At 40.5% G+C, this 288,358-nt stretch overlaps 3 protein-coding genes, 1 non-coding gene and 5 pseudogenes across 10 annotated transcripts; 6 read left to right on the top strand and 3 right to left on the bottom strand.

Moving 5' to 3' along the window:
* Positions 1-4,317: 4,317 nt before the first annotated feature.
* Positions 4,318-4,432, top strand: LOC148165056 (U2 spliceosomal RNA; annotated as a pseudogene).
* Positions 4,433-47,166: 42,734 nt separating this feature from the next.
* On the top strand, positions 47,167-48,405 carry SLC35G2 (solute carrier family 35 member G2). The gene has a single exon (XM_028099278.2). The coding sequence runs from the start codon at positions 47,167-47,169 to the stop codon at positions 48,403-48,405; it is 1,239 nt and encodes a 412-aa protein (XP_027955079.1).
* Positions 48,406-56,276: 7,871 nt separating this feature from the next.
* LOC114205578 (vacuolar protein sorting-associated protein 8 homolog) lies at positions 56,277-83,134 on the bottom strand (annotated as a pseudogene).
* On the top strand, positions 56,384-134,187 carry NCK1 (NCK adaptor protein 1). 6 transcript variants are annotated; one of them, XM_088026151.1, is made up of 5 exons: positions 56,384-56,474; positions 85,644-85,777; positions 114,948-115,194; positions 130,060-130,772; positions 133,261-134,187. In XM_088026151.1, the coding sequence occupies exons 3-5, from the start codon at positions 114,969-114,971 to the stop codon at positions 133,453-133,455; spliced, it is 1,134 nt and encodes a 377-aa protein (XP_087882277.1). In that variant the 5' UTR covers positions 56,384-56,474; positions 85,644-85,777; positions 114,948-114,968; the 3' UTR covers positions 133,456-134,187. The 6 variants fall into 6 exon arrangements, with proteins under 6 accessions (XP_087882277.1, XP_087882276.1, XP_087882278.1 ...); XM_088026150.1 differs by having other exon boundaries at positions 56,384-56,509; XM_088026152.1 differs by lacking the exon at positions 85,644-85,777 and adding an exon at positions 57,465-57,637 and having other exon boundaries at positions 56,384-56,509.
* LOC114205760 (small nucleolar RNA SNORA62/SNORA6 family) lies at positions 103,537-103,690 on the top strand. Its single transcript, XR_003608466.1, has one exon. It is a non-coding gene; the product is annotated as a small nucleolar RNA SNORA62/SNORA6 family (small nucleolar RNA).
* A 3,467-nt stretch (positions 134,188-137,654) lies between the features above and the next one.
* On the top strand, positions 137,655-184,669 carry IL20RB (interleukin 20 receptor subunit beta). 2 transcript variants are annotated; one of them, XM_028099247.2, is made up of 8 exons: positions 137,655-138,127; positions 145,559-145,775; positions 166,455-166,581; positions 168,290-168,480; positions 173,298-173,422; positions 175,138-175,288; positions 178,743-178,885; positions 184,110-184,669. In XM_028099247.2, the coding sequence occupies exons 2-8, from the start codon at positions 145,661-145,663 to the stop codon at positions 184,215-184,217; spliced, it is 960 nt and encodes a 319-aa protein (XP_027955048.1). In that variant the 5' UTR covers positions 137,655-138,127; positions 145,559-145,660; the 3' UTR covers positions 184,218-184,669. The 2 variants fall into 2 exon arrangements, with proteins under 2 accessions (XP_027955048.1, XP_027955050.1); XM_028099249.2 differs by lacking the exon at positions 145,559-145,775.
* Positions 184,670-191,598: 6,929 nt separating this feature from the next.
* LOC114205577 (chromobox protein homolog 3-like) lies at positions 191,599-200,484 on the top strand (annotated as a pseudogene).
* LOC114205677 (zinc finger MYND domain-containing protein 19 pseudogene) lies at positions 197,756-198,378 on the bottom strand (annotated as a pseudogene).
* Positions 200,485-274,249: 73,765 nt separating the features above from the next.
* Positions 274,250-275,900, bottom strand: LOC114205537 (E3 ubiquitin ligase TRAF3IP2 pseudogene; annotated as a pseudogene).
* Positions 275,901-288,358: the final 12,458 nt, after the last annotated feature.

Raw genomic sequence — 288,358 nt, 5'->3', positions numbered from 1 at the left:
CTCTCCCACATTCTTTGTTCCCAGACTAAGGCATATGGTTGGTGTATGATCCAGAATTTGCTAATGAGACATAATCCCAAGATTTTATTGGAACTACATGGAAGTAAATGCTCTTTTTCTACCGGAATGGTCAGCTATAAGGATGGCATAAATTGAACACTGGAGAAAGGTGGGCAGGTGGGAAGAAATCACTAAATGAGAATAAACTCTTTGACGTCAAAGTGAATAGAGACCATATCCTGATGACATTATTTGTACTTTGGATCCAGCCATACTTGAAGCTATCTATGCAGATTTGGATTTTTCAATTATTAAGCTACAAATATTCCTTTTCTTAAGTCAGTTTGAGTTTGAGTTTTTGACACTTGCAAGAAAAAATCCCTCAATGAACAAAAGAATTCCATTTATTACCTGTAACAAACATCTAAAAATCCTTTCCCTTATTTCTCAGTATCTCTCAGTGTCATTCAGAACAGGAGCTATGCTAACTCCCTAGTCTTACTCAAATCTCTCCGAAATCTTCTCTCCTAAACTTGGCTCACTCTCCATCTTTGTTTTTCTCACTTCCAGACTCAAAACTTTTCTGGCTCTCTTCCCCCCACCCCTTCTTCTGAGAGAAACATAAAATCTGGCTGAGTTTTGTAGCCTTCTGAGGCTCCTCTGCTTCTGTACCTCTTTTCCTTATCTAGATCAGTGCAATTAATGCCCAGGCTGTTTTCTGAACAACAAAGGAGCCTTTCTCTTCAAAAGGGTGAAAGACTGAAAATACACGTTAAATTTTCTGTTCTGGTGTCATTTGTATTCAGTACAAATAGTGTGTTTGCTTGAATGTTAATTCTGTTTGCAAACAGCTACTCCTGGGGTTCCCTTTGGCTAAGTTTTGCTACAATAGTGCCTTGTTTTGCTTTGTCTGTGTGTTTTTTGAAGGCGAGTGGGGAAAGAAACTAGTTAAACCCATTTGATTGTTTTTACAAGCCAGAGAACGGGTCAGGTCCAAGCTGATACAGAGTGCTAGGGGCAAGGTAATGATGTTACTCTATTGCCATTTATACCCCCCGCTTTAGGAATATTCTTTGGGTTTTCTACAGAAACAGCCAGACTCTCATCGACAACTGCTTCACTCAGCAACTCCTTCATAAACACATTTTTCAGACACTGTGCCCAGGGCTCTTTTAAGTGTCCTAAGAATATTGACTCATTCAAAAGCAGCCCAGCTGCAGTTGGGAAAGCACCAGCACTTGCTCCATAAAGATCTAGATTGTCTGTTTACATCAAGAGGCATCCAAAAGTTCTATTATGCTGGACACTCAGATGATCTCTAGCTCCTTTGTGAACACACTGGTTACGAGGGGTCTGAATTCCTTTCTTGAATCTATTCAAACTGTCACTCACACTGGAGAACCCATCAGGGAAACCACCTTGTATGATAGCTGCCTAGAGCCCAGGGAACTGTCAAGATGACTTTGGGAGACAGTTCACCTTTTAAAAGCCCCATTTTTCTTTTACATTTTTTGTTTTGTTTTCTCATGAATTTTCCCAACCACAGTGAAGTAAAATCTATTATAGTGTCCTGGAATGGTAGGAAAAAGATGGTAGGGAAAAGATGTCATGGTACACCCAGGGGGTGGTTGAGGAGAATTTAAGGAAGGTACTTTTTTAAAAGATGTGGGAAGGGTTAAAGGAAACTTCTGTGAGCCATTACCAGCCCCATTCCTGAAGGGGCAAGGGCAGTGTGAGTGGTACAGAACCAGAGAGAACTATAGGAGAGGACCGCAGGATTGGAGTAATGGCTTCCAGATAAAGAATATAGCCATTGCTAACAGAGCTGGCCCTCGTGGGCATGGGGGGGGGGGGGTCCTGAATACTATCCTGCCTTGCGATCTCCTGCAGATGCCTCCCATTGGCCAAAACCAAGTGAAAGTCATAGAACAACTAATACAGTCCATAAGGGTCAGCCCTGAGTCCCAGAGCAAGGTGGAGAGTGGATCTGGAGAGACAGAAGAAAAACCAGCAGTCACATTCTATCTTTTCCCACAGCTAGCACCTTGGTTCAGGCCTCGCTTTCTTGCCTGGCCTAGGGAAGTAACAGCCTCCCTGCCTGTCCTCCTGACCCATTAGGACCATTGCTTTTATGACCAGGTCTGTTTCCAAGAGACTATATTCATTCAGTAGGGGATTGGGGTATATAAACCTGAGTTCAGGAAACAACTCTGCAATGTCAAGAACCCTCCATCAGAGACTTCCTCGGTAAAATGTCAGGTGGACTTGGGGATGCCCAAAGTCCTTCCCCAACCACGATTTACGGACGCTAGACATATTTAGACATATTTTTAAATATCGAGGCATCGACTTGCGACTTTTAAACACAAACAGACCGCTTGAAATGGACTGAAGCTGCCTCCCTGCCCCCTTCCAGAAGACCACGTCACCCTGGCTGACAATCGATTGCCTCAATCCTGTTGTCTCCAAGGGCGTAGGCTAAAGGGGTCCTAGGCAGGCAGTTTCCTGGAGCCTTAGACCCTCCCATCACGCGGGTAGGGGGAAGTCGCTCAGCTCAGGCACAAATCCTGGGCGTCCCTGGCGGTCTTCGACGCTGGCCGGGGCAGCGCTGGGGGGGCGGGCAGCAGAGAGCGCAGGCGCAGTGTCCGCACTCGCGGCTCCACCTCCACGCCCCGCCTGGCCGCCTCAGCAGCCCTGGCCGCGTTTTTCCTGGCGAAGCGCACGGCGGCCACAGTCGGCGTAGAGGCTGGACTAGGCGCGCGGTAGCGGGCGTTCCCGGCCGCGGAGCGCCGCGCGCACCTTCCTCGCCGTGACACACAGGTAACCGGGCCCCGGAGTCAGGCGGCAGCGGCAGACTGGCACCTTGACGCTGCCTGCCGGGCCGCCCCAGCCGAAAGGAGTGAGAGCCGACTCCGAACCCCACACAGCCACTTTTAGCCGTGGCACCTAAGGGGCAGAGCCCCTCTTTTGGGGTTGGGCGGGGCCCGGGACGAAGCACCCCGCCCCCTTCACAAACCTTCGTAGGGGGCTCTGTTGGACGTCAGAAGGGCCGCCGTCCCCGCAGTTCCCTACACTGCTTTCCTGGAGAACCGGGACACTGGGTCAGCGGGGTTAGCATCAACTAGGGCCCCTGCGCTCCCGTTTTCTGCCACCGTAGCACCTATAGGCCTTTCCCCAGCCTCCATAATAAAGGCTAGGGTTGTTGCTTTCCTCTGGCCCAGGAGCCCACCCAAACAAGGGTGAGTCCCTGCAGCGTTATGAGAACGGTTTCAAATCCAAACTTTAAAAATTGCTGGTTTTAGAAACAGCCAAGAATTAGTATTTTTCTTTCTTATGTCTATGACTCTTGTACGCCAGTCTATATGGGTTGAGATTTTCATGGAGAATAAATGCTTTGTAGAAATTTTTCCCCGACGAAAGCCGAGAGCAAGGAGTAGTGGTGGAAGGGCGGGTTGTTGCCGGGTGTGCTGGCTAGAGGCGCAGGACAAGTCCACTCAGCTTCCCCAGGCCTGGGGAGGGAAACAGGAACCCTCCCTGACCGGTCTCTGGGCGCTGAAGAGTTCTACACTGAGCCCCTTTGGCCTCTTATGGGAGGAGGAAGGGGATGGAAGGGTCGCGCGGGCCAGCTGGAGGGAGACTCGTGTTGGGGCTAGTGGGGCCCTGCATCTCCGTCCGTTCTTTCGCCGGGCTTGGCGAAGAGCGAGATGGAAAGATTGCGTCCGAGTAACGACTGAGGGTCCGGAGATAGCACTGGGTGGAGAGGGCTGGGGGCGGCTTGAGAGAGGCAGTTTCCGAGGGCAATTCCTCCTGAAATGATTTTGATTGGGGTTGCCCGTGTCCTTGGTGCTGAAGTAAGTGCCTAAAGCGCCTTCGTAGTTTCACTTCCCCGGCTGGGGCCTGCCTTGCCCTTCTACTCTGCACCTTTGGCCAAAAATGGCCCATCTCCAAAGCAGGTGCCAGAATGGAGCCTGCCAGACGCTGAAAACCGTTGTAGATGGGTTAGGTGCTAGTTTACTGAAGATAAGGTGAAGGAAAATGTAGCTCTCCTTGGGGGTGCAAATAAAGCATGTATATAACAGGTTTGATTACCTACATGCAAGTACTCACGGTGAGAAACATGAACTCTCACGTATGCATCTGTAGGATACATGTATGTGTATATGCACACAAATATAATCTACATGTAAATACACTCATCCGTTTTCAATACCATCATGTGCTACAAGTTACATTTTTTTCCAGAACTTTTTTGTAATTCATCTTTTTATTTTTTTGGACACCTCTGGTTTTTCTGAACTCTTCAGAACCATTCATTTTATCGCTTCTCGGCCTTTTGGCTAAGATCAACTGTAGAACCATTCATTTTCACAGTCATCTGTTCGAAAGCCACAGAACCTGTGGATTAAAGTGTTTGGAATTATGCTGAGCAATTAAGTGCTTATACATATTTTAACTCCAGACAAAGATAGTTTAGAAAGAGGCAAAATTTATCTTGATACAAAAAAATGTTCTTAAAGGAAGTTTAAATAGAAAGAATTAATGAAAAATTTAATAGAGAACAATATGTAGATAACAATCTTATAGAAAGTTATAATCTGAAGAAAATACGACTAAGATATATCATAATGCCAGTAGTTTCAAATGTACTGGTGGTATATGGTTTGTGGACTCCTTAAAGATTACATATGTATTTTTCAAAACATTAATATCTATGGCTTTTCTCTCATAAAGTGTATGCTCATCGTAAGAAATTTAGGTAATAGAGGAATGCATAAAACCAGAGAAAACCATTGTAAACAGATTTTCTTTTAGGGGAACATACATTCATTTTAAATGGATTGATCTTGCATTTGCATTATATAATTTATCATTAATGTCCTTATTAAGGGTTGCATAATATTGCACTACATGGATAGAACATAATTTATTTAAACAATACCATAATAATGAACATTTATGTATTTCCAGTTTTTTGCTATTACAGACAAATCTGCAAATAACATATTTGAACAAATATTTGTGCACTTGTTTCATTGTATTCTTAGAACAAATTCCTAGAAGTGAAACTGTCAGTTCAATGGGTAGGTACATTTTAAACATAAGTATTAATGAAATATTTATTGGAAGAACACCATTTCCAGATTGTGCTACAGAAAATGTGTACCAATATATACCACTATAAATACTGAATTAGAATGTCAGTGTCCTTATACTATCACGAAAATTAGGTTATTAGATTCTATCAGTCTTTTAAAAGTATTTTCCAATTGGATAGGCAAAAAATAACATATTTTCATATATATATTGGTCATACTTATCTCTTCTTTTGTGACTTTCCAGCCTTATTTTCTTTTGGTGTGCTTATATTGTTTCTTATTTGTAGGAGCTCTTTGTATAGTAAGGACTTCGTTACATATGTTGCAATTTTTTCTTGATTTTTTTTATTTTTAAACTTTATGGTATTTTATGCTGTGTAGAAAGAAAATTTCAATTTTTATGTAGTCAAATATATATATGTATTTTTTTCTTCAGTTTCTGGCATTTATTTCAGTATTTCACCCCTCTATATTGAAAGATAATCTACCATATTTTATGGTTTTATAAAAGATTATATTTTAAACTCTAGGTTATACTCCCATCTTCCCTTTTAGTAAATTCATTGCTAGATGTAACATTCCATTGAAGATCGCGTTGTAAGAAGCAGTTATTTATTTTTAACTCAGATTTACAGAGGCTTGTCCTCTATGAGAGGTAACACGTTACTCAGTTTGAACCCTTTAACATGATATATTTAATTTCTAAATAATGAATGTGTTTTTTCTTAAAATGCTGTATAGTCTGTAGTATTCTTAAACTAGTTAGTATGTAATCTTTTTAAAAAGGAGCTATTCTTTTTGTAGAGTATTTTTTTGTATAGAGAAAATATGACAAAAGTCCACTTTTTAGCCAAATTAGGAATTCATGTCATTGAAGTTCATTAAGAATGTGCACACATAAGGTTGGTCAAATACCTTAAAGAGAACAAAAAACCCCATACTATTTTTTTGTATCCATTAGGGATCAAAGTAACTTTTTCCACAAAAATAAAAGAATGGTTATTGGGGTATTAATGAGCTCTTCTATATTATTTTCTTCCTGTGGTTTAAAAACATTTTAGAACAGCCAAATGGGAATCATTTTATTGTTTTTATATAATAAATTCTAAAATATAACAGATTATACAAAAATGGGATCAATACCAGAGTAGAAAATAAAACCCTCTAGTAGGCCATTCTCCACAGCTAACCATGAATATTAGTTTGGAATAAACACTTTCAGATTATTGGGGCACCTGGGTGGCTCAGTTAGTAAAGCGTCTGCCTTTAGCTCAGGTCATGATCTCTAGGTTCTGGGATGAAGCCCTGCCTGGGGTTTTCTGCTCATCAGGGAGTCTGCTTCTCCCTCTTCCTCTGCCCCCTCACCGCTCATGCACACGTGTTCTCTCTCTCTCTCAAATAAATACAATCTTTTAAAAAAAAACCTTCCAGATTATTAAATTCATAAATAAAGACACATTTCATTGAATGTAAGATGTTGTCAATTGTAAGATACATTTTAAGTTTAGAAATGTGAAAAACTGTGCATCTTAAATTTGGTGTATCATAAATAGAATCATATTGTATCTATTTTTCTGTTATTTTTTCCCCAGAAGACATAACTATCTTCCCATCTGACACATGGAAGTATTGAATTAATCAACATCCCATTTAAGTACAGATTCTTTACAACTTTTTAATAATAAAAACAATGCCGTATTGAACATTCTTTTAATATATTTCTGTGTGATGGTATTATTTCCTTAGAATAAAGTCCTAAACGAAATTGGTAGATTAGGGAGAACGCACACTTTGCATTTTGGCGCATGTTGTGTGTTCTCCAAAATTCCTGTAAAAATTTTCCCTGCAGAAAAGAGCGCTTGATTCTTCATTCATGCTAGAGATAATCAACCTTTTCCATTTTCCTCACTTAAGGGGCAAAACAGATATCTCACTCTTTTTAAAATTCTTGTTTCTGTGACTTTTATAGAAATTGTGCATCTTTCCATATGTCTGTTGGTTATTTGTATTTCTTTTTTTGTGAATTACCTATTCATAGCCTTTGCCCATATTTTTTTTTGAGTTTTTAAGAGTTCCTTTTATATGAAAGATGTTGATCCTTTGTTGCTATTGTTTTTAGTCACAAAGTTTTTTACGGTTTCTTTTTTCTGCATAGAAGATTTAAATTTTCATGGAGACAAATCTGTCCATCTTTTCTTTGTGATTTTTCACCGTGATATTACATTTAGAACACTACCCTAGTTCCCCATCCCAAGATTATAAAAATATTCTCTAGTGAGAGGGCACAATTAAATTTACTAAGGAGTAGAGCTTAGAACCATATTGTATTTCGATAGTCACCAATTCTGCTTCTAATAGGATCTAATAGGTTTTGTCTATTTGTGTTGGTAGATCTATCAATCAGTTCCAGCAGGGGGTGGGTAGTTGTAAGTAGAGGGGCCAAAGGAACTGAAGAGGGCCAATGATCACACTGGTTTCATTTAATAAATACGTCTAACATTTTTGTTTTACCTATTAGAAATGGGAGTTAGCAAATTCATTCACAAGAGAAAATAGTATTTGGGAGATTGGAAGGAAGATTCACTGATTAATTGTACCTTTTTTTCATACTTTTACATAAATTAGAGTCTTTTCAAAGATAAAATTAATGAGAATATGTGAAGATGTAAATAATCCAATTATTAAATATAAGTTTAATTGGAGCTTGTAAAGTTAATTTTCACAATATTTTTAATTCAAATGGATAGCTGAATCCCCCAATTACCTTTTAACTTGGATAGCCTTGCTATCATATGCTTCAGACTTCCTAGCTGACCTCAGCAGTTTTTGACTTATCTAGCAATCTGACAGTCAGTGATTATCATGAGGATTAGACACCCCTCCCACCCCCAATTATTAGATTCTTGAAGAGTTTTTGCCTCCTGGTGACCTGAGTAGAAATATAATTTTCCAGTTTGGCATCAGAATTTGTTGGTGAAGAAAAAGATGCTGGCATTAACCAGGCCTTTTTTTTTTTTTCTGAGCACTTTTAAACATTTCATTGGTGAGGAGAGTTTTATTTCATTTTCCTTGCTAAGGCCACCTGCACTATGGATGATATTTCTTAAACACTCTGATAAATCACAGTTCCAGGATGTTATGGGCCACTACTATATCTTCCTTCTTATTTCATATTCCTCCTGAATAATTTTGATTATAAAATCAGGCAAAGTACCCTTGTTATCACCACACATATTTTTTTCTGCTGTTCTGCCCTTAGCAATGACTCTCCAAGTAACTAAAGTGTTACGCCAACAGTCAGTGTCTGCTGGTCACTGTTTTGGGTGTGGGTAGGAGAATGATAATCACTCCAGTATCTCTCCTTTCTCACTTTTCATCCATCTGCCTTCTAGTCTAGACACAGGAAATAGCCTTCTACTTGGTAGGAAATGTGAGAGATCAGCTGAGGTCACAGAGTTTTTTTTTTTTCTTCTGTGGCCTAAAACTTTATTTTGCCCTATAAATTTTAATATACATAGGTAATTTTAAAATTTTGGCTTATATAACATTACCACAGGTTAAATTGTTTATTCATTTTTTCTCTTATAGTCATTGCTGTAATAGAATTATATGTGACCAGTAGGCATATATAGTACTTTATGTGCACTTAACACTATTTGATAGTTATATAGGAACTCAATTCATATGCCTATCTTTACTAAAGTTCATTTAATCATTTTGACTACATCAAAATCATTTGGTTTGTATCTTTTTCCTTTTATTTAAGACCCAAAATAGCAGCAGCTTTACTGAACTCTGACTTTGACTTTAAAAACTTGATGAAGGAAAGTAGAAATATTAGATAATTTCCCATTTATTTTACCCTGGTCTCTCTGTAACTTTGGCTGAGCCATTGCTCTAAATAGGAGTGAGAATCCCAATGGTGAATAAGGCTTCTGAAGCTGGTGGTGAACCAAAGCCAGATGCTCAAATTATTTCTTGGATTCCCTTAAATTTAAGGTTAGGAGATAGAAGAGAGAGTCAAGTTGCAGAAGTGTGATAACCAGAGCTCAGTGCCACAACTAATTAGACCCAGAATTAGTGGTCTCTGGTTAAGAGGGTGACTTTCTCCAAAGCAGGCCAGCTATGCCAGAGGACTTGTAGCATTTGTTGAGTCCGGTATTGCCCCTAGGACCTGGGGACACCGAGAAAAAGATAAGGACATACCTCTCTTCTTGGAATGTAACACTTTTTCAGGGGTTAGTGTTACATATACAACTCAGAGTGATACCATATGTCAAGGACTATAACAGAATCCTGTAGAAAGTGTTCTTAAAGCCAAAGGAGGAACAGATTGTTCAGTGAGAGGCTTCTCCAAGTAAGTCACTAGGAACATTGTGAGGATGTGTTTGGAGATTTGCCAGAGATTTCTTTATGGGGTAGTTGATGGCCTCAAGTTGGGCTGGAAACTGAGGGTTTGGATTCGAAGCCTGACTGCCATGTTTAGCACCTTTGTAAGCTTGGGCAAGTCACTGTACCTGGCTGAGTTTCACTGAATTTTTTTTTTAAGATTTTATTTATTTATTTGTCAGAGAGAGAGAGAGCGAGTGAGCACAAGCAGGAGGAGCGGCAGGCAGAAGGAGAGGGAGAAGCAGGCTTCCCACTGAGCAAAGAGCCCAATGTGGGGCTCGATTCCAGGACCCTGGGATCATGACTTAAACCAAAGGCAGACGCTTAACCGACTGATCCACCCAGGCATCCCATGAATTTTTATTTTAAGAGCAAATAATATTAGTGCCTACCTTGTTAGGGTTGTTGTGGGATTAAGTGAAACATTACATGTAAAGCACTTGGTATAAGCCTAGTGTATAATAGTCTAGTTTGTTTATTTTGCCTTTCTAGAGTTGCATGTAAATCACTCTGGACAAATGAGTATTCATTCTATTGTCAGAGCTGTCAGTGGTAAATGGACTATATAAACTCTCTGTCTTCTGAATCTGTATGATAATTCTCCTAATTTGGAATTTTCTCTTTTAATATAGTTTAAATTGCAACCTTCTGCTTTTTACCAGTTCTCATACTATCCACAAACAAAATAGACCCAGTCTGGCATTGTCATGACTGTAGCTTTGTTCTTTAGGACTCTGATGTTAAAGCAAATACATATTTAATTGTATAATTTCCTTCCTTTTCTGTGTATAGAACTTGTTGTGTCTGTTTTGTGGCACTTGTAACCATATATTGTTTCTCCCAAATGAACATGTACATTATTTATTTTTTTATTTTTTAAAATTTATTTATTTATTTATCTATTTATTATTTGAGAGAGAGAGCATGTGTACATGCATGGGGGGGCAGAGTGGAGGGAGAGAGAGAGAGTCTTAAGCAGACTCTGGGCTGAGTGCAGAGCCCGACATGGGGCTCGATCTCACAACCCTGAGATCATGACCGGAGCCGAAACCAAGAGTCGGACACTTAACCAACTGTGCCACCCAGGTGCCCCGAACATGTACATTTTTTTAAGAGAAAGCTTATGTCTTCCTAATCTTATCTCTCATAATGTCTTAGATAGTGCCTTCCACATCATGGGCACTCAGTTAATATTGACTGAATGAAGGAATAAATGTGGATGTGTGAGGCTGCCAGAATAGATGCTGTGATCTAGGCTGCTCCCATAGAAACAGGATCTCTGGAATAGGAGAGATTATAAAACCTGGTGTATGTTCAGAGAAGAGTGGTTAAGATGGTGAGAAGATGGAAAACCACAATTACACATGGAATAATTGAAAAAAAAGAGAAGGTTTTCAGTTTGGAGAAGAAAAAAACTCATAATGGGGGACCTGCAATGTAGAAGGTAGGAAATAGTTCTGATATTGAAATGTTGTCATGTGGAAGAGGGAATTAATTAGTGACCCCAGAGGAAATACATAGGAATAGCCTCTGGAAATTATATGGAGAAAGATTCTGACACAATGTTAAAAAATAATTTTCTACCAATTAGAATGACTCTCAGGTGGCTGCCTTGAAAGAGAATGAGCTTCCTGTCATTGTAGGTGTTCAAACAGATTTGGTGCTATCCGTTGGGGATGCTGTAGAGGATATACAGATTTGACTTAGTATTTTTTCAACTGTATGATGGTGCAAAGCTATATGCATTCATTAGAAACCATACTTCCAATTCGAATTTTGATCTTTCCCGGGCTAGCAATATGTAGTATGGTTCTCTCTGGTGACGCTGGGCAGCAGCAATGAATGAGTCACAGCTCCCAGTCAGCTACACGATCGTGAAAGTGAACAACTGATACTTACAACTATTCTGTTTTTCACTTTCAATACAGTATTCAATAAATTATATGAGATATTCAATACTTGATTATAAAATAGATTTTGTGTTAGATGATTTTGCTCAACTGTAGGTTAATGCAGGGACATTTAAGGTAGGCTAGGCTAAGCTATGATGTTCTGTAGGTTAGGTGTATTAAGTGCATTTTTGACTTCCAATATTTTCAACTTATGATGGGTTTATCAGGATGTAACACATCATAAGTGGAGAAAGGTGTACCTGCAAATGAATTGGAGTAGATGACTCCCCAGATCTTTTTCAAGTCTTATGGTCTTTACTTCTATGTATATTATTATAGTATTGTATATGGTTACCCTATATTAAATATATATGTTAATGTATAAGTGACCCAGAGTCAACTTGTCCTGATTCAGATGAGTTGTGAGTTCAGGACTACATCACCACTATCACCACCACCATCATTACTAACATTTATTTAGCATTTTCTATGTACCTAGCTGTTTTAAGCATACCACATGTATTAACTCATGTACTTCTCCCAACAACTATTTATCTATGAGATAGATACTGTAATCCCCAATTTATTTTTTTACATTTTACTTCGAAATAATTTCAAACTTATAAGGAAGTTGCACATGTAGCCCAAGGAACTTCTGGGTGAAGGATAACTCCCATATATCCTTCACCCCATTTTCTCCACTTGTAAGTATTTTACAACATTTGTTTTTTCATTCATTCATACTTTCTTTCTCTTTTTTTCTGAACTGACTGAAAGTTGCAGATGTAACTTGTAAGATGTAATATAACCACAGTATTATAACGAAAATGAGGAATTTAAGTCACAATTCTACCATCAAATCCACAGACCTTATTGAGAATTTTCCATTTGTTCTAGTAATTTACCTTTTTAAAAAGATTTAATTAATTAATTAATTTATTTATTTATTTTAGAGAGGAGAGAGAGTGTGTGTGTGTTGCGGGGTGGGGGGGGCGGCAGGAACAGCAGGGCAGAGGGAAAGAGAGAAGTCTCAAGCTGACTCCCTGCTTAGCATTGAGTCTGCTGGAACTTCATCCCAAGACACTGAGATCATGACCTGAGCCGAAATCAAGAGTCTGACGCTTAACTAACTGAGCCACCCAGGCACCCCTCCAGTAATTTACTCTTTGGAAAAATATTTTTTATTTCTGGTCTAGAATCAAATCCAGGATTATGAGTTTCATTAATTGTCATGTATCTTTAATCTTTAATTTGTGACAGTTTCTGATTCCTTCCTTGTTTTTAATAACCTTGACATTTTTGAAAGTTCAGGCCATTTTGTTCAGCTCAGGTCATGATCCCAGGGTCCTGGGATGGAGCCCAGCGTCGGGCTCCCTGCTTGGCGGGCAGATTGCTTCTCACTCCCCACCCCACCCCCGGCTTGTGCTCAGTGTGCTCTCTCTCTCTCTTGCTCTCTCTCTCAAATAAATAAAATCTTTAAAACAAAACAAAACAAAGTTCAGGCCATTTTGTAGAATGCCCCTCACTTTAGGTTTGTCTATGTTTCTTCATGATTGGATGCAAGTTATGCAGTTTTGGCAGGAATATGATTGAGATTTTGTGTTCTCAGTGTATTTAATTAATAAAGATTTGCAGTTGATGTTAATTTTGATGACCTGGTTAAGGTGATAACTTCTTCACTGTAAAGTTATTAATTTTCCCTTGGTAATTAATAAGCATTTTGTGGGGAGATTCTTTGAGGTTATGTAAACATCCTGTTCTTCAACAAACTTTCAGTCACTTATTTTATGATTCTTGCTTGAAAAAATTATTACTATGATTATTGCCAAATGGCAATTTTTCCAGTTCCACATTTATTTTACATTTATTAGTTGGTATTTTATTATAAGGAAGAGTTTTCTCTTCTCTTTTTATTTATTTGTTAATTTATTTATTTACATAAGCATGGACTTATAGATTTCCTTTTTATTCATTGGATTTTAACCCACTGTCATTATTGATTTTGATGCTAAAATTGTCAGAGATTTGGCTGTTCAAATCCCATTCAAGCTTGTTCTTGTGTTCTTCTGACATCTCTATTTTATTCCTGGAGTACTTTCTGGTGTAAGATGTTTCAGGCTTATCTTGTTTCTCTTATTCTTACCCACCCATTTCAGTCATTTCAAAAGCAATTCTCCAGGGAGCCACGGTTCCTTTTAGTAGACAATGCAAGATCTGGGTGATAGGTGTGGTTCTTAATACTGGGGTGTCATTGCTTTTAGACCATTTTAGCAGACAGAGCCAGAAAACTCACAAACACATGTGCACATACATCTGTATCTATTTCTATACCTAGTCATCTATTCATATTAAAACCCATGAGTTTAATATCTTCACCTCCCCTCCAATACCACAAGACTCCTTCCGGTCTTCACTCTTTTTCTATTTGAAATTTCCTTTCTGATGATGAGAAATTTAGCCCCCATTATCCTCAAAATTTAATTATCAGTTCATTCTCCCTTTATATAACTAATACCCTGGCCTCATGGGCCACCTCCTTGGCCCCAACTTCTCCTCAGACCCAGTCCTGCTGGCCCTACCAGCCTCCTCCCAGCCTTAAGTCACACAGCTAGAAAGTGGTAAAGCAGGAAAACAAAACAAAACAAAACAAAAAAAACAACCCTGCCAGTTATTTGACAGAGAGCCTTTTATTGGGTCTTCAAGCTTAAGGGCATCTATTTGTGAAAATGCTGCTATGAAGAGGCACAAGGAAAAGGGGCCCTTGGGCTAATGAGATGAAGATTTAAGCAGGCTGAATAGCAGTCCTCAGGGATGTCCCTTCTGTGAGAAACTTGGAGAACGAAGGGTGGAGGGAGCCAGATGCTGCCACCTGCCAAGACCCATAGTGAAGGAATTCTCCGAAATTGGTGTGGTTCAGGGTTCAGTCACCTGCCTTCTCCAGCACCACTAATATCCCACTGTGTTTTGTTACTATGTCTAGAACACATTCCATTAAGACAGAACATTATCACTGTGCTGTATTTGTAAAGAGGGAAATACTGCTTTTATTAGCACCTTCTTAAATTGAGATTCTAGGAGATGGATGATAGTGTCTGTTGTTTTAGTGCTGACTTCATTTCCTGGTCCAGAAGATCAGAAATCTGTTTGTATTTTAGAAAACAGCATGAGGTCCATCTGTTCAGGTCACATTTTCCCACATTAACACAAAGATTTATGGAGTGGTAAACTTATGTAAGAAAAACCAATCATAGTTATATTATTTGCTGCCATTTGAATTGACATTTTTTTTGTTAGCCATGAAAATATAGTAATAAACACACATGTGCACAATGAATTAATTCAAACACCAAGTGTGGTAAAGGAATCCTCCTTAGTTTATGTAGTATTTCATCTCTCTTTTGGTTTGCATTCTAGACATCATCCATTCAAATTCTCTCCATGATACTGTTTATCCACAGTTTTTCTTCCAACAGAATGTACAGACAGACTTACAAGAGCTATATTTTGGCTTCCTGGGTGACTATTCTGGTTTGACTGAAATACAGTGTAATGGTTTTTTTTTTTCCCTCTGATGAAAATAGCTTGATTTCCCCCCGCCACACACCCCAGTATATGAAATAAACATATACTTAGGTAGAAAATGAAACAAAAAGTAATAAGAAGAAAGAACTGAAAAATGGAAATTCTGCCATCCACAGTATAAATTGTTTTATATTTAAAAAATTATACCATGAGGGCGCCTGGGTGCCTCAGTTGGTTAAGCAACTGCTTTCGGCTCAGGTCATGATCCTGGAGTCCTGGGATCGAGTCCCGCATCGGGCTCCCTGCTCAGCAGGGAGTCTCCTTCTCCCTCTGACCCTCTTCCCTCTTGTGCTCTCTATCTCTCATTCTCTCTCTCTCAAATAAATAAATAAAATCTTTAAAAAAATAAAAAAAATAAAAAATTATACCATGAATACTCTTTTATACCTTTCTTTTTACTTAACAATGTGACATGAAGTTTTTTTATGTCATCATGTATACATATATATTATCTTTTTGGATGACTGCATAATATTGCATTGATGTTTTCATTTTACCAGTCCCCTATTAGAGGGTAATGAAGCTATTTTCAATTTTTTTATTGTGTGAAGAAAGCCATGATGAATATCCTTGCATGCTATCTTTATGTACTTTACTAGTGATCTCCTTGGGATATATTCCTCCTGGAAATGGCATTGCTGGGTCAAAGAGTTCACACATTTAACATTTTGATACACGTTGCTGGTAAAAGTAACTCTTAATAAGATGGATTATATATACAATGCTTGTCCTCCATATACAATGTCCCTGCCAATGATGGGACTTTGCAAAGTCTCTTTTCAACTTTGTAGTAGCATTATATATATGTGTGTATATTCTCTAATTTTAAGGGAGTGATTTTAATAAACCTAGGTATGCACCTTAACCAACCAGGTGTTGTCACGTTTTACTCAAAATATGATTTATGGTTTGGTTTGAAGCAAGATGACATTTGGTCCATTTCTTGTTTTTTCTCATTTGAGTTTAATGAATTATAGTATATGGTATATGTGACTGAGTTGTAATTTCACTGAGTGATGTCTATAGTATGAAGACTCAGTTATGATTAAATGAAACCAAATTTGTAAAATTTTGATCTAATTCATTTGGCATTTCCATAAGTCTTAGCCTCAAGAGGGATTTCAGGCTTGGCTTTCTCATGGATAAACAGCAGCAAGAACAGGGTAAATGTGAGCAGGTGGTACATGTAGTGTTTCAAGGATTTGAGAGTAGACCCTATTGATCCTCGGTGTTCCTTTTTTTGTTCAGGGACTGGTGCAAGTCCTGGGGGTGGGGGTTGGTAGGCTTCTTTGAACTCACCCGGGCTGTTTGATCCTTTCTCATGAGAATTAGGTAAAGTATGATTGGTTGCTTATTCCTTAACAAGCATATCAGAACAGCCCTATTTTTACATTACAGCCCAGTTTTACATTACATTTAATTAGCATCTAACCTAATTGGTGGCTTAACCATTTATGTACCTATAAAAAAGATCATGGAAATAGAAAAGGATCATTTTATTCCTGCCCCTCCCCCTTCTAACAATGGCTCCCAGCCACTCTTAACAAATACACTCAGCACAACTGATTTTAAAGGTGCTGATTCACTGCTGACTGATTATGCCTTTTTTAAAAAGACAGTAAGAAAGTAAGTGGTAGATGATAAATATGTGTTCACTGAGAATGTCATAGTTTATGCAAATTGATAGGTCCACTGCTTCAGAGATTAGAAAAGCTCTTTCCTGGAAAGGGAAGTGTCGATTATAAATGGTGAAAGACTCTTACATTCCAGCAAGTTCTTAGCTGCCAGCCGACATATTCATCACAGTGTGCCAGAATGGATTTTAAAACGGTACAACATAAATTGCTCTGCTCCAAATCAGGCATCATTGCCTTCACACAAACCAAATCAACCTGCTTGTTTGAAAACGGCCAAATAAGGCTTTCTTTCAACCTCAGTTAACTTTTTCCTTTCCTGGTGTGCATGGTTCATTACAGTCCACTAAAGTCATCAACCACAATTGAGTACAGGGGAGCCAGGCTCCTCACCTTGATTTTGCCTACACAGCAACAGGCGCAGTTGCCCACAAGCTGATGGCAGGAGAGAATGTTCAGCCTAGCTCTAACCAGACTGATAACTCCCTTCCCAACTTGCCCTTTCCCACTGCTTTCCCTTTTCCACTTTTTGCTTTCATTTAGTTCTTTTTTTTTTTTCCTCAGTCTTTGTCCCTCCCACAGCTAGCTGTTGATTCCTAGCGGCTCTCAAACAGCTGATAACCATTGACTATCCCTTCACTGACTTTTCGCTGTATAACTGTCAGCTGAGTCTCTAGCTCACACTGGGGCTAAGCCTCCTGTTTGGTGCATCTCGCCCATCTCTCCTTCCTACCTCTCCCCTCACCCCACGTCCATCCCATCAAATCTGTCTCCTTACTTCACCTCATCTCCATGTCTCTTAGCTGCAATTTTCTCCTTCCTATAACCCAGTCTGGCATAGCCCAGCAAAATCCTCAGGTCTCTCTCCTACTGTCTTGTATCCCAGCTTAGCCCAACTCTTCCCAGCTCCCTTGCTCCTCACAGCCTGGCCTACTCAGCATCTGATATTCACTGCCTTTCTTAGATCAACTAAGCAGCCTTCATCCCCAGCCCAGCCTGCTGTGCCACAGGCTGCAGCCTGGCTCAGCCCTATCAAAGCAGCCTTGACCCACACCCTCTTGGGCAGCTTTTGCTTTTCAGCCCAGAATAAGGATTCTTTCTCACCTAAGTATCCCTCTTTTAAGCTTATGTTAGCTAACATGCTGAGGAGCATTCAGCCTATGTGCCCCAGATCTCTTCTAGCCTGGAATGGGTGAGCTGCTGTGCAGTTCTGGTGCTGTTGTGCATTTATTAGCACTGCAGGGAATGACCCTCACAGAGGATGTTACCTCATTGACCTGTCATCAGCAAAGTACAGTGATGATGGTGGATTTGGACTTATTCTTCCACATTCCTCCCTTGATTTTTTTTTAAGATTTTATTTATTTATTTGAGAGAGAGAGAATGAGAGATAGCACAAAAGGGAAGAGGGTCAGAGAGAGAAGCAGACTCCCCGCTGAGCAGGGAGCCCAATGTGGGACTTGATCCCGGGACTCCAGGATCATGACCTGAGCTGAAGGCAGTCGCTGAACCAACTGAGCCACCCAGGCGCCCCTCCCTTGATTTTTCTAAGCAAGAAAATGAATTTGTGAGATGGTTAGCAGGGTCAGGAGGTGCAGTCAATGGCTATAGAAATGAAAGCTAGCTATTGCTACAGTAATACAGAATTGAACCCTCTCCAAGGACTGGACTAGCAAGGGCAGAGCACCAATACCGGATTCTAGACTTGGAGTAAATTATTTTCCCTCAAGAACAAGATGTTTATGAGCAGGGTGGAAGACTTCATATCCTACTAATTTTTGAGCCGAGATGTTTCTTACTGGTCAGTAACGTGAACATAAAAGTCAGAATTCATCCCTAGCAACCCCCCAAATAACATTTTCAGGGTAAATACCCAAGAGTTTCCATCTACAATCATATCTACAAATCATGGGGGTAAAACTCAAGTTTATAGCCAATTTAAAGTCCATTCTAAAATTATAACAGGGTTCCTGGAGGGGATGTGGGCAGGGGATGGGCTAAATGGGTGATGGGTATTAAGGAGGGCACTTATTGTGATGGGCACTGGGTGTTATATGTAAGTGATGAATCACTAAATTCTACTCCCGAAACTAATATTACACTATATGTTAAGTAACTATTTTTAAATAAAAACTTAAAACATTATAAAAAATAAAATTGTATTGACTCCAAAAAATCAAAATCGTGGAAGATAATCTCTTTTGGCTAGTATAAATGAAAAGTACTAAGTAATTAAGCAATCATATTTAATACCATTTAATAAAATGTCATAATTCCCTGGTAAATATTCAGATGATGACTTTGAAGTGTTTTGAAATAAATGAAGATAGAACCCTTATTTCATAAAGCTATGTCTAATATATTAACATTTATTACTCTTAAGAGAATTCAAAGTATAGCTTATTCTAGCCACCAAAACATTTTGAGAATGGAAAAATGGTAACACCAATAATTTTTTGTCGTTTATATTCCAAATACTCAATGCCACCCTTCAGTAAGTACCCTCACTCCATTCATTCAGTCTGATTTTATTGCCATTTTCTTATTTCTTTCTTGCTGGAGAGTTCAGGATCAGCTTCAAATGACAAGGAGATATGAAAAATGAGGTTCAAGGGCTTTCCTATTTTTAGATCGAAAATTCTTTGATGATGTAACACAAGTGAAAGTTCTCTCAACCCAAGAAATTTGCAGAGATGCTGACCCCTGTCGCAGGTGAATCCTTGCTGGTTTATTCTGACAATTCTGGGCCACCATGGGGCCAACAGAGACTCCAGGGGCAGCCCACATCAGGACGGGTTCCTTAGGGATCTGGAACCAGTGTCCCCAGCTCAGAGAGTCAAAATTGCAGCTGAGTGACAAAGATAACAGTCTAAGGACCATCTCAAAGGTGAAATCAGGACAGAAATAGGAGAATGAACAGGATAACCTATGAGAACTGATAGCATGATGGGGAAAAATTTCAAGGAGCAGCTGTAGAATGCAGTTTAGGATTGAGTTTTGTTTTGTTCTATCGACATTTATTAAATGTGTTTTATGTGCCAGGAACATAAATATGAATGAGAACTCTCTTGCCTTCATGGAACTCACAGGCCACAAGGGAGATTCTGACTTTGGCATGCCCCTTTAGATGGTGTCTGGGTCTATTGAAGGAGTGGACATCACAGATTAAAGGAGCTACCTTAGGCTGTGCACAAACCAGAAAACTTGGGATGTGTTGACAAGTCCTGCCCAGCATGAATGTGTGAGGAGGTGGAGTCATACTGTGGCAGCTCCCCAATTTCACGTGGCTCTGAGTCTTCTCAGAAAAAGCACTTTAAAAATTAGAGGTCTCAGTGAATTTTAATACTTGCCCCTTGTCCTGGAATTTGCTGGCTGGGCCTAGATGAAGATTTGAGTAGAAGTGTTTGGGAGAGTAGACAGAGTGTGCAAGGGAGTTATAAGAAAACAAATTGCCTTGATAATTGCATTTCCAGAGAGCTATCTAAGTAATCACATAAAATAATAAAGGTCCCCAGTAGAAAATGGCTTGAAGGAATTATTCAGATTCTATTCTAATTAGCAGCCCTAAGTCCTTGTTTACCACAATTGACATGTATTTCTTCAGTATGAGCTCAAAGTGCTGTCTACCCATCTTTAAGAAATCTTATGTTATTATTACCCTAGACTGCCAACCAATTCTGGTTGATTCTTTCAAAAGTCTACTCTAGTTTTCTTGATAAATTGTAGGCTATTTTCCCCAAACAACAACTACACGAGGAGCAAAATGTAGGCAAATCGTCTGCTATGAATTACTGTTATATACCATCCTATCCCATCAATAAAAGAATTAAGAGCAACTTAAGGAATTATCTTCAGTTTTTGATTCATTAGACCAGCATTGTATGAATACTTCTCCATAAATTTCACAATATTAATGCTTTATTAGAATCTGTATTAAAATAATATTGTGACAAGCAGAGTAGGCAGGAAAGGTTCCTTGATTGATGGGATTCAATTTTAAATATTACATGGTACACTAATGTATCTGTGTATCAGACAAGGTTTAGTTACAGATAACAAAAATCACTCTACCTCTTTGACTCAGAAAGATATAATACAAGAAATCAGAAGTTTACAAAATCATAAGAGCTGGAGGAACAGATTTCAAGTTGCACCTCCAGGCATACTTCCTTGAATGCATGATTTTTTTATCCTTTAAAAATTCCTAATCTAGCAATTCATAAACTGTATATAATAACCTTCTTGCTATAAGCACAGCAGAGAGGAAAAGAAGTCTTTCCTCTATGCTAATGTCAAAATCTCCACAGTATTTGACGAATAGGAAGCAAGCAAGCTAGTATTTATTGACCACCTGCTATGTACTTTTGATCTATATTTTCATTAAATCCATATTAATAACCCTTTCAAGTTGGTAATATCAACCAATATTGCAGATGGAGAAACTAAGGTTTAGAAAGGCTAAGTGATGTATGCACAGGTAAAAAATGATGGAGGCAGAATTAAAATTCAGATCTGCTGCCTCCTGAATTGGTTAGATTTATTGTCCAGTATTGGTTATTAATCCAAAATCCTATTTGATGGCATCCAACCAAAGTTCTGATTCAATATTTAGTAACTATATCCACCAGGCCAGTTAGCTCAGCCATTAAGAGATGCTTTATAATTCACTTTTTTTCTAGATGATCCATGAGGATGTGGTTCTTAAAAGCAAACATTTCAAACAGTATTTCAGGGGCAGGCAAAGCAGCAAGTAGTTTCTATCTTAGGCAAAAATAATCTTGTCCATGTCACTTGAACTTTGTAGTCTTATCCAACATTTTTCTAGACCTTAAGAAGATCAAAAATTATTTTCTAGGAACACTCATGGTTTTACATGCAGGCAGTTCTTTTGTCCATATTTGTACTAAGCATGTGGGTCTTCTAAGAATACAAATCTGATCTTTAGACATTCACAGAATGATGGCATATGAGTTTTCTGTTCGCTGCTATAACAAATTACCAAAAACTTGATGGCTTAAAACAACAGGAATATTATGTTACAGTTCTGTAACTCAGAGGTCCAGTACAGATATCACATGGTGTTGGCAGGGTGTATTCTTTTCTGCAGACTCTAGGGAAGGATCCATTTCCTTGCCTTTCAGAGGTTGTCCACATTCCTGGGTTTATGATCCCTTTCTGTCTTCAATACTAGCAACAGCAGGTTGAGTTCTCCGATTGCATCACTCTGACCTTGCTTCTGTTGTCAAATCTCCTCTGACTTTTCTGTCTCTGTCTTCCACTTTTAATCACTTCTTGATTACATTAGGCCCAATCAGGTAATCCAAGAAAGTCTCCCTATTTTAAGGTCAGTTGATTTGAAGCTTAATTCCATTTGCAACGTTAATTCCCCTTAGTCATATAAGGTAATGTATTGACTGCTTCTGGGAATTAGGATGTGGATATTTTGGTTGGGGTGTGTGGGGGAAGCATTATTCTGCCTACCATGGATGATTACTTTGCATTGTAGTAAAGAAGAAAGGGCTTGGGTAGGCAGACCTGGGCCTGAATTTTGTCCATACCATCAGCTGGTTATGTCACTCACTAACTGGCAAGTCACCCAAACTCTCAGAACCTATTTCCTCATATGTAAAATGGAGATTATAATACCTACTGCACAGAGTTATTTTCTACCTTTAAATGAGGAAACAAAGTTCTTAGTCATGCCTGGCACAGAGATGGGACTAAATAAATATAGCTATCATTATAATTGGAGAATCTAGAGCCATATTCAGGGCCAAACAATCCAAAAGAGTATGTCGCAGGTGCATGGAAGCATCTGTGCTTGGTATTTCCTGTGGTTTCATTTTTCCTTTAACTCTAATTGATGGTTGCCTCAAATCCTTTCAAAACCAAACAGTATATTGATCCTAAATAAACACACAAAATATGAATGAAGAGGCACTTTATTTTACTTTTAGTCTCAGCTAGTTTCTCTCCATAGGTGATGTTCTGAATGGAGAACAAAGAGACAAACATGAATAGTCTTGATTTATCTCCTATTTTTTTACAATTTTCCCCTGGCCACCAAAACCCATTTCTTCATTTATATTCAGTGGGAAAACTTCAAAATTTTTATCTGTTCATTTTCACATATGTGGCTTTTCCCATGATGGTTATGGATCTATCCTTGCACAAAGGATCAGTGGCAGCTGGTCATTCCATTTGCCTTTTAGCTCTCAGAAAGCTAATGAGTGACCTATTGTGTTCAAAGCCCTTATTAACTAGCCATTAAAGATGATGTTATAGAATATTTAGTGACATGGAAAAATATTTACAATGTATTGATAAATAGAATGGGGAAGTTATAAACTGGGATATAGTGTTTGATGCCATTTTTTGGAAAACATATTCACAAATAGAAAAAGGCTTGGAAGGATCAGTAGTTATCTCTGGGTGGTAGAATTATGAATGGTTTTTATTTTATTTGTTTGCTTTCCCACATTTCTGAATTTTCTATAATAAAAATATATTGCTTTTGTACTAGGAATAAACAAAAAATAATTTTTTATGTAGAGATCTTATGGTGGTAAATAGCTCCTGAGTCAGAAGCTTATTCTAAGCAGGCCTAGGGAAGCTTGATAAGGAACTGCTGTGACTTTGTGGTGGTGGGGTTCGCCTGATGTGGCCAATTTGTGAGGCGTGCACTGGGAAGCAGGGACATAGCAGTTAAGTTCAGCCTGGAAATGCTGAGATATGTATCTCCAGCACCCTTCATCTTTGATTGACAATGGTTTAATTAAGAAAAGGAGATACACATTACTTAAGGAACACCTCCAGTTAAGCCTGAGAAATTTAGTATTAAAAGAAATATGGGAGACCTATTGGCAGAAATAGCGCCAGAGGTAGAGATGCTAAATAAACAAATTCTCTTAATAGCCAAACTGTACACTCTAATGTTTTATTATTATTGAAATATTATTAAGGACTTTAAAGTGTTTTAGTGGATAAGTTTCCTTACTTGAGTTATTTGGGCCATTTAAATTCATTTATATTATTACTTAATTTTGTTCTTAACAAAATTTGCTTCATTAAAAAAATAGTCCATTCATTCATTCAAGAAACACTTACTGAACACCTGTCTCATGCCAAACACTGTGCTAGGTGCTGAAGATATAAAAATTGATAATACCTAATTTTAATACCTGTGGGGTGAAAACTCTCACAGGTTTAGAGGGAAAGAAAGACAAAAACACAGTTAGAGTTCAAATCAATAAATTCTATGATCGAAGGTATAATGAAAGAATGAGGGTGGGCATCTAACTTAGATGGAGATAAGAGGTAGGCCTAGGGAAATTTTCCAGAGAAGGTGGTATTTAATCTGAGCCTTGAAGAATGAGCAGGAATTTACGAGGTGAAAAAGCAGGAAAAGAGTATTCCATAAAGAAGGAATAGCATATGTAAAAACCCAGAGGCATGCAATACCATGACATTTTGGAAGAGTTTCCTATAGTTTGAAATAGCCAGAACTTTTGTGCACGTGGAGGACAAGCAGAGGATGAGGCTGTGATAATTCATTTTATGTGTCAACTTGGCTGGTTGAAGACTATTCTACATGTTTCTGTGAAGGGGTCTTTGGATGAGATTTACACTTAAATCCCTGGAATTGAGTAAAGCAGATTGCTTTCCATAATGTGGGTGGGCCTCATCAAATCAGCTGAAGGCCTTAAAAGAAAAGACTAATATCTGCTGAGAAGAAGGGAATTCAGATATTTTGAGCTTGAACTGCAGCTCTTCCCTGGGCTTCCAGCCTGCTGGCCTACCCTGAAGATATTGGTTTTGTCAGGCACCACAGTCACATGAATCAATTCCTTAAAATATATCTCTGTTTATATATATAGGCATACTTCATTTATTGCACATTGCTTTAGTGTGCTTCACAGATAGTGCATTTTTTACTAAATGAGGGTTTGTGGCAAGCTTGTGTCTATTGGTGTCATTTTTTTTCCCACAACATTTGCTTATTTTATGTCTGTGTCACATTTTGGTAATTTTCACAATATTTCCGACTTTTTCATTATTGATATATTTGTTATGATGATCTGTGATCAGTGATTTTTGATGTTACTATTGTAACTGTTTTGGGGTTCCATGAACCATGTCCATAGAAGATGGCAAACTTAATCAATAAATATTGTATGGGTTCTGATTGCTCCATTGACTAGCCGTTCCCCTGTCTTTCTCTCCTCAGGCCTCCTTATTCCGAGATACAATATTAAAATTAGGCTAATTAATAACCCCACAATGGCCTGTAAGTGTTCATGTTAAAGGAAGAGTCATATGTCTCTTACTTTAAATTAAAGGCTATAAGTGATTAAGCTTAATGAGGAAGTCCTGTTGAAAGCCAAGATCGGTTGTAAGCTAGGCCCCTTGTGCCAAAAAGTTAGCCAAATGATGAATGCCGAGGAAAAGTTCTTGAAGGAAATTAAAAGAGATATTCCAGGGAACACACAAATGATAACAAAGCAAGACAGCCTTATTGCTGATATGGAGAATGTTTTAGTAGTCTTGATAGAAGATCAAACCAGTTATAACATTCCCTTAAGCCAAAGCCTATCCAGAGCAAAGCCCTGACTCTCCTCAATTCTGTGAAGGCTGAGAGAGGTGAGGAAGCTACTTTCAAAAGAAAATCTTGAAACTAGCAGAAGTGGGTTAATGAGGTTTAAGGAAAGAAGCCATCTCCATAACATAAAAGTGCAAGGTGAAGCAGCAAGTGCTGATGTAGAAGCTGCAGCAAATTATCCAGAAGATCGTAATGAGGTGGCTGCACTAAACAACAGATTTTCATTGTAGATAAAAACAGCCTTCTATTGGAAGAAGATTCCATCTAGGACTTTCATAGCTAGAGAGGAGAAGTCAATGCCTGGCTTCAGAGCTTCAAAGGACAGAGTGACCCTCTTGTTAGGGGCCAGTGCAGCTGGTGACTTTAAGTTGAAGCCAGTGCTCATTTACCGCTCCAAAAATCCTAGAGCCCTTAAGAATTATGCTAAATTTATTCTGCCTGTGTCCTCTAAGTGGAACAGCAAAGCCTGGACAAGAGTACATCCGTTTACAGCATGGTTCATGGAATATTTTATGTCCACTATTGAGAGCTACTGCTCAGAAAAAAAGATTCTTTTCAAAATATTACTGCTCATTGACAATGTACCTAGTCACCCAAGAGCTCTGATGAAGATGTATAAGATTAATGTTGTTTTCATGCCTGCTAACACAACATCCATTTTGAAGCCCATGGATCAAGGAGTAATTTCAACTTTCAAGTCTTACTATTTAAGAAATACATTTCAAGGAGCACCTGGGTGGCTCAGTTAGACATCTGCCTTCTGCTCAGGTTATGATCCCAGGGTCATGGGATTGAGCCCGCACTGGGCTCCCTGCTCAGCAGGGAGTGTGCTTCTCCCTCTCCCTCTGCTCCTCCCCCCCCCCCACTCGAGCTCTCTCTCTCTCAAATAAATTTAAAAAATCTTTAAAAAAAAGAAATACATTTCATAGGGCTATAGGTGACATACATAGTGATTTCTCTGGGCAAGTAAATTGAAATGCTTCAGAAGATTTGCCATTTTATTATTTATTTTTTTAAAAGATTTTATTATTTGAGAGAGAGAGACAGAGATAGCAAGAGAGAGCACGAGTGGGAAGGAGAGGGAGAAGCAGGCTCCCCACTAAGCAGGGAGCCTGATGCTAGGCTGGATCCCAGGACCCTGGGACCATGCATGACCTGAGCCGAAGGCAGATGCTTAACTGACTGAGCCACCCAGGCGCCCTGAGATTTGCCATTTTAGATGCCATTAAGAACATTTGTGATTCATGGGAAAAGGTTAAAATAACAACATCTACAGGAGTTTGGAAGAAGTTGATTCTAACCTCCATGGATGACTTTGAGGGCTTAAAGACTTCAGTGGAGGAAGTTAACTACAAATGTGTAGAAATAGCAAGAGAACTAGAATTAGAAGTGGAGCCTAAAGATGTGATGGAATTGCTGCAATCTCATGATAAAACTAATGGATGAGGAGTTGCTTCATAAGGATGAGCAAAGTAGTGGTTTCTTGAAATGGCATCTACTACTGGTGAAGATGTTGTGAAGATTGTTGAAATGGCAACAAAGGATTTAGAGTATTGTATAAACTTAGCTGATAAAACAGTGGCAGAGTTTGACGGGATTGACTCCAATTTTGTTTTTTAGGGTTTTAAGTTTTTTTTTTTAAGATTTCATTTATTTATTTGACAGAGAGAGACACAGCGAGAGAGGGAGCACAAGCAGGGGGAGCAGGAGAAGGAGAAGCAGTCTTCCTGCGGAGCAGGGAGCCCGATGCGGGGCTCGATCCCAGGACCCTGGGATCATGACCTGAGCCGAAGGCAGACATTTAATAACTGAGCCACCCAGGCGCCCCTTAAGTTTTTTTTTTTAAAGGTTTTATTTATTTATTTATTTGACAGAGAGAAAGAGTACAAGCAGGCAGAGCAGCAGAGGGAGGGAGAGAAGCATGCTCCCCACTGAGCAGGGAGCCTAATGTGGGGCTCGATCCCAGGACCCTGGGATCATTACCTGAGCCGAAGGTAGACGCTTAAACAACTGAGCCACCCAGGTGTGCCTTGACTCCAATTTTGAAAGAAGTTCTGTGGATAAAATGCTTATCAGACAGCATCACATGCTGCAGAGAAATCATTTGTGAAAGGAAGAGCCAACTGATGTGGCAAACTTCATTGCCTCAGCCAACCCAAACTTCAACAACCACCATCTGATCTATCAGCAGCCCTCAACTTCGAAACAAAACCCTCCACCAGTAAAAAGATTATGACTTGCTGAAAGCTCAGGTGATGATTAGAATCTTTTGACAAAATATTTTAAAATTAACGGTATGTACATTTTTAAAGACATAACACTATTGCATACTTAATAGACTACAGTGCAGCATAAACATAACTTTTATATGCACCAGGAAACCAAAAAATTCATTTGACTTGTTTTATAGCGGTATTTGCTTTATTGTGGTGGTCTGGAACTGAACCCTCAATTTCTCTGAGGTGTGCCTGTATATGCACATCCTATTGATTCTGTTTCTCTGGAGAAGTTTCACTAAAACGGAAGATAAAGGCAGAAAATAGGGAAAATTCTTCTGAACATTTCTGTAGTTTTAATTATCAAGGGAAACAAGGTTTTCAGTTACCTAAGACTACCAATGACTGAGCAGATACTAAGAGAGGTATATGTGGATATCTGGGCCTATAAGATCCTATAGAGATGTCAGTATTCTTTTTTCTTTTTCTTTTTTCTTGAAGTATAATTGACATACAATATCATATTAGTTTCAGGTATACACCATAGTGGTTTGATAGTTTAAACATTACAAATTGATCCTCACATCTGGTTACCATCTGTCACCATACTAAGTTATTACAATATTATTGACTATATTCCCTATGCTGTATTCTTCATCCTCATGACTTATTTTATAGCTGGAAGGGAGCATGACACCCCCAACTTTGTTCTTCTTTCTCAAGTTTGCTTTTGCTATTTGAGATATCAGTAGTTTTTTTTTAATTAATTTATTTGTCAGATAGAGCGAGTGAGTGCACAAGCAGAGAGAGAGGCAGGCAGAGGGAGAAGCAGGCTCTCTGCTGAGCAGGGAGCCCCATGCGGGACTCAATCCCAGGACTCTGGGATCATGACCTGAGCCGAAGGCAGATGCTTAACCGACTGAGCCACCTAGGCAGTCCCGGGATGTCAGTAGTCTTAACATCATTCCCTATTCTTTTCCATGTCTCCCTCTTGGTTTTGAAATATTCTGTCCACAAACATTTATTGAGTGCCAGTATGTTCCAGGTACTGTGTTAGGGGCTGAGGATAAAATGGTGAGAAAGTCTCCTATCAAGAAGTGTGCCATCTGGTGTGAAAGACAGGATATAAACAAATGAATTCAGGGACAGTGGGGGCACAAAGATGGGAGAGGCCAAGGAAGAGTGCAAAGGAGGAAGTAATGCTTGAGCACACCACTAAAGGACAAATGTGAGCTCAACATTTGTGTTGAGAGAGACAAGGACAGAAAGGGGGAGGACCAGGTCATTCCAGACAGATAGAATAATGTGAAAGAAAAACTAAAATATATTGAGTGCTTGCTAGATGCCAGATACTAAATGTTTTGTGTGTATTAACTGATTTATTTATTTATTTTAAAAGATGTTATTTATTTATTTGAGAGAGAGAGAGAGACAGCCAGCAGGGGGAGGGGCAGATGGAGAGGGAAAGGCAGAGAATCTCAAGCAGACCCGGTGCTGAGCACGGAGCCTGACGTGGGGCTCAATCCCACAACCCTGAGATCATGACCCGAGCTGAAACCAAGAGTCGGACACCCAACCAACTGAGCCACCCAGGCACCCCTGTTTTAACTGATTTAGTAGTCTCATTCTACCCTATGAGGTAATATTATCCTTATCGCAATTTTATAGAAGAGGAAATAGGCAAAGAAGTTACACAAATTTAAAAAGTTCTGTAGCTAAGATTCAAATCCAGGCAGTCTGGCTTCAGTATTCATTTTGTTTTGTTTTGTTTTGTTTTAAATTTCCAGCTCTGTGCTACTCTGTCTTCTTCAGTCATGCAGCAGTGCATGGAATTGTTAAATCTTAAAGCCAGACGGGCCCTTAGATAATCTATTAGGTGGTTCTTGCACAAGAAAATTATACATTAGGATTACTAGGGAGGTTTTTAAAAATACCAGTGCCTAGCATTGCCTCCCCCTCTGCCCCAAGCCACACAGGAGAAACCACAACTCTGCCCCGCACCCCTTTTTATTTTTATTTATTTGAGAGAGAGAATGAGATAGAGAGAGAGCATGAGAGGGGGGAGGGTTAGAGGGAGAAGCAGACTCCCTGACGAGCAGGGAGCCCGATGCGGGACTCGATCCTGGGACTCCAGGATCATGACCTGAGCTGAGGCAGTTGCTTAACCAACTGAGCCACCCAGGCGCCCCCCCACCCCTTTTTAAAACTTAAAACTTGTAAAATATGCATAACACAAAAATTACCATATTAGCCTTGTTTAAGTTATAATTCAACGCCATTAATTACATTCACAATGTTGTACAACCGTCGCTACTATTTCCAAACCATTTTCCTTACCCTAAACAGAAACTCTGTAACTATTAAGCATAATTCCCCATTTCCTCTCCTCCCAGTACCTGGTAAGTTCTAATCTATTTCCTCTTTTTATGAATTTGCCTATTCTAAATACCTCATTTAAGTGGAATTATACAATAGCTGTCCTTTTGTGTCTGGCTTATTTAATTAGCAAAATGCCTTCAAGGTTTGTCCATGTTGTAGTAGTATATATTGGAACTTCATTCGTTTTTATGGCTGAATAATATTTGATTGTATGAATATACCACATTTTCTTTATTCATTCATCTGTTGAGGCACATAGGTTGTCCTTCCCTACTCCCAACCCCTGCCCACCAAACACACACTGGAGGAACCACTACTTTTTCTTTAGAGAGGGGTGAGCTCATGTTTATGAGCTCTGTTGAGGCACATAGGTTGTCCTTCCCTACTCCCAACCCCTGCCCACCAAACACACACTGGAGGAACCACTACTTTTTCTTTAGAGAGGGGTAGAGAGAGCGAGAAAGAAAGGAGGAGGGGGCAGAGTGAGAGGGACAGAGAGAATCCCAAGCAGGTTTCATACCCAGCATGGAGCATGATGTAGGGCTCATCTCACAACCCTGAGCCTGGGCTGAAATCAAGATTTGGACGCTTAACCAACTGAGCCACCCAGGCACCCCAGGAACCACTACTTTCTAAAACTTAATGCTGGGGGCAGAGCAAGATGGCGCAGGAGTAGGAGACCTGGATTTCGTCTGGTCTCAGGAATTCAGCTGAATGGGGATCAAACCATTCTGAACACCTACGAACTTAACAGGAAATCGAAGAGGAGAGTAGCAACAACTCTCTGAACAGAGAAGCAACCACTTACTGGAAGGTAGGACGTGCGGAGAAGTGAATCCGAGGCGATATTCGGGAGGATAGACGGCGGGGGAGGGGGCCTCCGTCGGCCGCTTCTGGCAAGTGATGGAGCCGCGGAGCACAAAATCGGAACTTTTAGAAGTCAGTTCCCCTGAGGGATGTCACTCCAGTGGCTAAGCGGGAGGTGGAAACCTCGCGGGACAGTGTGGACTCAGGACCCTCGGCGTCACAGAAAGACTGGGGGTGCCTGAGTGCGGCAGAGCTTCCAGGTATTGTAGCGGGGAAGCCGGAGCTGAGGCGTGGGGTCTCAGCTTGGGGTGGCCATAAACTGTGATCTGCAGCCCAGTTAGGCCACTGTGCCTCCAGCAGGGACCCAACAAGCAGCAGAGCCGGGGAGACTCCCCTTCCTCCCCCAGGAGGAGCGGCGTGGGAGCGCACCGCAGGGATCTGCTGGGTTTGGAGACTCCACATGGGGTCGGGTGCCAGAGATAGAAACGCTCAGTCACAGGCCGGGTGAGCACGGAGTGTGGCTGGAGACCGGAGAGACGGGAGTGATTGACTGCTTTTCTCTGGGGGCGCACTGAGGAGCGGGGCCCCGAGTTCTCAGCTCCTCCAAGCAGAGAGTGGGAGGCCACCATTTTCACCCTGGTCCTCCAAAGCTGTACCGAGAGCTTGCAGGGAACAAAAGCTACTGAGAGCAAACCCGAGCAGCTTGCTTAGCCCGGACCGACAAGGGCGGGGCAATTCCACCTCGGCGAAGACATTTGGGAACCACGGCAACAGACCCCTCCCCCAGAAGATCAGCATGAACAGCCAGCAAGCCAAGACCAAGTTTACCGATCAAGGAGAACGGGAGAACTCCAGTGCTAGGGGAATACTGCACATAGAATTCATGGCTTTTTTACCATGATTCATTAGTTTTTCAAAGTTAATTTTTTTAACTGTTTTTTGCTTTTTTTTTTGAATTCTTCTTTTTCCCTTTTCCAACCAACAACTTATTAATCCCTTTTTAAAAAAATTTTTTTATTTTTCATTTTTAGAGTCATATTTTATCCCTTCATAGCAGTTACCCTTATTTTTGGCATATATATATATAAGTTCTTCTCTCTTTAAAATTTTGATATACAGTTTCTTCTAACAGATAAGAATATACCCTAAATCACTAGTGTATGGCTTTGTTCTAGTCTCCTGCCTGATCACAGTCTCTCCCATTTTTTTCTTTTCTTTTTTTTTAAATCTTCTTTCTTCTTTCAAACAGCTTCTTATCTTATCAATTCCGTTTATAAAACCTTTTATAATTTTCATCTTTACAGTCATCTTCCATCCCTTCATTGTATCAATCCTTATTTTGTACATATATAAGTCTTTCTTCCTTTAAAATTTTAGGAGGCACTTTCTTCTAACAGACCAAAATACACCCAAAATCTAGTGTGTGGCACTGATCTATGCACTAGCCTGATCATATTTGATCATATGCTGTTTTTTTTTGTTTTGTTCTGTTTTTGTTTGTTTTTATCTTTTTCTTTTTCTTTCTCTTTTTTTTCTCTTTCTTTTTTCTTTACCCCTGGTTTCAGGTCTTTTCTGATTTCTATAGAGTATATTTGCTGGGGACGTTGTTAACCTGGTAGCATTTTGTTCTCTCATTCATCTATTCTCCTCTGGACAAAATAACAAGATGAAAAAAATCACCTCAGCAAAAAGAACAAGAGGTAGTACCGTCAGCCAGGGACCTACTCAATACGGACATTAGTACGATGTCGGACCTAGAGTTCAGAATCATGACTTTAAAGATACTAGCTGGGCTTGAGAAAAGCGTGGAAGTTATCAGAGAAACCCTTTCTGGAGAAATAAAAGAACTAAAATCTAACCAAGTTGAAATCAGAAAGGCTATTAATGAGGTGCAATCAAAAATGGGGGCACTAACTGCTAGGATAAATGAGGCAGAAGAGAGAATCAGCGATATAGAAGACCAAATGATGGAAAATAAAGAGGCTGAGAAAAAGAGACAGAAACAACTACAGGATCACGAGGGCAGAATTCGAGAGATAAGCGATACGATAAGATGAAACAACATTAGAATAATTGGGATCCCAGAAGAAGAAGAAAGACAGAGAGGGGCAGAAGGTATATTGGAGCAAATTATAGCAGAGAACTTCCCTAATGTGGGGAAGGAGAAAGGCATCAAAATCCAGGAGGCACAGAGAACCCCTCTCAAAATCAATAAAAATAGGTCAACACCCAGACATCTAATAGTAAAACTTACGAGTCTCAGAGACAAAGAGAAAATCCTGAAAGCAGCTCGGGAGAAGAGATATGTAGCCTACAATGGTAGAAACATTAGATTGGCAACAGACCTATCCACAGAGACCTGGCAGGCCAGAAAGGACTGGCATGATATCTATAGAGCACTAAATGAGAAAAATATGCAGCCAAGAATACTATATCCAGCTAGTCTGTCATTGAAAATAGAAGGAGAGGTAAAAAGCTTCCAGGACAAACAAAAACTAAAGGAATTTGCAAACACGAAACCAGCCCTAAAAGAAATATTGAAAGGGGTCCTCTAAGCAAAGAGAGAGCCTAAAAGCAGCATAGATCAGAAAGGAACACAGACAATATACAGTAACAGTCACCTTACAGGCAATACAATGGCACTAAATTCCTATGTTTCAATAGTTACCCTGAATGTAAATGGGCTCAATGCCCCAATCAAAAGACACAGGCTATCAGATTGGATTAAAAAACAAGACCCATTAATATGCTGTCTGCAAGAGACTCATTTTAGACCCAAAGACACCCCCAGATTGAAAGTGAGGGGGTGGAAAACCATTTACCATGCTAATGGACACCAAAAGAAAGCTGGGGTGGCAATCCTTATATCATACAAATTAGATTTTAAAACAAAGACTGTAATAAGAGATGAAGAAGGACACTATATCTTACTTAAAGGGTCTATCCAACAAGAAGATCTAACAATTGTAAATATCTATGCCTCTAACATGGGAGCAGCCACTTTTATAAGGCAATTAATAACAAAAGCAAAGAAACACATTGACAACAATACAATAATAGTGGGGGACTTTAACACCCCCCTGACTGAAATGGACAGATCATCTAAGCAAAAGATCAACAAGGAAATAAAGACTTTAAATGAAACACTGGACCAAATGGACTTCACAGACATATTCAGAACATTCCATCCCAAAGCAACGGAATACACAGTCTTCTCCAGTGCCCATGGAACATTCTCCAGAATTGATCACATCCTAGGTGACAAATCAGGTCTCAACCGGTGCCAAAAGATTGGGATCATTCCCTGCATATTTTCAGACCACAGTGCTTTGAAACTAGAACTCAATCACAAGAGGAAAGTCGGAAAGAACTCAAATATGGAGACTAAAGAGCATCCTACTAACGAATGAATGGGTCAACCAGGAAATTAAAGAAGAATTTAAAAAATTCATGGAAACCAATGAAAATGAAAACACAACTGTTCAAAATCTTTCGGATACAGCAAAGGCAGTCCTGAGAGGAAAGTATATAGCAATACAAGCCTTTCTCAAGAAACAAGAAAGGTTTCAAATACACAACCTAACCCTACACCTAAAGGAGCTAGAGAAAGAACAGCAAATAAAGCCTAAACCTAGCAGGAGAAGAGAAATAATAAAGATCAGAGCAGAAATCAATGAAATAGAAACCAAAAGAATAGTAGAACAGATCAACGAAACTAGGAGCTGGTTCTTTGAAAGAATTAACAAGATTGATAAACCCCTGGCCAGACTTACCAAAAAGAAAAGAGAAATGACCCAAATCAACAAAATCATGAATGAAAGAGGAGAGATCACAACCAACACCAAAGAAATACAAACAATTATAAGAACACATTAGAGCAACTCTATGCCAGCAAATTAGATAACCTGGAAGAAATGGGTGCATTCCTAGAGATGTATCAACTACCAAAACTGAACCAGGAAGAAATAGAAAACCTGAACAGACCTATAACCACTAAGGAAATTGAAGCAGTCATCAAAAATCTCCCAACAAACAAAAGCCCAGGGGCAGATGGCTTCCCAGGGGAATTCTATCAGACATTTAAAGAAGAATTAATACCTATTCTCCTGAAACTGTTCCAAAAAATAGAAATGGAAGGAAAACTTCCAAACTCATTTTATGAGGCCAGCATTACCTTGATCCCAAAACCAGACAAAGACCCCATCAAAAAGGAGAATTACAGACCAATATCCTTGATGAACATGGATGCAAAAATTCTCACCAAAATACGAGCCAATAGGATCCAACAATACATTAAAAGGATTATTCACCACGATCAAGTGGGATTTATCCCTGGGCTGCAAGGTTGGTTCAACATCCACAAATCAATCAAGGAGATACAATACATTAACAAAAGAAAGAACAAGAATCATATGATCCTTTCAATAGATGCAGAAAAAGCATTTGACAAAGTACAGCATCCTTTCTTGATCAAAAGTCTTCAGAGTATAGGGATAGAGGGTACATACCTCAAGATCATAAAAGTCATCTATGAAAAACCTACAGCAAGTATCATTCTCAATGGGGAAAAGCGGAACGTGGCAGGGATGTCCGCTCTCACCACTGCTATTCAACATAGTATTAGAAGTCCTAGCCACAGCAATCAGAGAACAAAAAGAAATCAAAGGCATCCAAATCGGTAAAGAAGAAGTCAAACTCTCACTCTTTGCAGATGATAGGATACTGTATGTGGAAAACCCAAAAGACTCCACCCCAAAACTGCTAGAACTCATACAGGAATTCAGTAAAGTAGCAGGATATAAAATCAATGCACAGAAATCAGTGGCATTCCTATACACCAACAACAAGACAGAAGAGAGAGAAATCAAGGAGTCGATCCCATTTACAACTGCACCCAAAACCATAAGATACCTAGGAATAAATTTAACCAAAGAGGCAAAGGATCTGTACTCAGAAAACTATAAAATACTCATGAAAGAAATTGAAGAAGACACAAAGAAATGGAAAAACGTTCCATGCTCATGGATTGGAAGAACCAACATTGTGAAGATGTCAGTGCTACGTATAGCAATCTACACATTCAATGCAATCCCCATCAAAATACCATCCACTTTTTTCAAAGAAATGGAACAAATAATCCTAAAATTTGTATGGAACCAGAAGAGACCCGGAATAGCCAGAGGAATATTGAAAAAGAAACGCAAAGCTGGCGGCATCACAGTTCCAGACTTCCAGCTCTATTACAAAGCTGTCATCATCAAGACAGTATGGTACTGGCACAAAAACAGACACATAGATTGATGGAACAGAATAGAGAGCCCAGAAATGGACCCTCAACTCTATGGTCAACTCATCTTTGACCAAGCAGGAAAGAATGTCCAATGGAAAAAAGACAGTCTCTTCAACAAATGGTGTTGGGAAAATTGGACAGCCACATGCAGAAGAATGAAACTGGACCATTTCCTTACACCACACACAAAAATACACTCCAAATGGTTGAAAGACCTAAACGTGAGACAGGAGTCCACCAAAATCCTAAAGGAGAACACAGGTAGCAACCTCTTTGACCTCAGCCGCAGCAACTTCTTCCTAGAAACATCGCCAAAGGCAAGGGAAGCAAGGGCAAAAATGAACTATTGGGATTTCATCAAGATAAAAAGCTTTTGCACAGCACAAGAAACAGTCCACAAAACCAAAAGACAACCGACAGAATGGGAGAAAATATTTGCAAATGACATATCAGATAAAGGGCTAGTATCCAAAATCTATAAAGAACTTCTCAACACCCAAAGAACAAAGAATCCAATCCAGAAATGGGCAGAAGACATGAACAGACATTTTTCCAAAGAAGACATCCAAATGGCAAACAGACACATGAAAAAGTGCTCAACATCGCTTGGCATCAGGGAAATCCAAATCAAAACCTCAATGAGATACCACCTCACACCAGTCAGAATGGCTAGAATTAACAAGTCAGGAAACCACAGATGTTGGCAGGGATGCGGAGAAAGGGGAACCCTCCTACACTGTTGGTGGGAATGCAAGCTGTTGCAAGCCCTCTGGAAAACAGTATGGAGGTTCCTCAAACAGTTGAAAATAGAGCTACCATACGATCCAGCAATTACACTACTGGGTATTTACCCCAAAGATACAAATGTAGGGATCCGAAGGGGTACGTGCACCCCAATGTTTATAGCAGCAATGTCCACAATAGCCAAACTGTGGAAAGAGCCAAGATGTCCATCGACAGATGAATGGATAAAGAAGAGGTGGTATATATACACAATGGAATATTATGCAGCCATAAAAAGGAATGAGATCTTGCCATTTGCAATGACATGGATGGAACTGGAGGGTGTTATGCTGAGTGAAATAAGTGAATCAGAGAAAGACATGTATCATATGACCTCGCTGATATGAGGAATTCTTAATCTCAGGAAACAAACTGAGGGTTGCTGGAGTGGTGGGGGGTGGGAGGGATGGGGTGACTGGGTGATAGACATTGGGGAGGGTATGTGCTATTAGCGCTGTGAATTGTACAAGACTGTTGAATCACAGAGCTGTACTTCTGAAACAAATAATGGAATATATGTTAAGAAAAAAAACAGAAGATAGCAGGAGGGGAAGAATGAAGGGGAGTAAGTCAGAGGGGGAGATTAACCATGAGAGACGATGGACTCTGAAAAACAAACTGAGGTTTCTAGAAGGGAGGGGGGTGGGGGGATGGGTTAGCCTGGTGATGGGTATTAAAGAGGGTACGTTCTGTGTGGAGCACTGGGTGTTATGCATAAACAATGAATCATGGAACACTACATCAAAAACTAATGATGTAATGTATGGTGATTAACATAACAATAAAAAAACCTTAATGCTGTCATACACAAAGAGATGAAATGACAAGAGGAAGCAGAGTCTGAGTAACAAGTGGCACAGGGAAAAGTCCCAGATGAGTGAAAATGTGTACAATTAATTTGGATGGCAGGAAGTCAGGTTTTAGGGTGAGATTCTTAGTGGCAGGAGTGGTCATGTGATTGAGATTTTTCTCCTACTTCCTATACAGGTATTTTGTCAACATCACCCCCATTACCTGTCAGAGAACTTATGATTTCAGGAAAATGAAAGTAGTTTTGTCTATTCTGAAAGCAGAATGTGATTCTGACAGTGATAATGCTTCGTTTAAGGCAATGAAATAAATATTTTTTGTGAGATCATTTGCATGAGGAAGTGGTAGCTATTCCTGGGCTAGAATGTCAGAGCTCCTGTGGGGGATGGGAGTAAAGTTGAGAAGGTAAAGTAGGGAAAGAGGGAGGGGATTGGGAAGAGGTTAGGAAAGAAAAGTAGGGCGGAGAGACGAATTTAGGGTACTGTGTTACAAAGTTCTAGACAACCCCTGGAAGAAATTCTTTTCTTTCTTTTTTTTTTAACTTTTTATTTATTCATGAGAGAGAGAGAGAGAGAGGCAGAGGGAGAAGCAGGCTCCCAAGGAGCAGGGAGCCTGATGCGGGACTCGATCCCAGGACTCTGGGATCATGACCTGAGCCGAAGGCAGACGCTTAACCATCTGAGCCACCCAGGCGCTTGAACCTACTGATCTGCTCTACATTGCCTACCTGATGCCCTTCACATAGAGTGTGTTCAATAATGTCTATCAAATTAGTTTCCTAAAGTGAATACTTTCTTTTATCTCCTTTTAAGTTATTTCAGTTTAAAGTGAGGTAGGCAGGGGCGCCTGGGTGGCTCAGTCATTAAGCGTCTGCCTTTGGCTCAGATCATGATCCCAGGATCCTGGGATCGAACCCTGCATCCGGCCCCCTGCTCCGCAGGAAGCCTGCTTCTCCCTCTCCCACTAGCCCTGCTTGTGTTCCCTCTCTCGCTGTCTTTCTCTCTGTCAAATAAATTAAAAAATCTTAAAAAAAAAAATAAAGTGAGGTAGGCAGTTGGCTTTCTCCAAATTTTTAATGTTCCACCCCTCCCCAGTGCTCCCCTACTCCTAAGCCTCCTAAGGTTTCACTTCTCACAAAGCTGAGTTGGCCCATGTTTAGTGCTTAGCACATTATCTGTAAAATGTAAATATCAGGGGCGCCTGGGTGGCTCAGTCATTGGGCGTCTGCCTTTGGCTCAGGTCATGATCCCAGGGTCCCGGGGTGGAGCCCTGCATCGGGCTCCCTGCTCGGTGGGAAGCCTGCTTCTCCCTCCCCCACTACCCCTGCTTGTGTTCCCTCTCTCGCTGTGTCTCTGTCAAATGAATAAATAAAATCTTAAAAAAAAAAAAAAAAAACCTAAAAAAGGACTCTTGGAGTCCAGTTCTCTCTGAAAGAAAAAAAAAATGTAAATATCAGTATGTCTGGCTATTGATGGTATTGCTATTATTTTCTTCCATCTTCTGTTTTCACTGGAGTTTAGAGCTATTAGTTTTGCCTTTCTTTATTCTACTTGATTTCCTATTCTTGCTTTTTATCCTATTTCTAATTGTTTCTGTTGGAGTGCTGAAAATATTGTCATGATGTCTGGCTAAATCAAGGTCTTCTTGGTCTCCTTAGTCTCTTTCTGATAGCTTATTGCAAGAATGCTTTAATCTAAGTGTTACAAAAGGGGAAATGATTATTTGCCTTATATTTTTTTTCCTAAGAGAGATGTAAATGGACTGTTCTTTGTCAAGCAATAATCTGATGCAGGATGAGTGATGTTTTTATTGGAAGTTCTGCCATTACATGTGGTATATATGTCCTAAGTAATACATCTGACTTAGAATGATTCTGTCCATAATTTGCTCTGAAATTTCATTTTATATTTTTATAGAGGTCATATTCAGTTGGCTTACCATAGGAGACTACTAGACTGTATGTCTTCTCTTTTATTATTTATTTTTCTGTCAAATTTGCCTATGATGGGTTCCTATATATATATAATCTAAGTATTGGATTGAAGTACCCTTAGCTTTTCCTGTAGCCCCACTTTTATATCTTCGTCAACTGTTCAGTTTCATGATTTGATTATATACTTGGTTCATTTTGGTTATTTGCCACTTAGATGCAGCATGAATATTATCACACCTTCTAAGAGAGGCAAGCATTTAATTCCTCATGATAAATTCTTCACTTCCTAAGTGTGCCTGATACAAGATAGGACATGTCCTTTACCTCCTACTCTGTTATTTCTCACTTATTATCAACATTCCTGTCTTTCAAACTCTATTAGTTTACTTAAGAAGTGATTTTCTAGTTAGAGAGGTGAGAGTTTAGAGGTAAGTTCTTTTTCCTCTAAAGCAGGGTGCCTTTACACAAAGATACAGGCTCAAAGAGTATTAATAAAGTACAAGCAAACTTAAATGCTGCCTTTAGTCCTTCCTGATCTTTAGGAGTTGCAGTGGGGAAAAGAGGAAAAATCCCTATTCAAAGAGGAGTGTCAAGGGTTATGCCAGCCAGGGCTTAGCCTAAAGATGGGTAGAATCATGCTGATAGCCTTTGGTGCGTTAGAATGTGGGCCCCTTTTCATCAACTTGTAGGGAAGAATGACTTCTCTCAGCAGGTCTCAGGAGGTATATTTAACAGTACAGAACCTGTGCATGTCCTGATGTCTCATGATATCCTGGAAAGGTGGTTGTTGTGTCCTCCCTTTTAGGTGATCAATTAGGTGAAGTCTTTTCATTTTCACTCAGGGACAAGACTGTCCAAGCAAATTGGGGTAATAAGGTATCTTAGGGCTAGACTGCTCGGGTATAAGGTAGTAACCTATCAGTTCTTTATATTTATTTAAAAGCCAATTTTATTTATACATTTTAAGTATCACATTAGTATGTACATTTAAACCACTATATTATAATCAAATTGTAGTAGCCAGATTTATAGCAAAGACTTCTTTTTAAAAAAAAGATTTTATTTTTTTATTTGAGAGAGAGAGAGAGAGAGAGAGAGAGAGAGAGAGCACCAGTGGGGGGGAGGGGCAGAAGGAGAGGGACAAGCAGACTCCCCAATGAGTTGGGAGCCCGATGCAGGGCTCAATTCCAGGACCCCGAGATCATGACCTGAGCTGAAGTCAGATGCCTAACCAACTGAGCCACCCAGTCACTCCTATAGCTAAGACTTTTCACCACTCTAGGGATCATTCTGGTAACTAAAGGAAGAAATTCACTATCAAGTAGCATTTGCTTTAGGTATCATGAGGGGATTGTCCCACGGATTCCTACCGAGACAGTAGGCTAGTCAGTGTTAAGTTTCTCAGCCTTAGGAGAGAATTGATCGTGGGCCTCGTGTTGTAGAATGTAGCTTAGGAAACAGTGCCTCTTTTGGACAAAAATATCCTTCCTTTTCAGGCTTGCCACACTGAATTGTCTCCATTGTTCAAGGAGACACCAAATTATGTGTCCTTTTAATCCATTTGTGTTGAGCATTTCAGGTTGATACATTTGTAGCCAGGCAGGCTGGTCCTCTGGTCCTATTGTTTCATATTCCCTCTACTCAGCAGAGTTGTTCTACACACCTGAAATATACACTTCTGCCTTGGAGGGCACCTTCTCACTAAATCTTTGTTAGAGGAGCTTGGAGCCGTGAGATTAGTTCAGACCCTTTGTCTCTGTGAGGAAGAAGTAGAATTGGCACATTGGTCCGAACAACTCTGAACAGGGAGGAAGAAGTAGAATTGGCACATTGGTCCGAACAACTCTGAACAGGGGGTAGAAAGTTGTGGTCACAGAACTGCACAGTGGTCTTGCGTGGGATTTATCAAAATACTAAAAGTGTGAAATCATTAAAAAGACAAACTGATTTTGAAGAGAGCTGAATCAAAGGATCCCAATAATTACCATTTAAAACTCTCTTAAAATAGACACGATTATTACTCTCGTTGGTGGCAGAGCCAGAACTCAAAACCAACATTTCTGACTTTTAAATTTATTTTCTCTAGAAAAAAATTTTTTTCTCTTCTATGTTTGATAAATTGTTACATATGCATACAGTTACTTCAGGTATCCTTTTCACCTGGAAACTTGCTAAGACTCCCCCATGTTTGGGTTAGATGCCCTTTGTATGTGCTCCAGCAGCTCCTTGAATTTCATGTAGCTTGCATTATAAACTTATTAAGTTTAAAATTTTGACTTTGTCTCTTCCATAGTTTGTGAGCCCTAAGCGTGCAGGGACCATGCCTGTTTTATCTTCATATTTATAGAGCCTAGCATGGTGCCAATTAATATATATTGAAATGAACATACGTTGACTTACATGTGCAAAAATATAAGAACTAGTTAGGATTTCAGGTTCTGTTTAAGAACTGTATTCATGAAACCTTAAATTAAATGAAAACTAGAGAGACTGAAGAAGATTTTTATGTATCTCTTTAGTATAAGATTATTATTATTTTTAAAGATTTTATTTATTTATTTGACAGAGACACAGTGAGAGAGGGAACACAAGCAGGAGGAGTGGGAGAGGGAGAAGCAGGCTTCCCGCGGAGCAGGGAGCCCGATGCAGGGCCTGATCCCAGGACCCTGGGACCATGACCTGAGCCGAAGGCAGACGCCTAACGACTGAGCCACCCAGGCGCCCCAGTATAAGATTTATTTTTGAATTGGTGGGACACAATATAATATTAATAGTGTTTAGAAATACCTGGAATATATCTGTCATAGACTAATCCATTGACAGAAAAGAACAGAAATTGCACAGTGCAAATAGTAGTTTAAAGTATGCAGTTGGACTAGGATTAAATACACTAATGTATGCCTAACAGGATGTAGAATAAAACTTTTCTCTTACTTTGAAATGAGCATCCATGATCCTAAAATGAAGAGCAAAATGTTCTCCTTTCCTTTCCATTCTCCTTTCCCCTTCCTTTCCCTTCCCTTTCCTTTCCTTCCTGCCCTCCTTCCTTCCCCCCTTCCTCCTTCTTCCCTTCCCTTCCCTCCTTCCTTCCTTTCTTTTTTATCAGGTAGGCTCCATGCCCAGTGTGGAGCCCAACACAGGGCTTGAACTCATGACCCTGAGATGGAGACCCGAGTAGAGATCACTTAACTGACTGAGCTACCCTGGTGCCCCAAAATGTTCCACTTTCTAAAGCCCATCAATTAGGGCCAGAAATAAGAGGACTTTCACTTTAACTATCACTGAGATCACTATTCCTTCCCTTTCCTTAAAATACTGGGGAGCACAGTGGGGTATTCTAGTTATCTACTGTAGGTAACAAATCACTCTAAAGCTGAGTAGCTTAAAACAACAATCATTTTATTATCTATCATAGTTTCTGTAGATTAGGAATTTGGGAAGGACTTGGTGGGGAGATTCTGACTCAGGGTCTCTTATATACTTGAAGTCAGATGGGTGGCTACAGTTGGAGCAGCTGGAGGGGTTTGGCCAAGAATTTCTCTCTCTTTATGTAGTCTCAGGACTACATAAGGGCTACCATGTGGTTTCTCTACATGGGCTAGTATGAGCTGCTTCATACCTTGGTAGCCTCAGAGCAGTCAGACTGCTTATCTGTTGGCTTAGAGCTCCAAGCAAAAGTATTGCAGCTAGGAAGGCATAGCTGTATCACTTTTTATGACCTAGCCTCCCTCTCACATCAGGGATTTATGCACTAGGGGGGCCCTACAAAATTTACCCAAGATAGCCTGCATTCAGATACCTACAACCTAGAGAGTATCAGTGATCTATCAGAGTTAAGAGAAACAAAGACAACAATGAAGGAGTGATTTCCAACATGTTAATCAGAGTGAGGTCCAGAACCACTAAGAGATTTATTACAAGGAATTGGCTAATATAATTGTGGGGGCTAGATAAAAGAGTCTGAAGTCTTTAGGGCAGGCAGCCAGGAAGAGAAGATCAAGAGCATGTTGGAACCCCGTAAGCACAGGCTGAAGCTTGTTGCCCACAAGCAGTAAGGAGAAGATCATGAGCAGGCTGGAACTCCAAGGGCATCAACTGTTTGGAATCTCCAAGCTCAAGAAAGGCCTAAGCCCTCTTTTATTTTTATTTTTTTAAGATTTTTTAAATTAATTAATTAATTTATTTATTTCATTTAAAAAAAATTTATTTATTTGACAGAGAGAGACAGCAGTAGAGGGAACACAAATAGGGGGATTGGGAGAGGGAGAAGCAGGCTTCCCGCCGAGCAGGGAGCCCGATGTGGGGCTCGATCCCAGGACCCTGGGATCATGACCTGAGCTGAAGGCAGACGCTTAACGACTGAGCCACCCAGGTGCCCCAAGATTTTATTTATTTATTTGACAGAGAGAGACACAGCAAGCGAGGGAACACAAGCAGGGGGAGAGGGAGAGGGAGAAGGAGAGGGAGAGGGAGAAGCAGACTTCCCGCTGAGCAGGAAGCCCCATGCAGGGCTCTATCCCAGGACCCTGGGACCATGACCTGAGCTTAAAGACTGAGTCACCCTGGTGCCCCAGGCCTAAGCCCTCTTTCAAAGGGCTTACCCAATCAGATCAGGCCCATATAGAATAGACTTTCTTTTGATTAACTTGAAGCCAACTGATTAGGGACTTTTTTTTTTTTTGAGAGAGAGAGAGAGGGCATGTGTGAGTGGTGGGGGTTAGGGGGTGGGGCAGAGGGAGCAGGAGAGAGAATCTTAAGTAGGCTCCATGCCCAGTGTAGAGCTGGACGCGGGCTCAATCTCATGACTCTGAGGTCATGACTTGAGCTGAAATTAAGAGTTGGAGGCTTAACCAACTGAGCCACACAGATGCCTCTGATTAAGGACTTTTATCACATCTGCAAAATGCCTCCACAGCAACACCTATATTAATGTTTGATTAAATAACTGGGGAATGTAGTTTAGCCCAGCCAAGTTTCTACATCAAAAAGCCATCACGCAACAACAGCAAATATAAAACATGCATCCCTTTCCTTTTCCTTCTTCCCTGTGCCAATATACCAGGGGAGCTGGAGCCTAGAATAGAGAGATGGAGGAGGTGTCCCAGAGGCAGACCATATCACCCTCCCGCAGACTCCAAAGGGAGGGAATGAGAGGAATAAAAAGGCAGACCACATCCTCTCCCTATCCATGTCCCTGGAGCTACAAATCTGGCCTGCAATCGGAAACGGGAAAGCTTTGAATGGATATAAGACAAAATTTTAACAATGGATAGCACATGAGAAGTTATGAGTTCTAACAGAGATGTCCGCAAGACGCTGACTAGCAAGGAAAGGAGATTTAACATAGTAAATTTGGGTAGAATGACTAGAGATGAAACTCCACTGAGTTGAGGGACCTAAATAACAAAATGATTAGAGGCGCCTGGGTAGCTCACTAAGTTAAGTGTCTGCCTTTGGCTCAGGTCATGATGCCAGGGTCCTGGGATCAAGCCCTGTATTGGGCTCCCTGCTCAGCGGGGAGCCTGCTACTCCCTTTCCCTCCCGCTCCACCTGCTTGTGCTCTCTCTCTCTCTCCCTCTGTGAAGTGGATAAATAAAATCTTTAAACAATTTAAAAATGATTAGATTACAAAAATTAGAAGAACTGCAGATGTTAGACAAGGAAGAAAAAATAAATGGGGAAAGCTTAAGGAAAGTTTTTGTTTTGTTTTGAATCTTTTAAAGACAGATTAAAGTGATAGTGGTATAACATAGGTGGACTTTAAGGGAGAAGGATTGGGGCAGTTAGGATGCTATTGCAATATTCTAAATAGGAATTAACAATAACCTGATCCAGAATTACAAAGATAAAATGGAACTGGAGAAGGAAAAATCTGAGAAATATTTCAAAGATGAGAACAATAAGATTGATGACCAAATAGAAGTGTGACAGCAGAAAGAGTATTTCAGAGTATTCCTTGGTTTATAACTTGGGCAACTGGAGAAATGGTGGCATTGCAAACATAAATTCAGTGAGGTATTGAGAAGAAAATCACTCTAAGTTAGGGAAGGAAAATCTATTTGGGAGACCAAGACATTCAATTTGGGATTATTGAAGCTGAAGTCACAATTTGATACAAATTGGAATAAAAGAACATCAGACTAGCTTGATAGTAATATGTAGGAAGGACTGCAAGTGGGAGGTCCAGGTTAGGAAAATGAAGAATTTGGAGGCACAGGTGGTATTTTTTAAAAATGATTTCTTCCACCTGAAGATAGTGTCATTTAGAAGAAAAAACAGTAAAGAGGAATGAAACATTTGGCTACCCAGATGGTGTCAAAGAACAAAATAGGATTTAATTTCTAGACCATGGTTTAAGATCCTGGAACTGGTGAGTTTTTGGCAAGGACAGGGAGTATGTCATAAGGACAAAAAAAAAAAAAAAAGGTTTACTTTTTTTTTTTAAATTTTTTTTCAGAGGGGAGGGGAAGAATCAAAGAAGAAATTGTTCTTAGGAAAAAAGAACGAACAGGAAAGAGAACTGAGTGAACAAATGAAAGTCTTGGAGAAAGAATAACAACGTAGAAGATACCCAGTGTTTCGTGAAAGGTGAAAGAAAGGAAGCTGAATTCTTGTTAACATTTACTGAGAGTTCATAATATGCCAGTACTGTGGCAAATTCTTTATATGCATTATCTCATTTAATCCTTACAACAAGCTTTTTTCCCACTTAACAAAATGTCATGGACATTTGTGTCAATAAAGATCTGCATCATTTTTAATGGATGTATATAGCATAGTATTCCATTGTATGAAGTGTCATTGTGGTAAGCTACAGTGAACCCTCCTACTCAGACATTTTTTCTACACTTTTTTGTATGCTTTTTCTTAACAGATGAACATCTTGTTTTAGTTTTGTAATTTCATTTTTTGAACAATATTGTGATTCAAAAATAAAAATACAAAAATGTATATAGTATAAATGTTTTCTTCCACTCTTGTTCCCTGTTCCACCCTAACAATTATTAGTTTATTTTGTATCTTTCCATAATCCCTTTATGTTATATAAGCATATATAAAAAATATTATTTTTTCCTTTTTTTAAATACATAAGTGATCATATCTTTAGGATATCTTTAGGATAAAATCTTAGAAGTGATATTGCTAAATTAAAGGGTAGTTTCAGTTAAAATCTTTAAAATATATTGACCAATTGCTTATCAGAAAGGCAGTACACACCAACAATGCATGACTGTCACTAAATCCATTTCACTTATTTTCTTATCTTTATCTATATATCTGAATATGTATGAGGAGTCCAGAATAAATGTTAAAAAGACTGTGATTTGTACTATAAAGCTAATTGTGATATTATACAGAAGTGATTATACAAAAAACTTTGGACTTACCTGTTTAAAATTTATAATATAGATAGAGGAACACAATGAAAAGAAAAGGTTTTATCTAAGTTGTTATTTACTTTTCTGTGTTTTTTTTTTATTGGTTGAGTGGGGAAGCAGGTAGAAATGAAAAGATGAATGAAAAATTTCAGTTGTTTGTAGTGCAAAGATAAGTAACAGAGCTGAATGAGACAAAGAATAAGCAGAAGGAGAAGTAGGGGCAGGTGTCAGATGAGAGTGAAAAATGCAGGTATTTTACAACCTCTGCTTTCTATGATTAAATTGGTGTGTATGATTGTAATAGAAATCAAAACTAAATTTCAACTGAATATGTACATTTATCTTTTTTTTCTTAAATAGATTTGATTATCGAAGAAATGGATACTTATCCCTCCAAAAAATATCCAGTTAAAAAACGGGTGAAAATACACCCCAATACAGTGATGGTGAAATATACCTCCCATTATCCCCAGCCTGGGGATGATGGATATGAAGAAATCAATGAAGACTATGGAAATTTTATGGAAGAAAATCCGAAGAAAGGCCTGCTGAGTGAAATGAAAAGAAAAGGAAGAACTTTCTTTGGAACCATGGACACTCGACCTCTGCCAACAGAAGACCCAGTGACCAATGATATTGGACAATTCCAGAGCTTTGCAGAAAAAAATATTTTTCAATCCAGAAAAATGTGGATAGTGCTGTTTGGATCTGCTTTGGCTCATGGATGTGTAGCTCTTATCACTAGGCTTGTTTCTGATCGTTCTAAAGTTCCGTCTCTAGAGCTGATTTTTATCCGTTCTGTCTTGCAGGTCTTATCTGTGTTAGTTGTATGTTACTACCAGGAGGCCCCCTTTGGACCCAGTGGATACAGATTACGACTCTTCTTTTATGGCGTATGCAATGTCATTTCTATCACCTGTGCTTATACGTCATTTTCAATAGTTCCTCCCAGCAATGGGACCACTATGTGGAGAGCCACAACCACAGTCTTCAGTGCCATTCTGGCTTTTTTACTTGTAGATGAGAAAATGGCTTATATTGACATGGCTACAGTTGTTTGCAGCATCTTAGGTGTTTGTCTTGTCATGATCCCCAACATTGTTGATGAAGACAATTCTTTGTTAAATGCCTGGAAAGAAGCCTTTGGGTACACTATGACCGTGATGGCTGGACTGACCACTGCTCTTTCCATGATAGTATACAGATCTATTAAGGAGAAGATCAGCATGTGGACTGCACTGTTTACCTTTGGTTGGACTGGGACAATCTGGGGAATATCTACTATGTTTGTTCTTCAAGAACCCATCATCCCATTAGATGGAGAAACCTGGAGTTATCTCATTGCCATATGCGTCTGTTCCACTGCAGCATTCTTAGGAGTTTATTATGCTTTGGACAAATTCCATCCAGCTTTGGTCAGCACAGTACAACACCTGGAGATTGTAGTGGCTATGGTCTTGCAGCTTCTAGTGTTACACATATTTCCTAGTGTCTATGATGTTTTTGGAGGGGTAATCATTATGATTAGTGTTTTTGTCCTTGCTGGTTATAAACTTTATTGGAGGAATTTAAGAAGGCAGGATTATCAGGAAATTTTAGACTCTCCCATTAAATGAATACTTGATTATTATCTTAACATTTAGTTATTAATAGGTACACTGCCATTTTAATGTTTACCTATAAATGTCTTGCGTTGTATAACTGGCAGAGTGGTATATAAAATTAATATATGCAGATGTAGAAAATTTATTCTAGTCTAATATGTTAAAAAACAAATATTAAATATGTGAAACACCATGAACCCAGTGTCTCTACTGTTATCAACAAAAGGTAATTGTGGTAGGATAATGTTAACTTTCATCACTAAAAAACATAATACTTGAGGAAATGACCCCTTTCCAATGGAACTTCTGTGGCCTTAAAAAAATGTTCATGCACAATGTTCTACAAATGTTTAATAAAAATCTTTCAATATTCAAAAATCTTCATTGGTGAAAAGGTCACAATAGGGTGAAATGCTTAATACCAAGCCCTGATTTGTCATCTATTTACATTAGAAACTAGAGGTTACTAGGTTGGGTAAGGGAGCTTGAGTTGAGGCAAGAAAGAGGGAACAAAGGAAAACAGCTGGTTTTTCAATGACCATAGTGGTTGTCCTACTTTCAAACAGGAAATTGCTCTTCCCTTTGCTATGGCTACCTTAGGTAATGCATAGGAAATGGAAGTAGGGAGAAGACTGGATTCTTGACAGTCTATGCCATTTTGTGCCTGATGGTGGGAGACTTAATGTTGGGGCAGGGTCTACTTACCCTCAGTTTTACAGATCTTTTCCAAAACTGCCCTTGTTTATAATTTTGTAGCAAATATATGTGTGAGCTGCAGTAAAGATACTCCTTACCCCTGAAAAAAGACACTAACAGGAATCACGGTATAGCAGAAAATTGATACAACATGGTAACTTGAAATTCTTTTCAAAAGGGCATAAAAGTCGGTAAAAACATATAAGGTAGCATTAATTTGGGTCTAATTTGGGCAATTTTACTAATTTAGCACAACAAATGTTGATATGGTTATTAAACTATTGTTATTGTTACTGAGTTATTTTACCTCCAAATTCACTCTTCTGTACTTACCTCTGTGATGCTATGGCTCAGACCTTGCAAATTATATTTTTCCTATACTGACTGGTGTCTCACTAGGTTCCATCAATAAAGGGCATTAGAGGGAGACTAGAAGACAGGAGAAGGGGAGAAAGGATTTCCTCCTTTCCATTTGTTTGCAGTTTCTGTCTTTGTTACCCCAGCAATAAGCAATACCCCTTTGCTCCAGCAGCAGCAACTGATCTCAGCCTTGAGCTTCTTTTGGCACTCCTCCATCCCCCAGCAGCCTCATCATATCCCTCTTAGTAGGAGGAGGACCAGATAAACAGCATCCTTTCTGGGATCTGAGCCATAGCTCAGCTGGGTCATTCCTCTGAGCTTCGGACACCTTATAGTCCAACCTTGACCCCTCTTTTTCACTTGCACTAAGGGTGGTAGCTGCTTTGTACAGTTATCACCTCTGGGCTACTGCAGTGTTCCCTCTTTGCTTTTTCAGCCCCTCAATACCCAATACTAGATTCTTTCTGTTAAAATATCTTGTGATTTCTGTCTTCTTGACTAATATGTCTCTAAACCTTTCCCCAAATAGCCCACAATCATTAGTAGGGTATCTGTGCTTTTGGGAAGATGTTAATGTTCAGATTTTCCAGGAATTACCAGACACTGGCTCTCAACTATCCAAACTGAAGAAATTATCCAAATTGAAGTATAGAAAGAAAAAGTTTTGAAAAAAAATGAACAGAGCCTGGAATGACCTGTACTAAGGACTAAGAAGTCTAGCATAAGTGTAAATGTAGTCTCAGAAAAGGAGAGAGAGGGAAAGGGGCAGAAAAAAATATTTGAAGAAATACTGGCCAAAAGATTTCTAAATTTGATAAAAGGAAACAATATGAGCCAGTAATCCACAGATCCAGGGAAATAAGTGAACCCCAAGCAGCATAAATACGAAGAAAACCACACCTAGAAACATAGTGCAACTGCTGATAAATAAAGATAAAGAAACAAAACTTTAAAAGCAGAAGAAAAAGGACATATGACATACAGGAAAACAGTAAGACAGCTTCTCATCAGAAACACTGGAGGCCTCACTCTTGCCACTATTGTTCAACATAGTACTAGAAGTCCTAGCAACAGCAATCAGACAACAAAAAGAAATAAAAGGTATTCAAGTTGGTAAAGAAGAAGTCAAACTCTCTTTTTGCAGACGACATGATACTTTATGTGGAAAATCCAAAAGACTCCACCCCCAAATTACTAGAACTCATACAGCAATTCAGTAATGTGGCAGGATACAAAATGCACAGAAATCAGTTGCTTTCTTATACACTAACAATGCAACTGTAGAAAGAGAAATTAGAGAAACGATTCCATTTACAATAGCACCAAAACCCATAAGACACCTCAGAATAAACCTAACCAAAGAGCTAAAGGATCTATATTCTAGGAACTACAGAACACTCATGAAAGAAATTGAAGAAGACACAAAAAGATGGAAAAACATTCCATGCTCATGCATCAGAAGAATAAACATTGTTAAAATGTCTATGCTACCCAGAGCAATCTATACCTTCAATGCCATCCCAATCAAAATTCCAATGACATTTTTCAAAGTGCTGGAACAAACAATCCTAAAATTTGTATGCAATCAGAAAAGACCCTGAATCGCCAAGGAAATGTTGAAAAAGAAAAACAAAGCTGGGGGCATCATGTTGCCCAATTTCAAGCTATATTACACAGCAGTAATCACAAGACAGGATGGTACTGGCACAAAAACAGACATATAGACCAATGGAACAGAATAGAGAGCCCAGATATGGGCCCTCAACTCTATGACCAAATAATCTTCGACAAAACAGGAAAAAATATGCAATGGAAAAAAGACAGTCTCTTCAATAAACGGTGCTGGGAAAATTGGACAGCCACATGCAGAAGAATAGAACTCGACCATTCTCTAACACCATACACAAAGATAAACTCAAAATGGATGAAAGACCTCAATGTGAGACAGGAATCCATCAAAATCCTAGAGGAGAACATAGGCAGTAAACTCTTTGACATCGGCCACAGCAACTTCTTTCAAGATAACATCTCCAAAGGCTAGTGAAACAAAAGCAAAAATGAACTTTTGGGACTTCATCAAGATAAAAAGCTTCTGGGGCGCCTGGGTGGCTCAGTCGGTTAAGCGACTGCCTTCGGCTCAGGTCATGATCCTGGAGTCCTGGGATTGAGTCCCATGTCTGGCTCCCTGCTCAGCGGGGAGTCTCCTTCTCCCTCTGCCTCTTCCCCCCCACCTTGTGCTCTCTCTCTCTCATTCTCTCAAATAAATAAAATCTTTAAAAAAAAAAAAGATAAAAAGCTGCTGCCCAGCAAAGGAAACAGTCAACAAAACAAAGAGGCAACCCTCTTTGTTATTTGCAAATGACACTACAGATAAAGGGCTGGTATCCATGATCTATAAAGAACTTCTCAAAATCAACACCCAAAAAACAAATAATCAAGTCAAAAAATGGGCAGAAGACATGAACAGACATTTGTCCAAAGAAGACATACAAATGGCTAACAGACACATGAAAAAATGTTCGTCATCATTAGCCAACAGGGAAATTCAAATCAAAACCACACTGAGATACCACCTTATACCAGTTAGAATGGCAAAAATTGACAAGGCAAGAAACAACAAATGTTGGAGAGGTTGTGGAGAAAGGGGAACCCTCTTACACTCTTGATGGGAATGCAAGTTGTTACGGCCACTTTGGAAAACAGTGTGGAGGTGCCTCAGAAAATTAAAAATAGAGCTACCTTATGACCCAGCAATTGCACTACTGGGTATTTACCCCAAAGACACATAGTGTCTTTGTCTTTACCCCAAAGACATGTAGTGAAAAGAAGGGCCATGTGCACCCCAGTGTTCCTAGCAGTAATGTCTGCAATAGCCAAACTGTGGAAAGAGCCGAGATGCCCTTCAACAGATGAATGGATAAAGAAGATGTGGTCCGTATATACAATGGAATATTACTCAGCCATCAGGAAGGATGAATACCCAACTTGTACATCAATATGGATGGGACTGGAGGAGATTATGCTAAGTGAAATAAGTCAAGCAGAGAAAGTCAATTATCATAAGGTTTCACTTATTTGTGGAACGTAAGGAATAACATGGAGGACATTAGGAGGAGGGGAAAAATGAAAGGGGGGAAATCAGAGGGAGAGATGAACCATGAGAGACTATGGGCTCTGAGAAACAAACAGGGTTTTAGAAGGGAGGGGGTAGGGGGATGGGTTGGCCTGGTGATGGGTATTAAGGAGGGCACGTACTGCATGGAGCACTGGGTGTTATACGCAAACAATGAATCGTGGATCCGTACATCAAAAACTAATGATGTATGGCGACTAACATAACATAATAAAATAAAATTAAAAAAAAAAAGAAGAAGAAACACTGGAGGCCAGAAAAGAACAGAATGACATTTTAAAGTGCTGAAGAATACCGCTCTGCTGGCTTATCCCCTATAGGATAAAGGCTAAGGTCCTTATCTCCTATAACCTGCTATTGCTTACTTCTCTAGTCATCTTCTGCTCCAGCAATATTGTGTAATACCTTTTCAATTGTGTAATACCTTTTTAAATGCAGTCCCCTCTTTGTGGAAGACCCATCTCCTTTGCCTACTTATTTGCCTGATTAGCCTGACCATACAACTCCCCCTGTGGTTTAATGTCCCCCTGTACGTTTCTATAGCTGTATTAACTATATTAATAATAAATATATTTAAATCTCATTCTCTGACACTGGATTGAACTTCTTTCAGTTAAGACTGATCTTTAGATTTCCAGCACCTATTATAGTGCCTACCACAGAGTGGACTCAATAAATTTTTGTTGAATTAATTCCCATAAAAGCATAACAATACTCAGTTCAGAAATTAAATTTAGTTACCAGGGTCCACTAATTTCTATACTTCACAGTCAAGCTTGTGATTAGTTACTTCTTGTTGATTAGTAAGTAGGGCTTTTTTGTTGTTGTTGCCCTAAACAGTCCTACCTGGCAGTGATGTTAAACCAGATCATCCTCTAATCATGTCTAACTATAAGCTATCAAGTTTCCTGGGAAAGATCTTGAGACATGGAGGCTCATTTTCCCCTTCCTGTCTTCCCAGATCCTTTCCTTCAGGATTAATAAAGTGAGCTGCCTGCATGTTTTTATCCTAGACAGATTAGCTATCCCTATCCAAGCCCCGTTTCCAATCCATAGGTCATAAGTTTGGGTCTAAATATTATTGTCACATGATTCTGGCTAGTCCCTGGTCCACTCAGCACTAATTAGCAGGGGTGATTCCCATTTTTGGTTTGAGTTCTGCTAAAAGAGAGGAAGAAGAAGCCATGTGAATGTTTATATTTGGAAGCTGGGGAGCCAGGGTGTATGGAAGGAAGTCTCTGGGACAACTTCCACCCCATAAGAACATGTAACTCCATTCCTTCTAAGTCACTATACTGCAATTTCATATATGGCTTTTGCCTATCTACTTTCTACCCAATGCTTTGTTTCATTGCTATTTCTTTTTTTCTTCAATTCCTTCTCCTTTTCATATGTTTTTTTAGCTTTTCTTTCTCTCTTTCTTTCTGAAAGATTTTATTTATTTATTTGACAGAGAGAGACACAGCGAGAGAGGGAACACAAGCAGGGGGAGTGGGAGAGGGAGAAGCAGGCTCCCCACTGAGCAGGGAGCCTGACACAGGGCTCGATCCCAGGACCCTGGGATCATGACCTGAGCCAAAGGTAGATGCTTAAGGACCGAGCCACCCAGGCACCCCCCCTTTTTTTTTTTAATTTCTGGTAAGAATGGATGATGAGGAAACTTAAAGAAGGAAAACTAAAAGGAAAAAACATGTTTACAGGGAACTAAAAACCCTTTTAAAAGAAAGCTCTTTTCCTTATTTCTTCTATTGCTTAAATAGGTGGCACACAGTAGTCAAGAGCTCTAGATCAAAATCTTGTGAAGGGTCTGTTCAGACCACTGGTTCATTCAAAATACGTATTCCCTTACAAAATAAAATCTAAACTTACAACTTCAGCATATTTTTCTGGTTTTATTTTCCCCACTTACGGCAGTGGTATAAGCTACCTGATGGCAGGAACCACTTTACCTGTTGTATTTGTATAAACACCCCCAACCCATCACATGTTAAATATGTAAATAAAATTGAACTGAGCCAGGTTTTGCTAAGTTTGTTGTATGATTTTGGAGAAACAGTTTTCACCTCTGGACAATCATTTCTCCAGCTTAAAAAATGAATATAATAGCATCTCAATCCATAAACTTTATATGTATCAACAAATAAAACTATTGTATTAGCTTGAGCTGCCAATAACAAAATACCAACAACAGAAATTTAATTTCTCCTGGTTCTAGAAGCTGAAGTCCCACATCAATGTGCCATCATGGTCAAATACAGGTGAGAGCTCTCTTCCAGGCTTGCACATGGCCCCTTCTCACTCCTCTCATGGTGGAGATAGAGAGCAAGCTCTCTGCTGTCTCTTTTTACAGGAACACTAATCCTATAGTAGTAGGGCCCCACTCTTATATCAGTCAATCTTAAGTACCTCCTAAAGTCCCTGTCTTCAAATACAGTCACATTAGGGGTTAGGGCTTCAACATATGAATTTTGTGAGGGGACAAACTCAGTCCATAGTAGCCATTATAAATATGCAAAGGAATTTAGACCATTAGAATAAATTTGAAGTTCATCTACATTATTTACTTTGGATGCTAATAATGGGATATAGACATACAGTAGCTGTTGCCCAGAGTTTCATGGTTTACTTGCCAGAGCCAACTTAAAGTCAGGAAGGGGTGGACGGTGATTTGTGCTTGACCTTGTGGTCCTAAATAATGGCAACCAAAACACATACATCAGAACTCAAATGAATAATTTTGAAGTTAAATGCACAAAAGTGTGAACCCTTGGGACTTAGAGTTAGGCCAGGATGAAAGAAGGGAAAGGAAGATGTATTAACACCTTAAACAATATTTACTTACCATCTATAATGTAGTTGGCAGTAGGGAAAAATACTGACATGGTTCCTGACTTAATGAGTTTATCATCTACGTGGGGATACGGACAAACTCAACAGCTTGTTTGGGGAAAATACCTGTGCTCCATGAAGAGTATCTAACCCAGCCGGTTTCCCTGAGGAGGCGACGCCTAAGTGGAGCCAAGCCACATGATGGTTCAGAAGGCAGGAGGCAGGCTGAGGTGGGGGGGCTGCAGTACTGGAGTGGGGAGAACCAACTTACTGATGACCGGGCAGGTGGCTGGGACTGGGCCGTAAGAAAGGGCACACTTGGCACGGAAGGTCATTGTCCTCCTCACAGCATGGCTACCACAGCAGAGACTGGAAGCTATCCACGCACCAGGGCACCTGGAAAGCCCTTAGACTCAGCTTATTTCGGTTTGTGGCTCAAATTAACCATACATCTTAAATTTTTCTCTCAGGTTCCCATTCCAGGCCTTTTGGTTTGTTTTTCATTTTCTCTCCCTGCCCCTAAAAACCTTCTGTTGGGCAAGACCCTCTTTAAGTGCAGAAACCAGGAAGAAGCTCCCAGAACAGCTGGGGCTGAACTTGGGAAGCAGTAATTTCTGCTGCGGGGTCTCTAATGTGGCGCTGAGGAGAAAGGCCCAAAGTAATCGGCTACAGCAACCGGAGAGGCAAAAACGACAAAAGCCAGGGACAGGCCAGGCACTTTTCACCCTCTCGCTCACTCTCCGCTGGACAGCCTCAGCTTGATCCACGCCCAGCACAGCATTTGATTGACAGGCGGGCCGGCCCAATCCGAGCGCGGCGCAGACAGCTCCCGCTTCAGGGATAGGAGAGAAAGGAGCGACTGAACCTATCGGATTGTGCCGGGAGGGGGTTTCCTGCCCGCGCGGATCCGCCCACGGCCTCCCGGCCAGTCGGCGCCGCAGCCCCGCCCGCCCGCCGCGCGCGTCCCGCCCCTCTCCCGAGAGCTACGCGGCGGCTGAGCTTGAGGCCTCGTGCCGTAACGGCCATCGCGGCGGCCGCGGCGGTCTCCCGGTGCCCTCCTCAGGTGAGCTGGGGCCGCACGGACCCGGCAGAGGGAAGGTGAGACGGTCCTGCCGGTAGGCAGACGCACAGACAGCCTCTCCTTTCCCCGTGCGTCCACATAGCCTGTTACTCGCTGCGTTGCTTCCTCTTCGGCCAAGTTAGCCCCCCGGGCGCCGTCTGCCGGCCCTGAGCTGAGCCGGAGGGGGCGGGGAGGCCGCTTGGCCGGGCCTGGGCGTTTGCATCGCGGCTCCGCGCGACCCTCTGGCCAGTGTCCGGGACCGCGCAGCCCCAGGCCTCGCTCCGACCGGCCGCTCCTGCGGGGCTGGGAGGTCGAGTGTGCGGCGCTCGCGCTTCCCTGGTTCTTTTTCTCCCTAAAAAGCCCTGTTGTCTGTTGTGGCGTAATCCGAGGTGGGGGAAGGTAGGGACGTGTTAGAGGAGGGGACCGGCGCACTCACCTCCAGCCCTACAGGAGGGGAGGGGGCCGTAACCTGTGCCGAGGGTGGACATCCTTGGGATGCGCCCTGTGCCCCTCCCCCCAGCCCCAGCAGTTTTCCCCGTTCTCGGGAAATCGAGGTTATTTTAATCATATGGACCTGCTGTAGTTTCGTACGCTTGCTTGTTGCTTCGGCTGTGAGCTTTTGACTTAAGTATAATATATCCGGTAAAAAAAAAAAATCTCAGTAATTGGTTTTGTGACGTTCTGTGGTGTTTCCATAAAAGTTAAATTTGCCGTTAGAAGCTCGGGAAGCTGGTTTTTGTTTAGGGCTGAGAACTGTAACATAGGCGCTTAGTTATTGTCGAACGGATGAGTTGGTCACCTAAAAATAATTTCACCCGTTAGATTTGGTAAGAAAACATAGGAGTTACAAAAGAAAAGTTGAGAATTTCGAATCCCATCTTGGGTGGTGAGGAAAGAAGCTCAGTATCTGGTCAAAACGGGTAAATGTTGCAAGAGGTATTCATTTTTTTTTTTTTTTTGATGGTTTTCTTTAAGATTTTATTTATTTGACAGAGAGAGAGAGAGCGCGCGACAGCAGGAACACAAGCAGGGGGAGTGGGAGAGGGAGAAGCAGGCTTCTCGCTGAGCAGGGAGCCCGATGCGGGGCTCGATCCCAGGACCCTGGGATCATGACCCGAGCCGAAGGCAGACGCTTAACCAACTGAGCCACCCAGGCGCCCGAAGAGGTATTCATTTTTAAAAGTCTTTGGTAGATTGATGAAAAACCAACTATACAATTTACTAAGCATCTGGAAAGCACTGTTCCTAAAATCTTAATCTTCAGCGAGGTGGAATGGGGAAAATAATCCAAGAAGGTTTTGTTTGTTTGATAATTGTCAGTTATATTCAGTTCTTAAGTAGGCTCCCATTCACAGTTTGATAGTAACAAGGAATATGCATTGGTTGATTAATAGTAGTTTTCATTCCATCTTGATCATAGACTCTGGAATTTTCTTTTTTGGGAAAATTGTGATTTGGAGGAATTAGCTATAATATCTGTTAAACCCTGTTCGCAGAGTGCTGGAGACTCAGCTGTGCTTGTTCACATATTAAATTTTAAATTCTTCACTTTATTTTTCTCTGCGTTATCTTTTAGTCCATATTTTACCAGTGTTTTCAGGTCCATATAAATAAAATTTGAAGCATACACAGAATGTTTTGTTAGATACTGAATGGTACTTTATGCCTCTGGGTTTATTTTTCTTTCGGACCTTTGAGGACTTTCTTGCCAAAAGCTCAAGGTAGATTTAATGTGATTATTGTTATAAATCACTTGTTAGGAGGACTTCATTTAATAAATACAGAATGCAGTCCATTTTTATCATAGTATCATACTTTAAGTTTTTTTTTATTTTTATTTATTTGAGAGAGAGAGAATGAGAGAGAGCATGAGAGGGAAGAGGGTCAGAGGGAGAAGCAGACTCCCTGCTGAACAGGGAGCCTGATGTGGGACTCGATCCTGGGACTCCAGGATCATGACCTGAGCCGAAGGCAGTTGCTTAACCAACTGAGCCACCCAGGTGCCCTCATAGTATCATACTTTAATAACTTTTACAGTTTACTTACCTTTATAATATGGAAAAAGAGCAAATGTTCTCCACCTACATCAGAAGACTAAATGATTTGTTATTTAGTTAATAAGTAAAATTGGAGGAAACTCGTGAAATCACTAAGCATTTAAGAAATTCTTCATAAATACTTGGGTGTGCTGTTTTAGGAAGACAACTGATATTTATTTTAAAAATTTATTTAGAGAGTGCTGGCCTGCTCACTTGGGTGAGGGGGAGGGAGTGGCAGAGGGAGAGTGAAAGGGAGAGAATCTCAAGCAGAGTTCCTGCTGAGCACAGAGTGTGATTGGGTATTAGGGCTGGGTCTCATGACCCTGAGATCTTGACCTGAGCCAAAACCAAGAGTTGGTCACTCAATTGACTGAGCCACCCAGGCGCCTCAGGAAGACAACTAATATTTAAAGATTATTTAATTAAGGCATTAATTCTATCTGGATGATCCTCATTTTACTGATTCCATAGGCTGACTTTGTTTTGGTAACATTACACATGCAGCTACCAAGACACAAACCTTGGTTTCGTCTTTGACATCCTCTATCCACATAGCATTGGCTAATTTTTGTCAGCCATTTTTTGGAAATTTCTTTGAGATATATTCCTTTCCACTAGCTTGTAATTGGGTTTTCTGCCTACCTTTTGTCTCTACTCAATATGTCCTGCCTTCCACCTTAATCTTAAAATTATGTTTCCCCATGTCCCTCACTGTGAAACCAGCGATAACACTCTGTAATCTATAGAGTATAACTGAGAATTCCTGGCCTTCTAATAGTCTGCTCAAAACCTTTTTTTTTCTTATGACAGCACTGTTTCTCTATGAGAGCTGACCATCCTAAACCAGTCTATCATTCTCATTTAGAGTTTGTGTTTTTCTGCCTTTGTCTGTTGAGAATTTGATTGCCTGTGCATAGCCTGCCTGTTCTTTAAAAGAAATCCCTTCACCACCACCCCCCCCCCGCAAATTTCCAAAGTAGCAAATGAAGTCATAATTTGTTGAAGTTTCATTTTTGGTCCTGAATTCAGTGCAACCTTCTAGATCTTTCTGTTCTCTGTGTTGTTACTTTCCTTTGAACCTGTTGCCCTTACTGTTTTATCATTCCTTTGGTTTTTTTTTTTTTTTAAGCTTATGTGGACTTGTGTCATAATATCATGGAACAATACTGTGGGAACATTGGAATTACAACCTTTCATTTTATAGGTAAGGAAAATGAAAGCCATACAGAATAACTACACAAAAATTCACACATCTAATGATGGTGGCAGAGCTGAAACTCAGAGCTTGATTTCCTAACTCAGGTCTGTGTATTTTTTTTTTTAAAGATTTTATTTATTTGAGAGAGAGCGAGTACACAAGCAGGGTGAGGGGCAGAGGGAGAAGCACACTCCCCGCTGAGCAGGGAGCCCAATGCGGGCTCCATCCTGGGACTCCAGGATCATGACCTGAGCTGAAGGCAGACGCTTAACTGACTGAATCACCCAGGTGCCCCTTGGTCTGTGTATTCCTTAAAAAACTTTTTTTTCTATGTGTTTCCTAAGAAGCTATACTGTTTTTCATCTCTTGCAATGCAGTTTTTTTATTGTTTGCTTTACATTATTTTGCATTCTGTATCTTTATACCTTCCATAGATTCAAAACTTGTATGTGAGGGTGGTGGGATCTTCATAACTTGGATTGTTTAAATCATTAAAACTGATTTAAAGTCTTTTTCTTTGCTTGTTAGATGTATTAACAGCATTAACAAAAATAATATTCTCATCTCTATAGTTGAGTCCGTGATTCATTAAAAAGTGAATGGATCTCTTAGAATTTTTACTCCTGGAGTTTAGTTTGTTTGAATCTCTTAGTTCAAAGAGACTGAATATTTGGGTACTTTCATAGTAGATGTGAACATTGCCATGGTTTGGAGGAAACCTGCAGAGTTTATCACATAACTAAATTTAATGATCCAGCCAAATGTTCTTTTTCTCTTTTAGATTCTTAGAACCACAACACTTTTACATTTTGCTACTTTGTCCTCTTGTTCATCTGTCGGAAACCTTATTGAGCAATCTGTTTATTGAGCAAAATATTCTGAAAACATTTGTTCTTTTGGGAAGTGAGAGAGCTTTTATATATTTGCTCTTGACCTTTTTTCCCTCTTAACTCTAAAGTTTCTGTTATAGTGGCAGCATAGGGTTGCCTTGGTTTTTGTTGTTGTTGTTTTTTTACACTTATGTAGCAAGAGTTGAGTAGTGTAAGATAGTACAGAAAACTATCAGGTGAAATATTTCTGGAAGGAATGTTTTACCCTTTTGGTTTTAAACAGGTTAGAAGCTGTTTTTCTATTTTTTGGTTGTTTATAATAGCTTGTTTTTTGTTTAAGTAAATAGTCTGCTAAAATAAACTGTTGAAACACTGATTCTCTCATTCTTTATTCCTGAAATTGTACTTAAGGATTGCTGAATTGGACGTAAGTATGGTACGGATAATTCTGCTTTTCTTGAAACAGACCAATCGAATAAAGCAGCGAGATTATGCCTTTTAAAAAACGGATGCATCTGAAGAGCTTTTTTGTTGCTTTTTAACAGTCAGCCTTCCAAAAATTTCGGTACATAGTTCCAAATCATGTTGTATTTAGATCAACTCAAATAATTGATATAACAAAGAATTTAATATGCCCTGTATTTTTTGAGCATTCCAGCAAAACAAAAATTTATATTTACCACAAAAACATCCTATTAATTAAATGAGACTTTGGAAAATTTTCCTTAGAAATTCTTGATCGCTTCCAGGTACTAAATGTTCTTGCATGATAACATTTTTTATTTTTAGAAACATTTAGAATACTTTGTGTGCAGCCCCTTCCCCACAGAATTCTGCCCTGGGAAGTCAGTTACTTAATTTTTCTATGTTTCCCCCCCCCTTTTTTTTTTAAAGATTTTATTTATTTTTGAGAGAGAGAGAGAGAGAACAAGCACAAGTACAAGCTGGGGGGAGGGGAAGAGGGAGAAGCAGACTCCCAGCTAAGCAAGGAGCCCGATGTGGGATCATGACCTGAGCCGAAGGCAGACGCTTAATGACCGAGCCACCCAGGTGTCCTTTTTTTTCCATTTCTTTTCCGTATTTTTTTCTTCTAAAGATTTTATTTTTAAGTAATAGCTGTACCTAATTTGGGGCTCAGACTCATAACCCTGAGAACAGGAGTTGCGTGCTCCACCGACTGAGCCAGCCAGGCACCCCTCTGTATTCTTAAAAAGGCCTCTCAGACCTTCCATGATTTAGCATTTGCCTACTTCTAGCTGCATCTCTTGCCATTCTCCCTTTCCCCCCCTTTTCCCTTCAATAGTGAAGATTTTTTTGCCTTAGAACCTGTGAACATGCTCTTCCCGCTGGGCAGATGGCTCCCTTTTGGCTGCTGGTAATAAAAAAAGGCCAGATAATTTCTCACACCAGAAAAACCCAGGGTTTGCATGGCACTCATTTAAATAATATTTCCAGGTGTTTTTTTCTTTAGTAAGAATAATTCTGAAATAAAGATCTTTGTATATAAAGCCTTAGATTTTTTTTTCCCTTTGATTAATTCCTGTTGTGGGATGATGCAATTGAAAATGTCATTGAGGGGTGCCTGGGTGGCTCAGTTGGTTAAACGTCTGCCTTCGGCTCAGGTCATGATCTCAGGGCCCTGGGATCGAGCCCTGCATCGGGCTCCCTCCTCGGCAGGAAGCCTGCTTCTCCCTCTCCCACTCCCCCTGCTTTTGTTCCCTCTCTTGCTGTCGCTCTCTCTGTCAAATAAATAAATAAAATCTTTAAAAAAGAAAACGAAAATGTCATTAATTTCTTTAAAAACCTGTTAAAGTCTCATTTAAATTTTTTAAAATAGCAAAGTACACAAATTTCATTGTATTTGTAGACACCTACTCATCACCCAGATCAAGGTATAGAACATTTCCACTGCTCCAGAAAGCTCTCTCATGTGTCCTCTCATTCACTATTTCCTATCCCCAAAAGTTAATCATTGTTCTGACCTGTATCATTTTTATCTGTTCTTGAAATTAATGGAATCATAAGAGTATACACTCTTGTGGGTGACTACTTTTTTGTAGTGTTTGTGTGTTTGTGAGATTGACCTGTGATGTTGGGTATAGCAGTAGTTGGTCTTTTTTACTGATAGTAATTTTCTGCTGAATGAAATATACAATTAAAAAAATTCACCGTTAATAGATACTTGGTTCGTTTCTAGTTTTTAAGCTATTGTGAATAAAGCTGCTTGTATACATTTACTTACAAGTCTTCCAGTGGACATACACAGTCATTCTTTTGGGTATGTATGTATACCTGAGAGTATAGTTACTCTTTTCTTGTCTATCAGTTTTTGAACCTGCTGGGAGCAGCTTTCTGTCTCCATAGTAGTTTTCTGGAATTTCTCCCTTAACCATAACACTAGTAACTCCCCTTGCCTTTCTTCTGTGTTAAATCTCTTATTTCTTGTGAATCATGTAGTTCTTTTTTTGGTTTGACTCCTCCTTTGGTGGAATATATCCCGTAGTAGATTCCTGTGAAAGGCTGAGATCTTGTATTAATAAAATGCCCCTTGTTTTTGGTCTTCCCATGGGATTTTGCTGGGTAATGAATTCTAGGTTAGAAATAATTCACTTTCAGAAATAATTTACTTTCAGAATTCTCAAGGCATCTCCATTGTTTTCTGGCTTGTGATCCTTTTGAGAATTTTGAAAACATTCTGATTTCCGATCCTAATGTTTTTTTACTTTTTTGGAATTTTGTATCTCTTGTATTCTGAAATTTCATGATGGTGTGACTTGGCATACATCTATTTTTGTGCATTTTCTTGGACATTCATTGTGCCCCTCAAACCTGCAAAATTATGTTCGTCAGTTCTGGGAAATTTTCTTGAATTATTTCATTGATGATTATATTAGTCAGCTAGGGCTGCCATAACAAAATAATACAGACTGGGTGGTTGAAGCAACAGAAACTTATTTTCTGACAGTTCTAAATGCTAAGAAGTCCAAGATCAAGGTGCTATCTGGCTTCTAGACAGCTGCTTTTTCACTGTGTCCTTACAAAGCCTTTCTGTGTAGAGAGTTACCTCTCTCTTCCTCCTCCTCCCCTTTTGAGGGTACCAGTTCAGTTTGATTAGGGCCCCACCCTTATGACACCTCATTTAACCTTAGTTACCTCCTAAAGTCCCTGTCTCCAAATTCAGTCACTTTGGGGGTTGAGGCTTAAACATGAATGGGGGGGCAGGGAGACGACACAATTCAGTCTATAATAATAGTTTCCTCTCCTTCCTTTTGTTTCTCTCTCTGAAAATTTTGTTATTTCTGCTAGTTCTGTTTGTATCTCAGACTAATCCTTTGGTATTTGTTTTTCTTACTTATTTTTCATCTCCTGGTGTTTTTACTCTATATTATATGAGAGGTTTCATTAACTTTATTTCCTAAGCCTTCTGCTGAATTTTTCCTTTTTCCCAGCAAGATTTTGATTTCCCAAGAACTCTTTATTCTTTAAAAATTCTTTTTTTATAGAAAGTATCCTTTGCTAGTTTCATGGATACATTTTCTTCTCTAATTTCCGAGGGTATAAAAATGTCTTTTTTTTTGCCCTTGTTTCTTCTTGGGGGACTCTCTTCTAAATTGGTTTCTAACTTTTATGTTGCTTGAGGTGTCAGTAATCCTTGGATGTTATCTTGAGATTGAAAGCTTGAATTGATGGGGTCTTAAACTTCATTGCATGGTGGTCCAAGTGAGCCTTTTTTTGATGTCTGGGAGGTATTTCCTCTTGAGGGAAAACAATCTTCTTAAGGGCTGAAGGTTTGCCGTGTGTGTGTGTGACTGGATTTCTCATTCCCCACTTTTGGTAGGGTACACAGATTTTTAGTTCTATCTGGTGACCCCAGTTCCGTGTGTGTGTGTGAGAGAGAGAGAGAGAGAGAGAGACTGGATTTCTCATTCCCCTCTTTTGGTAGAGTACACAGATTTTTAGTTCTGTCTGGTGACCCCAGTTCCGTGTGTGTGTGTGTGTGTGTGTGAGAGAGAGAGAGAGAGAGAGACTGGATTTCTCATTCCCCACTTTTGGTAGAGTACACAGATTTTTAGTTCTATCTGGTGACCCCAGTTCCGTGTGTGTGTGTGAGAGAGAGAGAGAGAGAGAGACTGGATTTCTCATTCCCCTCTTTTGGTAGAGTACACAGATTTTTAGTTCTGTCTGGTGACCCCAGTTCCGTGTGTGTGTGTGTGTGTGTGTGTGTGTGTGTGTGTGAGAGAGAGAGAGAGAGAGAGAGAGAGAGAGAGACTGGATTTCTCATTCCCCACTTTTGGTAGGGTACACAGATTTTTAGTTCTATCTGGTGACCCCAGTTCCGTGTGTGTGTGTGTGTGTGAGAGAGAGAGAGAGAGAGAGAGAGAGACTGGATTTCTCATTCCCCACTTTTGGTAGGGTACACAGATTTTTAGTTCTATTTGGTGACCCCAGTTCAGAGTTGTGTAGCCAACCATCAGGTATATTTGGGGAGGAAACTTCTAAGGATTTAACCACTTCTTAGCTTTCACCCGGTCTTCCTTATTTAACCCCCCTCTTTTCTCAGTTTAAGCAGTAGCAGGTGTTGCCAATTCCAGACTCTTTTGAGGATTCCAGGGTATAGATTGGGTTTTTCAACTCCTGGGTTGGGCTTCACCTTTCTGGAATTCACTGAGGTAGTAACAAGTTGTCCATCTGTCTTTTTAGGTTACAAAAATTTGTTGCTATTGCTTGCTTTCCTGTATATTTTGCCTACTGTGTTAATTTCCTTAAAAAAAAAAAAAGAAAGAAAACCTTTGTGTTAAATCCACTATTTTGGAACTTCTCAAAAACCTTATTTGTACTGCCCAAAGCCAGGAATGATTTTACATTTTTTAAGGGTTGTAAGAAAAGAAGAATATGTGACAGACTGTGTGTGGCCCACAAAGCCTAAAATATTTACTGTCTGGCCCTTTAGAGAAAAAGTTGCTTACCCTGTCCTTGTTACAAAGTTTCTGATTTCCTTTAATAAGACTGTTTCTAGACTACTACTTTACTCCCACTCAGGCTTCAGTTTGTAATCTTGGAACTTCCTGAAGCTCTTTGGGTTTTTTTGTTTGTTTTTTTAAAGATTTTATTTATTTATTTGAGAGAGAGAGCACAAGCACGGTGAGGGCAGAGGGAGAAGCAGACTCCCTGCTGAGCGGGGAGCCCGATGCAGGGCTCAATCCCGGGACTCTAGGATCATGACCTGAGCCAAAGGCAGATGCTTAACTGACTGAGCCACCCAGGCGCCCCTGAAGCTCTTTGTTTTAATTTAGCCTAGTGCATATTGTGGAAGTTATGACTAAGAATTGGTAGGTTATACTCAATTATCAGAGATAGGAGATTTTTAAAGTAAAATATCAAAGAGTAGAGGGGCGTCTGCCTTTGGCTCAGGTCATGATCCCTGGGTCCTGGGATCGAGCCCCGCATTGGGATCCCTGCTATGTGGGAAGTCTGCTTCTCCCTCTCCCACTCCCCCTGCTTGTGTTCCCTTGCTGTGTGTCTCTCTCTGTCAAATAAATAAATAAAATCTTAAAAAATCTCAAAGAGTAGGATAAGCAAAATGTTGAAGAAATGAGTCATGGAACATAGAATATATATATATTTATGGATGCATTGTTCTTTGTCTTGTCATGTTAAGTGCAGAACTTAGGCATGTATATTGTGAAGAATGGGGAAAGGGGCAGTTGTTACATTGACAGCAGGCTCAAGTCATACTTTTAAATGAGTCATTTTCATCAGCCGTCCCTGTAGTTGGTAAATCATAATTGGCAGAATAATTTTGGTTCTAGGCAGGAAGCTGTTCTAGGCAGTAATACACATACACATATATGTATAAGTGTGTGTTTTTATACATATATACAGATGTATGTAAAATTGTATTTTTCTACCTGATGTCAGAAATGAGAGGGAGAATTAATGTAAGCCACATGTCACAGTGGGAGAAACAGGATTACATTGTTATAGGAAAAAAAATAAAATTTTTTAAGTTCTGGCTGCCAAAAAACTGTTATGTTTAGTCTTAATTGTATGAGCAGTCTCTTCACAGATTTCTTGTCTAATTGTCTTTCATTCCTCTAAATGGTATCTTGTCTTTAGTATTTATCACTGTTATTTTTTAATATGTGTATTCCAGAATTTTCAGGAAATATACAGACTCATGCTCACTTTAAAAAAATAGGATCATATGCTACATCTTGTTTTCTACTTTAGAGATTCTGGAGTCAGCTTAAATTCCAGTATAGGCTTCATCACTATTTTTTGGGCATAGGCCTTTATAAGCCTCATTTTTCTTCTCTGTAATATGGGGATGATACCTAATCAAAGGATTATTATAAGACTTAAATGAAGATTCATAAATCCATTTGGCTGCTAAGTAGTGTTTGGTGCACATTAAGGACTTCAGAATCAATTTTTAGATGTAAAATAACTGGTTTCAGAATATGTTTTTGATGTTGCCGTTGCCAGACTGCTGCTCTTCAGAAAAACATCAATTTACACATTTAACAACAAATAGTGTTTCTTAACGGCATTATTATTCTAATTTTTGCCAACCAGGTAGGCAAAAAACTGACAGAACTAAAAGAATTCAATAAATCCATAAGCAACATATGAGATATTTTAGCATACCCTGTCTGTGTAATTAGTAGAACACTAAGACAAAAAAAAAATCAGATTTGAACAACATCAGTAACAAATGAGTCTGATTGATATGTATATAACATTTCACCTAGCACTTGGAGAATACAGATTTTTTTTCCAGTGCCTGTGGAAATTTTCCCCAAACTGACATATGCTGGACCATAAAAAAACATGGAAATAATTAATTCTAGAGTATGTGCTCAGACATGCTGGAATTAAGCCAGAAATTAATTACAAAAAATAACTAGAAAATTGTCAGCTATTTGGAAACTAAACAATATACTTCTAAGTAAGTAACCGAGGAATTAAAGAAATAACATGCAACTGTTTTGAACTGAGTGATGAAAATATGATTTAACTTAAGGGATATATAGGTAAGTCATAGTTAAAGCAAAGTGCAGAGCCTTAAAATGTATGTGTAAGAATAAAGGATAAAAATAATTGAAAGGACTTTTGGGTAAAGATGGATGAGTGAAAGATGCATTTACTCCCCTCCAAAGCCCACCAAGGTGATAATAAAGGTTATTTTTTTTTTAAAGATTTTATTTATTTATTTGACAGAGAGAGACATCGAGAGAAGGAATACAAGCGGGGAGAGGGAGAGGGAGAAGCAGACTTCCTGCCGAGCAGGGAGCCTGATGTGGGGCTTGATCCCAGGACCCTGGGACCATGACCTGAGCCGAAGGCAGACGCTTAACGACTGAGCCACCCAGGCACCCCATAAAGCTTATTTTAAAAGATTTGAATTACACAGGTAAAGAGAATGGAAGAAACAATAAAATTTGGAAGCTGGAAAGCAAACAGACTGATAGAAACTTCCGAGTAGGCTTAAAAATGTTGTCGTAAACTGGAAATAGAAAAGATGTAAAAGAATACTCAGGCTCATGAATTGGCAGCATCAGGTACTTTTGTTGAAGAGGGGGTGAGAGTGTTGCTAAAAATAGAAAGATTGCTTGAAAGTCCATTTAAGTAGCAGCTCAGTCGTAATAACCGAAAGGTAGAAAGAAACCAAATGTCCATCAACTGATAAATGTGTAAATAAAATGCAAATCCACATAATGGAATACTATTTGGAATAAATAGAATGAAGTTTTGATACATATTTTAACATGAATGAACCTTGAAAACATGCTAAGTGAAAGAAGCCAGTCACAGAAGACCACAGATTTATGATTCCATTTGTATGAAATGTCCAGAAAAAGCAAATATCTAGAGACAGAGAGTAAATTAATGGTTGCCTGGGGCTTGGAGTAGGGGAGATTAGAAGGAAATGGGAAATGACTGCTCAAGGATATGGGCTTCTTTTTGGTGGGATAAAGATGTTCTAAAATCTATTGTGATTGTGGCACAACTCTGTGAATATACTAAAACCATTGAATTGTACACTTTAAATGAGTCAGTTGTATAGTGTGTGAGTTATATCTCAGCAAAAAAAAAAAAGGGAAAAAAAGGCGCTCAAATCTAGATCTCTTCATCAATTTGTATAGCTAAGTGCCTGCCTTCTTTACTGCCCCAGCAGAAGACTGAAAATTTATCCTCTGAGAGGACAAAACAGAGTGTTTCTGAGAGAGGGGTGGGCACTAGACATAATCGAAGACCAGGTGTCCTATAGAAAACATCTGAATTAAGTAAATGTACTCAGTGTTGGGCCTTTTACCAAGGCCTCATCTCCTATATTGCTCCCAGGATTCTGGCAATCAGGTAACAACTTAGAAGATGCTTCTCTTAACCAGCCCAAGGGGATAAGTTGTAAGTTATTCACAATCAGCTTTTAGGGCCCTACTTTTGTTTTACTTTATTTTTTTTAACCAGTAAGCATTTATTGAGCAACTACCAAATGTAAACCTTATACTAAGTGCTGTGGGGGATATCAAAGAAATAGAAGACTCTTGTTTTGCAGGAGTTCATAATCTAGCATTCATTAAAGAACAGTCCTAAGAAATATATTGACAAAAACAGATTTAAGAGACGTCTTACCAAAAGTGCTCAGTAAATAATTGGGGTTGTTGGAAGGCAAGTGAGGCCCAATAAGTCAGGTAAGTATAATCAATAAAGAAATGGTATTCTGTATATTAGTAAATTTTTTATAAATTCACTTGCTGAATAGGCTGATGATATCCATATGTACTATGAGGGCTTCCACATTTTCCATTAACTTTGTATCTTGGAAATTAACAGTCAAGTCTTTTGTTACCTGGGGGGTCATCCCCACCAATTTGTCACTTAAAATACATGGCTCAGGGCACTCCAGAAACACTCCTTTGGCCACTGAATTCTCAATTTGTCTTACGTCTAGCTAAATAAAAGATTCTTTTGCTGTAGTAGCAGGCAGTAATCAACTATGACAGGCACCCTGTCCTAAAAATGCTGCTTCATTGCTTAGATTTTTCCCTGGTCTGGACACTTTTTTTAGAGCTTGATTTGCATACTAGAATAGGATTTCTACTATCTGATCTGTAACCACAACTTTTGGTTACGGGCGTCCCCTGATAATCCCACTACTGCTTTTACTTTTCCTTCATGGAAAGACTATGCAAGAGCCAGGGCTTCTGAAGACAATCTTGTTTCAGGAGATGATCCACTCTCTCCACCTTCTCGGCATCATCACATAAACAGATTTTGTCCTTAAAGAAAAGATTTGACAATCGTAGCTACTAGTGGATTGATAAGCCTTCTTTCCAAGCAAAGTCAATGCCTAGCTAACATTTCTTCTGGTGGCTAGTGATTTGAAATGGCTGCTGTTATAGACCAACTGAACTTCTGAGATCTCCACTGTTTCCAGTTCCTTTTGAGTCTGCTGATCAATCACATGCAACTTCTCCACACTGTCCAAGAGCACAACTGTGAGTTTATTCAAGTAAAGTTGATGAGGTCATAGTATAGGTGAAGATATTTTTGTTTATAAGTAAGATATATTGCTCCAGATTCATCTTTTAACCAGTAGCAAATGAATAACATCTCTGCAAAAGTCAAGCATGGGATTCATGTAATTATGCACTGCCACGAAGTGGCAGGCCAGCAGTGGAACACTGGGAGAATCTGTCCATAGGGAAAAGTCACCTACACTTTCAAGGATTGTTTCAATCCAATGACCAGTATCTTTATTAAGGATGCCATGACCAAGGAAAACTGTGATGGGATGATCTTTCAACTTAGGCTTAGAGGGGAGAGGCTCAATACAGCAAACTTCACTCTTGGAACCACTGAACAGACCCTAGATTCACATGTTCTCACTCCCATCACTTTCTTAAATGTCAATTCAAAGGGTGCCTGGGTGGCTCAGTCTGTTAAGCGTATGCCTTTGGCTCAGGTCATGATCTCGGAGTCTCGGGATCAAGCCCTGAGTTGGGTTCCCTGCTCAGCGGGGAGTCTGCTTCTCCCTCTCCTTCTGCCCCTCCCTCCTCTCCTGCTCTCTCTCACTTGCTCATTCTCTCTCTCTCTCAAATAATAATAATATGTCTTTAAATGTCAATTCAAAAACAGAGCCTCTGCTGTCATTGCAAATTGTAAGAGTTGTATCATCTGTAAACTTCATATGCAATATTGCTGTTCCTGGAGGATGAACATCTCTTACTGATCTTAGAAGAAGTTTTCCATTGACCAAATCCCACATCATGATATGTCCTTTAGCAAAGCTACAGAGAAGTCTTGAGTAGTCATTGCTGATACTGAAGGCGGAGATGTGACCATACTGACCTCCAACACTAGTGTTACCCAGACAGTTGCAAAGCTTGATTCTGATCACATATTAAAGCCAATCCAGGAGATGTACCCACTGCTATCAGACTGGACACTGCAATTTCAGTAGGCAAGCCAGCATCCACTTTGTCAGCTGCAGACACTACCTGGTCAGAATTTCCCTTCAAAAATGAATGTCACGTAACTGACCGATGGGATGAAAAAGAATCTGGTAATTTTTTCTTCCTTTTTAAGTTGGTACTATCTCCACTATCTGAAGTTGCCACAGACGAAGTATCATAGGAGTGAGAATCAATAGTATCAATGTTTAACAGTGTAGGATCCTCAAGAACAAAAGACTCCTCTTCATCATCAGTCTGAGTACGCTTTCCAGTGTTGGAGGAGTACAACTTGAAGAATATCAAAGTCCATGTCATCAATCGGATCATTTTTGAACTCTAGTTCCTTGTCTAGATCTATGTAAGAATTTTGAAAGCAAAACTTCAAGATTGAAAGACTTATTCAGCTCTTCTTCAACAGTCTTGGCACAGAGACTCTGTTCCACATTTTTGTGATCTGGTTCATTTTCCTTAATTACTTTTAATAATTGTAATTCAATCCAAGCAAGTTTTTGTTTGTTTTGTTTTGATTTTTGGCCTTAGATCATGATCTGAATGATGATCTCTGTGCTTGTAGCCATTCTAGCCCAGGACCTTTTATTTTATTTGTTCTAAGTAATCTCTATGCCAAACGTGGGGCTTGAGCTCACCATCCTGAGATCAAAAGTCACATGCTCTACCAACAGCCAGCTAGGCTGCTCCTAGGGCCTTACTTTTAAATATTAGCAGACAATCAAGGATCATTAGGGTTCATGAAGAAAGCTTTTAATATAAGAGACCAAAAAAAATTTTTTTTCCAGAATAAAAAATTCTTGAAAATTAGAGCACAATAGTAAGAAAAAACACTCCGTAGAAGAAAGGAAGTTGAAGTAGAGGAAAATATGGAAAATAGGTTATAAAAAGATAAAAGGTCAGTCCAGGAGGTCAACTTCATCTAACAGAAGTGCCAGTGAGAACAGAGAAAAGAGAAGAAATATTAGCGAAACAAGAAAAATCCTCAGAGTTGAAGAACGTCATTTTGCTGATTGAGAGGCCTTTGGGTACTCAGGAAAATGGATGAAAATAAATGTATACTATCAATCTGGGACTAGTCAGGAAAATGGAGATCACACCACCTATTATAACAGAATTTAATAGAAAGAATTGTTTAGCCATCTTATGGGTTGAATTGTGTCACCCCAAAAAGATGTGTTGAAGTCCTAGCCCTCCAGCACCTCAGAATGTGACCTTATTTGGAAATAGAGTCGTTACAGAGGTAATCAAGTTAAAGTGAGGTCAGTAGAGTGTGCCCTAATCCACTGTGACTGGTATTCTTAAATAACAGTAGAGGAATTTAGACACAATTTTGGACACAAGCATAGAGAGAAGATGGCCATCTACAAGCCAAGGAATATCTGAGGCTATGAGAAGCTAGGAGAGAGGCCTGGAACAGATCCTCCCCTAGTGCCTTAGGGAGGGCATTGCCAGTGCTTTGATTTTGGACTTCTGGCTTCCATAACTGTGAGATGGATTTTTGTGCTAAGCCGACACAGTCTGTGTTTCTTTGTTATAGCAGCCCTCAGAAACCAATACACTGGATAATTGGAGAACTGAAAATGCAATAAGGGAGCACTCAGGTCTCATAGAGATAGTAACTATAGGAATTAATTACTAGCCCCTAGGGCTGGGAGAGCAAAGAAAAGATACTGGGATTAATTTAGAAACATGAAGAGTGGCCCCAAGGAGCTGAAACTCTGACTTCTGCCTGCTCAGAAAGTAAAGGTATTTTAAGAGACTCGATGAGGCTGCTTTGTGAATGGCGGGAAAAACACAAAAGCAAAAAATTGCTAACTGGGGCCAACTGCTGCTGCTGGAATCTTTGTTGTTGCCAGAGTGAAGGTTGGTGTTGATGGTTGATGCTGACCTGAAGGAGTATCTCTCCTGTTCCCTCTTTTAGTCTTCTACTGTCTGTCTTGTGACCCTTATGTGATTCTCCAAGTCTAATGGAGTCAGCTAGCAAAGGAGAAATGTGACTTAGAGGGTTCCAGCCCCCCAGCGTTACAAAGCAGAGTAGAGAAGTAGGTTTGAAGCCAGGGGCAATAACTAACAAGTACGTATAGACACTGAAGTATGTCTTCCTGAAAGTCTGAAATACATAAGACAGAGAAGATCCTGTAAACTTCCAGAGGTAGGGGAAATGGGTCATATTACAGAGATTGAGTATTTTCAGCTGCAGCCTCACAAGCCAGAAGATAGTGAGCAGTGCTCTCAAAATCTGAGGTAAAATGATTTCCAAGCTAGAATTCTGTTCCCAACCAAATATTTTAATTTTAATTTTAATTTTTTAAAGATTTTATTTATTTGAGAGTGAGAGAGAGGAACAGAGGGAGAGGGAGAAGCAGACTCCCTGCTGAGCAGGAATCCTGACATGGGGCTTGATCCCAGGTCTCCGGGATCATGACCTGAGTGGAAAGCAGATGCTTAACTGACTGAGCCACCCAGGTACCCCCCCCAGCCAAATTTTTAAGCATAAGTTTAGAGTGTCGACATTTTCAGAAATGCAAGGTCTCCAAAACTTTCTCTTCCTTACTTCTTCAGAAAACTATTGTGTGATTTGCTCCACCCACAAAAGGAAGGAGAAAACCTCCATAAAAGAGAAGGTGAAAGATACAGAAAACCGGAAATCACATTCTAGAGAGATAAAGAGCATCCCTAAGGTCATAGAAAAAGGACTCCCCAAATGCTGATTATCTGATAAAAGAGCAATGAGTCCAGATTTGAGCAGGTGAGGTGTTGCCAGTTTTAGGACAGTGAAATCAATAGAATACCTGGTGGCTGTATATCTAATTTAGGCAATTGGCAGAAAAATTGGAGTTGAATTAGTGGTATTCTTTGATTTGCTTAGTTTTTTATATTGGCATTTTAGAACTTTGTCCTGGAATTATTCTCTTGTACTCTCTTATAGGTGATCCCATTCAGTCCTGTGATTTTAAATAGTATTGATAGGTGGATGCTTCACAAATTCATGTCTCTAGGAAAGATCTCTCTACCATTTTACGTTCCTACCAGTAGTGCACAAAGTTTCCAATTTCTCCAAATCCTTACCAACCCTTATTTTTTTTCTCTCTCTTTCTGATAGTAGTCATCCTAATGGATGGATATAGGGTACTAACTCATTGTGGTTTTTATTTGCTTTTTTTTAAGGATTAGTGATGTTGAGCATCCTCTACTATGTTGGCCATTTGTATATCTTTGGAGAAATGTCTTATTTAAGTTCTTTGTTTTTTCATTGAGTGATTGTTGAGTCTTAACTGATTTTTAAATTTCTGTTGTTTTTCTCTTTCCTTTTGACTCCTTCTTGATAGAGCAGGCAGAGAAATTAAGATTTCTGTATTAGTGATGGTATGCTAACAGCCCTAATTAACAAATCTTAGTGGTTTACAGGATGGAAGTTTATAATACTTTCTCACATTACAGCCCAGTGTATGTGTGTGATGGAGTAGGAGTTGGGATACCTCTGTTCCATGCAGTCATTCAGGGACACAGGCTTTTTATCCTTTTTTTTCTTTTTTTTTTGGTAGGCTCCTTGTCAAGTGTGGAGGCCAATGTGGGGCTTGAACTTAAAACCCTAAGATCAAGACCTGAGCCGAGATCAAGAATTGGACACTTAACCAATTGAGCCACCCAGGCGCCCCTCCTCTGTCTTTTTTAAGTCATCACTGTTATCACCATGTGGCTTTTGGGGTTGTTTTGAAAACGTTATGGAAGAAGCTTTTAGCCCCAGGCTGGAAGTGGCATATATCACCTTCACCCATATTCCATTGATTAGAAGTGAGTCACATGATCCCACCTAACTACACAGGTGGCTGGAAGATGTAGTATAGCCGTGTGCTAATGAAGGAGAGGAGAACACAGACCTTAAGGAGTACTAGCAGTCTCTCACAGTGTTTACTGGATTAGAACTCCCCTGCTTAAAACTCTTTAATAACTTTTTTTTTTTAATACATGGAATAAAATTGGCCTCTGTCTGTTTCACCTTTTGTATTACTTTCTCCATTATTATTCTCAAGCTACATTAGACTAGGTCATTTCCCAAAACATGCCAAACTTTTTCCTTCCTAGAACCTATGTGTTTTGTGGTTTCCTTTGCTTGGACCACTCTAAATATTTACATGATTGCCTCGTTTTCATCTTAAAATGTCAGCTTAAAATCCATCTCTAACTCAGGTATCTAAAATAGCCCTCCTATTCTCTTTTTTGAAAGCACTATGTTTATCACAATCTATAATTTTTTTATTTGAACATTTTGTTTGCCTTTGCTGTGTCCTAGAAGATGTCTCTTTTTGTCACTTTTCTATCCTTGCTGCACCCAGTCAGTACTTAGCATATGCTAGTCATTTTGTAAATGTGTTGTATGACTGAAAGGCTATTTATTATACACAAACTGAAGTAAAGAGACTGGAGTGGATAATAACCAAGAGCTCTTATGGTAATGGTAATTTGGATTAATTGTTGAGGGTTTGGGTTTTAGTGGATGCAGTATCAGTGGAATAGAAAAGAATGAACGAGGGACATTTCAGAGGAAAATCCAACACAAATTGCTGTGTGACTTAAGCAGGGAGTCTGGGAGAATGGGATGATAGTGATTTGTAATTAACCGGGATTAGTGAGGTTAGAAGAGTTGGCTTTTTGGAGATAATGATGGGTTAGGGTTGATGCATGTTGAATTTGAGGTATTCAACGTAGAAATGTTGAGGAATAGTACTTTGAATTAGAGAACACACTTGGAATTATAGATTTGGAAGTCAGCTGGCCAACAGTGATAAGATGAAGCCATAAAGATGGATGATCTGTTGAGAGAAAGGGTGTACATTGAGAAGAACAGATGACTTAAGGGGAGAAAAAGGAGGAGCCACAAATGGAGACCAGGAGGAGTGGATGGAGAGGAAGGAAGAGAACCTGTTGATTATAGGTTAAGGAAACCAGAAAGAGTTTTAGGAAAGAGGGATGGTTAGCTTGGCTGCTTCTAGTATGGCTATTCCTTTTGATATGTATTTGAAGGTTCTGAACTGTTACCTTTCATGGAGGTTATAAAATGGTGATATTAATATCTGCTTTGTAAGATTGTTGTGAGGATTATTAACATATTAAAAGCACTTAACATACGTATTGTACTGTGTCCAATAAACACTTCTGAAGTGAAATGCAGTGAGACAATACAGTTAGGGATTAAGGAGATATTAAGTTAGGTATTAAGTTTATAGTGGGAGAAAAGGCTTCTGGGCTTCTGTAGCAACTTTCTTTAGAGGTATGTTCTTTTTAAATGTTACAGTAAGTTAGAATTGTACTAAAAGCTTATATAGCGATAACATTTATGAATTTTTATTGAAGTGTTTTTAGTAGGAATTTTCTGATCTGAAAGTATGCAGAATCATAGCAAAACAATGGCAGTTCATCTGTTTATGCTTCTTAACCATATCCTACTGAATCTTATCCCGGAAGCATTTATAATGCACGTGCCCTTTTGAAAGTCATTGTCCTTTAAAATAGTCTGAGTAAATTATTATTTAACATTGAAATGAGAATATATTTAAGTTGGAAACATAGTTTAATATGTCAAATTACATTAACACCAACTTAAAGCATCTTTTTTTGGTAGTGGAACTTGGTTTTGGGTAGTATGGAGAAATTCCAGTTGCCACAGGCTTCTATTTTCAGGTAAACAAGTATGAGAGTCATTAACACAAGGGAAAGTGGGAGGTTTCTTGTTGCATTCCTTTTTATTCTCATCTTTTAAAGTTTGCTCATCTTTTTGTTTAGGGAACTTTGGTGGGTTAGCTGAGTAGAGTTTAGTAGCGGTTCGTATCTTGTATGATAATTTTTTTTCTAAACATCTATTATAATGGAAAAAATAAGTTATTGTTGCCTTTCTCATGATCATTAGCAGTCTAAGTAAGAATATAACTTTGGAATAAAGGATAAGGTAAAAAGGCAGGTAGGTAGGAAAGAAGAAGCAAGGGGAGAGAAAAAGAAGTTGAGAGATATTGGTGAAAAGAGCTACTTAAGTTCTTTCCCTTGTATCAGGTTTCAGCTGGCAGTGAATTAACAGTTGAAAATTGCTTTGTCACCCAAATGTCCATTGATAGATAAATGGATAAAGAAGATGTGGTATATATATACAATGGAATATTATCCAGCCATAAAAAAGAAGGAAATCTTGCCATTTGCAGTAACATCGATGGAGCTAGAGTATAATGCTAAGTGAAAAAATGAGAAAGACAAATACCATATGATTTCACTTATGTGTGGAATTTAAGAAACAAACCAGCGAGGGAAAAAAAACAGAGAGACAAGCCAAGAAATAGACTCCTCACTCTTGAGAACAAATTGATGTTTACCAGGGAGACAGGTGAAATAGTTGACGGGGATTAAGGAGTACACTTGTAGTGATGAGCACTGGGTGATGTATGGAATTGTTGAATCACTATATTGTATAGCTGAAACTAATATTACACTGTATGTTAACTATACTGGAATTAAAATAAATTGCTTTGTTAATAGCATATAATTGGTGACTTTTAGGTTATTTGCTACCTGGGAGAAACATAAATTTCTGATTGTAAAATTCAGATATAATTATCACTGAATTTATATCCATACAACTGGTGGTAGAATTTTTAGCATTAGGTAGGAGGGTAAGGGTGGGAAGTGTTTTATGTATTATTTTGTTTAATTTTCTTAGACACCCTGTAGGTAGGTGTTACTAAAGCACAGAAAGGTTAAGTACCTTGCTCAGTGTTGCACAGATAATAAATGGCAGAGCAAGAATTTATATATTTATTTTTTTCAGAGCAAGAATTTAAAACTGGTGTTTCTGTCCTCTTGTAGTTATCTTTTATTCATCCCTTTGCTTTATTTTACAATTCCATTCAGTCACTTGTTGGCTTGTTGGCTTAAAGAAAAAAAAAAGTTCTATTGAGATACATTTCACATACTATACAATTCACCCATTTAAAGTATATGATTCAGTGCCTTTTAGTATTTTCAGAGTTTTGTAACCGTCATCACTATTTAGAACATTTACATCACCTCTTAAAGAAATCCCCTTCCTGTTAGTCATCACCCTCTAGCCTCTCCTATTCCCAACCCTAGGCAACCATTAATCTATTTTCTGTCTCTATGGGTTTGCTCATTCTGGACATTTTACATAAATGGAATCCCACAATATGTGGTCCTTTGTGACTGGCTTCTATCCCTTACCATATGTTTTTAAGGTTCATCTATGTTAAAGCATGCATCAATACTTCATTCCTTGTTATTGCTGAATAATATTCCATTGTATGGATATACCACATTTTATTTATTCATTCATCATTTGATGAACATTTGGGTTGGGTTCTCCCTTTTGACTCTTAAGACTAATACTGCTATGAACACTTATGTTTTTTTCCATTATTGTGGTAGAATATACATAACATAAAACTGACCATTTTAACCTTTTTAAAGTGTATAGTTCTGTGGCTTTAAGTACATTCACACTGTTGTGCAACCATCACCACCATACATTTCCAGAACTTTTTCATCTTCCTCAGTGAAACTCTATCCATTAAACACTAAATTCCTATTTCATTCCTCCAGTCCCCCCGGCAACCACCATTCTGTTTTCAGTCTCTATGTATTTGACTAGTCTAGGAACCTTACATAAATAGAGTCATACAATATTTGTCCTTTATTAATTGGCTTATTTAACTTAATGTGATGTCTTCACAGACATACTCATATTGTAACGTGTCAAAATTTCCTTCTTTTTAAAGGCTGGTAACATCCCACTGATTGTATATATCACATTTTATTTACCGAGACATCTGTTGGTGGACACTTGGTTGCTTCTGCTTTTTCGCTATTGTGAATAATGGTGTTCTGAATATGGGTGTGTAAATACCTATTCAAGACCCTGCTTTCATTTTTTTCTTTTTTTTGGCTGGATCATATAATTCTGCTTTTTATTTTGGGGGGAAAGGCTAAACTGTTTTCCACAGTGGCTGCACCATTTTCGTTCCTACCAGCAATACACGAGGGTTCTGATTTCCCCCTGTCTTCTAATACTTATTTTCTGTGTTTTGATAATTGTTGACAATAGTTGATAATAGCTGTCCTATTGTGTGTGAGGTGTTAATCTCATTGTAGTTTTGATTTGCATTTTAATGATTAGTGATGTTGAACATCTTTTTTGGTGCTTATTGGTCATTTGTGTATCTTCCTTGGATAAATGTCTATTCCGGTCCTTTGTCCATTTTTTAATTGGATTGTTTGGTTTTTTTGTTGTTGAGTTGTAAGAGTTCTTTATATATTCTGGATATCAATCCCCCGTCGGTTATATGACTTGCAAATATTATTTCCCATTCCATGGTAGTGTCTTTTGATGCACAAAAGAGTTTAATTTTGACGATGTCCAGTTTATTTGTTTTTTCTTCTGTTGCCTGTGCTTTTGTGGTCGGATCCAAGAAATTATTGCCAAATCCAATGTTGTGATGCTTTTGCCTTGTTTTCTTCTGTTTTATGATTGTAGCTTATTTGGGTCTTTGATGCATTTTAAGTTATTTTTGTATATAGTGTAAGGTAAGGGTCAACTTCATTTTATAAGTTTTATGTGAGTATATGCTTTCATTTATTTTGGTCGTATAACTAGGAGTGGAATTCCTGGGCTATAGGGTAACTTATGTTTCTCCTTTCAAGAACTGCTGAACTGTTTTCCAAAGTGGCTTTACCATTTTACATTCCACCAGGAGTGTATGAGGGTTCTGGTTTCTCTATTGCTTTTTGAATCTAGACCATATTACCTTCTGACTGACGTATTTCAAAAATTTCCTTGGCCGGCCTCTTTGGTGATAATCTCACACCTCTGTCTTTCTCCAGTCCTCTTTCACCAATTCTTAATACTGTTCATTGTGTCATAAGAGATTTGAGATGAAAGGAACTATAATCATGGAAGTTAAGCCATTCATTTTTCAGTTGATAAATAAAATTTGAGGAAGAGATTTGACCCAGTTATAGAGTGACATTGTCAACACTAGATACCCTACTATGAATGTAGCTTTCACTTTATTAAATCATTGTGTTCCTCATTTATGTGACTAAAACTCTTATCTGTGTTAACTACATCTCCCCATCATCTACCCTAAATTAGTCTAAAAGCAAGGAGTTGTGTGTAGGTAATTTATTTGGCAGATGATCCTAGGGAACAAGAATAAGGGAATGGGAAAAATGGGAAACAGGAAAAGAAGAAAAGCCAGTACAAGAATGTAATATTGAGTTACTCACTGCTATGCAACTAGGGCTCCATCCTAGTGGGAACTTCTGAGGATCTAGATGCTCCTCCAATTGTCTGCTTATGGATGGACAGGAGAAACTGTTGTCTGCTCTTGTTCTCCATCAGTTCACAGTTGCCCTACTGGCATGTAAATTCTTTCACCTTCACTTTAACACTTTAGGCCTCCACATAAGAGCCAGACAAGTGCGTTGGTTCCCTGTGGTGTCTTACTTCATGGCCTCAAAAAAGCACAGGGCAGAAAGCAAATGAATCACAGTGAATTCTGCCTGGGAAATAAGTCAAAACTTACCCGGAAGCATTAGCTTTAGTTTATGACAAGTGTGGTGGTCAGAATAATGGTCTCTCAAAGATCCTAATCCTCTAAACCTGTTAATATGTTACCTTGCATCACAAAAGGGATTTTGTAGATAGTGAGATTTTCCTGGGTTATCTGGGTGGGCCCAGTGTAATCACAAAGAGCTTTTTTTAAATAAGAGGTAGGCAGGAATGTCAGTCCAAGAAGGAGATGTGATAATGAAAGCAGAGGTCATGATGTGGCACGGGGCCAAAGAATACAGGCAGCCTCTAGAGGTTGGAATAGATAAGGAATGGATTTTCCCCTAGAGCTCCTGAAGGAATGCAGGCTTTGATTTTAGTTCTGTAAAGCCTGTTTTGAAATTCTTATCTCTAGAACTTTAAGATAACAGATTTGTGTTGTTCTAAGCCACTAAATATGTGGCAATTTGTTACCCAGCAGTAGGAAACTGCTGTTCCGGCTAGCATCAAAGGACACGTGGACAGCCTGAAGATGAAATGTAAGAGATTTCTGATAGAATCTACCTCTTGCTGTTGGCCTCTCCTTTGATTCTATCTGTATTAGCTTCCTACTGCTATTTAGCAAATTACCACAAATCTACTTCTTGCTCTGCTCAGATCTGCTTGGACCCTACATTAATTCTAATCCATCATTGAGTCACTGCAGGCTCTTAACAGGAATTTAAGAAGGGTTAGTGGTGCAAACTAGTGCTGCCTGCTGCTGCAACTGGTATTGAAGCAGGAATAAATATTCATCATTTCCTTCTTTCACCACCCATTCTAGATTTCCCTTATGCTAGGCCAGTAGTGCAGCTGCTTTAGGTTGCTTGTGACTTCTAGACTTTCATCCTTGAGGGATTTGAGCCCTTAGTTCCCTTGCCCTTTTTGGGCCATGGTTGTTGCAACTTCCTGTTTATTATAGTGCCAAGCATGGAAGCACCCTGAGTTCCAGACAGACTGCTCCCTACCCCAATTGTGTACCACTCCTAATGATAATCAGAGTCCGTTACCACTGGTAGTATAGTTTTTCCTTTCTTTGCTTGCTTGTCTATCAGCACGAGGATCCCAAAGTGACCAAGTAGTGGTCATACCTTTTAGGCTCAGTGGAACCATCAGTGTGTGTTCTGGTGGAAGCATTACCTTCAGGACCTCTAATACAGGAGAGATTTTAAATCGTTGGAATGAGTAACCCAAATTCCACAAGTGAGTTACTGGGATTGATGGTGAAGAGTCAGTCCAACTTCTATGCCTTGGTTTCTGGACTCATGCATTCTAGATTAGGGATATAACACCATAGCCATTGTTTCAGTGCATATACTGCATCCTAGGGGACCAACAAGGTAACTGTTTAGCTGAACTTTTAGTATAACATTCCATCATTCTTTAGTCAGTTTCCTGGTGATGTGATATGTATAGGACCAGTGGATGCCATGATCAAATACTTCAACCACTGAATAGATCTTTTGGTTTGGGGTGATGTCGTGATGGATTTTGGTAAGCATTTTGAAGCTATTGGATGATGGTGCTGGGCAGAGGTACTATGAATGTTGAGGGACACTTTGGACAGAGAATGCAGTCCCATTTAAGTGAGTGTAAATTCTGCTGCCTTTCAGAATGCAAGAGTCCCAATCCCATCATGCCACCTGTTCAGCTCTATGTCTGATAAGTTGCTATTGGTATTCTGTAATGATCCTAATCCTGCTAGAAATCAGTCAATTTTAGAAGACTTTTTAATTACATTTTTCAAAAGTAAGGTGATGTTTTTGATAATGGGGAATCTGATGAAAAGGGGTTTTAAATTTTAATATGGTCAACTAATATTTCATTTATAAGGAATTCAAGAAAAGGCAAACTATAGTGACAGAAAGCTCATCAGTAATTGCCAGTGGGGAGGGAATTGGCTGTAAAGGGGCATAAGGGAACTTTTTGGGGTGATAAAAAGTGTTTTAGAGCTTGATTGTAGTATAGGTTATACAATTTTATACATTTGCCAAGACTCATTAAACTCTACACTTAAAATCAGTAAGTATAGATTACATCTCATAACTTATTTCAAGGGAAGAAGAAGATTTAATGTACTCATTTGTTAACCTTTTCCATATTAGTTTTTTTCCTTTATAGTTAATTTTGATTTCTAGGTTTGAGAAACTCTTCTTCCCTTTTCTGGGTTTTTTTTTTTTTCTGATTTTCCCATTTTATTAATTTCTGTTCTTTATTTCCCTTCTTGTCTTGAAATACACCAGGGATTTGTTTTAATCAGAGAGAGTAAGACACACAGAATGGGAATGACTGTCAGAAGGAAAAAGGTTTTACTCACAGTTGCCTTGGGGAAGCACCAGGGTTGGTGAGGAAGCAGAAGGAGCAAGGGAAAAGCATGTCCAGAGCTTTGATTATGGTTAAGTGGGAAGGAATTGAGGAAGGATAGGCAAGCCTGAGCAAGTTGAGGTTTGGATAGTTTGAATAATTTATAGTTCTGGGTGATACGGGTGGTCTTTAGTTTTCTAGTACCTGGCCGCAGGATGAGTTAGTGGGCATACCGGTTTGGTATGTGAGAATTTTTTGAAAGGAGATGTTGGTTAGGGGGTATAGGCTTTGGATACGTTGATTGTGCATCAGAGATGTGTTCTCAGGCAAGTTGTTTTTCTCTCTCTAGGAATTAGGTAACCCTGGGAAAGACAGTTCCTCCTTGGGTTCAAAGGGCCCTGCCATGTCAGACCATCATAAATATGGAAAAATTTTAAAAACATGACTAATACACTTACGCTTTCTTTTGGTTAACTTGGTTGCTTTTTTCTAGTTTCTTGATTAAAAGTGTTAATTAAGGTGTGCTTGGGTGGCTCAGTCAGTTAAGGGTCCAACTCTTGATTTCAGCTCAGGTCATGATCTCGGGGCCGTGAGGTCAAGCCTTATGTTGGGCTTCGTGGGGAGTCTGCTTGAGATTCTCTGTCTCCTTCTTCCTCTGCTGCCCCCCTTGCTTGCATATGTGCGTGCTGTCTCCATCTTAAATAAATAAATCTTTAAAAAATGTGTTAAGCGTATTCATTCTTAATGTTTAGTTACAAATGCAACGAGGCTATAATTTGAGCTGAACTCCACATTTAGATAGTGTACTTTTATTGTCACTCCTTTCTTTATAATTTCTATTGTGATTTTCTTTTTGTTTGTGTAGGAGTCTGTTTTTAAGTTTCTAAACATTTAAAAATGTTTTATTGGGGATTTCAACATTGTATTATGGGCAGAGAGTGCAGTCTTAGGTATAAGTTGTTTGAAATTATTTTGTGTCTTTCTTTGTCATTATCAATTTTTGAAAATGTTCCAAGTGTACTTGAGAATAATTATCCTTATTTTTTTGTTTGTTGGGAGGTTCTCTGTGTAACTGTCAGATTAAACTTACTAATTTTGCTGGTCAAGTATTCTCTATTCTTACTGATGTTTTGACTTCTATTACTGAATAGAGAATAGTATTCTCTATTCTTACTGATGTTTTGACTTACTAATATAACTAAATTAGAGACTCATGTGGTTGAAGATTAATTTTTTTCTTGTAAATTTAGGGATTGTATTGAATCTGTAGATTGCTTTGGATAGTATTGACGTCTTAACATCCTAACAATTTTAAGTTTTCCAGTCTATGAACATGGGATATTTTTCCATTTAGTTATGTCTTTTCTTTCCTTTTTTCTTTTAAATTGAGGTTTGTTTGTTTTTAGATCAGTTTTAGTTTCACAGCAACATTGAGGGGAAGATAGAGATTTCCCAGATACTCCCTACCTCATACATGCATAGCTTCTTCCACTATCAACATTCCCCACCAGAGTGGTGGGTTTGTTACAATTGATGAACCTATGTTAACACATCATAATACCCAAAGTCCATAGTTTACATTATGGTTCACTCTTGGTATTGTATACTTATGTCTTCTTTAATTTGTTTCAGCAGTGCTTTGTAGTTTTCATTGTACAGATCTTTCCTTTCCTTAATTAAGGTTATTTCTAAGTATTTTATCCTTTCTGATGCTCTTGTAAATGGTCAAGTAGTCTAATTAATTTCCTTTTCAGATTATTCATTGACAGTGTTTACCAACATTGTTAGTGTTAGAAATGCAACTAATTTTTGTGTGATTTTATATCTTGCTACTTTTGCTGAATTTACACTAGCTTAATTTAGATAACAGAAAAACTTTGTTCCTATACAGCTCCATTTTCACCCTCTTTCAGTATGTCACAGAAATACATCTTTAAACATTTATGTGTCCAAACACATAGACTAATAATTGTGTGGTTTTTTAAAAGATTTTATTTATTTAATTATTTATTTGAGAGAGAGAGTGTGCATGTGCAAGCAGGGGTGGGGGGTGAGCAGAGGGAGAGGGACAAGTAGACTCTGTGCCGAGTGCGAAGCCTGATGCGGGGCTTGATCTCAGCCCTGAGGTAATGACCTGAGCCAAAATCGAGTCAGATGCTCAACTGACTGAGCCACCCAGGCCACCCAATAATTGTTTTTTTTAATGCATTGTGTAGAAAGCAAAATGTAGAGTTATAAACCAAAGTTACAATAATAGTAACTTTAGACTAATAAGTGTTTTTAAAAGTTGTTTATTAGTGTCTTAAGTCATATAGAAAACAAAAAATAGAGTTACAAACTGAATTTTCAGTAATTTCATCTTCTATAATTGCTCATATATTTACCTTTATTGAGATCTGTATTTCTTAATATGACTTCGAATTATTGTCTAGTATCGTTTCATTTCAACTCAGAAGTACTTCCTTTACATTTTTTGTAGGGTGGATCTAGTAGTAACAGACTTCCTTTGCTTTTGTTTATCTGGGAATATCCTAATTTCTTCCCTCACTTTTGAAGGACAGTTTTGTTGAACATTGGATTTTAGTTGACAGTTTTTCTTTCAGTATTTTGAATATGTCAACCTACAGTTGACTCTCGAACAGCATGGTTTTGAACCATGTGGGTCAACTTATATGCAGATATTTTATAGTACAGTACTGTAAGTATATTTTCTCTTAACGAATTTTTTTTTTTTTTAAAGAAAGAAAGTGGGGGAAGAGCAGAGGGAGAGAGAGAATCATAAGCTGGCCATGGAGCCTGACACAGAGTTCAACCTCACAACCCTGAGATCATGACCTAAGACAAAATCAAGAGTCGGACGTTTAACAGACTGAGGTACCCAGGCGCTCCCCCCTTATGATTTTTTTAATAACATTTTCTTTCATCGCTTTAGTTCGCTTTATTTTAAGAATACATATAATATACAAAATATGTGTTAACTGTTTATGTTATCAGTAAGGCAACTGGTCAGCAATAGATTATTAGTTGTTAAATTTTGGGGGAATCAGAAGTTTTTGACTGTGCAGGGGTCAGGGCCCCAATCCCTGAGTTGTTCAAGGGTCACCCGGACTGTCTTCTATCCTCCAAAGTTTCTGATGAGAAATTTCTTGGTGATCTTATTGAGGATCCCTTTTGTGTAATGATTTACTTCACTCTTGTTGCTTTCAAGATTCTCTTTTGTCGGGCGCCTGGGTGGCTCATTTAGTTAAGTGACTGCCTTCGGCTCAGGTCATGATCCTAGAGTCCCGGGATCGAGTCCTGCATCGGGCTCCCTGCTGAGCAGGGAGTCTGCTTCTCCCTCTGACCCTCCCCCCCTCATCCTCTATCTCATTCTCTCTCTCAAATAAATAAAATCTTTAAAAAAAAAGATTCTCTGTCTTTCAGTATTTTCATTCATAGTGTATCTCAGTATAGATCTCTGAGTTTATCCTACTTTGAGTTTGTTGAGCTTCTGGGATGTTTTATTTGTTTTTTTAAAAATTTTATTTTTTTCAGTAATCTCCACACTGAAGGTGGGGCTCAAGCTCACAGCCCAGAGATCTAGAGTCTCATGCTCCACTAACCTTGCCAGCCAGGCGCCCCTAGCTTCTTGGATGTTTAAATGCATGTACTTCATCAAATTTGGGGCATTTTCAGCCATTGTTTCTTCAGATAATCTTTTTGGCCCTTTAGTCGCCCTCTTTTTTGTCTCATACTCCCACAACAATCTGTTGGTTCTTTTCCTGGTATCCCACAGATCCTTTATTCTCTGTTTACTTTTCTTAAGTCATTTTCTCCCTGTCTCCATGCTCTGATTCCTTCTTTCACCTATTCAAATCTGCCTTTAAATCCCTCTGGTGAATTCTTCATTTTTGTTTTTTATTTTTTTAATTTTTTTTTATTTTAAAGATTTTTATTTATTTATTGAGAGAGAGAGAGAATGGTAGAGAGAGAGCATGAGAGGGAAGAAGGTCAGAGGGAGAAGCAGACTCCCCGCTGAGCAGGGAGCCCGATGCGGGACTCGATCCTGGGACTCCAGGATCGTGACCTGAGCCAAAGGCAGTCGCTTAACCAACTGAGCCACCCAGGCGCCCGAATTCTTCATTTTTGTAATTGTACCTTTCAGGTGGAGAATTTCTTAAGTTTTCTATTTCTGTAGATCATTTTCTTTATTTTCTCCACATCTTTCTTTAACCAAAGAGTATCTTTAAGATGTTTGTTTAAAGTCTTTGTTTAGTGGGTTTGTTAGCTGGTCTTTCTCCAGGATAGTTACTGTTGGTTTTTCCCTTTGAATGGGGCATATGTTCCTGTTTCTTTGAATCCCGTGTGTGTGTGTGTGTGTGTGTGTGTGTGTGTGTGTGTGTGTTGAAAACTCGATGCTTGAATCTAATATTATGTGGTAAATCTGAAAATCAGATTGTCTCTCTTTCCCAGGTTTTGCTGGGGTTTTGTTTTTATTGTCGTAGGCGTCCTCTGTGCCAGGAATCGATCTTCACTGAACTTGCGCCTTTTTCTGGATATGTGTGGTGATTTTCTTAATTCCCCTATTACTAGTTCTTTATTGTCTAGCTCCTGAGAGGAGAAAGTTAAAAAAGGCACCAGCCCTTTAGATTTCCCTCAGCCTGAGGGAGAGGGGCTTACATAATTGGGGTGTGTGTATGTGTGTATGTGTGTGCTCACAGACACATCAGTGACTGCCTCTTTGTCAGCACCTCAGTGATCAGATGCATCATGCAGCTGTCAGAACATAGATCCCTGATATTTGGATGACAGAATCCTTACTGCTCACCTTAGCTCCTACAAACCTGCTCTTCGAACTAATGCACAGCTACCTGATATGTACCTGGGGAGTGGAAGATGTGTAGCCATTGCTGAGCTAAGAGCTGAAATTAACCAAAATTTACAGCCCAAAACTTCCTCTGGAAGTTTCAAGCCTTGGAGTAGGCTCCAGAGTTCTAAAATCATTAAATCAGACAGATTCTGCTAGTACATTGTTGTCTAGGTGGAGACAGATTCTTGGTGCTTCCTACTCCACCATCTTCCCAGAATCTTCTTGTAACTTTAGAAAAGAAAGTTTCATTATAGTTTCAAAGAGTTCTTAATCTTTTTCCCCTTGTTTTCCAGATTATACCTCAAAGCAAATACATTTGAGACCTTCACGTTTAGATACAGACACTTAAAGGAGGAATTCTTGTTTCTGATCTTTTTTTTTCCCCTAAGAAGAAAACTAAATGCTTCCAACTGGAAGAGTGTGAGAATGGAAATGGAGAGACCCCTTAAGGAGGCAATTGCTTTCATTACTACTAAGGTAGTGGTAGTGAGTGTGGAGATACATGGATTCATTTGAGTCCTATGAAGGAGGTAAAAAGACATGACTTGAAATGTGGGGATTGACTGAGTTGGGGTTCATTAGTCCAGATAGCTGGATTATAATGGTGGTACTATTTACCAAATTATAAAACACAGAAGCAGAAGCTCCAAAGGGAAATGTAGTTAAGTGTGAACTGCCTATAGGGTAGATAAGTACAGTACTTTAGAAAGCATTTTAACACCCAGGATTTATAAGTAATAGTGTACTGGTTCCCTATAACTCATAGGTCCTATTGCATGCATAAGCCAAAAGGCAACAGGAAGTACAATAACATGGAGGGCATGAGGAGGAAATAGACTTAAGCACAGCAGTTAATGTGAAAAATACTCAAATATTATGATTAATTGCATATTGAATATGTCTGAGAGTTCAGGTTACCACAAGTTTAGTGTATGTATGTTAGGAGAATATGGTTGCTAAATATGATGATATAATCTGAACCCTATTTATACTGTACGGCACGGGGAAATGATAGTTCCACTGTCCCCTGTGCTGTGTATTTTCTTTTGGAGATATGTACAACTTGGAGCAACACTTTTAAGAAATACAGTAAATATAGTCTATTAAAGAGTAAGGACTGGAATACCAAAGGATTAAGATGATGAAAAAATTAGAAAACACAGTACAAAGTCCAGATAATTTAAGGAGATAGTTTTGATATTGATTGTAGTTTTGATATAACTCAAGAGACTTTTTTGATATAATCTGATTCAGTTCTCTTATTTTACAAATAAGAAAATGGAGTTTCAATTAATAATGACATTCCCTGACTCATAGTTAATGGCAAGGCAGTTTAATGGCAACCCCAGTTTGTTAAGCATATTTTATTTATAGGAGCAGTGAAGCAGGGCTGGGACTAGAGTGAGGCAAGCAAGTTGCCTAGGGTACAAAATTGAAGGAGGCAGTCACTCTTAGATGCAGATCCTGCACTTGCAAGATCCTTATTTATCAGAGTAATATTTGAACATGGTTTAAAATGTCAAATAGTCCTAGGAGACACCTCCCAGCCCTGCAGATTAAGGATAGCCTGAGGAAGCTAGATGGAGTGATGTAGAAGAGAATTATTCCTTAAGACCTAGCCCTCGGTATGTGGTAATCTAACAGTTTGCAAGTACCTGTGGAGCATTACCTCACGTTTTGTGAGAACAGTGTGGGGTGTTTTGTCTTCAGGCCTGGATTGGTTCCTGTACTCCTTTTTTTCCTTCAATCAGATCTCAGAGGCTGTAGGTTCCTCTGTGCTTTTAAAGCTGTTTTCATCCACAACCCCTTGGGGGTTCTTTCAACTTGGCTGGCTAGTTAGAGAATCTAGACATACCTCTCATTCCTTCTCTTTTACAGCTCACACAGCCAAATATGGAAACAGTTTAGAGGTAATAGTAACAAAGACCTAAGAGATTAACCCAAATCTTCTGCTTTTACTGTCATGGCCTTTTTCTCTAGTTTCTGACTTCCATTTTGTTTTTGAGGGTGCAGTCACTTAGTTGAGCTCCATTCCCCTTAAGTAAAGGACATGTTTGTTTATGAGGGTTAGGGGTAAGATTTAGCTTTGTAAGTTGGATAACTCATACTGTGCCTCGCACACAGTAGGGCCCAAAGATAAATAATAAACAAGTTGAATGCTTGGTAAAATCAGTTACTTGGTTGTTTATAAGCTCCACATAGTGTTCAGTGTCAGCTTGCATTAAACTTGTTCCAGAGTGTTTACACACACACACACACACACACACACACACACACACACACACAGTTGTTAAATTTGGGAATATCTGTACTTGCTAGTATTTGGGTTTCCTTAATCTCCATCATTTTTTTATCCTTGTTTTTGCATTTTTCTTAGGTCTGAAGTCTTTTTTTTTCTTTTGAGATTTTATTTATTTGAGAGAGAGAGAACGTGCACAAGCAGGGGGAACAGCAGAGGGAGAGGGAGAAGCAGGCTTCCCGCTGAGCAGGGAGCCCGATGCAGGGCTTGATCCCAGGACCCTGGGATCATGACCTGAGCCGATGGCAGATGCTTAACCGACTGAGCCACCCAGGTGCCCCTGTCTGAAATCTTCCTTATAGAGTTTTCTTTTTTCTTTTAAATTTGATACTCTAGGGGCACCTGGCTGATTCAGTTGGATGAGCATGCAACTCTTGATCTCAGGATTGTGAGTTGGAGCCCCATGTTGGGTGTAGAGATTACTTAAACTTCAAAAAAATAAATTTGATAGTCTTTTCAGGTACCTGTTATGTATTGGCCCTATTTGTTTTAACAGAAAAGTAATTTTGGCTTATGAAATGAAATATCTAGAGATAGGTTCTAGGTTGAGGAATAATTAGATTCAGAGGCTTAAAAAATGGAATCTGATCTCTGTGCCCCTCTCACCTTCATTGTCAGGTTCTATATGGTGACATTTACTCTGCTTTCAGGTTTGTGGTTTTTTTTTTTTTTAGATTTTATTTATTTATTTATTTGACAGAGAGAGACACAGTGAGAGAGGGAACACAAGCAGGGGGAGTGGGAGAGGGAAAAGCAGGCTTCCCACTGAGCAGGGAGCCAGATGCGGGGCTTGATCCCAAGACCCCAGGATCATGAGCTGAGCCGAAGGCAGATGCTTAACGGCTGAGCCACCCAGGCACCCCCTGCTTTCAGGTTTAAGTCTGTTGGGAAAAGAGAAAGTACCTTCCCAGTAATCCCTGTATACATCCCAGGAGTCTTTCTGAATGAACAACTTGAGTTTTAAGCCCACTTGTGACTAGTCTCAGGAATTAAGGGAATTGAATATTCTGATTGGCCATGTATGAATTGCATGTAGTACCCCTGAGGTCTTGGAACTCCACTTAAAGAATGTCAAAATAGAATTGGGGGTGGGGATGGAGAGGATAGTTTCTGAGAAGGAAGTTGAGACACTATTATGAAAAGAAGAGAAAATGGATGCTGGTACAGCTTAAAAAGTCAGCTAGCTATTTAACATTTTGATTTAATTTTAATTTTTAAGGGATCAGTGAGGTTTTCTAAACTAACTTTTTAAATTATCAAATTAATATATGAATGTAGATTAAAGTTTCAAATAGTGCTAAAAGGCCTAATAACAAAAACAGCAGTCCTTTGCTCTCCTTTTTCTACCCCCTTGCCTCAAGAAGTAATCACTTTAAACTTTTTTGAGCTGTTCCAGAAGCAACAGCTTTAAAAGTTGAAAGTGATGACTTCTTGAGACAAGCAGGAAGAAAAAGCGGGAGGAGAACAAAGGACTGTTACTTTTGTTATAGGCCTTATAGCACTATTTGACATTTTAAATAAACTACATTCATGTATTACTTTGATAAATAAAAAGCATATAATTGTTAGTATAATCTCCTGATTCATTAATTTTAGACATCTACTGATTTTCTGTTAAGATAAATGAGGGTTTGTATGCATGTATGTATTTATTAAATAATCTCTACACCCAATGTGGGCTTGAACTCACAACCCTGAGATTGAGAGTCACATGCTTTACCTACTGAGCCAGCCAGGTGCCCCCATTTATTTTCTTAATCTTTCTTAGCCCCATTGTCTTAATAAAATTATATATTCATATTCAGCATTTTTATCATTATGACTATATAAACATATTATTTATAGCTGACCCACCTCCTATTATTTAATTGTCTTTCTTGTGTAATTTAGTTTTTCTGAAATTTATAAGAAATTTATATGGTTCACATTTAAAATTTTCTTCATTATTTTTGAATTTATATCTAAGTCTTCCCACCCTCTCCAGCAGTTCTATAAAATTTGTATTTGTATGTAATTTTTCACATAGTCCTGTCAGATAATCTTATCAGTTTTTTCTTTTTTTTTCCGGAATCTTACTCCAAGTTGGACTATTTATTCTAATCTGCTTCAGATCTTAATTTACTTTTGCTAGCATTCTGAAAATTCCTTTTGCTTTTCTTCATTGGTTTTCCAGCTTCTTAGATCCTTTGTCTTCTTTTTTCTTGTTTTACTCCTTTGGTTTGCTGGAACATATCCTCTGGTTGTTTCTTAAGTCAAAGTGAATTGGAATTAAATATTTTGAGGATGCCTGCCCAAAAACGATTATTCTTCTCTTACACTTAATTTTAATTGGTAGTTTGGCTGTATTGGGAAGTTATCATTTAAAGTGTATTGAGTTTCAGTTTTGCAAGATGAAAGTTGTTCATGAGATGGATAGTGGTGGTGGTTGTACAACATTGTGAATGTACTTAATGCCCCTGAACTGGACACTTAAAAATGGTTCAGATGGTAAATTTTATTTGTAGTGTATTAGTAGTTAGCTAGGGCTGCCATAACAAAGTATCATGGACTGGGTGGCTTAAACAACAGAAATTTATTGTCTCAAAATTGTGGTTGCTAGAGTCTAAGATCAAGTTGTCATCCGGGTTGGTTTCTTCTGAGGGCCTTTCTTTCTAACTTGTAGATGGTTGTCTTCTCCCAGTGTCTTCATATGGTCTTCCCACAGAGTGTGTCTGTATTCTAATCAGCTTTTCTTAAAATGACACCAGTCATACTGGATTAGGGCCTACCCTAATGACCTCATTTTACTTAATTAGCTCTTTAAAGACCCTGTCTCCAAATAGAGTTCTGAGGTACTAGAGTATAGGATGTCAGCATCTGAATTTTGGATGGGAAAAAATTCAGCCCATCACATGTACCACAGTTGTAAAAATGTACATTAAAAACCTGAGTACAGGGGCGCATGGGTGGCCCAGTCGGTTAAGTGTCTGCCTTTGGCTCAGGTCATGATCCCAGGGCCCTGGGATTGAGTCCCGCATCAGGCTCCCTGCTCAGCAGGGTGTCTGCTTCTCCCTTTCCGTCTGCTGCTCTCCCTGCTCATTCTCTCACTTTCACTCTCAAATAAATAAATAAAATCTTTAAGAAAAAAAAAGTGAGTACAGTCAGTCATCCACCCATTTATGTTTAAATGCCATGTAGTACAGTAAGGGTTAAATCAGTTAATGGTTTACATTTGTTTTATTAATTATGACATTAAATTCTTCATTATGTTATTTTTTTCATAGTTGGTGGATTATACAATAATTGCTCATCATTTAGCAATTTTAGCAAGATTATTACATTCCTTTCACTTCAGTGGTAACATAATGGCTTCTTTAGATTATATAAAATGTAATATTCTTCAGATTATAGAATGGTGATATGTTCTTAAGGTGATCTTGGTACAGCTTATTGTAATTCAGAGTAATAAGTAAAATTTTATGATACCTGACAAAATAATCATATTGTGAGTAATGCTTTATGTATGTAAGGCATTAACAAGTTGTTGAAAAATAGAATTACAGTTGATATTTTTTAAAGACTTAACTTATTTTAGGGGGGAGGGTCAGAGGGAGAGAGAATCCTGAAGCAGACTCCCCACTCAGCGGGGAGTCCTACAAAGGGCTCGATCCCAGGATCCTGAGATTATGACCTGAGCTGAAATCAAGAGCCAGCCGCTTAACCGACTGAGCCACCCAGGCACCCCTACGGTTGATATTTTTTGAGAGCATGTTTTGCTTGATATGCCTTTTTTTACTTTCAGGCCTTAGCTCTGTGTCCTCCTAGTCTATAACTACTCAGTAAACATTTTGTCAGATGAATAAATGAATAAATTTTGATATGCATGGGACTTTTGCCTGTGTTGTATTTTGTGTTTGCTTATATTGGATTTTCAAAGTGATATTTCCAAAAATAAATAGAATAAGATGGCATTTTATTTGACCTATTCTTAAAAAAAAAAAAAGCTTGATTTTTTAAAGGAGCCTTTATTTCAGACTAGCCTATAATTTTTTATTTTCCCCATGATGGATTCTTACCCATGTTGTTTCATTCTAAGAATGTTTAACAATTAAAATTACTTGATAAGATAGTAGTGTTTAAAACATTGAATAGAATAAAATCATCTTATGAATTGCCTTGTCTTTTTTGCATTACTTACAGCACATTGAAGTTAGTTATTTGGGGATTTTTTTTCCCCCTTCATTGTTTACCGAAAGATCTGTAACCCAACCAAACTTCCGGAGTTAGTCACTTGGGTATTGTCACTCTGCTGATTTTTATCAGAAACAGGAAATTGTCAAGTTATGTGTTAAACTATAAAAGAATCTAAAATTGCCTTTGTGTTAGCATGAGAGATTTCTCTTTAGAATTTTTTTCTGTCACTGGCTGGTTCCTTACTTTTACAATGTAACAACTGGCTTGCCAAAAATGGTCATATTTATCATGGCCTATATACATAGCAAACTATACCTTTCCTTATAGTTTACGTGTCATACACAATATAATTTGGTAAAATGATTTGACAAACTTAGTGTCATTTAATATATAGATATACCCAATGAATTTGTAAAAGTAGGTTGGGGAAGAATATGTTTTTAGGTGTTTAGCCTGATGTTATGATTTCTGTATTTAGATTAGCAATTCTCTAGAGGTTCTTAAAGTCCCTTTTAAGGAGTCTACAAGGCCAGACTGTTTTCATTATACTGAGATATTAATTTCCATTTTCACTCTGGAGTTTCCAGAGGCTATATGAATGCAATGATATAATAAGATGTCAACATTTGAAGATCTGCAAAACTTAGTGAATGTATATTGCATGATGATACAAAATCATAAGTGAGTATGAACAGGTCCATTTAAAGTACAAGACTGAGCAGTGAATATTTTTGCTATATATTTTAGTTTGCATTCAGTAAGATTGACACTTTTTGGAGTGTGATTGAGATTTGACACAGTTATGTAATCCCTACCACAATTAAATTCAGAACAGTTCTTCACCCCTGATGCTTTGTAGTCCAGAATGTCATACATAGCCTTTTGAGTCTGGTTCGATGAGATCATATATGGTAATGTATGTTTAACTTTATAAGAAGCTGCTAAACTGTTACCCTTAGTAACTATATAAAACAGTAGCTGTACTGTTTTGCATCCCCACAAGCAATGTATGAGTTCCCCCATTGTTTTGCATCCTCACTGGCACCTGGTACTGTTTGTGTTACCTGTCTCTCTCTCCTTTACCTCTTTCCCCTCCGACCCTTCCCCTCTTTCTTAACTATCTCTCTTATCTTTTGAAGCTATTTAATTCGCTGTGTTGTGATATCACTTTGTGGTTTTAATTTGCATTTCTGTAATGACTAATGATGTTGGAAGATCTTCACATGTGCTTGTATGTCATCCTTGTACAGTATCCCCTCTTTAAAAGTTCACATTATGCCACTTAAGACCTACGTTAGTATGGTAATGGCTTTTTTTTTTTTTTTTTGTAAAAGTGAAAATCCTCTTCAGATTTCTTTGTTTGGTGAAAACAGGTACTAATGTAGGTCTTAATAGTAAAAGCAAAGTGGTGTGACTTGAACTTTAAGAAAGCAGGGGGTATGCTTCACTTCATGTCATTTTGGCTTCTGAAAGGTTTCATAGGAATGCTCTACTTTCAGATAGTGGGAGAAACCTCTGTCTTCTTTGGTGAAGTATCTCTTCAAGTATTTGACAGTTTAAAAAGGTTAAATACTTAAATATTTTTGTTCCATGGCTTTTCGGAGCACAGCCTGAGGCAGTGCTCCCTAGGGTAGAATAATATACCAGTGGCTCTACTGGCCTGGCCTCCACAGCTTTGGGTGGGGAGTCATCCAGCCTGTTGAAACCCAGGTGATAGCCTCCTCTTTTGAAATGGGGGAAGCAACCTTAATGATCTCTGAGCCACCTTTTGTGTCCTTCTTCCCTTGTCTTGAAGAATAGCTCATGTTTGCAGTGGAATAGCTCTATGGTTATATCCTATACAATCAAGAAGACTTGACAGTCTTTCTTAATTCCTTCTTGTCTCTTTCCAGTTCAGATTGGCTGCTTCCTGCTGGGGCGGCTGATTGAATCTGATGTTCATACCCATACTAATCTCTATCAAAGGATCTTGCCTCTTAGAACACTCTTAGTGTTTGGTTCTGAATGTGTTTCTCATTTTTTTTGCATTATAGCAGGCTGAGAATTTTCTACCTTTTAAATTAATTTCCTTTTTGATTAACAATTCCATCTTTAAGGTATTTTTTTTCCATGTTTACTATAAGCATTCAAGAGAAGCGAAGCCACAGTTTCAACACTGTGCTTAGAAATGGCCTCAGTCATTTCATCCTTACAAGTTCTACCCTTCCACAAAACACTAGGACATGACTGAAGTTCAGCCAAGTGCCTTGCCATCTTATAACAAGGATCACTTTTCCTTCCATTTCCAATAACATGTACCTCATTTCTGTCTGAGACATCATCAGATTGGCCTTTACTGTTGTTAAAAAACAAAATTCAACTGAGTAAATTTAAAGATCTTATTGGCTTTATTTGATGATTCATGAATTGGACAAGCATCTCATCTAGCAGATAGAAAGGAGTTCCAAAGAGCTATACAAAATTAAAGGTTTTTATAGGCAGAGAGAAGCAGGAAAAGGAAGTTTCTAGCAAAGAGTGGATTGTTTCAGATAAGGTCACCTTCCTTTTGGAGGATGGAAGGGTCTTTTGGGTGGATTACCTCACTGGTGCTGACCAGGTAATTCCAGATTGACTGGTTAAAGGTTACATATCTGGGAGAGACTGAAACTGCAATTATGTTAAGTACTGAGTCTTAGTTTGTTGTTGTGGGGCTTAGCATGAGCAACTCCAATTTGGGCCTATTGTCTCTTTTTTAACACTGTCTGTATTTCAGCCAACATTCTGTTCATGAGCACTTAAGGTATTCTCTTAAGAGGACTGAGGCTTGGGGCACCTGGGTGTGGCTCAGTTAAGCATCTGACTGCAGCTCTGGTCATGATCTTAGGGTCCCAGGATTGAACCCTACATCAGGCTCCACGCTCAGTGGGGAGTCTGCTTCTCCCTTTCCCTTTGCCCCTCCCCTGACTTGTGTGTGTGTGTGCACTCCCTCTCTCTCTCTCAAATAAATACAGTCTTAAAAAAAAAGAGGATTGAGGCTTTCCCTATAGCCCTCCACTTCTGAGCCTTCAGGCAAATTTGCCCCTAACAGTCTGTTCATGGCAATATAGAATTTTTCTAGCCTGTACTTCCAGGTTCTGCCCATTATCTAGTTGAAAGCCACTCCCACATTTTTACGTATCTCTTAACAATCACACCCTCAATTCTTGGTACAAATTTTCTGTCTTACTATGTTTGGGCTAGTAAAACAAAATACCGTAGGCTGGGTGGCTTATAAATAGCAGAAACTTATTTCTGGAACAGAAAACAGGTCTGGAAGCTGGAAGTCTGAGATCAGGGTGCCAGCATGGTCAGCTGAGTCCCTCCCTCCTCCATGTTGCAGGCTTCTTATATCCTCACGTGGTAGAAGGGGCTAGGGATCTCTCTGGGATTTCTTTTACAAAAGTACCAATCCCATTCATCAGAGCTCCAGCCTTAGGGACTAATGCATTCCCAAAGGCCGTACTTCCTAATAACTATCGCCTTATGGGGATTAAGATTTCAACATTAATTTTGGGGAGACACATTCATACCATACCAATAGTATTCTCTTATTATGTTTTTGTGTTTTATGTTTCTTTCACTTCAGACATTGATAAATTTGTCTTTAGTTATTCTTGCTAGAGAGTTACCAATTTTCTTGGTCTTTTCAGAGAACATCTTTGGTTTCAGTGGTTTTCTCTAATTTTTGTTTCAGTCTCACTGATTTCTGATCTTTATTATGTCCTTCCTTCTGTTTCCTCTGGGTTTAATGTGCTCTTCTTCTAGTTTCTTATGACAGAAGCTTACATTATTATTATTATTGTTATTGTTATTATTTACTTATTTTGGAGCCCGGTGTGGGGCTTGAACTCATGACCCTGAGATCAAGACCTGAGCTGAAATCAAGAGTTGGATGCTTGACCTACAGAGCCACCCAGGTGCCCCAGAAGCTTACATTATTGATTTGGGACTTGATTTCTAACATTTTATTAATGGCAATTAATACCATAAATTTCCTTACAAGTACTACTTTAGTTGCGTCTAACAAATTTTTATATGTTGTGTTTTCATTTTTGCTTAGTTCAAAATATTTTCTAATTTCCCTTGAGTTTTCCTTTTTGATACATGAGTTGTTTAGAAGTGTGTCTGATTTCCAAATAAAGATTTTCTAGTTATCTTTCTGATACTGATTTCCTAGTTTAATTCTGTCACAGTCAAGAGAACGTATGCTGTGCAATATGAATTCTTTCACATTTATTAGTTTATTTTATGGTCCAGAATATGATCTGTCTTGGTGAATATTCCATGTGCACTTGAAAAGATGTTTATGCTGCTGTAGAGTTTAGTGTTGTATAAAGGTCAGTTAGATTTCAGTTGGTTGATGATGTTTATATCTATTTTTTTTTTTGCTGCTTTTCTGCTTGTTCTATGGGTTACTGAAAGTAGTTGCAGTTTTCAAGAATAGTGGATTTATTTACTTCTTTCCATATTGATAATTTTTGCTTTATATATTTTGCAACTCTGTTCAGTATATATACATTCGGAATTGTTATGTCATCTTGATGAATTGACTTTTTTCTCATCTCATGTCTCTCTACCTGGTAATTTTCCTTGTTCAGAACCTACTTTGTCATATATTTATATGGCAACTCCAGCTTTCTTTTGATTTCTGTTTGTATGATCCTTTTACTTTTATGCTGTGTATCATTATATTCAAAATAGGTTTCTGATGACAGTTGAGTCTTTGTTAATTTGATCACTTCTCTGTCTTTTAATTAATGTAAGACCATTTATTTAATGTAATTATTGATATATTTGAGCTTAATTATGTGTATCTATTTCTTGTGGGGTTTTTTTGTTCCTCTGTTTTTTTCTTATCTTCTTTTGGATTATTTGAGCGCTTTTTTTTAGTATCCATTTTATTGTATCTACTGGTTTTTGGTTATATCTCTTTGTCCTACCCTTTTTTTTTTTTTTTAGTGATTGCCCTAAAGATCATAATATACTTTTCATGGTATATCTAGAATTTATATTTTACCACTTAAGATAGAACATAAAACCTTACAACCATATAGGTCCCATTGCCCTCCCCATTTTATATGATAATTGTCATATGAATTCTACATTTGTGAAACCCCCATGTTAGTATTATAATATTCCCTTTTAAGAGCTATGTGTGTTTTAAAGAATTTAAGAGATGAAAAAGAATCTTATTATACTTACCCAGATATTTACCATTTTTTTGCTTTTCCTTCATTGCTGAAGTTTCATGTTTCCCTCTGATAATCACTTTTCTTTTAGCCTTAAGACCTTCCTTTACATTTCTATTAGAGGCAGTCCACTGGGCAACAGAATGGCTTAGTTTTTTTCATCTGAGAATGTCTTTATGTCATTTCATTCCTGAAGGATATTTTCACTGCATATAGAATTCTGGGTTGTTGGTTTCTTGCTTTCAGCATTTTTAAGATACAGGTCATGGTTTCTGATGAGAAATCCTTAGTCATTCAAATTGCTCCTATTTTAGGTTTTCTTAACCTTAGCACATTGGACTGGGTAATTCCTTATTGTGGAGGGCTGTCCTTTTTATTATAGGATGTTTAGCAATATTCCTGGCCTCCCCTAGTAGCACCATCCTGTCCCCTTCTCTATAGTTGTGACAATGAAAATTGACTCCAGACGTTGTTAAATATCTCCTTGGATGTGACATAATCCCCAGTTAAGAACCACTGCCAGGTATATACTATGTTGTTCTTCTGTGGCTGCTTTCAAGATTTTTCCTTTTACCTTTGGTTTTTAGCAGTTAGATTATGATGTGTCTGGACATGGTCTGAGTTTATCCTGTTTGGAGTTTGCTTAGTTTCTTAAAATTTGTAAATTTAAGTCCTTTGCAGACTTTCAGAAAATTTCCACCACTGTTTCTTCAAGTATTTTTTTCTGTACCATTATCTTTTCTTTAGGGACTTCAAAGTAGCTCTTTTGATATCGTCCCATTGGTCCTTGAAGCCCTGTTCCTTTTCCAAATATTTTCCCTACTCTGTTCTTCAGCTTGGGTAATTGGTTTTGATCTGTCTTCAGGTTCATATCGTCTTTCTTCTGTTGTAGTATGCTGAATGGCAACCTCCAAAAAGATATATTCATTTCTTAATCCCTGGAATTTATGAATATTACTTCACATGGCAAAAGGTGTGATTAATGACGTTAAGGATTTTGAAAGGTAGAGAATATCCTGGATTATCTGATGAGCACCAAATCTAGTGACATGTGGCCTAATGAGGCAGGGGGAGATTTAATAGAAGAGGAGGAAGAGGCAGTGTGGCCACAGAGGCAGAGTTAGAGTGATGTAGCTACAAGGAATGCTCACAGCCACTAGAAGCTGGAAGAGGTAAAGTGCACATTCTTCCCTAGAGCTTTCAGAGGTAGTACAGCCCTGTTAACACCTTGATTTCAGATTCCTTGATTGAGTCCTTGATTGATATCTTTAGATCTATGACAATTAATTTGTTATTTTAAACCACGCGGTTTGTGGTAATTTGTTTGTTACAGCAGCTGTAGGAAATTAATACATCTGTCGTCTTGACCCTGCTATTCAACCTCTCCGGTGAAGTTTTTATTTCAAATGTTGTGATTTTTAGTTCTAGATTTCCATTTGATTTTGTTTAATAGCTTTTCCTTCTCAGATGAGATTTATCTTTCTGTTTCAAGAGTGTTCATTTTACCTTATGGAATATAGTTATAACAGCAGCAAAACAAACAGTTTTGTTTGTTTTATAACAGCTGCTTTTAAGTCTTTTGATAATTCCAGCATCTAGGTCATTTCTTGGTTGGCATCTCTTGGTGGTCTTTCTCTTCCAACTCTTGTTGGCCAGATTTTCCTGCTTCTTTGTATTTTGGATAATTTTAGATTGTATACTGGACATTTTAAGTATTATTTTGTGAGACTTTGGATCCTGTTAAAATCCTTTGGAGAATCTTTATTTTGCTGTTGTTTTAGCAGGCATCAATCTGTTTAGATTCAAACCAATCTTTTTGCTTTTTGTGGGCAGTAGTGCCAGCATCAGTTTCATTTTTAAACCTTTGCTGTAATGTTTGAGTCTGTGTGTTATCTATAATAGTCAGGGATGGTCTGGAACTTGTGTGGTAGTTATTTTGTACTTAAGTTTTCAGTGCTTTTTTAATTAGTCTACCTGACTAGGCCATCTGGATTTGTAATTGACACTTACCCAGAGCAGAAACAAATTTATCTTTATGACAAGAGATGTGGTACAAATTAGAGCAAGGTGTCCACCAAAGTTGGGCCCCTACCCTCTACAGGGACTGGGAGCAAGAATGAGTTATATCTCATTGAATGTTTACATTTTATTTATTTATCTAATTATTTATTACATTTTATTTATTTACTTGTTTATTTATTTATTTATTTGAGGGAGTATGTGTGGAGAGGGAGAGAGAGAATCCCAGGAGGGCTGCACACCCAGTGTGGAGCCCAATGTGGGGCTTGATCGCACAACCCTGAGATCATGACCTGAGCCAAAACCAAGAGTCAGATACCTAACCCGCTGAGCCACCCAGGTGCCCCATTGAATGTTTACATTTTAAAGAGATGGCTCTCAGTTCTAAGAAGACACCTTTGGGTGGTAGAAGATTTATATTTCAAAGGGGCAGTGGAAATATTTATAATTCCAAGCTTTCTAAAGTAACTGCTCTAAGGGGGTTATAGGTACCTCTCTTCCTATCACCAAGTTTGGGCTGGAGCAAACAGTAAATTCTTGCAATATCGAGCTTCCTCATGCAGGGACTTATGGGGCTGGAGTTGTCATCCAAGGCATGTGGCCTTAACCCATTAGCAACGATGCTAGTGCTTGTTCAAGTCTCTTAGTGTGGGAGTGTGGACAAAGTCTTTATGTTAAGAGCCTGCAGTTTTTACAGGCCAAGATTGAGGCCTAGCCAAGAAGAGGGCTTAGAGGAGCCTGACTATTCGAGAAGAGAGTCTTTGTCATAGATTACCGTCACCAGCTCTTTTCTCATGGCAGTTTTCCCCATATTTACCTATCCTCAGCAATCCTCTTCCTGGTTCCTTTTACCAGAAAGGTTGGGTTTTCTTATTATGAGTTTTAGTCTTTCATGTTGTTACTCAGTTCTGGGTATGGCTGTGCTCAACTTCAGGGTGAATTGGTGAGATAGTGGGTATTTCCCCCTACCAGCTGGTTACTTTTAATCTTCCTTTATCCAGAGAGATAGATTTTCTCTTGGGGTCTTATTGTATGTGCTCTCTCCACCAGTTGTGGCAGTGGTGCAGATCCATAACTGAGGCGAGCCTGAGGACAGCACTGGGAGAGGGGGAAAAAGAAGAAATAAAACCTCAGGGATTTAACCCACAGTCTTCTGACTTTCAAGAGCCTTTTCCCCCTGTCTTTTGGCCTAATGAGCTTCTCTTGAGCTTTTTCGTGACTGTACCTGCTATTAAATTTCCTGTTATGCCTACCTTTGGGTCAAAGCCAGAAAATAAAGCAGAAGGGGGGAACCAAAAGGAAATTTATTGTTGATGTATTGGTCTTTTTTCAGATTGATTTCCCTTCCCAATTTTCCTGTTATTATTTACTTTTCAGAGTCCTCAGGAGCTGATTCTTTGTATTTTTTCTGGAGATTTTAGTTGTAATCAGTTGGGGAGAGAGGCTGCAGTGGGCTTATACCCATTTCCTCTGGAATTAAAAATACTTGGGCCAGTGAATTTTAATATAACTGTGTGGGAAAGTTCACTTGGTAAAGTTTTAGATTCCACATTACAAACTAGTATTTAAGAAACTACCACTTGTCAAGTTTTAGTGTAGAATATCCACAATTATCTGAAAAGACTCTTAAAACTATTCTTCTTTTTCCAACTACACATTTGGGTGACACCCAAGTTTTCTTTTCAACCAGAATAGTATGTTGTAGTACATTAAATGCAGAAAAAAACAGATAAGAGACTATTAAATCAGACATTAAAAAGATTTGCAAAAATGTAAAATAGGAGCACTCTTTTCACTAATGTTTGGGAAAATATAATTTTCATAAAAATGTTCTGTATTGATTTAAATATGATTATATTTAATTGAATTAAAAAAATCCAAACAGTTTTTCACTTTTAATTCCCAGTGTGGTAAATATTGATCGATATAACCAACATAAACAAAACCTTTTTGGGTCTTCAATTTGTAAGTATGTAAAGGGGTTTTGAGACTAAATAGTTTGAGAATTTCTGATTTAGTAGGCAGTTGGTTTCCATGCATTTATAACCTGTACCCTTATTTTCTGGTCTTTGAGAGGCAGCATGGTACTACACATTGTTAGAGCTTGGAGTTGAGGCCACTGGCTGGCCAGTGAACTCACAAGTGTAGGTATTGTGCTATATGAGAGGCACATCTTTCACTAACACCACAAGGGTCTCTGGCCCAATGAGTGGAGTTTGATAGTAATTCTTGCTACAAGTATTTAAAAAAAAAAAAGGCAGCATGGTAATCAAAAGTACATCGACTTGTACAGTTATCATGATGAGCACTGAGTAATTAATAGAACTGTTGAATCACTGTATTGTACACCTGAAACTAATGTAGCACTGTGTTATCTGTGCTGGAATTAAAATAAAAAAAAAAAGCATATGAATTTTGGGGGGGTGAAAAGAACATGCATTTGTCTCCCAGTTTCCACCACTTATTTTCTAAGGGTTAAAAGTCATTTAACTGCTTTATATCATATTTTGTAAAGTGAGGATAATACTTCAAAGGATTATTGTGAGGGAAATGCTAGGTTAATACCTGAATTGTGTACATTCAGTAAACATTCGTTGGTGTAGAGTTACATATTTTTAACAACTCTCAGCCTTTGTGAAAGGGTATAAAGACCTCTGATTGTAAGCCAGTAGGTATTCTGCAATTTAATCTGCTGATCCCTTTCCAATAATAGTGATAATTTATGCAGATCTCTAGAATAGTAAAATCTGTATTATCCTTAGTGACACTGAAATAATTGAGTTCTTTACTTTCAGTTTGGTCCTATTCTTGTAATATCCAGATCAGGAAAGGCCAGGAATATGATCAGCAAGTGTGTATAGGTCTAGTTTGGGAATGAGATTGGAGGTGAATTTGAAAAACAAACTGAGATCAGGAAATAAGCCCAGGCAGAAAAGGCAAGCAGGATGTGAGTACTGTAAAGGGACTGATGTCGATTCCAAGGTCCATGATATTTGTATTATCAGAGCAGGGCAGGCAATCAGTGGAGATCAAAATAGGCAGTTCACATTCTATCAAAGAAAGCTGATACTTGATATCAGGCAGGAATTGGGCACTGGTTGGTAAGGCTCCTGGGTTCAGGTGCCAGGTACAAGGACACAGACAAAAGGCCAGGAATCCAGTTCCTGAAAGCAAGAGTAGGGGCCAGGAGCATCCAAGTATAAATTTCATGAGTGTAGTTGAAAACATGGAGCTGAAACTTCTGTAGGAGAATATAGAATGTTAAGTGACCACCTTTACAACCAGGCCTCTTGGCTGGATCAAAGAATAGTGGAGTTATACCATATTCAATTTATATAATTCGAACTAAGCTTGACTAAAAGAGATCAGTAGGGAAATGGCTGTTAAAATAATTTGGCCTCAGTTGCTGTCTCTCTTGTAGTGTAAGCACGTCATATCCCTATTTCTTCATTTAAAGATAGTTTTCCCTATTATCTGGACTCTGAATTCAAGTTAGCTCTTTTATCTGCTACTTAACTGAAGAAATAGTCATCAAAGGAAAGTTAATTTATTAGTGTTTTTTGTTTTGTTTTTGTATGTTTTTGTTTCTTGTGGGTTTTTTTTTTTTGCTTTGTGTTCTAATTGATAGGTTTTAGTTGTGATTCTATGATAAAACAGATTTACTTTATTTATTTTTAAAATTTTTTTTTTTTTAATTTATTTATTAGAGAGAGAGAGAATGAGAGATAGCACGAGAGGGAAGAGGGTCAGAGGGAGAAGCAGACTCCCTGCTGAGCAGGGAGCCCGATGTGGGACTCGATCCCGGGACTCCAAGATCATGACCTGAGCCGAAGGCAGTTGCTCAACCAACTGAGCCACCCAGGCGCCCCCAGATTTACTTTATACCCTTATTTCTCTCTCATTTCTTTTTCCCTCCGTTCCCTCTCATTTCTTTTTCCTCATACTTTCTCCATGTTTCCTCACACCTACTTTGTGTTTTGGCTTCCAGTTCCTATTATAGTTTTCAGTTGGTTTTCTCTTTTTATAGTACTTTTTTTTTTAAAGTAGAGTAATATTTTTGTAAAATATTCAAACCACACAAATCTGTGGAGTATGGACTAAGTTTTACCAGTCTTACCACTCACTGAGGCTACCACTTTTACAATTTGATGTATATCCTCGCAGAACTTTTTAATGCATACACAAATATATGTAATGGGAGTTTTTTTTTTTAAATATAATTATAATCCTGTTGCTTTAGAATTTGCATTTTTGCTTAGTATTTATTGATCATTTTACCATGCCAGTACTTAACAATTTAGACACTCTTGGTGTACATTTTATTCCTTATTTTTCACAGTTAATTAGCATTGCCCCAGTGAACATTCTTACACACATGACTTTAGATACTTGCATTATTTTTTCCTGTAGTATGTAGATTGCTGATTCAAAGAAATGTGCATGTAAGATTTTGACAATTATTGTCAAGTTCTTCAAAAATTTTGTACGTAAAATATAATAACCAAGGTAAAAAGACATATGACTGAAAAAATTTATATCAAAGACAAAGGGCAAGTATTCCTACTATATAAAGAGCTTCTAAAAATTGGAAAAGAAAAGCCGTACTTTGGGAAAATGGGCAAAAGATGTAAACAGGTAGTCCACACAGAAAAACTAAGTGTCCCTTAAATTTGGGAAAAGGTGCTTAATTTCACTGTAATGGAGAAATACAATTAAAAACTGCTTAGAAATATCATTTCTTCCTTATCTGGCAGAAATCCAAAATCTATAGTTTGTTGGTAATGCTGTGAGAAAATAATCACTCCTATATATTGTGGAAAATATAAAAGGATAAAGAACCTATGGATAGGGTATTTGGCACTATCTCACAAAATTATGTAAACCTTAAGCTTTAATTCAGCATTCTTAACTTCTGTGACTCTAACCCAAAGGTACACTAACGGAAAAACAAAATGACATGTATATTAGACTATTCATTGCAGCACTGTTTTTTATCAGAAGGTTGGAAACAATTCATTGTCCATCAGTAAGGTCTAGTTGAGGGAACTGAGATACTTCCATAATGATAAAAGTACTGTGCAGTAGTAGAAAAGAAATCATACTGCTGTGGAATGATGTTCAGGATATATTGTTAAGCCTAAAGCAAGGTTCAGACAGTACATAGTGTGCCCCTCCCTTTGTGTGTGTACATGTTTTGTTGTGAGGGGGTGTGAAAATTAGAATTTCCAATTTACATGTGTTTTCTTTTACATATTTGAAAAGCAACAATAGAAAGATAAACCGAAACCAATAAAAAATGGTTATCCTGTAGGGAGAGGGAGAGAAAAGAGAGAGAAGGTGAGTATGGAAGCAGAACTCTCTGAATGTACCTTATTTGATTGATATACTTTAAGAACCATCTAAATGCTTTATATAATAATGAAATAAAATTAAATTTTAGGGACACCTGACTGGCTCATTCAGAAAAGCATGCAACTCTTGATCTTGGGTTTGTGAAATCAACATTAGGTATAGAGATTACTTAAATAAATTAATAAACTTTAAAAACAATTAAATTTTTAAAAGGAAAAACAAAGTGAGCTCCAAAAAGTGGAAACAAATGAATCTAGCTGTTTATCTAGTTAGCTGGTGTTCTAAACACAGAGACATATATTCTGCCTTTCTTGTAGGGTCTGTGTTATTAGTGTAATCAAAAATGTTCTTAGTAAAACATTCGCAATTTCTAAAAGCAGGTATAGCTAGCAAATCATTTTGGAAATGGTAGATCTGGGCAGTGATCATCAGTGGCTGATAAAACCATTAGGTGAAGGTTTGATGGGGAACTTGGTGGGTGAATCAGTTTGATACTGCTGTATCCACCATTCATTTTAAATATCAGCCAGACACAGGGTGCTTCCTGTATTACGGTAGTAAGTAGTTCTCAAGAATATCTATGAAGTATTCTTTTTTTTTTTTTTTAAGATTTTATTTATTTATTTGACAGAGAGTGAGTTTGAGAGGGAGAAATAGGCTCCCTATAGAGCAGGGAGCAGGGTACTGGGCTCTATCCCGGGACCCTGGGATCATGACTTGAACTAAAGCCAGATGCTCAACTGACTGAGCCACCCAGGCACCCCATCTATGAAGTTTCTTGCACCAACAGCAACAGAAGAATCTGGGGTGGGGGTGGGGCAGTAAAGCCTCTAGATAAAATTACCAATTTACAGGAAATAGGGGAGATAAAGGAATACCATGAGGATGCACCTAAATCAAATGCACAGTGTGGGAAGTGCTACAGGACAAATGAAGCCGGATTCTTCAACATGGCATAAAAATAGTGAGGAAAGAGAACTGTGTTATATAGATTAAGGAGATATAAAACATTAATATACAGACTTAGTTTAGATCTTAGTTCAGACCAACTATAAAAAGACTTTTTATTTAAATATACTCAGATGAAATGAAAGAATTGTTGCAGGTGCTCTTAACAAAGAGGTACTTATATTTTTAACAGTACAAGTTTTTTAAAAATATGTTAACTGAATTTCAGTATAGTTTATTTTATTTGCAATGTCATGTATTTAAGTGCATTTTAAACCTCATTCTGAGTAGGATTTATAGGTTTTACCAGACTTAACCTTTTTGCTATGGGGAGGGGGCCCATGGCAAAAAAGGTAAAAGACCCCTTGATTTGTCAATTTTTGTGGTGTATGTGTTGTTATCTGTATTTATAGGTGAAATCATAGGATTCCAGTGAATTGCAAAGTCAGATTATTGATAATTGAAGTTGGGTGATAGATATGGGGTTCATTATACTATTCCTTACTTTATATGTGTTGAAAATTTACATAATTAAAAAAGTTAAACTTTATATCAATTTTTAGTTTAATAACGCCAATAACGTATGTAGTGGAAAGCTTATTGTGTACATTTTTACAATATAAGCTTTGGGTTTTTTTCTTTTACTCTGACAAAGAATAAAACCTTGATTTTTATTTTCATTTCTTTAATTATATAAGAACATTCAGGATCTTTGTCCTTTCTCTTACATAATTGCTCTTTGTTCTTTGCCAATTTTTAAACTTAGTCTCATTGTTTGTTGATCTTGGTGATAGGTATGATAAAGGCTCCCCCAAAGATGTACACATCCTATTGTCCAGAACCTGTGAATATGTTACCTTACATAGTTAAAGAGACTTTGCATATGTTAAGGATTTTGAAATGGGGAGATTATTTTTTGTTATCGTTGTGGACCCACTGTAAATTATAAAAGTCCTTATGAGGGGGAGGCAGAAGAGTTAAAGTGAGCAAAATAGATGTGAGGATCACACTAAAGATCAGGGTGATGTAATCATGAGACAGGGAATGTAGGCAGCTTCTAGAACCTGGAAATGGCAAGGATTAGATTTTCCCCTATAGTCAACAGAAGGAACACAACACTGCTGACACTTTGATTTTAGCCCATAAAACCCATTTCATACCTCTATAACCTCCAGAGCTGTAAGATAATTTGTGTTGTTTTAAGTCACTAAGTTTGTGATCATTTGTTACAGCAGCAGTAGGTACTAATGTCCTTTGCTGTATAAAAGTTAAACATTTTTCATTTTATAGTTTCTAACATTGAAATGATATTAAAAGACTTCCTTACTTCAGGAATGTGAACATATTATTTCTATATTTTATTTTTTGTTTTGCTTTTTTATCTTTAATCAGTGTATTTTATTTTAAACTTTTAATTGTGAGATAATTATAGATCTACATGCAGTCATAAGAAATCTTACAACTTAACTAAAAGATCCAGTGTCTCCCTTACTTAGTTTCTCCCAGTGGTAACATCTGGCAAAAGTATAGTACACTATAACAACTAGGATATTAATATTTATACAGTCAAGAGACAGAACATTTTCATCACCACAAGAATCCCTGATGTTGCCCTTTTATAACCACCCCCACTTCCCTCCAACTCCAACTCCCTCCATAACCCCAGGCAATCAAAATAATTTTGTCATTTCAAGAATGTCATATAAATGGAGTTACACAGTGTATAAACTTTGGGATTGGTGTTTTGTTTTTGTTTTTTTATTATTTCGGGTTTTTTTTTTTTTGTCAGCATAATTCCTTGGAGATACATTCAGGTTATTGCATGTATCTATTATTTTTTCCCTTTTTATTGCTGAGTGATATTCCTTGGTATGAAATATACCACAGTATGTTTAACCATTCTCTTGTTGAAGGACTTCTGAGTGGTTTACCATTTTTGGTTATTACAAATAAAGTTGCTATAAACATTTATGTAAAAGTTTTTGTGTGAGTAAAAGTCTTCATTTCTCTGGGATAAATGCCAGGAGTACAGTTGGTTGGTATGGGTAGTTGCATGTTTAATTTTATAAGAAGCTGCCAAACTTTTTTTAGAGCATCTGTGTCATTTAACATACTCTCATCAGCAGTGTGAGTGATCCAGTTTCAGCATATCTTTGTCAGCATTTGGTATTATTACTCTTTTATTTTAGCCATTCTGATAGGTGTGTAGTGACATTTCAACATGGTTTAATTTGCATTTTCTTAATAGCTGCTGCTGCTGAACATCTTTTTATGTGTTTGTTTGCCATCTCTATTTTATCTTCTTCAGTGAATGTCTGCATGTCTTGCTCGTTTTCTAATGGAATTTGTTTTTCTACCATTGAGTTTTTCCTTTATGGATCTTGCTCTTGCTCTCAAGTCTAAGAACTCTTTTACTAGCTCTGTATCCTGAAGATTTTCTCCTATATATTTTTCTTAAATTTTCATATTTTACAATTAAGGTTGTCATTCATGTTGAGTTTGTGTTTGTATAAGGTGTGAGATTAGGTCTTGTACTTTTTTTGCAGGGGCGGGGGTTATTGATGTCGTTTTACTTTAGCAACATTTGTTGAGAAAGCTTCAGCCCACCCCACTGAATTACTTTTTGTACCTTAATCGGAGAGAGAGCAAGAGAGAGGGTGCACAAGCAGGGAGAGTGGCAGGGAGAGGGAGAAGCAAGCGCCCTGCTGAGCAAGGAGCCTGATGCAGAACTTGATCCCAGGACGCTGGGATCATGACCTAAGCTGAAGGTAGACGCTTAACTGACTGAGCCACCCAGGCGCCCCTTGGGTTCTCTTTTCCATTGGTATACATGTCTGTTTCTTTGCTGATACCATGCAATCTTGACTACTCTAGCTATATAATAAGTTTCCCCCCATTTTATTTTGACTTTAAAACGTTTTAGCTATTCTAGTTATTTTGCCTTTCCATCTAAATTATAGAATAGTAGTGTCTATATATACAAAAAACTTTTGCTGGGACTTTGATAAGAATTATGTAAACCTATGTATCAATTTGGGAAAAAATAGCATCCTTATGAGTCTTCCATTTCAAAAACACTTTTATTTAGATCTTCTTTAATTTCTTTCATCTGCATTGTGTAGTTTTCAACAATCTCCTTCATGTTTTGTTAGGTTTGCAACTCTTTCATTTTTTTTTCCTAAAGATTTTATTCATTTATCTGACAGCACAAACAGAGGGAGAAGCAGGCTCCCCACAGAGCAGGGAGCAAATAAATTCAGCTTTTAGTTTTGGATATTGAATAGCATTATCCTTTCTTTCTTTCCTTTTTTTTTAAAGGCTTTATTTGTCAGAGAGAGAGAGAGAGAGCACACACGCACAAGCAGGGGGTGCGGCAGGCAGAGGGAGAAGAAGGTGAACAGAGAGCCTGATGCGGGACTTGATCCCAGTATCCTGGGATCATGACCTGAGCCGAAGGCAGATGCTTAACTGACTGAGCCACCCAGGCGCCCCTGCACCTCTTTCATTTTTTTTCCTTTTTTATTTTAGTAATTATAAATGGTATTGCATTTTTAATTTTGGTGTCCATGTGTTCATTGATAGTATATAGAAATACAATTTATTTTTGCATGTTCATCCGTGTCTTGTGACCTTGCTGAATTCACTAGTTAGTACTAGGAGGGTTTTGGGGGGGTTGTTTTTTGAGGGTTTTTTTGTAGCTTTTAGAATCTTCTCTGTAATCAGTCATGTCATCTGCAAATAAGGAGAGTTTTATTTCTTCTTTTCTGATCAGTATGCCATTTATATCCTTTTCTTGCCTTGCTGAATTGGCTAAAACTTGCAGCACTTTGTTGAGTGAGAATAGTGTGAGTGGTTATCTGCCTTGTTCTTGATTGTAGGAGGAAGGCATCTGTCTTTTACCGTTAAGTATGTTGTTAGCTGTAGGTTTTTTGTAGATCCTATTTATCAGGTTGAGGAAGTTCCCTTCTATTTCTGTTTTTCTGAGAACTTTTATCATGGGGGTTAAATTTTGTCAGATGCTTTTTCTGCACTGAGTAATATGCTCATATGATTTTTCTTAGCTTGTTAATGTGGTAAATTATACCGATTAATTTTATATATTTTTGTTTGTTTTTTAAAGATTTTGTTTATTTGACAGAGAGAGAGATAGCGAGAGCAGGAACACAAGCAGGGGGAGTGGGAAAGGGAGAAGCAGGCCTCCCGCCGAGCAGGGAGCCTGATGCGGGGCTCGATCCCAGGACCCTGGGATCATGACCTGAGCCGAAGGCAGACGCTTAACGACTGAGCCACCCAGGCACCCCTAATTTTATATATTGAACCAGCTTTGCATCCCTGGAAAAAACCCTACTTGGTCATGGAGTATTAATTCTTTTTATATACTGCTGAATTCTGTTTGCTAGTATTTTGTTAAGGATTTTTGCATCTGTTTTAATGAGGGATATTGATTGGTAGTTTCCTCTTTTTATACTGTTGTTTAGTTTTGACATAAGTTAATATCAATTTCAAAGATAAATTGGGCAGTATTTCCCCTCTGCTATTTTCTAGAAGGGATTGTGTAGAATTGGTGTAAATTCTTTAAATAATTTGTAGAATTCTTGAGAAGCCATCTAGACCTGGAGATTTCTTTTTGGGGGTGGAGCTTTCAAGTTATGAATTTAATTTCCTTAATAGTGACAGGGCTATTCAAATTACCTATTTCATATCGAGTGTGTTTTGTTACTTTGTGTTTTTTGAAGAATTGGTCCATTTCCTCAAAGTTGTTGAATTCGTGTGTGTGGATTGTTTGTAGCATTCCCTTATTATCCTTTTGATTGGAGGAGGCAGCTTTGACTAACCCAAATACAGCTTAGAAACTAGGGTCAGTCCCCACAAGTTGCATGGCTAATACAATAATAGTAAGGTGACAACTGGAAGGATAATTGGGTTATTGATAGGAAACTAGAAAATTCTGGGTATACAACCTTCAGTGTCAGATCAACTCTAATTTTCTATAGAATGTCATTTGCCGGTTTTATGTGATTACTCTTTTAGATAAATTTTAAAGTCAGTTTGTCAAGTTTCAAAATAAATTCCTTTGGGGCCTAGGATTAAATTTATAGATTAATTATAAGGATGTGTGTGTGCACGTTCCCACAGGGAAGGAATCAGAGTCAGTGTTAAAGTATGCCTGAAAAAAAACCCTCTCTGCTTTCTATTGCCTCAGAAAGTCATCATTCATTTTTTGTGTCATGTGCTAGTAATTATTTAGACTTGGTTATAACTTTTTATTTGCAAGTAATTTCAAACAGAAAAAAGTGCAAGAATACAAATTGATTTTTCTGGTTTCTCTGTTCATTGTTTTTTGAATACCACATCATCCTCTTATTTTAGCATTAGTTAATTTCACTGCTATACATACTTGAGCCATTCTTTCAGAAGAATGTGTGGTAGGTTTTGAGGCCTTGCAATGCCACCCAAAAAGCATCTACCTTATAAACACAAAGTATCTACACTTTAATGCCAGTGGATGTTGAATTCTAGATTAAAATGCATTTCTTTGAGAATATTGAACAACTTGCTTCGTTGTTAAGAAAAGAGAATGCTGGGACGCCTGGGTGGCTCAGTCGGTTAAGCGTCTGCCTTCAGCTCAGGTCATGATCCCAGGATCCTGGGATCCGGCTCAGGCTCTCTGTTCAGCTGGGAGCCTTCTTCTCCCTCTGCCTGCCGCTCTCCCTGCTTGTGAGTGTGTGCTCTCTTTCTCTCTGACAAATAAATAAAATCTTGAAAGAAAGAAAGAAAAGAGAATGCAATTCAAGATCCAAAACTATTTGATTTGCTTGCTAAGCCAGGTGTAGCTGTTTATGTAAAATAATCTCTCTGAAGAAAGCAGGAAGCTCATCTCATAAATTCAAGAGTGAGTTAGGCTTGTAATTTTCCTTTCTTTGTTCTGAAAGAGTTTGTATAAATTGGAATTACTTGTTCTTTGAATTTTAATAGAACTTGCGAGTAAACCAAGTGGTCCTGATGTTCATTATGGGAAGATTTCTTAATGACTGATTAAATGTTACTATTTTAATTTTTATTTTTCTATGAATTTGTATATTTTAGTTTCAGATTTAGTGATAAAGTTGTTTTTAATATTGCCAGGTGATTTGAATATCTGCAGCATCTCTAATTATGACCCCCTTTTTATTCCTAGTGTTTGGGTCTGTTTTTTCCTTTTCTCATTTATAAGTCTTGCCAGAACTATGTCCATTTTGTTAGTCATGACAAAGAATTACCTTTTTGTTCTGTTGAGGCTTTCTTCTATATCATTGTTTTCTGTTCATGAAATTCTACTTTTATTTGTATTATTTCATTTTTTCTACTTTATATTGTTCTGTTTCTAACTGCTTAAGACATCCAGTTCATTAATTTATTTCAAGGTTTTCTTACTTTTCTGATGTAACTATTTACAACTAGAATCTCTTTCTATATATTCCTTTTGCTGCAGCTGACAGGTTTGATTATATAAAGTCTTTTTATTACTTTAGTCCTCTAAGTATTTTCACAATGCTATTATAATTTCTTCTTTGACACATGAAGTTTTAGAAGTTCCCAAACAGGAGGTTTTTAACAAGCTCTTTTTGTAATGATTGTCAGAGAATATGGTTGTAGGATACCAAATACATGAAAGTTACTGAGACTTTATCACCTCACATTGGTAATTTTTATATATGTTCCATTTGTATTCTTCTGCTTAGAAGTAATACTGGTGTATGCTTATTAGATCAGACTCACTGGTTTTGATGTCAGTTCTTATCTAGCCTTATTAATTTTTTTGTATCCTTGACTTATTACTGAGATAAGGTTAAAAATTGTCCTCTGTGACAATGGATTTGTCACTTTTTTTTGTGGTTCTGTCAGTCTATTTTGGAACTATGTTAATAGGTACATATAAGTTTGGCTGTTATGTATATTTAATAAAACCTTCAATTGTATAGTGAACTTCTTTATTACTGGTAATGGTTTGCCTTAATGGTTTGCTCTTTTTGTGTATTATTAATAAAGCTACACCAGTTTTGTCTTGGTTAGTATTAGTATTCCTGTTTTTGTTTATGTTTTTTTCATATTTTTCCTTTCAACCTTTTAGTTCTCTTAGGTTTTCACGTGTATCTTTTTTGAAAAGCACATAGACTACTCCTAGACCTTATAAAAATGTTTTGTATGTGGTTACAGTGTAGCTGAAGCTGCTGAAAGATGGCAGAAGAAGTGGTGGTAGTAGCCAAATTTGATTACGTGGCCCAACAAGAACAAGAGCTGGACATCAAGAAGAATGAGAGATTATGGCTTCTGGATGACTCTAAGTCCTGGTGGCGAGTTCGAAACTCCATGAATAAAACGGGTTTTGTGCCTTCTAACTATGTGGAGAGGAAAAACAGTGCTCGGAAAGCATCTATTGTAAAAAATCTAAAGGATACCTTAGGTAAGTTATTTTTGTATTAAAACACCAAATAATACTTTCTTTTAAATGGATGCTAGAGCTTGGTTCTTTGTATAGAATTTTGGCAGCATTGGGCAGAATTGACTAGAAAAGGCCAAGACTAGAATTTCAGCTAGGCCGGGGAGGTTTGCTCATAGCCGGGATTCAGCCAAGTCAGAAGAGCAGTAAAGTCCATAAGTGTTAGTGGGCAGTTTCTATAAATCTAGCTGGTGTTCAAGGGCCAGACCAGTGTGGTGCCCATGAGCGGACTGAATCTGATCCTGTAGCTAGGACCCCTTGAACTGTGAGTGCCTGTTGGGGTTTATGTAACTTCTGCGTCTAATTGAGACAGGGATAAATGAGGGAGATTCAGAATTGCCTCCTTGGCATTAAGGCTTTTTTTTTTTTTAACATGGCACATTGCTGTATTTTAACCTTTAATAGCTTACATTTTGAATTTTGCTTTTAAAAACAAACCATCATTTTGTTTTTGCATTTGATAAGAGAGTTTTAAATTGTGGATTATTACTGTAGATTACCATCTACAAAGCTGATTTCTTATTTTGTTTTTCTTTTTCCCCCCTTTTTCTTCCTCTAACTGTAAAGTTTGTTTTTACTAGCTCTCCATTAGGGCCAGAGATAATGGAACCCGCTTCACAGTGGGCTTGGCTGAGCTGATAGGAAGGAAATATGCACAGATGAGGACTGGCCTCTTTCTTTTTTCTTTTAATTAAACTGTACTTGGCCGACAGGAAGGAATGGGAGGGACAGAATTTCATTTTTGGTATTCAGGCAAACATGCTGTACTTAATGGTTCTTTGTATATATGTGGATGAGAAAGTAAAATTTCTCTTTGCAGAAATAGTTGGGGAGTAATGTGGCATGTTTGACAAATGTGAAATATTATTGACCAACTGCTTTATATTAGCTTTATTTTTTATTCAGCATTATTGTTATTCTAGAGTATTCTTTCAGATACCAGCAATAGATGACAAATCTTTTATTTTTAACACTGTAAAATAGCCAAAACCAAAATATAGTATGACTCAAAGTAAATATAAAATATTTTAATAATGGTTTGTGAGTGAATGACATTTCTAGTATTCTAAAGGTAGTTTAATAAAGGGAGTTATTAATCTGGATTTTCACCATGACTTTTAACTGCTGTTTTTGAGGTTACCTTTTATTAAGATTTTAATAATTAGCAAATAAGACCATTATTATTAGTTTTTAAGTGAAGAATAAATCAGAAAGAGATTATCCTTGACAAGCTGAAGAGACCATAGTGAGAGCCAGGAACTTCTGATTTTGTAAATATTGGACACTTATTTAAAGCATGTAGATCAGATACGGGGAAAATTAAGGTAACTTCTATGAAGGGAGTATGAAGTGATGAAGGCACAAAAGGATTAGGGCTACACCGAGGTAGACTTTTTTGTTCCTTTTTAAAAGGATACTAGTTTCCTGGGACTAGAGCAAATGTTTAAACAGAAGATCGTGAAAAACGTATATCATAGAGCAAAATGGAAATATATCCCAGTTTTAGATAGCCTGCATGTAAACTTAAAAAGCCCAACTGGTTAGAATTTTTATTATTTGTTAATACGCCTGGGAAACCTTCCATACTATTTTCTGATATTATTGAGATGATTTTGGAAAGACTTTATATCCATTTAAGTCCTAGAATATCTCTGTTAACTTTATTACTATATTATAGTTATTGCTGCCTATATTGCAGGATACTTGAAAACAATTGTTTTAAGTTAATGATCTTTAGTTTTCCTGTATAATGATGTAATTCCAACTTTTGTATCAGGTAGCCTTCTCTTTCTCAGAATTTCTGAACCCCTTTTTGGTAACTTAAATGTCCTATGTGGTTAATGGATTTGTTTCACAATGATTGTGCTGGTGGAGACATTGTTTGAAAAATAAGAGAAAAAGGAGAAGACAAAGGAGAGAGTGAATGCATGAATATATTTTCAACTATTGAAAATATATGCTTTAAAGCGTCTTCCAAAATAAGTTTGAATAATAAGGTAACATTTGTGGCCATGATGATATACTTGTTTTACAGGTTCTGTTATAGTTCAGTGGGGGGAAAGTTTTAGAGAGAAGCCTCAGAAAAACTTTCTATTGCCTGGGTGTAGGCCAAGTCACATGGATTGGGTGTGGGGAGTTCAGTGTTGCAGAACAGACCAGGAAGCTCACTGAGAATTATCCTGAGCTGTGTTAACAAACTGACAAAAGAGAACTCGGGATTTTTATTCAAAATGGATTGGTTAAACGTCTTTAAAGATTTTTTCAGTAAGTTCGTGTCTTTATTAAGTCCATAGTTTTCTTGTAGTTTTTGAATTAGATTTTTCACTTTAAAGAATTTAAAGAAAAACTGTATGGAACCTGGTACGTTTATATAATAGACTGGTGCTTTATACTGTTTATGAAACATAAGCTAAATGATTGGTGATACTTCAAATAATATTAGTTTTGACTTGATAAGTAATATGGTTTTAAAATGTTTTAGTATCACTGTTTAAAAATAAAGAGAAAAAGGATATAAATGAGTTTGCAGTTTTAATTTGGTAACTTTGAACTTAGCATAGACATTTGAAGTGAATTAAATTATAACATTAAAAATATGAGGAAAGAAAGGATTAGGTGAGCAAGTTCCTTCATCCTGAGTATTTGAATTAACGTTGTTTTAGTACTTTTTACTTAGATTTTAGAGGAACAATATAGAAGGTAACATTTAATAAAGTAGTAAAGAGAGTGTTTTGATTTAATCAATGTAGGATTGCTGGAAATGGTTCTTTTGGTAATTGTGAGATTTGATATTTTGAAATGAGTCTTGAGAGCAGCTGCATACAAAGAAAATGAAAGCACTGAAAGAAACTAGTGAATTATTGGGATTGTTTTGAGTCTGGGTCATAATGTAATACTGATACTAACTTACCAGAGTCTAATGTGTATATTTGCTAATGGCCTTTTTATAATCTTATGATAGTGAACTTGATTTGATCTCTTTGAACATTTGTTTGGTGTTTCTAGAAAAATGAACAGAGGAGTTGTTGTAGAAGTCTCATGCATAAGGAATCTAAGGAAACAAAGAGTAACCTGTTGAGAGGTTTCATTTTCAGTCAGAATGGAAAAGGAGCAAGTACTTAGTTGAGAAAGAATATTGTAATTGTAATATTAAGATTCATTTGTTTCTTTAGTTAACTTTGGTGGCCAAGTGAATCCTTCTGGAATATCTCTTTTGTTTACTTTTTGGAAAGTTAATACATTTTTAGATCCACTTTTTGGGTTAGTTTTCCTTTTGGAAAGTTACTAATTTATTCACTTGTTTATCAACATATTTTTCTTGAAAGCCTACTGCATGCCAAACAAAAACCATAGAATGAAAAACTAAGACTAACTTGGATAGAATTTACATGGTGAGGAGGTAGATGGGGGTTGTTATTTAATATACAGTGGATTTCATATCTTGGTTTGGTCATAAGTGATGGTCACTTGGTGGTCATAAGTGACCATAAATCAACCAGAAATGGTGTAAAAAGAACCATTGATAACAGTGATTCATTATATACCATCAATACAATGATAAAATTATCATTCTCTCTGTTGTCTCAGAAGGTCGATAATCTTAAATACATTTGTAGACCTGAGGGTCTGGGTTTGAGATTTGCAACCAAGATACTCCTTTTTTCATTACCTGCAGCAAGCCAAAATTTGTATTTATTTTGCTTTGCAGTAGAAGATTAAGTAAATGTGCTCCTTGTGTGGTGGCTAGAGTAAACAAAGAGGGTACAGTATTTTAGATAAAACAGAGAATAATCAAAAATAATAATTTATCTTATTTCATGTAGATGAAATGAACAGATAAAAATACAGAAATTTAAATAAAAATTTGTAATGGAAAGAACACCATATATTTGTATTTAGAATTCCCTAGTTTTGCTCCCAGATATACCACTTATTTAACCATGTGGCAGAGGGTATATAACTAGACTTTCCTGATTTCTTATTATTTGTGAAGGAGAGTTGGGCAAGACTAGATGATCCTGGAATGTCCCTTCTAACTCTAAAAGTGTTATAGTCCTGGTAAAACAACTGATCAGTCTTACATGTGATAGAAATCAAGGGAAAATCCATGAGGGAGAAGCTGGTTTTGAAGAAGTAGGAATGTAAAAACCAGAACTACAGTTGCTTAAAGAATTAGAATCAGTAATACTTTCTTTGGCCTCATTCTGTTGAACATTTATTTAGTCAGTGATTTAGATGGAGGGAAGATGACATGCTTAAAGAAAAGAAGACTAAGGCCAAAAGAATAACTAATAAATTTAGTTCAGATATATATTTGAAAGATAAAAACTGAGATAGAAATAAATAAAGTGAATAGGGACAGACATTATAATGTAAAATTATACATTAAGGTTTTTTTCTTTTTTAAAGATTTTATTTATTTATTTGACAGAGAGAGACACAGCGAGAGAGGGAACACAAGCAGGGGGAGTGGGAGAGGGAGAAGCAGTTTTCCCACGGAGCAGGGAGCCTGTTGTGGGGCTCGATCCCAGGACCTTGGGATCATGACCTGAACTGAAGGCAGATGCTTAATGACTGAGCCACCCAGGTGCCCCTCTACGTTAAGTTTTTAAAGGGAATTGAAAAGATTACTGAGAACCTGGCCTGGCAGGATTTTATATGAGTAAGAGCTGCTGTGAGGTCCTGATCTTGGGGTTGTGGGATTGAGCCCTGCATTGGGTGCCACACTGGGTGTGGAGCCTGCTTAAGATTCTCTCTCCCTCTGCCCTTCCCCCCCTCCTAAAAATTTTAAAAAAAGAAAGACTACTATGATACTGTGGGTGCTAAAGAATTTCAGTGCAGTGCATGACAAATCTATGTCGTTCAAGTGAAAGGATGCAAATAGCTACTTTATGTGTGTGCTGGCCAAATGAAACATGGCATAGTTTATCCACTTTGGATAGGTATACTTTAACAGTGGTATTGAGAAACTTGGATGCTTCCAAATACTGGCATCCAGCATATCAAGGATTTGGAAACCAGGTTATGTAAAAGTAGTTATGTGTAAAAAGATTTGCCTTAGGAAAAAGACAACTGTCATGTGAGTGGAATATTCACAATGCTTAACCAGATTCTTAAAAACTTGGAGGAGTTAATAATACATTGTTTTGGTCAAGAAACAGTGCTATAGGAGGAGAGAAGTAAGATCAGTGGGTAGGAGTGAGGGGCAGATTGGAAGCTATACTAACACTTGGTTTTTCTTTGAACAAAGCTAATGATAAAAATGACTACCTCATTGTTGAGTGAGCACATCTTCAGTGCTCAGACCTGAGCATTCCCTCCCAACCCTGGCCAAGTCTAGCTGTAAAATACAATAATAAAGATTCTAAGTATTTTTGAAAAACTAAATGCCAGAAGCACTAAGAGTAATAACTACCATTGATTAACGGAGTGCCTGCTATGTGCTATGTACTGTGCTGGGGGCTTTACGTATAAACTTCTTTAAACAAATGTTAGAAGGTAGGTACTTCCTACACACCACCATTTCACAAACCTGGAAACTGGAGTTTAATGAAGACTAAATAACTCAACGAAGAACAGATTAACCAGTAATTAGCAGGACTAAAATTTTGTTAGAGTTTTCCTTGTGTACCCATTATGACTAAAGAGTAGAGAAAGAATTAGAATCAGATAAGCAATGGATTAGAAAGATTTGATGCAAAAGGGACTAAGATTAGGAGGATTGTGAACTATGAAGTTGAGAAGAATTTAGAAAAGTTAATACCTTGATTTGGGGTGGGGGGGCGCCTGCTTGTTGTAGATGATCTCATTGTTGCTGATTGAGAAATTAAGAGATACTGATATTTTACATTTGTATAATTTTGTAAAGTACTTTTCCATGTATTCTCTCATTGGTAACAGGAAATTGGAAAGACCATTTTTTAGCAGTAGAGACAAAAGGGCAATAAACAGGTTCTTCTCAAAGAATTGTAAGTAGGGGAGAGAAGAGCAGGCTATTGATTATGCATGTATTTGTCAGTCATTCACGTGATAAACACTAATGGAACGCTTAATATGGGCTAGGCATTGGGGATAGAGCAGTGATTAAAAACGTGTTTGTTCTCAAAGAAGTAAATACTGATATACAGAGGGTCAAACATTACATTAAAAATATTTACAAAGAATAGTAATGGCACAAAAGAGAAATACATCTGTTCTGTTTGGGGAGAGAGGGAAATCTCAAGATACCTTGTTTGACTCTTGAAGAATGAGGGTGGCATGTGTTTGAGGTGAAAAAAAAAATGTCATAGGCAAAGACTCAGAGTCTTGAAAAGGTCTGGGGCTTTGGGGTACTGAGGAGTTTATATGCCTTAGCATTAGTATGAGGTTAAAGAAATGCTCATGAGATCACAGAGGGCTTTGTGCTGCATAGAAAACAAATATTCTAAGCTTATGTTTTTTTCCCTGAAATATTTCTGGCCTCTGCAATTAAAATAGGTTGTTTTTGGTGTTTTTCCACTTGGAAGTTTAATGGATGGGTCTGTCCAAAAATTCTTCATTCTTTTTTTTGACAATATATAATTAGTCTTAGGCATCTTTTTCAGAATTAAAAAAAAAAAAACATTTTGGAACTAGCCGTTAGCTTCAAGTTTAAATTTGTATTTGCTTATATCACTCTTCACTTTTAATCAACCTAACATTTATTGAGCATCTGGTATATGCACAGTTCTAAATAGTAGAGGAAATGCAAAAGATCAGTGAGACATGGAATGCTCTTCCTTTCTGGAAGCTGCTGGCTATAGTAGATAAGCTTAAAAGACAAACACAAGAAATGTTATGATACAAGTACCTCAGAAGTACAAAGTACTAGAGTGCTTTAAAAAGGAGAGCTTACATTATTGGGGGATGATGGTGGGAAATGGGGGATGATGGTGGGAAATGAAGGATGTTGGAAAACACAAAATGGGAAGTGAATAAAATAAAATTGTTATTTGAAATGGCGCTTCTTGAATGGGTAGATTTTTGATAGGCAGAAGTTTTTTTGTTTTTTTTTTTTTTAGATTTTATGTATGTATGTATGTATGTGACAGAGAGAACACAAGCAGGGGGAGCAACAGAGGGGAGGGAGAGGGAGAGGCAGGCTCCCTTTTGAGCAGGGAGCCTGATGCGGGGGGTCAATCCCAGGACCTGGGGATCATGACCTGAGCCTAAGGCAGATGCTTACCCGACCAAGCCACCCAGGTACCCCAATAGGCAAAAGTTTTAATAAGGTTTTGGAAAGAAACTAGCAAACAAGGCAAACAAAATCCTGAAGGTTAAAATACTAATTTATTCCTGGGTTTTTTTAAGTGGCCCATTTTTATTGAGATTTAGGATAGTTTCATTGCAGGTTATTACGGAAAGAATATTTTATTTAATAATTACTGTATGTACTATGCTATTATTTTACATTATTTTGCTCTTTAAAAATTTATTCACTTCTTACAACACTGTGATGACAGTAAGTGGTGTTTGTTCCATTTCTAAGCTCAGAAAAGTGAAATAGTTTGCTCAGGTTTCCACAGTAAGTGGTATAGCTGGGATTTGAACCCAAAGGGTCAAAGTCTATGCTCTTTTTTGGGATGCCTGGGCAGCTCATTTGGTTAAGCGTCTGCCTTTGGCTTGGGTTTTGATCCTGGGGTCCTGGGATCAAGTCCTGCATCATGCTCCCTGCTCAGCAGGGAGCCCACTTTTCCCTCTGCCTGCCGCTCCCCCTGCTTGTGCACGCGCGCCCTCTCTCTCTGTCAAATAAATAAAATCTTTTAAAAAAAATTACAAAGTCTTTGCTCTTTTCAGTACCATAAGCCTAGAAAGGAAGAGTGAGGACATTCTGGAGAGGGCTATAGATTCTAGGAAGAGTATTTCTCTTAATTTGATAGTAAAGAGCTACTGTTGACTTCTGAGCAGTAATGTCATGTGATTGCAACTGTATTTATGGATGATGGGTTGGAGTGGGATGGATTGGATTAGTAAGGAAACTAGTTTAGAGGGTTGTTGAAGACTCAGACACAACAAAATGGGCCTGAAATAGCATGGGAATAGTGGGAATGGAAAGTGCTAGCAGAAAAGAAATACGGATTTGATGTGGGAATCTTGTAAGAAGAAATTTTTATAAGGTAAAATTCATATAACAAAATCATTTTAAAGTGTACATTTCAGTGGTATTTAGTATACTAACAGTGTTGTACAACCATCACATCTGTCTAATTCCAAACCATTTTCATCACCCAAGAAAACCCCATTCCAATTAAGCAGTCACTCCCCATTATACCCTTCCTTCATCCCCTGGCAATTGCTAATCTGCCCTCTGTCTATATGAATTTACTTATTCTGGCTATTTCATGTAAATGGAATTATACAATATATGATCTCTTGTGTCAGGTTTCTTTTAGTCGGCATCCTGTTTTTGAGGTTCATCTGTGTTGTAGCATGTGTCAGTACTTCATCCCTTTTATGGCTGAATAATATTCCATTATATGGATATATACCACAATTTATCCATTAATCTGTTGATGGACATTTGGGTTGTTTCTACGTTTTTGTTATTGTGTATAGTGAAGCTATGAACATTTGTGTACAAGTGTTTGAATATGTATTTTTGGTTCTTTTGAGTATATACCTAGGAGTGGAATTAATGGATCATATGGTAATTACGTTTTTAACATTTTGAAGGGATCATTAAATTGTTTTCCACAGCAGTTGTACCATTTTACATTTTGATCAACAGTGTAGGAAGGGTTCCAGTTTTTTTCCATATCCCCATCAACACTTGTTATTTTCTTTTCTTTTTTTTTTTTTAGTTTGGTTTGGTTTTGTTATAGCTATCCTAATAGGTGTAAAGTGGTATTTCATTGTGTTTTGATTTGCATTTCAACAAAGATGGTGAACATCTTTTCATGTGTTTTGGGGGCATTGGTGTAACTTTGTTGGGGAAATGTTTGTTCAAGTCCTTTGCCCGTTGTTGAAGTAGGTTCTTTTTGCTTCTGGGTTCTAAGAGTTCTTTATATGTTCTGGATATAGACCTTAGACTGTAATCTTTTTTAAATTATTATTGCTTGTGATTTTGGGGTCACAAGAATTCATTGCTAACTCCCAGGTCATAAAGATTTTCCCCTGTGTTTTCTTCCGATAGTTTTAAAATTTTAACTCTTATATTTGAGTAATTGATCCATTTTGAGTTAATTTTTTTTTGTCATACGAGGTAGGAGTATAGCTTCATTCTTTTGTACATGGATATCCATTTCTTCTAGCACCATTTGTTGAAGAGCCTGTTCTTTCCTCCATTAAATGGTCTTGGCACCCTTGTTGAAATCAATTGACCATGGATGTATGAGTTTATCTCAGGACTCTCAGCTCTGTTCTTTTGGTCTATATGTCTGTCCTTTTGTGCTAGTACCATACTGTTTTGATTACTTTGTGGCTTAGAAGTGAGTTTTGAAATTGGGAAGTGTGAATCCTCCAGTTTTGTTTTCATTTTTTCATTTTCGGGGGTTGGGGGCAAAGGGAGAGGGAGAGAAAGAGAATCTTAAGCAGGCTCCATGCCCAGTATGGAGCCCAACACGAGACTCGATCTCACAACCCTAAGATCGTGACCTGAGCTGAAATCGAGAGTCGTTGCTTAACCAACTAGGGCACCCAGGTGCCCCATTGTTTTCATTTCTTAGGATTGTTTTGGTTATTTGGTGTGCCTTGCAATTCCATATGAATTTTAGAATCAGCATTTCCATTTCTGCAAAAAAAGAGTATTGGAACTTTGATAAGGATTACATGGAATCTATGGATCACTTTGGGTAGTATTGCCATCTAAAAATATTGAACCCTCAAATCCATAAACACAGAGTGTCTTTTCATTTATTTAGGTATACTTTAATTTCAGCAATATTTTGTAGTGTTCAGTATACTGGTCTTGTACCTCCTTGATTAAAAAACTTAACCTATGTTTTTTATTATTAATGCTATTATAAATGGAATTGTTTTCTCAGTTCCTCTTCAAATTGTTCACTGCTAAGTGTATAGAAATGCAACTGTTTTTTGTGTGTTGATTTTGTATCTTGCAACCTTGATAAATTTGTTTCCTCTAACATTCTTTTGGTGTGGGTTTTTTAGGATTTTCTGTATATATGATCATGTCATCTGCAAATAAAAATTATTTTACTCCTTTCTTTCTTGTTTGGATCTCTTTTATTTCTTTTTCTTGCTTACTTGCCCTGGCTAGCACTTCCAGTGCACTGTTGAATAGAAGTGGCTGAAAGGGTATCCATGACTTATTTCTGATCTTAGCTTTCAGTCTTTTACTGTTGAGTGTGATGGTAACTTCAGGGTTTGTTTTGTTTTTTAAATAAATGCCCTTTATGATGTTGAGGAAATTCCCTTGTATTCCTAGTTGGCTGATACTTTTTATCATGAAAGGATGTTAGATTTTATCCGGTGCTTTTGTACATCAGTTGAAATGGTCACATGTGGTTTTTTTCCTTCCTTATATTAATGTGGTATATAATACTGATTTTCATATTGTTGAACAGATGAACTACTTTTCCATTCCCAGGACAAATATCCCTTTGTCATGATATACATTCCTATGAATATGCTGCTATATTGTTTGTTAGTATAGATGATCCCTATTTTGGGGGCACCTGGGTGACTCAGTCATTAAGTGTCTGCCTTCAGCTCAGGTCATGATCCCAGGGTCCTGGGATCAAGCCCCACATCGGGCTCCCTGCTCAGCGGGAAGCCTGCTTCTCCTTCTCCCACTCCCCCTGCTTGTGTTCCTGCTCTTGCTTTCTCTCTCTCTCTCTCTCTCTCTCTCTCTCTGTCAAATAAATAAATAAAATCTTTAAAAAAAAATGTTTAGATGATCCCTGTTTTTTGCAGGTTCCATATTTGTGAATTTGCCTATTTGCTAAAATTTATTTGTAAGCCCAAATTGATAATTGTGGTGCTTTTGTTGACATGTACAGAGTGGCAAAAATTTTGAGTTGCCTGATGCACATGTTGCCAGCTGATGTTGAGCAAGGGTGATGCTCTGCCTTTTTGTTTCAGCTCTCTCATTGTAAATAAATGTCCTTTATGCAGTCTGTTTAGTGCCATGCTTTTCTCATTGATGTGCTTTTTTTGGTTTATGATTTTGCTGTTTAAAATGCCCCCCTAAGCATAGTCCTGAAGTATTGTCTTGTATTCCTAAGTGCAATAAAGGTGTGATTTGCCTCATGGAAAAAATATGTTAGGTTAGCTTCATTTAGGCATGAGCTACAGTGTTGTTGCCCGTGAGTTCATTGTTAATAAATATTTTATACTAAAGTATCTTTAAAGCGAGACACACATGAAACAAGATTATGTATTGCTTCCTTGACAAAAATGTTGTGCATGGAGGCTTGCATGACCTAACCTGGTATTTCAGGTTAGTTACATTTATTGAATGTAACTACCATAAATAGCAAGAATTGACTCTTTTGTTGAGGAATTTTTTAATCTGTATTCATAAGGGATATTGGTCAGTACTTTTCCTGTGATATTTTTATCTGGCTTTGATATCAGGATAATGCTACCTCATAGAATGAGTTACAAAATGTTTCCTCCCTACTCTTTTTGTAGAAATTTGAGAAGAAAATATGTTAGAATTCATGAGATAAGTTACCCGGTTCTGGACTTTTCCTTATTGCGAAGTTTTTGGTTACTGATTCATTCTTTTACTTGTTATAGGTCTGTCCAAATTTTCTATTTATTCTTGGGTTTGTGTCTTTTTAGCAATTTGTTCTTTTCATCCAGGTTATTTAATTTATTACTGTACAAGTGTTCATAGTGTTCTCTTTTTTTCTTATTGTATTTCTGTTAGGTCCCAATAACATCCCACTTTATTTCTGATTTTAGTAATTTGTGTCTTTTGTCAATTATGCTGATATTTTCAAAAACCAACTTTTAGTTTCATTGATTCTTTGTTGTTTTTGTGTTCTCCTTGTGTTTATCTCTGCTCTGATCTTCATTATTTCCTTTCTTCTGCTAGCTTTGGGTTTAACTTGATCTTTCTCTAGTTCCCTAAAGAGTAAAGTTAGGTTATTGATTTGAGTGAGATCAAGTTCCTTTTTTAAAAAAATTCCTTTTTGTTATAGGCTTTTAGAGCTATAAACTTCCTTCTGAGTACTGCTTTTGCTGCAGCCTGTAGGTTTTGGTATGTTGTGTTTTCATTGTCATGTGTCTCAAGAGTATTTTTTAATCTTACCTGTAATTTTTTCTTTGCCCTACCAGTTGTTTGAACGTGTTAATTAATTTACATATATTTGTGAATTCTCCCGTTTTCCTTTCTGTTAATTTTTAGTTTCATTCCACTATGGTCAGGGAAAATACTTCATATGATTTCAGTCTCTTTAAATGTATTTAGACTTGTCTTGTGGTCTAACATGTGGTTTATCTTGGAGAGTGTTCCATGTGCACTGGAGAAAACTATATGTTCTACTGTTGTTTACCAGTGTTCTATATGTCTATTAGGTCTAATTGGCTTATAGTATTTTTCTAGTCTTCTATTTCCTTAATAAATTTTTGTCTAGTTCTCATTTTTGGAAAGTATTAAAGTCTAACTATATTGTAGAACTTTCAGTTTCTCCCTTTAATTCTGTCAGGTTTTGCTTTATATGTTTTGGGGCTCTCTTGTTAGGTTTGTATAATATTTCTAATTGTGCTATCTTCTTGATGGATTGACCCTTTTATCAATATATAACGTCCTTCCCCATCTCCTGTAACAACTTGTATCTTAAAGACTATGTTGGGGGCGCCTGGATGGCTCAGTCGTTAAATGTCTGCCTTCGGCTCAGGTCATGATGCCAGGGTCCTGGGATCAAACCCCGTGCATCGGGCTCCCTGCTCCGCGGGAAGTCAGCTTCTCCCTCTCCCACTCCCCCTGCTTGTGTTCCCTATCTCACTATATCTCTCTCTGTCAAATAAATAAATAAAATCTTAAAAAAAAAAAAAAGACTATGTTGTCTGATACTAATACAACCACCCCAGCTCTCTTTTGGTTACCATTTTCATGGAATATCTTTTTCCATCCTTTCACTTTCAAACCTGTTTGTATCTCTGGATCTAAAGTGAGTGCTTATAGATAGCATAGAGTTGGATCTTGTTTTTAAATCCATTCTGCCAGTCTCTGCCCCTTTAATCCAGTATTTTAATTCACTTAACCTTTTTTTAAAGGTTTTATTTCTTTATTTGCCAGAGAGAGAGAACAAACATGCACAAGCAGGGGGAGTGGCAGGCAGAGGGGAAAGCAGGCTCCCAGCTGAGCAAGGAGTCCAGCACGGGATTCGATCCCAGGATCCCAGGATCATGACCTGAGCCGAAAGCAGCCGCTTAACCGACTGAGCCACCCAGGCGCCCCATTAAGTACAATACAATTTTATGACAAGGTTTAGAGGAGCCCAGACAGAGATACACAAGAATATCTAAACAGGTAAGACAGGAGACTCTCAGGGGAGTTAAAGGAGAAAACAATAGAATAATCTGTGATCTTGGTTGCTGCATAGAGAGTTTAAAAAGAATGAGGGCTCTAAAGGTACTGATCTGGCAGTAAAGAGATGACACAGTTTTTATAAGAATGGTTTAATTGAGTAGTTTGGTAGAATGGTAGAGATTAAAGGACCAGATCATAAGGAGTTAGGAGTGAATGAATGGTGAAGAAGTTGAAGGAAGAAAAAGAGGCAACTTTTTAAAGAATGGTATAGTTCAAAAGGAGTAGCAGATTTGAAGTAACTTTATTTTGGAATAGAAGTGATCTGTGAGTATGTTTTTAGACAGTAGAAGGGACTGAGTAGGAGGGAAACAAGGGTGGCCAAGCGTCCCAAAAGAGGCAGGAAAGGTGATATTTAAAAACCCAGGAGGATCAGAGATTGGAAACTTGCATGAAGAAGAAGAGTGAGGGTAATAAGAAAGAGTTTTGAGATTGTGGGAAGGTACGAGAAGTTTTATCTAGGAATGCCTCTGTTTTCTCAGTAAAAGCAGAACACAAAATCATGTGCTAAGAAATGATCAGTAGTGAAAACACATGACAAAAATTGACGTAGCATACATTTATGATGGTAGTACCATGTGGTGCTTTTCTCATTTCTTTCAACAAATATATATTAAGCATCTACTGTATACTAAGCACTGTCTGAGATCTTTGGTGTTATATCTGTGAACAAAGTAAACAAAAATCCCTGCTCTTCTGTAGCTTGCATGTGAACAGGGTGAGGGTAGACAAACAAGGAAATAATGTATTATTTTAAAATAAACATAATGAGGAAAATAGAGCAACATGGATCTGGGAACTAAGAAAGCAAATGGAAGGATTACCCAGACATAACTACAATCTTATATTGCATATCAAGTTGTAATTTATTGTTTTATTTCCATACAGCTAATTGCAAAATTAGGTTGATAAAAGTAAGACAAGAATATGTACTTAAGATTGTAGATATGAGAGAAATAATCTATATTTACATTTGGAAGAAATTTTGTTAAATTTAGGAAAACTGTCATTATGTTATACAATTATTTCAACACCTTTGAGAGAAAAGTGAGAAGGTAAACTGTCATATAATTACTGCATTTACATGTTTGGTTATGAAAAGAATTTGTGAAGGAAGTCAAAAGGTACAACTTCCAGTTATAAAATAAGTCATGAAGATGTAAAATAAAGGAAAAAAAGAAATTTGTTATCTACAAGTTTAAAGGCTGAAAGAGCTACAGAGGTGAAGATCCTTTTTAAAGAATGAATAAATTGGGTTTTTGGTTTTCATTATCTTATATTCTCTTCTTATTACTCTTTTTTTATGTGAACAGGTATTGGAAAAGTGAAAAGAAAACATAGTGTGCCAGATTCTGCATCTCCTGCTGATGATAGCTTTGTTGACCCAGGGGAACGTCTCTATGACCTCAACATGCCTGCTTATGTGAAATTTAACTACATGGCAGAGAGAGAGGATGAATTATCATTGATAAAAGGGACAAAGGTGATCGTCATGGAGAAATGCAGTGATGGGTGGTGGCGGGGTAGCTACAATGGACAAGTTGGATGGTTCCCTTCAAACTATGTAACTGAGGAAGGTGACAGTCCTTTGGGTGACCATGTGGGTTCTCTGTCAGAGAAATTAGCAGCAGTTGTCAATAACCTAAATACTGGGCAAGTGTTGCATGTGGTACAGGCTCTTTACCCATTCAGTTCGTCCAATGATGAAGAACTTAATTTTGAGAAAGGAGATGTAATGGATGTTATTGAAAAGCCTGAAAATGACCCTGAATGGTGGAAATGCAGGAAGATCAATGGAATGGTTGGTCTGGTGCCAAAAAACTATGTTACCATTATGCAGAATAATCCATTAACCTCAGGTTTGGAACCATCACCTCCTCAGTGTGATTACATTAGGCCTTCACTCACTGGAAAGTTTGCTGGCAATCCATGGTATTATGGGAAAGTCACCAGGCATCAAGCAGAAATGGCATTAAATGAAAGAGGGCATGAAGGTGATTTCCTCATTCGTGATAGTGAATCTTCGGTAAGTTGGTTTTCAAATAAATGGAAATAGAGCTCTGAGTATTAAAAAAATAAATAGAAGATTGGAAGGTTAAGTTTCTTCCCTAAAATTAACCAGGTGATAAGTTGGGACATAAATTTAGATGTTCTGAACTTAAAATCAGTGTTCTTTACAGTTGTATTTATTTTGAATAAAATATAGCCCTAGCAGTGACAACTACACTGGATTATTTGGCCTTGTTTAATTCTGTTTGTCTTGCCTTTCTGAAATATCTTCTCTTGCGTTAAACTGAAAAATGGAGAAAACTGAACCATGGCTGCTTCAGAGTAAACACAATGAACTAAACTGGGAAAATGCTTTTTTTTTTTTTTTGAGAGAGAGAGAGCATGAGTTGGGGGGAAGGGCAGAGGGAGAGAGAGAGAGAATCTCAAGCAGGCTTCACGCTCAGTGCAGAGCATAATGTGGGGCTCAGTCTCACAACCCTGAGATCATGACCTGAGACGAGATCATGACCTGAGATGAAATCATGAGTCAGATGCTTAACTGACTGAGCCACCCAGGCACACCTGGGAAAACATTTCTTAAATTGCATATTGGATGTGCTGTCATCCTTAGTAAAGGAAATCCCTAAATTAAAAAAATTAAGTTTTAACTTTCTTCATAGATTTGTTGTTTGGAAGTTGGAAACCCTTAAATTATTTACCTCAAAAACCTATTTTAATACTCACTATATTTGAAATGCATTTGCAATAAAAGATACATTTTTTCCAATACTAGTAAAACAGTAAAAGTATAAAACATAAAAATTGAGTAAAAGTTATATGGGCTCTTTTGGTTAATGTTTAGGATATTAGAATTTGATGATATTTATTTCCCTTTAAAATGGTCTTTATTTTTCCTTTTAAAAGGATACCACTACTTTTCCACTTTTCAAAACAGTATTGGTTTTGTTTCTCTGTATGGAGTTGTACAAAAGTGAATGTGTGATTGTGTAAAAGGTTGAAAGTTGGAAGAAAACCTTTCTGGTTGTGTGTGTGTGTGTGTGTGTGTGTGTACGCACGCACATGCATATGGTGTATATATGTTTATAAGAGGGAGGGAAGAAAGTAGAGAAGGAGAAACCGAGGCTAATTGAACTGCTTGATATGAAGTTCAAGAAATGGGGCCTATACATAACCCCTAAGGAAGAGCAGGATTGATGATAGGAAAGAGTGGTGGGATTTGTTTTCTGTTAGATGCCTGACTTGGCCCTGCTTTCCAGGACAAGCAATGGGCAAGAGGGGTTAGGTAGTGAGTGACCTCAGAGCAGGTGGTAAGAGTAACCATAGGTATAGGATGTTTCCAAGAAGCCCAATGTTTGAAACTTTGTCAATAATTATATAAAAGCAGACTTTTAGACTGTTCAGAAAAGTATTAGGTTAAAATAAAACAAAATACCGAAGAAAGTAGCTTGATTACAGAACACTGTATTTTCTTGTGGTGGGTAATTGAGCCTAGATATTATCCAAAATACACCATTATTTTTAGCAGTAGAAGTAAAGGTCTCAAACAGGCATATTGTGTTTGACCTGAGCAATGTTTTTTTAAACATTCGAATTTGTTAACAGTATTTAAATACTGAGAGATTTACTATAAAAATTCAGATGACAGACTTCCTTTTAAAATTGGAAGGCCTGCCAGCATTGCCCTTATTCCTACAAGGCAACAGTCACAGCTAAGTGGCCACCTCCTTTAGATTGGCCATGCACTGTTCCTTCTCTGTATCCACCCTGTCACTTGTTTACGTGTCTTTTTACCCTTGTAGGCATTTGAGTTTATGACCTCTCATTAGTGTCTATCATCTTTGAGAATTCAGAACATTATCTCAGCTAGTCTGTAAGATAGCTACTATTAGCTCACATTAGCTCATGTTTTCTCATGTGTTTCTCCAGTTGTCTGGCAGGAGAGAAGATAGCTGTTATGCTTCAGATGTTAAACTTTAAACTAAAGGATTTGCTGTAGGTGTTAGAGCATATTATTTAAGAGACTTTGGAGTTGGGGTGCCTGGGTGGCTCAGCCGTTAAGCATCTGCCTTCGGCCCAGGCATGATTCCAGGGTCCTGGGATCAAGCCCCACTGGGCTCCCTGCTCAGCAGGAAGCCTGCTTCTCCCTCTCCCACTCACCCTGCTTGTGTTCCCTCTCTCGCTGTGTTTCTCTGTCAAATAAATAAATAAAATCTTTTTAAAAAAAGAGAGAGACTTTGGAGTCTGACTGCTTGAGTTTGAATCCTGGCTCTCTTGTTAACTAGATGGTTAACTAGATGGTTGATTTTGAGCAACTTAGCTTCTCTTGGCCTGGATTTTCTCATCTCTGAAAGGGGTTGGTTGGAGGTATAAAGGAGATAATCTATGTAAATAATTTAGTATAGTGCCTAGTACTTAGCTAAAATTTGAGCACTTACTGTTATTAGTCTAATATAAAATGGATGTCTTTCAAAATGTTTACCCTATGTGTCTTTTTTCTCTTTTAGCCAAATGATTTCTCTGTATCACTAAAAGCACAAGGGAAAAACAAGCATTTTAAAGTCCAACTAAAAGAGACTGTCTACTGCATTGGGCAGCGTAAATTCAGCACCATGGAAGAACTTGTAGAGCATTACAAAAAGGCACCAATTTTTACAAGTGAACAAGGAGAAAAACTGTATCTTATCAAGCATTTGTCATGATAATGCTGACCAGAACTGACTGCCTCACAGCTATAATTCGTCAATTAAAGACTGAGAAAATGTCAGTCCAGTCATGTTTGACTGGAAATCGCTTTCTGACCCTACATGAGAATTGACTATAATACATAAGTATTTTTATTATAACTCAGCGCATACATATATACTACATATGCAAAGCATCTGCACAAAGCAGTTCCTTATCCTTGGTCTTCTGTTTTATTGTTTTCTTTGCTGTTTTTCTCTTTGCTTCTAATACTAAGGTTTTATATTTTGAAAAAATAATGCAGATCAAGTCTTACCTGGAAGAATTTATTGGTTATTTTCTTTATGTATGGGCACCATATTAGTCACTTCTGCAGTGGTTTCTCTTCATATAAAATTATTATATCAGTATATGGCATATGCTAAAATAAATTTCTCGGACAATGTTTTTTTCTGTGACTAAATAGCAATAATAAATGGAAAATTAGAAATTATTTTCAGGTATTTGTTGCAAGCCATTGTAAATATCAAGTATGTTGTGTCTGCCATTTTTAAAAATTTATTCATTGTCTTCATTGTAAAGCAAAACAAATGGGACATACGTTTGAAAACGTATCTTGTACACTTTTAATTTACAGCTGTTGGAAACAAAAATCTCTAAATTTCTAGGATTTTGGGGGGGTTGCTTCTTATCTGGTTATTCAAAAGAATAAAGCAGTCTCTGAGATATTTAGCTTTTCAAACTATAAATGGATGCTCTAGTGTTATATATTACTTTTTCTCCTAGTGTTATTTTACCAAAGCATCTTGTATTGGGGTATATCTGTGTCAGTGTGAAAAAAGCTGTGGCCAGATACTGGGGAAATAGGAGGCAGTGAGATACTTGGTTTTCCTTCCACCTCTAAACATCAGTAATTATCAGGCATAGTAGTTCTACTATTTTCATTTCCTCCTTTCAGCTTTGAGTTTTGTTGACTAAGACACTAAAATTGATTATACCTGAGGAAAAGATGGGATATGCCAAATGGTTAGAGAAAGTTATTTTTTTAAAATCTTTCTTTTGGAGGGTTTCTTTTAGGTTTTTGTTTACTAAGCAGAAGTTTGGGTGTATGAATGAGAGGCTTTTATGGAGTATTGAATCTACTTCTGCAAGTCATAGAAGAAAATAACTGTATTTTGTGAAGCCCCCCCATTATTAATTCTGGAATTTAAATTTAAGCAAAGTAACCTTCAATATTTTAATTAAAATACTTACTAAAACCATATAACTTAGCAGGAAATCAGATGGTATTTTCAAGAATTTCCCCAGTGCTGCCTAAGCAAATGAATGTTTTCTGTTCTTTAATATGTTATAGATTAGTATTTAATATACCAAAATTACTGATGTTAAAATTGAAGTTGTCTAATTCCTGAGGTTTTTGGTTTGGGTTTTTTTTTTATTATTATTATTTTAAATATTTAGTTCTTTAAATCTTAAAATCATTTAAGACTGACATTGCCACTGGGTGGCAGCCCTGGCTTCTCCCACTAAGCAACAGGAGTTAGCAAATATAATTAAGACTTTGATGTACAATTTTTCATTTTCATTACATCTGCTTTTAAAGCCTTTTAGTTCATATTTCATTATCTTTGTCAATCTCCCTTTGTTTATTGAGATGATTATTAGTAGACAGTGTAATAGAAATAAAAGTCGTGTGCTTACCTTTTTTGCTGTAAAATCACTTGAATATAAGTTAAAGAAAATAGTTTCAAAGTGTTAAAATATGACTAGGTAGTAAACATCTTTTTATTTAAACAAATATTTGATGATGCTTTCTTTTTCTCCTTTTTTTCCCCCAGTCTTCCTTTTTTTTTTTTAAAGAGGTTTGTTTAAAAAAAAAAAGCAATTAATCTTTTGTATCACAGACAACTGTATTTATAGCAAACCCCACTAAGCTTATGTTAAGGATTTTGAGAAAGCAGTTAGGAATGGAGTAGCACTGGAAGTAGATTGTACTATAATTATGTGCCATAATTAGATTTATAATAACTAGAGAGTTCCCAGATAGCCCACATGACCATTTTAACAAACACTGCATTTACTCATCTTCCACAAGGCAAAAGAGTTGGGCATCTGGTTGTTCAACAAAACAAAGCTTGAACAGCATCCAGGACCTGAGGCAGGCAAACCAGGCTGTAGAACTTTTCCATTTGTTAAATCAGGCAAGAGAAAATGTATTCCACACAGATATAAAAGGTGTCATCACTCATCTTTTCTTTTTCTGTGGCCACATTTTTCTTCTTTCAGGTATCCTGTAGTTTCTCAAGTCCTTCTTTAGTCCCTCTCCTGTGCATGCACAGGTGGGCTGCAAAATGCCAGGGAGTTGATGAGCCAATAATACCTATTGTGTGCTCTTACTATACTGGGATGAAAACCTCACTAGGATGGGGCACCTGGGTGGCTCAGTTGGTTAAGCGACTGCCTTCGGCTCAGGTCATGATCCTGGAGTTCTGGGATCGAGTCCCGCATCGGGCTCCCTGCTCAGCGGGGAGTCTGCTGCTCCCTCTGACCCTCCCCCCTCTCATGTGCACTCTCTCTCTCTCTCATTCTCGCTCTCTCAAATGAATGAATAAATAAAAAATAAAAATCTTTAAAAAAAAATAAAAAAGAAAAAAAAAGAAAACCTCACTGGGAACCTACGGAATTTTGTACTTAAATGTTTTATCAATTTTTAAAAAGTCTTAAACCAACCCTTATATCAATGACTTTTTAAAAACCCAAATTTTACTTGAAGCAATTTTCTTAAGAACTAGAACAGCCTTAGAAAACATCTGTATAGCTAGCGAGTAGCAGGGCTTGTATTAGAAACCAGGTTTCCTTATTGCCAGCCTGATACATTCTGTTTGGTGACACTGCCATCTGTCTGCTTCCTTTAGCCTCAGAGTTCTGGGGGTAGCCTGGGTGGCTCAGTTGAGTGTCCAACTCTTGGTTTTGGCTCAGGTCATGAGCTCAGGGTCATGGGCTCAAGCCTTGCATTGGGCTCTGCTCAGCGGGGGATTCTGCTTGAGATTCTCTCCCCCTTGTGCTCTCATTCTTTCTCTCTCTCTCTAAAATAAATTAAGTCTTACATTAAAAAAAAAACAACAGGTAAAGAGTTCTGGGAAGACCAGATTTACAGAAATTTTCTTCTACATACAAGGAGACACTTAGCTATCAATTTAAACACAGATAACACACTTAACCCTGCCTAACCCACTTCTATAAATACCTTCTCCAAAATCTTGGAAGAAGTTATTTGAGAACTTTATATAAGTTCAGTAATGAAAGGCTATTGTTGCAGTATCTTGTTAATTGGTCATAGGTACTTAGGATTCAGCTGAATGTGTATGAACACATACAATGTATCTTTTACTGTACACAGTAACAGGTGCCTAGCACAATTAAAGACTGTTACAGATACATCACTAAAAACAGGAAGGCTAATTAATCCATTGCTATTGCTGGCAGATGAGCAACTTGGGTTGGTAGAAAAAGGCCATCCTTACAGATACAGGTACATAAATTATCTCCAGTTTTAATGCTCCCATTCTGTCTTCTACTCCAGAGATTGCAAAGAAGCAGGGGCACTACTGTCAGTGTGACTTGTGAGAATTAGGAAAAGGCACCTCTTACCCTTCACCCCCTGCCCAAATGCACGACCAACCTTTTTCCTTGTAGAAAAGTCCAGATTTCACCACTGCCACTTCCCACATCTTGGCCAGGTGCCCTGTTCAGGGTACAACCAAATAGGAATACAGTTCAGCCCACACAGTACAAAAAAAGGAATTGTTCACACTTAAAAATTGGGGAATTTAATATAAAATTTAGTTTTGGTTTCCCCTGAGTAATAAGCTGACAGTGCTGGAGTTGAATTCCCACAAGGTGACTATTGGATGGAACCTAATGTGAATGGTCCTTTTATGTTTATTAATGTACATGGTTAAAAAAAAAAGGTAAAAGTCTCCTTTCCAACCCTTATCTCCCTAGTTCACATCCCTAAATGCAGTCGTCGTTAGTCCCTATCTTTCCTGTAACATGGAGTTTTTGGTTTAGAATCTGGAAACTTATTTTTCAGAATCACCTCAGATGCAATGTCCAAATCAACAAATTAGGAATGTAGCATTACAACATGATTTAATCTTTCCACTTTAATATTCTGCTCCACGATAAGGGGACCCTTTGTATTGTATATATAGATTAGACAGATCTTTTAACTGTTTCCAAATGGCTTCACAACTGTAGTCACTTCTTTAAAGGACATTTGATAGAGATGACATCTTCATTTTATGTTCTGAACAGCATCCAGTGGACTTTTTAAAAGCAGCATTGCTGGGGAAAACCATTAATTGATTCTACTGTGAAGCAAGGTAGGAAGCTCTTCTGATAAGCTGGTTCTTTTGGTTTAGCAAGTTTATATGACTCAACTCTCATCTTCTAAACACATGCAGACCAGCATGCATACTCCACACCCTAATTTCTTGCTGTTACATGACCTAAACCGAGTCATCAAGGAACTGAAATACATTTTTCTAGTTTACCACTGAGGTGTTTTTTGATCTGAAAGTATACAGTTTGCCGAGACTTTTGTTTAATGAGTAGAACCTAAATTGAGTGTGTGAGGTTTTGAAGAACGGGAGGAGTTTCAGTTATAATCGGCCATGGTTCATAGAGGTAAGTTTTTAAACCAAAGTGTCTTTTTAAGATTATGTTTGTTTGGCCAGAGTACTTTCATTATCGAATATTTCAGAATTGGTCTGTTGCTCACAGTGGCCTAGCACAAACAGTTAATTTATCTGCCTGTCTGGCTGATTTTTAAATGTTTAACTCAAATTAGCTTTTAAGGCTAGGTAAAGCTGGGCTCAGTATTTTGGAATAATGTAAACTTCATTTGTAGTTATAACTACAGAAGACAGTAGTCAATTTCCTTTTGTCCATGTTTTTTGGTACCTTTTGGAATAATAATGACTTTCAAGTAGGAAAATAAACATAAATGGACAATTAAAAATAGACATCTAAGGTAAAGATACCTAGTTGCTTTAAATAAATCTCTGGGCTGACTCTAAGAAGATTTGTATCTGAGACTATGTAGAGAAGTTGCAGATAGCCTTTGGATAATTATGGAGATAGATGGGTTCCATAGTGAGACTGAAGTGTTACCTGTTTTAGAAGAACGATTATTGAATTGATTTTCTTGGGCTCTTATGGAAGAAATTTGTAATCCCTGAATAAGCATGTTGTATCTAGGAGTATGTAATGCCAAATTTTACTTGTTTTGATACATTTTCTAGACTATAGATAAGGGGAATGTTACAGAAAACAAATATTGATTTCCTCAGGGTATATGCTAATCACTTGGTGTCAAGATGAAAAGAATATTATTTGAACTATTATATTTATATGTATGATTATGTGTCAGTGTTTAGCTTTTGGAGATATTTGTCCATCATCCAGCCATCCAACCAACTCACCTCAAATATTTGAATGCTTAGGTGTCAGAGTTTTGAGTTAGCAATATGATATTGAAGAAAATAGACAAAACTGTCTAAAAGCTTCATAAAATTTACATTGCTAGTGATGAGATGCCTAACAGTGAAGTGCTCTAAAGAAAGAATAGAGCAGCCATTTGAGGAGGCTGAGAGTGAGAAGTAGGGTGTTAATTTATATAGGGTGATCAAAGGACACCTCTAATAAAAAAAAATTGACCTTTGAGCATATTGTGTGCTCCACTTAATAGAATCACTGATGACTGACCAGGATTAAACCAGTGGTTGAGTGAAAATACAGCAACCATAGCCATTTGAAAATTATAGTACAATCTTCACTATTGCAGAGCATTGTTTCTGGTTTTCAATTTTTTTTAATTGAATAAAATGACATTTAAGTATAGAATTTTTAACTCAAAGGGCTGTTCTGAATAGAGCTTGATTCTCCATCTTAAGAGGAATTGTTGGGGGATGTCACATTGAAAAGAAATCAGTTCTAACTACAGGAAGAAACTTGACAAAGTTTTTAATTGATCACACCCAAAGGAAAGAATTGAGGTTAAGGAAGGTTAAATTCCTAGTTCTCTGCACTGGTGGCCAGACAATAAACTTAGGAAATTGAAAAGTATATTCAGAGGAGGTGAAAAAGGGCTACAAGAACCCTGAAAACTAGAGCTTGAAAGTGGAAATTACATCTGGAGCAGACTCAGTGGAAGCAGGAGTTAGAAGAGTATAAGACAAGGGGAATACCCTGTGTTACTTCCAAAAACAAATGGAGGGGAGGGAGGGAGGAAGGAAGGAAAGAATGAAGGAAGGAAGAAAGGAAAGGAATATTTAGACTGGATTACAACTGTCAGATGTGCTAAAAACACAGGACACAATTTAGGAATCTTGGTAAAGGGAAGGGAATTCTGTGCTAAGTAGGGCAAGGAATGGTTATTGGAATGGAGTAATTGACCATGTAGTCCATGCCAGGGCACCAGGACCTATCCTGCACTAAGCACAAGAGTGGTGGCCCTACTGGTCCCCCCACCGCCCCTCGCCTTGCTTCAATTCTAGTCCCAGCCCTGCAGAGCTCAGAGGGCTTAGGAATCTCTTCTTTGATCATCAACCTCCTTATCCCTCCCCACTGCCTCTTTACCTTTCCATAAAAACCTTTTCTCTCCTTGCTTTTTCTTCCATAATTAAATATCAAATACTTAAGTGTCAAGTAGTGTAAAGGAAAAAAAATTCCCATTTCTAGACTGCACTTGCTTATAGTAGGAAATAGGTCCATTCTTCCAGCAGTTCATCTTCAGGCATAGATGATCCTTCAACTCTGGAAAGCAGTAGAAATTTACCTGAGAAGTGCAGGAAACAGGTTAGCGGATAGTTTGGTTTGAGCATGTTGCATGCAAGAGACCACAACCAGCTGATGAGGAGGTGTCGAAAGAAGTACCTCAGAGCCAGAAGAGGAAGGCAAGATCAGAGTGGGGGTGTCTAGGTAAGGGAAGGTGAGGCACAACCCTCCAGAAGTTCTCACCCAATGGCAGGCCCAAGCAGAGGTGATGATCTGAGTTCCTTGAGTCATGAAACAGTCCTGACAGGGACTGTCATTCAAAAGCTGTGGCAGGCAGGTAGCATTACCCCTCAGTGTCCCTTGAGATGTGCTGAGCCCAAGACGGAGGCTCTTTTTGCAGTGGCTTGTGAACTCAGTAGTACTGCCTTGTCAGCATGGCAGATGGGCATCTTGACAGGAACCTATGCCCAAATAGAGCTAATTATCCTAAGACCTGTTTCTGAAGAACAGAACCTAAGTTCTGTTGAACAACTCTCCTGCTTCCCCCACAGCATATGTAAATGAGTATTGTTCTGTCTGTCATTTTCTGTTTATGGACCTTTTCCTTTCCATCCTCAGTTTGTATTCCCTTTAACTTTTCGGTCCTTGAGCCTGGCTCATGCCACTGGCACAGTGGCTAAACTGAATGCATCTCTCCTACCGAAATCTATATTGGTAGATCCTTAGGATTCCATATTGAGATTTGTCTATTCCCCAAAACCTTTGCTAATCTCCGGGATCACTTACCCCACTGTGCTCCACAGACACATTGTGGGGCAGTAAGGTGAGTGTAAAGGACTTGGAGTTAGGCAAACCTCGGTTGGAATTCCTGTCTCCATCCCTGACTAGCTCTGTGATCTACAATAAATTTCTCTGAGCCCTGTGTCCTCATCTGAAAAGTTGGAAATCAAATCTTACCTTGTAAGTCTCTTGTATTGTATATTGTATCTTGTATATTATAATTATGGAAAACCTTTAGGGACAATTCCTGGCAGGCAATAGATACCCAGTACTCATTGACTTTTATTGTTAGCTTCTAACATGTGGAAATTGTGGGCAGAAATGGACTTAGGATAGAGGAATCAGGAAGCCAGGAGTGGGAGAAGAAAAGTAAAAGTGGGGACAGGTGTTAATGCCAGTATGTATGAAACACTCCCAAATTGGGGTGTGTCCAGACCCAAAGGCAAAGGGGGCCGGGATCGGAAGTTGGAGAGCAGTGAGAGACTGTGTACAAGCAGCTGGTGACCAGAGGTCAGGGCACAGATGTGGCCACTGACTCAGTGCTGGGATCAAGGAGAACATGCACCAAGTGTTCTTGACCATGATGTAGTAAAAAATATACAGGTAATATTTACTGTACACTTACTTTGCTAGATCCCATTCTAGGTGTACCATCCTATTTACTCCTCACAACAGCCCTATGAATTAGGTACTATGGTCTCCAATTTACAGATGAAGACACTAAAACAGTGTTTAAATGACTTTCCTAAAAAATACAACTAGTAATTGGCAGAGTCTAGATGCCAACCCAGACAGTTGTCTCCAGAGCCTTCTTTTAACTACCCTCTAATAGGTATCTTCAACTGGAAGACTTTCTTTGCTGATCCAAGGGTCAAACCAGAAGATGGGGAGCCTGCAAAGGACCAGCCAAAGTGAATAATCCCCAATGTATATATTGTTTGTTTTTTTTAAGATTTTATTTTTAAGTGATCTCTACACCCAGTGTGGAACTCGAACCCACAACCCTGAGATGAAGGGTTGCATGCTCCACTGACTGAGCCAGCCAGGGGCCCGTGTATTTATTGTTAACATATTTTTAAATGATTTTATTAATTTATTTGACAGATAGAGCAGGAACACAAGCAGGGAGAGCGGGGGAGGGAGAAGCAGGCTTCCCGCCCGAGCAGGGAGCCCAATGTGGGGCTCGATCCCAGAACCCTGGGATCATGACCTGAGCCATGATCTGAAGGCAGACGCTTAATGAACGACTGAGCCACCCAGGTGCCCCTATTGTTAACACTGTTAATATAACACATGGTTAATACAGCATTTGTGAAGACTACTGTGTTCCTGGCACTGGGCTAATTGTGTTTCCTGTATTCTTTAATCCCACAACTATTATGTAAGACATTATCTATTTTGTAAATGAAAAAATGAGGCTCATGGAGTTGCTTTCTTCCCATTCACATCAAAGGAGTACTACTTTTCCTATTCACTCCTCAACCTACAACTATCCCATGAGCCAAGCTCTCCACTGGAACTCTTCTGAGATTACAAATGGCCTTCCAGGGGCTAAATCCAGGGGACATTTTTCAGTGATCAACTCAATAACTCTTCTGCACTCCTCCTTGATGATTTCCCCATCCTTCCTCATTTCCAGGACCGCAGTTTGCTCCAGGGCTACCTCTTTGACCTTTTTTTTTCTCCCTATATCTCCATATCTTTTTTCCTGTGCTGGTCCTTATATGTAGGTGTTCTCCAAGAGCACGTCCACGTGTCTCCTTAATCTGCATACTCTCCTTGCATGTTTTCACCCACTTCCTGGTCTCTGCTACCACTGGAATGCTGAAGGTAGGGGAAATGGTTCCATACCCTTGACACCCATAAGAGTTGAGACAAAGATCATTAACATACTAGAGACTGCTGCTGCCCATAGAAGCATGTCAAATTGAAGTGTATCAAGGTGAACACATGCAACCTTCTTCTGTACCACCCCCAACCCTACCTAGCCTGACCTCACCTTTCCCTCCTCCTTTCCATTATTTTTTTTTAAGATTTTATTTATTTATTTGACAGAGACACACAGGAAGAGAGGGAACACAAGCAAGGGGAGTGGGAGAGGGAGAAGCAGGCTTCCCGCGGAGCAGAGAGCCTGATGTGGGGCTCGATCCCAGGACCCTAGGATCATGACCTGAGCCGAAGGCAGACACTTAACGACTGAGCCACCCAGGCGCCCATCCTTTCCATTATTTTGATTGAGGTGCTGCCATCCACCCAGTTACTCAAACCTAGAACCTGAAAGTCATGTTTTCCTCCTCCACCCTCCTAATCCACTCTATATCTAAGAACTATCAATTCTACATCCTTCATCTTTTGAATTTAGTCACTTCTCTCTACAGACCTGGGAAAGCCTAGTGGAAGCCAACACTATCTCTCACCTCACTGACCAACAGTTTATTCCTTGCCCTCCTCCCTCCAGTTTTGTCCTTTCCACTGTTTTCTCCACTCTAGTCATAAATTTTTTAAACCTCCAGTGCAGGGAATAACATGATGAGATTTGAGGTTTTAACCCCTCCTTTGACCTTCATTGCTCTCAGGATAAACTCTAACATCCTCAACAAAGCATTCAAAGCTGTCTGGAATCCTGGATCTGTCTGCCTTTGAGCCTCATTTCTTACCACCCAATCTTGCTCTTCAGTTGAACGAAACTTCTTGTGGTTTCCTAAGTACACCATGCCTGGCTAATTTTTTTCAGCATTTAACACTCAGGTTAAAAGTCACCTCTTTCAGGAAGCCTTCTCTAATCCTCCAGGCTAGGTTAGGTATTTCTCCTTAATGCTCCTATATTTCTTTGTGGATATTTCTGTCATTTTATCTTCAGTATTGATTTATGATTATTCCCATACCTATATTCACCACCAGTTGAAAAGTTATTGGTTTAGGGCAGGGTCTATTGAATTCCCAGATTCTAGTACACAGTAGGCCCTTAGTGAATATTTGTTGAATGAATAAATAACTTTCCCAAAGGTTATAATGCAAATAAATTCTGAAACTGGAACCAAAATCTGTGGCACTCTAAAACCCATGTTCTCCCACTAATGCACCCCACTAATGCTTACATCAAACAGTACAAAAAGATATGCAGCACCCAAAAGAATTGAAAGTAGGGTCTTGAAGAGTTGTTTGTACACCCATGTTCATAGCAGCATTATTCACAATAGCTAAAAAGTGGAAGCAACTCAAATGTCCATTGATGGATGAATGAATAGATAAGCAAAATGTACATACAATGGAATATTATTTAGCTTTAGAAAGGAAGGAAATTCTGTAATATGCTATAACGTGGTTGAATCTTGAGGATATTATGCTAAACGAAATAAATCAGTCATAGAAAAAGACAAGTAATTGCATGATTCCATTTATATGAGATACTTAGTGTAGTCAAAATCATAAAGGCAGAGAGTATAATGGTGGTTGCCAGGGGCTAAGGGGAGGGGAGAACGGGGAGTTACTGTTTAATTGGTATAGAGTTTCAGTTTTACCAGATGAAAAGATTTATAGGACAGATGGTGGTGATGGTTGCACAACAATTTGAATATATTAATACCACTTAAAAATGGTTAAGAAGGAAGTCAGAAAGACAAATACCATATGATTTCACTCATACGTGGAATTTAAGAAACAAAACAGTTGAACATAGGGGAAGGGAAGGAAAAATAAAATAAGATGAAAACAGAAAGGGAAGCAAACCATAAGAGACTCTTAACTCTAGGAAATAAACTGAGGGTCGCTGGAGGGGGGATGGGTGGGGGATGGGGTAACTGGGTGATGGATATTAAGGAGGGCACTTGAAGTAATGAGCACTGGGTGTTATATGCAACTGATGAATCACTAAATTCTACCTCTGAAACTAATAATACAGTGTATGTTAATTAAATTGAATTTAAATAAATTTTTTTAAATAGTTAAGATGGTAAATTTTATGTTATGTGTATTTTACCAAAATAAAAAACAAATTTCAAAAAAAGCCCCCAAACAAAGATATACTGCAAGGAGTCTTGGTCCCATTTTTCTCCTCCATCTTGCTGATTCCCACTCTCTCTGCTCCAAGGTAACCAATCTTGTTAGTTTCTGTATCTCCTTCCAGGTTTTCTTTTTGCAAATATAAACAAATATAAAGCTATAATATTCACCTTCTGACTTTTCAAAAGATATTCAAAAAAATTTTTTTAACTTCTTTACTTTTTCTGGAGTATGTAGCAAAGGGAGCTAGTAAGTACCCAGTTTGAATGAACTGACAAGATGGAGACTTGGAAGATGATGGATAGCTATTTGAGGAGAGGGGAAAATAATGCTTGCTCACCGCCAGTGAAGATTCTAGGGACATCCAGGGTCCCCCAGGACAGAGCCTTGGTCAGTTATCTCTCCTAGGCAGATTCTCAAGCTCCTCAGAGTTACCCTTTCCCTGGAACTCTCCTAGGCCACTCCCTCTGATGCAATATCTGGGTTTGGACAGAAAGGAGGGAGCTGTCTGGGCTGGTTCCTCTTTTCTGAGCTGTCTGGGCTGGCTCCTCTTTCTAGAACAATTCAGTCTTCAGGGCAACTCAGACCTCAGCTCCAACATCTGCATTCTGAAGCAAGGATGGCTGAGATGGACAGAATGCTTCATTCTGGAAGGAAACAATGTTCCAGGTCGAGCTGAATCTGCCAAACACAGACCCTCTCTGTGGTTTAGAAGAAATCTTGACAAGTCTTATCATGTGGTTTTTCTACGCCTTGATACCTTGTTTGCTCATAGGTAAGTATGAATTAGAATATAGCCAATAGCTTGGGATTCAAATATAGGTTAAGAAGGTGAAAAATACTTTTAGCAGAGTTTGGAGTTTCAATATATGTGTAGAACATCTTATGTCTGTTTTTAAGAAGGTTTCTCACATCTTAAACCTTCATCCCCACTCACAAAGCAAAAGCCTGCCTTCTGTTTGGAAATCTCTTTCCTAATGATCACAGAACAATTTGGAAAGATAAAGTATCAAAACAGATAGTCTAAAGATTAGCAGAGCTCCATGCATTTTATTATTTATCTCATCTGGTTTTAAAATACAACATGGTTATCTTGGTTTTTCTGTGTGTGCCTTGGAGATGTTAACTGTAAGGACAGGTTAAAGTAAAATAAAGATTCTAACAAAATATACATGAATAAAAAGGCTTAATTTGCAACCTTAATATTGGGTATAATACTTATAAAAATTGGATTTCTCCTGGTCACTGCAGAAAAAGTAGCGGTTAGGTACTCCATAGCATTTTTTTAAAGATTTTATTTATTTATTCATGAGAGACAGAGAAAGGCAGAGGCAGAGGGAGAAGCAGGCTCCGCACTGAGCAGGGAGCCCGTTGCGGAACTCGATCCCAGGATCCCGGGATCATGACCCAAGCCCAAAGCAGACGCTCAACCATCTGAGCCACCCAGGCGCCCCGGTATTCCATAGCATTTTAAAAAATTTGGTTTGGGACATTTTCCCTACCAGTAAGATTACATAATTTTCTCTGCTCCATTCCTGGCTGCGTGTACCTACATGCTTTGTTGTTCCAAAATTGAAGCTCCTTAGTCTTTGATGTTTCTTCATGTCAAAACACTTTCAAGAGAAATTTCTAATTTTAATGTTCCAAGTTATTGGGCACTTTGCAGTTCTGGTGGGAGCCTTGAGTACTTTCTGTCTTCTCTTTTTTCTTTCTTTCTTTCTTTCTTTCTTTCTTTCTTTCTTTCTTTCTTTCTTTCTTTCTTTCTTTCTTTCTTTCTTTCAACACTGAGGACTAATTGTTTTAGTTTAAATCAGGCAACAATTAGTCTAAAGCGATTTGCAAATGTTTAGAATTGGCTTTAACATCAAATTTATAGTGTCCCTTCCTAGCTCAAAAACTTTGCAGCTCCCAATTGCTCAGCACATGGCGTTCAAGTCCGCTGTTTGTTTCATGACCCAGCCTATTCAGGCCTCAACTCTGTTCCCCACTGTTCTTTGACAACAAATAGGAACCACAGGTAGCTGCTGTCTTCACAATTGACCTGTAACACCCTCATTTCCTCCTCCCAGCTTTTATGATTGTTATTTCCTACCAAAGCACCATCTCCAGTTCCTTTCTCCATCTCAAGCCCATACTCCCATCATCATTCCCTCTTCCTTTAGACTCTTCCCAGACTTCTCTCTCCTTTGACCCTTGACCCCACATACTCTGCTTAGGTGGGTTACTTCTGTTTCCTGCACTGGCCTGAGGGAAGGCCTGGACATCTTTTCTGGTGTCCTCACAGTTCCTAGCATAGGCTAATCATGTTGGTTATTTGGTTAGTTAGCTGACTGACTATTGGTGAAACAAGTTGCCGGATAAACACACCCCCCACTAAGCCAGAGGGAGAATATGGGGAGGCTAAATGAGAAAGGGAAGGCTCAACATTTTTTTCCCAGATTCTTTTTCTTATATTGAGGTGTAATTGACATATAACATTATATTACTTTCAGGTATACACCATAATGATTTGGTATTTGTATATATTGCAAAATGATGACCATAATAAATCTAGTTAACATCCATCACCATACATAGTTATGTAACCGAACCAGTGTGAGTTGGCTCCTTGATGAGTCAGAAACTGCACCAAATTAATTTGTTGCACAAAGAAAACTTTTATTTGCAGCAAATAAGGAGATCATAGAGAACGGCTTCCAAAGTGGTAACTCCCCCAGGGTGAATGGGTTCTTTTTGTTTAGAGTTAGAATGGATATTTTATTTTTTTTTATTTTTATTTTTTATTTTAAAACTTTTTATTTATTTATTCATGAGAGACAGAGAGAGAGAGAGAGAGGCAGAGGGAGAAGCAGGCTCCCAAGGAGCAGGGAGCCTGATGTGGGACTCGATCCCAGGACCCCGGGGATCATGACCTGAGCCGAAGGCAGACGCTTACCCATCTGAGCCACCCAGGCGCCCTAGAATGGATATTTTAGATAGGAAAGCCCTGTCGTGGTATATAGAGGTGGGCATAAGGTTGCACATGCGCCTTAAGGAAACATGCCTAGGCACACACTGTATGTTATATAAATGAGGCAAGTGCTCCTTCTTGGGCAGAGATTTAGTATTACAATGAAGTAAAGGTAATTGCCGGTCATTCCAGAGGTCACTCCATGGTCCATCTGCGTAGGCACTAGCCTGGGGTTTAGCTCAAACAGTCTGGGTGGTGTGGGGCAGTGGAAGGTGTTGCCAGGGCAGTCGCCATCCCCCGGGTGTGGTTTTGGGTTTCATCTGCCTGAGTTAAGAGGTAAGCCAGAAAGAGAGCTTAAGGAAAAATATAAGACGAAGGTTAGTGGGTATAAGCAGGTGGGTAGTAAATGGCAGGTCTTGGAGTCTAGCTGGTGACAGTTACACATTTTTTTTCTTGTGATGCAATACAGTACTATTTAAATACTTCAAAATATGCAATACAGTATTATTTAGTCACCATGCTGTACATTACATCCCCAGGACTTAACCGATTTCACTTAAAACTGGAAATTTTTACATTTTGACTCCCTTCACCCAATTTTAGATTTGACATTTTCTTCAGTGAGGCAGTCCAGTCTTTTAAGCCTTTCCTGAAACTCCTGTTTCAAACAGACCTGGAAATGAGTGTGCTCTTCTGCCACCTATAAACCTATCCAAAAAAACCAAAAACAAAACCAGGAGTGGAAACCACAAGGATGTCAGAGCCAGAGAGACCTGTGTGAGTTTTGACTCCATCGCTTGCTAAGTCAGTGACTGTATCATACAACTTCATTTTCCTCATCAGTGAAATGGTTAAAAAAAAAAGCCACCTTGAAATTGGGAGGTGTTTTAATTAAATGAGATGATGCAAACAAAAACACTCCGAAGATGTCATTGTGTGCCACGCCCCCCATGTTAATTATTATTATCTGTGGGTTACGTAAACAGATGGTGTTCTCAGCAAATAATTGCTTTGGCTGAGGTTGCCTTTGTGCAATTTTGACCATTTCCTCTGGATGGTGTAGGTGATTGCAATGAATTCTGCAAATTCTAAATGAACTTCTGTTAGTTACTCTAGATCCCTGGACAGATGGGTAGAAGTTCTTGCTCACCTTTATAGAATTTGCCTTGCCCTGTCCCTTCCAAATGATAGTGTGTGATTCAGGGAACTGATCCCTGCTACCACCACCACCACTCCCACTACGACTATTTCTACTACTGCTACTACAGACAACATCAGTAACAATAGCAGCAACAACAATCACAGTGGCCATTTCTGAGCTCACACTGTGCTCTAGTTTAGCAAAAATGTTCTCTTGACTTCTCACAATCCTGCAAAGTACGTGGTATTATCCCCATTTTACGTACTATGAAACAGAGATTCAGAGAGGTTCAGTAATTTGCCCAAATATATACATCTAGTAAGTGGGAGAATTGAGATTTGACTCTGGTTTGGCTGGTTCCAGAGCCTGTGCCCTCTGTATCTCTCTGCAGAAGAAGCTGAGACACTGAAGCAGGCTAGGAAAGGGGAGGACAGGTGAAGTACAGGGAATAAAGATGCTGCTACCTTTTTTGAGCATTTGCTATAAGGGCTATTGGAAGTAGAAGTGGCAGAAGGGGACCCAAATGAAGGAGTTGATAGTAGACCCAGTGGGAGGAAGCCAGCATTGGCATCATTCTAGGGAGGAGATACAAGGATTTCTGTCTGGAAAATTTGCCCAAGGGCTTTGAGGTGGGTAGCCTTTACTTAGCAGCAAAACTGTCTAATGTAAGGTAGGGGATTAGGAAAAAGGAAGTCAGGCTGGGGCTAAATTCACTAAGGGGGTCAAGACCTGATTCACTTAGTTTTTCATTCATTCGGCATTTCTGGTACCTTCTATGTGCTGGGTTCTGGGCTAGGGACTGATTATAGAAGAACAAATTGGAGTCCCTTATCTTCAGGGAACATAGAGCCTACTGGGAAATACATTTAAGTCTTTGACATTTGGGAACTTAACATTATAGTTTCAGCTATTCTTTGACAATGAGAGGGAAGGTGTGCATTAGTGGTACTCAGTCTCAAATGCACATTGTAATAACCTGGGGAGCTTTTAAAACTATGAATGCCTGGATTTCACAACCAGAGATTCTGACTTAATGAATCTGGGGTGCTTCCTGGGCATTGGAATTTTTCAAAACTCCTGGCTGGGGCTCCTTAGAGAAGTGGTTTATTCCAGGACTGGGCAGAGAAAATACAGGACAAGTCTGGGCATTTGTGGTAAGTAAGAAAGTACTCAAAAAAGGATGGACTCCTAAATGAAATGAGTATCCTGGATTGGATCCTGGATTGGAAAAAAGAACATTAGTGGAAAAACAGACAAAATTCAAATAAGCGTAGAGTTTGGTTAATGGTAATGTACCAATGTTGGTTTCTTAGTTTTGACAAATACATCATGGTTATGTAAGATGTTAGTATTAGGGGAAGCTGGGTGAAGGATATGTAGAAACTCTGTGTGTACTATTGAAGTTTTTTCTGTAAATCTAAAATTATTCCAAAAATAAAAATTCTATTAATAAAAATAACATGAAAAAAGAGATTGAGAAGTGGGAGTAAATAAAAAGGACACAAGAACCAATCTGAAGGGGCACCTGGGTGGCTCAGTCCATTAGGCATCTGCCTTTGGCTCAGGTCATGATCCCAGGGTCCTGGGATAGAGTTCCATATCTGGTTTCCTGCTCAGCCGGTAGCCTGCCTCTCCCTCTCCCTCTGCCACTCCCCCTGCTTGTGCTCTCTCTCTGTCCAATAAATAAATAAAACCTTAAAACAAAACAAAACAAACAAAACAACAATCTGAAAGAGCTCCCAATGGCCAAAGATGGAATAATTTGAGTAACAAAGTAACAATAGAATAAAATAAATATTCATGACCCCATACTAATATAAGTAGTTGAATGAATGAATGAATCAATGAATGAGTGAATAAATAGTGGAGAAGGAACAGCTCTTCCTTACAGAACTCCAATTAATAAATAATAAATCATGGTTAATTAGAACATCACAGCAATAATTGTTGCAAATAATAGCCACTAGTAAGTGCTAAAATTAATGGATAAAAGTTTGAGAAGCAGAATATTCACACAGTGTCAAAGTATGTCCCCTAAGTTATTTATTAATTATAAAGGGGGAAAATGGTACCTTTTATAGTAGAGACACCACCTTAACCAAGTGACCAAGGTTAACATCACCTGCAATAAGACACTAACATCTTGTACTCCCTGTGAATACATGCCAAAAATGTATTACCTCAGTCAAATTATGGGAAAATATCAGACAAACTCAAACTGAGGAATATTCTACAAAACAACTGACTACTACTCTTTTTAAAATTAACATATAATGTATTATTTGTTTCAGGGGTTCAGGCCTGTGATTCATCAGTCTTATATAATACCCAGTGCTCATTATATCATGTGCCTTCCCCAATGTCCATCACCCAGTTACCCCATCCCCCTACCCTCCTTCACTCCAGCAACCTTCAGTTTGTTTCCTGAGATTAAGAGTCTCTTATGGTTTGTCTCCCTCTCTGATTTTGTCTTGTTTTATTTTTTCCTCTCTTCCCCTATGATCCTCCCATGAGTGAGATCATATGATAATTGTCTTTCTCTGACTGATTTATTTCACTTAGCATAATACCCTCTAGTTCCATCCATGTTGTTGCAAATGGTGAGATTTCATTTTTGATGGCAGCATAATATTCCATTTTGTGTGTGTGTGTGTGTGTGTGTGTGTGTGTGTGTGTGTGTGTGTGTGTGTCTGTGTGTGTGTATCTTCTTTATCCACTCATCTGTTAATGGACATCTGGGCTCTTTCCACAGTTTGGCTATTGTGGACATTGCTGCTATAAACATTGGGGTACACATGCCCCTTTGGATCACAACATTTGTATCTTTGGGGTAAATACCCAGTAGTGCAATTGCTGGGTTGTAGGGTAGCTCTACTTTCAACTTTTTGAGGAACCTCCATACTGTTTTCCAGAGTGGCTGCACCAGCTTGCATTCCCACCAACAGTGTAGGAGGGTTCCCCTTTCTCTGCCTCCTCACGAACATCTGTCAGTTCCTGACTTGCTAATTTTACCCATTCTGACTGGTGTGAGGTGGTATCTCATTGTGGTTTTGATTTGGATTTCCCTGATGCCGAGCAATGTTGAGCACTTTTTCATGTGTCTGTTGGCTATTTGGAAGTCTTCTTTGCAGAAATGTCTTTTCATGTCATCTTGATTGGATTATTTGTTCTTTGGGTGTTGAGTTTGATAAGTTCTTTATAGATTTTGGACACTAGCCCTTTATCTGATATGTCATTTGCAAATATCTTTTCCCATTCTGTCAGTTGTCTTTTGGTTTTGTTGACTGTTTCCTTTGCTGTGCAAAAGCTTTTATCTTGATGAAGTCCCAATAGTTCATTTTTGCTTTTGTTTCCCTTGCTTTTGGAGACGTGTCTAGCAAGAAGTTGCTGCCGCCAAGTTCACAGAGGTTGCTGCCTGTGTTCTCCTCAAGGATTTTGATGGATTCCTGTCCCAAAATTTGGTCTTTCATCCATTTTGAGTCTATTTTTGTGTATGGTGTAGGAAAATGGTCCAGTTTCATTCTTCTGCATGTGGCTGTCCAGTTTTCCCAACATCATTTATTGAAGAGACTGTCTTTTTTCCATTGGATATTCTTTCTTGCTTTGTCAAAGATTAGTTGACCCTAGAGTTTGAGGGTCCATTTCTGGGTTCTCTATTTTGTTCCATTGATCTATGTGTCTGCTTTTGTGCCAGTACCATACTGTTTTGATGATTACAGCTTTGTAATATAGCTTGAAGTCCGGAATTGTGATGCCACCATCTTTTTCAACATTCCTCTGGTTATTTGGGGTCCTTTCTGGTTCCATACAAATTTTAGGATTATTTGTTCCATTTCTTTGAAAAAAGTTGATGGTATTTTGAATGTGTAGATTGCTCTAGGTAGCATTAGACATTTAACAATATTTGTCTTCTGATCCATGAGCACTGAACGTTTTTCCATTTCTTTGTGTCTTCCTCAATTTCTTTCATGCGTGTTCTGTAGTTTTCTGAGTACAGATCCTTTCCCTCTTTGGTTAGGTTTATTCCTAGGTATCTTATGGTTTTGGTTGCAATTGTAAATGGGATTGACTCTTTAGTTTCTCTTTCTTCTGTCTCATTGTTGGTATATAGAAATGCAGCTGATTTCTGTGCATTGATTTTTATAACCTGCCACTTTACTGAATTCCTGTATGAGTTTTAGCAATTTTGGGGTGGAGTCTTTTGAGTTTCCACTTAGAGTATCATGTCATCTGCAAAGAGTAAGAGTTTGACTTCTTCTTTGCCAATTCGGATGCCTTTTATTTCTTTTTGTTGTCTGATTGCTGAAGTTAGGACTTCTCGTACTATGTTGAACAGCAGTGGTGATACTGGACATCCCTGCCATGTTCCTGACCTTAGGGGAAAATCTCTCAGCTTTTCCCCATTGTGAATGATTTTCATAGATGGCTTTTATGATATTGAGGTATGTACACTGTGAAGAGTTTTAATCAAGAAAGGATGCTGTACTTTGTCAAATGCTTTTACTACATCTATTGAGAAGATCATACGATTCTTGTCGTTTTATTTATGTAGTGTATCACATTGATTGATTTGCGGATGTTGAACCAACCTTGCAGCCCAGGAATAAATCCCACTTGGTAGGGTGAATAATCCTTGTAATGTACTGTTGGATCCTATCGGCTAGTATCTTGGTGAGAATTTTTGCATCCATGCTCATCAGGGATATTGGTCTGTAATTCTCTTTTTTGATGGGGTCTTTAGCTGGTTTGGGGATCAAGGTAATGCTGGCCTCATAAAAAGAGTTTGGAAGTTTTCCTTCCATTTCTATTTTTGGAAACAGCTTTAGAAGAATAGGTATTAATTCTTCTTTAAATGTTTGGTAGATTCCCCTGGGATGCCATCTGGCCTTGGACTCTTGTTTGTTGGGAGATGTTTGATGATTGCTCCGATTTCCTTGATGGTTATGGTTCTGTTCAGGTTTTCTATTTCTTCCTGGTTCAGTTTTGGTAGTTGATACATCTCTAGGAATGCATCCATTTCTTCCAGATTGCCTAATTTGTCGGCATATAGTTGCTCATAATATGTTCTTATAATTGTTTGTATTTCTTTAGTGTTTGTTGTGATCACTCCTCTTTCATTCGTGGTTTTATTTATTTGGGTCCTTTCTCTTCTTTTTGATGAGTTTGGCCAGGGGTTTATCAATCTTATTAATTCCTTCAAAGAACCAGTTCCTAGTTTTGTTGATCTGTTCTACTGTTCTTTTGGTTTCTATTCCATTGATTTCTGCTCTAATCTTTATTATTTCTCTTCTGCTGGGTTTAGGCTTTATTTGCTGTTCTTTCTCCAGCTCCTTTAGGTGTAGGGTTAGGTTGTTTCTTGAGAAAACCCTGTAGTGCTATATACTTTCCTCTTAGGACTGCCTTTGCTGCATCCCAAAGATTTTGAAGAGTTGTGTTTTCATTTTCATTTGTTTCCATGAATTTTTTTTAACTTTTCTTTAATTTCCTGGTTGGCCCATTCATTCTTTAGTAAGATGCTCTTTAGTCTCCATGTATCTGAGTTCTTTCCAACTTTCCTTTTGTGATTGAGTTCCAGTTTCAAAGCATTGTGATTCAAAAATATGCAGGGAATGATCCCAATCTTTTGATACTGGTTGGGACTTGATTTATGACCCAGGATGTGATCTATTCTGGAGAATGTTCTATTTACCCTTGAGAAGAATGTGTATTCTGTTGCTTTAGGATGGAATGCTCTGTATATATCTTTGAAGTCCATCTGGTCCAGTGTGTCATTCAAAGCCCTTATTTCCTTGATCTTCTGCTTAAATGATCTGTCCATTGCAGGGAGTGGGGTGTTAAAGTCCCCTACTATTATTGTATTATTATCAATGTTTCTTTGATTTTGTTATTAATTGGCTTAAGTAATTGGCTGCACTCATGTTAGGGGCATAAATATTTACAATTGTTAGATCTTATTGGATAGAAACTTTAATTATGATATACTGTCCTTCCTCATCTCTTATTACAGTCTTTGGCTTAAAATCTAATTTGTCTAATATAAGGATTGCCAACCCCAGCTTTCTTTTGATAAAGTCTGTTAGCATGGTAAATGATTTTCCACCCCCTCACTTTCAATGTGGGGGTGTCTTTGGGTCTAAAACGAGTCTCTTGCAGACAGCATATCGATGGGTCTTGTTTTTTAATCCAGTCTGATACCCTTCGTCTTTTGATTGGGACATTTAGGCCATTTACATTCAGAGTAACTATTAAGAGATATGAATTTAGTGCCATTGTATTGCCTGTAAGGTGACTGTTACTGTATATTGTCTCTGTTCCTTTCTGGTCTATGTTAGTTTTGGTCACTGTCTTTGCTTAGAGGACCCTTTTCAATATTTATTGTATTTGTGGTCTGATGATCAGACCACAAATACTTTTAGTTTCTGTTTGTCCTGAAAGCTTTTTATCACTCCTATTTTGAATGGCATCCTAGCTGGATAAAGTATTCTTGGCTGCATATTTTTCTCATTTAGCACCCTGAATATATCATGCCAGTCCTTTTGGCCTGCCAGGTCTCCGAGGATAGGTCTGTTGCCGGTCTAATGAACCTACCATTGGAGGTTACAGATCTCTTCTCCCAAGCTGCTTTCAGGATTTTCTCTTTGTCTGTGAGACTCGTAAGTTTTACTATTAGATGTCGGGGTGTTGACCTATTTTTATTGATTTTGAGGGGGGTTCTCTGTGCCTCCTGGATTTTGATACCTGTTTCCTTCCCCAAATTAGGGAAGTTCTCTGCTATAATTTGCTCCAATATACCTTCTGCCCTTCTCTCTCTTTCTTCTTCTGGGATCCCAATTATTCTGATATTGTTTCATCTTATGGTATCACTTATCTCTCGAATTCTGCCCTCATGATCCAGTAGTTGTTTATCTCTCTTTTTCTCAGCTTCTTTATTTTCCATCATTTGGTCTTCTATATCACTGATTCTCTCTTCTGTCTCATTTATCCTAGCAGTTAGAGCCTCCATTTTTTATTGCACCTCATTAATAGTCTTTTTGATTTTGACTTGGTTAGATTTTAGTTCTTTTATTTCTCCAGAAAGGGATTCTCTAGTGTCTTCTGTGCTTTTTTTCAAGCCCACCTAGTATCTTTATAATCATTAATTCTGAACCCTGGTTCTGACATCTTACTAATGTCCATATTGATTAAGTCCCTGGCAGTCAGTACTGCCTCTTGTTCTCTTTTTTGAGTTGAGTTTGTCCATCTTGTCATTCTGTCCAGAGAAGAATAGATGAACAAGAGAACAAAATAGTAAAATGGCAACAGCGACCCCAGAGAAATATACACTAAACAAATCAGAAGAGACCCAAAACTGGGAGGGAAAAAAAAGAATATAATCAGACAGGTGAGCAGAATAGAGCAATACACTGGATTCTGTATATTTTGGTCTGTTTTTTAGAAAACTAGATCCCAAAGTTATAAAGAAAGAAAAACTTATATATGTACAAAAATAAAATTAAATACATTGAAAGGATAGAATGTAACTGTAAAAATGGAAATTAAAAGACAAGAAAATCAAAAGAGAAAAACAACAACAATAATAAAAAAAGAAAGGATATAAACAGACAGGTGAACAGAACAGAGCAATACACTATCTCCTGAGTGTATTTCAGTCAGTTTGTTAGAGGAAACTACATCTCAAAATTGTAAAGAAAGAAACATTTCTATATACAAAAATAAAATTAAATACATTGAAAGGATAGAATGTAACTGTAAAGATGAAAATTAAAAATAATTGAACAAAAAAACAAAAAAAAAAGGAAGAAGAAAAAAAAAAGAATATGATCAGGCAGGTGAACAGAACAGAGCCATACACTAGATTATGGGTGTATTTTGGTCTGTTAGAAGAAACTGCATCCCAAAATTTTAAAGAAAGAAAAATAAGATTAAATACAATGAAGGGATAGAATGTAAATGCAAAAATGAAAATTAAAAGAGATTTTAAAAAGGAGTTGATAAAATAAGTTGGTTGAAAAGGGAAGAAGAAAAATTAAAAAAATAAAGAAAATTAAAATTAAAGTTGAAAGACTAAAGAATCATGGGAAAAAAGCTATGGGTTCTAGGTGCTGTATTCCCCAGCTCTGGAGTTTTACAGTTCTCATTGTTTGGTAAAGTTGGTCTTAGATGGATGTTCTTGCTGATCTTCTGGGGGAGGGGCCTGTTGCAGTGATTCTTAAATGTCTTTGCCCTGGGTGGAATTGAACCACCCTTGCCAGGGGCCAGGCTAAATAAGCTGCTCTGGTTTGCTCTATGTGGCTTTTGTTCCCTGAAGGCTTTCTCTGTGCAGCTTTAGAGGACAAGAATGAAAATGGCAGCTTCCCAGTACCTGGCCCTGGAGGAGCCAAGAGCCTGAGGCTCCACTCCTCAGTGAGCCCTCAGTTTCTCTCTCTCCCTGGTCTCCCGCCGTACTCTGTGCTCCTCTGGCCTGTGACCAAGGGTTTCAATCTCAGGCACGTGACCCCTTGGAGTTTCCAAACCCAGCAGATTCCTGCAGTGCACTCTCAGGCTGCTCCTCCCTGGGGAGGAAGTAGGGTCTCCTCAGTTCTGCTGTGGATCTCGGTTTATGGCAACGGTGAACTGAGAGCCCACTCCTGGGCTCACTCTTTGCAGCCAGCTTCCCTGCTCCGATACCTGGGAGCTCTGCCGCACTCAGGCACCCCTGATCTTTCTGTGACCCCGGGATCCTGAGACCACACTGTCCCAGCGAGGCCCCCCCCCGCCCCCACTTAGCTGCCTAAGTGATATCCCAAACTGGAGCGGACTTCTAAAAGTTCCGATTTTGTGCTCTGCTGCTCTGTCACTTGCCGGTACCCGGCTCCCTCCCCCCGCGGTCTATCTTCCCAAATATCACCTCAGATTCACTTCTCTGAATGTCTTACCTTCCAGAAAGTGGTCACTTTTCTGTTCATAGAATTTCTACTATTCTTTTCTTTGATCTCCGATTGAGTTAGCAGGTGTTCAGAATGATGTGATAGCTATCTAGCTGAATTCCCTGGGACCAGACGAAATTAAGGTCTCCTCCTCCTCCAAGATTTTGGACTCTTCTCCCTGACTAGTACTCTTAAAGGTAAGGTCACACAAAGACTGAGAACAGATTGGAGGAGACTAACGAGATAGGATAACCAAATGTGGGATCCTGGATTGGTTCCTGGGACAAAAGAAAGGACATTAGGGGGAAAACTGGTCACATTTAAATAAAGACTGAAGCTTCATTAATGATAGTGTACCAATGTTAATATCTTAATTTTCATATTATATTATGGTTATGTACACATGGAGGGCTGAAGTAGAGGGTATATGGGAGCTCTCTGTACTATTTTTGCAACTCTAAGTCTAAAATTATTTTTTTAAGATTTACTTATTTGAGAGAGAGTGAGAGCACATGAACAAGTGGGGGGAGGGGCAGAGGAAGAGAATCTTTCAAGCCAACTACCCACTGAACAGGGAGCCCATTGGGAGGCTCAATGCCATGACCCTGAGATCATGATCCTAGCTGAAACCAAGAGCCAGATGCCCAACCGACTGAGCCACCCAGGTGCCCCTAAGTCTGAAATTATTTTAAAATAAAACTTAACAGGGGTGCCTGCGTGGCTCAGTCAGTTAGCATTGGACTCTTGATTTTGGCTCAGGTCATTATCTTGGGGTCCTGGGATCGAGCCCTGCATCAAGCTCTGCGCTCAGTGTGGAGTCAGCTTGAGATTCTCCCTCTCCCTCTGCCTCTGCCACTCCCCCCGTGCTTTCTCTCTCTCTAAATAAATACATAAAATCTTTAAAAAAATAAAATAAGACTTAATGAACAAAACAAAACCATTTCCCTAGTGATTCTAATGGGCAGCCAAGTTTGAGAATGGCTTCTGGACCCATGTTTCTCAAACTTTAATGTGCATATGAATTACCTGGGGATCTTGTTAAAATGCAGATTCTGGTTCTGTAAGGCATAGGTTGTGCCTCAGAGTCTATATTTCTTCCTTTTTTTTAAGATTTATTTATTTATTTGAGGATGGTGGGAGGGGCAGAGGGAAAGGGAGAGAAGAAGACTCCCGTTGAGCATGGAGCCCGACTCGGGGGACTGGACGCAGGGCTTGACCTCCCAACCCTGAGATCATGACCTTAGCTGAAATTAAGAGTCCGATGATTAACTGACTGAGACACCCAAGCACCCTGAGAGTCTGTATTTCTAATAAACTTCTGGGTAATGTGATGCTGCTGATCCAAACACTGTACTTTAAGACCATGAAGTATTCTATCACTTTCCTGAGGCATGAATTTACATACCTTTTGAAGCTGGGATGTAGGCACTAGTTACTCAAGCAGCAAGTGATGCCAGCAGCCTGCTTAGCAGCCATGTCCTAGTTCAGCATTGGTCTTTTCTTCTTCTGGTCACATACAAAGTAATTCTCTTGCAATAATTGACTATGTTTGAGGAAGAAATTTGAGCGCATAGTGTCAGTTTATAGTGCCAATATCCTCTATAGTGCAAGCCCCATGTTGTAGGCAGAAAAGTGGTTCTCCAAAGATGTACATGCTCTAATTACTGGAACCTGTGCTATGTCACCTTCCATGGACAAAGGAATTTTTTTTAAAGATTTTATTTATTTATTTGAGAGAGAGAGAATGAGAGAGAGCACAAGAGGGCAGAGGGTCAGAGGGAGAAGCAGACTCCCTGCTGAGCAGGGAGCCCGATGTGGGACTTGATCCCGGGACTCCAGGATCATGACCTGAGCCGAAGGCATTCACTTAACCAACTGAGCCACCCAGGCGCCCCAGGAGTTTTTTTTAAAGATTTTATTTATTTATTTGACAGAGAGAGACACAGCGAGAGAGGGAACACAGGCAGGAGGAGTGGGGGAGGGAGAAGCAGGCTTCCTGGGGAGTGGGGAGCCCAATGTGGGGCTTGATCTCAGGACCCTGGGGTCATGACCTGAGCTGAAGGCAGACACTTAATGACTGAGCCACCCAGGCACCCCAGAAAAAGGAATTTTATTGAGAGAGAGAAATAGAGAGCATGAGCTGTGGAGGGTGGGGCAGGGTGGGGCAGGGGGAAAGGGAAAAGCAGGCCCCACTGAGCAGGGAGCCTGATGCGGGACTCGATCCCAGGACCCTGGGATCATGACCTGAGCCAAAGGCAAACACTTAACCGACTGAGACACCCAGGCGCCCCTGGAAAGAGGAATTTTAAAGATGTGACTAATATTAAGTATGGGATCTTGAGATGGGGAGATTATCCTGCATTATCAGGGTGGGCCCAATCTAAAACATGGGTCCTTAAAAACTGAGAACCTTTTCTGGATGCAGTGAGAGAGATGGGAAGACAGAAGAGAAGGCAGGAGAAATTTGAAGCATGAAAGGGACTCAATCAGCCATTGTTGACTTTGAAGATGGAGGATGGGGGCCTTGAGCAGGAATGTAGGTGGCCTCTAGAAGCTGGAATGTCAAAGAAACAGATTCTCCCCTGGAGCTTCTAGAATAAATGCAGTCCTGCCAACTCACAGGCCCCTGGAGACCTGTATCAGACTTCTGACCTACAGAACTGTAATATAATAAATTTGTGTTGTTTTACAAGATGCTAAATTTGTGGTAATTTGTTACAACAGCAATAGAGCACTTAATAAGTGGCAAGAGAGAGAGATCAGCATTGTGAATGAAACTCTGTGCAAAATGTTGCTTAGTCTTGCCCACACTGAATCTTAATAGTCAGGTCACTGTCACCAGGCTCAAGTCCCTGTTGGAAACACCACCAAAGGAGCTCCACCCAGTGATCTTTCTTAAGATACTTGAGTCAGACTGCTAGAATGAGAAAAGTACAATGTTCTATAGAAACCAAAGCAAAAATATTTACAAGGAACCAAAAGATTATACAGAGGGTTCCGGCATCTCTCTCCGACTCTGGTGAGAACCCTCCTCCAACGTGGCTGAAGATACAGTTCTTTCGGGTTTGTCACCTCCTTACTGTGGCTGATCTCTCTTTCCTGTTCACACTTAAGTTTACTCTCCTCTTTCCCCTTGACTATACAGTTGAGCCTTGAACAACACACCAATCCTGGTGCAATAAAAAAATCCATTATAACTTTTTTTTTTAGATTTTTAAAAAAGATTTTATTTATTTTAGAGAGAGAGCGCATGAGCGAAGGTAGGAGCAGAGAGAGAGAGATTGAGAGAGAGAGAGAGAAGCAGACTCCCTGCTGAGCATGGAGCCCGACCTGGGGCTTGATCTCACCACCCTGAGATCATGACCTAAGCCGGAATCAAGAGTTGGATGCTTAACCAATGAGCCACCCAGGTGCCCTCCCATATAGCTTTTGAATTCTCCAAAACTTAATTACTAATAGGCTCTATTGACCAGAAGTCTTACCAAGTCTTATCATAAACGGTTGATTAACCCATATTTTGTATGCTATATATATTATATCCTCTATTCTATAATGAAGTAAACTAGAAAAAAGAAAATGTCATTAAGAAAATCGTAAGAGATAATACATTATAGTATTGTACTGTATTTATCAAAAGAGATCTATGTATAAGTGGACCTGTGATCCCAGGACCCTGAAATCATGACCTGAGCTGAAGGCAGATGCTTAACCAACTGAGCCACCCGGGTGCCTCAAGAAGCAGCAGTTTTCATTTTGATACAGGAATGACACTGAGTATCTTGACCATAATCAAGTTAGATTTGGAAATTCACAAGTAGAAGAGAGTAACGCAAGTGCAAATTATTGCATTAACATAATGGGGCCACCTAAAAGTTGGAACATCTCTTGCTGTTTTCCTGCCTGGACGCCCCCACATGAAGAAAGACATACCCAGTAATTCAACCTCAGGGTGTGTTGCTTAAATCCTTGAGTGCCCTAATCATCAGGTCACTCTCCCTAAACAGGTCACCCTCACTGATTTAATTGACTGGATCTAATTGTAGAACTTTATGTTTTTCCTAGGTACATTTCATATTGAGTTTATCCCATCATGATCTTTTAAAATATATCCTGTCATTCAGATAATCATAATTAATACTATTTTTTAGGTGTGATGACTTCATAGTTGTATTTTTTAATTGAAAATTTGTTGAGGAAAATCTAGATTCATATGAAATTATAAGAAATAATACAGGGAGCCCAGGTTCCCCAAGTGGTATTTTGCAAAATGATAGCACAATATCACAACCAGGATTTTGACATCATTGATATAATCCCATCTTGTTCTGATGTCTCCAGTTTGACTTGTACTCATTTGTGTATGTGTGTGCATGTGTGTATAGCTTTGTCTATTTACCACCACAGTTAACATACTGAACTTTTCCAACATCACAACGATACCTTCTGTTGCCATTTATAACTATACCCACCTCCCTCTTACCACTTTCCCTTCCCCACTGTTTCTAACCCCTGGTAACCACTAATCTATTCTTAATTTCTAAAATTTTATCATTTCAAAAATGTTATATAAATAGAATCATATAGTATGTAACTTTTGGGATTGGCTTTTTTCATTCAGCAAAGTTCCTTGGAGATTCCCTAAGTTGTTTTGTGTATCATTAGTTTGCTCCTTTTTATTGCTGAATAGTATTCCTTGGATGGATATACTATAGTTTGTTTAACCATTTAGCTCTTGAAGGACGTATGGGCTAATTCCAGTTTGTCTATGGACATTTATGTGCAGATCTTTTGTGATATAAGTTACCCAAGAGTGAAATTGCTGGGTTATATAGTAATCACAAGTTTAGTTTTATAAGAAACTGCTAACATATTTTCCAGAGTGGTTAACACTATTTTACATTCCTACCAGCAATATGTAAGTGATCCAGTTTCTCTGCATCCTCAACAGGAGTTGTTTTTGTTTTTGTTTTTTAAATTTTAGCCATTCTGATAGCTGTATAGTGCTATTTTATTGTGGTTTTTTAATTTGCATTTTCCTAATAGCTAATGATGTTGAACATCTGTTCATGTACTTTTTTGCCATCTGTATGTACTCTTCAGTGGACCGTCTCTTCATGTCTTTTGCCCATTTTCTAATTATTATTTCCTTTTATACTATTGAATTTTGAGAGTTCTTTATACGTTCTAGACATGAGTCCTTTGTGAGCTACGTAGCTTGCAAAGATTTTCTCCCACTCTGTAGCCTCTCTTCTCATTCTTTTAATAGGTTCTTTTGCAGAGCAAAGGGTTTTAATTTTGATAATGTTAAATTATAAATTTTTCGTTTTATGAATCTTGCTTTCAGTATCAACTCTTTGCTTGGCCCTGAAAATTTTCTTAATGTTTTTTCTTAAAAGTTTTGGAGTTTACATTTTACATTAAGTCTATGATCCATTTTGAGTTCATTTTTAAGTAAGATGTGGAATTTAGGCTGGGATTTATTAGAATTATTATTTGTCTTACAGATGTCGTATTGCTCTAGTATTGTTTGTTGAAAAGGCTATCCTTCCTCTACTGAATTACTTTTGTACTTATGCCAAAAATCAGTTGAGCATATTTGTGTAGGTCTATTTCTGGGACCTCTATTGTGTTTCATTGATCTAAGTGTCTATTTTTTTTTTTTTTTTTTTGCCAAACCATATAGTCTCAATTACTATAAGTCTTCAAATTGGGTAGATTTATTCTTCTCATTTTATTATTTTTCAAAATTGTCTTAATTATTCTAGTTCCTTTATCTTTTATGTATTTTAGAAAAAAACCTGTCTATATCTACAAAAACCCTTGATGGGTTTTGATAGGAATTACATTAAACCTGTATATCAATTTGGGGGAAATTACCATTTTAATTATGTTGAATTGTTCCATCTATCAACACAGTATGTCTCTCCATTTATTTAGATTTTCTTTGAAATCTTTCACCAGCATTGTGGAGTTTTTTCCATACAAATCCTAGATATGTTTTGCTAGGTTTATACCTAAGTATTCCATTTTTTTTTGAGTGATTGTCAATAGTATTTCTAACTTTGGTGTATAAGTGTTCATTGTTAATATGTAGAAGTACGATTAATTTTTTGTTTATCTTGTATCCTATGAATTTGCTGAACACCCTTATTAGTTTTAGGAAGTTTTTGTTTTGTCTTGTTTTTTGTAGATTACATGGGGTTTTCTTTCTTTTTTCTTTCTTTCTCTCTTTCTTTCTTTCTGCTTTTATTTTTTTTTTTTAAGTATTCTCAACACCCAATGTGGGGCTCAAACTCACAATCCTGAGATCCAGAGTTGCATAATCTACGGACTGAGCCAGCCAGGTACCCCAATTCCCTGGGATTTTCTATATAGCCTATCATGTTACTGCAGACAGGAGGAATTTCATTGCTTCATTTCCAATCTGTAATGCCTTTTACATCTTTTGTTTGCCTTATGGCAGCTGCTACAACTTTCAGTACTATGTTGAATAAAAGTGGTGAGAGTAAACATCCTTACCTTGTTCCCGATTTTAGGGGGAAAGCGTTTAGTCTTTTGCCATTAAGTAAGATACTAGCTGTAGGTTTTTTATAGATGGTCTTTATCAAATTGAGATAACTCCCTGCTGTTCTTAACTTGAAGAGAGATGTTTTCTTTTTTACATCATGAATGAGTGTTAGATTTTATTGACTGTATGATTTTTCTTCTTTAGTTTATTGATATGGTGGATTACATTAATTGATTTTCCAAATGTTGAACTAACCTTGCATGCCTGGAATAAATCCCACTTGGTCATGGTGTATGACCTTTTTTATACATTATTGAATTTGTATCGCTGGTATTTTGTTGAAGACTTTTGCATCTAAGTACATGAGATACATTGTTCTGTTGGGTTTTGTTTTTAAAAATACACACTATCTTTGTCTGATTATGGTTTCAGGGTAATGCTAGCTTCATAAAATAAGTTGGAAAGTTTTTCTCTTCTATTTTTTTAAGAGGTTGTATAAAATTGGTGTTTATTTATTTGTTTATTTTTTAATAATTGGTGGCATTCTCCAGTGAAAGCATCTGGGCCTGGAGATTTAAGTTTTGAGAGTTTAAAAATTACTAATTATAGTTGTATGTTTACATAGCTATATAATACCCATATATGTTACTAGAGAAATGTGTTGTGTACTTTACCAGAGGAAGGATGTTGGAGAGGACCATGCTCCCCTCCTGTGCCATCCCACTGCAGCTGGCTCTTGTCCTTTTCATCTCTCGGGTGATTGCAAAGTTGAGTGGGGAGGGGAGAAAGCCTCCCTGTGGGTACACCAGGTGTTTCCTTGCAGGGCAAGCTGTGGATGCTGTGAGTGAGATGGAGGTGTATCACCACGGTCCTACATCAGAGAAGCAAGGGCATCAGGCGGGATGTCCCCAGCGGCTCCCCATCCCCTCGTGGTCACAGGGCTTGATAACGAACAACAGGTGCCAATCTGGAGACAGGCACAGAGATGAAAAGGCCCCGGGTGAGGGCCCCCATTCCTCCCGCACTGTTATCGATGTTATCACTGCAGTTGTAACAGCAAAGGGAGGCAGGTGTTAGGCATTAAAAGAGAAGTGTGTAAAAGAGGGAGGAGAAGGGCCATAACAGAAGATCCAGACTGCACCCTGGGCTGCATGCAAGGATGGACCCCAGGACTGCCCACCTCCTTAGGAGTGCAGGTTCATTTCCACAGGTCTCTTTGATTCTGCATGAAAACCGCAGACCCACTCTGGGCACACTCTGGGCACACCACACACACCTGTGTGAGGAGATGTGTGGGTCCCCCCTGGCTTAGGGTCCTGTGGTCTGCCTGGTGGAGTCTCTGATATGGCTTGGTGCCCTTCTGGATTGGACTGCTTCCACAGGAGACCTGAACCGGCACTTCCCAGATGGCAGCTGATGCCCCATTTGGCTTATTGGGGGATGTGAAGGGATGTGTTTTCGTCCCCGAGCATGGCAGTAGCAGGAGAAGGAGGTAATGAGAAAGTGGCAGGAGCCTGCATTGGTTTGGTCACATGGTTAGTAAGTGGCAGAGCCAAGGCCTGCATCTAGGTGGATCTGACATAAGTTGTAAATAATGTGCTTCAGTTTTCTCATTTGTACAATGGAGAAACCAATGGTCCTTACCTCCCCATATGATCATGAAGATTAAATGAGAGAATCACGTAACAATCGAACATGTGGCCTAGATAGAACATCGTAAGTACTCATAATATTAGCCATTATTATTATTAATGTTAATATGCCATTTATCACCAAAGGCAGAATTACAATGACAATAGCAAAAATTTAGCATCAATACAAGTATGATGAAATTAGAATTGTTTCTGGTTCATTAACATGTGAGGCCTTTCATTAGAAACTAATTTGAAGCTGTGACATTCCTCTGATACAAACCCACATGTCAGCCTGTCTAAATGCCTCAAACCCAGATGGAGTGGCCGTCCTGCCTGCCCCTCAGAACCTCTCTGTACAATCAACTAACATGAAGCATCTCTTGATGTGGAGCCCAGTGATTGTGCCTGGAGAAATAATATACTATTTTGTCGAGTACCAGGGGTGAGTTTTTTTTGCTTCTAAGTTTTCTCCCTTTAAAGAGTAGTCGATTCCTGGAGGTAAAGTCCTCCTCATTCCAGAGCTCAAGGAGACTTTGTAAGCCCAGGGATAGGTCATTTCCCATGATCTGTCTCCTCTTCTGCATGGGCATTAGCACAGTTGAAGAAGCAAGGAAAATTGTCCTGTGGATTTGACCATGAACTCTCTGGGAATATAAGTGTGTATAAACACATTTTGGTAGAGCTTCTTTTCAACAGTGAGCCAAATGTCCAATGCTAAAGAAAATCTTGAGAAATGAGTTTGACTCTGACTTGAGGTGGATAAATCATTGGAGATGCAAATCCTTTGGAAGTGGGAGGAGACCTCAGTTTTCCTGACTTAGAGCATGCCCGTAGGAACCAAAATAAATCATGACCTTAAAGTTCAGCTGGACCTGGGGCCAAGCAGGACTCTGCTCTTCTCCAGGTGTCCAGGCTCTGAGAGCTGTTGAGGAGGGACAGGGACACAGAAGGCGCTCAATCTGTTTCATGAACAGTAAATACAAACTGAGCACTTATGTGTGTAGATATTCCTCTAGACTCAGGGGTACAGTTGACAAGGTTTCTAGATATGGGGAGCTTCCATTTAGAAGAGGAGACAGACAGTAAAAGGGTAAAGAAATATATACACTAGATCTGCACTGTCCAGTGTGGTAGCACTAGACACAGAGAGCTATTTAAATTTAAATTTATTAAAATTACATTAAATTAAAGTATCTGTTTTTCAATGATACCAGTCACATTTCAAGTTCTTGATAGCGACACGTGGCTAGTGACTACCATAGTGAACAACACTGATATAGAACATGTTCTATTGGGCAGCACTGCTCGAGGTGGCCTCAGATAGTATTCCATGCTAGAGGAAGCTAAAAGGCTGATGCAATAGAAAGTCGACTCTGAGGCTCCTTTTAATTAGGTTCAGGTGTGATGAGCACTGGATGTTATACTGAACTAATGAATCATTGAACATGATATCAAAAACTAACGATGTACTATACCTTGGCTAGTTGAATTTAAATTAAAAAAATTAGGTGGTCAGGGAAGGTAGGAGGTGATGTTTTCTGAGGAGGTGTTGTTTAAGCTGGTATCTGAAGGACAGGAGGAGCCAACCAATGAACAGCAGGGATGGAACATTTGAGACAGTGAACAGGCAGTCAAAGGTCCTATGGTAACAAGAGCTCAGCATGTGGGAGGAATGGCAAGGAGGCCAGTGTAGAGGGAACATCATGTTTAGGGGCAGAGTGAGAGAGAAGGCCAGAGAGTCTTCCAGGCTACAGGAAAGACTTTGGATTCCATTTTGAGTGCTTTGGAAGCCATTAAGGAGAGAAATGTCATGGTCTGTTGAGTGATGAATGGTTTGAAGAATGGCAGGAGTCGAAGCTGGAAGATCAGTCAGGAGACCATAGCAAGGCCAGGGATGACAGCAGCTGAGAATGAGGGGCTGCTGTAGAGATGGAGAAGCCAGGACAGACTGGGGTTTACGCCTATGTTTCCCTTGTTTGGTGATAAAAGGACTAAGAAAGAATGGATGGTTGGTGAGGAACTGGAGTGTGGAGCAAATGCTTGTTTTGCTGACCCATAAAAAGTAGGTGAATGAAGCAGTTACTTGCACCCGTCATTGAGCCTGGGTAAAAGGGGCTGGTGTGACGCTGTGCCCTCCTCTTCTTGGCCAGAGAGTATGAGAGCCTGTACATGAGCCACATCTGGATCCCCAGCAGCTGGTGCTCACCCACGGAATGTCCTGAGTGTGACATCACTGATGACATCACTGCCACTGTGCCATACAAGCTCCGTGTCAGGGCCACCCTGGGCTCACAGACCTCAGCCTGGAGCACCTTGCAGCATCCCTTTAACCGAAACTCAAGTAAGGCGCTTCTCTTCTTACTCTCCCACTCCCATTGGCCTCATCTTCAGGAACCAAATTCACTGAGACTGTCCGCATCCTTGTTAGCCTCAAAGTGGCCTTGCAAAGCCAGAGTACCATGAACACACACAGTCCTAATGGGTCCATTTAAGAAATTACCAACTGCTTCCCACACACCCTCTCATTTTGAAAGAGACTTTGGAAGTCATTCCTGACTGTCTCTGTCGGGGTCTGCAGGCGGTGGGGAACACGGAAAGAAAGCTGTTCTGAAGTGAGGAGGTAGAACTAGCACTGCTTCTTCCTACCTTGATCGTGCCTCAGTACGTCTTACATTGCCTCCCATCTGGTGCCTCCTTAACCTCGTCTTTGTTGCCTGTGTGAACAGCTTCTTCATGCAATAGGATCTATACATTTATCAGACTCACCAGAAACCGTCACTGGGAAGTGAATAACTTTTCTACAGTAATAGTACCTGGAAAATGAGTGAGAAAAAAGTATGGGAAGAATCCAGATGCGTGGCCTAATATGGCAAGAGTGCAAGTAATGGGCAGTGTATAAAAGGGTGTGTTTGTTTGGGGAACAGCAGGAACAAGGGCTGGTCCTGTGGTGAAGGGCTTTGACATGAAACTTACCAAAATCAGTAGAGGGGAGTCATGGGAGGAGACGGGGTTTAGGCCAGGCCTGTTTTCTACACCAATCTCTCTGAATGCTGTGTGGAAAGTGAACTGAAGTAGGACAAGTCTGCAGGGCGGGGGAAGAGTGAGGAGGGCACTGTCATTCCAGCTGAGCCAAGACTGGTCCTGACCCTAGAAGTGAGGGACAGGAGAGGACACATTTGAGAGACATGGCCGAGTTAGAAAGGACAGAACTTGGGAACCAGTTATTGGGAGATGGAGTGGGGCGAGACGATGATGCTGTCCGGCTTCCAGCTGTGGTCGGTGAGAACGTCATCCAAGACAGAGAACCCGGGAGGAATAGGAGACACTCCTGGCTTTGGGCTCTTTGAGATCAAGGCTCCTACAAGATAGCATGCCACAGATGTCTGATTGGCAGCTGGAAATCAGGCCCTGGGGCTCAGACAGGCCAAGATCAGATACAACACGAAATTAATAGCTAAAGGCTTGGGAGCAGATGACACTGTCCAGGGAGAAGATATGAGGACAAAGAGAACCCAGGACAGGGTCCTGGGAAACCTCGGGGCTTAAAAAGTGAATGGAAGGAAGGGCAGGTAGCATCATGGAGGGAAGAAGGGCTGCTGACAGGTCTGAAGGAGGGCCCTAAATGGGTCTTTGGGAAAATGGCTTCATGGAATATTAGGGATGGCGGTGGGGCTGCTAGGTGGAGGACTGAGTGGAGGGGGCAAGGAGAAGGTAGCTCCTCCTCTGAGAGGCGCAGGCAATAACGTGACCAGGTTGGAGCTGTGGGAAAGGAAAGGGAAAAGGCCTTCGGTGATCTCTGTTTTCTTTTTCTTTTTTTTTAAAGATTTTATTTATCTCACAGCGAGAGAGGGAACACAAGCAGGGGGAGCGGGAGAGGGAGAAGCAGGCTTTCCGCCGAGCAGGGAGCCCGATGCGGGACTCGATCCCAGGACCCTGGGATCATGACCTGAGCCGAAGGCAGACGCTTAACGACTGAGCCACCCAGGCGCCCCTGATCTCTGTTTTCTTGATGTAGCTGAAGATCCTCTGCTGTGAGTGAGGACAAGGAAAGGTTTGGGGCAGCATCTATAGTAATAGGATGGGTCAAATGTTACTGAGGAGTGTGTAAGATTGGGTAGAAATCAGGAGGATCCAGCAGGTCAGGGAGCCCAAGCTGGAAGGGGCTGGGGAAGGTGAAGACAGATTTGAAGGGGCAGTTGGCCCTCTAGAGTCAGACAGGTATAATTCAAATCCCAGCTCAGCTGCTTGATAGCTGACTCCCTGCCTCCTCACCTGTAAGAAGGGCCTCGCTGGGTGGTTTGGGGGACTATGTAAGGTGAGACGTGTAAATGTTCAGGGCAGTGCTGTCCTATCATAGCACTCAGCTATTGGTGAGTGTTCTCGTATTATTGCCCAACGGATGCTTGGCGCTGCGAGCCAGAGAGCAGAGGAGGGAAGAGGTGGGGGCAGGAGTGGAACCACAAGAATGGGGTACCGATAGGAATTTTGGTGCAAAATGTGGGTTTCTCTGCCTGGGCCTCTCTCCCCAGGCACTGAGAGGATACAGCAGAGGCAGTGGGATCCCAGTGCGAGGCGCTGGGGGAGGCTGAGGGGCACTGGAGGGTGCAGTGCCCAGGCAGCACCCAGCACTACCTCTCTCCAGCTCCTAGGAGCCTGGGGCTCTAGTCAAGACCATTGCTGGGAACTGGCAGCTATTTTTGGAAAGGAAGGTATAGGTCAGGTGGAGCTAAAGTGCTTATAAAACTACATGGGCAGGGGTGTGCAGTAACAACTCGTGCCTGAGAAGGCCAGTATAAACAGGGTCTTACTGCAGGAGAAGCTGAGGAACAGGAAGAGCCTCTGGACCTGCCCCAGAAGGTAGAAGATGTCATCCTATGTGATCCCTGTGCGGGCAGAGTTAGCTACGGAGTGGGGATGGAGTCCTGACTCCTATAGGGGCATTACATCTGTTCTTTTGCTTTTGAAAAAGGCCACCCCAACTTCTCTGCAGGCATGTGAAAAATCTTGTTTTAAGGCTCTTCTGAAAAGGCTCTCCTCCTCTTCAGGGGAAGCCTTGTTGAGAGCAGAGATTCTTCACCTTGATTATACATTCCAGTTACAGCAGACCTTTAGAACCACCTGTCTGGGGCCCATCCCCAGGGAGTCTAATTTAAATGATCTGTGTGCATTCTGTTCCTGGGAGTTTACAATTTCCTCAGGTTGTTCTCATACATAGCTGGATTTGAGATCCACTTCTATGGAGGCTAAATACCCCCACACAGCAGAGTCTAGAAGTGTGGAAAGACATGGGCTCAAATTCTGGCTGTTCACTGTGTGACTCTGGGCAAGTCACATAACTTCTCTGAGGCTCAGTTACATCATCTGAACAACAGGAATAGTGTGTGCCTTCCTAAGCCTGCTGGATGGATGAAATAAGTATGTAGAGTCACAGGACAGAGGTTCCTGCCACAACACCATCAAAAATTTTCCTCTGAACTGAAATGATGTTAGGCCCTTTTCTCTAATTCTACTCTTAATAAATTTGGAGAAGAGAGGATCCAGTTTTAATCATGTTTACTTAAAACTGAAGCTCCTGAACTGAACTGGTTATGTTTTGCACAGTTGGTCCCTGACTTCCCCAGTTCTCCTGTCTCCTATCCAGGCAGCTCTTCAAATGCCAGGAAATGCTCTTCTCTCCAAAAACTCCCTCCAGGAACTGCTTTTCCTCTAAATGCCCCCCTGACCCCAGTGCAGGGGGGTTTAGCCCAGAACACACCCCACTGCACTTCCCAAGCCAAGGCCAACCATTGGGGTAGCCCTTCTGGTCCTGCAGTGCTTAGATCTGACAGGCAAGTATGGATCCATCATCAGTAGCCAGGGACTGGAGGCTGCCTGTGTGTGCCCTTCTGTTCTTGGTCAGCTGATGGGAAAGAATCCACAGGGGCTGCTGGCCTCCCTGTTTAGGATCTGACAATGTGAAATATGGGTGTTTGTGCTTAAGCTGTAATCTCTAGAGTTGATTATTAGAATTTGTAAAGCCCTCTGACTTTCTAACATCCCCCTTAGAAATATGAAGTGAAGAATTCTTGGACCGAGAATAGAATGGCCAACCCATCCACAGGCTGCTGACTTCCTAATGCTTGAGAGTCATCAGCAGCCAGTATATATTACTGAACTCTTTGAGCTACAGAGATACACATATCCCTGCAGGTAATGTTCATTCCTAAGGGGCAAAGAAAGCACCCAACTGTTCAATATAGACCTCAGCTCATGCAGATGTTTGGCAAGCATTAAGAAATAGTATCTGCTCACTTAGATGGGTCAAGGTGAGGAACAGTTTCTGCCAAAAAAGTAAAAAGAGGAGTGCGGGTTATAAAATTTTAAAACAGAAGATGTTTACACCTGAGTATTCAGTCACTTTTCTTGAGTATGTGTGCCTCCTGAAGAAGAAGCAGAGACTTTATTATGGTCAAGGAGAGGAGTGAAAAAAGAGAATTGCAGTAAGTCTTTGTCACTTAAAAAAAATTTGCTCATCATTCAAAAAGCATTTACTGAGTACCTGCTAAATACAAGAGAGTATTGGTTTACAGTTTCCCCCTTATTTGCAGGGGATACATTCCAAGACCCCCAGTGGATGCCTGAAATTGAGAATAGTATCAAATCCTATATATACTATGTTTTTTCCTATACATACGTACTTATGATAAAGTTGAATTTATAAATTAGTCACAGTAAGAGATTAACAACAATAACTAATAATAGAAGAACAATTATAACAATACACTGTAATAAAAGTTACGTGAATGTGGTCTTCTCTCTCAAAGTTACTTATTGTGCTGGACTGGCCCTCCTCCTTCTTGTGATAATGTGAGATGCTAAAATGGCTAGGGGAAGAGTGAGGGGAATGACGCAGGCTCTGTGTATTGACCTTCTGATCATATATCAGAAGGAGGACCACCTGCTTCCCCCCGGATCACAGGTAACTGAAATCCCAGCAAGCAAGATCTCAGATAAGAGGGATGATGGTATAGCTTCTGCATGCTGGGGAGTTCCATCCACACCCCCCCCCCTTCCTTACAACCCCGGCATGTTTCTATTGATGACTTGGTTCTGGTCTCTCAGGACAGAAACCAGCCCTGTCTGGAACTGGCTTTGATTCTCCCCCCGTCTTGCCAACAGCCACCCTCACACCGCCTGTGATGGAGGTCACCAAGGATGGCTTCCACCTGGTTATTAAGCTGGAAGACCTGGGGCCCCAGTTTGAGTTCCTTGTGGCTTACTGGAGGAGGGAGCCTGGTGCCAAGGTGAGACTTCCAGCCTTGGCCTTGGAGTCAGTCCTCAGGGAAGGAGACACAGACCTCTGAGAGGTGGGTGAGGAAAGCTGTCCCCTGAAGTGCTCACTGTCTAGGGGTAGCCTGAGCACGAGCAGGCCTGGGTGCGGGGTGGGAAAGGAGAGATGTGAGTACACTGACAATCCTAGAGCCTCCTCTTCACAGAATTGCCTGGGTCCACCGCAGGCTCAGGCCAGATTTGTTGAAGTATGGGGGTTGCCTCTTTGCCCTAAACTCGAACACAGTACGATCCAGAGTACCTTTCAGTGCCTTTCTTCTCCCTCCTCAGCCTGGCTTCTCAGCCATTCTCCCTGGCAGGTTTAGGTGCAGCAGACCAGGGTGTTCCAGATCATCTAGATGATTTCAAAAGCGTACGAAAACTGGCACAAGCCTCTCGAGGGTGTGTATCTGGGTAGGGTGCAGAAGTCAGGGCAGAGAGCCAGGAGCTGGCTTGTGAATAAACCTGTCTGATTATCAGCTAATTGGCCACTCAGAATGCCTAGGTGGGGCACTGCCCATCCTCCTGTGGGATAGTTGGCTGCAGACTGGGATGGGTGGGATGTCCACACTCCCAGAGTGATTGGCCAAACAAACAGAAGGGCTAGAGCTTGAGCAGGAACCGAGGGATAGTCAGACCTGTTGGAGACCCTGTCCGAGATCATTGGCAAAGGCTATTCCTGCCAGCACAAGGAAAACGGGTTTTATTCTAAGTCTGGATAGGATTGCAGTAAGGGGCTTTCATGGAATCTATGAAACAGAGCTGGCCTAGGCTACCCCTGACCTCATAGCAGTATCTGGGGTGCAAAGCCCATGTCCTACCACCTACTTGACAGGGACAATCCCCTGAAAGGTGATATGTGTAGGTGGGGCAAGCAATAACAATGGTTTCCGGTATTTACTCCTGCTGGGTCAGGGCTCAGCGGTAGGACAGGAAATTGCCAGCCAGGCAGATGGAGTAGTACGGGGGACAGGTCAGGACCTGGGCAGGAGGAAGCATGCGGCTCCCTCAGATTCTTTGGGATGGAGCCCACTCCACACCCTCGGTAACAGGCAGGGCCAGCGCCGGGAGAGGAGCATGTACCCTGAGTCATAGGGCTTGGCCCAGACAAGCCTCCACAGGTTCAAACGTGGAGCCCAGGCTCCCGTGGGCGGGTGGAGATGGAGGGGAATACAGATGGATGAACGCAGGAGGAGACATAGCCCGCCAGCTCCACTGCTCCTATGCACCGATCCCCGAGGCAGCACTGGCCATGCCAAATCCCCGGCTCATCAGGTTTCTGCCCTTCAGGTGTTTGTGCAGATGTGACCCTATCAGAGAGGACTTCCCTAACCACTCCGCTTAGTGCCTCCTTCTCATCCTACCTCCTTGCCCTGCTTCCTTTTGTTTCACAGCCCCATCACCCCCTGACATGTGTCACACATTTTCTGTCTCCCCCCACATCAGCTCCACAAGAACAGGGACTTTGTTTTGTTCAGTGCTATATACCTCAGGGCCTACAATAGAAACTGGCATGTAGGAGGTGCTTAATAAATAAATAAATAAACAAGAATGAATGAATAAATGAATGAGAGGGAACATTCTCGATGCATCCCAGAAAGGAAATATCTAGAACTTTCCTTCCTTGGCCCTTCTTGCCCTTTCCTGTCCTGCTTCCCCCAGGCTGTAACTGTTTTCTGGTCTCCTAAAGGAACATGTCCAAGTGGTGAGGAGCAGGGGCATTCCGGTGCACCTGGAAACCATGGAACCAGGGGCTGCATACTGTGTGAAGGTCCGGACGTTCGTGAAGGCCATCGGGAGGCACAGCCCTTCCAGCCAGGCAGAGTGTGTCAAGGTGCAAGGTACGGATGGCCTGCCTGTTCCCTGGAGTCCTGCACAGGCCATAGCCCCTCCTGGTGGATGCTTGGCTGCCCGCTGGGGTCCTTTGGTTCTGAGTTTCCCCTAGGGTTCATTGACCTGCCCCCCAGCCGGGTAGGTGTCTGTGGTGAAAGTGTGGTGAAAGTCTGGTTTACCCGATGGCAACGGCCTGGGAACCAGAGTGGGCCGGGGGGGGGCGGGGCAGAGAAGCAGCCAGGGGTATGAGAGTCAGACCTTGCAAGGAGGCCCCCTGCTCTATATCACCACTGCTTTCCACTGGAAGGGACCTGGTGGAAAGTCTACAGAGTTCTGTTTGACTTAATTTTTCTTCCTTCAATTTTTAATATTTATATATTTGATTTATTTATTTTAGAGAGAGAGAGCATGAACAGGAGGGGCAGAGGGAGAGGGAGCGAGAATCCTAAGCAGACTCCACACTCAGGGCTAAGCCTGACACGGGACCGATCCCAGGACCCCAAGATCATGATCTGAGCTGAAACCAAGAGTCAGACGCTCAACCGACTGAGCCACCCAGGCACCACATCCCTTGAATTTTTTTATAGTCTAAAACCCTACAGTGTTAAAAATTCCTTTGAAAAGAAACAAAACAAAACCCCCACATCCCATGATTTTGCTGCTCAAATACCACACATTTTTGTGTATAGCTTTTTCATCTTTAAATTTTTTAAATTGTTATTTAAAAAATTTGGTACTTTCATATGATTCAAAAAATACAAGATACATGTGGAAACTCCTTTCTATTCTTCCCCAATCCTTGCAATTCCAGCCCCTCCCCCATAGGTATTAGCTGCTTGTATATCCTTCTAAAGATTTTTATTTTTATTTTTTTAAAGATTTTATTTATTTATTTGAGAGAGAACAAGAGAGCACAAGCAGGGGTTGCTGCAGAGGGAGTGGGAGAAGCAGACTCCCTGGGAGCCCGATGTGGGATTTGATGCGGGGCTCAATCCCAGGACCCTGGGATCATGACCTGAGCTGAAGGCAGATGCTTAACTGACTGAGACACCCAGGTGCCCATCCTTCGAAAGATTTTTAAATGCATAACAAGTAAATGAGAATATATATATATTTTCCCTTCTTTTTAGCACAAATGGTACCATATTCTATGCATTGTTCTGGATCTTGTCCTTTTTGCTTTATATATCATAGATTTTTCCATATTGATAAAGAACTTTCTCATCCTTCCTTACAACCTCACAGTATATAGTTGTATGGATGGATAACAAATTTAACTAGTCTTTCATTGATGGGCATTTTGTTTTTTGCCAATATTTTGCTCTTACAGCCAATGCTTTAATTAATTACCTTGTACATGGATCATTTGGCTGGTGTGTATATATTTGAAGGATAAATTCCTGGAAGTAGAGCTGCTTGGTCAGAGGCGTGCACATTTGAATTGGGACCGCTGTTCCCAGACTGCTCTGCAAGGTTGTTCCATCACCATCCCTGTATAGACACACACTCTGTGCTTGCTTTTTCACAAATATCACATCCATCATATTTCCACATGGATTTTCTGATTACTATTTTATGCTACTTTTAAAAATCATTTAGGTCAAGTTTGTTAGTGAATTCAAACAACACAGGGGTGCAGTGGGGAGCCTGTTTCTCCCTCTACCTCTGCCTGCCGCTCCCCCTGCTTGTGCTCTCTCTCTATCAAATAAATAAATAAATAAATAAATAAATAAATAAATAAATAAAATCTTAAAAAAATAATTCAAACAACACAGAAGTATGTAAAGTGAGAGGTACATGTTCTCCATTCTCCCCCACACCACGCAGGAGGTTTCCTCTGGCAGGTTTGACATTTAATCTTCCCATCATTGTGTGATACCAATGCTCACAGGCACAAATGGGACTGTACTGTGCTTACCATTCTGCACCTTACTTGTTTTCACTTAGAAGTATATTGGGATCATCTTTTCATATCAGTACCTGTGGATCTACCTCATTTTTTAAAGAAGATGCATAATAAGTGAATTTATCGATGTGCCAAAATAAATGTAACCATCCTCCCACTAATAGATATATTCTGTGCTTTCCAGTCTTGCCACTATATCATGCCGTGGTGAACAAATTGGTTTATATCCCAATTCCCAATTTAATAGCCGACTTCCTGAGCTACCATGCTGATGTCTTATAATATATTAAATCATCTCCTATTTGGGGGTATTTAGATCATTTCTATGTTTTAGGTCATGATGATGATGTTCATTGATTGATTGATTCACTCATTCAGTGACCACTTATTGAGCATTGACTGTGTGCCAAATGCTGGCCTAGTCACTGGGATGTAGCACCGAAGTCCTTGCCCTCGTAGGAGCTTATCCTCTAGCTGGGGAGACAGGCCACAAACAAGTAAACAAATGAGATAGTTTCACTTGGTGGTACGTGCTATGAACAAAACACACCAGAGCATACCTGGAGGTGGAGGTATGCCACTGTGGGTGGACAGAGACTGGTTGTGAGGCTGTTGCCCTAATCCAGATGTTGCTAGGAACTGCTTTAGGCATATAATTGTTTCCTTCCTTGAAATTATTTTTTGGAATCCACTCAGAGGAGTAAATGAAAGGGTATGAACGTTTGTTTATCTCTTGACGTGTACTGCCGAAGTATTTTCCAAAAGCATTGAGAGAAAGTACAGTGCCCCCCGGCCACCTATGTGATACCACCATCTTCTCTGCGGCCTCCTTGGCCATGCACCCTTCACGTGGTGGGTGAGTAGTCTGACCTAGAGGGCCTGCAGGAGTTGCTCCACGTTACATAGAACAGAAAGATGGGGACGTAATCGATCACCCCTTCTGCATCTCCAGATGCTCACACTTGGCACTTTCCGATACATTTACTTAGTAGAATGACCCTGGGCTTTGGAGCCAGAGCTACTCGTGTGACCCGGGGTAAGTCACATAACAATTAGCAGGGGCTCGATAGATCGCAGTTATCCCGTGACTGTTCTCTGAAGTCAGGATTTTCCTCCACAATGTGAGTCAATGCCAAGAGCAAATTGTGAAACACATTTTGTTTTCACTTACCATCCAGCTCCCTTCGGTGCTGTTCTCTTCCGGCCCCTCCCCCTCATCCTGCCGGGGGTCCTGGCACTCTGCCTTCCTCCTGGCAGCTGCGCCGAGGTACGTGCTAACACAGCTAGTGGCTTAACTCCCTTTCCCTTCCCAAGAACAAGAGTTCAGTCTCCCCTGGGGCTTTCTGGAAACAACGCCTTCCTCTGAATTCTAAAAAAAAAAAAATGGCTTTAATGGTGGTAATTTTAGTCACTAAGGCATATATCAAATCTCAGGATGTCGGCATCTGCCATCTTGGCCGACATGCAGAGCCAACTCCAGGAAAGTGAGAGGCCAGGATTGGTGAGTTCATCTTCACTATTGTCTCCTAAGATTGCCCTTATCTTTTCATCTCTAGGAGAGACCCTCCCCCTGGCGCTGGCCCTGTTTGCGTTTGTTGGCTTCATGCTGATCCTTGTGGTTGTGCCCCTTTCCATCTGGAAAATGGGGCAGCTGCTCCGGAACTCCTGTTGCCCCGTGGTGGTGCTCCCTGACACCTTGGTAATGGTATTCTTTTTTCCTTTTGGCATGACGCTGACCAGATGCAGTTTGAGCCTTAGTCTATGGCTGTACGAGCATTTGCACAAAGAAAAGAGAAGAGGATTTATAGAAATTCACTTCTAATCAGTGGGGCTGGGAGAGAACCCCCTTCTCCAGGGAGGTGGTGACCTTCCTCAGGCTCCCGTCAGGCCACTGATGCTTGCCCTTAGGACCTGGCCCAGCCAAGAGAGCAGGTGTGTTACACCAACCAGGACGCTCGGCATTTCAAGAGTCACGCGCAGCCTTACTCTTCTAGACTGGCCTGCAAGGATTCTTGGTCCCTTGCCATAATTAAAACAGCAGCTACATCCAGTAGTATGTTCCAACCCAACATATTCAATTCAAACGCCAAGAGCCTCATTGGTTCCCAGGGCAAAGCGCATTGTGTGAAGCATGCACTGTGAACACTGGGCCACAGGTTTCAGTCTCCAGTGCAGGTAGGTCCTGTGCCCACCCCAGGGTGGAGAAAAGCAAAAGCAGGCCTCCAGCAGCTCCCTTTGTTCCATTTTCCTACCTCCTGTGCCCTCCACCCACCCCCAGACCTCAGTACATAAAGCAGCACAAAACAAAACTGAGCAAAAACAAACAAAAACAAACCCATCCCTGTCACCTCAGGGATTTCTCACCATTCTCTCCTGGGAAGAGGGAGTTAGCAGTCGGCTTCTTAGAGGCAACTAGACTCAGAACTGCCTGTAGTTCCTTATCAGCCTGGAGTCACTCTGGAGTCACTCTTGTGATATCTTCATGGCCCTGAGAGTGAGTGCCATGTTCTCCCAGCACGGGGGAGTAATCCTCCCTGTGACCCATTCTCCAGGACACCCCTTCACCTTGTTATCCTAACATCATCTCTCTCTGTTTCTTTCCAGCGCTTCTACATAGTCCTAACTTTAGCCGACACTAGGACAGAGTTAAGCACCAGGCATTGTTCTAAGGCTTTACATACATTGACTCATTTCATTTTTTTCTCTTCCATAATTGCTTACCAATGTGCGTTTCATCAGCGCCCTGCCAGCCACTCTGAATGATTAAATGGTTCACTGCTAACCATGAAGGCACCATGGTCTGGTGAACACAGGGGGGCAGGGCGGGCCTTTTCCCCTTCAGCAAGAACCCCAGGGCTCAAAGTTGCCAGGACCATTAAAGGATGTGTATTCTGCACTTGTTGGAGTAGTGTTTTATAAATATCAGTTGGGTCAAAGTGTTTGATAATCCCATTCAGATATTTTGGTATAGTTCTATTGGTCATTGAGAGGGAGACAACAAAATCTCCAACTAGGAGTGTGGATGTGTCTGTTTCTGTTTGTCAACTTTTCCTTCATGTATTTTGACACTCTGTTTTGGTTGCATACACTGTTGACATGTCTTCTTCAGTAATTGAGTCTTTTGTCATCATGAAGTGTTCCTCTTTATCTCTGGCAAGATTCCTTATCCTGTTATCAATATTGCTCTCCACTGTTTACTGTTTGTGTGGCATATCTTCTTTCCACATTTTTACTCTACACGTATCTGTGTCCTCATATTTAAAGTATGTCTCTTGTAGCAGCATATGTTGGTCTTAAAAATTTTTTAAAAAGGGGCGCCTGGGTGGCTCAGTCTTTAAGTGTCTGCCTTCAGCTCGGGTCATGATCCCAGGGTCTTGGGATCGAGTCCCACGTCGGGCTCCCTGCTCGGCGGGAAGCCTGCTTCTCCCTCTCCCACTCCCCCTGCTTGTGTGCCCTCTCTCGCTGTGTCTCTCTCTGTCAAATAAATAAATAAAATCTTAAAAAAATATTTTCCTTATTTATTTGAGAGAGATGGAGAGAGCGAGAGAGAGCACAAGCTGGAGGATGGGGAGAAGCAGGCTCCCCACTGAGCAAGGAGCCCAGTGCGGGGCTCGATTCCAGGACCCGGGGATTATGGTTGAGCCGAAGGCAGACGCTTAACCAACTGAGCCACCCAGGCACCCCTTGATCAGTTTTTAAAGTTATTATCTGTAGGAGGATTGGTCTGACTGGGGCTCCTCCACTGTAAGTAGAAGCAGTACCCTGGAGTCAAAGAAGAGGTCCTGGACCAACCAAATGATAATGGTAGGGGAGCATCCTGGCTGAGGTGGTCACAGCTCTTCTTTTCCACATGTGGCAAAAAAAATTCAGCCTTCCTCAGCTGAACTCCATCAATTAGTCACATTTTTATAGTTTTCCTCATGCTTACCCTCTATTCACAGGGTATTCCATTCCTAACACCCTCTCTCATTTTTCTTCTTCTGGGTCTACATTCAGCAGCTCAGTAGAGATTCCTCCCTACCTCAGGATCAGGGGCACTAGAATCCTTCCAGGACCCATAGTGAGTGACAGAGCAAAGGGCCAGGGAGAGAACCATGTAAAGGGTCAGTTGCTTATAGAATTTCAGGTGCACAAGAAGAGCCCTTAAATGGCTAGAGCTCCTAGGGATCCGAATACATTATGAGCCACACCCTAAACATAGCTTTTGGAGAAAACCTAAGAATTTTAGAGGAGACCAGAAACAGGGATATTCTATAATAGTGTGTGGCCACTTTCATCCATTGGAGATAGATACCACTACCCTTGACTACCTTTTGCTTCTCTGTTCTCCTTACCATCCTCCCTACGTTGTTCTAGTGTCTGGTCTATGTGCATTTCTTTCCATAAGGTTTTTAATTTTTATTGTTTCTCCCTCAATTTTTTAAGTGGACAATTTCTCTGAGTATATGTATTTCCCACAATGCTGTATGAGAAATTGATCACTAGCATCCATTAAATCCCAAACAGATTGTGGAGTTGTATGTCACCACTACCCCCTGCTCTGCCTCAGCCTTGACTTTAGCATAGCCTAGCTGCACTGCAACATTTACCTTAGTTATAGATAATCCTCCAAAATATTAAAAAGTAACTTCCAGCCATCCTTGCAAAACCCATGCATCTTTCCAATTAAACCACGGGAAATTACCAAGTGGAAATCCTTGACAATTCTTCAAAAATCCCTCTTGAGTTTGTAAGTGTTTAATTTATCTGTTTGGATTAAACATTTGATGTCTACATCTATAATTTCACGGTTGGTGATGGTTACACTCTGAAATACACCATTAAGATTTTCTTTCCATTCAAATTTATATTACCAAGTAATAGTCTAAAGCAAAAATATATATGCAAAGAAAATTACATCAAGAATGCTCAGTGTATAGTCCCTATTTTAAAGTATTATTTCTTTTCATTGTCTTTCATCCATAATTTCTTTATGGGGATGCAGGCTTTGGTACTAAAGGGTCTCCTTTTCCTTGCTGTGGCTCACTTTATTCTTTCTCTTTTTGATGTCACATTCCACTATAATGTAGGTAGCAAGCATAAAGATAGCTCCAAGTTAGTCATTCTTCAGTGGGTCATCCCAAATTTGGCTTTGTGTACTTCATAGAAAGTAGAGTTTGTGAGCTCTGATGCCTCTGGGGCCCAGAGAGGTACACACACACACACACAAAGTGTGCACCGCAGTGAACATAATTGGATAGGGGGAGATGGTAGGGACCATGGCAAACGTGTTTCAGCTGAAGAAGGCAGCTGTTTTTCAGCTCTAGCATGTTGTTGCTAATAAGAAATGTGAACCAATGCTACCAGATCTCCAAAGTTGTTTTTTTTTTTAAGATTTATTTATTTATTTTATAGAGAAAAAGAGAGAGAGAGAGAGTGTGTGTGTGTGTTGGGGAGGGGCAGAGGGAGAGAGAATCCCAAACACACTCCCCACGGAGTGCAGAGCCTGACGCAGGGTTTGATCTCACAACCCCGAGATCATGACCTGAGCCGAAATCAAGAGTCAGATGCCCAAGTGACTGAGCCACCCAGGCGCCCTACCAGATCTCCAAGTTTTAAATGAGAAGCCAGAAATCCAAATATTTATGAGAGATCTCCTGATTTTTTTAAATGTTGAAAAGTAATTCAAATAAAAAAATCAACTGAACCTTGCTTGAAAGTTTATTCTAACCTATGGGACAACAGTTTTACATCTTCTGAACTTCCGAGATTATGTGTCTCACTTTCATGTTCTAGAACTATGCTGTCCAATATGGTAGCCACTATCCATATGTGACTCTTAAGCACTTGAAATGTAACTGGTCCAAATCGAGATGTACTGTAAAGTACACATGGATTTCAAAAAAAGCATTAATGTTTTTATATAGATCATAAGTTAAAATAATATTTTAATAATAAAATGCATTATTAAAATTAATTTCACCTGTTTCTTTTTACTTTTTAAAACATGCTACTGGAGAATTTTAAATTGTTTATATCGCTCAAATTATGTTTCCATTGGACAGTACTTCTCTAAAGTTAAAAAAAAATAATCAAATATAATGACTGCAGATTTAGGTGGCTGGTATCCTAAGGATCTGACTGGACCAGCAGCAGTGAGTTATGGGCTCCACACTGACACTCCCCCTCAGTGAACCCTGTGTGTACGTGGTCCTTCCCTGTTATTTGCTCATGAACGCTAGGCCTGAGCTCCACAGCCACCTCTTTACAAACAAAGATCAAGGGCCCCTGGCTCCATGAAGCTAGTGTTTCCCAGGACAGAGGTTGAGGAACCCTTTGTGGCTATTTACTGTGTCCATGAGCCCCTCTTTGGAGTGATGACGGGAAGGGCCATGGGAAAGAACTGTAGAAGAACCTAATGAATTTGGTGGGGGTGAGCAGGCTAGCAACAGTGGGGAGAGTCTCTCTGAAATGTTGACACCTGCCTTTTATTGGGGTTGCTGAGAGAAGATGGTAGGAACATGAATATGAGTGGGAAGGGACTCCTGTTTATGGAGTCCCATCGCTGGACTGGGCACACTGCCATGTGCTGTACATTGAGCATCTCACCCCAGGTCATTATTTTCAGAGTTCTCTGCTGGAAGAAGGTTAGATTTTTTTTGACCAGAATTACCTTCTGGGTTTTTGTGGGGCAGCGTCCCAGAGAGAGGAGCACTGACATAGCAGGGCCCCAAGAGATCTGCTGGTCACTGAACTGGGGGATGATCAAAGTCAATGTTGGAAGCCCCTGAACCAGGGATTAGAACTGTCTTTGGGGTTTTTTGCTGCTTGAAAGTTAACCAAGTAGCTGGGATTTCTGTGTCATTCTCTGTAATTGTGACTACTACTCTACCACTGCTACCATTCCTCTAATGAATAGTGATGAAAATTATTTTTTTTCCCAGAAAATAACCAATTCACCCCAGAAGTTAATCAGCTGCAGAAGGGAAGAGGTGGAAGCCTGTGCCACAGCTGTGCTGTCTTCTGAGGAACCCTTCAGGGCCTGGCTCTAGCAGGCTGGGGAAGGTCTCTGTTGAAATTGAGAATCTGATCGGCACGGCACAGGAGCCATGAAGGGAAAGGCCCTGTAGCTGTTTTCCGCCACCGACAAAGGACAAGAAAAGCAAGAAGAGCCTGCTGTGTCCACGTCTAGAGGCAACTGTCAGAGGCAGACTGGTTTGGCAGACAGAGCACTGAGTGGGGGTCAGGAGATGTGACCTCTAGAACTAGGTCTGTCTGCCCTTCACTGACTGAGTGACCCTGGAGAAAGTAGCTTGGTTTCTCTAGTCCTCAGTTTTCTCATCTCTACAATGGGGGAATTAACCATACAACTGTGAAACCACTATACATATCTGGCGCTTGCAGAGCTTTGGGAAACTGGCAGCACTGTACATTGTGATTGGTTCAACTTTTCTGCAGAGCAGGATATAAATTGTAACAAGAATAATAAAAACTCTTTACACCAGTTGGCTTGGAGAGCCCACTTTCCTAGAGGAAACCTTGATGAGGAAAGGAAGGATGGGTACAACGGTGTTGACTTCACTTCAAGCCAAATGCCTGTGCGGGGGCTAATGGCTCAGCCAGCTCTACAATACATGACCTAGAAGGAGGCCACAGGCCCATGGAAAATGGGACGTGCTGTGCATACATGAGATATTGTAAAAGGTAAATAACATATGCACACCGAAGGCAGCAGGTAGAATGTGTGTGTTTGAGGAGAGGAGAATGCAGAAGGATGTTGATAATAAATGTGGTGTTTGCTGTGTTCCTTTCACCTGTAGAGTTGTTAAAGTATAGCATTAAAAAGAAAAAGAGGTCACCTTGGGTAATCTTTTTGGTTTCTTCCAAAAAAGTCGTCTTTGGTGTTCTAGTTACATCATCAAACTGAGAGGCTCCTGAAGGCCACCATTGGTCAGGAGTTGTGGGGGTGACCCCAGGAAGGGGATGTAGGAGATGGGGCAGGGAAAGAGTGGCAGGCAGCTTCTGGCCTCATGAGAACCCTGACCGGTACAGCTGGCCAAAGCCTCACCTGGTCAGGGTGCTCCACTGGAAATCCCTTTGGGTACCTCTCCTCCTTAAGACAGCTCACTCAGGGTGTCCTCAGCCCCTTCCAGCATGATCTTCCAGGACCCACCTTTGGAAGCCTCTTCCTTCCCCTCTCCCCACCAGGTGAGGAAAGGAGTCAGGGTTAGAGAAGGAATGAAGAGGGAAGTTTCTTGAGAAGTGAAGGGATTGATGGGCAAGGCCTGTGCCTCCCTTCTTAGCCCCCAGCTTTGGAGCCTCTGAGTTGGTTTGTCTCCACACCAACTTCCTGGGCCCCTTCCAGCCAGCCCAGAGGTGGGGACAATCTAACTACTTCAACCAGGTGTTTCTCCTATAAGATAGAGGCCTACAACCCCCTCTCTTCCTGGTGGGGTCTCAAGTAGCCAGAGGGTGGGCTCTCCAGAAGGATGGTAGTACTGAAGATCTTTTCCTTTGTACCATTTGTATGCTTCTGTGTAGTTGGACTTTTTCATGAAGAGAATGTGTTAATTTTATATTTAGCCTAAACTGGGAACATATTTTCAGTGTGCAAAAATAAAAGCTATACTATACTGGTCATCACTCTCCCCCGTCCCACTTCCTTGCCCCTCCACCCTGGGACTGCTATCCCTCTGTCACCTGTCCAGGCCTAGAACCCAGAAATCACCCTTGATTTCCCTCTGCTTGAGTGCCTCTCGCAATTTGCCCCAGTGCTTATCCATTCCTGCTGGCATATATATGTATATAAAAATTTCTATTATTCTGTTGTCTTCCCAGTTCCTAAACATGCATTTACTGAGGTCCAACCATGCATCAGAGATTGAGCTAGTTCCCCATAGTAGAGGGGCTCCCTCCTCTGTGGCTGGTTATTCCCTCCTGGAGTGTTTATATCCTGACTCCCCGGGCCTCCTCTCCTTTTACCCCCATCACCTGGCTCTTTATGACACTTTAAGGAGTGAAAAGGGGCACAGTTAATAACTACAACAGAACAGGAAGACTGCGCATCTCTGCACTCAACCCCGTAGAAAACCCCTGCCCCCAGAATCAAGCCCAGCTCTCTCAGCCCTGTCCTCAGGGAACAGCTTTCAGAGTCCAGTTGAACAAAACCCCCCTGCTTCATGAAGCTTACATTTCCACTGGGGGAAGGGGAAAGAATAACAGCAAAATAATACAAAACCAAATAATGATAGCAATTACTTTTTTAAAGTGAATTATCTGGTATATTGGGAGTGTACAAGTCCTATGAAAAATGAAAAGGTAGAGCAGAAAATGGGGGGTGGGGGCAGGTTGCAGCCTCCTCTAAGTGAAAGTGAATGGAAATGAGTGGACCACAACTATCTCTCAGTTCCCTCCTTATATAGCCACACAGGGTGGGGAGATTACAAATGGCTCTAGAACAGAGTACTTTGGCAACAAATCTTTAGGAGTCTGCAGTCTAAAACAAAAACTTTATTTAGTATTTGTACTATTTTTATTGATAGTGTATTTTTGTTTGCTTTTGGAGCTATTCTCATAAGTTGTCAGAACAAGTAAATAATTATGTTTATTTTGATAGGAACCTAGATTTCAAGATTGGTGAAAGGGAAGGCTAACTGTAGACTCACAGATTTGAGTGGGAGCAGTGTGTTCTTAGAACTGAATCGAACATATCAGTATGAAGTCATGTCTTTGTAAAACATGTAATTAAAAATATATTTCTTTTCTGGCTTTTTCCCCCCATCAAAATGGCCCAGTAGCAATGTTACCCCATAACAATGCACCCTGATGCCTACATTATGGTTTTAATTTCTCTCCCAAAAGGAACCAGGGTTTCTTTGAACAATGTCTGATCCCATGTCTGGTCTGGGGCAGAAGACTATTAAGGCAATCTCAGAACACCTAACATGTTGCTGGGCCAGAAGCAAAGCTTGAAATAACCGGGGCATTTGAAAGCTAAAAGGGTCCCCAGCGGCCAAAGTTGGGGCAGCGTGACCATCAAAATGAGAATATTGGCTGACATCAGCACATCTGAAATGTCATGAGCCCACAATAACACATAAAAAGAGCAGAGCTGGTACAGTGAATTCTCAGAAAAGACAGACAGAATGCCTTTCAATTGAGTCTTGTGACGCAGTCCTGTTGGGTTTATTGACTCACCACGTCAGTGAATACTGGTGAGTGTAAATACCTCAGTCAGAAGGCGTTGTTCTCCACTGCCACCAGTCCCTGGCCCAAGCTGCGACCCTCTCCCCACGGGACATCTGCAACAGCCCCTTTACTGGCTGCTCCTCACTTCCAGGCCTTCTTCTGCACTTGCCCGTCTCCTGTCCTGCCAGGGATTCCCTGGGGGCGTGCCTTTATTTTCCTTTTACAGAGGTTTCGTAGGTCCAGTTTGTCTGTCTAGCCTCTGTGCTACTTCTCTCCATCTTCTATATATATATATGTGTGTGTGTATAGTATCTATATCATATGTATATAATATACGTATATATATATCTTATTTTCTGTGTGCCCTATTTTATCCGTAGGCTAATTCTCTGTGGATGCAGAGCTCTCTGTTTCCTTTGAATCTGGCCTGACTTGATTGATCCCTTCAGGGAACTTTCGCAAAGCTTCTGGAGCCCACCTGGAAGGGGGAGCTCATTAAGTCCGCGGGTGTCTGGCGCCACCTTGTGTTGAGTTTTGGAAAAAGTCCTTCTTCTGTTCCCACGGAGCCAAGTTTCAGGGATGGAGAAAGAAAAACTCAGACACATCTCCTAGAATGAGAACTCAATTACCGAACTTCCATGGGCTTGGCCCCTAACAAACCTCCACTGTCATTAGTGGATTCAGAATTTAGTGGCCGCCATATCCTCACTCGGGCTCTGTCTCCAGCACATCATTAGTGGCTTCACTCTACCCGTGTGGCTTTCCCTCCCTACTCCGCCCTTGCCTTGGCCTCACTCTGTGTCCGTCTTTCCTCTGTGCTATCCTTCCTTATCTCTTAAAAAAAAAAAGTTTTCTGAATTTTTATTTTTTCTGTGTGTCATATTTCTAGCCTATTCTTGGACTAGACTGACTTTCTGGGGTTTTCCTCAGGCCATGGTTCACGAGAGGGTAGTCATATCAAACCACTGTGACACCTACCCTGTAAAATTTGAAAATGGCATACAAGATCTGACCCCAAATTACAGTTTTGTCTTGTGGGTTCCAGGGACCCCAAGGTCCTCAAGCATCTAACAAAAAAGCCTGGAAAAACCCAATCCCGCCTGAAGTGGGAGCAGGCACATGTGGGAGCAGGAGGCTCCCAAAAGGAAGACAGAGCCCTTCCTGCCTCCCTCAGTGAGAAGCTGCAAGCCCAGGAGAGGTTGTAAAACCCCATTAAGGATCCTGGAGGGAAAACTGAGCAGGAGCGTTCTTGGGTACCTGCAAAAAGCCTCAAGAGCAAAAGCACAAACCCTCTTACTGTGAAGGAGGCACTTGACCCTGGTCCCTCACTGGACCCCCTTGGGGAAATTTTTAAAAACTACTGAAAAAATCCTGACTGTTAGAAAAATGAGTGTCTGTACAAACTTCAATAACTGCTACATTTTGCTCCTGTATTTTAAACCACTCATCTATGAAGGGACCCCATGGCTCCTCATTTCCTGGACATGCCAGAGTCACGTCTCTGCCAAACTGCCTCGGTGCAAGATGAAGCCTACAGACACCATCTTAGGTTTTTAGCCTTAGGAAATCCTACCCCAGAACTAGGGCCCTCGGATATCATCCCACCTACATTAGTGAGGCCGAAGGGCCTTCGCAGGTGAGGCTCGTGTCAGGAAGTTAACGCCCCACTCTCTCACCTTCACGTTTGAGTCTTGCAATTGGAACTAGATCAAAATGGAATAGCACCTTCTCCTCAGATTAAGCTTAGATTATGGAGGATTGCCAATGGGGTGAAGAATTACTCTATTTTAAATGAAGAGTTTTAAGTTAGCAGATGGCAGCGAGTAGATGCTGCAATTTAAATATGTGTAACTGTAAGCAGTTCCGTTTCAGTTCCTGAGATAAACTATCAGAAAAAAGGATTCATCTCCTTCCTTCCTTTCCCTTCATTTTTTTTCTTTCCTTCTTCCTTCCTTCCCTCCCTCCCTTGCCGCAAGTTGAAGAACTGCTAGTCAGCAGCTTGGGTCTGAGGTGTGGTTCTAACCATGCGGGTGCTAGGGATGTGTACGGTATCAGCAGGGTGTGTGCCCGAGGTGGGGCCCACTCTTTCCTTTGGCTAATGACTCATTTAAAAAAATCACATTCCCCCCCAAAAAATCACATCCCCCCAAAAACATTTATTCCCAGAGTTTTTGAATTAGACACCATTTAAAACTTTAAAAAGGTATTAACGATATTGATAATTGAAACCAGATAATGTATCTTTTTACCTTAAATTCAAAGAATGTAGTTTTGTGATTCACTTGAAGTCATAAATGAGGCTTCTACAGAATGCAAAGTCAGGAATTTAGGGCATGGCTTATTTGATTCTGGGGCAGAATTTGGATGTCTCCTCTAACATTAACTAGTTGTGTCCCATGAGGCAGTGTGCTTTGATTTCTAAACACTGATAGCTTTTATGAAAGTTCTATGAGAACCCACATAATCTGGAAATTGTATGAATTTGTAAAATTTTCTTCTTGAACTTTCTGAGAATGGTTTAAAGGTGAAATAATCTGATAACATTTTTTCAGTCATTAAAAGGTTGTGATATAATTTGATATATCTGGTAATGTATTTTTTTTTTTTTAAAGATTTATTTATTTATTTGAGAGAGAGAGAGAGAGTGTGTGTGTGGGGGGGGGCGGGGTAGGGACAGAGGGAGAGAGAGAGTCCTAAGCGCTGAGTCGCATGCTGAGCTCAGAGCCAGGCACAGGGCTGGATCTCCCAACACTGACATGGTGACCTGAGCCTAAACCAAGAGTCAGACACTTAACTGACTGTGACACCCAGGCCTCCCTGGCTATGCATTTTTAATTGAAACTTTATTGAAGTATATCTGGTTGTATTTTATGACATTCTTATTTGGCTTTGGCAAGTTTGAATTTTGTATAAAATGAAGGTAATTGGTAATTGTACTTTCCAGAGACTTCAGAGAATTTGGAGTTTTACTCTCTGTTGATCAATAATTAAAATAAGGGCAATAATAATGTATATGAAGCAAAGTCTGAATTTTGACCCATGAGTCAAAAGGAATTTCAGGTAAAATCTTAATATACAGCATTTATAGGTACTGTTCTTGGATAATCATAAATAATTTGATCCGTTTGTGAGAAAATTAAAAGCTTTGACTGGACTTAAGACACTACTAATTGATTTTTATTCTTCACTGCCAACCTTGAGGTAACAATACATAACACGGTATATTCGACTGGGAAGGGAATGTTGAACATTATAAAAGAAGGGCGGATTTATAGTTCATAAAAGGAGCAAGATAAATTAAAAAGCTTAGAAGATTAGAACAGGATTTTACAAAAAAAGAAAAAAAACAACTGAATACATGAAAGTAATATAGATTGGATAGGCTAGTTAATAGGAGGCAGAACTCATGTGTACCAATCTTGATATTATACCTCTGGGTTAAGCCATGGTAGATGGGCAGATAATGGTGAAATGCAACCATCATGCAGAATTTTGGCCACCATACTGTTGGAGGTCTCACCATCATCTTGTGTCAGAGAGGGCCTTCTTTCTCCTAGTGGCTGCCAGTCTCCAACTCCTAAGAGCTTTGGTCGGTCGGCTCTTGTAATGCTAGGGCTCTCGGATTGAAAATGAAAGAAAATGGTTGAACCAAAACTCTATGCCAGATAAGGACTCACAGAGACAAATGTGAGTGAGAGATTATAAGTGACTCTAGAGCAACGACTTTTTTTTTTTTTTTGGCAAATTTGGCACCTAGAAACAAACAAAAAATAAGTATTAGAAAAATTGAACTTTGTTAGGTAATTAGATAGTTTGCATTAATGTTGTAAAGCTATTTTAGAATTACTTTCTTTTCAGACAAATAAAATAGGCAATTGTATTTATTTTGTTAGGATTCTAGATTTTTTTGGCATAGAAGAAAAGGAAGTACCATTGTAGAATCAAGGATTTGAGTAGGAATACTGTATTGTTAGAACTGAACTGGAAACATCGATATGAACTCATACTTTTAAAAGAACAAGAATAGCAAACTGAAAACCTCTGTTTTGTCTCTTCGTCTGTTGAAGTGGCCAGGGAGACGTGTCACCCGACAGCGCATCTCAGCACGCTCATTCTGGCCTGTAGTTCTCTTTTCCCACTGAAAGCACTTGGGAGAAATGGCAGATTCCGAAAGTTCAAGATGAAACTGAACAGCTAAACAACAAGAACAGGAAGCAGGAGGAGCCGCTGCCCGGCGCGCAGCTCCCCAGCCTCCTCCTCCTCGGATGTGGCTGGAGCTTGAGGCGCGCAGGGCCGGAGACGCCGCAGACCCCGGACCCAGAGCAGCTCGGAGGCGGTGAATAATAGCTCTTCAAGTCTGCAATAAAAAATGGTCTCCAATAAAACTACATTGCAAAAAATGGGAAAGAAACAAAATGCAAAGAGTAAAGTGGTAGAAGAGGCAGAGCCTGAAGAATTTGTGGTGGAAAAAGTACTGGACCAACGTGTAGTGAATGGGAAGTTGGAGTATTTCCTGAAGTGGAAGGGATTTACAGATGCTGACAATACTTGGGAACCTGAAGAAAATTTAGATTGTCCAGAGTTAATTGAAGCATTTCTTTTTTTTTAATTGTTTATTGTTATGTTAATCACCATATATTACATCATTAGTTTTTGATGTAGTGTTCCATGATTCATTGTTTGTGCATAACACCCAGTGCTCCACGCAGAATGTGCCCTCTTTAATCCCCATCACCAGGCTAACCCATCCCCCCACCCTCTTCCCCTCTAGAACCCTCAGTTTGTTTTTCAGAGTCCATCGTCTCTCATGGTTCGTCTCCCTGTCCGACTTACTCCCCTTCATTCTTCCCCTCCTGCTATCTTCTTTTTTTTTTCTTAACATATGTTGCATTATTTGTTTCAGAGGTACAGATCTGTGATTCAACAGTCTTGTACAATTCACAGCGCTCACCATAGCACATACCCTCCCCACTGTCTATCACCCAGCCACCCCATCCCTCCCACCCCCCACCACTCCAGCAACACTCAGTTTGTTTCCTGAGATTAAGAATTCTCGTATCAGTGAGGTCATATGATACATGTCTTTCTCTGATTGACTTATTTCACTCAGCGTAACACCCTCCAGTTCTATCCATGTCGTTGCAAATGGCAAGATCTCATTCCTTTTGATGGCTGCATAATATTCCATTGTGTATATATACATCTTCTTTATCCATTCATCTGTCGATGGACATCTTGGCTCTTTCCACAGTTTGGCTATTGTGGACATTGCTGCTATAAACACTGGGGTGCACGTACCCCTTCGGATCCCTACATTTGTATCTTTGGGGTAAATACCCAGTAGTGCAATTGCTGGATCATATGGTAGCTCTATTTTAAACTGTTTGAGGAACCTCCATACTATTTTCCAGAGTGGTTGCACCAGCTTGCATTCCCACCAACAGTGTAGGAGGGTTCCCCTTTCTCCACATCCCCACCAACATCTGTGGTTTCCTGACTTGTTAATTTTAGCCATTCTGACTGGTGTGAGGTGGTATCTCATTGAGGTTTTGATTTGCATTTCCCTGATGCTGAGCGATGTTGAGCACTTTTTCATATGTCTGTTGGCCATTTGGAAGTCTTCTTTGGGAAAATGTCTGTTCATGTCTTCTGCCCATTTATTGATTGGATTATTTGTTCTTTGGGTGTTGAGTTTGATGAGTTCTTTATAGATTTTGGATACTAGCCCTTTATCTGATATGTCATTTGCAAATATTTTCTCCCATTCTGTCGGTTGTCTTTTGGTTTTGTGGACTGTTTCTTTTGCTGTGCAAAGGCTTTTTATCTTGATGAAATCCCAATAGTTCATTTTTGCCCTGGCTTCCCTTGCCTTTGGCGATGTTTCTAGGAAGAAGTTGCTGCGGCTGAGGTCAAAGAGGTTGCTACCTGTGTTCTCCTTTAGGATTTTGATGGACTCCTGTCTCACGTTTAGGTCTTTCAACCATTTGGAGTGTATTTTTGTGTGTGGTGTAAGGAAATGGTCCAGTTTCATTCTTCTGCATGTGGCTGTCCAATTTTCCCAACACCATTTGTTGAAGAGACTGTCTTTTTTCCATTGGACATTCTTTCCTGCTTTGTCAAAGATGAGTTGACCATAGAGTTGAGGGTCCATTTCTGGGCTCTCGATTCTGTTCCATCGATCTATGTGTCTGTTTTTGTGCCAGTACCATACTGTCTTGATGATGACAGCTTTGTAATAGAGCTGGAAGTCTGGAATTGTGATGCTGCCAGCTTTGCTTTTCTTTTTCAATATTCCTCTGGCTATTCGGGGTCTCTTCTGGTTCCATACAAATTTTAGGATTATTTGTTCTATTTCTATGAAAAAAGTGGATGGTGTTTTGATGGGGATTGCATTGAATGTGTAGTTTGCTCTAGGTAGCATTGACATCTTCACAATGTTTGTTCTTCCAATCCATGAGCATGGAACGTTTTTCCATTTCTTTGTGTCTTCCTCAATTTCTTTCATGAGTATTTTATAGTTTTCTGAGTACAGATCCTTTGCCTCTTTGGTTAAATTTACTCCTAGCTATGTTATGGTTTTGGGTGCAGTTGTAAATAGGATCGACTCCTTGATTTGTCTCTTTTCTGTCTTGTTGTTGGTGTATAGGAATGCCACTGATTTCTGTGCATTGATTTTATATCCTGCTACTTTACTGAATTCCTGTATGAGTTCTAGCAGTTTTGGGGTGGAGTCTTTTGGGTTTTCCACATACAGTATCCTATCATCTGCAAAGAGTGAGAGTTTGACTTCCTCTTTGCCGATTTGGATGCCTTTGATTTCTTTTTGTTGTCTGATTGCTGTGGCTAGGACTTCTAATACTATGTTGAATAGCAGTGGTGAGAGTGGACATCCCTGCCACGTTCCTGACCTATCCTGAGAATGATATTCGCTGTAGGTTTTTCATAGATGGCTTTTAAGATCTTGAGGTATGTACCCTCTATCCCTATACTCTGAAGAGTTTTGATCAAGAAAGGATGCTGTACTTTGTCAAATGCTTTTTCTGCATCTATTGAGAGGATCATATGATTCTTGTTCTTTCTTTTGTTAATGTATTGTATCACGTTGATTGATTTGCGGATGTTGAACCAACCTTGCAGCCCAGGGATAAATCCCACTTGGTCGTGGTGAATAATCCTTTTAATGGACTGTTGGATCCTATTGGCTCGTATTTTGGTGAGAATTTTTGCATCCATGTTCATCAAGGATATTGGTCTGTAATTCTCCTTTTTGATGGGGTCTTTGTCTGGTTTGGGGATCAAGGTAATGCTGGCCTCATAAAATGAGTTTGGAAGTTTTCCTTCCATTTCTATTTTTTGGAACAGTTTCAGGAGAATAGGTATTAATTCTTCTTTAAATGTCTGATAGAATTCCCCTGGGAAGCCGTCTGGCCCTGGGCTTTTGTTTGTTGGGAGATTTTTGATGACTGCTTCAATTTCCTTAGTGGTTATAGGTCTGTTCAGGTTTTCTATTTCTTCCTGGTTCAGTTTTGGTAGTTGATGCATCTCTAGGAATGCACCCATTTCTTCCAGGTTATCTAATTTGCTGGCATAGAGTTGCTCATAATATGTTCTTATAATTGTTTGTATTTCTTTGGTGTTGGTTGTGATCTCTCCTCTTTCATTCATGATTTTGTTGATTTGGGTCATTTCTCTTTTCTTTTTGATAAGTCTGGCCAGGGTTTATCAATCTTGTTAATTCTTTCAAAGAACCAGCTCCTAGTTTCGTTGATCTGTTCTACTGTTCTTTTGGTTTCTAGTTCATTGATTTCTGCTCTGATCTTTATTATTTCTCTTCTCCTCCTAGGTTTAGGCTTTATTTGCTGTTCTTTCTCCAGCTCCGATAGGTGTAGGGTTAGGTTGTGTATTTGAGACCTTTCTTGTTTCTTGAGAAAGGCTTGTATTGCTATATACTTTCCTCTCAGGACTGCCTTTGCTGCATCCCAAAGATTTTGAACAGTTGTGTTTTCATTTTCATTGGTTTCCATGAATTTTTTTAATTCTTCTTTAATTTCCTGGTTGACCCATTCATTCTTTAGTAGGATGCTCTTTAGCCTCCATATATTTGAGTTCTTTCTGACTTTCCTCTTGTGATTGAGTTCTAGTTTCAAAGCATTGTGGTCTGAAAATATGCAGGGAATGATCCCAGTCTTTTGGCACCGGTTGAGACCTGATTTGTCACCTAGGATGTGATCAATTCTGGAGAATGTTCCATGGGCACTAGAGAAGAATGTGTATGCCATTGCTTTGGGATGGAATGTTCTGAATACGTCTGTGAAGTCCATTTGCTCCAGTCTTTATTTCCTTGTTGATCTTTTGCTTAGATGATCTGTCCATTTCAGTCAGGGGGGTGTTAAAGTCCCCCACTATTATTGTATCATTGTCAATGTGTTTCTTCGCTTTTGTTATTAATTGCCTTATATAATTGGCTGCTCTCATATTAGGGGCATAGATATTACAATTGTTAGATCTTTTTGTTGGATAGACCCTTTAAGTAGGATATAGTGTCCTTCTTCATCTCTTATTACAGTCTTTGTTTTAAAATCTAATTTGTCTGATATAAGGATTGCCACCCCAGCTTTCTTTTGGTGTCCATTAGCATGGTAAATGGTTTTCCACCCCCTCACTTTCAATCTGGGGGTGTCTTTGGGTCTAAAATGAGTCTCTTGCAGACAGCATATTGATGGGTCTTGTTTTTTAATCCAATCTGATAGCCTGTGTCTTTTGATTGGGGCATTGAGCCTATTTACATTCAGGGTAACTGTTGAAAGGTATGAATTTAGTGCCATTGTATTTTTATTGCCTGTAAGCTGACTGTGACTGTATATTGTCTGTGTTCCTTTCTGATCTATGCTGCTTTTAGGCTCTCTCTTTGCTTAGAGGACCCCTTTCAATATTTCTTGGAGGGCTGGTTTCGTGTTTGCAAATTCCTTTAGTTTTTGTTTGTCCTGGAAGCTTTTTGCCTCTCCTTCTATTTTCAATGACAGCCTAGCTGGATATAGTATTGTTGGCTGCATATTTTTCTCGTTTAGTGCTCTGAAGATATCATGCCAGTCCTTTCTGGCCTGCCAGGTCTCTGAGGATAGGTTTGTTGTCAATCTAATATTCCTACCATTGTAGGTTACATATCTCGTCTCCTGAGCTGCTTTCAGGATTTTCTCTTTGTCTCTGAGACTCGTAAGTTTTACTGTTAGATGTTGGGGTGTTGACCTATTATTATTGATTTTGAGAGGGGTTCTCTGTGCCTCCTGGATTTTGATGCCTGTTTCCTTCCTCACATTAGGGAAGTTCTCTGCTATTATTTGCTCCAATATACCTTCTGCCCCTCTTTCTTCTTCTTCTGGGATCCCAATTATTCTAATGTTGTTTCATCTTATCGTATCACTTATCTCTCAAATTCTGCCCTCGTGATCCTGTAGTTGTTTCTGTCTCTTTTTCTCAGCCTCTTTATTTTCCTTCATTTGGTCTTCTATATCGCTGATTCTCTCTTCTGCCTCATTTATCCTAGCAGTTAGTGCCCCCATTTTTGATTGCACCTCATTAATAGCCTTTTTGATTTCAACTTGGTTAGATTTTAGTTCTTTTATTTCTCCAGAAAGGGTTTCTCTAATAACTTCCACGCTTTTTTCAAGCCCAGCTAGTATCTTTAAAGTCATGATTCTGAACTCTAGGTCCGACATTGTACTAATGTCCGTATTAAGTAGGTCCCTGGCTGACGGTACTACCTGTTGTTCTTTTTGCTGAGGTGATTTTTTTCGTCTTGTCATTTTGTCCAGAGGAGAATAGATGAATTAGAGAACAAAATGCTACCAGGTTAACAACGTCCCCAGGAAATATACTCTATAGAAATCAGAAAAGACCTGAAACCAGGGGAAAAGAAAGGGAAAGAAAGAAAAAAGAAAGAGGGGAAAAAAAAGAAAAAGATAAAAAACAAAAACAGAACAATACAAAAAAAGCAGAATATGATCAACTATGATCAGGCTAGTGCATAGATCAGTGCCACACGCTAGATTTTGGGCGTATTTTGGTCTGTTAGAAAAAAGTGCTTCCTAAATTTTTTTTTTTGAGAATTACAGCAAATGATTCTATTTGTAATTTCTAACCCTCCCACTGCCTCCCCACCAAAAAACTGTACATGAGTTTACAAACATATTAACATATAAATAATGAGAAGTGTCCTGGTGGGAGCCTCCCCAGCTGTCTCTGCTTGGAGCGGAACACCACGGGGAGCACTGTGCCCACACAAAGTACCCACGATGAGGGGCCTCCGTGGCGGTGGCCATGGGTGCGTGTCACTGGCTTCTTCACACCTTCAGGTCAACCACCAGTCGTGTCTGCTGCGCCCAAGGAAGCTCGGGAAGCCTGGTCATTGCTCTGGCTCGAGCTCGTGCTGGAAGGGGTGCTTATTCTCCCGACAGTGTTTCTTGTGAGCCGGCCAGTCCTTCTGCTGGCACTGCGAGCCTCAGTACCGGGCCACCTGGCAGCACCCACAGATGTTGAACTCGCGAGCTGCTTCTCGATCATCATGCAGGGAGGGTAATGGCACTCATAGTAGGTGCAGGAGTTCTCCTCCTCTTCTACCACGTCCCCGTTGGTGTTATAGTACTGGGTCACGTTCAGGACAGGGAACTGCTCCTCTATGGGGTCCGTGGGAAGCTGCTGGATCGCCAGCCAGTATAAGCTTTGCTCCCTTTGTTTGCTGGATGTCTCTTCAGCTTTGGGCCGCCAGCCCCACGGCACCAGCTGTAGGTTGTCCAGGCGGTTGTCCACAGTCACAGCATTGAGGTGCACCACCTGAAACCCGGGAGCAATGCCTCCCCTGTGCCGCTCCCACAGCAGCTCATGAAGGAGCCTTCCTGACCCTCTTCCTCGGTTTTTGTCAAAGGCATATGCAAATATCTTAGCACCATTTCCATCTGCATCTACTTCCATCTGGGCCTTCCCGGCCATGTGGCCGAGCCGCACGATGCCCAATTTGAAGTCGGTCATGGCCCGGCCTGCGCTCGGCTGGTGGCACCGCTCCCTCGGGAGGCGCCAGGCTGGGGCTGTGGCTGGGCCAGGGTGGCGCCGCGGTGTGCCGGGTGGGCTGGCTGGCAGGCTGGGGGTCAAGGTCCGGCGGGACGAGGCTGGGCCAGGCTTGGGCCGCCACCGCCTCACACCTGCTGGACCTGCCACGTGCTGCTGCCGCGGTGCGCGCGCACCACCGCAAGCCTAAAATTTTAAAGGAAGAAAGACATATATGTACAAAATAAGGGTTGATACAATGAAGGGATGGAAGATGACTGTAAAGATGAAAATTATAAAAGATTTTATAAAAGGAATTGATAAGATAAGAAGTTGTTTGCAAAAAGAAATAAGAAGATTTAAAAAAAAAAGAAAAAAAGAGGGAGAGAATGTGATCAGGCAGGAGACTAGAACAAAGCCATACACTAGTGATTTAGGGTATATTTTGATCTGTTAGAAGAAACTGTATCTCAAAATTTTAAAGAGAGAACAACTTATATATATATGCCAAAAATAAGGGTAGCTACTATGAAGGGATAAAATATGACTCTAAAAATGAAAAATGAAAAATAAAAAATATTTTTTAAAAAAGGGATTGATAAGATATTGGTTGAAAACGGGAAAAAGAAAAATTAATAAAAAAACAGTTAAAAAAATTAACTTTGATAAACTAATGAATCATGGTAAAAAAAAATGCCATGAATTCTATGTGCAGTATTCCCCTAGTGCTGGAGTTCTCCCGTTCTCCTTGATTGGTAAACTTGGTCTTGGCTTGCTGGCTGTTCATGCTGATCTTCTGGGGGAGGGGCCTATTGCCGTGGTTTCCAGATGTCTTTGCCGGAGGCTGAATTGCCCCGCCCTTGTCGGTCCAGGCTAAGCAAGCTGCTGGGGTTTGCCCTCAGGAGCTTTTGTTCCCTGCAAGCTCTCGGTACAGCTTTGGAGGACCGGGGTGAAAATGGTGGCCTCACAATCTCCACCAGGCGGAGCTGAGAACTCGGGGCCCCGCTCCTCAGTGCGCCCCCAGAGAAAAGCAGTCACTCCCGTGTCCCCGGTCTCCGGCCGCACTCCGTGCTCACCCGGCCTGTGACCGAGCGTTTCTATCTCTGGCACCCGACCCCGTGTGGAGTCTCCAAACCCAGCAGATCCCTGCGGTGAGCTTCCACGCCACTCCTCCCCGGGGGAGGAAGGGGAGTCTCCCCGGCTCTGCCGCTTGTTGGGTCCCTGCTGGAGGAGCAGTGGCCCGACTGGGCTGCGGATCACAGTTTATGGCCACCCCGAGCTGAGAGCCCGCTCCTCGGCTCCGTCTCTGCAGCCGGCTTCCCCGCTCCGATACCTGGGAGCTCTGGCGCACTCAGGCTGCCCCGGTCTTTCTGTGACCCCAAGGGTCCTGAGACCACACTGTCCCGTGAGGGTTCCACCCCCCTCTTAGCCACTAGAGCGACGTCCCTCAGCGGAGCCGACTTCTAAAAGTTCCGATTTTGTGCCCCGCGGCTCTATCACTTGCCAGAAGCGGCTGACGGAGGCCCCTCCCCCGCCGTCTATCCTCCCGAATATCGCCTCAGATTCACTTCTCCGCACGTCCTACCTTCCAGTAAGTGGTCGCTTCTCTGTTCAGAGAGTTGTTGCTACTCTCCTCTTCGATCTCCTGTTGAGTTCGTAGGTGTTCAGAATGGTTTGATCCCTATCCAGCTGAATTCCTGAGACCAGAGGAAATCCAGGTCTCCTACTCCTCCGCCATCTTGCTCCGCCCCCCTAATTGAAGCATTTCTTAATTCTCAAAAAGCTGGTAAAGAAAAAGATGGTACAAAAAGAAAATCTTTATCTGACAGTGAATCTGATGATAGCAAATCAAAGAAGAAAAGAGATGCTGCTGATAAACCAAGAGGCTTTGCCAGAGGTCTTGATCCTGAACGAATAATTGGTGCCACGGACAGCAGTAGAGAATTAATGTTTCTCCTGAAGTGGAAAGATTCAGATGAGGCAGACTTGGTGCTGGCAAAAGAGGCAAATATGAAGTGTCCTTAGACTGTAATTGCTTTTTATGAAGAGAGACTAACTTGGCATTCTTGTCCAGAAGATGAAGCTCAATAACTGTTTGTATTGCTTTATATATATATATATATATATATATATATATAAAATCCAGGTCTTTGTTTTTTGATTTATTAGTGTGAAGAAATAACATTCTAATGGAAATCAAGTTCGATATGTTTGTTTTGAAGTAGTATTGGGGGAGTTGTTGGGGTTTTTTTGCATCTATAGCACTGGTTACTTTGAACAAATAAAAGCTTTCTGTAGTTGCTTCCTTTAACAGAAAAAAAAACATTTGAGACCATGGTATATTATCCCCCCGCATTAGAGAACACCTTTTCTAAATGTTGGGGGAAATCTTCATGGTCGTTACTCAGTCAGAATTTGTGTTTAACTCCTATATGCCTAAGGACCATTCTGGATTTTTTGTTTATTTAGGGGGTTTTTGTGTGTATACTTAAAATACATACATAAATGGTTTTTGTTTTTTAACATTCACCAAAACAAAAACAGCACTTATAACCATGGATAAGCCCGTGTTTCCAGGATGCTATCATTTTCAGCAACTTAAGAAATAAATCACTTAAAGTTAAAAAAAAAAAGAAAGAAAAGCACAGGAAGCAGGAGAGTTTAAATGGATTAATGGAATCAAAGGGACACAAGAACCAACCTAGAAGGGGCTCCCACCGGCAAAGCTGGGACAACTTGAACATCAGAAATAAGAGTATTGGCTGAGGTCTGTTGACATATAGTAAACCTGAAGGCAGGGGCATTAAATGGAATGCAGAGCGCATCTAAATCATGTAGACTAAGAGAAGGTTAAAAAAAAAAAGTGTTTTGTTGGATTACTGTCTTCTCGATTGCATAGACATAGAAAACAGAAACTAGTAAACACGAATGTCTCAGGAGGAATTTTTCTGTTTCAAGGGAACAGAAGTGGATTGACCCTGTAAGTTATAACCCTGAGGCAGACAGGGCCACATAAAAATATCAAAATCCAGTGGAATTATCTTTGATGATACTCATGTATTAAGAAGACCTATGAAGTTGATGTTTAGTACTTAAGTTTTAATGGATTCCGGCCTTCCAAACTTCCTGAGTCTGGCTTGTGTTTGTCTCTTCTGGCCAGCTTGTGGCACCCTCTGGGGACAAGGCAGGAAATAGGAATTATGTAATTTTGGTGACTCCATGCAACAGCTAAATGCTCTGATATTTGCAATGTAAAAATGAGAAGTAAAATTTGCACTAATTAAAATTTAAAAAAAATTTTTTTTTTACTTAGAACACATTAAACAGCAAATAAAAACCACCATGACAGGCATAGAAAAAGATCACATAAGGGAAAAGCTTTTTATACGCCTTTAATGACGTTTTTTCTGCTTCATGCACAGGGGGCCCCACAAATTACGCGGTTGACCCCGTTTGTAGTCAATGTGCATCGCCAATGAAGGAGACAGAGGAGGTAGGAATTACTCCTGAGTCCAGGGCCTGAGAAACTGGGAGAATGACAGACTGGGAAGGCGGAGTGGCCTGTGATTGGGGCAAGGATAATGAGTGTGTTTTGGAATATAGGGGGTTTGGGGTGCCACGTGTCCAGAAAGCAGTGGGAGCAGCAGTCCCAGAGCATGAGCGGCTGGCTGTGTGGAGGGAGGTCGGGAGGTGTGAGCAGAGGATTGAGGGTCCATCAGTTTGTTCTGTCTCTTCATCTTTGCGGTTTCCTGGAACTCGAGGGAGCTGAACTGCAAGCGGTGGGGTTGATTGTCAGCCTCCTGTGCCGTACGGGGAAGAGGCCATTGGGTTTGGCAGGATGGCTGTGTTAAATGTGGGGGCTGAGGGTTCCACTGCCCAGAGCTTCGAAAGGAATGAGAAGAAGTGGAAGGGGCAGCCTACTCCTTCCAAAAGCATGGGTCCAGGAGGAAAGAATTAAGGAGAGGAAGTCAGGAGTGGCTGGGGTAGCAGATGCCAGCATGCCAGACTGACTCAGGGAATGTTAACAAGGACGCATGCGGGGTCCTCAGATGACTTGAAGAAGGATCTCCTGGGGCAGGTTGGGGGGCGGTAGTAATCTGCTGTTCAGAAAACAAACGAACAAACAACAAAAGAATGAAGGGGGCGGAAATCGGAGGGGGAGATGAACCATGAGAGACGATGGCCTCTGAAAAACAAACAGGGTTCTAGAGGGGAGGTGGGGGATGGGTTAGCCTGCTGATGGGTATTAAAGAGGGCACACTCTGCATGGAGCACTGGGTGTTATATACAAACAATGAATCATGGAACACTACATCAAAAACTAATGATGTAATGTATGGTGATTAACATAACAATAAAAAATTAAAAAAAAAAAGGAGAACAAAACCCTGCAATTATTCAGAAGGTGGCTAGGATTCAGAGCACTGAGCTGGAGCCTGATCCTGTTTAGAGATACATTTTTGTCCTAATGTAGCTGGTTCCTTGCTATGACCATAGGCACAGGGGGTTGAGGATCGGCCCAAGTGCCACAGGCCTCAAGTGTCCAGGCTCCCCGAGGCTGATGGGGTCGGAATGAGTGTGCGAGGCCTTGCAGGTCAGGGAGCCAAGCTTCTGGAACAGGGCAGCTGTAGGGAGAAGCTGGATCACAGGAGCAGGTACTTGGGGTCACACGACATCTGCCTCATTCCAAGCCTTAACCTACATAAATGTGCATGCACCCCTGAACACAGAGCTGGAGGCACCTGGGCTGCCTTGCTGGGGGGAGCTGTGCTGGACGGTTGAGGTGCCCTCCAACAAGAGATACCTGGAAGCCTTGAATGTGGGCAAACCCCTGGGCCCCATCAGGCAGCCCAAATGGGGTCTGACTGTTGCAAGTTAAAGGCTACTACCTCTGAAAGATGTTCGGGGGGTGGGATCCCTCCACACAGGAGGGTGTGCGGGTGGTTTGGGACCTGGCTGCGCTCCACAGGCCTGGAGGGCCCCAGCTGCACTGGGTGGGCCGATGGGGTGTGTACTGCGCAGGCGGGAGCCGTGCAGGTCCGGGGAGCCAGCACTGGAAACACGGCAGCTGTAGGAAGAGGCTGAGTTCCCTGAGGGAGCTACTGGGGTTATCTGGCAATGCCTAATTCCAAACCCTAGCTACAGAAACACACATAATCCCCCTGAAAGAGAAGCTGGATGAGTCTGGACTGCCTAGTCAGGACGAGGCCCGGTGGGCTGCCCAGGTACCATTCTCTAGAGACATCTGGGAGCCTTGATGACTGGTAAGCCGGGGACCCTAGCAGGCAGCCCGTCCAAATGGGGACTGACTGTTGCCCCTTTAGAGCAGCCGCCTCAGATAAATTTTGGGGAGTTGGGCTCCCTTCACTCAGGAGGCTGTGCAGGTGGTTTGGGACCGACCTGAGCCCACAGGCCTGGAGGGCCTGGGCTGACCTGGGCAGGCCGACAGCGTGTGTGCTGGGCATGCATGAACCAGGTATGTCAGGGGAGCCAGGGACCTGGTACAGGGCAAGTGTCTGGAGATGCCCTACAAAGTGGCTGCAAGCTGTGGGGGCTCAAGGCTCCAAGCTCTCACCTACACAAATGTGCATATTCCCCTGGGGGCAGAGCTGGAGGAATATGGGCTCCCTTGCCAGGGTGGGGCTGCGTGGGAAGGTCAGAGCATCCTCCAATAAGAGACACCTGGGAGCCTTGCTTTCTGCAGGAGCCCTAACCATATCCAGGTAGCCATTCTGAGTGGGGACTGATTGGTGCTGGTATAAAGCTACTACTAGAAAAGATTTTCAGGGAGTGGGCACTCTCTATACCCAGGGATATGCAGGCAACATGGATGACTCAGGAACTACATAGAAGTAGCCCATCAGCCCCGCCCCTCAGGCCTCAGCAGCCATACATCATCTTCCTTTTTGGGACTGGTCTGAACCCAAAAGGCCCGGAGGTCCCAGCAGCCAAATGTTGCCTGGCCCAGGGCAGGCTGTGCAGGTGCCACAGTGCAGGTCAGAGGAGCGAGGGACCTGCACCAGGCAACTGTAAGGAGAGCCTGGGTCATAGAAGCAGGCTACTGGGGTTACTTGGTGTCTGCCTAATGCCAAGGCCTAAACGACACAAATGCCCATAATCTCCCTCAAGGCAGAGCTGGAGGCATCTGGACTGCCTTTCCAGGGTGGGGCTGTACTGGACTGTGGGGCTACCCTCCAGTAAGAGACACCTGGGAGCTTTGATTGCAGGTGAACCCTGGGACCCTATTAGACAGCAAGTCCAAATGGGGTCCTTTTTTTTTTTCCCCAAAGATTTTATTTATTTATTTGACAGAGAGAGACACAGCGAGAGAGGGAACACAAGCAGGGGGAGTGGAGAGGGAGAAGCAGGCTTCCCGCTGAGCAGGGAGCCCGATGCGGGGCTCGATCCCAGGACCCCGGGACCATGACCTGAGCCGAAGGCAGACGCCTAACGCTTGAGCCACCCAGGCGCCCCTCAAATGGGGTCCTTGAGGGTCCTCTTGTTCTGCCTCTGTGGGGTTGGGGGATGCTCTCTCCTTCCATGATACAGCCTTCCTTCACTCCCCGCTGCCTAGACTGAGGTCCATGTTCTTTTTGTCCCTCCCAGGAAGGTGGACACCACTCTGTGGGAGCTGACGTGGGGTGGACTAGCTTAACATCCTGGAGAACCCCACTACCAGAGGCAGTGGGAGCAGAGGGACCAATAATGCAGCTTCAGTCTTCAGACCCCCTAGGTTTGAATTATGGCTCTATCACTTAATAGCTGTGTGATCTTCAGCGAATTACTTAGCTTCTCTGAGCTTCAGTTACTCATCTGAAAAATGGGACTGACATTACTTTCCATCAGGATGGGTAGATGAGTAAATGAGAAAATGTATGTAAAGTTTTTTAGTGCAGTGTCTGGTGTGCAGTTGGTACGCAGTGGTTCTAGTCAACTGAACTTCTTGCTGATTGGCCAGTTGCTCAGCTCTCGTATGGCTGCTGAGGTGTGAGGGCTGTGGCTGTGTGGGCTGCTTCTATCCTAAGCAAATGTAGTTCCTGCGCCATCCATGTTGCCTCTCGGGGTCTGGACTCTCCACCTGCCCCAATGGGAGTGCTCAGGCCCCTCTTCTTGTTTTTCTTACGTTAATTGGTTGTTGGAGATTCAAAGTTTGGGCTGATCAGCCAGGCTGGGCTGATGATGCAACCTCAGGAAAGAATAGGAGCCTGGTGAGAGCCGCACATTGGAGGCACAGAGCCTTCTGAGCCTGTTGGAGTAGCAGGCTGACATATGTGGTATCAGCATCTGCACCTGAGATTTTATCTGAAAGTCCTGAACCACCTCTGAAGTGTCCCACTGTGAAAGGGAGGGCTTGAGGAAGCTTCTGGCACTGGGGCTCTCCACAATGTGGAATAGTCTGTCCTCCATCAGCTCTCATGGAGAGGGGTCCCCTCTTCTGGGCAGGCAGGACAAGAGAGGGAGGGATTTCTGCCAAAGCCAATAATAAGCAAGTAAGCAAGTTCTTCCCATCACTAGGGGAAAATGTAGTTATTTGTAGAGATGGGCTTGTTCACTCTGTTGCAAAACTGAGGTGACTTGGGGCTGGGGCATATATCCTGCTTGTCTAGCTCAGTAGTGTCTGAGGCATGACTGGAAGACATCTGATCAAGATGATGGAGTGAGCACACATCAAACCCTCTCTGTAACCTCCTCCAAACAGAAGAATGACAGATGATACACACATACACACACACTCACAATCTTTGTGGACCAATAGTGAAGAATAAACCTATAGAGTAAGCTGATGAAGGATAGCCCAAGGGTAGAAGGAACTGGGTGTATATATAGGTTGGGCTTCAAAGCTCATGTGGGAATGGAAATAACTATACCCCAAGCTTGGCAGGAGAATGGATCCATGCTCACTGCCTGAAGCTGAGGTTGGGGCTGGTTGTCTCGTCTGTTTAGTGAACGGGGACTGAAAACACTCCAGAAGTGTGCTGCTTGCCCATGGTGCCGGAAGAAAAAGGGGCATCTTTGTCTGGCCTGGTCCTGCACAGGGGAAAAGCATCAGGAATTTTATTGGCTTAGAGAAAATACTTGAAACTCCATAAGACCTAGTCCTGAGTGTGTAAACTAGGAGGAATAGGCTAAGATAGCTGCAGAAGTATCTACCATAGAAGGCCTTGTTCATGGAAAACACTGCCATGCAGAATGAGCTATAAAATAAAAATGACAAAGGACATGATGAAATTCATTATGAGGCATATTTCAGACTCAGCAACCAGAAAAATTCATAACACAAGAGATGGAAATAATGGATACTTTGAAAATCTACTGACTCATGGGGTATCTCCATCCTCCCTTAAAATTTACCTGGGTATGGGGCGCCTGGGTGGCTCAGTTGGTTAAGCGACTGCCTTCGGCTCGGGTCATGATCCTGGAGTCCCGGGATCGAGTCCCATGTCGGGCTCCCTGCTCGAAGCAGGGAGAAGCAGGGGGTCTGCTTCTCCCTCCGACTCTCTTCCCTCTCGTGCTCTCTATCTCTCATTCTCTCTCTCAAATAAATAAATAAAATCTTTTTTTTAAAGATTTATTTATTTATTTATTTGAGAGAGAGAATGAGAGAGAGAGAGAGCACATGAGAGGAGGGAGGGTTAGAGGGAGAAGCAGACCCCCTGCTGAGCAGGGAGCCTGATGCGGGACTTGATCCTGGAACTCCAGGATCATGACCTGAGCCGAAGGCAGTTGCTTAACCAACTGAGCCACCCAGGTGCCCAATAAATAAAATCTTTAAAAAAAATGTTAAAAAAAATGTACCTGGGTGGGCAGTTCTTTTTCCTTGTCAGTTGATGACTTTTGGGGTCACTTTTAGGTGATAGAAAGCTCTATAGTCACTTTAACACAGTCACTTTAATTCAAGTCATAATTAAAACTGCCTATTCCCAGTAATAAAAACATTGAACTCTTATGAGAGAGAAAGCTTCTTTTGTCTTTAGCAGGTTGGGTTCCTTACTTCAGGGAAGTGTGTGGTCTGTTTCCATTTCCTTTTTACCTCCTCTTCCTGCACCTGCTGCCATTATGGGCCCATCTGAGACTGGATTTCAAGAAGGATAGAGTGGAAAGGGGATTCAGGAAGGGACTTACTTGTTTGGAACAGTTGAAAGCTCAGTTTGGGTTCCCTGGGACTGGTTGAGGTTTAAAGCTGATTTCCTTCTCCTATGGACACTTTCATGAGCTCTTTGTAAGCTTTTCTGTTGAAATTCTCAGACTGTAAGTCCATGATGTAGGCAATGAATTTAATTTTTCCAGCTTTTGATGGTTACTTTTATGTGTCAACTTGACTGGGACATGGGAATGCCCAGATATTTGGATAAACATTATTCTGGTTGTGTCAGTGAGGGTTTTTCTGAATGAGGTTAACATTTGAATTGGTAGACTGAGTAAAGCAGATTGCCCTCTCCAATGTGGGTGAGGTTCATCCAATCCAGTGAAGTCCTGAATGGAATAAGAAGGCTGAGTGAGAAAGAATTCTTTCTCTACTTTACTGTTTTCAAGCTGGGATATCAGTCTTCTCCTGCCTTCAGACTCAGACTGGAACTTATACCATTGCTCTCCTGGGTCTCTAGTTTGCCAAGTAAAGATCCTGGGACTTCTTAGTCTCCCTAATCCCACGAGCCAATTCCTTGTTATCTATCTATTGATCCATCTCTAACTCCCAGACTAATACAGATTTTGGTACTGAGAGTGGTTCTAGAGGAACAGAATTTTAAGGATGAATTTTCTGAACTGGTTTGGGGGTTTCTGGAATTGGTTCTCTAATCTAATTAGGTTTAAACATGCTAATGACTCTATTTCCTATAGTAAAGAGGACACTGATAATCCATGGCATAATTTGCCAATAAAGATGTGCAAAATATCATTATTGGACATTCCTAATCAACCACTAATAAACAAGGAGTTGGTTAACTGTGTATTTAGTATTTTCTAACATTTTTTGAAAAATAACAAATCTAATGAGGTTGGCTGGTTGCTTCTAATGTTGCTGGACAAAGTGTCAAAAGAAAAGGATGAGCTCAGGGATTTGAATTCCCAGCTCAAATGCCACATAAATCACCTGAAAGCTTCTATGTGTACCCTGAAGGAGACTCTTATCTACTATAGCTGAAGAGTTGAAATTGCTGAAAATCAAATGCAGAATCTTACCCTGCAATAGGCTGAATTATAATGTAAATTGAACACCCAGCCTTGCAGGGTATTAAAGTAAGGGCATAGATTGGGAAAGAATGGGATCCTGTAGATTGAATTGGAGGTGTGTAGGAAGTTCCTGATGAAGCTGGGGACCTTGAGCCCCCAAATGTTGATGAATCTTTTTTGCCTGTGGAAGAGGACTCCCTACCCACAGTAGAAGCAGGCTTCCCACCCCTAGTGATAGTGATACCCTACTGAGAGAATTAACTCTGCATTGGCTGAGGAAGCTATAATGGCCACCCCTGAGGCAGTCGCCATGCAAGACAATGGTGAGTTTCTCAGGCCCCACAGCCACCTCCCATTTTGGCTTCTAGACCTATAACTAGACTCAAATCCCAGCAGTCCCTAAAGGTGAGGTACCAAGTGTGACCCATGAGGTGATGCACTACACTCCAAAAGACTACTTGAGTTTTCTAATTTGTGTAGACAGAAATCTGGGGAACATGTGGGAATGGATATTGAGGGTGTGTGGTAATAGTGGGAGGAACATTAATTTGGATCATGTCGAATTTATTGATATAGGTTCACTAAGCAGAGATTCTGCATTTATGCTGCAAGCTCAAGGAGTTAGGAAGGGCTCTAACAATTCGTTTGGTTAACATAAACATGGACCAAAAGGTGGCTCACAGTGAGCAAAAGTGGTGGCACTCAGCTGCCAAAGGCAAGGTGAGTGTAGTTACTGCAGTGGACAGCAGAGTCAAAGCAGCAATCAAGGATAGTCCAACTCAGACTGACCTATGGTGTTGGCTAGTTGCTCATGGTGTTCCTAGAGGTGAAAGTAGACAGGAAGCCTACGAAATTTTTACTTGGTCTGCATAAGAAAAGTTCTAAGTCAAGTGAACAAGTTTAACCTGAATCATAAAAACAGAGTCCTAGCTCCTCAATCAATTCCCGAACTTGAGCCAGTTTATGAACCCAGACCCCCCTGAATGAAGGGGAGGCTAGTTCTCCTTTAGGAGGACCCTGGTACACACCCAAAAATGTACACTGTGAATCTTCCTCCCAGTCTTCCCCAAAGGGATTTATGGCCTTTAGAAGGGCAACTGTGCACTGGGGAAAAGGAAATAATCAGAGCTGTTGGGGACCACTGGACATGACTCTGAATTGACATTAACTCCAGGAGACCCAAAACATCACTGTGGTCCACCAGTCAAAGATAGGGAGTTATGGAGGTCAGGTGATTTTTTTTTTTTAAAGATTTTATTTATTTATTTGTCAGAGAGAGAGAGAGAGAGAGAGAGTGCAAGCACAAGCAGGGGGAGTGGCAGGCAGAGGGAGAAGCAGGCTTCCTGCTGAGCAGGGAGCCCGATATGGGACTTGACCCCAGGACCCTGGGATCATGACCTGAGCCAAAGGCAGCTGCTTAACCGACTGAGCCACCCAGGCATCCCTGGAGGTCAGGTGATTTGATGGAGTTTTAATTTAGGTTTGATTCATAGTGGACCCACTGGGACCTTGACCACATCTTGTGTTTATGTCCCTTGTTTTAGAATGAATAGTAGGAAAATAGTAAATCAAAAACAATACCAAGCTCCTGGAGGGATTGCAGAGGTTAGTGCTACCATAAAGGACTTGAAAGAAGCACAGGTGGTGATTCCCACTATATCCCCATTTTACTCACCTATTTGACCTATTTGGAAGACAGACGGATCTTGGAGAATGACAGTGGATTATGGATTATCGTAAACTTAACTAGGTTGTGACTCCAGGTGCACCTGCTGTACCAGACAGGGTTTCATTGCTTGAGCAAACCAGCCCATCCCTGGGTACCTAGTGTGCAGCTATTGATTTTCCCATTGCTTTTTTCTCAAAACCTGCCAGTAAAGATCACCAAAGCAGTTTGCTTTTGCCTGGGAAGGCCAGCAGTACACCTTCACTGTCCTACCTCAAGGGTATATCAACTCTCTAGCCCTGTGTCATAATTTAATTCACAGGAATCTTGATCACCTTTCTCTTCTCTAAGGTATCATACTGATCCATTACACTGATGACATTATGCTAATTGGATCTAGTGAACAAGAAGTAACAACTACTCTAGACTTATTGGTCAAATATATGTGTGTCAGAGGGTGGGAAATAAATCTGATTAAAATTCAGGGGCCTTCTTTTTTATTGTTATGTTAATCACCATATATTACATCATAATTTTTTGATGTAGTGTTCCATGATTCATTGTTTGTGCATAACACCCAGTGCTCCACGCAGAACGTGCCCTCTTTAATACCCATCACCAGGCTAGCCCATCCCCCCACACCCCTCCCCTCTGGAACCCTCAGTTTGTTTTTCAGAGTCCATCGTCTCTCATGGTTTGTCTCCCCCTCCGAAAATTCAGGGGCCTTTTATCTCAGTGAAATTTCTAGGGGTCCAGTAGTGTAGGACATGTTGAGATATCTTTTCCAAGGCATCTGGCCTTTCCTACAACCAAAAATGTGGCATAATACCTAGTGGGCCTCTTTGGATTTTAGAGGCAACATATTCCTCATTTGGGTGTGTTACTCTAGCCCATTTACAGGGGCCCAAAAAGCTGCTAGTTATGAGTGGGGCCCAGAAAAGAGAAAGCTCTACAACAGGGCCAGGCTGCTGTGCAAACTGCTCTGCTGCTTGGGCCATATGCTTCTGCAGATCCAGTGGGGCTTAAAACCATCAGCGGCAGATAGAGATGCTATTTGGAACTTTTTACATGCCCCTGCAGGTGAATCATAGCACAGGCCCTTAGGATTTTGGAGTAAAGTTCTGGCATCTTCAGCAGATAACTACATTCCTTTTGAGAAGCAGCTCTTGGCCTGCTCCTGGGCCTTAGTAGAGATAAAATGCTTAACTATGGGCAACAAACTTACCACGTGGCTGAGCTGCCAATCATGAACTGGGTGTTATCTGACACACCAAGCTATAAAGTTGGACACAACATACTCCATCATCAAATGGAAGTGGCATATATATATTTGTGATTGGGCCTCAGCCGGCCCAGAAGATACAAGTAAGTTGTATGAGGAAGTAGCCCAAACGTCCATGATCCCTACTCTTGTTACATTGACTTTTCCCTTTCAGCCTGCACCTTTGGCCTCATGGGGAGTTCCCTATGATCAGAAGAAGAGAAGATTTGGGCCTGGCTTATAATTATACAGGCACTATCCAAAAGTGGACTGCTGTAGCACTGTAGCTCCTCTCTGGGATATCCCTGATGGACAGTGGTGAAGGGAAATCCTCCCAGTGGGCAGAATTTGAGCAGTGTGCCTGGTGGTTCACTTTGCTTGGAAAGGAGAAATGGCCAGATGTGTGAATATATGCTGATTCATGGCTGTGGCCACTGGTTTGGCTGGATGGTTAGGGACTTGGAAGGAACATGATTGAAAAATTGGTAACAAAAACTTTGGGGAAGAGATATGTGGATATGTGTTTCTTGCCTCTGAAAGGGCAAGAAACATGAAGATATTTGTGTCCCATTGAATGCTCACTAAATGGTGACTTTAGAAGAGGAGGATTGTAATAATCAGGTTGATAGGATGATCCATTAGGTGGATTCCATTCAGCCTCTTTCCCCAGTCATTCCTGTCATCATTCAATGGACTCACGTATGAGGTGGCCATGGTGGCAGGGATAGAGGTTATGCATAGACTCAGTAACATGGATTTCTCTCATCAAGGCCAACCTTGCTGTGGCCACTGATAGTGCTCAGTCTTCTAGCAGAGACCAACATTGAATGCCATATAGCACTGTTCCCTGGGGTGATTAGCTTGTGACCTGGTGGCAGGTTGATTACATTGGATCACTTCCATCATGGAAGGGGCAGAACTTTTTTCTTACTGGAATAGACACTTATTCTGCTTATGGATTTGCCTTCCCTGCATACTGCCAAAACCACCACCCATGGACTTACAGAATGCCTTATCCACTGTCATGGTATCCCACACAGTATTACTTCTTCTTCTTCTTTTTCTTTTTTAAAGATTTTATTTACTCATTTATTTGAGCGAGACAGAGAGGGAGAGAGAGGGGGAGAGAACATAAGCAAGGGGGAGGGGTAGAGGCAGAGGGAGAGAGAGAATCTCAAGCAGACTCTGTGCTGAGTATGGTGCCTGACTCAGGGATCCATCTCACTTTCCTGAGATCATGACCTGAGCTGAAATCAAGAGTCAGACACTTAACTGAGTCACCCAGGTGCCCTCAGAATTGCTTCTGATCAAGGAACTTCACAGCAAAAGAAGTGCTGCAATGAACCCATGCATATGTGGAATTCATTGATCTTACCATGTTCTACACCATCCCGAAGCACGTGGCTTGATGGAACTATGGAATGGCCTTTTGAAGACTCACTTACCAACTAGATGGCAATACCTTTGCAGGACTAGGGCAAGGCTCTTCACAAGACTATTTATTCTCTGAATCAGTGTCCTATATAAAGTAGTACCCTTTTTCCCAAGCCAACATTCATGCGCCCAAGAATCAAGAGGTGGAAATGGGAGTGGCACCACTCGTTATTACCTCTAGTGACCCAAAAGCAAAATTTTTGGGTTTCCTGTTCTCATGACCTTATGCTCTGTTGGCCTAGAGGTCTTAGTTACAGAGGGAGGAAAGCCTCCACCATTGAACTAGAAGTTAAGACCACTGTGTGGCTACTTTACAGTCCTCATGTCTCTGAATCAGGAGGCAAAGGAAGGAGTTACAGTGCGGCCTAATCTTGACCACGAAGGGAAACTGGACTCCTACTCTACGGTGGAGGTAACAAAGTGTATGGAATACAGGAGTTCCCTTAGGGTATCTCCTACTATTACCATGTGTTGTGATTAAGCTCAATGGAAAACCATAACAGTCCAACCCAGGCAGGACCACTAATGGCCCAGATCTTTCAGGAATGAGGGTTTGAGTCACCTCAGCAGGTAAAGAGCCAGCTGAGGTGCTTGTTGAAGACAAAGGAAACAGGTAGCAGAAGAAGATGGTTATAAATACCACATGACCAGATACAGAAATGAGGAGTCTGTCACAAGTATTCCTCCTCACTGTATTATGGATATGTTTATAGGTGTGTGTGAGTGTATAAAGCAAATATCTTTGTTTTCTTCCCTCTCTTATTCCTTTATCAGGCAACATAAGATATACTGACTTTATATCATAGTATTTAAGTTATGGGATATCAGAGAGAAGTAAACAGTACACAAGGACTTTATCTCCTTGAGAGTTAGTGTGGTTTAATTGTATGTGGGATAGTTATATCATGTTGGGTGGCATTATGACCTTGTTATTATCCTTATTTAGAGATAAAGCATGTTTTAAGGCGAGGCATATGAATGCCAATTTGACAAGGAGTGCGCTTGTGATGGTTAATTTTGTTTCAACTTGACTGGGCCATGGGGTACCCGGATATTTGGATAAACATTCTGGGTGTGTTTGTGAAGGTGTTTCTGGATGAGATTAACATTTGAATTGGTAGACTGAGTAAAGCAGATTGCCCTCTCCAGAGTATGTGAGCCTCATCTAATCCACTGAAGGCCTGAAGAGAGTAAGAAGGCTGAGTAAGAAAGAATTCTCTCTTTGCTGGTCCTCAAGCGGGGATGTCAGTCTCCTCCTGCCTTCAGACTGGGACTCCGACTGCAACTTACACCATTGCTCTCCTTGCCAACACAGATCTTGGGACTTTTCATCCTCCATAATCATGTGAACTGATTTCCTTATTATCTCTCTATGTATCTAGTTCTGTTTCTGTGGAGAACCCAAACTAGTACAAAGCTGCACTTTCCTCCTTGGCATCTGGTTTTCCCAGATGTTGCCATCTACTCTGCATTCACAGGCCCTTTGGCCTCCTCAGAGTGAGCCAGGCACCCACCCTCTTCATTCCCCAATGGCAGTGAGCACACTTTAGGCTCTCTGCATGGAATCCTAAAGTTGGGCTTTAGAGATAAATTGCCCCCACTTCACCTTTCCCCAGCAGTGAAACTCAGAGCACTCCAGCAGCTCTCCAGAGACATCCTCCTCACAAATCCTTTGAAATTTCCAACAACTCAACCCTTTTTATAGCCTCTCAATGGGTGACAGTTATAATATTTGGATATTACTTTTAAGTTTAATATCATGTTACATATTGAAGAGGTAAAGAGGGAGTAGCATTTTTGCAATGAGACCAAGAGATTATTAAATATGAACAGGGGGTTAGATATCACATACAATGTGTTCTAGAACTCTCGAGATAAAGTTTGGGGACTCGGGAACGGAGGGGTCAGTGATAAACCTTCATTTGGAGATTTGGGGAGCAGACACCTTCCCCTTAAAATGTGATATGAGATAGGCCCCTAAATCTAAGGGCCGAGGTAAGGAAAGAAAACTTATGCATTGACTAAGTTTAAATATAAAATGCCTGATTTCACCCTGGACAGACCACGATTCTACTTTCTGCCATTGGGAGGAAAGGAAACTCCAAATAAAGGTAAAACTGAGTTATGTAACAATAACAAAAAAGTCGTATCATGTATACTGTATGTATATACACACACATATACACACATATGTGTATTTATGTATGACTTGTCATCTAGATTGTTACACACATATTGTTACATATGTGTATATGGCCTTATTAGGTTCTGTTCTTTATTTTTTAAAGATTTTATTTATTTATTTGACACAGAGAGAGAAAGAGAACAAGCTGGGGGAGCAGCAGGGGGAGCTGCAGAGAGAGAGAGAGGGAGAAGCAGACTCCCCGAAGAGCCGAGAGTCCCGACGGTTGGGGGGGGTGGGGCTCCATCCCAGGACCTTGGACTTAGGACCTAAGCCAAAGGCAGACGCTTAACCAACTGAGCCACCCAGGCGCCCCTCTTTTCTTTTTTAAATTCCAAACACTGCTGCAATGACTATCTTTGCACATTTGTGTGAGTATAGGTAGGACAGATTCCCACGTCAGAGGGATATGCAATGTAAAGTTGGATTCCACTTACGTGTTCGATTCAATTCCTCCATTTCTCTTTCTCAATGACCTGCCTTTATCCTGAGATGGGATGAGAGAGTCATGGCTTCAATTTCTCCCTCTCCTTGCCAAGGTAAGATATTTGAACATGACGTGTGGGTTTATCTGTCACCACAGCGGTGTTGAAAGTGAATATTTGTTTCCCATTCAGTCCTCTTTCTGGATATTAGTATCTAGACCAGTGGCATTGTTCAGGTTTCCGAGCCCCTTCCCAAGCAACCCGCCAGAGCGCCTGTAGTTCCCAGAGAGGCCACTAGGTGTCAATGTAGGTCTTGGTTGCCGCCAATTCGTGGCTGCCGTTAATTTGGTTCGGTCTCGGTGGAGCCTCAGCGTCCTCACCCGCAAAATAACAAATGTCCGTAGAGCAGGGCACTTTCCTCGGGAAGGACTCCAGGGAGCTCAGGAGTTTGCATACGAAGCCGAGGGAGCGAGGGGCTCTGATAATGATATGCAGTGTCTAACGGAGTCGCTCACAGGCAGAGCCGGGGTCTCTCCCAGCTTTGATATATGAGATTATTATGGAGAGGTAATGCAGACCGAGTGATGCTGTGCGCTGGATTGCGAGGTGGATTCCTGTGTGAATTGTGAGGCCTGGCGCAGCAGACATGGTCGCTTCACATGCAGACGAGGGGGCGGGGTGGGGAGAGAGGGGTGCCATGGGGGCCACCAGGGACCCAGGACTGCCATGGAGGCCCACGCATTCTCTCAGTTCGTTCTCAGCAGCCGGGGACTGGGCCTCTCCCCAAGCTGCAGGGCGAGGCCGGACCTGGAGGGACATTTCTCCTCAGTCCGGAGGCAAGTCAGTGGGGCGGAGGGACTGCCAAGTGGTTGCTACTCTGGACTCCAGAATCTTGACTGTATCAGTATTAAACTTACGTAGGGTAGCTCTTCAATCCAGGACTTTATGCCGTGATAAGAGTAAATGGAGGCGTAAGCTGGCCCTCTGGAATGTGGTCTCAGTAGAGGTTCTCTGCAGTTGACCTCTAAGGACAGTGGGTGCAGGGCTGGTAGGAAGCTCTTGAGGGAACTGGTAGATCCCCTCCCCCCCACCTCGCCAAGGGTTGCCAATAAAATAGCCTTACTTCTCCCTTCCAGTGTGTGCCAAGCCTCTTTCATGGTCCACTCTATTTAGCCTGAAATGTTGACTTCTTGTTTTAAGATTCTTACGTTGGAGTCCAATTACCCTCTTGAAATAAAAATTCTATCCTCTTGCTTAATGTTTCTACCCGCCCTGTGAGTCCATCTTCCTTCGGAGCTCTGCAGATCTAGGGGTCTCTAGCAGAGGCGTGCCTTCACAGGGCATCAGAACCCTGTTAACCCCCTCCAGGGCATCAGGTACTATACACCTTGTATCCCTATGGGGCCTCAGCATCCTCTTTCCAAATATAAAATATTATATAAGGTCTTAATTTGCATAACTCAGTAGGGTCCCCTCAAGGGCCCCAAGCTGGCTTGCTATCCTTATCCAAGAGATTAAGAGACCACTGGTATAATGTGTTCCATTTTGAACTCACTTTGGACCTAGTTACTTTTATTGTTGACAGAAAGCTCCTCTCTATCTGTAGATACTCAAAGTAAATCTGTAAATATTAACTCTTTATTTGTTGATTTCTATTGATAGGCACATAGGCAATTACTCTATTTTCAAATAAGTGAATGCAGGGTTCTTGCTTCGGGACAGTGTGGAATGAATGGTTGTCAGCCCGACAGGAAGGGTGAGTGGAGGGGCTGTGTGGGCCTTGCTCACTCCCATTCTCTCATTCTTTTGCTCTCTCTCATTCCTTGGCCTCTCTCTCTGAATGAGCACTCAGCCTGTTTCTGGCGTCTGGAAGTTGGGTACCTTGCCCTGCTTAGTGTTCTCTCTGCTACAATCTACAATGGGAGGAGCATTTTAAATCATATTGGGTAGAGTCTTTCTCTTGGGTCTGGGACAAAACACAGGTACCGTGGCACTTTCTATGTGGCAGACACCATTAAATACGCCTCAGGCGCTAGCAGTTGAGGGTAAGGAAGAGGGGGTATATGTGTGTGGGGGTTGGGGTGGGGATATTGGGGTTTCTGATTTAGCCATTTTATGCTCAGTGTTATGTAGAAGGCAACATAAATATGGTTCACTGATTGGCAGGCAGGCCGTTGGGTCATGGTATCGCTAAAGAGGTGAGGGGGTTAGAGAGTGCTGGCAATACAGGGGTTGGAGGCTAGAGAGAATTCTGGTGGTCTGGCGCAAGCTCTGGAAAATATCTAAGACTCTCTCCTAGCATTCAGTCCTGTCTAGGACTTGTAAACTGATGTCCGTTTGGAGGGTCTGAGTTCCAGAAGGGCAATGCGGGCCATTAGGGCAAAAGCGTAGTGCAGCCGGGAGCGAGGTGCACAGGAATGGTGAAAGAGATCCTAGAGGATCTGTGTGGAGCATTGAGAGTGTCCCCTCCACAGGTCCTCCCTCAGCCCTTGTGCGTGTTGTTTGAAACTGGAGCCATCTGTGCCCACCCTCTTGGGCAAGTGATGAACAAAACTCTCAGCCAGGCTACACTGAGGATTCATCTTCTTTTCAGAGGCCCGACTCTCCAGTCTCTACCCATGTCCTCAGACCCAACTCTCCGGAGCTTCTGTGCCTCATGGAAGATCCCTTCCTCTTAGAATCAACTCCAGTCTGGGATCTGGGCTTTGCCTGGGGATGAGGGCTCAGCCAGAGCTTCAGTGGGATCCCCAGCTAGTACCTCAGCTGCTCCCTGCTGAGGAAGGAAGCCCAGAAATGTATAGAGAGGACACACTATAGTGATTGTGAAACCTGGCCCTTAGGCATTGGGCACGTATAGTCGGCATGGAGGATGTCACCGCACATTAAGTCCACTCTGGGCCTCTCATAGATAGGGATACGGAGGCCCAGAGACATGGTTACTCTTAACTCACTGGGGCTTCTTCAGCCCCAGGGGCTCCTGGCCCTGGCTGCCTTGGGTGGTTTCATCACTAGTTATCCTTCAAGTGTCTGCCTTCCTGGGTCCAGGAAAATGGGGAAATGTGTTATTGCCTGAACACCCTCAAACAGTTTCCCACAATTCTGAACAGCCCCCCATTCCAGGCAGGTCAGGATCTTCAGAGGAGGGTGGTCAAAAGTTCCCTAACAATGCAGCTGGGGCCCACTCTGCTGCACGATCGGCTTCTATTGGAACAAACATCAGGTTGAACTGCTTCAGTTTCCCTAGACTGATCAGTTCTTGGATATTAAAGAAGAAATGGTCCAGATTCACACTGGGCCTCCACGTCTCCTCCATTCTCTCAACTAAGAGTGCATTACCAGGAGTGCCTGGGTGGCTCAGTTGGTTAAGCAGCCAACTCTTGATTTTGGCTCAGGTCATGAACCTGGGGTCCTGGGATTGAGCCCCACATCGGGCTCTGTGCTCAATGGGGAGCCTGCTTGAGGATTCCCTCCCGCTGCTCCTCCCCCCACTCGCTCACACGCACGTGTACACTCTCTTTCTCTCTCTCTCTCAAATAAATAAATAAATCTTAAAAAAAAAGAAAAAAGAGTGCATTACCAAATCCTCCTTTTTTTTTCCTTTGGCAGTGGGGGAGGAAATTACTCTGTACATTTTAAAACAGTAATGAAGGGGTAGAATCGTAACACATAGCATTTAATAAGTTCATTCAACTTGGCCATAATGCCCTGCAAATACCTCCTGAATCATGCTAAACTGTGGAAAAGTCCATTTTGAAAAACCCACAAATTTGATTAATTCATGTTTGATGTTCTAGTTTTATTCATCAGGGATAATATGTGGTATGGGTTGAATCTGTAGCAAAATTTTTTTTCTTTTTTTAAAAATAACAAATGACATCCTGTGGTCTCTTTTCCTTTTTTATCTATTTATTTATTTATTTTTTTTTACCACACGTACAATGCACACTGATAAAAAAATGTACGTCGCATGTATCCGTGATAATAGCCATGGCAAAGGCAGTCTGAGGCATATTAACAACAGACTTATCTATGGAGCAGCACCTTATGTAAGATGCATTTTCCTCTAGAGCCAAGCAGCAAAGAATCCACCTACATGAGCAGATAAGTGGCCCCTGGGCCCATGTGCAGTCCAGCTCCAGGCCCACGGCGGGGGTAGTTTTCTCACCTACATAATTGACACAACAAGGGTACGATTTCTTTCATTTAGCACAACAGAAGCTAACATGTAAACTGGCACTTGATGCTCTGCAGTCTGGCTATACCAATGTCACCTATGGAGTCCAAGATAATTTTAGTGACATCTTTCTTTTTTCTGGGGAAGAAGTGTGCTTTCTGCCAACATCCATCTGACAAGCATGGATAAACAGTTGCATGGCAAGTGGAGACAGTGTATTTCAGGTTTTCTTGAACTGAGTCACTCTTTTTTATAATCACCCCCCACCCCACCAAAGAAAGATATAGGGCTACATAATGATTGAAGTTGATGGGATAACCTTGAGTCCTTTCTTTCCTGGTGGCAGGAGGCTAATTAAACCGTGGTAAGCAAATGGATCATCCAGGAAAGCCAGTTAACTTTCATCCAGGCAACTCTGTGCGCCTTAGGGGTGTGGCATGGTTAGTGATGTGACACTGTTCATCTCCAGCCTCCCCCATCTAATCACAGCCACCTGTTCAGCCCCACGTCCTATACCACACTCAGCAGACCAGCAGCACCATGCCTATGGTGCTCTTCATTCTTTCATGCATTCCATCCCTCACTGAGTGTTGATGGAACCCTTACATAGGCTGCTGTCTCCCCCTCCCACTTCAGTTCTCCACTCCCCGGCCTTCCTTGGCTTCTCTGTCTTTTTCTACCCTTGCTGTCTCTAGCAGCCCTGCATTGATCACTTTCCAGATCCCCCATGAAACCATCCTGCTGAGCTGCCAAATCACCATCTCCACTGTTTGCTTTCTTGTTCCTTATCCAGACCTCCAGCCCTTTACATGAGAGTCAAGGAGGTTGAGTCAACATCTCACCTCAGCTGGATATGCTGAGTCATGTTGAACTTTTCCTCTTGGGGCCCCTCTATAGCATTTCCGTGGAGGTGCTTTGAGCCTGGACACCCCAAGGCTTGGTCTGTTTCTATCTCCCCATGACTCAGAGGGGTCTTTGCCTTCACCTTTCATACTTCAGTGACTCTGTTATTCCTTATCTCCCTTTGGCCTGATTCTCCCTCAGACTACAGTCCTCTCTTCATCTTCCCTTGCTGGACTTTTCTGAGTGAGCAGCATTTCTGCCTCCTTTTCTCTACCACCTGCATACCTCTAATCTCTTCACATTTAATTTCCTCTCCTTCCATTTTGTGAAAACCAGTATTTTGAAGGATACAGATGAGGCTATGTCTAGACTCGGGGGCTTTTCCTCAGACTAGTGACAGGGTTGGTCCTCTGTGACCATCATATCCTTCATCTGGTAGACAGAATAATGTCCTTCCTAATCCCTGGAACCTGTAAATATGTTACCTTACATGACAAAAAGGACTGTGCGGATGTAATTAAATTAAGGATCTTGAGATGGGGAGATAATCCTGGGTTATCTGGGTGGTCCCAATGTAATCACAAGGCTTCTTATAAGGAAAAGAGGGAGACAGAAGAGTCCAATTCAGGGAAGGAGCCAAAATGATGGAAAAAGAAGCCAGAGTAATGCCAGGTCATGAGCCAAGGAATGCTGGCAGCCTCCAGAAGCTAGAAAAGGCAAGGGATGGAGTTGTTTGTAGAGCCTTCAAAAGAAACACAGCTCTACCAATATCTTAATTTTAGCCCCATAAGACCCATTTCAGACTTCTGACCTCTAGGACTGTGAGAGAATAAATTTGCATTGTTTCCATTGTGAGTTTGTGGTAATTTGTTACAGCAGTAATAATAAACCAATACACTTCTCAAAACTCTCTTCTCCCTATATTGAAACTTCTGCTTCTTCGGCTGGTCCTTTTGAGTCTATCCCCTCCAAAATGGTAGAGCCATAAGCCTCAGCTGTCTTCTCTTGCTGTGCATTTAGCATTTTCACAATGAATATTTGTAGAATTAATCTCTCTGTTTAATGATATCACTGTATTTGGCACATTTGGGTATAACTGTCTCACTAACACTCTCTTCTTAGAGAATCTTCCTCCCCCCATAGTCCCTGCTACATAGGCAGCAGGCCATCTGGCCCTGCCCCAGTCATAGCTGATTGGCACAGGGATGTGCACCCTGTCTAAGGGGAGTTCATTGCTAAGCTTGCCTGGAACACAAAATGTGAGTTGGGCTGGTCAGATGCCACTCAGGGGTATCTAAGTGATACCAAGGAAGTTTTCAGTTCATGTTAGGCACTGGAGCAGAAAGACTGCGGGAGAGCTGTGTCTGAGGTGGCAATGAAGGGCTAGATGAAGTTTGGGAAAAGGGGTAACTTAGAGGTAGCTAATTAGAGGACAGGAAAGGAAGGGAAGTAGTCAGAGAAGTTGAGGAGCCACTAATGGGAGAGGAGGTGAGAGTGTGTCTTGGAGTGGCCTTGGTTTCACCTTCCCTTTTCTACATTTCTCTGAGATGTTTGTGTCCTCATAAAAATCCTTTTCTTAAGCTAGTTTAAATGGATTTCTGTTCCTTGCAACCAAGGCTGCCTAACTAGAATGATTTGTATTTGTTCAGTTGCTTAAGCCAGAAACCTGGGGGTCGCTTTGACTCTCCTTGCCTTTTCTTTCTTTCTTTCTTTCTTTCTTTCTTTCTTTCTTTCTTTCTTTCTTTCTTTCTTTCTTTCTTTCTTTCTTTCTTTCTTTCTTTCTTTCTTTCTCTCTTTCTTTCTTTCTCTCTTTCTTTCTTTCTTTCTCTTTCTTTCTTTCTTTTTCTTTCTTTCTTTCTCTTTCTTTCTTTCTTTCTTTCTTTCTTTCTTTCCTTCTTTCTTCTTTCTCTCTCTCTCTCTCTCTTTCTTTCTTTCTTTCTTTCTTTCTTTCTTTCTTTCTTTTCTTTCTTTCTTTCTTTCTTTCTTCCTTCTTCTCTTTCTTTCATTTATTTATTGGAGAGAAAGAGAGAAAGAGAGAGTGTGAGTGTGGGGAGGGGCAGATGGAGAGAGAATCCTGAAGCAGGCTCCCTGCTGAGCAGAGAGCCCCAACACCAATACCAAAACCATGGGGCTCAATCCCAGGAAGCTGAGATCATGACCTGAGTGGAAATCAAGAGTTGGCCACTTAACCGACTGAGCCACCCAGGGTCCCCTCTCCTTGCCTCTTCTGTTGTCCTAGAGACTGAAGGAGGAGAACCTGGGACAGACCCAGAGGCATACCAATATTTAAGGAATGGAAGGAGAATCTTCAAAGAAGGATGAGAAGGAGTAGTCAGAGAAGTAGGAGGAAAACTAGAAATGCATCCTGAAGCATCCCTGAAGTGATGTGGTTAGAAGCCTTAAATGTCCTAAACCAAATTGCTCCAAAGGAGCACTCTGGGTGATGAGAAGGTAAATAGCTTTCTGTAAATCCAGTAACTCAAGACTGGGAGCTTAAAGAAGAGCATTTGGGTGCAGGAATACATAAGCCATCCTCTGGTGGAAGCCAAGGAAACTCATTTGTTAACACCAACTACAAAAATACATATAGGGACAGGAAATGAGTGATGAAGGATTTTGACTAGGTCTGATCGTGAGCTCCTCAAGGTCAAAGTATGTATCTTCACCAACCTATTTGTAGTGCCACTTGAGCTCCTGGCATTCATTCCTTCATTGTTTCCGCAAATTGTACATTTAGGTGTGAGGAACGTAGTAGGAATTCAGTTGGACAAATTAAGCTGTTTTTACATCATGTTCTGAAAATTTTATTTTATTTCATGTGCATTTTAAAAAACTCCAGATTTTCCTGGCTGACAACTTTAGCTCTAAGAATGCATGGGAGGAAGAGACAATGTGTTTAGAAGTAAAGACAGTTTCAAATTGCCAATGAAGGAATCCAGATTTTGAGCAAGTATTGAATTGTGTGATAATGAAAATATTTCATGAAACATATTATTGTTGTTGGATGGATCCATACAACTAAACTTTTAATACAAAGATACTCCTCATTAAAATTTTAAGGATAAAGTCCTCTCTGACATTAGGTTGGATGTATCCCTGAATGAAGGGGGTGCCCTGAATTTTCCAGGGTACCACTCTGAGGTCACAGTGATCCAGATGGATTCCATTGTCCCACCAAATGAGATTCAATATGGACCCCTGACCTTCGACGGCAGAAAATAAACTCCCTCCCTCCGTGACTCACTTTGGAAAAAAGAGAAGAGGAACGATAATAAAATGTGCTCTTTTGGAGATTCTGGGAGCATAAAGACAGAAACCTTGTGGGCAACAGGCTTAGGTTGGGTTGAAAACACACGGGAGTGATTCTGTGTCCATAGGAAGCCCTCCAGGTTGGCCGCAGCCTGGCTTTGTGAGAGCTTATTAGGATGCAAGGCAGTCATGCAGGCTTGTTGTTGGGGCTTGTCTCACCTCTGTCCTCTCAACTCTGCCTAGGCCCATTCCTAAGTGTGAAAGTTCCAATTGTTATCTTGGTTACAGAATCCCATTCCTTGTCTGTTTTCTTTTGCCCTTATCCTCACATTTCTTTGAATGTCCTTTCATGGGACGCCTTGATCTGCTCCCAAAGAAATGCAATTATCAGAAATCAACCTCTCTCACCCATTTCTGCCCTAAGCAGCTTTTGCCCACTGGTGAATTTCACATTGTACTGAGAAAGTCAGCAACTAATACTAATAACAATAAAATATGTTTGTATTTTTTAGATGACTTTTTCCACTGAGGACTCCCTGGTGAGAGCCAGGCGCTGAGCAGAGTGAGTGTGTATATGAGCTGGAAATAGAGAGCAAGAAAGAGACCTGGCCGGCTGAAGCCTTTCCTTGACAGCTAATTTCCATTTTTTGGTATCAAGGGGTCTGTGCCAGTAATTGGCATGCAGATTGTGTCTGATGGGCCTGTTATACAGAATAAAGGAATCTGCTAGTTAGAATAAGCCAACCCCAGGCTGATGGATGGGGCATAAGGAGGTCATTGCAAAAGAGAAATGTACGTGTGTGTGTGTGTGTGTGTGTGTGTGTATGTGTGTGTGTCCCTGTGCATGCGTGTGTTTCACAAGAATTCTTACCCCCTCCCTTCTCCCTCTTTATCCAGCAAACTCTAATCTTTCATATTGCATTGAGACAAATGTTGCTCCATTTCTCTGCCTCTCTGTTTTTCCCTTGAAGGGATATTTGATGGAACCAACTCCAGGTTTTAATAAATTGTGGGGGCAAAGGAGAAATTAAAGCAGTGTCATGGTTTGTTAGCAGCCCAGGATCTTCCAGGATGGGACCAGGCTACAAATTATACTCTGGAATTAATTGGCAGAAGGTAGTTCTCCTGTCCATCATTCTTAATCCAAAGGCGTGGTAGAAGCAGCTATTGGCTATCAACAGGAAAACGGGCTGCTCTCCATTTCCCCTTTGCTTTGTCCAAGTCTTTAGTCCGATTAGGCAGCCGTTTTCTTGACCCCTGCCCCCCATGCCTCCGTTAGGTAGGAGTCGTGCTATTTGCTGTTAACTTTTAGGTTAGCCAGACAATTCTAGGCATCCTCCTAAGCTGGGTGCTTCCAGTTCAGGTGCCCACTGAGAATTGCAGGGGTCCACACCTGGGCTTGCCATAGCCTTGGGAAGCGGAGAGAGAATTTAGCTTCCTTTTCCAAAGTTTTCGTGTTTTCCAAACACTACAGAGTCAAGTCTTATAAATATGATATATGTATGTTAGATACACTACCATGTTTAGGGTAAGATTTAAAGAAACACAAAAAATATAGGAAGAACCAATTTGCTTCTGTTTATGCATCCCTGGTTCTTCGCCCCCAGATAGGAATAGATGGTATTGATTCTTGCTTGCTTTGTCTGGGATGTGCCAGAACCTTGGTCTATCACATTTAGACAGCTTGGGAAGTTTCGTGCTGTCCTCCAGGGCTTAGCTTTCCCTGAGAGCCCAGATCCCTGCCTCTTCATATAAGGGAGAAAATAACTCTATGCTCCACAAGCCTGAGTCCATCTTCCCGGGCACAAAAGAGAAGCACTCCTCTATGTTGACCTCAGAAATCCTGGGGATGGACCTTTCCCAATTAGAAAGGAGTGACTTTCTAATGTCTAGCTCCCTTCTGTCTGACTATAAAACTTAAATTGATCACATTTGTTGAATGAATTTTTAAACTCCTATTTATAGTGTTTGTGGTCTTCCTTATAGTCTTTGGGCCTTGTCTCTGATAGTGCTTTTGACAATAAGGTGCGTGAGGCTCTTAAAAATATTTTTCTTTAAAAAAGTAAATAAAAAGACTTTTCTTTAAAAACATATTCAAGCAGGACCCTGTAATATTTTAACCAACTGAGCCACCCAGGCACCCCAGGACCCTGTAATATTTTAAAAAAGAAACAGATGAGTCCCTTATAGAAAATTCTTTGCTCTCTTATTTTTTATTAGATAAATTCAGTTGTATCACTGAGCAGACAACCTCAAGTGTTCTAAAATTCTTCCTTTGTCTGCGGAACTGATCCAGAAGGGTCCTGTGGGGCTATCTCTTTGGGCCATATCTTCCCGCAAGGCTGTCCTAACAGGTGGATGCCGAAGAAACAGTTCAGAGGGTCAAAGGCATATCTGACCCAGTCCTACCCTTCTGCTTGGCTCTGCAAGCAGATTTTTTTCCCCCTTTGGTAATCTCATAACCCCTAGGGTGGGGCCAGTGTTACTTAATTCTTTTTCACTTCCGACAGCATATAGAAAAGTGCTCTGTCCAACAGAGGGGCTGGAGAGAAAGTAGAATGAGGAGGGAAGTAGAGGAAGAGCAATGGTTAGAAGCTAAGGAGCGGGAAGGAGAAGCAGGTAAAAATGAAGGCAAAGGAAAGGAGAAGAGAGAAAGAGACTTGGAGAGACAGGAGCAGAGAGGGGAAGGTGCCGGATAGCCACCTCCCAGACCCCATTCTCCCCGTGGAGGCTGTCTGCCTCTCTGCCCCGTGCCAGAGTACCCGCTGCTCCAGGACATTGCTGCGCCACCAACAGGTCTGCAGGTCAAACAGGAGGCAGTAAATGCCAGGATTTCTTTGAACTCTGCATAGCCCCTGCTTAATGCCCTCCCCTGCTGGAGAGACCTCCCTGGCCCACTTCTGCCAAGTGTACCAGAGTGTCTTCTGTCGACTGCTGATGTAGATAGCATTCTCTGTCTCTCTCTCAGACACATCAGTATCTGGGAATTCTTGCTTTGTAACTGGAAGAGCATAGAGGTGTTTTGGGGGGCAGAAGATATAAAAAGGAATAGGAGGAGACTGGGTGGGTGGCCTGGTGTCTGCTTAAAGTTCAGCTCAGTGGATTGGGCATGAGGCCCGTGGGCTGAGAGTGGGGACCCCTGGAAGACACAGAGGTCCCTGCTGGTGCCCGGTTCCTCCAGGTTGCCCAGGCCTGGGGGTGGGGGTGGAGGTGTTTTAGGAGTTGATGGGGCTTATCTGGTGAGACCCTGGATGCTGAAAAAGCTGCTTTGGGACCCAGGTGATAAGGAGAGGCACAGAGCTGGGAAGAGACCATTTCCCCACTTCTGCATGGGGCTCAGCACATGAGGGCACCTCTGGAGGGTGGCTTTGGAATCACCTGTCAGACCACCTGTGGCCTGGATGGAGGCATCCCTCCATGGGCTAGCAGAGGTGAGGCTCCTTGTGGGCAGGGCAATAGGGACAAATTAGATGTGGGGTCCAGACGAAGGGAGGGCTGATGCTTGGTGGCAACTGCATAGACCAACTTACAAATACCTGGCAGGCTCCCCTTGAGGATGCCCACAAATAACTGGGTGTACTTTAGATCTGTCTCAGTCTCTGGAGTCCTGCTCTTTTATAGGGGGAATTATTAGGGCCATCAGAGGTCAAAGCTGATTTTCTAATTTCTGAGGCCACCCTCTTGAATGACAGAGATAAGAAAAGAAGGCTGCAGCTACGGGGAATAGGCCACTTGTCAAAAGTGTGGGTCTCCTTCTAACAAGGTGCCTTCCAGCAGGGGCCGGCTGCAGTCACTGCCTGTCTCTGCCCCTCCAGAGGATGGACTTTACATATTTTACTACCCCAGCCTTGCCTCTGGACAAGGAGCCTCCTTCTTAAAAGTCCTTTCCCCTTGTGTTCTTGGAGTATTAAAAACTTTAAACAGGGGTGCCTGGGTGGCTCAGATGGTTAAGCGTCTGCCTTCGGCTCAGGTCATGATCCCAGGGTGCTGGGATCGAGCCCCGCATTGGGCTCCCTGTTCAGCAGGGGGCCTGCTTCTTCCCCTTCCTCTGCTTCTCCCCCTGCTCTCTCTCTCTGTATCTCTGTGTCTCAAATGAATAAATAAAAAAAGTCTTAAAAAAAAAACTTTAAACAAAGCTCTTTAGAGGCGCCTGGATAGCTCAGTCAGTTAAGTGTCTGCCTTTGGCTCAGGTCATGATCCCAGGGTCCTGGGATCAAGGCCTGCATCAGGGGACTCCCTGCTCAGTGGGGAGCCTGCTTCTCCCTCTCCCTCTGCTCCTCCTCCTGCTCACGCTCTCTCACTCTCTCTCAAATAAATAAATAAAAATTTCACCCAAAGAACAAATAATCCAATCAAGAAATGGGCAGAAGACATGAGCAGACATTTCTCCAAAGAGAATGGCCAACAGACAGATGAAAAAATGCTCAACATTAATTGGCATCAGGGAAATACAGAGCAAAACCACAATAAGATACCACTTCACACCAGTCAGAATGGCCAAAATTAACAAGTCAGGAAACGACAGATGTTGGTGGGGATGCGGAGAAAGGGGAACCCTCCTACACTGTTGGTGGGAATGCAAGCTGGTGCAGCCACTCTGGAAAACAGTATGGAGGTTCCTCAAACAGTTGAAATAGAACTACCCTACGACCCAGCAATTGCACTACTGGGTATTTACCCCAAAGATACAAATGTAGTGATCCGAAGAAACACCTGCACCCCAATGTTTATAATAGCAATGTTCCCAAGAGCCCAAATGTCCATCAACAGATGAATGGATAAAGAAGATGTGGTATATATACATATATACACACGCAATGGAATACTATGCAGGCATCAAAAAATTGAAATTTTACCATTTGTAATGACATGGATGGAACTAGAGGGTATTATGGTAAGTGAAATAAGTCAGTCAGAGAAAGACAATTATCATATGATCTCACTAATATATAGAATTTAAGAAACAAAACAGAGGATCATAGGGGAAGAGAGGAAAAAATAAAACAAGATGAAACCAGGGAGGGAGACAGACCATAAGAGAGTCTTAATTGTAGGAAACAAACTGAGGCTTGCCTGAAGGGAGGGGGAGGGAGGGATGGGGTAACTGGGTGAGGGACATTAAAGAGGGCACGCAATATAATGAGCACTGGGTATTATGTAAGACTGACGAATCACAAACCTGTACCCGTGAAACCAAAAATACATTATATGTTAATTAATTGAATTAAAAAAATGAAAAATAAAACTCTGTAGGGTTCAGGTGGGCCTTGTTTTATGCTCTGTTGATTTTTGTGTGTGTGTGTTCTTCTTCATTGTCCTGCCTGCCATAACTTTTGGCAACTCTAGAGAGCACCAAGGCTAGCCAATGAAAATTAGGGAAACCCTTGTGCAAGTTATAAAAAAGTGCCCTTTCCTTGGCAGAAGAGCCCCATGTGGGGTACCTAATGCAGTGAGTGAAGTACAGGCTGAATTTGAGCTGCAGTCTTTCCTTGTCCCAGTGCCCTGTATGGAATGAGCTAGAAGGGGTGCTGGCCTCTTCCACCTTCTCACTTGTTGAGGGTACTATCATCGTCATATGATCACATGCCTCATTTTCAATATTATTTTCTTATTGCCTACTTTGAGTTTTGTTAACTTTTACTAAAAATTATCTTCCTTTTTCTCCATAAGTATGTGCTTTTAAAGTGTTGCTCTTTAGGGATATGAGTTTGTTACTGTGTTAACTACATGGCCAGTCAGGTTTTAATTGAGAAAACAAAATCACTTTGGTTGTTGCAACAGAAAGAATTTAATTCAGGAAATTGTTTCAGCAGGAGGTAGAGTTGTTGAGAAGACAAGCAGTGGATGGATGAGCAATAGCAGGAAGCTGCTCCCACTCCTTGGTTGGAGAAACAGAGGGAGGACGTGGTGTTATTAGGGACAGCCTTCTTGCAACTGTCAGGCTGCAAGGAATAAAGCCAACAGCCAACAAGCCAAAGATGGGAACATGGAAAGACAGACATTCTTGGTTTCTTGATGGCATCACTAGGTTGCCAAACCAACTCTATGATCACCTTTTCCCCATTTTCTTGTTAGCAAAAAAAATAAATGCCTGTATTTGTTTGAATCAGTTAGCTAGATTTTCTTTTACTTATAACTGAATACATCTGATGCAATATTTATCCAAGTCTTAAATAACCTGTTTACATTAATAACTGCATTAGATTATTCTTTTTTTTTAGATTTTATTTACTTATTTTTGAGAGAGAGACAGCAACATGAATGGGTGGGGCAGAGGGAGAGGAAGAGAATCTCAAGCAGACTCCATGCTGGGCATGGGGCCTGACGTGGGGCTCAAACCCAGGACCTTGAGATCATGACCTGAGCCAAAACCAAGAGTCAGATGCTCAACCCATTGTGCCACCTAGATGCCCCTCACCCAGCCCTTTGAAGCATTAGCTGGCTGGCTGAGGCAGCAATGATGGCCACACCTGGCCTGTGGGTGCAGATGCCACCCCAGGCCACAGGGGCAAATTGCAGGTGCTGGTCAGTGATTGGAAGTGGAGCTGGGGATGATGCACACTGGAATTCAGCTCAGGGGTCTTCCACGGAACACTACCACTGTGTGGTTCATTCAGCAAGCCCAGCCACTGTGTTCCTACCAGGGGTCCTGGAGGAAGTAATTTCCATTTCCTTCTGGCCAGCAGTGGATGCAGGGCTTTCAGTGGCCTGCACAATATAAACACACCATTATAGTATTTATCCCAGAAGCTCCCCTGAGCCTGAAACTCGACAATGCACTCAAAGATCTCTTCTCTTTTTGCTTGGGTTCTGTAATCTCAGGGCTGAAAAAAAAAGAAAAATTTTTAATGAAAAAAAGAGATGTCTTGAGGCAAGGACCCATTTTCTGTCTCTTTACTGATGATTTTCAGTCTGGGTTGGTTTTGCTTGTTTATCTTGAGCAGCAGTGGGAAAATGTACCTTGTAGAGGTGATTGGACAAACATTTAAGAGTTCTTGAACAGGGGGAGCCTACTTCTCCCTCTGCCCCTCCCCTTGCTTGTGCCCACTTTCTCTCTCTTTCTCTCTCAAGTAAATAAATAAAATCTTAAAAAAAAGTTCTTGAACAGTGGGTCCATTTTGCCCACCTGGAATGTTCAGTTTTGTGGCACATAAACTAGGCTCAAATACTCCACAAACTGTTGGAAATTGGTCTCATAATAACCAGAGTAAACTCTTTTTGATGGATTTTGTTTTTTCTTTCACCTTTTGTATTATAAAGCTTTTTATATTTTGTCTTACAACTATTATGCAACCACTTTTACATCTTATTATTACAGGGCAGAAAAAATCTGAAGTTGATATAATTCATCATCATTATCATAGCAAGATGTATCATAGGACTTACTATATGCCAGGCCCCGAGCTAAGCCCTTTCCAAAAACTAACTCATTTTAACCTCATAAGGTAAATGTTAGGGATTGAATTGTGTCCCCAGTTCTAATCCTAGTACTTCAGAATTTGATCTTATTTGGAGATAGGGTCTTTCCAGAGATAATCAAGTTAAAGTGAAGTCACTAGGATGAGCCCTAATCCAATATGACTGGTGTCCTGATGAAAAGGGAAAATTTGGACACATAGATATGCTTTCAGGGAAGGCGAGGTGAAGACAGAGGGAGAAAATGGCCATCTACTAGCCAAGGAGAGAGGCCTCAGAAAGAACCAACCCTGCCGACACCGTGATTTCAGACTTCCAGCCACGGGAAGTAGGAGACAGTAAGTTTCTGTTGTTTGAGCTACTCAGTTTGTGGTATATTGTTCTGGCAACCCTAATAAATGAGTACAGTAAATATACTATTATTACCTAATGATGCTACCATTATCCTCATTTTCAGATGAGGGAGCTGAGGCACAGAGAGGATAAAAAGCTTGCCTAAGTTTACAAAACTAAGTCGGAGATTGTCTGCCAAGCACGTTGGGAGGATGTGGGGGTGGGCCTAGCTCCCCAAGCACCCAATTATACTGAAAATAGTCAAATGGAGTGGGTATCTTCAGTCTTAGGGGTCCGGGTTTCATTTACCACAGGATTCCCCTCTTTCCCAAGTCTTTCATTGCTGCGTCAGTGGACTTTGTGTGGAAGTGGATCCTATGTTTGCTTAACTGAAAACTGAGACTGCGTTTCTGGACATTTGAAAGGGCCCAAGACCCAGCTGTTTGCTGGCCTGTTCGAAGGATGTGGGCTCTGTCGGCTGTGGAGATGTTCAGGTGCTGCATGTTACTTTTGCTTGTAACCCCCTGGTAGGGGAGCTAGACACGCGCACACAGTGTGTATATACCCTTACACTTCCAGTATGCACCCATATTGGTACACACACATTCCTCAGTTACATCCACATTTGCAAAGAGGAACACACACAGATCTGGACACGCATACAAATACAGGCAAACACCCTTGTCCCCCAGAATATGCCTATACTCACTCAAGCAGCACACCTATCTGCTTACATACTTCCACACCATCATGGCTGTTCTCACTCCCACGTGAATATGCACATGCATGGGCCTATACACGCAAACCTGAGAACACACAGTTGAGTGGGCTCGCATTGTTGGACTTGCATCTCATCAGAGTGTGTGACAAGCTAGTGTTGTGTCTTAGGTTGCCCAGAAGCAGATCCTGAGATGAAAGTGAGTGTGCCAGTGATTTATTAAGGAAGTGCTCCCAGGGGAGATGTGTAAGGGAGTAGGTTGAGCAGGATGGGGAAGAAGAGGAAGCTACACAATGTGATTTGGGTGAGACTGTAGCCTTGGCAGGATCCTTTGTGCTGCTCTGGAGTGCAAATCACCCCTCATTTTGTCTCTCATTGAGGCGAGGGAAGTGGCTCTTATACTGCAGCAGTCATGCACTGGTACCCCAAGGGCATAAACTCCCAGGCACTCTGTCTATCCTTGTGCCTGGGGAAAGGTTTTAGTAGCCCGGGGCTCATTCCCTGAAGACTGCAGGGTGAGAGCTTTCTGAAGCAAAGCACACAGGGAAGGAATCTTGGTAATGGCACACAGTACTGGTAGAGGGGATCTGGGCAGAGTACTCCCGTGTGTGTGTGTGTGTGTGTGTGTATGTGTGTGTATGGTGAGGGGACTTCAGGGAGCTATGGGTGTGGGGAGATTTCTTTCAAGGAGCAGAAGGATGATCCAGCAAGATAGGGAGGTGCGGAGCCTGTGGGTATGAGTCCTGGCCCAAGAAGGCCACCTGAGCAGGGGCTGGAACAAATAGCTCAGAGAGGGCAATCTACTAAGCAGAAGCTATTTGCACCCCAGGGATCTTCATGCCTCCTTGGCCAGGACGTGAGGAAGACTAAGGGTCAGCCTTGGAGTCAGCTGTAATTCCATGCACCTAGGGGGAGAGGCGGATCACAAGGAAGGAAGACAAGCTGAGGCTCCAGGAACAGGGCAATAACCCTCTGCTGCAGGTAGTCCTAGGCTCTCCCCATACTTAGCAGGTTCTAGGTGGCTGGCCGCAGAGAACTGGTTCTGCTGGTGCATCGGGGTGGTGGGGGGGTGGTTAGGAGGGATCATTTCTCTTGTTCATCCCCTTTGGCCAACTGGATTTCAGCTCCTATGTACAGAATGGCAGAGCCATAGACCGATCCAAGGTCGGGGACAGGGGGAGGAAACTAACTAGTAGGTATTACTTTCTCCATTTTGAAAATGAAGAAACTGAGTCAGGAGAGGTAAAATGAGTTGCCTAAAGTCACACGGGGGTACAGTGGTGGCATTGGGGGATTCAAACCCAGACCTGTGCTCCTAATGGCTGGATTGGCTCAGGGCCAGGGGCCTCTGGGATAGAGGCAGCAACGGCAGCAGAGGCAGCCCCAGGTGTGGGGTCCCAACTGGCTAGTCTGGGAGTGGTTGCCAGGCTCAGCCCAGGTCTGCTTTCCTCACTGTGAGAAGACTATCAGGCCCCATGTTTCTCCTGGCAGGAGCTGGTCTGCAATCTACTGGGAAGAAAACCACTGGAGATAGATAAGAAAGGAAATATCGCTCATGAACAAGCAATAATTTTAAGGGACTGGACAGTTTAAATTCATATTTTAAAATAATTTATTTGCAACGGCACAGTCCTGCTTAAATATAAACCAAATTTTCATTAGCGAACAGAATGCTTAACATCTGAAGCCCTGACTAGTTCAGGGCTGTTTGCAGGAAAAGGGGTAAGAAATTGCTTTATCTCTGTCTGCATGACTAAAAAGGTCACCATAGAAAGAAGAAAGGGAAGACCTGCCCAAGGACAAATTCCAGCCTAAACTTTAGGATGCAAAAGCCATTTGGTTACCACAATGACAGTTTCCCAGCCTCACCTCTAGCAGGGGGAAGAAGCTGTTGGCAGCTTTAAAATATTAATTTTTTCTGCTACAAGTTGTTTACTTGAAAGCTGGTGCCCAACTTTCAAGCAAGATTGCTGTGGTCCTTAATAGATATTTGGCAATTTGGTTAACACCCAACACTTTAAACCTACCTTTGGCCTTAATCTTGTAGTGTTTGAGAGCTGATTCTTAAAATAATGGGAGGTTGAGGATAAAGACCCCACCACCTGGCGGCTCTCGCCCAGAGTATAGAAACTGATAAAGAATAGCCATACTCCAAGCTTCTGGACTTTTGTTGAGAGGGTGTGAATCTGGAAATTTATTTACTTAAAAGAAAATATCTTACTAAGTTTGCATGAATTTTAAGTTTTTTTTTCAATTAAACTTTTTGCTTTGAGATCATTGTAGATTCACATGCAGTTGTAAGAAAATGCAGAAAGACATGCATTAAAACGTGTGTGTGCGCGCGCGTTTTTTTCATCTCAAGATACTTATGAACACCATTTTACTTATTCTGTCTGCTTTGTAAGGAATCCTGTAAAAGGGTGAAGCATATGGTACTGTAGCATCCTGAACTCTGGGTTGCTCTCTACCAACCCACCACGCACAGAACTAAATGTCTGGGTGTTCTTATCCTCAGTTAATGTTGTAAGGGAAGAATTTGGCAGTGTAAGAAGTCCAGGCAGTAATGAAATTTACCTCAGGTTTGCACCTTACAAATGACCGTGAAACAAGCCATAAAAAAATCAAGAGAGGATGAAATAGCATATTTATTTCTACAATGGAGGAGAAATATATTTGGATATTAAAGCAATGGAAGATATCATCAGGAACAAGGCAAATCAAATCAACTACAAAAGAATTTTGACTTTTGGTAGCAAAAGAAGATCTAAATGAAAAACTTAGAAAATTATTTTAATCATTATGAATAAAGCTTATGGTCCAAAATAGAAACAGAATTATGCAAATTTATGGTTAATACCCGGACTCTACTTGAAAATGTATCAAAAAATATGCAGATATTGTTTACATACAAAGAATGACAGGTAACATCTTTCATTAGTATTGCCTTTACAATTTATAATGTCACCTTATCATCGTAGTGGATAGATTTGCTCTATCAAAATGTCTTTTTGTTTGTTTGATTGTCTACAAATAGGAAGCTAACATGAAAAACGTTCAGCCTGAATCATAACTGAAGAAATGCAGATTTGAACAGCTATTGAATGCCAATATTAAATTAACAACAAAAAATAAGATAGATAAAACCTGTTATATTAGATTCTCAATTGAAAACTCACACACATTACTGGCCAATCTGTAATTTGTTCCTATTTTTCTGAAGTGTAAGTTGGCAATTTGTAATAGAAACTATGAAAGCATTCATATCCTTTGAGTTGGTAATCCCACTTTTGAGAATATACCCAAAGGTAGTAATCCAAATGAAAAGAAAAGTTGTTTATACAAAGATATTTATGGCATCAAGTTCATAATATGGAAAGACGGAAAGTGACCAAAATGCCTAGTAAGTGGGAATGTTTAAGAGAATCACAGTATATCAGAATTCCCCATGACCACTAAAACTGAGACACATGTGAACTGAGTCATATGTAAAAATGTGTATACATCACAATGCTACCTGCAAGCAAAACAGAATGCAGAATAGAATAGCCACTCTTACAAACTTCATATACACAGTGTCTGTGCTTTGATGAGTCTGGAAAAACAGATAGATGTAAATATCTGGGTATTTTAAATTCATGGGATATTTTTTCCTATAAAATTATTTATTTAAACAATTGTCAAAACAAACATCTATTCAACAAAACAAAAAAATGGTGGTTAAAACTTCATTACATGCGTAACCCAGTAGTAAATTCTTTTCTAACACATAGGGTGCTTCTACCTTTCCTTGGAGAGCTGACCTCAGTATTTCTGTACTGCTCCTATTACTGTGGTTGGGTTATCACCTGTGGTAGGGCCTGCTGCCTGCACAGAAAGCCAATGTAAGGATGTTGCAAATATCTGTGAATGGTCTGGAAGAAGGGGAGTTTCCCACTCTCTTCCAGATACAGACTTCTCGCTTTTCCCTGAAGTTAATATATCCTGTGAACCTTGAGGAAGATCAAGTGATCCTCTGCTCCAGGGTTCGGAGAATGAACCTAAAACAATATAGAATGAGGGCAGGTTTGGGTGAAGATCTGACTTTATGCCCCTGGTCTAGCAATCTTTTTGCCATGTATGTATCTTATAAGGTATTACTCTTAGGTAACTTGACTGCAAATTCCAGAAAGTCTTGCCTCAGTTTACTCAGAAAACAGAAAAAAATGATTATTCCTTATAAGAAAAAGCCCACGGGCAGGGCAGCTCTAGACTGGTTAATTTCATGGCTGAAGGTTCTTTCCATTTTTCCATTCTGCCAATCTCAGAGCGTAAGCTTTAATGGTGGTTCCAAAACAGCTGCTGCGGCTCTAGTCCTTGGACATGACACCTAGGATCAGGAATTTTCCTCTCTCCTTTGAAGAGAAACCGTCACCAAAAGCTGCCTCTGCCCTCACGATGAGTACTCTTCCTTTCATTTCTCATTGGGCAGAAGTGCATTCCGTGTCATTCCTAAACCAATCACTGTCAAGGGGAATGAGACCACTGGCTTGCTGAAGTTAGGCCTATCAGGACTTGTCCCTGTGGCTGGGGGTTGGGTCTCTCTAGACACTTGTTGGCTCCTAAGGTCCTCCACTCCTGGTTCTCTGGCTGGCGAGGTGGGCCACTCTGCCATGCACTTCCTGTGACTGTGTCTGCCCAGAACCATGAAATGAGGGAATAGGTAGAGAGAGAGAGAAAGCAGTGGGGATTCTGCCCTTACTGTGGAGACCTCAGTTTTTCTGGTCATAGAGAAGGGCTCTATTTCAGAATTTTATGTGCCTCCCTGGCTACTGCTTCCATCTACAGTATTGCCATGAAATTACCTAGGGGGCTAGGGAGTGAGAGAGCGGAAAAAACAAAGCCCACTGACCCAAGGGATTTCTCCCACTCTATCAGATCTGTAGGGATTTGCTTTCTCATGCCCTAGAACAGAAATATAGATGGTTTCTTTTTGGAGTTCTTTCTGTCCTCATCTGGTGCACAGTTCCAGGCTTTTGACTGCCTTTGAATCTAGACTCAGAGATACTGAAGGGTAAAACCAGAAAACTCACCATTCTTTTTGGTGGTTCTTTGAGTTCTGCTTTCCTTCCCCAGTCTACCTGCCACCATTTACTTTCCAGAGTTCTCAGACGATAGCTGCTCCATGCATTCTGGCCAGGATTTTTGATTGCATTTAGTGGGAGGGAGAGGCTGGAATATGTTTACTCTATCTTGACTGAAACTGAAAACATATCCTTTTTTAACTTCCAATATTTGGAAGACAGATGGTGGGTATCAGTCTATGAGAAGGAATAGTCTTTCAAAACTTGTAGAATCTGAAAGTGATGATTTTTTTGGATGTGATGTCAAAGAGGAGGAAAGAGACAGTATCTCTCTAAGGTTTGAACTGGTGGTGCAGGAGACTGAAGGAGGGATTAATGGAAAGGAAGGACAGTCTGAAGTTGGAAACATGGACACTTAGAGGAGGGCTTTTGCTATGTTTAATTTCCTGAGAGTCCCTAGTAACAAACACAGGTAAGTAGCATCTTCTTCCCAGACCCGCTTTAATGACTGAGCAAGATTGAAGATATCTGCACATGTATAAGTGTTTCTAAGTATATGAACAGTACAGGCTTTTATCACAGTCTTTCTTCATATATGTCTTGTTAACTAGGACCATTTTGGTTACAAGTGATGGGGACTCATCTTGAGCAGACTTAGGCAAACAGAGAGACTTATTGGCTCTTGCACATCAATTAAGATTGGACTAGTATACTGTTGAAAGGGAAGGAGAACAGTGGGGTTTCAGGAACAATTGAATCTGTGGTCTTGGACATGGTCAGTGTTCCTTCCCTGGTTCTTTCTGTGAATGAGCTTTCTCCACATGGTGAGAAAAAGCTTCTGAGAGCACCTGAGTTTTGTTTCTTTAAGTATGCACTGATGAATAACATTCTGAGGAAGGGCTGTCATTGGCCTAGACCATGGGTGCCTACTACTAACTCAGTCAACTGTGGCAGAGATAAGAAGGTAAATTCATGGAAGGAAATGGCAGCAATTGAGGAAATCACATGGGTGGAATGTGGGGCAGGACCAATTAACTGAAAAGGAGAATTTTGGGCAAAACCAATATGACAGCATAAAGTCGAAGCTCGCTTTCAGCCAGCTTAGATATTACAGCCTTGTAATCATATAGTTCTGTTTTTCTTTCCCGGAATCCAAATTTACCTGTATCCTCTGTCCTTCTTTTCTCCCAATCCTCCTTCATTTTTTTTTTTTTTAAATCATGGTTTGGACATGTGCTAAATTTTGTCTTTTCTTAAGTTTTTTCCAGTTGGTTGCTTCTTCCTCGCAGTCTATCACCTCCTCTCTATTTTTCTCTTGATTTTCTTCCTGTGCTCAGTATTCTTTACCTAGAAGCAAACTGAAAAATCAAATCTTCCAAAGAGATTCTGGTTCCTAGTTTATAGAGGGAAATAAAAGGGAAGACAATGAACATTGATCCAACAGCCATTGAGTTCAAGGTCTTGGGCTGCCTATGTAGCCCAGTGATAAATGACCCAAGCCCTGTCATTCACAAGCATATGGTCAGCATAGGGTGAGAGGCAAGTAAGCAGACAATCATGGTATGGATTGGGCTAATGGCAGAGGATGTCTGGGGTCCTGGGGGACAATTGGATTGACCCCCAACCTGGATTTCCAAAGGAAAAATTGATTCTTGGAGACACTAAGTAATTTGTCTTGGCTCACATGTCTGGGAAGTGGCTAAAATAGGAATTATCTTTGGTCTGTGGAGACAAAGCCCATATTTCCCCCCACTACACCATGATGTTGCTAGAGGGGGAGCATGCATGAACTGGAGTTCAAATGAGGATTGGTTTCTAATCCAAGCTGCCTTGAAGGCTCTATTTTTCCTTTCTCTAGGCTCATTTTGTCATGCGGTATGACTCTACAGAGACGAGATGTATCTCTTACATCCCTTATCACCTTTTTGGGATTTGTCATTGATTGGATAACACATTCTATGGATACATAGGAGGGAGAGAACATCACAGGTCATTAATCTCAGCCCTCTGCATTCGGTCAGGGCTATTTTAGATAGGGTATCTATAAAATAGCCTGTGTTAGGGATATACAAAATTTCAGAATGTAAGCTTGGCAGATAAATGGAAAGACTTAAAGACACTGAAACCAGGGTCCTCTGACAAACAGCCCAGCCAGATCACCCTACTATGAAGATGATGGTTCATGAACTCTGCCACATACTTGGGACTTCCACTCACCTTTTTAGGTCACCCTCTTAAGCAGATAGTCTAGGATAGCCACACTATGAAGAAATCTTACATGTAAGAGACTAAAATATACAATTATTTTTGAGGAAATAGTCTGTAGTAGGCAAAAGTGTGAAAAACAACTACCTCTAATATCCTCAGAGAGCCAAAAGCTTGTTTCATTCATGAAACAAAATATAACTATTAAACAACTATTAGAAGTTAAAAATATGAGATGAAATTATAAACTCAATAGAAGGATTAGAAGAAAACTATGGTGAAATCTCTCAAAGATAGGAGAAAAATTCTGGTGATAGAAAATAGGAGGGACAATATGAGAAAGTTAGAGGAGTATAGGAGGTCCAACATCCAAATAATAGAAGTCCCTGAAAAAAGAGAATGGAGACAACAAAGAAGACTGCATCATTAAAGAAACAAGAGAATTTTGAAGAATTAAAAATTCAAGTATCTAAATTGAGAGGTCCTGGTGTGTGTCAAACACAATGAAAGAAAATCAACTGACTCTAAGACACATCATGCGATTTCAGAACAATAAGGATGAAGAAAGATTCAGAGAGAAAAATCGGGTTCAATAGTGAGGATCAGGAATTGAATAATACTGGACTTCTCAACAGCAGCACTGGGAGGTAGCATAGGATGCTGAAATAATCCCATCAAAACATTAGAATGAGAGGACTCTGCTGTCCAGCGGTATCAGAGTTCTCCAGAGAAATAGAGCCAATGGGCACTATATATCCTATTGGGTATATAAGTATATAATTGTACATATTTATGAAAATATATAAATGGATTTTTCTTTTAAGGAATTGGCTATTGTGACTGTGGGAGAGCTGGTAAGTCTGAACTCTGTAGGGCAGGCTAGAGATGCAGGCAAGAATTAATGTTGCAGTCTTGAGGCAGAATTTCTTCCTCAGGAAACCTGTTTTTACACTTAAGGCCATTCTACTGATTGGATGGGGCTCACCCACAATACTGAGGGCAGTCTCTTTTATTTAAAGTCAAAGGATTATAGAGGTTAACTGCATCTATAAAATTTTTTCACAACATCTAGATTAGCATTTGATTAAGTAACTGAGTACCACAGCCTAGCCAAGTTGACACATAAAACTAACACACCAGCCAAACCATCAGTTAAGTGTGCCGGTAGAATAAGACATTTTCAAACAGAGGTCGTAAAAAAAAAATGTTTATTTACCATATGCTCTTTCTCAGGAAGCTACAGGAAGTTGTACTCCAACAAACAAAGAGATTAAACCAAGCAAAAAGAGGACGTGTATTTCAGATTGGGCTGCCTTAAAGACTCAGAGGTGTGGATTCTCGTGCAAGTGATTTATTAAGGAGATTTAGAAGGGAGTGGAGAAAGCAGGACAAGGAAATAGAGGAAGCCAGGCAAGGTGTGATTCCAGGCAGAAATCAGTCTGATCCTGCTGGAGAATGCTGGAGTATAAGTTACTTTAGAGTTGTCCCAACCTGAACGAAGGAGCTGGCTTGCATGCTCTCATACTTGTCCATCAATAGATAAGAGCTGCTCTGGGGGGACACCTGGGTGGCTCAGTTGGTTAAGTGACTGCCTTAGGCTCAGGTCATGATCCTGGAGTCCTGGGATCGAGTCCCACATTGGGCTCCCTGCTCGGCGGGGAGTCTGCTTCTCCCTCTGACCCTCCCCTCTCTCATGTGCGCTCTCTCTCACTCATTCTCTCTCTCTCAAATAAATAAAATCTAAAAAAAAAATTAAAAAAAAAAGAGCTGCTCTGGGGAGTGTTGGGTGAGGGATGAAAATTTCAAGACACTTGGTTTTCTGGAGCTGCACGTGTTGGTTGTTAGAAGCAAAAGCACACTGAAGCCAGAAAGCATGTATGTGTGTGTGTGTGTGTGTGTGTGTGTGTGTGTACAAAAGATGGTGAAATGGGATATGGCATTACAAACTGGGATAGAGGAAACAGAGATTCCAACACGGGAGAGAAACAATGGAATCCCCAGGTTGATGGTGAAGGAAAATCCCTAGATGATGGTCATGCAAACTGGTCAGATTGCTGGAGTGGGTCAGGAGACTGGCAGAGAATTATTCAAGAAGATTAAAAATGATAAAATGCCTAGTCAGCTTGAATATATTGAGAAGAGATTTACATATATGAAGGAGAGTTTACAGCTAAATTAATGCTAAGGGTATAGAAAACTTAGCAAGTGAAAGACCAAGACGATCATAAACTCCAGGGAAAACAAAATGTATTAGAAAGTAAAGTAACCACAGAGAACAAATCATCCAACCAAGAAAGGGGCAGAAGACATGAACAGACATTTTTCCAAAAAAGACATCCAAATGGCCAACAGACACATGAAAAAGTGCTCCACATCGCTCGGCATCAGGGAAATCCAAATCAAAACCTCAATGAGATACCACCTCACACCAGTCAGAATGGCTAAAATTAACAAGTCAGGAAACGACAGATGTTGGCGGGGATGCGGAGAAAGGGGAACCCTCCTACACTGTTGGTGGGAATGCAAGCTGGTGCAACCCCTCTGGAAAACAGTATGGAGGTTCCTCAAAAAGTTGAAATAGAACTACCCTATGACCCAGCAATTGCACTACTGGGTATTTACCCCAAAAATACAAATGTAGGGATCTGAAGGGGTACGTGCACCCTGATGTTTATAGCAGCAATGTCCACAATAGCCAAACTGTGGAAACAGCCAAGATGTCCATCGACAGATGAATGGATAAAAAAGATGTGGTTTATATATACAATGGAATATTATGCAGCCATCAAAAGGAATGAAATCTTGCCATTTGCAACGACGTGGATGGAACTGGAGGGTGTTATGCTGAGTGAAATAAGTCAATCAGAGAAAGACATGTATCATATGACCCCACTGATATGAGGAATTCTTAATCTCAGGAAACAAACTGAGTGTTGCTGAGTGGTGGGGCGTGGGAGGGATGGGGTGGCTGGGTGATAGACATTTGGGAGGGTATGTGCTATAGTGAATGCTGTGAACTGTGTAAGACTGTTGAATCACAGATCTGTACCTCTGAAATACATAATGCATTATATAAAAAAAGAAGATAGCAGGAGGGGAAGAATGAAGGGGGGGAATCGGAGGGGAGACGAACTATGAGACACTATGGACTCTGAGAAACAAACTGAGGGTTCTAGAGGGGAGGGGATGGGGGGATGGGTTAGCCTGGTGATGGGTATTAAAGAGGGCCTGTTCTGCATGGAGCACTGGGTGATATATGCAAACAATGAATCATGGAACACTACATCAAAAACTAATGATGTAATGTATGGTGATTAACATAACATAATAATAATAAAAAAAAGAAAGTAAAGTAACCATATTTCATAAGCCCCATGACTCAGTTGTGGATAGTGTTACATGATCATAATAACATAAACACTGAATATATCGAATTTACAATTATATATCAACACTATTGGGTAAATGGAACTAGAAAGTAGGTGTGTGTAGTGGGGTTGGAGAGAGTGACAGAAAAAGTCTGTTTCCATGTTAGGAAATAGTGGATGGTGCATCTGAAAAATCAAGAAGTAGCAACATCAGCATGTTACTTACAGATGGAGAGGAAAAAAGTCCAAAATAATCTTCTAAAAGTTGAAAGCGGGTTCCCCTGGGTGGTGAGAAAGAGGGGTGGAATGGCGCAGTGTGTGCAACTGCTATTTTTCATACAAGTTTTACAAAAATGATTTGACTCTTGAAATTGTGTGCATGTGAAACTTTTGTTAAAATAAAAGAGTAAATTAAAAAAGGAGGAAAGTCCTCCAGGCAGAGATGACGGAGATGTGGGAAATTAGGAGGACTATGAGTCTGATTCAGCTATATTTCAGATATATTAGTTTGTGTTTCCCCCACTCCCAAGCGGGGCCCATGAGATAACAGCGCCGGCAGGGAGCCTTTGATCTTCAGACTTCAGCAAAAAAGAACCGTAGAACTTTGAAAACTTAAATTCATAGAGCCATAAAAGTTTGGAATCTTATATTCATAGAACCTCATTTTAATTTGTCTTCTAAATCTCAACTCAGGTGTCACTTCCTCCAGGAAGCCTTTACTGACCTGTCCCCATCCCCAAGACTGCTGCCTTTCCTGCTATTCCAGCACTCCTCGGTCTGCGGTAGCAGGTTGTTTACCGGTCCTCCTTCTCCCCCGAGGGCAGAACATGCATTCTAGTCATTTCCAGGTAACTGCAGCCATTCCCAGTTTGAACAGAACTGTTCAGCATTCTTGCCCCACCTCCCACCCAAGTGGCACCAAGTCCAGGGAGTTGGACATGTCTCAGCTTGAAGGAGAGCTCTTGGTCTCTGGTCACAGCAAGAGTCCATGCTGCATCTGGAGTATGTAACTCTAACCCCTCTGGTGTGGTTTTTGGCGCCTGCAGAGATGTCTGTGTCATTGGCCCGTGCCTCCTTTGTTCTGACAGCAAAGCTCCTCCTTGTCTGCTGTGCCTCTTCAGTTATATCCTTGAGCCTCTTACATGAACTCTGGAACTTCTGCAGGGCTGAGGAGGACTCTGGGGTAGCTCTGCCAGGCCCTGTTTGCTGAGACATGCCCTACATCATTGCCTTCTGCTGGGTCTGTACCACACTGGGGTTGTGAAGCTCTCAAGGACCTCCCTTAGCCCTGTTGGGCCTTAGTTGGGAGTGACATGCATCCCTTCTCCCACAGACCCCTGAGCTAATCTGTGTTAGTTTTTGGTTGCTGCACAACAAACATTACCACAAATCTAGAGGCTTAAAACAAGACACGGATATTAGCTCCTGATTTCTGTGGGTCAGGAGTCTGGCTACGGCTTAGCTGAGTCCTTTGTAAGGCTGCCGTCGAGGCACTGCAAGGGCTGGGCTCTCACTCACTGGAGGCTCAGTCAGGGGAACATTTATTCCAAACTCACAGGGTCTCTGGAAGAACTCAGTTCCTTGAAGGCTGCCAGACTGAGGGCTTTAGTTTTTTAGCTGGCTGTTGGTTGAAGGGCGCGCTCAGTTCCTTGTCATGCAGTCTTTCCCACAGGGACACTCACGGCATGGCAGTTGGCTTTTCAGTTAGCAGGGGAGACTGTCTCCTTAAGAGATCGGCACTAAAATGGTAGGCCGTGCAATCACATCCACATGATCATGTGCATTCGGTCACCTTTGCCATATTCTATTAGTTGGAAGCAAGTCACAGGTCCAGGTCACGCTCAAGGGGAGGGGGTTATGCAGAGGCATGAGTGCCAGGAGGTGGAGACCTCAGAGTCTATCCACAGCAAGGTCTAGCTCCTGGACCTAGAACACCCACCTGGAGCGCTGGGCCCCCACTTCTGCATTTATCTGTGACTCTCCCTCCGTCTCTCTGCCTCCTTCTGGCCTGTGGGGTTTTGGGTAGGGAATTGACTTGCTCTTCCTCAAGCATGTTTCCTTAATTCTACTGTTTATAGAATGCTGCCTTTTTTTTACTCAAAAGCCAGGATTTTGAGATTGTCTGATATTTTTGCTGCCAAAAGTTCCAAAATTCTATTTTCAACTCAAAAGCTGGAAACTCACTTCTTTGTTCTTTCCTTTTATGCCTGTCCTTTCCAATGCAGTAGGCCCAGACTGCCCTAACTACTGCCTGAGAGGTGGGGAAGGTCATGGGCAAAAGCGAATGGCTGGGAATGACATGACTATGCCCTGCTGCAATCCACAAGGGTCTGCTGGAACAAGTGCAGATACAGCATCAGGGACGTGGGTACAAATTCTGGCTCTACCACTTACTAACTCTGTAAACTTGGGCAAATCACTTATTTTCTATGAGCCCCAGTTTCCTATAAAATAGGGATAATGATACCTATTTTTATAATGTGAGGATTAATTGGAATAAAGTTGGGCAAAGTGCCTTTGTAAATTATGATGTACCGTATATGTGAGCATTACTATTCTAGTTGACAAATGCACCAGAGAGCACTTTAACTGATTGTAGACAGTCCATGTTGACATGGCTTCTTTGTGGTTCTGGATCAGGGACCAAAGCCTTTGATGTATTACATAGGTAATAGCAGGCACTGACCAAAGACTTGTAGCTGTGTCTTGGGCTAGGGCTGGTTTGACTTGAGATTTTACCAAATCGTTGGCACAATAACCAGATGGTAACATTATGTGTGTGGATGCTTCTGGTAAATCACAGAGGTGGAATGTATGAACCGTCAGATCCTAAAACTGGGAGTGTTAGTCCAAAAGGCCATTTGGACAGAGTTCATTCATGCCTGGCACAATGGTCTTTCCATCACAACAGCGTTACAACCCATCATGCGATGCTATCGTGTATGGTCCCAGGCTCTGTGCAGGGGAGAGTTATGTTATGCATAGGCTTGCAGAAATGTTTTCTTCTCTTTTGACTTGCTCAAACAATATTAATTTTAATAAGTATTTATGGAGGCCAGCTGTCATCGGGTGGTATGGATGACAAAAGCAGGCTATAAAATTCCTTTAACTTTCTCCTGAAAATCTCATCTTCTGCTGCCTAGTAGCTCATCATTTCTTAGAAGAAAGAAATTGATACATCAGATTGCAGACCTGGCTGAAGGCCTATAAAATGAGGGAAGCAACCTGTTACGTGGGTATAAAATTAGGGCCCTCCTGATGGTAGAAGGAACTTCTCAACAGGACCGGCTCATTCTGGCCACAGATGTTTTGAATTTGTCCTTCTGCAGTTGCGGTCTTTCCACATCATCTCTTTAAAGCAAGCTGAATTGAACATACAGCATCTGGGTAAACTGCATTATTTATCTAACATTCTTAGCACAGTGACTGTGGGTGTACCGTAGGCTTCATATTGAAGTGGGAAAAAAGAGAATGATTCGGTAAACCTCTAAATGGTGGTGTTCTGGCCAAAGTGAGAACTCAGAGTGTGGTTGGCAGAGGGAAAGCATTAGGCCATAGGGGTCAGAGCCAGAAGCCCAGCTTGGCCTGCTCTGCAGAAAAAAATATGGGGGTAGGGTTATCAGTGTCTGGGAAGTCTCCCCTGCCTGAAGGATACAGGCAAGCAGGGTTGAACACCGCTCCCAGGCTGAGAGTGTTTGCTCCCTGCATTATTTTTTCTAGGCGCACTATTCTTAGCTCTGGAAGAGGCAGACAAAGGCTAATGGATGTTACCAACATTTTTGATTTCTTTTTATGTGCCAGCCCCAGTGTTAGGGACTTCATGGACAGAACCCATTTAATCATAGTTAGAACCTACAGGAAGCAAATACAATGGCCATGACTTTTATAGTCACAATAGCTTCTAAGACTCAGATGAGAAGAAATTAAACTTTAAAGATTTCTCTAACATTGAACTCAGTTTGCAAATCCTTATTCCTGCTGCTAGAAAATAAAGTAATGTAGTATAGTTTCAAGCCTTTTCAAGCCAACATATTAATTTTTTTCCACTTCTGGTCTAAAATGTAAACATTTCAAGATCTGCTGCTCCCCCTGTGCCCATACTCATGCATTTTGTTCAAGGGAGCCTTTAGGACCTGGTGGCATCGAGTTGGTGGGCATCTGGCCTGCAGTTGCCTCACCAATGAAGTATCTCCTACAGACGCTCCTCTTGGTCTCTCTTCCCATCTGAGTTTGTACTTAGTCTGGGAGTAGGGTTATCTTCTTCTTTTGACTTGGCCCTACTTCTTGCCTTGTCACCCTGAGCTTAGTTGTAGAGAATTTCCTCTGATCTGTCCTCCCCAGCCTCAGCCATGGGGCCCACTTGCCTGTGCTATATGGTTACTCCCAGGCTAGCTCACAGGTGCTCATTCTTTCCATCAAACTTCTGCTTTCCATTCATGCCCATGGAAACTCCTGGGACTTCTACAGCCACACCTATAACCCCTCACTGTCATCTCCACAAGGCTGCTGGCCACCTTTCAGAGCTCTAGGATGAGCAGGGCGCAGCCCCCTCCACTCTCAGAGCCTCTCTGCCCAGCCTGGGCCTGCCCCAGGGATGAGAGGCAGGGAGTTAGGTTCCTAGAGGGCGTCTCCTTCTTTCTTCCCAAACTCTTTTCCTTCTCCTCCATCTTGGAACTCTTTCATTTGCTATGAAGTACAAGGCCAAATCTGCTTTCTCTATTGCATCTCCATTTACAAGTTTTCTTGTCTTATACCCAGGAAGTGTCCTTTGACCTTAAAAGATAAAGAATGCAGCACATGTGTTCTCAAAGGTAACTGTTGCTACATCAGTGGATGTCCTTCCCTTTAGTTGCAAAACATGGGTGGGAGAGGAGTCACTGTATCCTATATAGCCAGCCACATATCAACTAATGCTTTGAAATATTATTTCAATATTACTGATATTATCTCCATTTCACACATGAAGAAATTAAGTCTCAGAGAGCTTGAATATTTGATCAAGCTGGGGCAAAACCCAGAGTTGTTTTAAAGCAGATGCTTCTCATCCCCCTCCCCCTATCACCCCCCAATCACCATACTTTCCACAGGAAGCCTATACTCCTAACCTGGGTCTGGGTGGCAGCAAAGAAGGGCCCCATAAGGTGTGACAGGCCCAGAGTCACACTGGATTGGTGACTAGGTGGGGCTGTGAGAACCAGGTTAACTATACAGGCAATAAATAAATGCATTCTGGCAAGCAGATCCCTGCTGCTTCAGCTAAAGCAGGAAGGAGGAAGAGGTGGTGAGTCAGTTCCCCAAAATGCTGACTGTTTTCTGCATTCAAGGAGTTAGAAAAACCAGTGAGAATCCATAAGTGGGTTCTACCCAGTGAGATGGCTGCAGAGACACAGGAGGAAAAGCTAAGGGGACATCCTCAACTTCTGAGGGCTGATTCACCAGCAGGCAGAAACATGGTATTGGAGACACACAGGAGGCATGTGAACTCTTATTTCCTAGAAAGAAACATTAATAGTTGGAAGTGTAATACAGTACCATCAAGGTGATGGGTCTGTATGCTTACTTCTTTTTCTTACTCAAATCTCACTGAAATGCCAGAAGGAATTAAAAAGGTACAAACCCACAAGGACAAAGAATACAAGAGAGAACAGATCTCCAGACAATTAGTATTTGGAATCCCCCACACAAAGTGCCTGGGTCATCACCTGATGCCCTGCTGTAAAGCCCAGAAGTCAACAAGCTGCTCCTAAACACACAGAGCTGCCAGTCAGCTTTGTAGGACTTCACTTTTAGATGGACAACTAAAGATCATCAGACATTTGTAAAAAATCTCTCATAGAAAAGATAGTGACCCAAACAAGCAAATAGGAAAAGGTAACTCTGAAGAAACACAACTGAGAAAGAATGAAGAAAGCTTTAAAAAAAAAAAAAAACCAACATACTCCCTATAATTTAATTAAATATCCTTAGAAAGATAAGAGGTAATGTTATGTGAGGTATCCTTAGAAAGACAAGAGGGGATATGATGTGGATGTGCTCCTGGGATTTAAACTATGATAAAAATGATATATTCAATTAGTGAGTTGGACAACAATACTGAGGAAGGTAACATGGAAGATAGTCTCTCAGAAATAGAATAAAAAAAATAAAAGAGATAGAAAATGGAAAAGAAAAGATGGAACTGGAGAACCAGTGGAAGACGTCAATATTTGACTAGATCGAGCCCCAAGGAGAGAAGAAAGAAACTGGAGGAGAGGAAACTATTAAAGAAATAATACAAGAGAAATTTGCCAGAATAATACAAGATAACTTCCAGGACAGGAACTTCTGGATTTAAAGGCTCAGCAAAATGAAGGAACAGAGTTGAGAAGGGTTTAAAATCATCTTAGGAGAATAAGTAGGTTACGTACAACAGGAATCAGAATGGCATGGAACTTATCAGTAGAAACCCTGGAAGAAGGAAGATAGTGCTTTCAGAGTTCTAGGATAGATACATTTCAATCTAGAGTTCCATATTCTGCCAAACCATCAATCAAGATTGAAGGTAGAAGGACATTTGCAGATATGCAAGTTCTTACAAATGAATCTCCTTTGCAGGTTGTTCAGAGTGCTGCTGGGTGTGTGCTCCACAGAGCGAGACTGCAAACCAAGAAAGAGGAGAACATCAAGTCAATGTGGGGAGAGGCAGCACAGGAGAGAGGCAAGGGGGAGTTCCCAGATGATGGGGAAGAGAAGTTCCAGCATTGCAGCTGGTTTGTAGGTCTAGAGAGCACCAGGTGAAATTTGAGCAGAAGGTTGGAAGTCTCCAGTAGGAATGTCTCCAAGAAAACTACTGGAACTGGTACGTTATCTGATATGTTTGGTGGTATTGAGATGGTTCACAACATCCACAGGAGGAAGCTGACATATAAAGTATAAAAAAAAAAATACCAAGAAGAATCAAGAGCCCAGAAATGGACCCTCAACTGTACGGTCAACTTATCTTTGACAAAGCAGGAAAGAATGTCCAGTGGAAAAAAGATAGTCTCTTCAACAAATGGTGTTGGGAAAATTGGACAGCCACATGCAGAAGAATGAAACTGGACCACTTCCTTACACCACACACAAAAATAGACTCCAAATGGTTGAAAGACCTAAACGTGAGACAGGAGTCCATCCAAATCCTAAAGGAGAACACAGGTAGCAACCTCTTCGACCTCAGCCGCAGCAACTTCTTCCTAGAAACATCACCAAAGGCACAGGAAGCCAGGGCAAAAATGAACTATTGGGATTTCATCAAGATAAAAAGCTTTTGCACAGCAAAAGAAACAGTCCACAAGACCAAAAGACAACCGACAGAATGGGAGAAAATATTTGCAAATGACATATCAGATAAAGGGCTAGTATCCAAAATCTATAAAGAACTTATCAAACTCAACACCCAAAGAACAAATAATCCAATCAAGAAATGGGCAGAAGACATGAACAGACATTTCTCCAAAGAAGACATCCAAATGGCCAACAGGCACATGAAAAAGTTCTCAACATCGCTCGGCATCAGGGAAATCCAAATCAAAACCTCAATGAGATACCACCTCACACCCGTCAGAATGGCTAAAATTAACAAGTCAGGGAACGACAGATGTTGGCGGGGATGTGGAGAAAGGGGAACCCTCCTACACTGTTGGTGGGAATGCAAGCTGGTGCAACCCCTCTGGAAAACAGTATGGAGGTTCCTTAAACAGTTGAAATTAGAGCTACCGTTCGATCCAGCAATTGCACTACTGGGTATTTACCCCAAAGATACAAATGTAGGGACCCGAAGGGGTACGTGTACCCCAATGTTTATAGCAGCAATGTCCACCATAGCCAAACTGTGGAAAGAGCCAAGATGCCCATCGACAGATGAATGGATAAAGAAGATGTGGTATATATACACAATGGAATATTATGCAGCCATCAAAAGGAATGAGATCTTGCCATTTGCAACGACGTGGATGGAACTGGAGGGTGTTATGCTGAGTGAAATAAGTCAATCAGAGAAAGACATGTATCACATGACCTCACTAATATGAGGAATTCTTAATCTCAGGAAAGAAACTGAGTGTTACTGGAGTGGTTGGGGGTGGGAGGGATGGGGTGGCTGGGTGATAGACATTGGGGAGGGTATGTGCTACGGTGAGCGCTGTGAATTGTGCAAGACTGTTGAATCACAGTTCTGTACTTCTGAAACAAATAACGCAACATATTTTAAGAAAAAAGAAAAAGAAGAAGATAACAGGAGAGGAAGAAAAGGGGAGTATGTCAGAGGGGGAGACGAACCATGAGAGATGATGGACTCTGAAAAACAAACTGAGGGTTCTAGAGGGGAGGGGGGTAGGGGGATGGGTTAGCCTGGTGATGGGTATTGAGGAGGGCACGTTCTGCATGGAGCACTGGGTGTTATGAACAAACAATGAATCATGGAACACTGCACCAAAAACTAATGATGTAATATATGGTGATTAACATAACAATAAAAAATTAAAAAAAAAAAAAGAAATGGGCAGAAGACATGAACAGACATTTTTCCAAAGAAGACATCCAAATGGCCAACAGGCACATGAAAAATTGCTCAACATCCCTCGGCATCAGGGAAATCCAAATCAAAACCACAATGAGATACCACCTCACACCAGTCAGAATGGCTAAAATTAACAAGTCAGGGAATGACAGATGTTGGCGGGGATGTGGAGAAAGGGGAACCCTCCTACACTGTTGGTGGGAATGCAAGCTGGTGCAACCCCTCTGGAAAACAGTATGGAGTTTCCTCAAACAGTTGAAATTAGAGCTACCATTTGATCCAGCAATTGCACTACTGGGTATTTACCCCAAAGATACAAATTCAGGGACCCGAAGGGGTACGTGTACCCCAATGTTTATAGCAGCAATGTCCACAATAGCCAAACTGTGGAAAGAGCCAAGATGTCCATCGACAGATGAATGGATAAAGAAGATGTGGTATATATACACAATGGAATATTATGCAGCCATCAAAAGGAATGAGATCTTGCCATTTGCAACGACGTGGATGGAACTGGAGGGTGTTATGCTGAGTGAAATAAGTCAATCAGAGAAAGACATGTATCATATGACCTCACTGATATGAGGAATTCTTAATCTCAGGAACAAACTGAGGGTTGCTGGAGTGGTCGGGGGTGGGATGGATGGGGTGGCTGGGTGATAGACATTGGGGAGGGTATGTGCTACGGTGAGCGCTGTGAATTGTGTAAGACTTGAATCACAGATCTGTACTTCTGAAACAAATAACGCAACATATTTTAAGAAAAAAGAAAAAGAAGAAGATAGCAGGAGAGGAAGAATGAAGGGGAGTAAGTGAGAGGGGGAGACGAACCAGGAGAGATGATGGACTCTGAAAAACAAACTGAGGTTTCTGGAGGGGAGGAGGGTGGGGGGATGTGTTAGCCTGGTGATGGGTATTGAGGAGGGCACATTCTGCATGGAGCACTGGGTGTTATGAACAAACAATGAATCATGGAACACTACACCAAAACAAATTATGTAATATATGGTGATTAACATAATAAAAAAATTAAATACCAAGAAATAAGAATATATTAATATTATTTAGAAATAAGCAATCAGAAGAAACAGTTGAAAGAGCTGAAAATAGTTGTCTCCAGGAAGCCGGGATCATGGGTGTAGTGGTAATACTCCCGAAGACTGATAAGTCTGTAGTTCTGTTTAAAAGGATGTGTCTGTATTATTTTGAAAAATGTTATTTTGCAATTGCTGATACTTGTCAGTTTTGGCTTATGAAAATGGCAATTATACACGGTTCAAATTAATTAAAATAGAAATGTGAAATAATCCTTAACAGTAATGCTATGCATATCAGGATTTATTAGTTCTATAGTATTAAGAAAATCCAGAATTTTTCATCAAGATAGAAAAAGGAAAAACAAAATTATAAGCACTTTTGTATAACTCAGTGGATGAAAACACTTCAGTTATACCATCTCTGCCCTTCTAGTGCTCTGCATGTCAGTGTGTGAATTGTTTCTTGACGACAGTGCCGCATCTCCCTTTAGCTGTCTAAAATTTCAGCCATGATTGTGGTTTCTTTCTTGATATGAATCAAGGCTTTGAAAACCATGCCAAAACACTTGTCTTGCTTTTTCATTCCTTGGCATCTCTTGATGCCTATACTTTATCTATATGTATCTATCTCTTGAATCCTTTTTCCAAGCACCTTCTCTTTCCTCACTTGGTTCAGATTTCCGGGCAGAGACTGGACAGGATTAGCGCCATGTTAGAATTAGGTGAGACACAGTGGTCCACACTGTACAGTGCTGGTTCTGGACCTTAACACACAAACACCTCTGCCCTGGGAACTGCTTCCAGATGCTCTGGGTGAGCCCAAGGCAACTGTATGCAGTGCAACTGTAGCCACTGTTGCCTGGGGCAGAGATGGTACCTAACTCAAGCTAGGCCATAGTAGGTTCCCTTTTCCAGGAATTTGGAATTGAACCGGGGAGGGGGGAGCAGCCAGTTATTTTGTTAAGGAGCTGCAACATGATTCCTTAGGAGCTGTGGGTTACACAGTCTGCCTGTGGGCTGAGGATCAGGAAATGCCAGTCTGCAGAAACAGGACAGTGAAGCAGATTTGCAGAGAGAATCAGAGATGAGAGATGGAATTGAAATCATGATGACTTCCAGTTCCACCTTCCAGTTCTTTCCTGAGAAAGGCTACATTTTCCCTCTTGGGTTCTGTAAGACAGCTTAGTGGCTTTAAAGTGAATAAAATCTCCCTCTCGCTTTTCTTTGCTTAAACTAGTTTGAGTAGGCTACAGTTACTTGCGACCAAGAGAATACTAATGGGGACATGTTCATCTCTAGAATTTTATAATTCTGTGACACATAAGACTGCTAATGATTTCAGGGGTGGGGAACGTGGGAACCAGAGTCCTAGGCAATGAGGAAGGCAGGGGAGGGACTTGGAGGGGTTCTGGGTGAGTGAATTATACTGTGCTTAGTGAATATGATAAGGAACCCCCCTACTTCACAAGCACACCTGCGGGGTGGGGGAAGATTGACTAGATAAACATTCTTTTCCTTCAAGTTCTGATGTTAGTATTTGAGGATTTGGAGCAAATAGTTAAAAACCCTAAGTAAATCCAGCTCGTATTTAACTGTGGTAAGGGGAGATTCCCTTACTGATGAAGATTTTTCTTTCTGGTCTTTTGTGTGTGCAGTGTGGAATCCATTCTAGAAAGCTCTTGTCTATATTAAATCCTTCTCATGCTCAGTATTTTTCTTCCTTCCTTCTGCTCTGTCTGACCTGCTATGATGTCATTTGGGCTGTATTAAACATTTTTTTTTGAAAAAGAGTGAACATTATACATTTCATCCAAAAAATGCTATTTCTGGGTCTACAATTCATCTCTGCCACGGCATTTTCCTGGTTCCTAAAGGACTCCAGTACAGACGTACCTTCTCCCCGTCCTCCCTTTCACCTTGGACTCAGCACTAAAAAATGTAAAAGATGTTAATAAGGCAGGAGGTGCTTTATGCCACAGGGTATAGATGATACTATTGGAAATGAGGAATCTTCTTCCTGAATGTTGTCAATTTGTTACTTTTCTGAGTCTGCTGGTGGCAGCTCAGCATGGGGCCCCGTTATCTCCCGGCCCAAGCAGCTGGCTTTGGGCACAAGTCTGGACTAGGAGAGATTGCTTCTTGGCCCCAGTGGGACATTTCACAATTTTCTTTTCCTTGAGAAACTTTAAAAAGCCATCTAGGCTACACTACCTGTGTACTTCATTTAGAGCAGCTATCAAGTGACTCGATTCAGGAAAGGCAGCAGCCAGACACCCTGCTGTGGAGAGGGTGAAACATGTCACCCGGCTGTGGGCTGGTGCCTGGGACACGGGGTGCGCTGGGTCTGGGAATCGGGCCAGCCTGGCTCAACCAACACTTATTCGACACCCACTGTATGGGAGCAATTATGTTAGGCTTGGGGGTATAGCGGTCAATAAGAGGTGGTCTGTGCCCTCAAAGAGCTCACAGTTTAGTGACAAAGATGAAAAAAATAAATACCTAATGTATAACGGGTCAAGTCTGAGAGAGAAGGGAATACAGGAGCAGATGAGGAGACACCGAGAACTGGCATAGGAGGGTGAGGGATGGAATATGGAGGAGGGTAGTCATCTGCTCTGAGTTTCAACGAACAAACTGGAGAAGCCAGGAGTAAAAGTAGAGGAAAAGCATTCGAGGCAGAGCGGACAGCATGAACCAACCATGGAAGTATGAAACTGAGTGGCCTATTTGGGAGACAAGTAGAGTGCTAGAATGTTGAAGAGAGGAGGTGGGTACAGAAGACAGGGCTGGTGAAGTGAGCAGGGCCCAGCTGGTTGTGCACCGTGTCACAGGGAGGGCATTGGCCTTTCTTTTATAGGTGCTGGGGAACCATCAACATAAGGGCGTGCCTAGCATCGGTGGAGGGGCTGAGCCTGAGGAGTATCCTGAGGGGTGAGGCTCAGGCCCAGAAGCTCTGGGAAGGAGCTGGTGGTAGAGGCAGAACCGAAGGCCGGCAGCAGGGTGCTGGACACTGTCAAGTGCTGAGGGTCTCGGAAGAACCAATGGGTACACAGGCCTTGAGGGCCCTGGATCTGAAGTCTGCCCTGTGAGGTCAAGCCCAAAGAATGAGGCAGGTAATGAGGGTCAGAATAAGCCTAAATAGGTCAGAATTGGCCAAAAGCCAGAGGCCCACTCAGCAGCTGGCACAGGACCTGTCAAAAGTTGTGACCCCTGCCTCTTTACCATCTGCCCCTAACCACCCCTCTCCTGTTTAGCTAGCTTTAGGCAATTTCAAGTTTCCACTCAAAGGTCCATTCCTACTCTGCTAGGGGTGACTGACAAGAACCATGCTGAGTCATCAGGCTGCTGATACAGTTCCTGTCAACAGATACGGCGGCTTGGGCCAGGTGGTAGCAATGGAGAACAGTAGACAGACTGAGATGTATTTTGTAGGTTGACACAACAGGGCTCGGTTATAGGTTGGATTTTGGGGGTGAGCAAGAAGGCATTTCAGGACTGTCAGATTCCTGGCTTTCAGCTACTGGAGGTTGGTGGTACCAACTGCTTATAAGGTGTATTAGTTGGCTAGGGCTGCTGTAACAAAGTTCCAAAGACTGGATGGTTTAAACAACAGAAATTTATTGTCTTACAGTTCTAGAGGCTGGATATCCAACATCAAGGTGTTGGCAGGGTTGGTTTCTTCTAAGGGAAGAATCTGTTCCAGGCCTCTCCTTGCTTTGTAGATGGCCATATACTCCTGTGTCTTCCCATCTTTTTTTGTAAGTGTTGGTGACCACATTTTCTCTTCTTTTGAAGACACCAGTCATATTGGATTAGGGCCCACCCTATTAATCTCACTTTAACTTAATTATCTCTTTAAAAATCTTATCTCCAGGGATGCCTGGGTGGCTTAGCCAGTTAAGCATCTGCCTTCGGCTCAGGTCATGATCCCAGGGTCCTGGGATTGAGCTCAGCATTGGGCTCCCTGCTCTGCGGGAAGCCTGATTCTCCCTCTCCCTCTGCTGCTCCCCCTGCTGTGCTCTCTCTGTCAAATAAATAAAATCTTAAAAAGAAAGAAAAAAAGAAAATGTCAGGCAGGCAGTTGTATATACAGAATCTGCAGCTCTGAGATGAGGTCTGGGTTGCAGAGACAAATTTAGGAATTGTTGGCAAATTTAAAATTTATTTAAAGCCATGAAAATTGGCCCCGTGTGTGTGTGTGTGTGTGTGTGTGTGTGTGTGTGTGTGTATGGAAGGGCACTTGTATACAAGGAACAAAGAATCTGAGTTGAATCCCATGGAAGTCCACAGAAATTCTTCCCTCTACAAGGCTATGGCCCATGTCTTCAGACCTGTCACATAGTTGGCCTCAAGGTCAGTTATAATGTAGAAATTAGCTCAAAAAGAATTGTAGAGTACCTGGCAAGGGACTCCTCCATTGCAAATAGAGATTTATTTAAAAAAAAATCCTCACTATATGTTATCATTATAAATATAACACATGCTTATTATTAAAAAAAAATCCCTGCAAATTAAATGGTATGATAAAGGAAAGTGAAAAAAAATCTATCTCATTTGGACACTTCATATTCTCTTACTTTCATTCCTTATTATAGGATCAACTACAACAAATGGCTTCACACAGGTTTGACTTCCTTCCTTTGACAGCACCTTGGCTCAAGCAGCATGCTGAGTATCTTTTGCTGCTTACCTTGGGGCTTCTATATACACACAGAAGACTGATGAAAAGTAGAAATAAGTTTATAAGAATGAGATAATTTTTTCTCTCTTTATTGAGGTATAGTTGATACACAACATTGTGTAAGTTTAAAGTATACAACATGGTGATTTGATCAACTTCTATATTGTGAAATGATTACCACATTAGGATTAGTTAACACCTCCATCACCTTACATGATTACCATTTCTTTTTTTATGGTGAGAACATTTAAGCTTACTCTTTTTTTTTTAAGATTTTATTTATTTATTTGACAGAGACACAGCGAGAGAGGGAACACAAGCAGGGGGAGTGGGAGAAGGAGAAGCAGGCTTCCCTCTGAGCAAGGAGCCCGACGCGGGGCTCGATCCCAGGCCCCTGGGACCATGACCTGAGCCGAAGGCAGATGCTTAACGACTGAGCCACCCAGGCGCCCCCTAAGCTTACTCTCTTAGCAACTTTCAGTATAGAATGTGTACTGCTAACTATAGCCACCATGCTGTACACTAGATCCCCAGAACTTATTAATCTTATAACTGGAAGTTTATGCCCTTTGACCAACATCTCTTCATCCCCCCGCCCCACCCCAGTCCCTGGCAATCACCATTCTAAGCTCTGTTTCTATGCGTTTGGCTTTTTTGGATTCTACCTCTAAGTGAGAACATACAGTATTTGTCATTCTGTCTCTGATTTATTTCACTTAGCATAATGCCGTCAAGGTCCATCCATGTGGCAAATGGCAGGATTTCCTCCTTTCTCATGGCTGAATTTTACATCTCTACTATCTCTGTGTAATTCTCTCTCTCTAGATCTAGATAGAGATCCATCTAGATAGAGAGATAGATAGAGATAGATCTAGTTAGATAGATAGATAGATAGATAGATAGGAATAGAGACAAAATCTTTATCCATTCACCTGTACAGGAACACTTAGGTTGTTTCCATATCTTGGCTATTGTGATAATGCTGCAATGAATACGGGAGTGCAGGTATCCCTTGGGATATTGATTTCATTTCCTTTGGATATATACCCAGAAGTGGTATTTCTGTATCATATGGTAGTTCTATTTTTAATTTTTTAGGGAATCTTCCTGCTCTTTTCTTATTGGCTGTACCAATTTACATTCCACCATCAATGCACAAAAGCTCCCTTTTTCTCCACATCCTTGCCAACACTTATCTCTTGTGTATCTCTTGTCTTTTTGATGACAGCCATTGAAACAGGTGTGAGTTGATATTTCATTATGGTTTTGATTTCTATTAACTGATTAGTGATGTTGAGTATCCTTTTAAGTACCTGTTGGTCATTTGTATGTCTTCTTGGGAAAATGTCTCTTCTGATCCTCTGCTCATTTTAAGTTGGATTATTTTAAATTTTAAATTATTACTGCTATTGAGTTCTATGAGTTCCTTATGTATTTTTGATATCAACTCCTTATCAGATACGTGATTTGTGAATATATTTTAGGTTGCCTTTTCATTTTGTTGGTTGTTTCTTTTGCTGTGCAGAAGTTTTCAGTTTGATGTAGTCCCACTTACTTACTTTTGCTTTTGTTGCTTGTGCTTTTTGTGTCATATCCAAAAAAATTGTTGCCAAGACCAATGTGAAGATTTTTCCTTATGTTTTCTTCTAGGAGTTTTGTGGTTTCTGATATTATGTTTAAATCTTTAATCCATCTTGAGTTAATTTTTGTGAGAGGTGTAAGATAGGGGTTCAGTTTTATTCTCCTGCATTCCAGTTTCCCCAACTCCATTTATGGGAGAGACTATTCTTTCCTTATCGAGAATTTTTTTCTTCGTTTCATTGAATTGTCTTTCTGTGTTTTCCAGTAGCTTACTGAGCTTCCTTAAAATAGTTATTTTGAATTCTTTATTGGACAAATTTCAGATGTCTGTATCTTTGGGGTTAATTACTAGGAGATTATTGTGACTCTTTGGTGGTGTCATGTTTCATTGATTTTTCATGTTCCTTGAATTCTTGAATTGCTGTCTTTGTATTTGAAGTCACAGTCACCTCCTCCTGTCTTTACTGACTTCAGAAGAGGATTACCTTTCATTTGTCCTGCTAGGGATTCTGAGGCTTTCTTAGACCTTCTAGGGATACACCTATTCCACGCTTCTTGCTCCTTCTTGTGGCAGAATTCTTTTTTTTTTTTTATTATGTTATGTTAATCCCCATACATTACCTCATTAGTTTTTGATGTAGTGTTCTATGATTCATTGTTTGCATATAACACCCAGTGCTCCACGCAGAACGTGCCCTCTTTAATACCCATCACCAGGCTAACCCATCCCCCGACCCCGCTCCCCTCTAGAACCCTCAGTTTGTTTTTCCAGAGTCCATAGTCTCTCATGGTTCGTCTCCCCTTCTGATTTCCCCCCCTTCATTCTTCCCCTCCTGCTATCTTCTTCTTCTTCCTTTTTTAAACATATAACGTATTACTTGCTTCAGAGGTACAGATCTGTGATTCAACAGTCTTGCACACTTCACAGCGCTCACCATAGCACATACCCTCCCCAATGTCTATCACCCAGTCACAACATCCTTCCCACCCCCCAACACTCCAGCAACCCTCAGTTTGTTTCCTGAGATTATGAATTCCTCATATCAGTGAGGTCATATGATACATGTCTTTCTCTGACTGACTTATTTTGCTCAGCATGATACCCTCCAGTTCCATCCATGTCGTTGCAAATGGCAAGATTTCATTCCTTTTGATGGCTGCATAATATTCCATTGTATATATAAACCACATCTTCTTTATCCATTCATCTGTCGATGGACATCTTGGCTGTTTCCACAGTTTGGCTATTGTGGACATTGCTGCTCTAAACATCGGGTGCACGTACCCCTTTGGATCCCGACATTTGTATCTTTGGGGTAAATACCCAGTGGTACAATTGCTGGATCGTAGGGTAGCTCTATTTTCAACTTTTTGAAGAACCTCCATACTGTTTTCCAGAGTGGCTGCACCAGCTTGCATTCCCACCAACAGTGTAGGTCTTGTGGCAGAATTCTTAACCTTGTATGCCTTTTCTCTGCAACAGATAGGATCAAGTGCTAACAGCTTCCCTTTTGTTTTACTGAAGGTGGCATGAAATCTCAAGTTTATGGACCCTCCCAGGCCTGTAGGTTTGGGCTGCCTTTCTATGCCTACTCACTAGACATCTGCCAAAGCTTGCTCTTACTGCCATTGGTAGCATGCCTTGAGAGCTGGCCACTGGGTCGGGGTATGTGTGGGTGAGGCTCACAGAACATTGAGGATGCCCATGTGCCAGTTGTGGGGATGTGTGGACCAGGTGTTCCAACACTTGTGGGTGGGTTTGATGGAGTCCTTGACACTGTTAATAGGATCACATCCCTTTAATGTTCTCCAGGATTCCTATCTGCTGCTTTCCTACTGTCTTCCTGCCCCTTACTCATGAAGCTCATGACTCAAGGCTCTGGATGAAGTGAGAGGAATGGGCCTACTTGGCAGCATCCTGCACAGCTAGGGAGGCCAGGTGTTCACTCACATGCTCTCATTTCTCCCCACAGGAGAAATCATAGGCTGAGATGTCGCTTGGCCCTGAACTGTGCTGTCTTGGGTAAAGGATGATGAGGGAAAGCAAACTCTTCCTCTTATCCTTTCCAGTGCATTCAAACTAGTATTTTTTTTTTCCTCCGATGGTATGCTGGAACGCCTTCGCAGGAAACCTGGACTTCCACAAAGGCTCTTTCATCCCTGGGTAATCGTCGAAGACTGTTTTCCAGCGGTTCCCAGACCACAGCTGAGAGTGACTGGAGCTGGTTTATGGGTCACTACAGGGTATGCAGTCAGGAAAGAGGTCTCTATGCCTATTATCTGATGCATGGGTGGGTGTGCTCCTCCCAGGTCCCTTGGCAAATGCGTGCTGGATCTGACAGCTCCCACAAAGACACTTTCATCTGTGGATGAATGCCAAATTGCTGTTGTTGAGGTGGGGGGGACACAAATGAGGGATGTCTTAGTCATGTGGATGATGTCACTCCAGAAATGAGATAATTGTATATATCTTCAAATAGTATTTTTAAAAGATATTGAAAAGGAGATCCTTAAGAGAATCTAGGGCCAGGACCAGGGTGAGGTGACTGAGCCTTCTATGGTGCAAAATTTAAGGAGGCACTTACTCACAGGGTCATGCACATGCAGACTCATTTCACCCTAGTCCCAGGCCTAGGCCTAGGCAGATCAGTGGGGTCTCTTGATGAGTATAGTCCTGAAAGCTTCTTCAGGGACAGTGCATAATGCCTGCAGAGTATGGGAGGTCTTTGGGGGTAGGACATTCCCCTCTGTGTACCATCTCATGTAGATAAATGAAGGCAGCACAGTCTATAAGTCTTGAAGAGAACAGGCTATGGGACCAGATGAGCCAGGCCCAACCCTGGTTCTGCCGTATACTAGTTGAGTGGCCTTGGGCACCTACATGAAAATCCCTCTGTTGGAGAGTAGTGAGCTATGCATGCCACTTTGTTGGGAGGGAAGTCTGCTCCACTAAAGGTCTAGTTATGGCCTTTGCTCATGAGATGGGTGCCCTGAGAGTTCTAGGATGGTGTGAATCACTTCTGTCCTGGGGAATTGGAAGAAAATACAGTAAAGGAGAGGACCACCAGGTAATTTCAATTTAATAAATAATTATCAAGGACTCATGTATAAGACATTGTGCTGAGCTGTAGGGGACATAAGTATAGAGGTGTAGTTAGGGTAATATATACCCTTAAGCTCTCTCATCCCCTTTCCTGATGGGAGCTGTGCCTGGTCTGGCGGTGGTGTGCTCTGGTGGTGTCGGGGTAACAGGCCAGGAGTTTATCCTTTACCTGGAGTTGGTTTGGTTGCCAAACTTAAGAATGTTTTAAAAACTAGGGGTACACTAAAGGTAGGAGTGGGGAGATGAAAAATGGGGTCAACAAAAGTGGGTCAACAAAATGAGGAAGGTGAGAGACATTTATTGGAGCCAGGGAGAAAGATTGCTGGTGGATGAGAGTGGGAGATAGAGCAAAAGAATAGATGTGAAGAGGTCATGAGTGAATATTTGGCAGAGAAGCTGCTCTCCAGAGCTGGCTTTTACTCTCATGGCATGGCTTGTGGCAAAGCAATGGGGCAGATGCCTATCACCTAATGTGGGAGTCATCTTCCTGCTTCCTTCTCCAGGCTCGAACATTAGTATTCTTAAGGAGGCATGGGTACATTTTCTAGACACAAGCTGTGGAAACCCTGAGTTTAGAGGCAGTAGCCTGAAAATCAACAGTATTTTTGTTTTCTTACAAGTCAGCATAGTTTGGGCATCAAGTCAAAGCTCAGTTCTCCATTGCTCCAAATCATCTTATTATTCTTGACTTTGCTGTGACTAATGTCTGTCAGTCACAAAGGTTCAGCCATAAACACATATATGAACTCCCAAGAAGTATTGGCCACGGCTGTTGGTTTCCACTTCACAGTAAATTGAGCTCATTTTTCTCTGATATTAAAAAATTATTTCTGGGGCCCCTGGGTGACTCAGTTGGTTAAGCGTCTGACTCTTGATTTCGGCTCAAGTCATGATCTCAGGGTGATGAGATCAAGCCCTATGTCTGGCTCCACGCTCAGCATGGAGTCTGCTTGAGATTCTCTCTCTCCCTCTCCTCTGCCCCTCCCCCTGCTCATGGGTGCTCTCTAAATAAATAAATAAACAAAATCTTTTTTTGTTGTTTAAAATCAATTAACATATAGTATATTATTAATTTCAGAGGTAGAGTTTAGTGATTCATCACTTGCATATAACACCCAGTGCTCATTACATCAAGTGCCCTCCTTAATTGCCCATCACCCTGTTACCTGACCCACTTCCCCTCTAGCAATCCTCATTTTGTTTCCTAGCAAAGGGTCTCTTACTGTTTGTCTCCCTCTCTGATTTCATCTTATTTTATTTTTCCCTCCCTTCCCCTATGTTCATCTGTTTTGTTTCTTAAATTCCACATGAGTGTAATCATATGATATTTGTCTTTCTCTGACTGACTTATTTCACTTAGCATAATACCCTCTAGTTCCACCCACATCATTGCAAATGGTAAGATTTCATTCTTTTTGATGGCTGAGTAACATATATATATGTGTGTATATCTATATAATATACATACATGAATGTATAGATATATATATAATGTATAGATACGTAGTATAGTGTATAGTGTATATATAATGTATGTGTGTGTATATATATACATACATATATATATCTTCTTTATCCATTCATCTGTCGATGGGCATCTGGGTGCTCTCTCTAAATAAATAAAGAAAGAAAATCTTAAAAAATTTCTTCCTTGACCTATTTTGTCTCTCCATTCCTTCCAAGCTCTTTGAAGTTAGTATACTCTGTCTCAAGTTTCTCATTCCCTCTTTTTTTCACATGAGCTCAACTCCCTAGTTTTTACATTTACTCCACAAACACTTGCTCACCAAGATCCACTCTGGATTGCCACATCCAATGGGCCTCTTTTAGTATTTACCTGAAGTTCTCACTGTGGTAACAGACACTGTTGACCACATGGCTCTTCTTGGTTTTCTTCTTTGGCTTCTGTGTTACTGTTTTCTTCTGTGTCTTCCATCTGTTCGGCTGTCCTTGGTGGATTCCTTTTGGTTCCTCTGCCCTTCCGATGTTGCTGTTCCTCAAAGCTGTGTCCTGGTCCCCTTCTTTCCTCTCTCACCCTGAATAGTTTTTTTTTTTTTTCATTCCTATAATTATGGAATTATTATCCTGTATTTAGAATTCTATATTATAGGAATCTATATTAGCTATAATATATAAATCCTTAACTCCCACACCTATAGTTCATATTGTACTATAGATGTACTGAGATTTCATACCTATGTGTTCAACTGCCTATGGGATGTTCTAGAAGTGTTTCAACTTAACATGTCCCAAATTGGATTGATTATTTCCTAGAAAACCTGATACTCTTTAAGTATTACATTTATCAGTAAATGTCAACCCTTTGTTCAGCCGCCAGGGCCTTGGACATCATCTTAGACACCCCCTTTCCTTTAACTTTCATATGCAAATGATGACCAAGTCCTGTTCTTTCTATCATTTTGATATCTCTCCTGTTCATTCTTCTCTATAATCTTCTAGTCTCCTCAGCTCCAGTCTCACCACAAGCAACGTAGTCTTCAAACTCTTGTCAGTGTGATCTTATGAAATACAAATCTGACCATTTCACTCTCTGGTTTGAAACTAGTCAGAGGCCTCCCACTACCCAAGAATAAAGCTTAAACCTCTTAGTCTGGCCTCCCTGAGTTGCACAGTCCAGTTTCTGTCCATTTTGCCAGGCTTTTCTTTAGCAGAGCTCTTCTCACATACTTTGCCTAGTGAGAGAATTAATAAATGAATGAATCCATCATTGAAGTCACTAATAAATGCAACAGAGTTTTACCAAGCAGCTTAAGACCTGCTTCTGTTTGAAGCCCACTTACCAGATTGATAAGCCTGTAGGATGTCCTGAATGAAAAACTTCAAGATTATAGGCAAGATTTATTCTCTGTGACTCAGGAGGGCAGGAGCATGTAATTTCAGAGAAATATGTTTCAACTTTCAGCATAACTTTCTACCAATGACAGCAGGCCACAAAGCAGAGGATTTCTCTGAAGTAGGGAGGTCTCCATATCTGGAGGTGACCAGATAGGAGCTAAGGGATTACAGCAGGCAGGTTGGAGGAGCAACTCCTGCATTGCGTGGTGAATTGGACTAGAGGACCTCTCATCTCCCTTCCATGAGGAGAAGAAGAGGAAGGGAAAAGAATTAATAGCTGTTGAGGGCTTACCATGTGCCTGCATTGTTCTTGGTGCTTTATGTTTATTGGTTCATTTTCTCTAACAATTGCTTTAGAGGAAAGTGCCATTACCATCTCCATTTTATTGATGAGGACTCTTAGATCTCAGAAAGGTGAAGTAACTTTCCCAAGACCATGCAGAAGGTAAATGATAGAGCTGGGCTTATAACCTTAGACTGGTTCTCAAAGTATATTTCCTGATCAGTAGCATCATCATCAACTGGGACCTTGTTAGAAATGCAAATTCTCAGATCTTACCCCAGATCTTACTGAATCAGAAACTCTGGGGGTGGGGCCCAACCATGTGTAGTTTAACAAGCCCTCCAGGTGATTCTGATGCCTCTAAAGCTTGAGAATCACTGCTCTAAAGAACATTCCATTAAATCTCATTATGTATATGGGAAGATATTAGGAAGAAAATTCAATTCACATTTTTGGGAGAATTTTGAAAAAACCAAACCAAACCAATGTTTAGTCTATATGGCATCCACATTTAGACTGCTGCCTTGAATGTGGGGCAGGTCAAGGGACTTCATGGTAGATCTGAGCAGCCAGCAGCTCCCAGCAGATTATAAGGTAATTCAGAACCACAGTTCCTTGGAGAATAGCTTCTTGTAGAAGGAACAGTGTGAACCTGGGTAAAAGAAAAAAAAAAAACATTACTAAAAACAATATCTTCCAGTTTAAAATACAAAGAAGATGCCACAAATCTTCCAAACCCCCTTTTATAGAATGAGTTCAATAAAAGCAAGAGAAATTTTGTGTTAAAAAATAGCCAGATAGAACTGCTGGTAGTATGCTATCATTTATTTTGTTAATTCAGCAACATTTCGAGTGAGACCCAGACACTATAGCATTTAAAAATAATGCAACCTTGCTCCTGATGCAAGTGGCAAAAGCAAGAGGTCTCTACGGAGCTTTGCTAAAGGGGGAAAAAAAAAGAAATTAAAAACCGTCCACTAATGTGCCAGCGAGTAATGAAATAAGAATCTGACACTTGGTGCATTGAAATGCAAACAAGATGTCCCTGTGTTACCCTGGCAATTCATCATAAAGGCCAGTGCATTTCTGCTTATTATACATGAGGTACAATGAATTATTACCAGGCTGGTTCTTCTAACAAACTTTTCAAAGTATGTACATGATAGGGTCAAAAGAGATTTATATGTGTGTTTGTGTGTTTGTGTGTGTGTGTGTGTGTGTGTGTGCACTCATGCTAGGATGTGCACATAGAATTGTATGTTTCTCTGCCTGTGAATACATGGAGCCAAATATATCTGGATTATAAGGGAGAAATTCAGGTGATGACCTAAGTATTTGGAAGCATTCTTTCTCTCTCTCATTTCACCTCTTCTATCATCTATCTATCTATCTATCTATCTATCTATCTATCTATCTATCATCTATCTATCTATCTATCTATCTATCTATCTATCTATCATCTATCTCTCCATCCATCCATCTTATAGGTCCCAAGGAGGGGAGAATTAGAGGAGACCCGGTCCTATGGGCTGTGAAAAACAAAATGCAGTAATTGCTGCCAGGCAGGTAGAATGGGATTTAAAGGGCCGCCTTGTTTGCCATGGGAGAAGCAGGAGATGGTGGGAGTGAAACAGGAGGAAGGTTGGTGATGGGATTGCAGTGATTTCCCTGTGAAAAGTTCCCAGGCACATCTCCCAAACCAGTTTCATTACAAGATCTGGCATAAGTTTGGCACATAAGTGGAATAAAAAAAAAAAAAAGGAAATTCATATAAAGCACACACCAAAAGTATCTAGAAGGATACACAGCAGCTTATAGTAGTTATTATTGGGGAATGAGATTATGAGAAGGGAAGCAGGAGGCTTTACTCATTCATACACCTCAGTTTTATTTGTAAAAACTTTTTGTCATAGAATGTTCCAAATATATATAAAGGTAGAGAGAATAAAAACAAAACAAAATACCTGTACTATGCCCCAGGTTCAACAATTATCAACTCATGGACCATATTGTTTCATTTTATCCTGCTCCCCCAGCCCATTTCTCAACTCTCCAGCTTATTTTGAAACAACTCCCAGACATAGCGTTCACTAGTAGTGTGCCAATTGAAAAAAGAAGCATGTTCTAATAGAAAATAAAAAGAGAAATTAATATGAAATCTATAATAATTCAAATATGGGTGGAGTCTCCATTGTCTAGTGAATTTTTTTTTTAAAGCAGTAATTCTCTTACCTGGCTGACCACTGGAATTTCCTGGGAAACTTTTTAAACGGGAAGTTTCCAGAGCCCACCAGGACCCACAGAATCAAAATCTCCATGGTGGGCCCAGGGATATCTGTGATTAAAAAGTTCCATATATGATTCTGATGATGAGCCAGGTTTGGGAACAGTTGGTCTACTTAAGATAAACTGTTTCAAGTACCTTCAAGCACTTTGGAAAGACTTAATTCCATATAAGCAGTTGATACGCTAATTACAAATTTGCCTTATCTAGTCATTAAATTAGGTTCCCTAAGGACTGCTCTGAATCCCTTGGATTAAAGGAGTAGTTGAATCTAGTTAACCCAGTTCTGATTAGTGTATAGTTATAAAAAAGAAAAACACATTTTCTTAAAATATTCTACAATGCATACTTATTATCAATGTAATACTAGTCTTTGCTATAATTGGTGAAAACACGTGCTTTATTTTTGCCAGTAGATTCCCTTAATTTTAAGGTGAGGAAATAGGATCTCAAAGCAATTAAACAATTTTCCTAAGGATGCATAGCTGGCTAATGGCTGATCCAGGGCAAATGCAAAACCTGCACTGTGATAGGCGCTGGTGGGTCAATACAAATAATATGGGTTCTAATGTTCCAAGGACTTAGAGTTTAGTTGTATTGTGGACATGACTTTTAGTCCATAGACTTAAAATACCTGCAGCCTAGAGCAGTGATAATAGTGAGTTGATCTCATTAAACAAGCTCAGGTGCCCAGAAGTGAAACTGTTTTAATTTTTCCAGAACAGAACTTAATTTCTATTTTGAACTTTTATTCTAACAACAAATGACACTTTATTTCAGTCATTGTAAGTAATTTTGGTCACTTCAGGATTTCCTGGCCCTTCTCCTTCCATAGGGTTGAATTGAGTTCGAGGGGGTGGGCATCAAAATGCCCAGGCCAAGGAGAAATTAATATTATCTTCCACCCTGCAACTGATGAGCATCTCATCTCATTTCTATCTGGTCCGTAAGGGCTGGTCCACATAGATGGCGGCTGTAATTCTTTATCCTAACTACAAGGCCTTTTCAGATCTGGGTCTTAGCTGCTCTCACAATAGTCTTGGTTATCCGCAGACAGTTGGCTGTTCCACATGCTGTGCTGGTATGGTATAATAAGAAATATATATTTTATCTTTGTCCCTGTTCTTGGCACAGTGCTCCTTGGAATTTCCTGAGAGATAAAAGTGATAGGAACATCTTTTGTTAATTGTAACAAGCCCTTTTCAACTACACCTGAGTTTAGGCTAATGAGGCAACTGTTGGCAGGTCCTTAGATATCATCTTTTAGGATGGGGGCTGCTCACCAGAAAGACCAAACTTTGATTAGAAGCTTGGCATTTCCAGGTCCATTGCTGTACCCAGACATCTCGGTTGGAGATTGAGTTCAATCACTAAAGGTCAATAATTTTATCAATCACCTATATAATGAAATCTATATAAAAATCCTTAAATGGCTGGGTTCAGAGAGCCTCGATGCTGAGCTTTGGGAAATTCCATGGTTTTTGCCAATTACTGGACTTTACCTGGTAACTGAGCACAGATCCTTCTTACTCTTGGATCTCCAGATCGATCTGGCAATTCTATTATGCACACTGCCTCCAAAAGACTTGGCTTGGTGTGTGTGGGGGTTGGTGGAGGTAGGTGGGGAGAGGTGGTAGAGTGAATGGCATGGGTATCCCTCTCAGGGACCCACCAGGGTCCACGTTTCTTCCCTCCTACTTAGTGATTACAGTACTGGTTTTTGATGTCCCAGTATTCATTCCCATGGAGTGTACTTATTTTTCAATAGCATAATGACAATGGGTTTCCCTTTGATCTTTTCTCCCCTTTGACTCAGCTCCACAGATTATAGAATATTATGCAGTCTACTATGAGTGGGGATTGGGAAAAAACTGTCTTTGAATGTCTTTGACCACACACATTCTTTCAAATCTTTTAATTTATGGCATAAACTATGACTTGACTTCTTCAGAGCTTAGAATGTCAATGCCCTCTAGCCAAGACCAGTGGGAACATACTTGTAGTAGAACAAATTTGGCTTATTATTTGGTGCAGTGAGGGAGAACACATACCATAAAGAATCAAGGTGTTGTCTGTAAGAGGATGTTAGAAAGGACTTATTATAGAATTTGGGCTTGTGTTAAGAGATTTTGAAAGGGTTTAAGAAAATGGGGTTTTGCTCTGGATTGGATGCTGTCAGGAAGTAGGGTAATTCTATGATTGGGTATCTTAATACATTTTATCTAGCAGGAGGGAAGATTAGACAGAGGCTAAAGCTATAATTGGTAAAGAAGCAGCAGTCATTCATATTAACTGGGGAAAGGAGATATTGGGTATTTTTGTGGCCTGGAAAGATTTGTGTTTTCACTGTGTTCAGACATGAGTATGGATTGGTCTTGTTTTTGTCTTGATCCATTATGGTTTCATAGTAGCCTTGTCTGATACTGACATTCTATGAAACTTTTTATGATTTACAGGAGAATCCCCAGACCTATCTGTGGGTGCCGGGCCAGCTCCTAGCAAAACCAAGGCCAGGCTGAAGGTATTAAGCCAGCTCCCAAATGTCAGGGGCTGCTTTTTTCTTTCTCAGTATATGAAACCCAGATTTATGAGCCCTAAATGGATTTTTGAAGTACAAAAGCCAAGAATACATTATTTGTGTTTTCCTATGTTCCTGAAGTCTAGCTTCTCAAAGAGAAGGGAGCCTTGAGATATCAGGTAGTCCTAGAGAAAATGACATCAAAATTACAATATTAAATCATTATCCTGTTATCTGTACAATGATATTAGCACATGATTGGTACTATGATGGAGGTAGCATTGTGCAGGGAGAACCTAACACAGCCTCTTCCTGGAAGAGGTGATTGAGATGACTTTTTCACCAAAAGAGGGAGAGGGAAGAAAAGGTATTCTAGGTAGAAAGAAAAGCACCCATTGGCAGAGCAGGGAGAGGAGAGGGTACACTAGAGAAATCAGTCATGGTACTTGTTTTGCTCACAGTTCCTTTTAAGTAAAAGCAACGGATTTCACCCCTGTCCAAAGCTGATTGGATCAGAAGTGCTTACTGACCCAAAAGGGCAGCCACTCTGTAGGCTGGTCAGCAACCTATGAGGTTGTCCTGCACATAAAAACGAGCTGGGTCAATCCGATTTTCTTTTTTTCAGGATCGTGGACTAGGAAATGCCAAAAGAAAGAGGCTTTGAGGGGCTAAGAGTTGAAGTTTAAACACGTGTGAAGGGGAGCCTTGAGGAAGACTGGTGACTACCAAGAGGGATCATGGACAAAGTTATGGGGAGCAGGGACTCAAGGCAGAGAAATGGCAGGGTGAAGGAATAAGCAGCGGGGTGACTTCAATAGACAAACACCAGGGAGAGAAGATACCTGACAATAGCTGACTCCTCTAAGGGCAGAGTGGCAAGGTAGAAATCACTCACTCCTGCAGTTCCTCTTTTTCTGTGGGTGGGGAGACTGATTCGACCAGAATCTTTTTTCCTGGAGTTCACATCCTTTCCTCCTCCTCAGCACTCCACCGATAGCCTTACAGTGCTCCTCCTCCGACTCAAACCTATTTGAATTCTTTTTTTTAAATTTTATTATGTTATGTTAATCACCATACATTACATCATTAGTTTTTTGTTGTAGTGTTCCATGATTCATTGTTTGCATATAACACCCAGTGCTCCATTCAGTATGTGCCCTCTTTAATACCCATCACCAGGCTAACCCATCTCCCCCTCCCCAGAACCCTTAGTTTATTTCTCAGAGTCCATAATCTCTCATGGTTCATCTCCCCCTCCAATTTCCCCCCCTTCATTTTTCCCTTCCTGCTATCTTCTTCTTCGTCTTCTTTTTTTTTTAACATATAATGTATTATTTGTTTCAGAGGTGCAGGTCTGTGATTCACCTATTTGAATTCTTTGAACTGAAAGAACCTAACTAAAGCAAGCACAGAGGGAAGCAGGGACCAGACCCCAGTGGGTGCTGTCTGCTAAGACCTGGGGCTTTTAGATAAACACCCCATCAGAGCTCATTCAATTCTAAGTGACAGAAAACCCATCTGTTTGGTTTAAGACCAAATAGCATTGTGTTATCTCATATAACTGAAAAGTCCAGGGGTAGTTAGCGTGAGGCATGCCGGCTTCAGGGCCTTGGACAATGTCATCAGGACTGTCTCCCCATGTCTCTGCACTGTCCTTCTCTATGTGGTCTTCAGGCAGTCTCCTCTCCCAGGTTTATATCCTATGGACATAGGGTGTCTTCTTAGTTGCTTTGGAAAAAATCCTGGGAATGAGGATTAGGTCAACTTGAATTAGGGACCTGTCCCTGAACAAATCCCCATGGCTGTTAATACCTAGTGGATTGGTGGGACTAGCCCTGTTGAACTTCAAGGATAAGATTGAGGGTAGATGCTAGACAGGCAAATTTAGCAGTCTGTCAACATGTCCTCATGTGCATGTGCTTGTGCGTTTAAACACCTTCATTAGTTCTAGCCGCTAGGAGATGAGGAGCCTAGATAAGAAAGAAAAAACAAAACACAGCCATTATCTGGACACAAATGCATCTTTTAATTTTAGTAAGAATTAGTTCAGAAACCAATATACATTTAATCTGTTTTCATTATTATTTTTTTTATCTTTCAAAATAGCTTTGGAATTTGATGTAGTTGGTGGCACCATGATTAGAAGGTCATAGGAAATGTGGTTCATGATGAGCCTGGAAGGAAACCAGCAGTGTAAGAGAAGGGTAGTTTCTGGAGTTGAAAGGGTTGAATCTGGTTCTGTCATTTACCGGCTTAAGTCATTTAGTCCCTCTGGGCTTCAGAATCTGTAGTTGGGGTTGGTGATAGACATCCTGTAGTGCTGTTGGTGAGGGTTAAATGCAAGATAAAATATCTGGCACATGGGAGGTGCTGACTAATGGTAGCTATTGTTATCAGGAGCCTGCTTCCAGGCTATGTGGTTCAGCATTCCAAGATCCTCCTGCCTCCAGGCAACACACACCCAATCATTTCAAACTCCCTGTCGGGTTGCTCTGCCTGAGTCTACACCCTGCCAACTCCAGGTAAAGAAAACCCTTGGTTGAAATCGGTTGACAAGGAACACTTTGAAAACTATAGGTTGAATTCAGCTGATAGCAAGTTAACAATTAGCCAAAATAGCCTGATTATGATTAGAGAAAACATATATCAAAATTCAGTCTTTTTATTTTCCAAATTAGTTTGTGCATGTGGTTATTGACTCCTGTTATAAGTGACATTCTAAAACCTTATGCCCAGCAGTTTGTAAAGCAGCCCTAGAAAGAGTGTTTGTGTATGCATTTGTGTGCCTATGTGTTTTGTGCAAATGAGAGGAACAGTGGTGTTGCTGAAGGGACCATGCATCTGGGAACAGAGGCTGATGAAGTCCCTGGCAGGTGGTAGGATCCTTGCCAAAGCTGTGACTGCTCCTGGGGAATGACTCACGGGCTTGCTTGACTCTCACTCGAGGCTGTTCTTGCTGTGGCGGTCTGTAGTAGGGTAGGCCCAGAGAAAATATCTCAGTGGAGAATTCAAAAGCTGGTTTTGATTAGAGCCTTGCAGCATCCAGAGCAATAAAAGGCAGTCAGTGGGAACCTGGCTCTGTGGCAGGGGAACCGGCTCCAAATCAAAGCCCAAGTGGATGTCCTGAGCTTCTTTCATTGGCCCTTTCTCTAGCTGAGCAGAGGGGAATAGAGGAAGCCTGTGGGACAGTTGCTCGGCAGCTGGAGCTTTATCAAGGTAATGTCAAATTTTAAGGCTTATAGTTAGTACTGCTGGCTTCCAAGTCCTATTTTTCTAGCTCAGAAATTAAAGTGCAATGAGAGTTTGTTCATTAGTTCATTCATTCGTTAGTTTGTTTGTTCATTCATCCTACCCTGTATTCCTCTTAAAAGAAACAGAAGTATTTTTCAATAAAAAGAGAAGCCACTGAGGGACAGTGGCTATAGATATACCTCAAACTTCAGTTGATATTTTAATATAATTGATCTTAAAAATATAGTTCTGGGCTTCCTAGAAGAAAGGGAAACACATTGTATCTGATAAAGGGAAGCATACCAGCACATCTCCAGAGAAACTTTTTCTTGTTATAATGTCCCTATGTGCCAAACAGGTGTGTAAATTCCTCTAAATCAGTGGCTCTTCAAGTGTGGTCCCTGGGCCAGCAGCACCTGGGAACTTGTTAGAAATGCAGACTCTCAGGCTCTACCCCAGACCTAGGAATCAGATACTCTGGGGGTGGGGCCCAGCAATCTGAGCTTGACCAAACCTACTAGGCATTTCCAGAAGGATGTGAAATTTAAGAACTACTGTTTCAAATGTGCTTAATGTTTAAAGAGGGGCCAGGTGCTACTGATTACTTTGATGCCTTGTTTAGCATGTCCACAGCAATCTGCAAAAGCAGGTGACCCATTTCTTGGTCGTCTCCATACTTACGGTCTTTGTATAACACTGGAATAGGGAGGCCAGACTGTCTCTCACTAGGTTTATTCAATCCCAGATTGTTTTCAGGAAGATGATGGCTATTTTTGAAAGACACATTTCTATCAGCTTTTTTTAAAATTTTTTACAAAAGAGTAAACATTTTATTATTTGTGCATGAATCAGGTTGGTCTGAGGACACACGAGTATCTGGCTAACTCATAAAAGTAGCTTTAAGCAACGGGATGATGTCTGTGGTCTTTTACATTTATTGCAACTTCATTTATATTATCTACTTGCTAAGCAGGGAGAGGCCCAGAATAGACACATCAGACAGTTAGGAGCAACACGCTGGGGGTGTCAGAATTAGGGAATACTGAGCAGCTACGGCCTCTGTTTGAAAGGCAGGGTCTATGAAGGTCTCCACAGCAAGAGTGCTCTGCAGGACGGGTCTTCTGGGGTAGGGAGGAGCCCTCTGAGGGGGATGGCAAACAGCCTCTGGGGGAAGAGTGCTTGTCGGAACAGTGTCCCACACGTGGCATGGCCCCAGGAGGCTGGGGACAGAGGGGCTCACAGGGGCACCACCTGAAGGGCGGGCAGAGGCCCCCAGGGAGGGGCTATGTACTCTTCGTCTCTGAGCTGCAGCAGCACAGTGTCTCTTTTTCTTGGGCCAGCTGTAGATGTGAGTGCTCTGAAGCCAGGTGGGCATATGCTCCTTCTTAGCATTTGGGAAGAGCACAGGGATGAATCTGAAAGTCATGCTTCCTTGTTTTACGAACTCAATCTGCATCCTTTGATGAATGTACTTAATAAGCCATGCTTGTCCTCGCCCAGCTGCGACTCAGCATCTTCCACATCCTGTTCGTATTTAGGGCCGACTGCTACAATTATCATTGTCTTTTCTCTAAGGTAGCGTTCCATCCACTTAATGATATCAATGTCTCAGATTCTATCCTCAAATATGTCAATTGCATTTGGAAGTCATTTACCAACAAAAAGTCGAAGTTCACCACCTCCATGGCTGTGTCCATAGAATAAGTGATAAAGACTTTCCATAATTCTTCTGGCAAATTGCTTGTTTTCAGAGTTCCTCTGGCTGGAAGGTTACTAGGAGGTCTAGGGACAGCAGCTGGGGATGGAGCCTGGGGACCTGGTGGTCTCAACTCTGCAGGATACCCCAAGGACTCCTCAGGAACTCCAGCTGGATTAGGGGGCTGGTTATATAGTTGGTCCCTCAGGAGACTTGGGGAGGAGTGGTCTCTTTGCTCAGGCCTCTCATCTTGGTCCCAGGGGCTGGGGTAGTTCAGGGCCTTCTGCACGGGGTGCAAGCCCATCATGCTGGCTCCAGGTAGGAGCTGCTCACACACAGCTGGCTGGACCACTTGCTGGTAGGCTGCTTGGGGGTGGTCATGGCCACATGGCACCTGCTGATAGGGACCTCCAGGATAATGGTAATGACAGTTCCACTGAACATGTGGGGGAGGGTTGGGAGGCAGCATCTGTGCACATACTGGGTACCTCTGAGGTTCAAACTGAGGGAACCCCCTGGACCTGAGAAGTCTGGGGAGGTGCTGGGGTTAACACACAGAGGTGAGGGGCAGGGGTCTTTCTAGCTGCCTGATGCCCAGGACATCCTGGGGTTGGGAATCATACCCCATGTCTATTGTAGGCAGATCTGGAGCTGCTTGTTTCCTGTGGGGCCCGGGCTATTGCACCATCTCTTGGCTACTGCCTGAGGAGTCTGCTGAGGCATTAGGTAAATTTTAGTCTGATTTGTCTGAGTTATGGCTAGTGTCAGCAGAAGCTGCTGAAAGCTGAGATCCTAGCCATTGATTCCGTTTTTCCATGAAAAAACTGATGCTCCGGAGGAGGGCTCCAATCACCGACGCAGGCTCATGCTTGCTGGCTGCAGAGGAGCCCAAGGGAAAATCTTTGCCCGGGTCTGGGTGTTTCCTCCAGAAGCTGTCTTCACCCTCCTCCAGGATTTTAATGCCCAGGCAGGTGACCTGCTGGGTCACAGGCCATAGGTTATTTGCAAGTTTCAGGGGTGGGTGAGCCTGAGAAAAGTCTCCTGAAGAACAGTGAGGGGTTTTGGGTGCTGACAAGCTGTTGGCTGCCATGTTCCTTAGATTTGGAGCAGGTGGTTCAAAATGGGATTGGTTAACTGACTTGGGTATGGTTCTGATTCATCAACCTCCACAGGAGTGCTCTAGTTCATTCTAGTTTCTTAGCACCACCAAGGACAGAAAGACTGGCCCTCCATCAGCTCTTTTCCTCTTCAGACTTGTAGTGATGTAACATAAATGCACTTTTGCATTTTCTTTAGCTGCAAATCTTTGTCAGTATTGTTAGGAAAAATACCCTATAAAATATAACCGGTGTAATTTCCTTGCAGTTTCTCCCTTAATATGTGTCTTACCATCTTATTAGAAGTAGAAATTTAATTTACATCCAGTAAATCTAATCAAAATTTCTAATTCCCCACAATGTACATTTACATTTATCTTCTCTATTGAAATCAGCACACTCATCCATTTGGATATTTGCAGAACAACTAGCTTTTTCTTTTCTATGGAATTTCATGCTTTCTATTTTTTTTCTTAAAGCAAACTTAATGAACAATTTAAGTAAGAGCAAATGAAAAATTCAGATATTTGTCCTTCAGTTTCAAAGATAAATGAGAGACTTGATGTTTTGTTTTTTTTCAGGTATACCATGTTATATAGACTCACTGAATGTATATCACACTGTTGAAACATCTCCAAGGATTCTGCATGTAGAGCATTTTAAACATTTGGCCAAGGTCAACTAAAATATCATGTGTGTGATCTTTCTTCTTTCATCCACCCTATCTAGGACAATGCCACCGAATCTCTTTCTGTATAAGAGCACGTGGTCTTGATTATTGTAGCTATATAATAGTCTTGAAATTGGGTAAACTGATTCCTCCCAATGTCTTCTTTTTTCCAAAAACAGTTTTAATTATTCTGGTTTTTTTGCTTTTTTATGTAAATTTTATAATCTGGTTTATATCTGCAAAAAATATTGCTGGGATTTGGTAGGAATTGCATTAAACTATATATCAACCTGGGGAGAGTTGACATCTTTACCATGCTGAATCTTCCAATCCATAAATAATGGTATACCTCTCCATTTATTTAGACTTCCTTGATTTCTTTTATTAGCATTGTATATTTTTAAAAATACAAGTCCTGTATGTTTCATTAGATTTACACCTAAGTATTTAATTTTTTTGAGAGATTTTAAATAGTATTTTATTTTTTTTAATTTGGTGTCCATGTGTTCATTGTTAGTATATGGAATCACAATTGAGATTTTTCTGTTTATCTGATATCCTGTGACCTTGTTGAATTCACCTGTTAGTTCTTAGAAGGTTTATCCTTTTCTTTTTTTTTTTTTAATTCCTTGGGTTTTTCTATGTAGGTAATCGTGTAATCTGCAAATAGGGATAGTTTTATTTCTTCCTTTTTGATAGGTATGCCTTTTCCTGCCTTACTGCCCTGGTTAGAACCTACAGCATTATGTTGAGTAAGAGTGATGAGAGCAGACATCCTCATCTCATTACTGACCTGAAGGGGAACACATTCAGTTTTTTCCCGGTAAATACGATGATAACTGTAGTTTTTTTTTTTTTAATATGATCTTTATCAATTTGAGGATGTTTTCCTCTATTCTTAGTTTTCTGAGATTTTAAAAAAATCATGAGTGGGTATTGGATTTTGTCCAGTGCTTTTTCTGCACTGATTGATCATATGATTTACCTTCTTTGACCTGCTAATGTGGTGGATTACACTGATTTTTGAATATTGAACCAGCTTTGCATCCCTGGAAAAAAATCCCACTTAATCATGATATATCATTCTTTTAACAGACTGTTGAATTCTATTTGCTAATATTATGTTAAAGGTTTTTGCATCTGTTCTCATAAGGGATATAGGTTGGTAGTTTTATTTTTTGGTATTGTTTTTGTCTGGATTTGGCATTAGGTTAATACTAGCTTCATAAAACAAATTAGAAAATGTATCCTCCTTTTTTCTAGAAGAGATTGTGTATAATTGGTATTAATTCTTCCTTAAACATTTGGTAGGTTCTCCAGTGAAATCCTCTGGGCCTGAATGTTTGTTTTTTTAAGCAGGTTTTAAATTATGAATTAGATTTTCTCGACAATTACAAGGCTATTCCAATTACTTATTTTATATTGGGTGAATTGTGGTACTTTGTGTTTCTTGAGAAAGTGGGCCATTTCATCTATTGTTATGTATGTCTGTGGAGTTGTTTGTGGTGTTCTTTTACTTTTCTTTTGAGGTTTGCATGGTCTATAGTGATATCCCCTATTTAATTCCTGATATTGGTAACTTGTGTATTCTCTTTTCTTCTCAATCTTGTTAGAAGTTTATCAATTTTATCAATCTATTCAAAGAAACTGCTGTTTGTTTCATTGATTTTTTCTTTAATGTTTTACTGATTTCAGTGTCATTGATTTCTGCTCTTAACCTTATTATGTCATTTCTTCCACTTGCTTTGGGATTATTTTGCTTTTCTTGTTTTGGTTCTTGAGTTGGGAGCCTAGATTACTGATTTTAGACTGTTACCCCTAGTGCTATAAAATTTCCTCTAAGCACTGTTGTAGTTTTGCCCCACACATTTTGATAGTTTGTGTTTTTATTTTTATTCAGTTCAATTAATTTTTTTTATTTCCTTGAGATTTCATCTTTGACCTAAGGATTATTTGGAAGTATGTTGTTTAGTTTCCGAGTATTTTAAAATTTTTCCTTTATCTTTCTGTTATTGAACTTTAGTTTGATTCCACTGTGGTTGTAGAGTACACTCTTAAGATATTAATTCTTTTAGATTTTTGAGGTTTATTTTATAGCCCAGGACATGATCTGTCTTGGTATATGTTCCATGAGCCCTTGACAAACGTGTATTCTGCCATTATTGGGTGGAGTGTTCCATAAATATTGATTAGATCTTGTTGGTTGAATGTGTTGTTGAGTTCCTTTATATTTATTTTTTGTCTAGTTCTATAAGTTGCTGAGAGAGGGGTGTTGAAGTCTCCACCAGTAATTGAGGATTTGTCTCTTTCTTTTTTCAGTTTTTGTCTTACATATCTTGCAGTGCTCCTGTTTTGTGTATACATGTTTAGAATTGCGGTCTTCTTGTTGGATTGGCCCTTTTATCCTTATATAATGTCCTTCCCCATCTCTGGTAATTTTCTTTGCCTGAAGTCTACTCCTGCTTTCCTTGGTTACTGTTTGTATGAAATATAGTTTTCTATTATTTTACTTTCAACTTGCCAATATCATTATGTTTGCAGTGTGTTTCTTGTAGATAGCATATAGTTGGGTCAGATTTTTAAATCCACTCTGCCAATCTTAGTCTTTTAATTAGTACATTAAAATCATTTACATTTAATGTAATGATTGATATGTAAATATTGATATGTTAATAAGACTCCCATTTTATTTTTTGTTTCCTCTTTATTCTGTTTTCTTTTTCCTGCCTTCCTATGGGTTTCTTGAACATTTTTTAGAATTCCATTTTGATTTATGTATGGTGTTTTTGAGTGTATCTTTTTGTATAGATTTTTTTTAGTGGCTGCTCTAGATATTACATTATATATACACATAACTTATTGCAGTCTATTGATGTTGTTATTTTACCAGTTTGAGGGGAGCTTAGAAACCTTATCTCTTTTTATGTCCCTTTACTCTCTCCCACTTATAATGTAGTTGTCTCAAATATTTCCTCTATATTAGAGGAATCTATATTAGAACCACATGGTTCTATAATTTTTGCTTCACTATCAGTTATAAATCAGACCATTCCAGTGGAGAAGAAGTCTATTTTATTTACCCACAATTTAGCTGCCATGTTCTTTCTTCTTTCTTGATGTTCTAAGGTTCCTTCTTTATCATTTCCTTTCTCTTTGGAGAATTTTCTTTAGCCTTTTTTTTATTTAAAAGGAGAGGTCTATGGATGGGGTGCCAGGATGGCTCAGTTGGTTAAGTGTCAGACTCCTGATTTTAGCACAGGTCATGATCTCGGGTTTGTGAGATAGGGCCCTGCGTTGGGCTCTGGACTCACTGGGGAGTCTGCTTGAGATTCTCTCTCTCCTTCCCCCTCTGTTCCTCCCCCTACTTGTACTCTCTCTCTAAAAATAAATAAATAAATCTTTTTTTTTTTTTTTTAAGAGGTCTATGGTAACAAATTCTTAGTTTTCCTTCTCCAACCTCTGCCTCATTTCCCTTCCTCCTTGGTTGGTCAGTGACCTCACTACATCCTTCAGGAACACTCTTGTTTCTCCAGAGCCAAATGAATCAAGTCTCTCTGCTCCTGTACTGACATTCTCTGTCTTTTGCTACAGTGGAAGAAGCATCCTTCAATGTGTGCTAGTATCCTTTACCCCTCTCATCTTCCTTAGGCCTCTGTTCCTGCAGCCATCCTTTTTTTCCTTCCTGTATCTTCATTCTGTCCCATACTACTGGATCACTCCTGAAGGCCTATAAGTACATGTGCAAATATCTCCCATCTTGAAATGAAACAGCCAAATCAAACACCACACCTTCCTTGATACCAATTTCCTTTGTAGTCACAACCCCATCTGTGCTCCTTTTCTGAGCCGAGCTTTTTGAGTTGTCTACTCCTGCTGTCTCCATTTTCTTTTTTCCCATGTAAGAGTTAACATTAAAATAAAAATAAAAATTAAGTTATATTATGAAAGGTGTCAAATAAATGGAGAAGTTCATTCACTCATCATTCTACTGGCCTTTGCCTTTACTCTGCTGTTATATACTGTTCTTGTCAAGGTCACCAATGACTATTTTGCCAAATCTAATTTACCTTTATTTTCATTTAACTTGTTCCTATATTCATTTCTATGATACTACCTTCTCCTCGTTTCCTGGTTTTACTTCTAGCGTTTCTGCCTTTCCTTCACTAGCTCCTCCAGGACTACTAGGATAGTATAGGAATGCCACTGGGCTTGTTCCTGCCTTTCTCCTTTTCCACATTTTCTCTCTTCATGAACTCATCCAGTCTTACAGCTTAGATACCACTATATACTGATAACTTCCTCGTTGGATCTCCAGCCCTGACCTCTCCCTTGAACACCAGGCTCAGATATGCATGCTGGACATTTCCACTTAGATGTCTAATTTGCCTCTCAGACTTACTAGGTACAATTACTTAAACTCTGGATTTTTAACATCCTTCCCTACCACCTCTTCTTCTTTAGGTTTTCTGAATCTTCATAAATGTCATCCTTTCAGCTGTTTGAGCTATAAACCTAGGAGTCATTTCAAATCTTATCTGTCCCTCACCCTATCCAAACCATTAGCAAATCATCTAAAATACATCTGGAATGTTTTGGCTTCTCTCCGTCTTTAATATCTCCACCCTAATCCAAGGCACCATCCCTTTTTCGTGGACCACTGTTAATAGCCTTCTCTGTGGCTTCTGCTTCTACTCTTGCTCTTCTATGAAACCTGAGTCTTAGGTTAAATATATAAAAAGACTGAAACCACAGTAAAGTATGGTAATAACAACATGATACCTGAATAAACAAATGTTAATGTTTGGGCATTTTTACTTCAAACTTTATTTTTCTAAAGAAGTAAAATATTATCAGTTAAGTTGAACTTCTTCATGTCTTCTTCCTAATGCCATTCCCCCTTTCCTTCCTTTTCTTAAAAATTTTTAGGGGATAGCGTTAAGATGGTGGAGGGGTAGGGTGACCCTAAGCTTGCAGCCTCTCTTGAACACAGATACGTAAATATCAAATCATTCTAAACACCCAAGAAATTGATCTAAGGACTGAGAGAACAAAGCTGCATGTCTACAAGCAGAAAAAATAACTACTGCGTGGAAGGTAGGAGCTGCAGAGAGTTGATTTGGGAGAGAAAAGAGCTGTGGTCTGGGGAAGGGAGGGAGTCCTGATCACAGAGAGAGGAGTGAGAAAAAAAGAGAGAGGAAGAGTGAAAAAAGAGTGAAAACATGCACAGGGGATTGCACGAGGAAAACTTCCCCAAAACCACTGACTGGGGAAAGAAGAAGGTTTATATACTGCAAGTTTTTTAAAAACAGCAGAGTGCAGAGTCTCAAGTTTCAGAGGTCAGCACCATTGCCAGGGTCACTGGTGGGCTTGTTGGTGCTCTGGTGGGAAAGGAGGGCAGAGACCTGGGAGTAGGAACCCAGTCTGAGGATCTCCTGGGTTGATGAAGAAGGGCATTATATCATAATTAAGGGGTCTATCTATAAAGATGATCTAACAATTGTAAATATTTATGTCCCCAACTGGGAGTACCCAAATATATAAATCAATTAATAACAATCATAAACTCATTGATAATAATACAATAATAGTAGAGGACTCGAACACCCCACTTATAGCAAAGGGCAGATCATCTAAAGAGAAAATCAGTAAGGAAACAATGGCTTTGAATGACACACTGGATCAGATGGACTTAATATATTCAGAGCATCTCATCCTAAAGCAGCAGAATACACTTTCTTTTTAAGTGCACATGGAACATTCTCCAGGGTAGATCACATACTGGGTCACAAATCAGCCCTCAACAAGTACAAAAAGATTGAAACTTTCCATGCATATTTTCAGACCACAACGCTATGAAACTTGAAGTCAAGCACAAGAAAAGATTTGGAAAGACTAAAAATACATAGGGGTTAAAGAACATCCTACTAAATAATGAATGGGTTAACCAGGAAATTAAAGAGGAAGTAAAAAAGTACATGGAAGCAAATGAAAACGAAAACATGACAGTCCAAAACCTTTGGGATACAGCAAAGGCAGTCCTAGGAGGGAAGTATATTGCAATACAGGCCTACCTCAAGAAGCAAGCAAAGTCTCAAATACACAACCTAAACTTAAACCTAAAGGATCTAGAGGAGGAATAGAAAATAAAGCCTAAAGCCAGCAGAAGGGAAATAATAAAGATTAAAGCAGAAATAAATGATATAGAAACAAAAAACCTCAGAAAAGCAGATCAATGAAACTAAGAACTGGTTCTTTGAAAGAATTAATAAAATTGATAAACCCCAAGCCAGACTTGGAAAAAAGAAAATAGAAAGGACCCAAAGAAATATAATTACAAATGAAAGAGAGACCACAACCAACACCACAGAAATACAAACAATTATAAGAGAATATTATGAAAAGTTTTATGCCAACAAACTGGGCAATCTGGAAGAAATGGACAAATTCCTAGAAACATACAAACAATCAAAACTGAAACTGGAAAAAATAGAAAATTTGAATAGACCATACTAGCAAAGAAATTGAATCAGTAATAAAAAAATCTCCCAACAAACAAAAGTCTGGCACCAGATGGTTTCCCAGGGGAATTCTACCAGTCATTTAAAGAACAGTTAATACCTATTCTTCTGAAGCTGTTTCAAAAAACAGAAATGGAAGGAAAACTTCCAGACTCCTTCTATGAGGCCAGCATTATCTTGATCCCAAAACCAGGCAAAGACCCCACTAAAAAGGAGAATTATAGACCAATGTCCTTGATTAACATGGATGCAAAAATTCTCAACAAGATACTAGCAAATCGAATCCAACAGTACATTAAAAGAATTATTTACCATGATCAAGTGGGATTTATTCCTGAGCTGCAGGGGTGATTCAGTATTCACAAATCAGTCATACATGTGATACACCACATTAATAAAAGAAAGGGTAAGAACCATATGGTCCTCTCAATAGATGCAGAAAAAACATTTGACAAAATACAGCATCCATTCTTGGCAAAAACCATCAACAAAGCAGGGATAGATGGAACATACCTCAACATCATAAAGGCCATATATGAAAGACCCACAGCTAATATCCTCAATGGGGAAAAGCTGAGAGCTTTTCCTTTATGGTTAGGAGTAAGATATGGCTGTCCATTCTCACCATAACTATTTAACACAGTACTGGAAGTCTTAGCCTCAACAATCAGATAACAAAAAGAAATAAAAGGCATCCAAATCAGCAAGGAAGAAGCCAAATTTTCACTATTTGCAGATGACATGATACTCTATGCAGAAAACTCAAAAGATTCCACCAAAAAATTGCTAGAACTAATACCTGAATTCAGCAAATTTGCAGCATATAAAATCAATGTATAGAAATCTGTTGCATTTCTATACACCAATAATGAAGCAGCAGAGAAAGAAATGAAGGGGTCACTCCCATTCACAATTACACCAAAATCCTAGGAATAAACCTAACCAAAGAGGTAAAAGATGTGTACTCCGAAAACTATAGAACAGTTATGAAAGAGATTGAAGAGGACACAAAGAAATGGAAAAACATTCCATGCTCATGGATTGGAAGAACAAACACTGTTAAAATGTCTATACTACCCAAAGCAATCTACACACTTAATGCAATCCCTATCAAAATACTAGCAGCATTTTTCAGAGCTAGAACAAACAATTCTAAAATTTGTATGGAACCACAAAAGACCCTGGATAGCCAAAGCAATCTTGAAAAAGAAAAGCAAATCTAGAGGCATCACAATTCCAGACTTCAAGCTATATGACAACGCTGTAGTCATCAAGATAGTATGATACTAGCCCAAAGACACATAGATCAGAGAAACAGAATAGAAAACCCCAATATGGACCCACAACTATATGGTCAACTGATCTTTGACAAAGCAGGAAAGAATATCCAATGGAAAAAGCCAGTCTCTTCAACAAATTGTGTTGGTAAAACTGGACAGCAACATGCAGAAGAATGAAACTGGACCACTTACTTACACCACACACAAAAATAAACTCAAAATGGATGAAAGACCTAAATGTGAGACAGGAAACCATCAAAATCTTAAAGGACTACACAGGCGGCAACCTCTTTGATCTTGACCATAGCAACTTAGTGGACACATCACCACAGACAAGGGAAAAAAAGCAAAAATGAACTATTGGGATTTCATCAAGATAAAAAGCTTCTGCATAGCAAAGGAAACAATAAAAGAACCTAAAAAGCAGCTTATGGAATGGGAGAAGATATTTGCAAACCACATTTCTGATAAAGGGTCAGTATCCAAAATCTACAAAGAACTTATCAAACTCAACATCCAAAAAACAACCCAGTTAAGAAATGGGTAGAAGACATGAATAGACAATTTTCCAAAGAAGATATCCAGATGGCTAACAGACACATGAAAAGATGCTCAACATCACTCATCATCAGCAAAATGCAAATGAAAAACACAATGAGATACCACCTTACACCTGTCAGAATGGCTAAAATTAACAACACAAGAAACAACAGGTGTTGGTGGTTATGTGGAGAAAGGGGAACCCTCTTGCACTGTTGGTGGGAATGCAAATTGGTGCAGCCACTCTGGAAAAGTGTGGAAGTTCCTCAAAAAGTTAAAAATAGAACTATCCCTGACCTAGCAATTGCACTACTAGGTATTTACCCAGAGGATACAAAAATACAGATTTGAAGAGGTCCATGCACAGCAATGTTTATAGCAGCATTATCAACAATAGTCAAACCATGGAAAGAGCCCAAATGTCCATTGTCCATTGACTGAAGAATGGATAAAGATGGTATGTGTGTGGTGTGTAATGGACTATTAGTCAGCCATCAAAAAGAATGAAATCTTGTCATTTGCAATGATGTGGATGGAGCTAGATTGGATTATGTTAAGTGAAATAAGTCAATCAGAGAAAGACAAATACTATATGATTTCACTCATATGTGGAATTTAAGAAACAAAACAGATGAATATATGGGAAGGGGAAAAGAGAGAGAGAGGGGGAAACAAACCATAAAAGACTTTTTAAAAAAAATAAAGATTTATTTATTTATTTGAGAAAGAGAGAGAGTGTGAGGAGGGGGAGGGGCAGGGGGCAAGGGTGAGAGACAAGCAGACTGCTGAAGGGAGAGGGAGAAGCAGACTCCCCGCTGAGCAGGGAGCCTGATATGGGGCTTAATCCTGGTACTCTGGGATCATGATCTGAGCCGAAGACAGACACATAATGGACTGAGCCACCCAGGCACCCCAAAGTTCCAGCTATCTTATATTCAGCATGGTGGCTATAGTTGACAATGCTGTATTATATACTTGAAAGTTGCTAAAAGAGAAGATCTTCAATGTTCTCACCATAAAATAAAAAATTGTAATTATGTAAATTGTTGGATGCTTTAACTAGCCTTATTGCAGCAATCACTTTGCAATGTATATGTGTATCAAATCATCACATGGTACACATTGTACCTTAAACTTGCACAGTGTTATTTGTCAATCACATCTCAATAAAGCTGGGAAAAAAGAATAAACACATTAGAAAATTTTTTACCATTCCAACCACTTTTTAAAAATTTTTATTTAAATTCTAATTAGTTAACATACAGTGCAATATTGGTTTCAGAAATAGAATTCACTGATAGATCACTTACATACAATCCCCAGTGCTCATCATAACAAGGGTCCTCCTTAATACCCATTCCCCATCTAGCCCTCTCCCACTCACCTCCCTCCATCTTATGGTGGGGTCCCTCGGTGGCTCAATCAGTTGAGCATCCAACTCTTGGTTTTGGCGCATTATGACCTCAGGGTTGTGAGATTGAGGCCCACGTTGGGCTCCCTGCTTGGCGGGGAGTCTGCTTCTCCCTCTCCCTTTGCCCCTCCCCTGATCCTTCTCTCTCTCTCTCTCTCACTTTATCTTAAATAAATAAATAAAATCCTGGGGTGCCTGGGTGTCTCAGTCAGTTAAGCATCTGCCTTCAGCTCAGGTCATGATCCCAGGGTCCTGGGATCGAGCCCCACATTGGGCTCCCTGCTCAGTGGGGAGTCTGCTTCTCCCTTTCCCTCTACCCCCCTGTTAATGCTCTCTCTCTTGCTCTCTCTCTCTACCTCAAATAAATAAAATCTTTTAAAAAATAAAAATCTTAAAAAAGAAAGACAGCCAGACTTACTCATCTTAGACCTGGAAGTTTGTACCCTTTGACCAACAACTCCTTATTTCCTCTACTCCCCAGCCCTGGTAACTACAATTCTACTCTGTTTCTGTGAGTTTGACTTTTTAAGATTTCTGCATATAAGTGACATTTATGGTATTTGTCATTCTCTGTCTGACTTGTTTCATTTATCGTAATTCCCTCAAGGTCCACCCATGTTGTCACCAATGGCAAGATTTCTTCTTTTTTTATGGCTGAATAATATTTCTTTGTATATTGTGTGTATGTATGATTGTTTTATCCATTCTTCCATCAATGGACACTTAGGTTGCTTCCATATCTTGGCCATTGTTAATGATGCTACAATAAAAACAGGAGTGCAGGTACCTCTTTAAGATAGTTACTTCATTTTCTTTGGATATACACTCAAAAGTGGGATTATGGGATCATATGTTCATTTTTATTTTTTTCCAGGAACTTTCATGCTGTTTTCCATAATGCCTGTACCAATTTACAATCCCACCAACAAGGGTTCCCTTGTCTCCACATCCTCACCAACACTTGTTTTCTGTTTTTTTTTTTTTTTTTTTTTTTATAATTGCCATTCTAACAGAGGTGAAGTGACATCTCATCTGGTTTTGATTTCTATTCCCCTGGTGATAAGTGATGTTGAACATCTTTTCATGTACCTATTGGCCATCTGTATCTTCTCTGGAAAAATGTCTATTCAGAACTTCTGTCCATTTTTATTTTTAAAAAGTATTATTATTATTTTTGCAAATGAGTTGTATGAGTTCCTTATATATTTTGGATATTAGTCCCTTAGCAGGTATATGATTTGCAAATATTGTCTCCCATTTCATGGATTGCCTTTTCATTTTTGTTGATTGTTCCTTTTTTTTTTTAAGAAACTTTATAGTTTGATGTAGTTCCACTTATTTATTTTTCCTCTTGTTGCTTGTGTTTTTGGTATTATATCCAAAAAGTCATTGCTAAAACCAATGTCAAGAAGCTTTTTTCCCTATGTTTTCTCCTAGGGGTTTTATGGTTTCAGGTCTTATGTTGAAGTCCTTAATCTATTTTGAGTTAATTTTTGTAAGGGGTATAAGATAGGTGTCCAATTTCATTCTTCTGCATGTGATTATCCAGTTTTCCCAGTATCACTTATTGAAAAGACTATTCTCTCTTCATTGAATATTCTTGGCTTTCTTGTCAAATATTCATTGGTTATATGTGCATGAGTTTATTTCTGGGCTGTCATTTCTATTTCATTGGTTTGTGTTCAGTTTTTATGCCATTGGCATACTATTTTAATTACTGTAGCTTTGTAGTGTAGTTTAAAATCAGGAAGTGTGATGCCTCAAGCTTTGTTCTTTCTCAAGGTTGCTTTGGTTATTTGGGGTCTTTTGTGGTTCCATATAAATTTTCAATTTTTTTTCTATTTCTGTGAAAAATACCATTGGAATTTTGTAGAGATTGTATTGAATCTGCAAGTGGCTTTGAATAGTATGGATACTTTAACAATATTAATTCTACAAATAGTATATCTCTCAATTTATTTATCTCTTCTCCAATTTCTTTTATCAAAATTTTGTGGTTTCCCATGTACAGATCTTTTACCTCCTTGGTTACATTTATTCTTAAATATTTTTATCTTTTTGATGCTGTTGTAAATAAGATTGTTTTCTTTCTTACTATTTCATATATTCTGTTGTTAGTGCGTAGAAATGCAA

Source organism: Eumetopias jubatus, unplaced genomic scaffold (genome assembly GCF_037043125.1).
Source record: "Eumetopias jubatus isolate StellerSeaLion01/CBP00866 unplaced genomic scaffold, mEumJub1_p1.0 scaffold_1, whole genome shotgun sequence".
Taxonomy (NCBI): Eukaryota; Metazoa; Chordata; class Mammalia; order Carnivora; family Otariidae; genus Eumetopias; species Eumetopias jubatus.
This window is presented reverse-complemented; position numbering and strand designations above follow the sequence as displayed.

Coding starts and splice junctions, on each gene's coding strand:
- SLC35G2 (XM_028099278.2), top strand. CDS start 47,167: ATGGATACTTATCCCTCCAAAAAATATCCAGTTAAAAAACGGGTGAAA.
- NCK1 (XM_028099189.2), top strand. CDS start 114,969: ATGGCAGAAGAAGTGGTGGTAGTAGCCAAATTTGATTACGTGGCCCAA. Junction 115,195..130,059: donor AAATCTAAAGGATACCTTAG/GTAAGTTATTTT, acceptor TTATGTGAACAG/GTATTGGAAAAGTGAAAAGA. Junction 130,773..133,260: donor TTCGTGATAGTGAATCTTCG/GTAAGTTGGTTT, acceptor TTTCTCTTTTAG/CCAAATGATTTCTCTGTATC.
- IL20RB (XM_028099247.2), top strand. CDS start 145,661: ATGTTCCAGGTCGAGCTGAATCTGCCAAACACAGACCCTCTCTGTGGT. Junction 168,481..173,297: donor TCCCTTTAACCGAAACTCAA/GTAAGGCGCTTC, acceptor TCTTGCCAACAG/CCACCCTCACACCGCCTGTG. Junction 178,886..184,109: donor TGGTGCTCCCTGACACCTTG/GTAATGGTATTC, acceptor TTTTTTTCCCAG/AAAATAACCAATTCACCCCA.